Source organism: Lampetra planeri, chromosome 49 (genome assembly GCF_965212315.1).
Source record: "Lampetra planeri chromosome 49, kcLamPlan1.2.h2, whole genome shotgun sequence".
Lineage (NCBI taxonomy): Eukaryota > Metazoa > Chordata > Hyperoartia > Petromyzontiformes > Petromyzontidae > Lampetra > Lampetra planeri.
Genome location: NC_136155.1, coordinates 245,813 through 512,720, shown reverse-complemented (window position 1 = coordinate 512,720; position 266,908 = coordinate 245,813). Strand labels below are relative to the sequence as shown.

Genomic DNA, 266,908 nt, shown 5'->3' with positions numbered 1-266,908 from the left:
TGGTGGTGATAAATCACTTGGATGAGCTACATCATGAGTGGCCGGGCCTCCTCTGAACACGAGCTGATCGCTCAGTGGGTGGCTCCTTGCCGTATCCCATCTCCTTCGAAGCAACGAGGGTTGGTGGTGGAACACGACAAGTCGGCCATGCCCCCTTCCCGTGCGTGTCGAGGAGCCGCCACACACCCTGGTTCGCCAGGAGACGGCGGTGCCAGCACGTGTGGACGAATGCCATCTGTTCCTTTTGCCACTGAGTAGCTCAGTGAGGGGGGGGGGTCGGCAGGTCGGAGGGCATCAGCTGAGGAGTCCCAGGCCGTTCCTGCAAGTTTGTGGGTGGCAAGCGGTCGCCTTTTATCGGTCTTCTTCTCCTCCTGTCGTATTGCTGCTGCTGCTGTAGATGCAGAGCAACAACTAAGACGTCACGTCCAGGCGGTCAAGCCCCCGTGCGGTGTCTCCTTCCTATCTGTGGACGGGGCATCGCGTCGTGATCACGTGGTTTGCGTCGTGATCACGTGGTGTGCGTCGTGATCACGTGGTGTGCGTCGTGATCACGTGGTGTGCGTCGTGATCACGTGGTGTGCGGTCTGTTCGGGATGACCGCAGTCATCACACTGCGTCGTTTTAAACTTTACATTTGTGCATCCGGTATCCGCATATACTGCTGCTGCTGCCATGGCTTGTGCAGTGGATGCGAGTTAGGGTGGACCGTGAGCTTCGTGGAAGGTCGAACCCCAGGCATCTCGCCGTGTTGTGTCTTCCACGAGCGGTGTTTGTCTGGGAGCTCTTTTGAACTCCATGCAGCTCGACATTTTCGCGGTGGCCAACCTCTTGCGTGGTGCTTCGTGTCACCTGAAGCTCACCCTCATCCAGGCGAAATGGACGTAGTCATACTCGGAGGACTGCGCGATCTCTTGGTGTGATCTGGGACAGCTTTGTTGTTGTTGTTTTTGCTGCCTTTCCCAATATTCAAAAATAACACTTATATAATAAATTCATTTTTATTTAGATTTAGTGACTTGCTTACCCATTTTGTCTATTTTGCACTCCGATCGTTGTTGTTGTTGTTATTGTTGGCTGTTGTAACTTTGCTGACCCGCCCGACTGGATGTCTGTGAAACAAGAGCTTCATGGCTCATCGGATTCCTCCTCCCCAAGTCTCAATCAAGATTATAAACACCCCCCTTCTAAAGCGTGTTGGACCAGTCGATCCCAATATGACCCGCCCCCATCGTCAACCCCACGCCCCTTGTGGCGCTGCGCAGTTGGTATCACCCGCCCACCCCATCGTCAACCCCACGCCCCTTGTGGCGCTGCGCAGTTGGTATCACCCGCCCACCCCATCGTCAACCCCACGCCCCTTGTGGCGCTGCGCAGTTGGTATCACCCGCCCACCCCATAGTCAACCCCACGCCCCTTGTGGCGCTGCGCAGTTGGTATCACCCGCCCACCCCATCGTCAACCCCACGCCCCTTGTGGCGCTGCGCAGTTGGTATCACCCGCCCACCCCATCGTCAACCCCACGCCCCTTGTGGCGCTGCGCAGTTGGTACGACCCGCCCGCCGACTCCTCTTGCTGGACGGAAGCCATCTCTCTCTCCCTGCCAGGGGCAGAGCGCGCAGGCAGTTACCTTCTAAAAACAATAATTAGTTGCGATAAAAATTACTCACAACGTTTAGTATCTGAACAACGCCACTCATTCGTGCCCGCAGGTGCAGAGGTTGTGGGAGTAGCGGACCCCAGAGGACCCCAGGGGGGACCCCCGCTCGTGGTCGGCCGTTGCGGGACCTCGATCTAGTCGAGTTTCCCTGCAGGACATCCCCTTGCGTCTATCGTTAGGACTGTCCCGGTGTCTCTGCTCGACTTCCCAGCCACCTACTTACGGTAAACATTTGCGATATGCTTTCTTCTTTGTAAGCGAACATTATTCTAAAATACCAAATCTGCAATCCCTGTGCTAGATGTAGGCCACCGTTCACGGGGGTTGGCAGCTAGGCCCAGGCGCTGATCGCCGCGGTCACGAGTCGAACGCGCTTCTTCGTGTTGCGGTGTGTGCCCCGCCGCGTCACCACTCGACTCGAGTTTAAACAATGTGCATTTAAACAGGTTCATTTCAGACATTCACTGTGAACCCTTGGTACCCACAAGGCCTGGACTTGTGCGCCTTGAGGTAAAACGATTGCGCCATGTGGCTTTGTGAAGCGCCTTAGAGGTGCCGCCTTCGTCTCGCTCTCTTGAGCCCTAGGAAATGGCATTGGACCCCGAGAATAGTAAAGATGTTTGTGCATTATTGCATCAATTGATGTGTGCATGTGGAGTGTATATTGACAATTACAGACTCTCCGCCACATTTCGTGATACTGTACTGAACTCCAAAAATCCGCGCTCCGTGTAAACAATCTTGGGCTTGATTCTTTGCGATGCGAACTCGATTAATTATGCAAATGTGTAATTTTTTATATATCGATTAATGAGAGTATTTAAAAGAATGCGCGTTGCAAATAGGCAGCTGCCTTTGCAATTATCTGCACGTGTTAAATTGTCTCATTCGGTGACGATGGAAGAACATTGATTTAAGAGTTGGTGGTGCTGGTGTTTGGGCAGTGGTGCACAAGGACATCTTATTTCTTAGACTTTTCTTCCTCAGGAATGTGGGGCGGTTAATCCTTCTTTTGAAATGGTCATTCGGCCCAGGAATGCATTGCCTAGGTGCGTTGTACCTTGAATAAACATCCCATCAATGCATTGCAATGTATATATTTTTTACGTAAATGCGTTTATTTTCATAATACTTCTAGATTTGAAGCTTTCGTGACTGCAATGATTCATATTCTCAGGTTTTTTCGGTAAAGTCACGTGGGTAAAACATTAAAAGTAATGAAAGTAAAATAAAACAAAACAAAAATAAAAATAAAATTCACGACGTTTCGGAGGCAACACAAGTCTCCGTCATCAGGTGGGACCGTCACAGCCAGATTAGCTGCATCAAGTGAAGCAATGATTCAAGATGTAATCCCTTATAAGCAAGTTGAAGGGGGGAGGAGAGGGGGGGGGAGTTCATCAGAATGTGGTAGCCAATGGCTACCACATTCTGATGAACTCCCCCCCCCTCTCCTCCCCCCTTCAACTTGCTTATAAGGGATTACATCTTGAATCATTGCTTCACTTGATGCAGCTAATCTGGCTGTGACGGTCCCACCTGATGACGGAGACTTGTGTTGCCTCCGAAACGTCGTGAATTTTATTTTTATTTTTGTTTTGTTTTATTTTACTTTCATTACTTTTAATGTTTTACCCACGTGACTTTACCGAAAAAACCTGAGAATATTTTCATAATACGTTTGTGTTATTGAAGATTGGGTCGGTTATTAAGTAGCTACTATAAGGTAACTCATTCATATGCCCTTTTAACAACTGGTAATCAGCAATCAATGTTTTAAAAGTAAACTATCACGCCGCGCGTCTTTTGGACGTGTGCGGGTTTACCCGCTCCAAAAATAAGAGAGACCTTTTTTTAAATTTTGACTTAAAGCTTTCGTGACTGCAGGAATTCATTTTCTTGGGTCTTTCGGTAAAGTCACGTTGCTGTACTACCATCCCCCAATCACCTTGCAACCCAAGCCTACAACAACACCTGGTTTAAAATACTCTGCCTTCCAAGTATGAACCAGGCTTAAACCTGCTTAGCTTCTGAGGTCTGGTTGTTTGACCAGCCACTGATGACATGAGCTGCCGTAACAATTCACATGCTGGCTGAGATTTGTGGCCTACCAAGGTTGTGGCAATTTACTCGTTGAGTGGCCTGGTGTGTGTGTAACGTGTGTAACGTGTGTAACGTGTGCCTGCAGGATTGCAGTTATGGCGAAACGAATTCCCAGCCTCCTTGACAACATGTTTTCAATTCAGCTGCCCAGCAAAAAAGGTAATTGGGGATAATTTTACTCCTGTGTAGATTTTTTATATGTGTGCTTTATTGCTGCGCGGCGTGTTCCAGGTTTTACTGCAGCTTATTTGGTGTGACATCTGACATCTCGCTCCAGTACAACGTGAAAACACATTGGCGACGGGACAGTTTACACCTTTTCACTTGTGTTATTTGCAGAAGTCAACCATTCAGAATGATAATCTTTACTTATCCTGGAGAAATCCGATGAGCTACGGAGCTCTTTTTCACATACAAGGATTCAACATAAGGATATTCACGTGAAATCGCAGCTTCTTTCTACCAGGCGCAGAACACATACTAACCATGCTCGCCGTGATGGTGGCCACGCATCTCCAGGGGAAGGGATCCTGGGACCGGTGCCAGGGCACGAGGAGCTCTTCCCGCACTCCGACGAGCAGCCGCCGCTGGGTTTTGGGCGCCCACCGATCCTCGGCAGGCCGCCGAGGGAAATGCTTCCGCGGCAAGCGCACCCACTCAGCGCCGCTGCAATGGGTGGGAGACACCATGTTGAGTTCTCCGGAATGCCAGACCCGCGATCCGGTACGCTAGCACGGCAACCGCACGGCAACCACGTCAGACAACGTAATAATGCCGTAATCGGAGAAAACGGCACAGCGCACAATATACAATGCGCACCATACTTGGCACACGACCTCCACTCCAATCGCGCCGAACTATATACAACATGCACTGTACATAGAACACACCGAACCAAACTATATACACCGCATCGTACCCAGTAAACAGCACACTATACACAACACACACCGTACTCTTCGCAGCACAGCATACATAGCACACACACCACTATTTACGCTGTACACGGCAGACAATCTGCGCTTTATCTCCAGGAGTGGGCATCCTGGGGCCGGCTCCTGGGCAGGAGGACCTCTACCTGCACTCCTCCACCTTCGGCGGAAGGGAGTTGCCTCCGCGGCAAGGGCGCACACTGAGCCCTCCTCCCCCGCTGGGCCTGCGCCCCCCGCCGAACGACCAGCCCCGGCCCATGCTTCTGAAACACCGCATGGCCGCCCGCGACGAAGACTACGGTGGGCGTGGCGACGACGCACCCGTGTACAGAGAGGCGCAAGACTCGCACTCTTACGACTGTGTGCCCTCCAACGATGACTATGTTACTCAGCATCACACGCAGCAACGCTTTGAGTACGGCCACCAAGCGACACCGCTGGATGGCGGCAGCATAGCGGGAGACCCCTACGATCGTGAAAACTACAATTGCGACACCTACGAACGCGAGCAGTACGATCGTGACCGCTACCAACGCGACCCCTACCGACGCGACGCGTACGACCGTGAAAGCTACGCGCCTGCCGCGGACGGCGGCAAGTACGAGATAACAGGGCCCGACCCGTACGAGAGAGCGTCGGCACCGTATGGGACGGCCTACGAGCAGGCTCCAGAGGTGCAGCATTCCGGGCGGGGGCTGCTCGGTTCGCCACCACCCCTGGTGCCGCCACCGCAGTTAAACCCGTACCCGCAGACGAGCCTGCTGGGGGACCCCTACATGCCACGGCCGACGGTGGCGCCGCCGGTGCTGCCTTTGCTGCACACCCCCCTGCCCTTGCCAGTGCGCAGACATGTTGGGGTAAGTGGCTGATTTACAGTTGGCAACTGCATGTTGAAAGCTTGTTATTGTTGTTGTTGGCCTCAAACTTTCAATTGTTGGAAAAAATCTTCCTTGGTTTTCTTTCGTTTCTTTACTAAGTTGCGTCTGACCAGGAGTTGCCTATGAACTCATTGATTTCATCTCACCACTATCTCTTACACGGTCTTTCCATGCTTATTTTGCCTTGCGCAGTTAATTGTGTCCATCTCTCATTAGTTCTCATGACATGGCCTGGCATTTTCCACTTTTTTTTACTTTAGCAAAAGCTAAAGTTGCCAGGCATGATACTTGCCGCACCACTTTCTTGTGGGTTTTTTGACACTTTATTTTTAATAGGTTCTCACGTAGAGGAGAGAAATACGCGGTGCGCACAGTTAAACGGGTGCAGCAGAGGGCAACCAGGTGTGCGCGTTGCAACATGAGGTTTGCACAGACAAACCACCAGTAATTAAGGGGGAAAGCGGGTGCAGCTGAGGTCGAACAGGTGCTACGCTGTGACCGAGACGGGAGATGGGGGGTGATGATAAGAGATTAATGGGACAACTGGCGCCGGCCTGGCGGCAGCTTAAGTAAAAGCACGTGAGGACTAGGGATGAGCAGGGGGATATAAGCAGGAGTGTGTGTGAGCGGAGCGGGGAGTTGTTGCCGGGAACCAAGAGTGAAGTCATCTCACCGCTGCCATTCCAGCCATCAACGGGACCTCAACCCTCACGCCGTCACTGGGCAGATGTTGGCTGAACCCCCCGCCCGGGACAGACGGGAGAGTGGGTCTGAGGGAGTGTAGGTGAGGACAGCGGTGAAGATGCGAAGTTGCTGTGTGCAGAATCGCTGAGTGCGAAGACGCTGGGTGCGGAGTCGCTGAGTGCAGAGCTACTGAGTGCAGGATAAGTCAGGTGCAGAATAGATAATAGCGGGGAGAAGTTAAGTATATGTGACCGTACAGATAGTTATAGGAGTGCCTACTTTAACTGGCGCAAAAATAGGTGAATAAAGTGTAAGCAGGTGACTTGTTACAACGTGTCGTTGTGAGTAATTTTTGAAGACCCTACACCCGCAGACGAGCCTGCTGGGGGACCCAGACATGCCGCGGCCGGCAGTGGCGCCGCCAGTGCTGCCTTTGCTGCACACCCCCCTGCCTTTGCCAGTGCGCAGACGCGTCGGGGTAAGTGGCTGATTTACAGTTGGCAACTGCATGTTGAAAGCTTGTTATTGTTGTTGTCGGCCTCAAACTTTCAATTGCTGGAAAAAATCTTCCCCAGTTTTCTTTCGTTCCTTTACTAAGTTGCGCCTGACCAGGAGTGGCCTATGAACTCGTTGATTTCATCTCACCACTATCTCTTACACGGTCCTCCTATGCTTAATGAACTTTATTTTGCTTTGTGCAGTTTATTGTGTCCATCTCTCATCAGTTCTCATGACATGGCCTGGAATTTTCCACTTGTTTTTGCTTTAGCAACAGCTAAAAGTTGCCAGGCATGATACTTGCCACATCACTCCCTTGTGGGCTTTTTGACACTTTATTTATTTTAATAGGTTCTCACTGTGTAGGCTACACAGGTATCTGTATAGATCAGGGGTCGGCAACCTACGGCTCCGGAGCCGCATGCGGCTCTTTACGGGCTGCTTCTTGACGATATGTACGTATGTACAGTATGTACATAGATGCATTGCGGCTCTTGAAATACTGAATTTTGTACCGAATTGGAAAGAAATGGCTCTTCTTGTTATTTTGTTTGCCGACCCCTGGTATAGATGTATATACTTGCATATGTGAATTGGAGTGATGAGTCGAGTGAAATGGATTGCCGCATCAAAGAATGGAGAGGGATGGCGATGGCATGGGGAGGCCTTCATTGAGCAGTGGCTAGAAAAAGTCTCATGCTGATGTAAAGGACAGTGGCTAGACAATGTCTCATCATGATGGTGAAGAAGGTACAGTCAAACCTCATTATTTTGGTTCTTGGTAATTCGTAATTGGGGATAATTCGGCTGCGCCTTCGGCACATACGCTGTATTAGTTATTCGCCATGAGCCGAATTGCTGTACCGAATAGTCCAATTTCGGCATACACTTGGAGCGACGCCACTCGCCACGACCAAAACAATGACTCAGTCTGGTGGCGGCGCGCCTGGTGAGCGTCAGTGCAGACACCTTGCTTTGGATTTTACCTTGTTTATGCACTCTGTGGAAGCCAAGCCTCTCAGAAATGTCGTCTACACCTACATGAAGTAATAGATAGGGACTGGAGTATAAATCCCTTTGTCTGTGAGACAAATCCAAAGTTTTGGGATAGAATTGATGCAGGTGTGTCAATGCGTATGGTGTGTGAAGAGTTTGACATAAAATCAAGCACCTGTTACGACATCAAGAAAGGCCGGGAAAAGATTAAGGAGCCTTAACCTTGGAGGATCCTAGCAGCTCCACAAAGGTACAGAAGAGGATCAACGCTGCAGAGTTTGTTGATTTGATAGTGCGGTATATTAGTGGGTCCACACAGGAGCGTGCAGCTGGCGTTCATGTCCTCGGTGTGGACATTCAACACGCCTGGCAGGAAGCACTGGGGAGTACCATTGTACATAATTCGGAATATTGGACAATTCGGCAAGACCAGAACTCCATGTGTCGAACTACCAAGGGTTACTGTATCTTCATCCACCAGTGGAGAGACAATATAATAGCGGAGGACAATGGAGTACGAGACATCTCCGTGGATAATGTCATGTGATCAGCATTTGGTTTTTCCTCCGCACTGTCACTGCTGTCGTCACAGCCTTACGAGCGGGACAACCGTGTCGCGTCTCGTAGCCGTGCCCGCGGTGGGCAGACGCGCAGCAGCAGAGGCCGACTCAACACGTCTGCCGCGAACAAGCGGTCACAGTCTGCCAACGGGCACGGGGGCACCGCCTCCAGAGGAAGAACGCATGGTAGGTGCGGCGGGGTGGGTGAGTTAAGGCTGCCGGAGGTGTAGAGATGTTGACGCATTTATACAAGAACAAGAATGCGATGAGGTGCAAAAGCCTTTGCGATTGCAGCACCAACGTTTTGTAACAACCTTGTTTCCTCCCTTAACGTCATAAATCTTCCTTCTAAAAATATCCTGAAGCAGAAGAGAAGTGCTGGATACAACAATCCTTTGCAATTGTGATTTGTAACTTTCATCCTTGCTCATGTATCGATAGTTAAATATTTCTGTGGAATTGTATTGATGGCGACTGTGTGTTGTGTGGTCTGGGACTGCCTTCGCTGTTGTTTTGCTGTCTTGCGCAAGTTTGGGAATTGGTGTACTTATGCAATTTGAACTCGTATACTTTATTTTACATATTTATGTTTAGTGATTTGCTTACCTTTTATATACTTTGCACTACAATTGTGTTTTGTATTGTTGTAACTTTCTGACCCGGCCCAACTGGCCATCTTAAAAGGAGCTTCATAGCTCATCGGATTTCTCCAGGATGAATAATGATTCTGATACCAGTGGCCGAGCGTGGTTGGAATAGCCCCTGGTGCAAGGAATGAAATGGGGGCCCTCCCTCTGTCAAATGTTCCCCTACCCGCCTTTTCGCAGCCCTTTGACATATATACTAATGTACGCATGTTGCACTTCTTTCGCACCGTACGTAGCCAACTGTGCTCATCAACGTGCGGGAGGACAACAAACTGAAGACAAAAAGCAATTCTAAACAAATGAGTTTCCAATCTAGATTTAAAAGTGGGGATAGCTCCTTTGGCTTCCGAATATCAGAAGGAAGAGCGTTCGAGACGGCCGCAGAAGCGCATCTGAAATGAAGCAATGCAGTGACCGTCTTTGTTCTATGGCTAGCCAAAAGCTGCTGCTGCTGCGAGGATGATCGGAGTTTGTGTGATGGTTTATGCTCCTTGACGAGATCAGAAATATATTTTGGTTCATTTGTAGCATGCCCTTTGTGTGTAATGAGTGCGACCTTACAACGTCTTTTTTCGGCAACCGGAAACCAATGCAGCTGGGCGAGCACTGGACGGCCACCCCCATGCAGTCATTCCGCTGCTCATTCAAAAGCGACGCCACCGGTTTGCGCGTCTCGCTGCCCTCCCTGTGCTCGTTTGCTTGCTCGCTCTGTCTCGCGCAATCGTGTCCTATACCACTGGGGCTTGCGTTACAAAATAATCTCCCATTAGGGGCCCCTCGTCTACACAATTGTGCTCTGAGGCGTCTTGTTAAGTTGTGGGTGCAATATGAATGTAATTTGTAGCGGAGGAAGATCGAGGGCACCCCAAAGCTGATGGGCTGCTGGCCATTGTATTGTGAGAGGTGAGCTTGTCAATGTCGCTACCGCCACAGCGAGGCCTGAGATGGATGCAGCCCAAGGATAGCTGCTTATTGGTAACCTGATTTGTGTCTTGCTGTGTCTGTGTTGGTCAGGTGTTGGGGGCACTGGGGATTCTCAGATAAGCACAGCAGGAAAACATGGCTCAGAAGCACCCCCAGAAAAGAAAGCCAAGCTACAGACGTAAGATTCACACATTCCAATACACTTCCTCTTTGTAAACCAGCCATTCTGTGTTTTATAAACACACATACATCACCACGTTTTCTTTTTGTAGCCCATTGTAGTCCAACCAGTAATGTTTCATGATAATGTCCATGTTACATGCAAGGACTTTCTCATTTGGGAGGACAGATTGTGAAAATGGGAGTTCAGTTCTGACCAGCGTCATCTCGGTTGAACATATTTCACTTTGATCATCATTTGCCATTTCTTTATTTGTTTATTCTTTTTGTAGTTTGCCTGGTAGTAGGATTTTCATTTGCTTGGTAGTGGCTGTATACTGGATTTGGGTCCTTATATATAATTAATGTACAGCGTTATGGGATCCTATTAGCATGAATGAAACTTTATAAAATTAAAGTATTCTTATTATCTTAGGTCAGTAATATGGTGGAATGTGGTCGAGTTGCTTGACTTAATTCAAAGAAGTTGACGGTGACGATCTAATTTCAGCAGAGGCTACCCTCAAACTTAGTCATGTGGATCTTCGATCTCTGGCTGCAGGTAAATTGTGAAGGTTAACTTCACTCAATGCATTTGTGAGCTTAGCAATGCTAATGCTTCTCAGAGAGGCTTCTCAGAATGGCAATAATATGTTTTTGTACCCAGGAAAACCTCACTTTTAGGAGTCAAAATAATTAATACCGTCTTTGTTGAAAAAATATGTAGCAACAGAGACAAGAAGACAATCTCCTTGATATATATCTGTCTCCACAAAACAACATAAAAGTTATTATGTGCACAATCCATCGGCCCTACGGCCTACTGGGGTTAAATAATTTCAACAGCATTGATTCAACAAACTGGACTGGTTTCATCACCGTGGCTTATCAGCAGTCATGCTTGCTTGCAAAAATGCTGTTGAACTGCCAGATTTTGAAGATAAGGACCCTCTCTTTAAAACATGGGTCCAAATTTTTTGTACAATTATAAAACAAATTACTCGAAATAATCATTAGCATTGTTGTGGAGAATATAAATATGGCCTTCTGGGAGTGAATAATTTCAGCAGCATTGATTAAGTGCAAACAAACTGGACTGGTTTCCACACAGCGTCTCATTAAAATCTTGGCTTCCTTGGAACAATGCTGGTAAACTGCCAGATATTAGAGACCAGGATCATTTCAACGATCCGTTGAACAGAATCGTTTGCAGGTTTTTTTATTTTGTTGTAATGTTCACAGTCGCGACGGAGCGAAGGATTTGGAGAAACATTCCGATGCCTCGGCCAAAGCTGGGAACAAAGGCGACAACGGTGGGGGAAATGAAACCTCTTTGACACAAGCGTAAACATCCATGCGCGCACACCCCCCGCATACACGTACACATTGGTCTAACTTAGTTCGTATGATGCACGCAAAATTAATTAATTAATCGCTCATGTTCGCATCAATGCACGATACGTACATCATTTGTACAGCTACACTGCCAATTTGAGACCCAAACATTGTACCTCCTGGCTCTTGACAGCGCTTTGAGATCCTTTATGAAAAGCGCTACGTAAATTTAATTATTATTACATCAACAGGCCGTTGCGCATAACTCCTTCATAAATTGAAATTAAAGTCAAGCCACACTGCGATTGTGGTAATGCGACTCAAACTATGGGCCATATTTAGTAAACCACTGTCTTCTGCATTGCTTCAACGGAGAGATAGCAAACCTTCACGTACGTTGTCCTGAAGCCCTGTAGTGACTGGCAGATCTCGAAATTGCAAGTTAGTTCCTGTACATATTGCCAAACAAGAATAGAACTGGCAATTGGGGACTATTTTCCGGCAGTAGAACATCGCCACAGTGCACCGTGCATTTGAGTTTTGTGCGCGGCCTCAGCTCATAGCGGTGTGGCACAAGACACCTGAACCAGTCCTGGACGTTGCCCCCCTTTGCCAACCTTATACTGACCAGTGTGGTGAAGTATGGTCAAACAGCCCCCATAATCAACGCAGTTTATGGGACACGTGTCCACTAGTGGATTGACAAAGGGCTCTAAATCGTTGTTATGGGGTCTCAGGCTAAACACTGAGGTTGTAAAGGTAGATTTTTTGTAATTAAGTCAGTGGAATTATTCTTAAAATGTACACTACCATCCACATTTATATATGTGCATATACATAACTTGTACTGCAATCTACATGTAGAATATGCTTGCATGTACAGAGCCTATCGGCATATGTGCTATATATATATTTATAATAAGAATGTATGGGAAATGAATTCTGTGTGTGTTAACAGAGAGCAGCACTGAAGCTGCTGCCGATGGAAATGACAAGAACAGTTCAGAGGTAGGAGGCTCTTGCCTACTTAGCTACTTCCGTGCCGACCTAGCTACTTGCTACCTCCTTACCTGCCTGCCTTCCTTACAGCCTACTACCCATCTCCCTTATTGTCTGCCTGCTTATGTATCTGACTATTTGCCTGCCTATCCAACTACCTTTCTTCCTGCCTACCTTCCAGCCTGTCTACCTACCTACCTGCATCCCTGTCTGTCTACTTGCTTGGCTGTTCACATACATAATAACGTATTCACCGACTTATCCACTCGCTCATCAAACGACCCACCTGCCCGTGTACCCTCCACCATACCTAGCCACGTGATAGTGGTCGATCTTGCTCGGTGAAATTCTTTCCCATCCATCTCCCTCATTGTGTATTCGTCCTCTGCATGGCCTTTGCCGCAGAAGAGCCTGCTGACAATGACGATTCAGCGCGGAGAGAGCAGCAGAGCCTTCAAGGGTGGCAGTCCGAGCCAGAAGCATACAGAAAAGAGCGACGCGGTGGAAGACAAAGTTCCCATCACGTGCCACCTCTGCAACGTCACCTGCGCCAACAATCGGGTGCCGCCTGCACTCCTCTGCATTCGTTTCAGACTGCTGGGCATCACGTTGTCTTGGTTATCATCGGGGCAGTGACGCGGTCGAGCGGTAGCGCGTCCGCCACTTGTTGCAGCACTAATGCTTCCGCTTGCTTCACAGTGGACGTCAACGATGCCGTTACGTTATTCAAAAATAATATTCCGTTTAGTGCCGGTGTCATAGTTCAAATTAAAACATTTTCCCACAACGTACTTAATTGGGAATAAACATTGTATAATTGCCCTCTACTTGAAACTACAGAAGGCTGAAGCATGCTGCCTTCATGATCGCCTTGCAGCGCTATAACTAAGGCACAAATATATGAACTTGATTTGGTTTGTTCATCACTAGAACGATTGTTATTGGGTTATTCTGGTAGAACAAGGTGTGGGTTGTGATGTTGTTTGGTCATTTCCTAAGTATTGGCCTGTGTCCCTTGGCAGAGGGAGGCATTACTATCATTGACTTAAACATTCTCAAGCAGTGCATTATTACTGTTCTAGTTAAGTGCAGGATTATGATTTTATACATTGGAAATGATCATTTTCCAATATAGAAATTTCGTCTTCTTTGTAAAGAGTGCATTTCTGGATAAATATACATTACTATATACACATTAATGCTGTTACTTAGAGTTCAACTCTTTGGTCTTCACAGTTACAGACACTTGTCTGTTAACACCGGAGTTGACCTGTCTTCCCTTCCAAAGTGGTAAAATGTTTGTGCTGACACAGAACATCTCTTCATCCCAACCTCCTGCATTGCTCACGCGACTGGCCTAATGGATAAACTTCCCTAGCGCCTCTGATTATTCCTACTGAGAACCACTCCTAACTACAGTTGGCAGCTTCGTTTCGAAAAAGCTGCAACGCAGGCCCCCAGTGCCCAGCTTCAGTAACGAAAACTGCCAAAAAAACAGCAATGCCTCAGCCAAGTGTCTTGGATAATAAAGACCACATCAGTTGAATCCTCCAAGTGACTGGCAAATAGCCCATTGGGATTCCTTTGCACTGTTTTGGTAAACACATTTGGACACGGCTGTGAACCAAGTGGGTAACCTGACACACTCGCCCATCAATGGCACTCACCGCATGATATTGTTTCTCCATCCTGACATGAAACTCGATTATATATGCAAAAAACATGCCAATCGACACTTTGGATCGAACAAACAAAACTCCACAAACGAGAGCAAAACACTCCAAGAAACGGTATAAATTAGACGGTACATACAGCACAATAAGAATAGACAATTCATGACGGGTTATTGAATCATCAGGCAGATTAACCCTTCGGGTCCTTCTAGTTTTTTGTTTGTTTACCGATCGTCTTTTTCCTGCTTTGCTGCTCGGCTGATGCGGGATCGTTGTGCGCCCATGCTCTCACCCCGCAGCATTTCAAGAACCACATGAACGGTGCGATGCATGCACGCTGCATGCAGGAGGTGCAGCAGAAAAGCAGCGTGCAGGTGGCCATGCTGCTCGCCCAGGATGGTTCCAAATCAGCTGAACACTGCCTCCTCAGCGTCGTGTCGCCTGAGTGAGTCCCACCAGCGATGCCGTACCCCCTCCAACCCTCCCCCCCCCCTCCCCCACGGTGTATGTAAACGATTAAAATAAACTTGTTTTTTTACCGGGTAATGCCCACTGAGCTATTAGCTTTTTTCAGAGGCGACCTGGCCACAAATAATAGCTCAACAAAGTGGATTTTATGCGGCCAAATACTCTAAAACTCGTGTTTTTAAATGTGGAGGGGAAAATCGGGAGGACCCGGAGAAAAATCCACGTGACCACAGGCAGAGAGACGTGCAAACTCCAAATATACAGCAGGCGTCAGGGTCGGGATCGAACCCACAACCTCCTATATACTGGATGAGGCAGTTAACATCTCACCACTTAAACCAGTTCAAAGCTAAGCTTGGGTTTTAATAACATGTTATCCATCCACTTAAGGTGATATTCAACGTTAAAGTGTGCTTTTCTGGATTGGCCTTCGTATTGAGTGTGAATTTTGTCAAGCTTTAGCCATGCACTGCTTCGGGCCTTCTTAGGATTTGAATCAGGATTTCTGCAGCAGTGCAGGCAAATGCCTTTCCAGTTGGCGCATTCCAAAATGTTTCCGTAGTAATTCACAGGCAGGTGTACTGTCTTTTTTGTGGCTTGTTTAGGTGACTTCATTATTTTTTGTGTAACTGACACATTCTTTATTGTCAGCATTGGAGGTTGCACAGTTGCACCCTTTTGGGATAATTATCAGGGTTTCAAACTTAGTGCACTGTAATTGAGGAACTTTTAAGTCATGTTTATTTGTACTGAAGTATAGACAAATACGAAAACAATACAGTTAAAATGTTAAATATAATTGTACTTTTATGGGCAATTGATATCACAATAAATGTAATATTGAAATTGATGCCATTGTATTGTGAAAAATAATTTCGCAGAAACCCTAGTTCCTACTGAAAGCAGAAAGCAGGCATCCAGGATCTATTTGGTGTAGGCTTAGTGCTTCGATATGAGTCGTGTAGCCCCTTGACCCACGGTTGATTTGTGTTAATGTTGGCACGTGTGTTGCGTGTGTGTTTGCCACAGTCTCGGCAAGCCAGCCTCCCGCTGGTGCAGCACGTGCAAGGAATACTTCACCTGCAACGTGGTGGAACATCGGCGCAGCCAGATACATAAGGTAGCGGCTCTCGCTTCCACAGCCACTGGGAGAGCACGCTGGCGCGCGCACACTAGCTACTCGACACGGACACAGCTTCCCGGTCAGCCCAACGCCGACGGCCTCGGGAGCTGAGCTTCCAAAACGCTCTCATTTTGCCCAGTTTTACCAGGGCCGATATAATTGTCACCACTAATACAAGCCTGTGTTGATAAAAAAATAAACTGTTTGGATTTCAGGGTGTCTTAAAACAAAGCTGCATCTCAAGATGCTATATAGAAGCAGTGTGCATCGTAGTTTTATAGAGAGAGGCAGCCGAGCAACCATTGTTAAAAACAAACTTTAATGATTATCTTTTCTTGAGCATAGAGAGTAGGGAGGTGTAGGGGGCATGGGAGATCGAGCAGGAATTGCTGAGCCTTTGGAATGTTCAAGACTCGTGGAGTATGGCAACGTGGACCTGGGTCATACTGCTCATCCTGCGATGAAACTGGGGCTGTTCCTTTTTCTGGAAGAGGTTGTAAAATCATAGCATCAGGCTCTACAAAGCCTTAATGCGTACTTAACCTGCCACGTGCATCATTGTAATGTTAGCGCCACATGGTGACAAACCCTGGCTGTTGCTGCTGTTGTTGTGTGCGTGTAGAAAGCCAAGAACTCGACCAGACCGTACTGCACCATCTGCAGGTGGAACACGCGTTCTGTGCGCAAGTTCGTGGAGCACATGAGCTCGGAGGAGCACAGGCAGCGCGCACAGCTGGTAAGTAGGGGAACGCCGGCTACGTACGGTGCGATAGAAGTTCAACATGCATACATACGTACAGATGCAGTGGGTTCACTTGAGAGACACACTAATTCAGGAGGCAACACGTTTATTCTACGACCACAACGGGGTAACTACATAACCAGTAACCACCACGGGATAACTACATAACCAGTAACCACAACGGGATAACTACATAACTGGTAACCACCACGGGGTAACTATATAAACGGGTGGGGTGAGTCGGCACACTGCCTGACCCACGATGCCGAGCACGAAGACCGGAGACCGAGGAGAAGACGTAACACGGCGGATTCCATTCGAGCAGACAGCCTCGATGCAGCCCCGGGACTCCCCTTGTATGCCCCTCGGCGTGGCCCTCTGCGCCCTCGGTAACGCCCCCTTCTGGGACCGACTTGAAGGTTCTTGGCCCTACAACACGTGTCCCCTCTGTCACCTTTGGCCTACATCCTCACCTTGCTCTATCACGTGCCCTTGCCAGCCAATCTGGCTACTACATCCTCAAATGCCCCCTACTCTGCCAGCCCCCAGAACCATGCTCCCTTAGAGACCTCTCCCGTGACATCGTGTACTCTGCTGGCAATGAGTTTCTACACATGCAACTCATCTCTCTGTCGGTAGATGGCGGTAGGCGCCATAGTGACCCATGATATGTCACAACACATGCAACAAGCAGAAATGTGCTACCGCTTGGCTGCGTTTTGTCACCAGTTTATGAATTCAAACCACGTTAGCGTTTTTTGTGGGAATATTATTTTAATCTTTCGACAGGTGCAGAGCGGCAATGCAGGGAAATCTGGACAGAGCCCAGGGCCAACGGAGGAGCTGATAACGGTGGACGCCGTGGGCTGCTTCGAGGATGGAGATGAGGAGGACGAGGAAGAGGACGAGGAAGAGGACGAGGAGGATGAGGATAATGAGGAGTCCGCAGGGGATTGTGCCATCAAGAAGCTGAGAAAAGCCGTGAGGCCGGCAAGTGACAGCGCTGCATCCCATGATGGACAGGAGAGCAAGGAGGACATCGACGAGCATAATGATGATGACGATGACCGCGAGGAGGAGAAGTTCCACGTCAAAGTGAAAGATGAGGACATCGGCAAGATAGGAGGAAGCCAATCGGGCACGGAGATCGTCAAAGAAAAATTCAACAAAAAGGTGATTCAGTTTTTTTTGCTGCCAGCATAGTTTTTCTGATTTTTGTATTGAGAGCGGTGACATCGTGGGTCGCACATTGTGCTCCCAATCGACAACTGGGGTACAGCTGTGGGCCTCGATGTACATCCATCACTTTCCGTTGGAATAAACCTGGACTGGGTCTGGCCTCGTTCGACTCGGCCTTAAATGACGACTTGGTGTGGTGTGTAAACAGCACTAGGGGACAGAATGTCTGTCGGGCGTAATGCTGGTCACACCAATCTCTTTCGCACCGTACCGATCTGAACGTGCTTAATGAATAGCTCTTACCCTTCCGGGCTGGAAGACTAGATGGGGGAATTGTGATCACTTTGTGAGTGCGTGGCACTTGTGCAGCCTGGGAACAGTTTCAAGAATGCCACATCTGTGTGTGTTGCTCAATAATTGTGGCGACGCCTCTGAGCTGGGCCCACTAGCGTTCACAAACTCGCCACAACGCGAGCATTCACGGGGTTTACTAACGGCGCTCGCCCCAGTCGAGCCCGACTAACACTGATGAATTTACCTGTGTGTCTGTGTATGTAGGCGATGGGTGTTGGGGGAAATGCTGCGGAGATGGAATATAACCCCAAGGTGGCGTACGGTAAGACACGAGACGTGGAGCTGCCTGCTCTGTTACCGCATTGAGTTCAAAGACTTTCGGCCAAGGATTTATGGCCTTGGGGTCCTGCACATTACTTGACACGCCTCCTTGTGGTTCTCCACAAACAGGGAAAGCCTTTTCCCCATTTTGGGCAGCAGCTAAAATTCAAGTAATTTTTGGATAACACCTAATGTAGTATTGGCTTCTCTTAAGTGATCAATTAGTGTTTCTCACACTCTTTACGTGAGAGCTAGGCAATGCAATGAATGGCTTGATGCTGATGTGATGCCTGTTAGTTCGTGCTTGATATGAGGTATCACTCAATAATTAAATAGTAAAGCTATAATCCGTATTGCGTTCTCCTGCCGTAGTGAGATAAATAGTGATAAATACCACATCTTATTTTTGTAAGACCGTAAATCAAGGGTCGCCCTCTTTAGCAAGGTATCGGTCAATATGGCACTTGACGCTAGCAATATTGCCCATACTATGAATCACCTATACTGTGTTGTGTAGTGCGTTATGTAGATAGTACCAAATAACTACAGAGGTCCTAAAATTCATATTTTTATTATAACTTCTGGGGTTATAAAACTCCTATCAAACACATCTTACATATGGAAGAATCGTCATCTAAATCCGAGTGTAAGAACTAGCCGGATTTTTTCACACGCGTGATGTGTGGATGCTGTGTGCATTTACTGCAGCGGTTGTGTGCGAGTGCGTGAAGCTGTGTTGAGTTTAGCACTGATTAATTCCAGTGCTCTCGCAAAAGAAGTTATAAGTGAACAAGGCCTCGTCCTAAAATAAGCATCTGATGCAATGGTGTTGTCCACATGACCACCTCGTACATATTGCTGGCCTTAGCAGATTTTTTGTTAATCACAGAACTTGCCTCTACAGTATATACAGACGGAAAGAGGGTTGTTGATTTAACGTCTTAACTGTTTTTTTCCAATTGCCTTCATACCCTAATGATGGCTTTTGCTTGTAATGTCCAGGCATCCTGATGCCGTTGGGGTATTTCAATCAGCTGTGACTTATTCATTGGTGCTAAAATCATGACTCAATCTAAGTTCCTCGTGCTCGATAATGCTCCATGTAAAACATTGTTGTTCATGGCCTGCTGGCCAAAAAGTTAATTATTTTTTTCTGTCAAAGGAATAATTTGTAATAGTTAATTTGTACACAGTATATGTAATTTTCAAATCCCAGATATGGCGAACGTAACCCCACCCACAGCCAGTTAAACCAGCACCATGCTGAGTACCAATCTGTGGCTGGTCAACGCTGGATAAGATTGAGAAGATGACATGAGCACCAACCATCCAGTGCTCACGATGAGGGAGGTCAACAGGCATTGCCGGGTTACGGAATAGTTTTGGACCGCTTGGCGTGTGCGAGGGTATGTTCTGTCCATATAACCACATTCCTCTCTGAGAAGTCACTTCTATGATTCCACGAGCCAGGAGGAGGATTTTCCTGCCATGTCTGTCAGCCCACGGTTGTTCCTTCCCTCACTGCAGCTGGGATGGTGGCTGCTCATCGTATTAACAATCCCGTCTGCGCGCCCACCCACAGATCTCCGTGTCCCCCCCTCTTATCCACCCTTCCTGTGATCCCATCTTCTCTCCGTCTTTGTGTTTTTCACGTCTTCCTTCACACGCAAAACGCCATCCTTTGGCAAGCACTCTCAACTCTGGAACTTTCACGATTTAAATGAGAAGCCTTTCGCCACCACTGCCTTCAATCTCCTGCTATCGTCGGATCGCTTTAAAGGAAGCAGTCGTTTCCTTTTTTCACTTCACGCACGAGGAACTCCCCCGATCTTTCCACCTCCTTCCTCGCACGCACACCCAACGCTCTCTCGTGCCTTCCCTTGCTCTGCCCTCCCTCTCCCTGTCCCCCCCAACAGGCGAGGAGTTTGTCGTCACCGTCAGTGGCTTGCTCTGCCACCTGTGTCAAAAATTCTACCGCGCGGAGCCCTCGGCGAGGCTGGCTCACTGCCGCTCGCGCGCTCACTTTCTCAAACTTCAGGTATACGCGCGGGAAGGCCCGACCGAGCGCAGCGTCCCCCACGCACCCTCATGCCACCAGTTCTCTCACGCCCCTCCTGAACAAACGCCCCGGACGCTTCGTCGCTGTACCCAACGCGGACTTTCCCAACCGCCGGTCCCACTTGGCTTCCCTGCCAGAGATTTGCCCCCCCTCCCTCACGCACTTTCGCCCACACGCGTGGTTGTTGCGCTACAGCCTAAGTGGCAACACAATCGGCCGGCATCAGAGCCTTCAAAATTTTCCACTACCCTGGCCTACGAGTTGAATTTATATTGATCCCTTGGTAGTGTTGAAGGCCCCAGATGTGTTATTGGTAAGCAACAAGCGATCCCTGCGTGAAGTCTAAATGATCGCTATTGCCGAAGAAAGGTGCAGCCGAGTCTCAAGACCTTTTTTTCCCTCAACAGTCCTGATTTTGAGATGTTTGGCCAGTTCCTCCCTGAGTATTGATTATTTTTACCTATAAGTGGTCACATTTATAGACGACCAATACCATTATTAATGTGCATCTACGTGAAAAAACCGTTATATATTTTTAACCTGAATAATTTTCCGTTTTCAGTCATTCAAGGAGGGTTGGGATTTTTTCCATTTAATTTTAAGAATTTTTTTTTTCACTTGATATGATACCAGTACAGCAGCAGAAACCCCCTCAAACGTGAGGGGCTTACACTCAAATGTCTGCACAGACAGATCCGTGAATCCGCTGGCTGGACAGCCATTAGCACGGTTGGCTACGTACGGTGCGAAAGAAGTTCCATCGTACATACATACTCGCAGTGCAGCAGGTTTTGAGCATTTCGCAAATATACATGATCCCCCAACCCTTGCCTGCCAAAGTGTTGGATCGCAGTGTGCCTCGACGAAATCCATGCATGACAGGCAATATATCACTCAAACTCGGCTGTACAGACAACTCCAGAATTGCCCAACCTGGTGTTGCCCTTTTGCCTTCTAGCTGATCCCTGAGTGATCCAGCAACTCTCCAGCAATCACTGTGTTAACAGGTGTGTCTCAACACCTGCTAATACACCTTTAACTTAAGTGTCTGGTCATTTTAATTGTTTGAGTTATGCATCCATGCATAAGGTGAATTTATGACATCGAGGGCAATTTTATAGGCTTACATGCACTGATTGCCATGTCCAGAGAAGGCAGGATTGGAAGAATTCTGTTCAACTTTACATAAATGCCAGAAGAGAAGAGTTAAGTCCCGGTGATTGAACCACTTTCACTTTTACATGGGATCATCAGCAGTGTATAACCATGCCACTTCACTGCCACACAGGTGCCTATGAAACAACACAAAGCCCAGTTGCATTCTCTGTCTTTTAATTGAAGGCAATCTTTTTTTCTGCCATTGTCAGGATGTGGTACTTACACACAAGCGGAGGGAAAGTTCATGGCATTGTGGCTTTTTTCCATCGTGACATCCAACTTCAGCCCTTCACTATACTCTGATTTGACATGCTTACCTCAGCCCACACAGACATTAGAACATATATAATGTTCCCACTAGCTGCATGATCATTAATACGTTATCCAATTCGCAATCCGAAGATAAAAACTAGTTTGTCTCGTGTCCGCTAGGTTCAAACGCCGGTGAACCCAGTCGAATGGGTGACGTGTTCTATGGATTTCATCAACACGTGCAATGTCAGGCTGAAGCACAGCCAGCGTGATACAAGTGACACCTCTCCCACAGTCCCACTTCTCCCTGGAATTCTTGTCTGGCAGCTGAAGAAATTGAACTGTGGCTCATTTGAAGGCCAATGTAGACATTATTATCGAGGCTTCACCCCCCCCCCCCATTTCCTACGCGTACATTGTCAGTAAACCCCCACCATACGCAAGAGAACGCATTTGAGTTAACCCCCCCTCCATGCGTACGTACTAAATGGATGGCTCCTATCCTTCTATCGTAAGCAGTCGTCCTATAGCGGTGTTTCTCAAACTTGTTTGGCCCATGGACCACTCTGCCCCACCCCACCCAAACACATTCACTTTTCTCTCTCAATACCAGTCATACCAAATTATTTATAGTACTGGATCATAATTTTTTTTACGCACCTGTAAGGTTTTTTGGGGGGGGGGGCATTTAGATCTTAGATAGTTTACCTCATTAAAATGTTAAATTTAATATAAGTAAAATGTTCATGTCTGACACAACAGGTAAAAATGTTGCCATTGTCCGAATCAACCTGCGTTGGCAGCACAGCCCCGCGGACCACCTGGAGGGCCACCGGCGGGCGGACCACCATCGGTGGGCACGCTCTGAGAATCCACTGTCCTATGTTCTGGCCATAATTTACGACTGTGCCTCTTTGCTTCTCTACCCCACACTGTTGTTGTCAATTCAAGATTTGGCCATTGCCTGTGTAGGATCTTTCACCACATACATTCCACTGTTTACCATCACTTTCCACCAGAATTATCAAAATATAAATCTGTGCATAGGTCTTTCTCTGCTTGGGCAGAGGCATTTTTGTTTTCTCCAAAAAACCTCAAGCACAAAATGGTCAATTGTATTCAGCCTTCGACTCGCACTTGAACCCGAACCGTGGTATCTTCAGCTGTGCTTGTACTCACAGACTCGGTCACCAATCATTCATCCAAGTCCCCTGTTGACGCAACAAGCCCCAAGAGCCCATGAACACAACAGGTCGCTTGCAAAGGAAACCTCGGGCCTAATATTACCACCATTCATCCAAAGATCCCCTTTCCTACCCTACACGGTCAAATTTCAAATGTCCACATTTTCCAATGCCCACATGACAGAGCGTGCCACTTTTAATGCACACATGTTCCTGTCCCATGGCCGCAATGGAAGGCGCTCCGATTTTTCCCCGAACGGCGAAGCTCAAGGAGGATGCAGACTCGGCACGCCCAGCGGAAGAGCTACGGTTTTGTGTGGCAAGCCTCGGGCGAGCCACAACAACTCCCAATTCCTGCAGACGCGGTATCCTGCCTCTAGCCAGCTGCCCGTATTGTACGCGTTCTCGCCTCTGTGTGCGTTACTTGTGGAAAACAGTGTTTCCCTTTTTGTGTCCACCAATGAAAAAGAAGACTAGGTCTCTGCGAATGCCCTTGCTGTTTTATTAAGATTGAAAGATAGATGATCCCTACAACAGATAAGAGCCCATTCAGACCTGGAGCATCTCTAAGAATTGTCTTATCGGCAATAACAGCTTCGTAGCTTGTCCCTAGGCTCTATAATAGTACGGCAATGTTTTTTTTATTTGACTAATAGCTTATAATATAATAGCATCCAACCGCTTGTCAGGATGGTGAAGGCCTCCACTCTGCGTGAGTCATCGAGATTGTTTGACCATACGTCTTCACCCTGATCAATGCGGATGAAGGTGGTGCGCATGATATTGCTAGCCGTGGCCCGGTTCGTAGTGCAGCACGTTTTTTAACCCTCTGTCACCGCGCTACCCCCCCTGGATTATCTTACCGTTTTGTGGAGAGCGCACGAGCAGTTGCGTTTCAAGTTTCGACGATCATGTTCCACTCACCACAGCAAAGTGCGGAGGTAATTAACGACGCGGGTTCGCACGCAGTGCTGAGCTGAGTAGGTGACAGCAGCTGAGGCGTCTGTTGGGTTCAAGGGTTTAATGCTGTGCGTGCGCGAGTTCTGGGCACGGCACGTGTGTGCGTGCACGTTTTTCACCTTTGGATTAAATCGTTCTATTGCGCTGCCCTGCTGGATGTACCGCGTTGCAGAAGCACCTGCAGGCTAGCGGCTCCGGGCAGACTTCCCAAGTGCATGGATCGAGCAAGTGGGGCATGACGAAGGCCCAGAAGCAGGTACGGAGAGTAGGCAGCGTCCCCTGCTGGCAGTGTTGGCTCGGGATTTACTCTTGGGAAAGGAATTGTTTCTCGGATGACGTGGATGTGTGTTTGTATATTTAGGGTGTGCCGTCTATTATGGCCTGTACCTACTCGGGTCTCGTTTCCTTGAACCTTTTGACCAATTAAATAATGTTGGACAGCTGTACTGAGGTGGTGTTTTAATTACAGAACAGTTGATTCCCACCCACCCTGGCCTCCATCCCCGACCCCCCCGTCCACTCCCCATATGGATAAAAAACATGTAAAGTTGCAGCCCTGCATTTGCGAAAGAGTTTGCATTAAAGGAAGCACTATTATAAAACATTTGACAATGTCTGGAAAAATGCAAAAACGTGCGGAAGGTTTTTGTTAAGAATGTTTGCATGAAGTGGCTGGAAGTAAATGAATTGACAAGTTTGGCCACCTGTAGGGGGAGGACGATACGAACTTATCAATCGCAGATTGACAAGTTGCAATGCAACCAGCGTGGGTTACCTTATTTTATATATGTGGGTTGTCAGTATTTTACACGTCACCGATTATTTAATTAGTAAAGTAGAGGTGAGCATGATCCGTGGAGAATGCCTGGTTTGTAGACGGTGTCGGTCTCTGCGCTCATTGCAGCCAGGTGGGGAGAAGGATCCAGAGGGCATGGTTGGTGAACCCAATGAGGTCGACATCCTTGAAGATGCTCCTTCCAAAGGTACACGCACGCACTCCAAATACTGCGATGCGCGATCACACGGTGGTGCAGGGTGTTACAGGCTCATTTAGCCCTGCCAACTGCTTGGGTAGCCCCCGCCCATTACTCAGGTAAGCACCGCCCATCGTCCATATCACGGGTCAAGTATGAGAGCAGAACATCTTCACCTGGGACAAAATCCAGATTTTTGCGAATGCTTCGGGACACCAGGTCGCACTCATCACACACAAAGTGCGCTTGCCACAAATGAACCACAGCACCTTGCTGATCTCGTCAAGGAGCATAAACCATCACGCGAACTCCGGTCATCCTCACAGCAGAATATTTTGGCTAGCCATAGAACAAAGATGGTCACTGCATTGCTTCCTTTCAGATGTGCTTCTGTGGCCGTCTGGAACGCTCTTCCTTCTGATATTCGGAAGCCATAGGAGCTATCCACTTTTAAATCTAGATAGAAAACTCATTTGTTTAGAATAGCCTTTTGTCTTCAGTTGTCCTCCCGCACCTTGATGAGCACGGTTGGCTACGTACGGTGCGAAAGAAGTGCAACATGCGTACAGGACGGCCTTTGTGAAGCTGTCTGATCCAGACCTTAAAACTCACAAAAGTATCTGAGACCTTGGCTTTCACCACATAACTTGAGCTCTCACTCTCTCCTCGTGTCTTCACTTTGTAGGACTTCTTTCCACCTACGTCCGCCAGTCCGGGTGTTTGGTAGCTGAAGTTTGTTTGATGTGCCGTTTCAGAAAGTGGCGAGGGAGTTCAAGATAAGGACGACCTCTGGCTGGCTGACCACCAGAGCACGGATGAGGACACGGACTTCTTGGAGGGGCTGCTAGCGCAGGACGATGATTTTGGCTACTCCATTGGCCTCGATAAGGAGGAAGACCTCAATGATTTCCCCATTTAGTTTCCAGCCCAGAGGCATTTGCGCTTGAACAGAGCTCACGAGAGCCACCTTTGTGAAATATTGTGGCAAAGGCATATAACTGAGTTTCAATTAGCGTAGGAGCCCTTTACATTATAATGATTCTATTTTAAAGACCTTTGTCTATCCACTGCTGGATGAAGGCCTCTCCACGCTGTCAGATGTGGGGGTTGTTTGACCATACTTCACCAGCCTGGCCACTGGGTTGGTAAAGGTGGGGGTCAAGGACCGGCTCGGATAACACTCGCAATGGTTGTTTGCGATGTCTGGCATTTAAATTTGAATCGCTTGCTTCATAGCGAAGTGCGCTAACCATTACGCCACCACCTCCCCCGAATTGCATTATAGCAGCGGCGAGGAAAGTGAAAGCACACAAAAAAATTAAGTGTACAATTCTGAAAGTCTCGTGATTTTTCTATGAAGGGTCCTGCAAGTTTCAGTGGTGGGCTGATGTATATGTAGTACAATTGACCATTTTGCAGGGCGTTTTTTTTACTCTTAATTCCGACGCCAGCACACGTATGCGTGTGTATGTGTACGGAACTGGATAATTTCTGTGCAGCGGTTTGGGATTAAATTGAATGAATGACGCTATATAAAGTGAAATTATTATGTTGGAACTTCTTTTGCGCCATAAGTAGCCAACCGCGCCAATCGGAGGTGCAGGAAATGCTGTCTTGTGAACGACGCACCAGTACAGCGAGTCCGCGATCGACGTCCCGATTTGCATTGAGAAAAAGTAAGAAAGAAATTAGTTTCCAATCTGGATATAAAAGTGCATAGCTGCTGTGGTAATCATTTTAATTTTTTTGTGCAAATTTTGACCAAAAAAAGTATCCCAAAAATATGAAGTCAATGGTAAATTCTCTTGATTTACATTCAACTTTAAGTCGTGTTTCCCAGGGACGCATCTCCAACGTAAATAAAGGACTTACTGTTTACCGTCAAACTGAAGCAGGCGGCGTGTATATATATTTTTGTTTTCTTTATTGGGGATACCCGTTGCAGTCGAACCGCAAGCATGTGGGAATGAGCGGCGAGACGTGCTACCGTCGGGGGCCATGTGCACCGCCCCAATGTGAGAGGATAATGTGCGACGTGTAGCAAGTTAAAGTTATCTTACAAACAAGTGGAAGTTGCCGTTCTTGAACACCCCCACCCCCACCAGGCCTTTCCACGCCCCCTCTCCCTCACTTTGTCCGCCTTTTCCCCGGCACCGACGTGCTCTTTGTGCACATGGCCATATCTCTTCCCCAACCCTACACGGCGCTCCTCCATAAGCTCAACTGTCTGGCCACCATACCTCTGCCCCTACCACCCTCCACTTATCCTCCTCCATGGCCATTTACAACTTCACGCATGTCCCCCATACCCCACTGCCTCTCACCCACGCTGCACCCATCAGACACGCGGACTCGCCATCACACTCCACCTTATTCTGCCTTGCCTACCCCTGCAGCATCAGCGCCAGCCCCTGTCCCTCCATCCATTCCATTACCTTCCTTGCTGAACGCCGCCGTCGGATTTCATCTTAAAGCGTCCTAGAAAGGGCGCTTTATAAATGCGAAAAAAATGTTTCTACTCGTTTAGTTTTGGGAATGTTCGTAATTTGATTTTAGGTTTAGTGTTACTGCAGTGGGAGGGTGAATGAGTGAAGAAAGAAACGGTAAATGCAGAAGTCTCTGTTAAGGGAAATGTCTCCTTGAGAGTGCATCGTCAAGAAGAAGTTATGTAATGCAGTTACCATACGTCTGACAAAAGTTTTTTTTATGATTTTATAATGGTAAGTTTTGAAGGTCGAAAAGGAGCTTGTGAATACATTTGTTCTCAGGCACAATGTAGAATAATGGGCACGGATATGAATCGGCTTTGCTTACGAGCGTTGACTTTTTAAGTGTTGACATTTAAGTGCTGTACAAAGGTGCGTGTGTTGCTTTGGGCTCTTTTTTAAGTTGTTACAGGAAAAAGTGATCAAACCATCAAAGTGCTGTCTTGGCACATTCTTTATATTTTGATGAATTTCAGGTTTAAATGTCGCTGGGTTTCCAATTAGAATTCTAAAATAATCACTGCATTGTAATAAATTGTGCCCCCATTACATGTTACTTTAATTCCGAATAAACGTAAGTGTGTGTCTTACTGTTGAGTGGAATACATTTTTTTTAAATTGTGTATTGTATATGCTTTACTCGAATAAACAATTTAAGCATAAACATACTAAATCCACTCACGCTAAGGCTCCTTTGGAACCCCACCAGGAGACCACAAGGGCCTTGTCATGAAATGTAGTCAATGTTAACACGTGATTAGTGAGTCACAATATAGGCAGAAAGAAGCCACTAAGTGGTGGTGACGTCACCACGGCGCTTGTGCCAGGCTACGTGCACGCTGAGGCCACGTGAAGTGTCGAACGTCCGCTGCCATGGGTTGACTGAGATGACTGGCCTCCCTACTGTGCCAACTTGCTGAGCTTTAGACACCCGACGCTCCGCTCGTTGTTGTGAGCGTCGCTCCTCTGCCCTCCGTTGCTGGAGGGCGACTGCCTCCAGCTGCCCAGCAGTGTCCTTCACGAGCCTCCACAGAGGCCGATACTGACACCGCTGCTTCCAGTCATCGGCAAGTCCACTCAGCTCCACAATCCTCCTTTACTACATCACTCCATCTCTTATCTAGCCTGTAACGCGCCCGTTTAGCCCCCTCTATCCGGCCGAACAAAAGCTGTTTGGGCATGCGGTAGCCGGGCATGCGGGCTACATGACCCAGCCAACGCAGCCTTGCCTGCCGGAGGAGCTCACCGATGGGACTTTGTCCAGATCTTTCGAGAATTTGTGAGCTCCTCACACAATCCAGCCTGGTGAAACCCAGGATGAATCGTAGACAGGCCAGCCTGTTTCAAACCGGCGAAGATGCTCCATTAAGGTGGTCAACGTTTCGCAAACGTAGAGAAGGGAGGGCATGAACGTGGCCGCGAAGACCCGAAGGTTCGTGTGGAGCGATAGACCAGGTAGCTTACACAGCGTTACACGGCCGATGAAAAGATAATGCCGCTCGACTGATTCGCATTGAGACCTCTGCTGTCTTCACACCCACTCGTTCACAGCTCAACACATCGCTTCTTTTGTCACTCGAAAATTGCCTTTCTCACGCACGAGTGATTCCGTACCTGGAAACAAACACGTGGAGGTCACCGGACTGGCAAGTCGCCGCATGGGTCGTTGATCGACCACTCCAATGGCAATCTCGTCAATGGAGCCGTTGTTGCCATTCGGGACTCGAGACTTCTTGCTGTGCTGTTGTGAACACCGTGCACGTACCCGTGTCGGCTTCCCATCACACTCAGTTGTGTTGTGCAGTTTTGCGATTAGGTTTGTCAAAGTTCCCGATTATTTAGCCTCCTGTCTTCTACGCGAGATGTTAACTATCTTGCCGAATATACCGGAGGTCGTGGGTTCGATCCCGACCCTGACGATGCCTGTATATTTGGAGTTTGCGGTTTTCCATTAGACGTGCGTGTTTTTGGCTGCTATATATTTGCACATGTAGTAAGCCACTTCGTGGAGCTATTATTGTGTGGCCAGGTCACTCACTTAAAAAAAAGCGCTACATCGCTCAGTGGGCCCTACCTGGTCAAATAAAATAAAAGGTTAGTTTATGATATAATCCATGACTCCCATCTGTCAAAATAGGGTTGAACTGAACATATTCTTGGTGGGCGGTGATTAATCGTGGGTCCACTGAGTTTAGGTTGTTGCTTTCGTATGCAGTACGTGTACTGTTATATAAATCTACTGAAAAAAAGGTTCTCCTGAATTTCATAGGTACTGCCTGGTGGCCCATTAACCCATGAGCATGCCTGATTGGATCATTTGGCGGATGCTCAAAAGTTCTGGGGTGTTGCACACAACTCGTTCTTTACAACCTGTACCTTTCCACATTTGCAGACCCGCCCATACTGGACATCTGTGAAAAAAATAACTTCATAGCTCATGGGATTCCTCCAATATAAATTAAGATTCCGATTCTTACTTTATTGATCAGCTGGTGCAGTTGATCAGATTGACCTGATACAAATAATAACCGACCACGTTTTTTTGTGGCCGATTACTCTGACCAGCCACACCCGCATCAATCCTCACGAAGGTGGGAAACCCCCCACAAGACCACGCCCATTATACGGATGACGTCACCACGTCACGACGTTCCATTCGAAAGTTCCGTCGCAAAAACCTGGCGCCGTGTTTGCAGCGCACGTGAGGTGACGTCACGCAGCCGTGTTTTCCGTAAACCGAAAAGTGACGTCAAAGGGGCGTGGTTTTTAGTAAACAAACGGTGACGTCACGGGTGTGTCGCCGGCAAAACACTGAATGGCGTCATCCTGCCCCACGTCAGCCGTTTAATGCGAAAGTGACGTAAGAGGCGGCGGCGGCGGCTTTGTGTCGTTTCCTCTGCGGGAGGCTATGACGTCACGCGAGGGCGTTCTTTGCTCGGGGACGCACGTCCGGTGAGCGGTCTCCTCCTCGGCGCCCCCCACTCGCTGCTCGCGGGGACAGAGAGAGAGGCGGAGAGACAGAGAGACACAGAGAGAGAGACGTGGAGCCATGGACTTCAACGTGAGGAAGCTCGCGTCTGACGCGGGGACTTTCTTCAGCCGCGCCGTGCAGGTGACGAGACCCCCCCCACCCCCTGCCTCGCCTCCCGCCGCTCCGGTGAATCGTTGCTCCCCCAAAACCCAACCACCAACGCCGGGCCGCGCTCCTCCTCGGCCGGGTCTCGGTGCCGGGTACCCGGCGGGATTCTAGCCGAGAGGCGGGAGTCGGCCGCGTCTACGGCCTAGTCGCATTGTCGTCGGTGAACATCATCAGCCATGGCGATGATGTTCACTGACAATTACAGCAGCGTAGAACTACTTAGAACAGACGTGTCACCACGCACACACACGCAGGAGACATCACAGCGATGATGATACACTTCTCCTTTGCTTCTGACGCGGTTATTATCTGGCTTGACCACCTGAGATTTAAATTGTAGCTGTTGCTCCACATCTACCGTACACAATAAGATCAGCCATGGTCATCCAACTTCTTTGCGAAGTCCTCTCGTACGCGGTCGCCATGAATCTCGACCCTGCGATGTTGATGATCCGGCAGCTTGCACGCTCACTGATCTCTTGGCTCCGTCACTGTGGCCTCTGTCCTCTCTTGGACGCGTCTCGTCCCTGCCACTCTCCCTGCCCCCACTGCCGCTAGTTCCTCACCATCGGACAATCTCCCATTCCTGCGACGCGTCCTGCCGAAGCCCACTCACTGATCTTTACGGTGGCAGGCGTACATTTAAAACGTACATTTAACTGGTTAAAACGTACATTTAACCGGTTAAAACGTACATTTAACCGGTTAAAACTGTCTCGAATCACATGTCTTCCTCTTTCTGGCTATCCTTGTAATTCCACATCACAATATCAGTGTCGTGGTTTAGGGAAGCCCCACCGAGACGTTGTTGTTCTTGCCTGCGTGACGTTGTTTGGACAATTACATCAATACGAGGTGTGTGGGTGGAGTGGTGGGCGCAGTTCAAAATCTGTCACGAACGTGGGGGGGTCATCTGACCATACTTCACCATCTTGGTCAGTGCAGGCAGGTGAAGGCTGGCTCAGGTATCACCCGCCGTGGTCGGGATTCGAACTCTGTCGGCTGGTTTATTAAACGCCTGTGTGTGTGTGGGGGGGAGGAAACTAAGGCGGGACCGGTGGTTGACGCAAAGGAGTTAACATCAGAATTCTGGAGGATTCAATAATTTCGCTACGCAGTCGTCTTTTCGCCACCTGGCAGCACATCCTACGCCGTGTAGAATTCACAGGAATTCTCCCGTCGAAGTATCCACTCCTGCCAGCTCCTGCCCTTTGTTTTGTGTTGTTGATGTGTTTGTTTTGCTGCAGTGTTTAGTGTTGAGTCTATATGGCGGGTGTAGGGCTTCCGTATGGAAGTACATGTTCACGGATCATTAACTCTGGCGTCGAAAATGGAAGTCGGCCCCTGCCATGGCAATGTGAAATTACCATCTCTAAGCTCAGGGATGTAAATTTGATTAAGCCCTTTTGTTTGTCATCGTTAACTGTTTTACTTTCTCTCGCATTGAGCACCGTTTAGCCACGCCCGTCTTTGTCACACTGACAGTTGACAAACACTTCAGTGCCTGAGTACAATTCTGCTGCATCACTGCACTGAAAGAATAGCCTGCTAATTAAACGTCACTACGGATTTTTTTTTTCTCTGACTTTTGCTCAATAAAACCACTCGGGCGAAAGTCGAGAGACGTTTGCCTTTTTCGTGACTCTAAAAAAAAACATTTGTTGTTCACAATGTCTCCGTTGTTCATTGACTCCGTGGGGCAGCATAACGGATTCATTTGTATTTTATATAACGAATACACTTTACATATTAATGCACTCCTGTACGAGGTCCTCCCGGCATCGTGTGGGTCGTGGAGGTGACTTCGCCATACTTCACCATGCTGGCCCGTGCGGGTTGGAGAAGGAAGGTTGCATAGACATGATAGCACAGTACAGTCCAACAATATTTGTTTTTCTTCACTGCCCTCCGCTGCCCACAATGTAGCTCCACAGCAGCCTATAACAACCTATTTTTGTGTGGCGGGCACCCTATTGAGCACTATCCAGGCTCTCAACCCAGCTTGATCGAGACGTGGTGAGATTAGGCACGTTGCGTGTTATTTGGTCAGAGGCTGCACTCAAGTCTTTACGCTGAACAAGATTGAAAGCCTCTCCACGTCGACTAAAGTATGTGCAAACGTTGGAGGTTACAGTTTTCTGGGCGTGCAAGGATGCATCGATAATTACTATGTGCCTACGGTTTGTGATGCATGTGTCAAACCATGCTTGTGAGAATTAATTTTATTTCAATGTTGCAGTTGTCAGATTTCACCCATAGTTTAGAATAATTTCCCCCCACCCTAGATATTCAAAGCTGTCAGCTGGTTAGATACAGGTTCAATACCTTCCTCTGGTGCTTCTCTTATTCAGATCCACCAACTGTGAAAACGAAGAAAAATAAAGCATACGTTGCTTGTTGGCCTGTTTTCATTTCGAAATATTTGTTTAAGATTGAACTGGGTGGCTCAAGAGGATATTGTCATATTAAAGAACTGAATGTGATCAAGTACCCATTATTATACTGGCTTCTCGAGTATTGCGAGTTAAAGGGGCTCAGATCAGTAAAAAATTACTTGCCCAAAATAATCCATCATTCTAAATTATATTTTTCACTTTATTTTTTAAGTATTCCACCTTAAAAGGTATTTTTTCTCATTTGGTTGACATTTTATTATCACATTTTTCAGAGCAAGGCCAATAGGCTACTGACTTCGCTTCAAAAGTTTTACAATCTTGTCTTCTGGCTTCATCCTGTGGCACAAAGTGGTGCACTGAGAAGAGATACTTTAACATTTGTGTAGTTGGTTCAACTGAGTCACAGACGTACTCTTTGGAGGCAACACATGTGTTAATACAACACGGGGTAACTGCCCCTTAACACTATAACAACCTGTGGTAGTGGACCACCAGGCTAACTGCACTAATTTCACGGTAACTCGCTGCAACGGACCGGACCCCAACTTGGGTCCAGCTCCACGTGTTGGAGACTCTGTAGGACGTGGAACGTAAACGTAGATTTCTTAAAGATGAACAACAGCAGCCGGTCCCGCTCGGGGACCCGGCTTATATCCTCTGGCATGGCTGGCTCCGCCCTCAGCCACGCCCACCTTCTAGAATCCTCTTGCAGGTCCTCGACCCTGACCACCCCTAGCCCCCACCTGGGGCCCCTGTGTAGACTTTACCGGTCACGTGTCCTTTTGGGTGAACCAAAGTGCCATGCCCCGTGGTATAACCCCATTCCCATGGCCGGCACTCTCATCTTGTAGGGGTCGGCACTGCACGCAGAGCGTGGTGCCACTCAGCACTGTCAGACAGCGCTCACCGAGCCCCTCTAGTGCCGGTACTGCACCCACATATTCGTGGTGCCCGCGATGTCGCTACATCGCACGCCGTGCCTCTCGAGAGCCAGCATTACACAGTGACATCCGCGATGTCACTACATCTGCATTCCCTTTACTCGGCACAACTCGAATATAATTGGGGGGGGGGGGGGAAACAGTGGTTTTATAATATTCATATACTTACAGTAAAGCGACACAACCCCACAGCTACATGAACTCTGGTTTAAACCGGTGATATGAGCCCACGGTGTTGCACTAATTCAGTATTCACAACATGTTATGGACAGCAAGTGTTCTCATGCGGTGGCCCCATCTGCCCTGCTGCCTATCTAATTTTGCACGGTCGTTAAAACTATGGCAGGCTTTCCTGGGGGCTCCATGCACTCGGATCGCGCCCACGCCCTCCTAAGTGCTCACGAGTAAAGAGTTGTTTTCTCAATTACAAACATCGCAGTTCCAATATACGTACGTGTCACCATTCCATTATAAACCTCACTTCTCTGTGTAAATGCGAGAATACGTTGGAACTGATATCTTTTGCGAGGCAGGCTTGGCCAACTCTGATAATGGACATCCATTTAATCCCATTGCAATTTTCCGCTGGGCATTTCAAACACCTGTCATTTCATACATGACGTCAACGCGCTGTGCGAATATTGTCACGGGGTCTTTTAACATCTGTCTACTTTTCAGTATGCACAAGCTTTGGTAATTAATCACAGAAATCACAAGCAAGGCATGGGTGTCTGACATTTAACTGCAGGCAAACTGGGTGACTGGCAAGTGCTCTGATAATGTTTTCCTCACTGCCTTTGTCTCGCCAGCACTGAGACATCCAGTTTGCCTGCCAGACGCTGTGTATTTGGCACATGCCTGTGATCCATCGCTTTGAAAGAATGGGTTGGTAGATCGCATATATCTGTGATTCTCTCAAACCTGCTGGACTGTGTGGTTACCAGGAAATGGCAGTACAGCAAGTGGGTTCCCCTTACACCTTCATACGTGTTGGTGTTCCCCGGGTACCCTCGGTATCCTCACATATACATGAAGCTCATTCATAGAATTGGCCAAACATCGTGATGCAGGACCCTTTTAGAAATAGTCTTGATATTCAGCGAGACTTTGCTGTATAACTAAATGGCATTATTATTGTTAGCTTATATCGTCCACCACATAATCCAGCAACCGTGTGCCCAATGTGAAAAGATGCACTTATGGTGAGCACTTGAGTGCAAATTTGTCACGTGTGTATGTTATTGAAAACCCGCATGAATTATGGTGTTCTGTTGGGAATTCAACACACTTGCGTAATTGGTGAACGTGTAATGCCGCTGTCAGTGCTTAAAATACGTCACCCAGAGGCCACGTGATATATTCGAAAGAAGAGAAGTGTGTTGGCCTGGTTCTCGGTCTCACCCATGCCTTCAGTTGGCAATTTTAGTGTTTTTGTTGGTGGTCTTTTGTTTGTTTGACTACAGCTCCAGAAGCTCTTACACCCACAGGAAATGGCCCTGTGTGTCAGCTGTAGTACAAATTACCCAGGAAATCCTGGCTAAGTCTTGATATTCTTTCAGGAGGCTTGCTTGGCTTTGGGATTTTTCTTTCCCAACAGCATGTTTATCCATCGTGTGGAGCAGCGGTGCCATTGGCTCTCGCACTGCTCTGTGAACCCAGCTACTTGAGTTGTATTCTCAGCCGTGGTTTAATATCAAAGGTTCATGATATGTGACCTGGGCCTTCCCCTTCATCATCCGACACTGTCCTGCCTGTTGAAGTTCTTTCAAACAGCAACCACTGCTGTAACAGTCTGCAGAGGCCTTCATACAGAAGTCAATTTACATCGGGCTTTGTTTCTATACCTACCTTCAAAATGTAACCCCCATACGTATTAATAATATTAATTTCAACTTTTACCACGCAGACACACAGTATTCGCTCACCCACAGACAATCGATCAGGCAGCCACGCGGAGAGCCAGTGCCAACAATTACCCAAGGTCTGCGGTCCTATATATATTAAGGTTATTGTGCGCCATCGCCGCCCGGCTTGATTGTGCATTTGGCATGCATTTACAATATTTGCCTGCTATGAATTTCCACGTGATTAGCGACATCCTTGAGCTATCACTTGTGGTCAGGTCGCTTCTGAAGAAGAGCTCGAAATAGCTCAGTGGGCCTTACCTGGTAAAATAAAAACCGTTTGTAGTTTGATGGTTAAATGGGTTAAGTTGCCTAATTGACTAATTTGAATAAAAACTATATCATCCTATTTTTTATCCTGTCTGGCTAGGTGATGCAAATTATACATTATTGTTTTATACCAGGCATCGTTATTGTTTTCTGGTAATCATTGAAGGATCATGTAGGGACCATGATCTACGATATTTTTTACAAAATGCAAAGCGTTCCTATTTAACCTTTATGCTTTTAGGGCAAGTCCTATGAAGCAAACACCTTTCAGTACTAGTATGGCACATGGTGGAGTAGTGTGGTCACACCAGGCACTCATTTTAGTCTAATTCAACTTAGGGAAGTTCAGGCCTCGTATAGATGCATATTCCCAGGAATTTAACACATTTTTCCAGAATACTAGCAGATGCAGATAACCACCACAACATCACTCCCCCAGATATATGCTCACACATTCACACGCGCTGACATGTGTGCACCTTTCAACGTGAGCCTCCTTAAATTGGGTACGACGTGTGCGCAGCTGCTTCCATCGTCCGTGCACCGAGGCAGACTCACCAGATGCTCGTTTGTTTTGGTTGAGGCAATGCGGAGCAGATGTGCATCGGGTACAGACAACACACTACTACACCTTAATGCATGGCAGAGAATAAAACCCACGTGACTGCATGTGAGGATCATATTTCCATGTGTGGCCAAGGCTTCATGGTTAAAAACAAAAATTCCCCATGTAGCCCAAAGAGACCACTGATACAAGTGATGCTAGCAAGCACTCCGAAGGTTGGCATAGCACACGAGGGGATGGTATGACCAGCACCACGCCAGGCCGCTTTTGTCTCCCAAGTGCTGATGTTTACACACCAGGTTCTCATGTAAGGCTGAGTTGACCTCGGTCAGGCCCAGGTCCAGTTCAGATATTCGTCACTGTTATTGGTCACGATCGTGAATTGAACTCTGATCGCCAGGTTAGTCATGTAATGTGCTAACTACGACTCCAGCACTACCCACAGTACTTCATGCGCACACACACACAGTTATACATGTGTGTCGTCTTGCTACACAGGTGTTGCAGTCTTGACGTGCAGATGTGCTGTCTTACTCATGGAAAAGCCAATGTACACGTGGGGCCTGACAAAACTGACGTTAAAAAGAAAACCGCGTTTGGCAAAGAGTGCCTAGAGTCCAAGGCTTTGGAACGCCTCGCCCAAGGTACCTCGTGCCTGTAGGTCTTGTGGTCATCCTTGACCTGAAATAAGATTACAGAAGAGATCGGTGCTCAATCAGTGCCACCAATGAGCCCCTATACTCACTAGCACGCATTCAGTAAACATTGAATAAGTACTCATATTTCCAGCATTCCTAAAATATGATTTGTGTCACTGCTTGTGTATATATAAACCCACGTATGAAAGCATCAGCGGTGGAGTGGTGGCGCAGTGCTTATATTCGTGCATCATGTTATGAACCCGCTCATGTGAGCTTTAAGTCTTAGCCACAGCTATAACACGAGTGGTGAGTGAAGTCTGAATTGGTCCTGGATTGCCCATACTTTCACCACTGCACTGACCAGCGTGGATAAACAACAGCCATGGCCGACGTGGCATAGTAAGGACCTTCATTTAGTCGTGGACTGACAAAGGGCTGTATATATGTATGTGTTTGTCTGCAAAATTTCTCGCACTGCACACAGAATCAATAATCTAGTATTTGTGTGTGTGTGTAAATCACTTGTCAGAGCTGTTGCCAAGAAATAGCACTGGAGATGTTTCACCCCCCTCCCTCGTCGGCCTGTAGTCTTGACCCCCAGCACAAACCCAAACGCCTGACATGAACAAGCTTTCAGTCACGAGAACTTGCTTTTAAGATCGGGGCGACGATAATTGGGTGGGAGCTCTGGTGTTTGTTTGTTTCGACATTTAAAGTACTCTGCACACAACGCCCCCATGTAATTTAATTCGTAAACGTAACTTAATTTCATCCCTCTAATTGGTTGAAACGTGCATTAGGAAAGCAAATGGAAGTACAGCTGGTGATATGTTGGAGTTGAATTGAAAGCCACCTTCTGCTTTCAAATGCCATGCATTTTTTTGCTTGGGGTATTTTTTAAAGACTCATTTTCTCTTCAATGCATGACGTCACTGTAAAGTGACTTTAGTACAGTGCGGTCAAAACGGCTTCCTCGTGGCTAGTAAAAAAAATTCTACCCATTCGTATACATTTGTACCGCCTTTATACTATTGATAGCTTGATTCAGTCACTCACAGCTCATTTGAAGGGAGGCTGTGTTACGCCCAGTTTACAAACTGCTGCCAACAATTTCAGCAATGACACACGCACACGCTCGCAAGGTTTCCATTTGTTGGTCTTGGTAACTCGGTTTATTCCAACCAGAATATATCCCTACAAGTTCCTTGGCTTTACCGTTTCACAACATGGAATGGTTTCTCTCGATCGGATGCCTCGAGCGTTGTGTGCTGTGTGATGTACGCGTTGCTTTCACAGCTGCGTCATTATAGCTGTAATTGGATGGGATCCATTGAAAATGAAAGCTTGTTCACAGTTTCATTTCATACGTTGCCTTTCACGAACAATGTTATGATCAAAATTTGTTTTATTTTGGATTGGATCGTGTAAGTATACTGTGCTTTTTTTTACGAGAACCCTCCATACAGAAGTGTACCTTGCCTTTTAACATTCCGCCAGTTTTACTGAAAAACCAAATCAAGTGGCACATTCGACCATATAACAACTTGATTTGATTGGCTCTGTCGAGTCGAGGGTTATAGTAAAACATTAGTATTATACTTACACAGTCTAACCACAAATAATCTAATTACGAATTATTCATGGTTTACACGGACGTATATTACACATTTTCTCATCCTGTTTGTTTTATCTGCATTAACGGAACTTAATTCGTATAAAAAAAAGTTAACGGAGAGCTGGTAAAATTGACCTACTCTCGAAAATCAAATCGCGTTTCTTGCGCGTTGGCGGACGTCACGCTCTTCCCAGAGGGTGTGTACGCTCATCTGCTAATGGCCCAGCTGCGACGCTGTGTGATCCGCCGTCAAAACCGTGAGCCCTGAATGATCTGAGCCGGGAGGGACCTCCACCCAGCACATTGTGCCTGGGGGTAGCTTCGCAGCCTCAGCGCTCGCTCAGAACCAAGTCCGTGCGCGGTTCTATTCTGGCCACAAACCATAAGACGATGGTGTGGTGGCATCGCCGGAACTTTTCCACGATTGGTTCTATCGATCTTGAGATTGTAAAGTCAACAATAGTTTGTGCATAATATTAATTCATCGATTCATTGAGTAGCATTGTCCCTTTGCTCATGGTACATGACCACATTTTTACGTAAGGAATCGGTTATGTTTAGTTCTTAAAATTACGTAAAATTTTAACTTGAGGCTAATGGACTGAGCAAGACACAACAAAAGCAGGTGAAAATTCTCAAGATGGAATTGTTACTCCGAATCGTGAAAATTCAGCACATCAAGGAGGGCATGATTGTTTTACATGCTTAATTTATCTAAGAGGTAGAACGATTCACCCTCCAAGTAATTTGACACATTTTCATGATTATTATAGTCAATTGATATATGTATATTTTAATTTCGGAATGTAGCAGCCACTAGTGGCTTCACGGTTGACATGAACCCAATATATATTGAACATACAATTTTAAATACGTCACTTCATGTGTCATGAGCTTAGAGAAGGATACCCCACCACCATTCAGTTATAATTTGTCACTGATGTGAGCCATGGCCTTTAATCCCACTCAGACCGATGTGTTCATAGCGCAGCGCGATAACAACTGTGCCACCACTTCCCCCACAAGTAATCTCTGAGTATTATTAAACAAGAGCGATTGCTTGTACAGACGACATTTGCCTGTGAGTATACTGTGTAAGCATGAGGTTGAAATAATTGAATATATTTAGGTATTTTCAAAATATATTTTTCATTGAGTTCGGCATTCTGTGGGCCAGTGTGTCAAACTTTGGATGGGTTTCTCTTGACAAGCAGTCCATTGACATCAACTTCAAATACCACATCACAAACATTGCATTATGCAGGCATTACCCCTTGCCCTGAACCATCGCCTCCTGCCTTGAGTCACGATGCTCCTGGGTGGTGTTCATGGCAACAGAGAGCGCTGTCGACGGACAGATGCTGTCTCGCTTTGAGAACGCATCATTCAGTGGCCTTCCTACAGTAAGGATCTTCCATTAGGCAGTGCCACAAATTAAACAACCCCACCGCTAACATTTCGGAATCGCCATAATGTGGCATATGCGGTGTCGTTTTGACTTATTTCGGCCCTTTGAGACATGAGTGGAAGACGCCTTAAAAATAAATGTAAATTATGATTATTTTAGTGCCGCTCGTGGGGTTGTTTTTTCTTACCATACTTTACACTGCTCAAGATTGGTTCAGATATCACTTGCCACTGATGTTAGCCGTGGCCTGGAATCAATCTCAGGCCACTGTGCTACCCACTGCACCACTAGCATCTCACCTCAGCAAAAAACACATGGCTCATTTATGGGAAAAGTCAGTGGTTTGGCACGTACATGAACATTAATTTTCCATCACCATCCCAGCATTGATGAAACAGTCAGTCCATCTGAGTGTCTGATATCGTGGTATTGTATGAGCTTTTCTCTCTAATCAAGAAAGGTGGACACGTTATTTATATCTGAATTATACTGTACTCATTCATTCACATTATGCAAATATAAAGCCATGTCATGATTAAACTAATGATTACCCATATGTTTAATGTGTCTTAAATGTTCCTCGGAAATCGTAGAACTGACCAATATTGGAGATGTATGTATGTTGAACTTCTTTTGCACCATACGTAGCCACTCGTGCTAATCGGAGGTGCGGGGCAAGATGAGGCAGTCGCACATGAAGAGACCTAGTGCCAGGCATGATCTTATACTGTGTCAGAGGCACTGATCTGATTAGAATTAGTTCTAAAGTGCATTGAGCTGATGGTCTGAGTCTGATCACTAAATGTACACGTACAACCCATACGTTTTTTGCCTTTCATCACAATTGTGCTATTGACGTCATTTTATGAGACGAAAAATTAATTTTGATCGATCACAAAGCAGTGCATCCCTTCATGTCAGAGCGGATAACTTAGTACTAGCTCTGAGAACCCTTCAAGTGACATCTGATCCACACACTTTAGGGGGCAGCACTTTCCTACCTGCTCTGCCATCAAGAGTAATGTTCAACGCATAGCAGGCAAAGCAGTAGTCACAGAGGCTGGAATTAACCTAACTTAAGTGCATAACTAAATTAAACGTGGGGTTTTATGTGTGCAGTCATTGGTGTGACTGAACTGAGACTCCCAGCTCTCTACACTTGAGGACCCGGGTTAATCTCAGATTGGAGTCTGGATTTGAACTGAGGATCTCGGCCGTGCCAGCTCGGCGCTCTGAGCTCCAAACTGGTGATTCTTAAACCCGGCAGTCACCGTGTTTCCTGGTGGCTTGGCATCGGGTTTTTGCAGACCGCCGTTTGCAATCGAGACGGAGGCTGCTGCTGCTCCCCGGTGGACGTTGTGTAAACAGCGCAGCCCCGCTCACTGAGATTGGGTGGCTGTCGTTCTGCGACACATTTTATGAAACGCTTACCGCTAAACAAAGGCTCCGTCAACAGGAAGCTGGGTCCCCATTTTCGTCGTCTGGTTTTGTACTGTAGTGCCGTTTTAGCGTCGTTGATGCTTTTTTTATTTTAACCCAAAACCAGGCGTGTATCGTCGGCGAGGGTTGGCGCTTAATGAAATATATATCCCAGCCGCCTGGCGTCATGTGCCGCATGAGTCACCGCAAGCGAAGATCCGCTTCGAGCGAGGTATTGGACGCCCGTTTCAAGCCTCGGCGCCCTGTCCCAGTTGAAATCAGAATCTTAATTTAGACTGGAGGAGGAATCCGATGAAATATTAAGATATTTTTGACAGATGTCCAGGAGGGGCGGGTTCAGAACGTTACAACAGCAAACGATACAAACACACGCTAGGAGCGCAAAGTATAACAAAGGTAAACAAATTACTTAAATATAAACTAGTTGTTTTTTATTATCAGGTAAAGCCCACTGAGCGACCTGGCCACAAATAAGTGGCTTATCACCTGGAAATTTATAGCAGCAAAATTATCAGCGCAGAAGCTTAAGATAACCATTTCGTGTCTGAACGACAGTCACTATCTTGCAATTATGCATGTATACCATGCAGATGATGGAGCGGTGGTACGGTGGTTATCACACTTTGCAACCAACCATGGCTAGCATCAGTGGCAAGTGATATCAGAACTGGTCCTGCCCTCCTTTCTCTTTCACCAACCTGCACTGACTGGTGAAGTGCAGTAAAATGAATCCCGCATGACTGATGATGCAAGGCCTTCATCCAATGGTGGATTGGGAATGTCTGGAATCTGTTATTTTACAACACTGCAGCCACGTTCGCAGATATGTTCAAGTACTTTGGATGTTTATTGGCAAACGTAATGTGTATGGAATTATACTGTACTCACTTGAGTGTATTGTCAAGTACTGTACTGTGTGCAAATGTTAGGCCGATAATGATTCTCCCCCATTCTATTCAGTGAGTTGTCCTGGCCTTATTTTATTCAAATAAATTTTTTATCGTGAATATAGGAGCGTCTATTGGCAGCTGCAAAAAACACACAGACCTATTACCTATAGGGTATGCAAATAATTGTAAATGTACAGCTTTTTGTGAATTCATTGCTGGATGAAGTTATCGGTAACGGGGTTTTTGACCATACATTGCCATGCTGGTCAGTGTAAGTTGGTGAAGGTTGGACCCAGGACAGGTTTAGATATCGCTCTTCACTGGTGTTAGCCATGGTTTGGAATTGAACTCAGGAAACTGATACGTAGCAGTTTGCAAACCACTGCACCACCGCTCCACCCACAATGGGTATACAAAGCTGTTGATTTTGAAACCAATGATTTGCATGTATATCGTTCATATACATATTGGCAAGTGTGTAAACGTTTGCTGTGCACAATAATAATATAGTGCTCAATGACTGGTAATATTAATACTGCTTCAGTCAGCATTAACCTCATCCTCATGGATCAGTCGGTTGTGGTTTAAGCCCATCTACTCTGATATATTCTGAATCCAAGTCTCCCTTGGCTGCCATCTCTCTATTCATCGTAATGGTGCCTTGTTGGTTAGCTGGGTAGTTTGTGAGATCTATTGGCATGCCCAACAAAGAATTGCACATGTCCTTGTTTAACGTTGGCTAGAAATCTGTATTTCTTTACGAACTTGGTAGTAATTGTGCACTATGCACATTCATTAGGGAGGTGTGCTGTTCGTGAGGTGGTCTTTCCCCCCCTCTCTACCTGAGTAACTTACCCCAGCCACACAAACTTGCGTGTCCCCTTCCCTCTGCCAACTTTGACCATCTCCGCACCCCTCACCCGCTCCTCGCCAACGTCGGTGACTGCTCCATCAGTCGCTACCCCCCCCCCCTCGCTCTCTGGAATTCACTCCCCTCTCATCTTCGGCTCTCCTCACTAGCCCTCTTCAAATCTCTACTACAAACGTTTATCTTTGGCTGACCGTGCTTTCCACCGTCTCTAGTTTTAGTTTCGTTTTCTTTCCATTCCTTTCCCCCACTCGGTATCCAATTCGTACACTTCCCGTTGTGCAGCACTTTGAGAAGTTTGGTATTTGTGATTCGGCGCCTTCTCGGTGAGCGTTGTTGTTGCTGTGGCAGGGTGGCCCAAACGTCAGCACGCCGAGCTGGCGCTGCTGACGAACCTTGCTTCGAATGTACGCAGCTGCCTATAATTGGGGCGCCATGGTGGTGAGGTGTTAACTACCTCACCTGGTATACAGGAGTTCGTGGGTTCGATCCCGACCCTGACGCATGCATGTTTGGAGTTTGCATGTTCTCCCCGTGATCATGTGGATTTTTCTCCGGATCCTCCGGTTTTTCCCTCCCCATTTAGAAACATGCGTTTAGAGTATTTGGCTGCTTAAAATTTCTACCTAATAAGCCACTTCGTTGAGCTGTAATTTGTGGCCAGGTCGCTTCTGAAAAAGAGCTGTAAAGCTCAGTGGGCCTTACCTGATAAAATACAAATAGTTTAGCTCCTGATAATTACACTGGGTCCTCAAGTGAAGTGAGTTAATGATTTCAGCCCAGTCACCAAAGGCTGCACAACACTTATTGTTAAATATGGTAATGTACTTAATTTGTAAAAATTCCAGCTCTAATTATTAAAATATCAGTTTGACTGCCATGCGATGAACCGTACTCTCATGCCGAATGTGCGCGAATGTGCTGTGCTCAACTGTGTCTCCCAGAGGTTCTTTGAGGGAATCTCGGAGGTAGCTCTGTGATGTCTGCTTCTGTATTCTGTTGTCTAACGCAAAGGGTCGCTCGCACTGCTCTGCTAAGAGATCCAAATGGATACATGACGCCGGCAGCACAATCAGGTTAAAATGCAGCAAATGACAAATAATACAAATTCAAATGTCCTGTCCACATCTGTGCTAATTGCTTTATCCTTTTACCTCCGCCCCTTGCGCTTCCAGTTCACGGAAGAGAAGCTGGGCCAGGCGGAACGCACGGAGCTCGATGCCCACTTTGAGAATCTGCTGGGCCGTGCGGAGATGACCCGGCACTGGACGGACAAGATAATGCGCCAGGCGGAGACCCTGCTCCAGCCCAACCCCAGTGAGTAGGGGCCGTGCGCGTCTCTCGCCCTCTCATGAGGTGGACAAAACGGAGATCGGTCTCAAGCACAGTGGTTAGCTTGGTCAACGTAGTTAACCCTCTATTTAAGACTGGAACAGGAGGATTTCTCCACAAGTCTGGGTGTCACCTGATGAAGCTAGTTGTAATTGCTGACAATATGTTATACTCGAATTGTAAATGTTGTGGTTTTACTCTCCATCACACCGGTGTGCTGCTGTACCACTAACGAATTGTTTTGTTTACGTGACAAACCTTACTGATTGGCTGTTGGGTGGTGTCAGGTTTATCGACGCATTTATATTTACACAATCTAACCCATAAAACCTCTTATGAATTATATTGGTTGCGTAAGCCAACTTGTTAAACTTAGTTCACTCCCGTGTGTGCGTGTGTATATGTATGTTGAACTTTTTTCGCGGTGTACGTAGCCAACCGTGCTAATCGGAGGTGCGGGGGGAGGACAACAAACTAAATGCAAAAGCGGTTATTTAAGAGATGAGTTGTTGATACTCTTAGTTCTTTCGGTAAAGTCACGTAGGTAAAAAATGAATGTATATTGTCTCGGCCAGTGGTTCCCAACCTTTCTTTTGTGAAAATAATTGTGGTTCTAAGAAATTTGCGGACCATTTCGCAGAGTTTTTCCAACCATTAGTCAAAACGGCATTGTTTTTTAAAGTTGTGTGTTGGTCTGAAAACACTTTGTTACTCATCTCAAAAGCCCCCTTTGTTCTGGCACCTCAACACGTAGGGCGTGGGAGGCGCAGGATAAATAATAAATGATGACGACGAAGATGATGACCCATGTCCTCGTCACCGACGCGTTCTAGAGAGGTCAAGGGGTCATCGCGGATGATGTCGTTAACCCTTTCCCTGCAAGTTGCAGGATGGCGTCCCGTTCTAGCGAGGTCAAGGGGTCATCGCGGATGATGCCGTTAACCCTTTCCCTGCAAGTTGCAGGGTGGCGTCCCGTGCACCGCTGAATCTCGGAATGCGCAAGCAGCTTGGCGTTCATTGTAGAGAGGCGTAGCAGCGCCGTTGTTTTTGAAGACAATGTGCTCACCACAGAGAACCGTAGCTACACGACCGCACTATTATAGCTGGGGCCAGACTGTGGGAGCCGTGGTACTCTGACAACCTTCTTAGCTTATTTCAGTTTGTCTTCCGGTTCCGTTCCATTGACGTACACGTATGTCACGACGTACAACGTATGTCACGACGTACACGTATGTCATCGGAATAGAATCGGAAGAAAAACTGATGACGTACATGCACATCATGGGAAAGGGTTAATATGGTGGAGATTTATCGAGCATCTGAGAATGCCTTTCGCCATCAACTTCCTTGTGCCCGCACAGCTGCGTTGCGGAGTCCACACCCCGTCTCATTACGCCTTTGCCTTGATCGCTGACCTTGGTGCCATTCCATTGCCTCACTCTCACTTTTTTATCGATTGCATATTTTTTTTTAAATCTCTATAGTTTTACAGGGCGATCCACGCCTCGTTTTCCCACAAGCTTGTGGGACCAAGTAAAGAAACTGCGGGAAATTCTACATTTATCGCAGCGGCATGGAGTCACTATAATACGGTATTAGGAAGTCACTGGAGCTATGCACGTTTAAATATAGATGGAAAACTCATTACTCTAAATCTGCTTTTTATATTTAGTTTGTTGTTCTTCCCCCTCACCTCCGACTAGCACGGTTGGCTACGTACGGTGCAGTGTGCTGACCATCTTCTCGTGCGGGGATGTGAAGTTGTGACCACATTTCTTACGTCCCAACACCTCTGTACACCCAGCATGTGGTGGAGTAAAGTGGAGGTACTGCCACCGTTTCCAACACATTTGATCAGGATGGAAGAAAGACCAAATCCTCTCCCTAGTGGAGGCCTTTCCGCCAGCAGTGGTGCGATGGAGTAATTGCAGGGATGTGCCGATTATCGCTGAAAGCTCATGTTGGACAGAGGGCACACGGCCGAAATGCACGTACAAGATGAGAGCTCTTTTGCTTTTTGGGGGTCCAACCTCCTGTATAGGAATAAATGTCAGTGTGTCAAGACATTTATTTGCTTAATTGATTTCGACTCTGTCATGCGTGTGACTGTACGGTGCCATTTTGGTCGAGGCCTGAAGGGTTCTACTCAGGAGGGATCTTTGTGCTGATACTTTCACGATGGCTGAGCATGTGACCGAGCCGTTTTGACGAGGCAATTTTAACCCCACTTAAAATTTCCCATTTTAAGCAGCGCATATCGCATGCATTAAAACCCGGTTGTAAATGTCTTGTACGAAGGAAAGTGTGGTCACACTGTCCCTGTGTCGACACAGCATGGGGGGTCCCTCATCCAGCAGCGGATTGATAAACGGACCTAAATTATTGTCATCATTGGGTGAGCGTACGTAAGAATCTGATTAATTGCATACCGAGTTGCCGTTCCTTTAATGTCCACACAAGCATGATACCCCCACATGCATAATACAGTACACACACTTGAATAATACATCCGCACAGTATGTACGCACACACATAAAACCACTGCAAGAACAAAAGGCATTGTCAGTGGACTGCCGTGAGAGAAACCCGATCCGATCGCCTCTTGACCTTCTGACCCAGATACTGTGATAACTGATTAAGAGAAGACAACTTCTCAGGTTTGATTTGCTCTCTGGTTCGGTCTTGAGCCTCTGAGAAGGAAATTGTCTTATTTGTGACGACCACACTCCAGACATTACAAGCACCACTGATCAGATATTGACAATGTTTTTTTTTCTTCCAGGAACTAATCTGTCTGCAGTTCGTATTGCAGGGCGAACAGTGACACGGACGTGCGGAGGTTATGGGTTGAGAGGGTCTGATTGTGTTGGGCACCACGGTGGCGTTGTTAACTACCTCGCCTGGTATACAGGAAGTCGTAGGTTCGATCCTGACCCTGATGCTTGTATGTTTGGAGTTTGCATGTTCTCCCCACGGTCGCATGGATTTTTCTCCGGATCCTCCGGTTTTTCAACATGTGTTTTGCGTATTTGGCAACTATAAATTTCCACTTGATAAGCCACTTCGTTGAGCTATCATTTGTGGTCCGGTCGCTTCTGAAAAAGAGCTACACAGCTCAGTGAGCCTTACCTGGTAAAATTAAAAAAGTTTAGTTTATTGCGATGGCTGCTCACGTCCCCTCCCTCTCCCCCCCCACCTCCCTCTCCCCCCCACCTCCCTCTCCCAGATGCGAGAATAGAAGACTACTTCTTTGAGAAGCTGGAAGGGAAGGCTCCCCTTCGGGCCACCAACTCGGAGTATCTCGGCCAGTACATGATTGAGGCCGGGCAAGAGTTTGGACCGGGCACTGCCTATGGTAGGGTTCGTGTGTACAGCCCAGGATAGCACAACATCGCACGCTACTCGGGGATGTGTTCTTGGTCGCCGCACGGCTCTGGGCGTGGCCTCTAACGTGGCTCAGCTCAGCCTTGAGCTGCTCGGTGGCTTTCATAGACGCGTGAGAGAGGCTCAGCCATGTTCAGAGCTGGCTCAAGCTTGGCAGGTGCAAGCGCGCTAACCGCTAACCGTTCCCCACAAAGATGAAGATCCCTGTATAGCCTTAACAGACTGTAGGGGCAAGTGCTGCTAGCGAGCACCTATGAAGGCCGGAACGATACACGAGGGGGTGGGTGGCCAGCACCACGCCCGACCACCTTTGTCTCTCTAGTGGTGATGTTTACACACCACACCAGGTATTCATTTCAGGCTGAGTCGACCTAGGGGAGGCCCAGGACCGGTTCAGATGATCGTCACTGGTGTTGGCCGTGAGCGGGAATCGAACCCGGGTCGCTAGGTTCGTAGCGCAGCGCGCTAACCGCTACACTACCGCCTCCCCACATACACACATGCACACACACAAATATGGTGGGCGTGTGCGCATGTGTGCCGGTGCCAGGCTGCGCCCTCATCAAGTGCGGCACCACACAGAAGGACTTGGGCATCTCGGAGAAGGATTTTATCCAGACGACGGCCAATGGCTTCCTCACGCCCCTGCGCAACTTCTTGGACGGCGACTTCAGGACGATCGCTGTGAGGCTCCACACTCGCCCGGGACGCTCCGACCCGATAGCTTCGCTCGCTCATTCACTCGCTCCCTCGCTCGCCTGCTCGCTCGCTCCCCCAACCAACCTTCCCTGTGGCCACACCTTGACAGTCAAAACATTGAGTCGGGCGCGGTGCACAAAAATAGACGGTTTTGTTTTTCTTCAACGGGCCAGTTCCGCAAATGATGTGACCTTACCGTGAATATTTCACAATCCCAACAATCCACACGAAGTGTCATTTTGAAGGTATTTCCATTTTTAGTAATGTACAGCTCTTCACTCCACTGATGGTCGTGTCGTGTCACTCGTGGGGGTTTGTTGACCATACTTCACTGCACTGCTCAGGAGCTCAGGATCGGTTTCTGTTATCACTCGCAATTAATTTTAGCCGTGCCTTGAAATCACACTAAGGTCACTGCGCTAACCACTGCACCACCGCTTCCCACCGCAGTAAAAAAAACACATGGCTTATATATGGAATTCAACAGTGGTTTGACATGTATAAATGTTGTGGATTTGCTCCTCAACACACTGGTGTGCTGTACCAGTAACGAATTGGCACATTCTGTTTGTGACATAAACAGAACGTGCCAAACCTTACTAATTGGTTGTGGCAGGTGGTGGCGGGTTTAACGACACATTTATATTTACGTGAGCTAACCCAAAAAAACTGTATTATGGATGTATATGAAAATTTATTGCACAGTCACATTTCGGCGTGGATGAGAAAGTCAGTCCATCGGAGTGCGCTCGACTTGACTGCGGTACTTTATGGCTATTCTCCCGCATGAATTCCTCCTCACTGATTCACAGATGACACCCAAATATAAAGGAAATTGAAAATTACTCCAACGATTTACTAAACGTTTAAAACGTCTGATATGTACGTCCAGAATTGTACAACTGTGCCCCCATGCACACAGTTGTACACATGTTGAATCGAATCTGCGTCATAGTTTTCTCTCGAGATAATGGAAAGGTTTTTTTGGTACTGTTCAAAATATAATAATAATAAAGTAATAATTTCAACTTGTAAACCGTGCAATATTCGCTCACTCTCATAGAGAGAGAGAATGACGCGGAGGCACGAGGAGGAACCGCAGGCAAGCAGGAAGGCAGCAGCCACGCGATGAGCTGGCGCTACCAACAATAATGTATTATTCTCATGTTTGAGTGTAGATGTCCGTACTTAATAACAATGGTAGATTCTGGTGTACAGATGGGACTTGTATGCTCTCTGACGTTAACGTTATTTGTTTAAATAACCAACTGTTTGCTAATTTTCGATGCATATATTAGTGGCTGGGTGAATAGTTATGTTCGACTGTTTGACAAAGGGAACACAAGTAATGCGCAGGTAGAGTGGACAGGTCTTGATGAAGATGCGGTTCTGTCATGCAATATGACACTGCCATTACAATCTTTTAATGGTTTATTCTTTGGTTTAAAATGTTATCTGTTATCGTTATGAATACATGTGGGGTCACCCCAAATCTAGTGTTTGCAAAACTCGACCAAGAACTCTGAGTGAATGACCAAGATAATGATGGTGGTCGTGTTGGCGTTGCGAAGAACTATGGTGGCGGTGGTGGTGTGGGCTTCCTGCTGTCTCTTGCATGCAGAAGGAGAAGAAAATTCTGGAAAACAAGCGCCTGGACCTGGACGCATGTAAGTCCCGGCTGAAGAAAGCTCGCAGCGCTGAGGCCAAGGCTGCGGTGAGTGCCACGCGCGCATCCACAAAGTTAACAGCGCACGCGCTTGTGCGTGCGTACGCTCGCTCGCACCCACGTTTCACCCATGCCCCCGTCCGTGGAGGCGTTACTTTTGTGACGAACGTGCTTGCGCGTTGTTTTTGATCCATTCAGTCGGAGCGTAATCGCTGTGCGTGTGAATCTGCTCACCGACATGAGCGCCGGGGAAGAGTGAGGCTGGCTGGGCACGCGCGTGTTTTTGTGGCACTGACCTCGGCTACTGCCTTGCATGTCACGCCGTCCTCAATAGGTGCTCGCAAACAATGCGGACTCCAATTATATAACTCGACTGAGAGATTCATCGTGTGTACGTGTGAGCGGTAAGTGTAGCGGTTAGCGCGATGCGCTATAATCCCGGCGACCCGAGTTCGATTCCAGCTCATGGCCAACACCAGTGACGATTCAACTTCAAATGAGTACCTGGTGCGGTGTGTAAAAACATCGCCACTGGGGAGACAAAGGCGCCCAGGCGTGGTGCTGTCCACCCACCCCCTCGTGTGCCGTTCTGGCCTTCATAGGTGCTCGCTACCAGCACTCGCCCCAACAATTTGTTCAGGTTACCAGCAGCAGGGGGTTCGCAGCTACACATGACGGTGATCATCAACATTCACACATGGGGTTCGGCGCCTCCTTTATGGCTCATCGGCCAAAAGCTCATTCCTGGAGCAATGTGTGGACAAATCCGAGTGCTGTGGACATGACGATGTCGCGTGGAATGTTGTGGTCATTCCCACAGCTGGCAGCACGACCATGCGTACGAGCAGCGCCCTAGACAGGGTTTTGGGTCTGAGTCATTTCCCTCATATTTGGACAGTGACAGTTATTTTAATCTGGTAAAATGCAATACAACCTTGTATTCATGAGTAATGTTGAAATTCCGAAAGAACCGAGAACTACGTTATTGCACTTTAGTGGTACACATTCACCATCATCCCCTCTCACGGGCCCCAAAGATCACATGACCGCTCCTTCACCGCACATGCGTCCGCTTTATTCCGTCATGTGAGCTCAAGCCGCATAGAAAAATCGCCGTGCGTATTTCTTGCATGGTAAATAAAAATGTCATCCGCAGTTCACATTTTTAAGTCTTACAACGGCCAGCAGTACGCAGCTTCTTTGGAGCCACTGCAAAAAAACGGGCGCTCTCCAGTGCCGCGTGTGCGCATTGGCACTCAACGCTGCGTGGCCACAAACTTGCCGCGTGTACTTTTCTCATCGCCCGCTGTGTCTCCCATCTCCTCCTCCTCCTCGTTCCCTCTCTTCGGCCGCTGACTCTTGCGGCTCCGCGTGAACGTGCGTACGCCCCGTAACCCCCCTGCGGAACCCGCTTCTGGGACCACCTCCGCAGACCGAGCCGGATTTCAACGAGACCCGCCCGCGAAATTACGTGCTGTCGGCCAGTGCGGCGGGGGTAAGGCGGCGGACGCTTTGCCGATCTGCCGATCTGCCGGCCGCTCCCTGGGCCAGGAAGCTGATGCCAGGTTTTCACGACCGCTGGGGGAAGAGTGCTGGCAGCCTTACTAGGGCGGACACGATACCCGAGCCCTCGATTCCACCGTATTAAACATTACCGCACGGGGGCCGTGCCGAGGCTGGCTCAGGAGGCGTGCGTGGCTCAGGAGGTGCCTTGTTGTTTTTTTTCCACTACAGATCCCAAGCCGTGTCATTGACGTCACATTCAATTGACGAGTTGAGTCGTGCGCGTGACTATGTCGCTGGTCCAGCTTTAACCTGAGCCAGAGCCAGAATCAGATGTTTTGTGAGACCAGAGTGTTTCATGGTTCAGAAAAATCTTACCTCAGAAATAACCAGTTGAAATACATCCATATTATGGGGGCCTTGCGTTAGATCGGCTTTGATGTGTCAGTGGAAAAGTGGTAAAAGTGGGCACGGTTCCAAGACTTCTGAGCACCCTCCATCCCGTGCTGCGTGCACTCACCTGGCTCGACCCCGGGAGTGCGCATGCGCTCATGGGGTCAACATAGAAATGGGACACGCACGCCGTGACACGACTAACTCAGATCAGCTCCCTCGCCGAGTTGATGTTTAATATATGTGCTGGAAATTGACAAATTAGATGTTGGCGTACATTAGTCTAAACTTTCCCAATGCCTTGTTTTTAAACGTTTAAAATCAAATTTAGTTTTGAGCACTTGCTAAACTTCACCCACCAGCCAGAGAGGTGGTGGTGCGGAGCCCACGTAGCTTCGCAGCTCACAGAGTGTGGAGACACGGAACCTCGGGGCCTTGTAAGCCACTCCTGGGCCAAATGCCGGGCTCTCTTGCCAGTGGTCGTGGAAACGTAGCACAACACCTGCCTCGGGTCCGACAAAGGGGGGGCGGTTGTGTGTGTGTGGGTTTGCCTGTGGTGTAATAGTTAGTAGTGCACCGTGTTCTGTTCATCACTGCGACCTTTGATACCTGTCTGCAATGACCGTTGGCACATTATCACCTCGTGACAATTTGGGGATCTGAACCTGGTGGGACCTCTCCTAGGTTGGCTGCATCTTAACCGATTGCTTGATGTGGCCATGTGGTCAACTTTCGTTCCGGAAGTGCGTGATGCCGACCCCACGATCCATCTCGTGTGCCGTCCCATTCTTCATAAGTGCTCGCTTACAGTACATGAACTGACGTTCCTCAAGGCCAAATGGGACCTTTGTGTTATTATTTAAATGCACGCGCATTCATCTTTCCCTTAATCTTGTTGGTGCCAATTGTTGGTGTGCTCCATTCTGGGATATCCAACATGCTGTGGAAATGAATGCCAGCATTTTGATATATATGCACTGCAGATAATGGCTAATTGCTATTGACTGAACTCGGACAGTGAATTTATTACTTTCTAAAAATGAGATGAGGGTCCTGTATCGGGTGAGTCTATGCTGCTCTCTGCACCTTGACTATTCGGATGCCGTTTTTAATCGTCATGTGATGATTCGTCAATTGAAATGAACTCCCACGTTGTCAGTGACCGCGTGGCTCAGTGGTCAGAGTGCCTATGCCACTGCTGTGATTAAACTGGGTTCTCAGTTTTAGGGAGTTGATGCTGGGTCTCAGACTGGTCACGTGGTTCTTCAATTAATTTGGCTAAACCCCGGGTCTGAGAATTTAAAAGTATCGGATTGACTGTATTGCGACGAACATAGGAGCTGGCAGGGAAGGCATTCTCCTGATACGCTGTGGACTGGAGGTTCACTGGTAGGGATCTCAAGAGGGAGCTCAGTGATATCCGCTTCGGTAACATGAGGGGTGGCTCTTTGAGGGTTCTCATGGATTCATTCATCTCATGGCATGCCATCGATACCACAATTGGGATGCAATAATGAGTAAAATATCTGTTTTGAATGTATCCTATGGTCACAATAATGCAGATATCTGCACGTTTGAGAATTATGTTCGAATTGGCCACAGCTTTCCTCTAGGCCATTGGTTGGAACGAACGAGACAGAAAACACAATTTGACAGGCAGAGTCTACAAACGACAGTGTAGCGTGGCAAAAACGAATTGATTCATAACTGTAAATCATGACAGTTAATTCAATCTGGGGAGAGTTGAAGATTGATTATGTCTTGCGCGCCTAGCGTTCACGTAATAAACTAACTCTCATCTCATAAATCTGAGCAGTCGCCAATAAACTAGCCAAAAAGTAACTGCAGCTCATATATATAATATACATTGCCACACATACACAGCCTCCAGCATGGTAGGGAAGATGTTGCAGTGGATCACCGCATCTCTCCCTGCCTTGGCCTGCGAGTGCACGAGCGTCTGCCGGGCTTCCCCTCCCCTCGCCACGTCCTCTGTGGTGCAAACGCGACCGCGATGTTGGCACCACGGGCCTGCGTCCCGTGTGTGTGTCTCATTCCGTGGCAGAGCCCACGGTGGCAGAGTCTAAATTCGCCATACGCCACGACTCTGGTGAAATGGAATTCCCTGGGCGGAGAGGCGATGGCGTAAAAACTTTAAAAAAGAGATTTTGGTTTTCCGTGCGTGAATCTGTTAGTCCACACTTTGTCCAGAGTCTCGTGTGGCCATGCACGCCACAAATATTAATAAAGAACGCCACGTGACTTGCTGGTGCTTTATAATTGAAGAGATTATAAGAACATAATTATCACCTCCAAACTCAATGGCCAATGACCAAATCAAAAGCTAAGCGGAATTGAGCCTGGATATTGCTCGGATGGGCGACCACCGTGCATGGCAGGTGTCATCGGCTATACGACGTTGTGGCCGGGCTACCGTGTGGGCAGCTGAGGACCATATAGAGCAGCATTATTGTTGTAATATACCATGCTTCTGCTTCTTTGCTCCCCGTCTTCAGTAACCCTCACTGACCGGCATAGTGGAAGTATTGTGGGGCGCCACGGTGGCGAGATGTTAACTACCTCACCTGGTATACACGTGGTCGTGTGTTCGATCCCGACCGTAATGCTTGTATATTTGGAGTTTGCGGTGTCTCCCTCCCTGTGGTCGCTTGGATTTTTCTTCGGGTTCTCCGGCTTTTCCCTCCACATTTAAAATCAACGTCTGTTTCGAGCATTTGGCTGCTATACATTTCCACGTGATAAGCCACTTCGTTGAGCTATCATTTGTGGTCAGATTGCTTCTGAGAAAGAGCTCTATATCTCAATGGGCCTTATCTGGTAAAATAAAAAGTTTAGTTTAAATTCGAGCACCAACATAACCATCCCATGCACACCTCATGAGCCCTGTGATGGCGCTTGAAGTGAAAGTGACGGCGTGTGTCTCCCTTGTTGTGCTTTACGTGACCCAAGCTCTGGGCGGACGAAGTGGCGAGAGTGAGTACCGCGCGAGCACGGATTTGCACACTTTTCGTCGTGATGGCGTTCGTCAGCCCCGTCCGCCGAGTGTCCTTCCCCTCACCCCCCGCACCTCCGATTAGCGCGGTTGGCTACGTACGCTGCGAAAGAAGTTCAACACGCACAAACACGTACATCTGTGTTTTCTCATCGGGCTCGCCGCCCTCGGCTGCCGTTGTTAATAACGCGGTCCCGCTCCCCCCCCCTCCCCCCGTGCGCATGCTGCCCGTGTGTGCTGCCCGTGCGCTCGTGTTCTTTGCAGGCCGAACAAGAGCTACGTGTGACGCAGACGGAGTTTGACCGGCAAGCAGAGATCACGCGCCTGTTGCTGGAAGGGATTGGGAGCACGCATGTGAGTGCACGCACACACGCTTAAAGAGACAATGACAAAGATCCACCATATAGCCTACATAGGCTGCTGGGGCAAGTGCCATTAACCGATTTAGGGCAGCATTAGTGGGTGGTGTTTCCAGGGCTGCCTTTGTCTCCCAGGTGCTGATGTACGTACCACACCTTGTACTCATTTAAGGCTGAGATCAGATAATCCCAACTGATGTGAACTCTGGCTGTAAACCGTATTTGGGATGCAGGGTTCACAACGCAGTGCACTAACTACGACGCCACCCCTCTGCCAGCACACACACAGACATGTACACACGGGCACGTGCACACGTCGTTACTGCTGGCCAATGCAGTGAATCCTAATGGTGAAAAACATATATTGGGCCAACACTCAACAGAATGAACAGATTAGGGCACTAATCCACTTGCTCCACTGCCATTTACTGGCCAATTTATAGCCCTGCAAGTTGGGTGTCTCGCATACGTAATCTTGGCATGGGCCATCTACCCCACATTCCAGGAGTGTACGACAGGTGATCTATGAAACGCTGCTGCTATTCAAGCTGCAGACTTGGCACTGTGCAGTTCTGGATGGCACCAGTCAACGGGTGGAGGGTACTCGGACTGTGTGTGCATGGAGTGTTGGAGCGGTTTCGTGGTGGTTAGCGCATTGTGCTGCAAACCTGCTGATTCCAGTTTGATTCCTGCTCATGAGCAACACCAGTGACGAATTTCCAAACTGGTCCTTGGCCTCCCCTATGAGTATGTGGTGCAGTGTTTGAACATCAGTACTGGGGAGACAAAATGGCCTGGTGTGGTGCTGGCCATACCACCACCTTGTGTCCCATGCCTGCCTTAATAGGTGCTCACTAACAGCACTTGCAGTCAGTCAGACTAAACAGGGATCTGTGTGTTTGCGTGTTTGTTTGCGTGTGTGTGACAGGCGAACCACCACCGTGCACTCAAAGAGTTTGTGGAGGCCCAGGCTGCATACTACGCCAAGTGTTACCAGAGCATGGTGGAGCTGCAGAAGGAGCTGGGCAGGTGAGAGGCTCTCAGTCTCTAAATCCGTGCTGTCAGTCACAATGCTGTCATCACGAAGGATGGCGTTGTGTTTCACTGATGTCCTGTCTGGAAGCCAACCAGCAAAGTTTTTTTTGTTTGTAACATAGTATGATAGGATACATCTGGCAGTAATAACCTAAACGCATTTCAAGACGCTTTGCAAAATAAAGTAGAAAATGCGGCACGAATTCGCCATGTCAAACAACGCACGGCGCAACACAACAACGCGTCGGAGACCGATGCTTTTTCCCACGTGACTTACGGAGTCCACCAACCCCTTCGTCTTCTCAGCTTCCCCACGTCCTTCGTCTCCAACAACAACCTGGCGGGGGCCGCGGGTTCCGGCGCTGCCTCGGCCGGCACCGGTGGTGGCGGCTCTGCGCCACCGGTCCCCACGCCATCCATCCTGGGGCTCCCGTCAGCCGAGGGCGCCCCCCCTCTGGTGACCGGCACGCGGCGAGCGCGCGTCCTCTACGACTACGACGCAGCCGACATGAGCGAGCTGTCCCTGCTCGCCGACGAGGTGAGCGGGCTCTCCCCAACGAGGTGAGCGGGCTCTCCCCAACGGGGTGAGCGGGCTCTCCCCAACGGGGTGAGCGGGCTCTCCCCAACGGGGTGAGCGGGCTCTCCCCAACGAGGTGAGCGGGCTCTCCCCAACGGGGTGAGCGGGCTCTCCCCAACGGGGTGAGCGGGCTCTCCCCAACGGGGTGAGCGGGCTCTCCCCAACGAGGTGAGCGGGCTCTCCCCAACGGGGTGAGCGGGCTCTCCCCAACGGGGTGAGCGGGCTCTCCCCAACGGGGTGAGCGGGCTCTCCCCAACGAGGTGAGCGGGCTCTCCCCAACGGGGTGAGCGGGCTCTCCCCAACGGGGTGAGCGGGCTCTCCCCAACGGGGTGAGCGGGCTCTCCCCAACGGGGTGAGCGGGCTCTCCCCAACGGGGTGAGCGGGCTCTCCCCAACGGGGTGAGCGGGCTCTCCCCAACGGGGTGAGCGGGCTCTCCCCAACGAGGTGAGCGGGCTCTCCCCAACGGGGTGAGCGGGCTCTCCCCAACGGGGTGAGCGGGCACTCCCCAACGGGGTGAGCGGGCTCTCCCCAACGGGGTGAGCGGGCTCTCCCCAACGGGGTGAGCGGGCTCTCCCCAACGGGGTGAGCGGGCTCTCCCCAACGGGGTGAGCGGGCTCTCCCCAACGGGGTGAGCGGGCTCTCCCCAACGGGGTGAGCGGGCTCTCCCCAACGGGGTGAGCGGGCTCTCCCCAACGGGGTGAGCGGGCTCTCCCCAACGGGGTGAGCGGGCTCTCCCCAACGGGGTGAGCGGGCTCTCCCCAACGGGGTGAGCGGGCTCTCCCCAACGGGGTGAGCCGGCTCTCCCCAACGGAGTGAGCGGGCTCTCCCCAACGGGGTGAGCGGGCTCTCCCCAACGGGGTGAGCGGGCTCTCCCCAACGGGGTGAGCGGGCTCTCCCCAACGGGGTGAGCGGGCTCTCCCCAACGGGGTGAGCGGGCTCTCCCCAACGGGGTGAGCGGGCTCTCCCCAACGGGGTGAGCGGGCTCTCCCCAACGGGGTGAGCGGGCTCTCCCCAACGGGGTGAGCGGGCTCTCCCCAACGGGGTGAGCGGGCTCTCCCCAACGGGGTGAGCGGGCTCTCCCCAACGGGGTGAGCGGGCTCTCCCCAACGGGGTGAGCGGGCTCTCCCCAACGGGGTGAGCGGGGCTCTCCTGCTCGTCGTCGAGGTGAGTGGGCAGGGCGGTCGACACGTGCGTCTCAGTGCTGATGTCTGAGCTTGTGTCGCGAGGCCAGGATCTCCGAGGTGCTGGCTCAAGCATTGGCTTCTGTCCCACTTGTCACCGGCACATCCAGCTGAGCCAGCACAGGGCCCCCGCATTTCTGCGGCCTATTTGGGTTGCCGTTGGCTTCTTACCGTGCCAAGCCAGAACCGAACTGCGAAGCCCCGGCTTCTTGAACGCCGAGTCTGCCGGATCGCCTTCAGGCATCTCGAGTCTAAACATCCCTCGTGGTTTTTCTGTGGTTATCTTTCCGCAGGTGGTCACGGTGTACAGTCTGCCGGGGATGGACTCGGATTGGCTGATGGGGGAACGCGGGAACCAGAAAGGAAAAGTTCCGGTCACGTACCTTGAGCTGCTTAATTGAGAGCACACCGTGCAGGCTTGAAGGCTCCCTGGAGGTGCCTCCGCTGCCCGGGTCTCCGCTGAGCAGTCGGCCTCCTCCATACGCGCATCCCCATTTCTCTGTTCAGTTTTGTTTGTCCATTCAAAAGAGAATGTGTTTTTTCACATGCGGCTCTTATTCATTTGGAATCTCCAAGTCGGTTCGGGTTGTTTTAGTTTCAGGCCAGAAGGTGACAAATGATTTGAAGCGAATGCCAGACTGAGATTGAACGATCGTCATTGCAACCATTTTACAACAAAAAATTCCGGCTGCTTTCTTGGAATACTGAGCATAAACGTTTTGCCCATGTGCAGTGTCTGTGTGTAATTTAGAAGTCGGTCTAGGACTACGATACTTCATTTAAAAGTCTTTCATTTTTATGAACTCTCTCCTTGTTTGGGTGTATACGTTGTATTGCCATACACGTCTGGTTTCATGGGCGCCATTCATTTTCTGGACCAAGTGGACACTTTGATTTTGATGGAATGCGTTTTTAAGTCAATTTCCCCAAGAAAACCATGGAGTGTTGTGTATTGAGCAACCCTCAAGCCATGGAACTGGCACGTGTCTCTGTTGCCCTCTCAGCAGTGGCAGGGCTCCTCAGGGGAGCGGAGGGGTGGTGATGAGGGCCACTACCCAGGTTACAAAGCGGTGAGCGGGGGGCGACAATAATTTGATAAAAAATTTCCAGCTTGCGTCACAAAGCGCGTGTGTAATGGGGTCGCGTTGGCACGCAAGAGGAGTCGCATTACGCGTAACAAATGGCGACATTGCAGGAGTGTTACCAGAAAACTAAGTTCTCTTTTTAACTACGGAGCGCTATTGACATTTAAGGCCAGACCTACTCGGTGATCCGTTCCGAACGATGCCAGTCGCATCAACTGGATTCTCCTTAAATGTTTAGCAAACTAAGCCAAATTTTCTAAATACCGGGGTGTGCACGCACACACGCCTCTGAGGCTGAGTGTGCGCTTCTATTTAGTGCATTGTGTTTTTGTTTTTTCAAGTTGCGCTCCCACATTTAAAATTCAAGCGTAGACTTCAATCGTTTCCGCCTACTTTCGCTGGAGTCTTGTCGTTATCTTGGTAGAGATGCTTTAAAGTACACTCCTCCGCGCATGGGAATCTGCACCAAAGTGTTCATATTCCTCCCGCTCTACTTTACACTGTGAAGTGATTTGCAGGGTCCCCACCCCCTCCGCTCTGGCTGCAGAAACATAATAACAATAATATTATTTATTTTATAAAGCACCTGTCACATCGAAATATCTCAAAAGTGCTATACAGAAGAAGAAAACGAACTCGCAAGTGTCGATAAAATCCGATAGAAATATGGGAAAACCCGACAATAACAATAACTACACTCGCACTGCGGATAGAATGCAGACACTGATAAAAATCCAGTTGTCATAATACTCGTCGGTAAGATCCAATCAGACTACAGGAAAAGCCAATTAATAGTAGGTTTTCAAAAACATAGTCCATGTACTGCCCGTGTCTCTAGACTCTTGTTTCAGGAGAGTCCTGAATTGGGGTTGATTGGCCAATTCCATTCGAAGAACGTTTTACAACTGTGGAATGAGTATCTGGAGATACCCAATCCTTACAGGGAAATAAAGTGTAGTGCAGGCAGGTCTAAAACCTACTTGCTGTACTGCTGTCTCCTGGCCAGTGTGCGACTGCGCATTTGTGAGTTTGGCGGATCTGTGTGATCAACATCCAACAAATCGTCGGTGGACGTTCTGCCATTTTCAACGCTTGGTTTCTTCTTTTTGTGATTTCCGTTTCCATCGCATGCTTTTGTTTCACCTAGAAAAGTACAAAACTGTCTGGACTGAGTCTTTCAGAGGTGAATTGACTTCAGGGACCAAGGTTGCAAGCGCTGGTGTTTGAAAAAGTAATGCATTGCTACCTTTGTCAGCTAATTCCATGTTCAGGGTACTGCGGGCAGAAAGTATAAACGCTTTGGAACCTCCAGTGCTCTGCTTACTTGTTGCTATCGTCTGGCTGAACGAGGCACCGCTTTGTGAAGTTATTGCTGCTTCACGAGACGTTTGAGGGTCAGACAGTGTTTTTTTATTGAAGTTTGAAACTATTCCTAAACCAATTTAGAATGTGAAGGTCAGGCTCAGAAGTAGGTCACTACATGACTCCTAATTCAGAATTGTTGTAAATTGCTGACTCGTGTGTGTGTCAATGTACTTTTGTGTGTGTGTGTCTGCGTGCGCCATGTGAAAATGTAATAATTGAACAGCTGCTTGTTGAGATGAGTGTACAGCGTTCCCCTGTGGCTGGAGACTCTCTCACTCTGTTAGTGGTGGCAGTGGTGGTGCCAATTTTAACCCCTTCCTCACCGGACACGGCGAAACCCGTTTTGCAGTTGCTGTTGATGCATGCGGCTCCTGCAGTTTGGGCTGTGGTACTCTGTGCAGTTTGATTTCACCGTTGCTTCCAGTGTAAATATGAGAGATGTGACCTTCACAAAAGCATGATGGCCATGCTCTGTCCACTTGGCATAAAGATGACTCGTATCCTTTACCCATCGAGGCCTCGCTGAGTCTCAAGGCTTTTTTTCAGCGGGGTTGTTTGGCCAAATCCCCTGTTGAGTGTTTTTGCCTGTGGCAGGAGGCTGCAGCGCCCACACACGAGAGGCGAACGCTCGAGAACGGTTCCTGTCTGGACATGCAGAAATGTCAATGGAGCTCGTAGGTTATCACAGCCAATTCATCATCCGAGAATGGTCTTCCACGTGAGCGCACGCGCTAAACGTTTCTCTCACGCGTTAAACGTTTCTCTCACGCTTTCGCCATGCACTGCTGTGAGCGTCTTCAGGAGTTGAAGATGCCTGAAGGTGACCACCCCCAGTCGTGTGTGGTCAAAGCTTGAGAGACGAAACGCAAAAAGCACGTGGCCGAGCCCGAGTCATTGAGAAATTGGCACTGCGTGGAGTGATTTAGTCGAGTTTGTTGTCCTTCCCCTGCACCTACGATGAGCAAGGTTGGCTACATCGGGTGTGAAAGAAGTTCAACATTCAGATACAAGAAGCAGCTCTTAAATTTGGTACCACTGCTGCGGAAAGTCGGGCTGTGGAGTTCGGGGAAGTGAGATGATGAGTTGCCGTCACAAGAAACGGGCCACGCTTGCTTTGGGCTACTTCCCCGGTACGGCGTGGCGCGGTGTTCTCGGGAGCGCTCGTGCCCCCTGCCGCCCCCTGCCGCCCCCGGCCCCGCGTGTGGCGTGGCTGCAACGAGGCCGCGCCACCCCATGAAGATGTCTTACGTCGCTCGCTTCCGTGCCCGTTGCCGCGACGCCACAGCGCTGCGAGCGGCCCGCCGTGCATGTTTCCAGGACATTTTGTGCAAGTGATAGTAATATAAAACTAAAAATAAACTGTGTGAATGAAAGCATTGCCGCCTTGGCTTTTGTGGCTGTTCTCGAGACGGATTCGAGCACTGCGCAGAATTCTCTGCTGCTCTGGCTCCTGTGACCGGGTTGCATAATGCGGTGAGGCAGCGCGTCCACATTTTAAATTCGAAAATTGCCCTCAACACTCAACTGGGACGACTTGGCAATAGTCGCCCACCCCTACTAGCAGACTTATGCCCCCAAGTTACTCCTGAAACAGCGGAAAGCCATGGTCTCTTGAGTCAGCGCCTTGTTAAACGAAAGAAAGTTAAAACGTTTTTGGTAAGACCGTTGGGTGCGAGGCTCTGCTGACTGGAGGAGTTCTACCAGAGGATGTTTCTTCATCTTACGACGCCGCTCCCACACAGGGCTGGCGCTGATGTGGGCCCCCTACCATCAAATCCCGCACCCTTGAGTTCTCATCTGGTTAAACAAAACTAACTGCAGCAATGTTGACTTAAAATTTTCGTGACTGCAGGAATTCATGTTCTTTCGGTAAAGTCACGTAGATAGAAAAAATAATGAAGTGAATAAAAAATTGAACTCCGACGTTTCGATCACATCGTGATGACGACCGCTTGTGTTGCGATCGAAACGTGGTTTTTATTTATTTTTTATTCTTATTCTTTGGGTCTTTCGGTAAAGCCACGTCGATATAAAAAATAATCTAAATCTAAATAAAGTCAACAATATTATTGTGATTATTTTTTCTATCTACGTGACTTTACCGAAAGAACCAGAGAATAGCAATATTGAGCTTTTTATCTTTTTTCCAAACTTCATCCCGATTGTGCTCTGTATGTATGTTGAACTTCTTATGCACCGTACGTATCCAACATTGCTAATCGGAGGTGCAGGTTCGTGTCATGAGACCATGCAGGAGGATAAGTCACAGAGTCGTGCATCAGCCCCCTGTGTTGGAGAACGGACTGCAGAAGGAAACGTCACAGATTTGCTTCTGAAATCTCTAAAGACCTCGTAAGCACGAGGGGGCAGCATTTTCCCACCCACTCTTGACAGAGTAATGATTGTCGCGTGATAGTCAAACGAATATCGTTCTGCGAGCTGCAAATTAGCTAAATAAGATGTAGAACCAAGTTGAATGTGATATTTACTTATTTATTTGTGCAGTCATTGGTGACCGGGCAGAAACCATCAACTTTGTACACTCAAGAACCGAGTTTAACCACAAGTCGTGGCTGAAACCTGGATTCAAAACTAATATATCAGCGGTGTTGGCCCTTAACATCTGAGTCGCCCGACCCCTTTGTACTTTGTCAAGGGAAGTTTGAGCAAAATTCATGGCCGAGGTACCAGAAAACATTCACGGAATAACGCGGAGAGCCTTGCCCACCTCAACCACCTGACACACGGCATTTTTTATAGGAAGTTCCTCATCCAACATGGTGGGATTACATGGACTTTACTATTAAAACTCACGCTTTCCGTGAATACCGTGACAAAACGACGGTGTTCATGAAGAGCAGCCCTTCCTCATGTCGCATCGCAAGCTCCTCTTAACGTAGTTATGCCACTGTACTCCTGTTGCAACAACTTTGTATTGAACAGATATCAACCCTCGCATTCGTGGAGATGTCACCAGTGTTTGCCCATTTGTCAACATCCTCCGACCTTTCCCACGCATTTGCACCAACGTGCAAACCAGGGCCACAATTCCATCACTCGGAGGATTTGAACGACAATACGTCGCTGATCTCGTCGAGGAGTATAAACGATCATCACGCAAACTCTGGCCATGCTCGCAGCAGTCACTGCATCGCGCACTTTCAGATGCGCTTCTGCGACCGTCTGGAACGCTCTTCAGATATTAGGAAGCTGCTGGAGCTTTGCACTTTTAAATCTCGATATAAAACTCCTTTCTTTAGAATTTCGTTTTCGTGTTTAGTTTGTCCTTCACCCACACTTCCAATTTGCACGGTTGCCTACATTCGGTGCGAAAATAAGTTCAATATTTATCGGTGCCATTTAAGCGGTCTGCGAATATCATCCTGTGCAGTTCTGCAGCATAATTTTCAACATGTAGTCCACGTAGGTCAAACTTTAAATAACCAAACAAGTTGAAAATATGAGAGTGCCAGATCTGGGCTGTACGGTGGATGGGCACGCACAGTCCACCCAGCAATGTCCGCGGTCATCTCAGAGTGACGCGCGTGCGTGGCCTTGCACGGTCATGTAGGAGGGAGGGCTTCTTACACGTGACATGATCATGGCATGACATTTCCATGAATGAATGTCAATGTATCATTTAATTAAAATGTGAGAAAAATAGGCAATTAAAGTACTTTTGTGGTATCACACATACGTTGGTAACAATACGCAACGTCCAACAGCAACTCAAACTTTGTCGTGTCGGTACGGTGTGTCACTATGTACACTTCAACACATGGGCAACAGGAGCAGCATCGCATCACCACTGCGTGTTCGAGACGGTGGTGAAGGCCGCTGGGATCGGTTTCCTCGGCCGGATGAGAACGAACCACGAGCCTGGCCCTGCCGAGCCTCCGAGCTGCAACTGGAAATCGTCGTCTGACATCTCGTGAATGTGTTTATTATTATTATTGATGATGGTGATGGGATTACACAAAAATGAAAACGTGCTTTAAATATACTCAAAAATGTTTATAATTCAAACAAAACAAACCGCGTGCTATAGAAGCATACCGCTCACTGCCCAAAACGTCCGCTGTAGACAGCCGTGGTGTGAACAGAAGGGGAGGGCAGCTGACGACGACGGTCGCCCACAAACGAATTGGCCACTGCCAAGGAATACCCGCGATGGCGTAAAGCCGTCGGGGTCGAAGGGGGTCACAGTGGAATTGCAATGCGCCTTCAAACAAATCAATTTGCTCTTCCTGACGGTAGGTTTCACTTTTTCTTCAATGGATTCTGGCCGAGCAAAAAGACGTGGGGCAATACTTTATGGGCACCCTTCGTGTATGTTCAGACGTGCTGAGCATCTGTGGAGAAGAGCTTTATAGCTCATCGGATTCCCCCAGTCTAAATACAGATCATGATGACATTGTAGTGGAAACCTTGAACACCATGCCATTCTAATTATCTACGTACATTAAAAAAACGACTTAAGTTACCCGTTTCTCTTACACGTTTAATATAATTAAACCATCTTTGGTTGCTGTTAACTAAGATCGCGTGATTATGACGAGTATGAATACAAACGTCAAAATGTTGAACGACCCGTGTGTTCATAATGAACAGACATTCCTTATGCAAATGCATATCAATCATCACCCACGCTAAGTGCTGTTTGTTCACACAAACCCGATTAGAATAACATACAATACAACATTATACAATGCAACATTATACAATGCAACATTATTTATATGCATCCTCAGTCCTACATTATCATATCATGTGCCATATACTCGTCCATTGAATATCGCTGTGAATTAATTCTGTACCGTTCACACGTTTTTAATTATAAACAGAAAAGTATTGACATTGGTGTCATGCAAGCCAGCCATTGTTACTGGAACTAAATCTACGACGCTACGGAGCAGAAGACACCGCCCCAACTGGGACATGGCCTCTGATGCTCCTACATGACCTGGCATCTTCTTGTTGCCCCATTGTCACGAGCTGGCATTCTCTTGGTCTCTAATTGTCACAACCTGGCATTGTCTTAACCTCTCATTGTCATGGCCTGGCTTTGTATTGGTGTCTAATTGTCGTGATCTGGCATCGTCTTGTATCATATTGAGGTGAGTGGTAGTTTAGCGGTTAGCGCGCTGCACTACGAACCCGGCGACCCAAGTTCGATTCCCATTGACAGCCATCAACACCAGTGACGAATACAGTCCTGGGCCTCCCCTCGGTCTACTCAGCCTCGGAGGAGGACCTGTTGTGGTGCGGAAACATCAGCACTGTGGAGACAAAGGCGGATGGCGTGGTGGTAGCCACTCACCCCCTCGTGTGCCTCGCTGGCCTTCATAGGTGCTCGCTAACAGGACTTGCCCCAAGGGTCCGTTCACGTTTAACACGAAGCCTTTCGCGACCAATATCCATAATAAAGGTTTTTTTGGGTAAAATCGCGTTGAAGACTATACGGGGATCTTTGCGTCTGTGGTGCATTACACACAGCCCTCATAAAATACTGCTGGAGCTATAAAACACAGTGCGTCCACTGTCAATGGGCTAAAGAGATGGCGGGTGAATGATTGCGACAGAGGTATTGGCCATGCGGCCAGCACATCAGCCGCACGCCGCCATCGGCATAAAACTGAGAGCATCTAAGAGGCCAAATACGACCGCTTAATGACGGTAGGGAGTGAGGTGTTGGGCTACAATAGGATGTGGGGCAGTGTCGTAAAAGCCCCTTCCTGGAACCGCCATTAAAGCGCTGCTCTCCACACCTCCCAGAGGAATGAGATCACAGGGGTGACGTTCACTCCTCGCGGTATTCGCCTCCGGTGCACGGCTGTCTGTCGCGAAGGCGCTGTGCCACACAGACAGTGAGAGCCTGCAGGGGGTGGGGGGGGTCGTCTATGTGGGTTTACCCGATTAGGTCATTTCCAATCGGATTTCAAATTTGCCAAATTTGCCAAAGTTGGACCGTGAACGACACACAATGACGTTATCCCCACTTTGTGGAATAACGTCGCGGGACCTTCGACGTACGACCGAGCTGACGCCCCCTGTGTTGTGGAAGATGGGTAGCGTTTGGTTAATCCGGCCGTAGTATTGACCAGGGCGGCCAAGGGGGCTCGTGACCTCGAACCTGTGCAACGAGTGGCAAGTGCGCTACCGCTCGGCCACGTCATCGCTAAAGTCCTAAAGAGAACCACGGTTCCAAGCCAAGAATCGCCTCACACTGGGGTCACAGGCTGCCTTGTCAGGACACTTGATGTCGCTTGCAGCTGCCATTTTAAAACCCCGCTCTCAAATCTCCCAGGGCCTGACCAGAGCATTGGAGATCAAACTGAGAATCATCTCACGCCGGAGACACTGCGTGTCTGTGAGCAAACACGGGGCTCTGTAGGGAGACGTGGGGTCTCTGAAGAGTGACGGTGTCTCTGTGAAGAGTGACGGTGTCTCTGTGAAGAGCCACGGAGTCGCATGGAGCTGCCATTTCAAACCCCCGGCTCTCAACCCTCCTCGAGGCGTGCTGACGAGAGCACTGGGGATCAAACCGAGGATCCCCTCGCGGTGGAGGGGACACGGCGCGCCGGGCCGCGTCGCCCGCCACCGCTCACATGTAGAGCTGCACGATGACGAAGGCGAGCCAGCAGACGCAGAGGCACAGGCCGAACGAGAGGCTGAAGAGCACGAGGGCCCGGGTGCGTCGCGACGACTCCTGCGCCGCCAGCAGGTCCCCCCGGTGGAACGCGTTGCGCGTCTACGGAGGAGGGAGGGCACGAAGGAAGACGGTGCACAGCGAGCGGTTACGCACCGACTACTACTACACGCGTTACCTACTACTACTACACACACCGACTACTAAACGCACCTACTACTACAAGGAACCTACTACTAAACGCACCTACTACTACACACACCTACTACTAAACGCACCTACTACTACACGCACCGACTACTAAACGCACCTACTACTAAACGCACCTACTACTAAACGCACCTACTACTACACACACCTACTACTAAACGCACCTACTACTAAACGCACCTACTACTACACGCACCTACTACTAAACGCACCTACTACTACACACACCTACTACTAAACGCACCTACTACTACACGCACCTACTACTAAACGCACCTACTACTAAACGCACCTACTACTAAACGCACCTACTACTAAACGCACCTACTACTACACGCACCTACTACTAAACGCACCTACTACTACACACACCTACTACTAAACGCACCTACTACTACACGCACCTACTACTAAACGCACCTACTACTAAACGCACCTACTACTAAACGCACCTACTACTAAACGCACCTACTACTAAACGCACCTACTACTAAACGCACCTACTACTACACACACCTACTACTACACGCACCTACTACTACACACACCTACTACTACACACACCTACTACTAAACGCACCTACTACTAAACGCACCTACTACTAAACGCACCTACTACTACACACACCTACTACTAAACGCACCTACTACTACACACACCTACTACTAAACGCACCTACTACTAAACGCACCTACTACTACACACACCTACTACTAAACGCACCTACTACTAAACGCACCTACTACTAAACGCACCTACTACTACACACACCTACTACTACACACACCTACTACTACACGCACCTACTACTACACACACCTACTACTAAACGCACCTACTACTAAACGCACCTACTACTACACGCACCTACTACTAAACGCACCTACTACTACACACACCTACTACTAAACGCACCTACTACTAAACGCACCTACTACTAAACGCACCTACTACTACACACACCTACTACTACACGCACCTACTACTACACGCACCTACTACTAAACGCACCTACTACTAAACGCACCTACTACTAAACGCACCTACTACTAAACGCACCTACTACTACACACACCTACTACTACACACACCGACTACTAAACGCACCTACTACTAAACGCACCTACTACTACACGCACCTACTACTACAAGGAACCTACTACTAAACGCACCTACTACTAAACGCACCTACTACTAAACGCACCTACTACTACACACACCTACTACTACACACACCTACTACTACACACACCTACTACTACACACACCTACTACTAAACGCACCTACTACTACACGCACCTACTACTAAACGCACCTACTACTAAACGCACCTACTACTACACACACCTACTACTAAACGCACCTACTACTACACGCACCTACTACTAAACGCACCTACTACTACACACACCTACTACTACACACACCTACTACTACACACACCTACTACTACACACACCTACTACTAAACGCACCTACTACTACACGCACCTACTACTAAACGCACCTACTACTAAACGCACCTACTACTACACACACCTACTACTACACGCACCTACTACTACACACACCTACTACTAAACGCACCTACTACTACACACACCTACTACTAAACGCACCTACTACTAAACGCACCTACTACTACACACACCTACTACTAAACGCACCTACTACTAAACGCACCTACTACTAAACGCACCTACTACTACACACACCTACTACTACACACACCTACTACTACACGCACCTACTACTACACACACCTACTACTAAACGCACCTACTACTAAACGCACCTACTACTACACGCACCTACTACTAAACGCACCTACTACTACACACACCTACTACTAAACGCACCTACTACTAAACGCACCTACTACTAAACGCACCTACTACTACACACACCTACTACTACACGCACCTACTACTACACGCACCTACTACTAAACGCACCTACTACTAAACGCACCTACTACTAAACGCACCTACTACTAAACGCACCTACTACTACACACACCTACTACTACACACACCGACTACTAAACGCACCTACTACTAAACGCACCTACTACTACACGCACCTACTACTACAAGGAACCTACTACTAAACGCACCTACTACTAAACGCACCTACTACTAAACGCACCTACTACTACACACACCTACTACTACACACACCTACTACTACACACACCTACTACTACACACACCTACTACTAAACGCACCTACTACTACACGCACCTACTACTAAACGCACCTACTACTAAACGCACCTACTACTACACACACCTACTACTAAACGCACCTACTACTACACGCACCTACTACTAAACGCACCTACTACTACACACACCTACTACTACACACACCTACTACTACACACACCTACTACTACACACACCTACTACTAAACGCACCTACTACTACACGCACCTACTACTAAACGCACCTACTACTAAACGCACCTACTACTACACACACCTACTACTACACGCACCTACTACTACACTCGCTCGTACAGATGCCTGCATGGACGCAGTGGAGACCGCACGGACATTCACGTGAACGCGTGAACAGGTGGACACACAACGGTACTATGGTCACATGATCACAATCGTGGGCACATACGCATGGTCATGCCGACACACAAAGACAAAGATCCCCCACATAGCCTTTAACAGACTGTTGGGGCAAGTGCTCTTCTTAAGCATCTACGAAGGCCGGCACGGCGCACGAGGAGATAGCCGAGCCCGTAGCACGCACGGCCGATCCACTCGCATAGAGACACGGTAATAGTTATGGTCAGATGGACAATTAGACATATACACACGCCAGGTACGTGAAAACATGGAATGCATGGACACGTGGTCGGACAAAGACAAATATCCCCCATATAACCTTCAAAGGCTGTTTGGGCAAGTGCTACTGGTGTGGCATCTTTGTCTTCCCAGTGCTGGTGTCTGCACCACCTCACCAGGTCGTCATGGGTGGGTCAGTTAACCTCGGAGAGGCCTAAAACCGGTTTCAGATATTAAATGCTCCTGCTAACCATGAGTTGCAATCGAACTTGGGCCACCAGGTTCGTAGTGCAGTGCGCAAACGACTCTGCCACCGCTTTCACCCACACGGAGCTCCAGTGGGTTCCTAGAATCCCTGCGTCTAGTTGGGGCCCAGTGCGCTATGGGGTCCTGTGTCTCAGCGGGCTCTCGTCGTCACCAGCAATGGTCGGCGACTCATCGTCGTCGTCATCATTGTCATTGTCGTCATCATCATCGTCGTCGTCGTCATTGTCGTCGTCATCGTCGTCATCATCATCATCGTCGTCGTCGTCGTCATCATCGTCGTCGTCATTGGCGCCGGTGCAGCCCCCCCCTCCCCACCTCGTTGGAGGTGACGATGGCGCAGAAGCCGGTACACAGGCAGCAGAAGAGCGTGACGAGGATGGACTCGAGCAGGTAGTCTTTGGGTGGCGCCTGGACTTGCGCGCTGAGGTCCAGCACCTGGACACGGGCACAGGCGGCGGGGAGAGCCGTCAGCCGCACCTCCGATTAGCGCGGTTGGCGACGTACGGTGCGAAAGAAGTTAAACGTACGCACACACACGCGTACATACACACACACGCACAAAGATAAAGATCCCCGGTATAGCCTTAACAGACTGCAGGGGCAAGTGCTGTTAGCGAGCACTTATGAAGGCCGGAACGGTACACAAGGGGGTGGGTGGCCAGCACCACACACATACACACATACACACACATACACACACACGCACACACACAAAGACAAAGATCCCCCGTATAGCCTTAACAGACTGTAGGGGCAAGTGCTGTTAGCGAGCACACACACACGTGTGTACGTGTGTGTGTGTGTACGTGTGCGCCGCTTTGCCTTCGTGGCGCTCTCGGCTCATCTCACGACGCGCGACGCGGAGCTGCGTCGCCGGCCCAAGTGGGAACCCAATTGGGAACCTGCAGCGCATCGAGACGCTGCAGAGCAGCGGGGGCCGCCCGGCGTCTCCCGAGCCGCGTGCGGCGGCTCTTCAATGCACCGCACGCGGCTCTGTGGAAGGGGCGTCACGTGGAACGCGCCGCTGTCACAGGCGTAGCAAACAACAGCGAATGTCTCCCGTGCTCTGCCAACAACTGTGTCTATACACACACATACAGACATATATATACAATTGGCTCCCTGCAGAACTCCTGGGTGCTGTTTGACTCAGTCTGTTACAGGTTGGTCACCTCTGCCAGAGAGGAACGGCACGGGAATGTTTTTTTTGTATTTTCTGGAGAGAGAGAGGCGTTACGTGGTATACACAGGAAAAGAGGAAGGCCTTGAGCTTAGACTTGAACAGAGGGCAGGGAGTCAGTCGACAGCACGGATGGATTGCAAAAAATGGAGTTCGTTATTCTTTACAAAGTTGTTTTGAGCACTACAATTGTTTTATATACGGTATATATATATATATAATTAATTCAATCGTGCAGTACTTTCTGGTGACTTCATTCATAGATGTCTGTGAAAAAGAGCGTCACAGCTCATCGGATTCATCCGGTATGAATATATATTCTGATTCAAAAGGCCCAAAATCGCAGTAAAGATCGATTGTTGTGAGAGGGCATGCACAGCTGGGTGCCATTGCCACTGAAATGCCAGGGCCGTGTTGAGGTTGAAGATTTTAAAGGCATTCATGGTAAGATAAGCCACCTGTTAAAGGTATCCCTTTATATGGGATATAAACACCGTATGCGTTTTATTTGCTCGGTGGAGAAGTGAGATTACAGGTTAAGTCGGTTATCGAGTGTGAGCTGGGCTGATCAGGGCGCTGAAGTGGCCAAAGTCCCCTTCTTGGTCTGTGCTGGTAAATGTCAGACCGCCAAGTGCTCATTTGAGGTCACGTTAACCCAGGGAAGGTAATCACTCATCTCAGAAGCTGGTGATCTTAATGAATAAAACGCCAACTACCTCGCAAAAATTATGCGTTATTTCAGTGCTGTCTCAACCGGTTGAAACCCTACATGATATAATGTAATCGTGATAATAATCGTGATAATAGTCCTTATTTAATCTAGGAAAGGCTCACTTCGGGGGCCTGCGTTTGGGATGGTTGACCTGTTCCTTCTGGTGCTTTACACGTGGAGCAAAAACAACATAGAGAGCAAACGATCACAACCAACCCCAAACCGGGGGGAGGGGACACCGCTCACAGAATCCACACAGATGTGTTCACGAATCCACTTCCCACTCTGCCATCTCCAAGCCAACTCCCGCGGGGCTTTGGGAGCTTCCCAAGATCTGCTTGACCCACCACCCCGTGTCACCGAGGCGGCGGGGAGCCGCTGAGCGCCACTGCCCCCCACGTCCCCCGTTCACACCGAGTTGTAAGCCGGTGATGTACTGAGAGCCACATCCTGGCCGTGTTTCTTATGGGGTTCGAGCCATAAAACTTCCAAGGGAGGGGGCATTTTTTTGTTTACCGAGTCCTAAAATATGTTACAACTTGTTGGACTCTGTTTAGGTTTCAAGGTTATTTTGTTTCAATAGGTGGGAACTCACTCAAGAGGCCAATAAAGTGACCAGGGTGGTGTTAATTGAAATGTTAGGGTGACCATAGATGTCCAAACCTATCTCGTCTGCTCCTGAATCATAGTTATTTTGGGAACCTCACCAATGCTAAACAAATTAGTTGGTGATGATACTGCATTGTCAGTGGTGCACGAAGCACAATTAACAAACAAAATCAACACTCTTCAACAAGCAAATACAATGGCGCTTCTTCTAAGCATCGCCCGAAATGTGACTGATTATATATTTTTATGACAGCGTTATTCACGGAATTTTGTTGAGTTTTGTTAATTAGTTCCTTAGAATGGCAGCATGTGGCTGCTGAAGCATGCGCTCAGCACGTGTGCCCTCGAGACGACTACCGTGGCCGTCACTGCTGGTGTACACACACACACAAACACACAAACACACGCACACAAACACACGCACACATAAAAACAAAGATCCCCCGTATAGCCTTAACAGACTGTTGGGGCAAGTGCTGTTAGCGATAACCTATGAAGAGCAGAACGGCACACGAGGAGGTGGGTGGCCAACACCACGCCCAGCCGCCTTTGTCATCCCATTGGTGATGTTTACGCATCGCACCAGGTACTCATTTGAGGCTGAGTCGACCTAAGGGAAGCCCAGGACCGGTTCTGATAATCGTCACTGATTTTGGCCGTGAGCGGGAATCGTACTGGGGTCGTCGGGTTCGTAGCGCTAACCCCGACACTACCGCTCCCCACAAACACACGCAAACACACGCACGGACAACACACACAAACACACACGTAAACACACACAGACACACGCAAACACACGCACGCACCACACACACACACGCAAACACACGCACGCAACACACACACACACGCAAACACACGCACGCACCACACACGCAAACACACACAGACACACGCAAACACACGCACACACGCAAACACACGCACGCACCACACGCAAACACACGTACGCACCACACACACAAACACACGCACGCACCACACACATACACAAACACACGCACGCACCACACACACAAACACACGCAAACACACACACACAAACACACGCAAACACACAAACACACGCACACAACACGCTTCTCCGTCACGACGCTTCATAGGTGAATGTTGGCCTCCTCTTCAATGCTGGTCAGACATCTTGGAATAGATTTGGTAAACGCACACTCTACCCCACCACACGCTAGCTGTCGACGGACTCGCTGCGGTGATGCCTGCCGATCATACTGCTGCTGGGTGGACGGAGGCAGTGGCGGTGGGTTTAAGAAACTTGCACCGTTCCGATTGCCGCGCTGGGAGATCAGACGGGCGACCTCCTCTGCGTTGCCAACCCAGTGTGCCGCTAGGCCGTTCTCCACCATGGTTAGCGTCCCGTTGGGAGTGGAAGATGGCAGCAGCCTTTAGGCGGCCCACTCCGTTGAGTGACAAACCATGACGGATGCGGTCAACGCGGCGACTGAACATGGATAGTCGACCTCGCGCTCTCCAGAGCGACAACAAGAGCTACGAGGCCACGGCCCTGCTCAGGGCCAAGCAGCGCGCCACATGGGCCCGAGGGAAGAGGATCCTCCAAATGGACATTAAGGGAATCTCCCGGGCGACGTGACGACAACCCACGGTGACATTGATGTCCCGCACAAACACGAAGGAGACACCACAGCGATGATGATACACTACTCCGCTGCTGCTGACGCAGCTGTCTGGGCTTGACCAGCTGAATGTGAGATTGTAGTCGTTGCTTTGCGTCTACATCAGCCGCCGTACGAAAGAAGAAGGGGAACATGATGAAGCGTCCCTCTTTAATCAGCTTTGCGAGTGCGGAGCGGCGTGCTCGGAGCGGGGTTCGCGCTGACCGCTGAAACCCGCATGGTGGGGGGTCAGCGGCGTGCCAGTGCCTGAGCTTTGGACCTCGAATTTACAAAGATCTGCGGCACCCTTTGAAGTGACAACGGGCGGTTAGAACGGAGACTGGGCGGTTAGAACGGAGACTGGGCGGTTAGAACGGAGACTGGGCGGTTAGAACGGAGACTGGGAGGTTAGAACGGAGACTGGGAGGTTAGAACGGAGACTGGGCGGTTAGAACGGAGACTGGGAGGTTAGAACGGAGACTGGGCGGTTAGAACGGAGACTGGGAGGTTAGAACGGAGACTGGGAGGTTAGAACGGAGACTGGGCGGTTAGAACGGAGACTGGGAGGTTAGAACGGAGACTGGGCGGTTAGAACGGAGACTGGGAGGTTAGAACGGAGACTGGGCGGTTAGAACGGAGACTGGGAGGTTAGAACGGAGACTGGGCGGTTAGAACGGAGACTGGGCGGTTAGAACGGAGACTGGGCGGTTAGAACGGAGACTGGGAGGTTAGAACGGAGACTGGGCGGTTAGAACGGAGACTGGGCGGTTAGAACGGAGACTGGGCGGTTAGAACGGAGACTGGGCGGTTAGAACGGAGACTGGACGGTTAGAACGGAGACTGGGCGGTTAGAACGGAGACTGGGAGGTTAGAACGGAGACTGGGAGGTTAGAACGGAGACTGGGCGGTTAGAACGGAGACTGGGAGGTTAGAACGGAGACTGGGCGGTTAGAACGGAGACTGGGAGGTTAGAACGGAGACTGGGCGGTTAGAACGGAGACTGGGAGGTTAGAACGGAGACTGGGCGGTTAGAACGGAGACTGGGCGGTTAGAACGGAGACTGGGCGGTTAGAACGGAGACTGGGAGGTTAGAACGGAGACTGGGCGGTTAGAACGGAGACTGGGCGGTTAGAACGGAGACTGGGCGGTTAGAACGGAGACTGGGCGGTTAGAACGGAGACTGGGCGGTTAGAACGGAGACTGGGAGGTTAGAACGGAGACTGGGCGGTTAGAACGGAGACTGGGCGGTTAGAACGGAGACTGGGAGGTTAGAGTGGAGACTGGGAGGTTAGAGTGGAGAGGGTATAATGGAGACAGGGCGGCGTGCCGTGTCTCCTCCAGCGTGAGTTGATCCTCAGTTTGGTGCCGGTGCTCTCGTCAGCACCTCCTCCAGGAGGTTTGCGAGCGGGAGCTTTAAAATGTCAGCTCCAACCCACATGAGCCCCTACCCCATAGAGATCCACCAACCCTCACGTCCAAAGCACACAACAAACCAGGCACCGGTTTAAGGCTGCGTCGCTCTAAAGGAGGCTCAGAACAGGCACCACGGAAGTGTGTGTGTGTGGCTCGTCATTGAGTGCAAGTCGGCGGGTTCATAGGGCAAAATGCAAAACAATCCCCCACATTTACCGTAAACTCAAAAGGCAGCCGCCCCACAAAGGGCTCCAAACTAATTATGTTTGTATGGCTCGAGATGAAAGGGAAAGATACGCCGGAGCAATAAAGGTTGAGAAGACAGCAAACCTGGGTGGCAGCAATGCGCAGATTAGCAGAGAACAGCACACAGCCAACAGCAGGCCGCTGACCCCCTAGTTGGTGGTGAACGAAAACAAGATTCATCCACTCCTGGCCTTCTTGCACCCCGGGTCAATAACAGCAACAAAGGTTCCAGCAACATCCTCACCATCATCATCTGCAGCAGCATCAATGTATCATCATTTTACATTACCATCATCCTCTTCATCATCATCAGCACCACCACTTTTGTCATCATCATTATCAGCAGCTACTGCATCATCATCATCATCTCTTCCAGCATCACCCTTGACAGATTGTTGTTTAGCTCAATGGGCCCGTCCAGGTTAAGTAAAAATAAATGAACTTAACTAAACTAAACTCATCTTTCATAATAATCAATAAAGCAGCAGCATCTTTACATATCATCATATCTTATTTTGCGTTGATATCTTCAAAGTCATCTTCCTGTGCATATGGAGTGCACAGCAAAAGCTGTGCACTCCAGAGCTAACGCACAGACGCAATTGTGCCATCAGCAGCAGCGGATTGGTTACATTTTTGTGCGAATACTGGCCACGCAGGATTTGTGAATGAGACATCATTCTATCAAAAGGCGATGGAATTGCGGCAGAAATAGCGACACGAACCAGGCCCCACGCAATCATTTGGGACTCGTACAGAGCGGTGCATCGTCAAGTGCTAGAAATGGTCCCGCGGAGGCAGATATCACAGAAATAATTCTGAAATTCCTTCAAGTGGCCTCTTATGCACACACACACTTGGGGGCATGCTACTTTCCCGCAACAACCTGCTAAAATAAATGTTTGTTACATGGCAGTCAAACTGAAACGAGTATTCTCAGTATAATCCCAAATTGTATTTGAAGTCACTGGTGACCAAGCTGAGTCCACCATTACACTTGACACCCCCCCCCCCCTCGGGTCCATCAAACTATTTGCTTTCCAGACAATTTCAAGATAATAATAATTACTTCCCTACTCAGAAAAGCCACACTAAGTTTAAATGTTCTTTCAGGAGGGTCCTGTTACATTGCCATGTTTGACGAACACCGATGGCATTGTAAAAGAGCTTCATAGCTTATCGGATTCCTCCAGTATAAATAAAGATGATGATCATGTATGCTGTTTTATTTACACCAGGAAACTGGAGGACCTGGAGAAAAGCCATGCCTATTATCCAACAGCTTTCATTTCTGCAAGAAAACTCTGAATGGGTTTCGACCTTCTCAGTGTCATCAGCAGAGTTAAAGATAATAATAATAATTTAAACTTCTAACACGCCACACAGGATGTGCTCGCTCGCGAAGAGAAAGAACTCGGAGAGGCACGGGGAGAGACCACAGACGGGTGTTGGGCAGGGCTACAGCCACACTCCCATCGTGTTGCTGTATTGTTTGTTGCTGTATTGTTTGTTGCTGTATTGTTTGTTGTATTGTTTGTTTTTGTATTGTTTGCTGCTGTATTGTTTGCTGTATTATGTTGTTGTATTGTTTGTTGTATTGTTTGTTGCTGTATTGTTTGTTGTATTGTTTGTTTTTGTATTGTTTGCTGCTGTATTGTTTGCTGTATTATGTTGTTGTTTTGTTTACTGCTGCATTGTTTGTTGTATTGTTTGTTTTTGTATTGTTTGCTGCTGTATTGTGTGCTGTATTATGTTGTTGTATTGTTTGCTGCTGTATTGTTTGCTGTATTATCTTGTTGTATTGTTTGTTGTTGTAACGTCCTGACCTGACCCGACTGGACATTCGCGCAAAAATGCTTCATAGCTCATCAGATTCCTCCAGGATAAATATTTTGATTCAATCCCCCCCCCATCTCTGCAGTCCCCTATACATTAAGTTGTTACCGGCCAGTCAGTGAGTGTTTCCATGTGGAAGGAAACCGGAGCACCCGGGGGAAACCCTCACACGTGCGAGGGGTTCGGCGCCGACTCGCAGGCGAGGCTCCGCGCACTCACCGTGTGCCCCGCAGCGAAGACGGGGTACGGCGGCTGCTGCTGCTGGATCGGGTAGCCCACGCCGACGCTGGGAGGCGGCACCGGGTACGGTCCCGGGTACGGTCCCGGGTAGAGCCCCGGCGGGAACGCTGCGTAGCCGAGTTCGCCGGACGGGCCGCCCGGGCCGGGGTAGAACGGCGGCGGCGGCGGCGGCGTGGGGCTCTTGTGGTCGGTGGGGGAGTACGGGGGCGGGTCGCCCACGAAGCCCGCGTTGGTGTAGGCCGGGGGAGCGCCGGCGAGCTCCGACTTGCCCCCCCGGCGCGCCGACTCGGCCGAGCCCGCACCCGCGGCGTCTCGTCCGTTCGAGCCGTCTTCGTTTTCTGCGCGGACGGCAGAAGGGACACGCGCGGGTTTTTCTCCGCATTCTCCCGTTACCTGCCAGAGCTGAGCGCGTGCGGCGCGTACGGTGTTGGTGCCGGCCAAACATCCCGATGTCATTAGACCCTCCGTGAAAAGAGAGAATTTCAATGTCATCTGTGAGCTGTTCCAACGTCCCCCACTGCTCGCCAAAGACCTCCGCCCGTGCCTTCCACTTCTCGCGATCTCTTGCCACCTCCATCCAGCGCGCGCCTCCATGTGTGCTAAACATTCCGCGCTGAAACTGAAGACATCTTTACAACACGAAATGTGTATATCCTACCGCGAGTATTGAGCGTGAGCCAATACCAGAATCCTCCCGTGATTAGAACAACCACTGTTGACTTTCCACCAAGTGATATGCTTCGTCAACATCATCAGCCATGGTCAATCCACTGCTGAATGAAGACATCCGAAAGCCAGCACCATCTGTCGCAATCACGCGATGTAACACTCCACCGAGCACACCTGCACGCAAGCTGATTCCATCGTTCCATCTCTCTGGGGGACGTATTATCAGACGCGTTCCATTCCTTGGCTTCCACTCTTTTTTTAAGCAGTTTGGATCACGTCGCGAACCTGCTGTATGTTCTCCAGTCCACGGGCACCTCCGTCTCTCACTTCGATTCCAAGGATGCCTCTCCCCACGTGTGTCTGTCTCCGGTCTAATGATGGTGACGTGGTCACGTGTTTATCCTTGACAGCCTTGCCGAGTCTCAAATCTATTTCTGGAAGGTTCTGAATTGGGGTGTATGGTTGATTCCTCGGATGCAGCCGTGGCGCCGAGAGACCCGGGATGACGATGTCTGTGGTCTACAAGCCAACGCTTCATTGACTGGAGTCACGGCACGGGTAAAACAGAAATCTCAGGAGGATTTCGAAACAAACTTACTGTTTTACCCACGTAGAGTTGCGGGTGAAGCCGGAGAGTGCTTCACGTTGTTTACTTTGCACCGTTTATGAATGCAAGCGGCTTACTTCTCGCCACGTTTGCGATGATCCCCGTCACTGCCGAGTCACCGACCCTCGACGAGTGAGGAGCAGTCAATAATGACACCGGGCTGAGTTCATTGAGTACGGGACGGATGAGCGCGGTTCATCTGTCGCCCTGGACAATGGAGCGTTAACGGCGCATGCTGCAGGGCTGTTGCATGGACTCACACAGGAAGATGTTGAACATCATAGTAGGTACATGGATCAATGAGTCACCTTCTTTTAGGTTAATCCAGACCCGGCCAATAGAACAGTGGGATTCAAGGCAGTCTCCCAAGTCAATGTCTTGGTTTAGTCATCAACTTGTTGCACGTTAAGGCAACACGGGGGATCTTTGTCTTCCAGAGTGATGGTGGTGATATCATTGATGGTGATATCATTGATGGTGATATCATTGATGATCACGTCATTGATGGTGATATCATTGATGGTGATATTGGTGGATAATTTCAGTCATTTTCACGTTTGATGATTATCGTCAACTCAAAGTAACCGGTTACTAAAATATATATATAAGATAAACACTTTGTTGTCGACAATAGTTGTAATTAGGTTCATGAACAAAGTTTACACGGCCATCGCCACTGCAACAGTGTCGAGTATTTCAGGAATGCATCCTAGCCCCTGACGAGTGTCTGTGCCGCTTCTGTGCAGCAGCAGCAGCAGCTGCAGCAGGCCGAGGAGATTGCTTGATTTATGGCCAGGTAACAGTAGCGGTGATTGCACTGTACCATCAACCCGGTCACCTGAGTTCGAGTCCAGGCCATGGTCTTGATGAGTGTCTAGGAGGGAAGACGTCAGATTGTCTAGAATCTCGATCTGGGGTCGGCATCCCAAAGAACACGAAGAGACATTCTAGATTTGAAGTTTTCGTGACTGCAAGGATACATATACTCTTTGGGTTTTTCGTTAAAGTCACGTAGGTAAAAAATAAATTTAATAAAAAATGAAAACAACTAAATTAAATCACGACGTTTCGGGCGCAACACAAGCGTCCGTCTTCAGGTGGGGACAAGATAACTCCTCGTCACAGCCATCTCTGAGACACACACATATATATAACTCCTCGTCACAGCCATCTCTGAGACACACACATATATATAACTCCTCGTCACAGCCATCTCTTAGACACACTGAAGCGGTTGTGCTTCCGCTGCGTTGTCCCCACCTGGAGACGGACGCTTGTGTTGCGCCCGAAACGTCGTGATTTAATTTAGTTGTTTCCATTATTTATGTATTTATTTATTACCTACGTGACTTTACCGAAGAAACCAAAGAGAGACATTTTTGGCGAATTCGGTAATTCACTCCAACGTTTTAAGAGGCGCCGTGCAACGTGAATAACGTCACGAGCACGTTTTTAAAGAGGTCGCCCAGCCCCGCTCTCGATGAATGATGGACATGGCTCGCATGATACATCAACCAATCCTCGCCACGCCCTTCACGATGACCAGCGTGGTGAAGTATGGTCAAACAACAACCCCCACCTTGAGTGATTGACATAACATAGAGAGGCGTTCGTGCAGCAGTGGATTGGCAAAATGATGACACTTAGAAGTTTATAACCCATGGATACAAGCGGATAGCTGTATTGAGTGCATATCCAGCTAAACAACAAACTACAGATGCATATAGATAAAACAATTAGAAACTAAATACAATTTGACAGCTAAATCAACGTAAGAAACGATGTCTATACGATGCCGTGAGGAGCAAAACCTCACAATGAGAATGACGCTGGTGGCAACTCCATAATAATTGTACAGCAAAAAAACTGATTGTTGTACTGTAGTTCTATGTCACCACATCTACGGTCCTCACTAACCATCGTGGTGAGAGTCTGGTGAAACAACCGCACGGCGTAGTGAGGCCCTCGTAATCCAGCAGTGGATTTACAGAAGGTCTCTGTCGGGATTCTTGCACATGAGACTCTCCCCTCACTGCTCACCTGGTTAAACACAAACCAACTGAAAACCCTCGTGATTTCATTCTTTCTAAACACCACCACAACAACAACACAAATAAACAATCTTGCCGAAAAAAAAACAAGTTCAAGAACAAAAATGCACAAGCTACCAACTTGCCAAGTGGCTGTAGACCTCAGTGCTCACCTGGATTCATCCCGACACCTCCACCCGGGGGGGGGGGGCCTTCCCAGCCGCTCGCAGCTTCGTGGACCCCGCTGCTGCTGCCGCTGCTGTTGTTGCTGTTGTCACACTCGGGCCTGTGCTGGGCGCGTGCGAACCAAGTGTGTCACTGCGTGTGGCAGCGGCAGTGGCAGCAGCAGCGGCAGTGGCAGCAGGTCGTGGTGCTGTGGTGCCTGGCACCGGCAGGACGCTCTCACCCCCCCCCCCCGGTCCTGTCACGCGCGCCCCTCCCCCTGTCTCTCTCTCTCTCACTGTGTGTGTGTCACTGTGTGTGTCTCTCACACTGTGTGTGTTTTTCACTGTGTCTGTCACTGTGTAGGTGTGTCTCTCTCACACTGTGTGTGTGTCACTGTGTGTGTGTCACTGTGTGTGTCTCTCACACTGTGTGTGTCTTTCACTGTGCCTGTCACTGTGTGTGTGTCACTGTGTATGTGTCTCTCTCACACTGTGCTACTGTGTGTGTCTGTCTCACACTGTGTCACTGTGTATGTGTATTTGACACCTTTGTCTGCTGTATGTCTCAATGTCTTTATCACGTTGTGTCTATCACTCTTTCTCAATCACCACGTCTGGCTGGGTCACTATCACAGGCTCCCTCTCTCTCAGCCTGTGCCTGTCACTCTGCTATCAGTCTGTCTCGACCGTGTATCTCTCTTTCACGCCATCTATCCGTCCATGTAACCAGAGATCCGGTCTCCTAAAACACCGTGGTCTCTCTATCACTGTGCTACTGTCTCTATCACCCTGTTGGCAATCCTATATCCACATGTCTCTCTGTTTGACGATTTGTCTTAAAATCCTAATGCGGTTATCTCTGTACAGCTCCGTCCCAGTCAGACCTAATGGGTGTCTCCTGTCCCAGTGTCTTATGTCCGAGTGTCTCTCTGTGTGTCTCACTCACTGTCTACCACTCCATTGTGTCTGTCTCACTCAATGTCTACCCTGTGTCTCCTAGTGTCTTCCCCTGTGTATCTCTGCGTCTGTGTCCCTCTGTGTCTCTCTGTGTCTGTCTCTCTGTGTCTGTGTCTCTCAGTGTCTGTGTCACTCTGTGTCTCTCTGTGTCTACTGTGTCTCTCTGCACACTCCGCTGTGTTTCCCAGTGTCTCTTGTCCTCGTGGCCGAGGTGCTGGTGTCGTCTGAGCGTTCAGTCATCATCATCATCGTTATTATTCATCTGTCCTGCAAGCCACCCGCCCGGCACACAATTCGCAGTCTATTCGCTGCTGCTGCATCACGCGAAGTAAACAGGCATCGTCGTGTCTATGAAACACTGGGGCCAGGCAATCTGAGCCACAGCCACCAAGGGGGTGGTTGCTGACACGCAACGATTATTCCCGACAGCTCGCAGCGATGTGAGTGGAGGCGCTCTCGTGTTCTACGTGGAAGTGCCGCGTCTCTCTTTGACTGCCGCGTGTTTTAGCAGCTGCTCTCGATGTGTATCCGTTTGTTGTTTTGCATTTCTGCAGCCGGTAACGTCATTGTCATGGAACCTCGTGGAGAATATAAACTAAAACTGCAATGTTTGTATTTTACAAGGTAAGGCCCACTAAGCTATATACTGAAGCGACCTGGTCACACATGATGGCTAAACCACGTGGTTTATCACGGGCAAATATACAGCGGCCAAAACTACTCTAAACGCGGGACGTTGATTCTAAATGTGGAGGGAAAACCCGGAGGACCCGGAGGGAAATCCACGCAGTGACCACGGCGAGAGAGACACCCAAACTCAAAATATACAGCAGCAGCAGGCAATGATACATTTCAACACAGTAAGTGGAACGAACTCTCGGTGAAAATCAATTCCTGCCACCCAGACACGGACGCCGATTCCTGGACCGTGCGGGTCACTCCCAGACAGATCGCGACTCTACGTCAGCCGTGGCTGGATAATGAACTCATGCAACAGGGTTCAATAGTGCAGTGCGCTAACCACTGCACCACCACTCCTGCCCTCCAATGAGCACTTATCTGCTCATAAATAGAGGTCATCTATCCCTCTGTCTTTATAGCTCATCGCAAATGATTTACGGCCAATGGGATTTTGTGCCAGAATGACAGCTTGGTGACCACGTCTTCGCGTGATGTGAAATCAGTCGTGCATGAAGACGCTCGTCAATTGTTTAATCGATGCATGAAGCTGGGCATCTTCCATGTCAGCAAGGCATAGAGGGAGGACTTGGCGAGTCTCAGTAATATTCAGAGACGGCGCTCCAGACGCTTTAGTCATTCACGAAGGTGACGCGTCGGTTTCAGCAACGCGTAAAGACGCGACCGCATTATGCGCTGACATCGTTTAGTTGGATTGAATCTGGTCTTCCTCTAGGTTAACTCATCCTAAAATTAGTTCAGGCTTTACCACTGGCAGGGATCAACATGGTGGGCTGGCTGGCAAGACCGTGGCCAGCCCCTCCGTGGTGGTGCGTGCGGTGCTGGTTGTGAGCGAGTAGTCGAGCGCACGATGGCGAGATGTTAGCTACCTCGCCTGGTACACATGAGGTCGTGGGTTCGATTCTGACCCTGATGCCGTGGTCGGCGTGGTTATTTTCTCCGGGTCTTCCGGGTTTTTTCCCCTCCACATTGAGAAGCAACACCACGCGTTTAGAGTATTTGGCTGCTATAAATGTCCACGTGATAAACCACTTCGTTGAGCTATCGGTTGTGGCCAGGTCGCTTCTGAAAAAAACAGCTACATAGCCCAGTGGGCCTTATCTGTTAAAATAAAACATAATGTTTTTAGTTGAGTTGTAGGAGCGCGCTACAAAGCGCACCCAGCAGCAGCAGCAGCGGTGTCTCAGCATGCCAGGGCGGACCGGGATGTGTGCACGTTCCCGAGCCGCGTGTCCACGCCACGTCTTGTCTCTCATTGTTTGCTCAGAGTCGTCCCCTTGTTGTACAATAATTGCCACGCTAAGGAAAATGAAATGAAATCCGGCTGCTGAAATTTCAGCACGCGCTCTCGATGTTGTTGGTTTCCGATTCTGAACGATATGCCGCAAACGGCGCTTCTTGTCTTCCACGTGAGAGAGCAAAGGGAGCAAAGGCAGCGGTCGTCTCACAGATGACGAAGTCAGGCAGTCAGACGAGTGCGAGTATGGCCCCAACTGAGCTAAGAAGTTCATTCTTTCATACGTCCAGTGACGACAAAGAACGTACGTCAAGTTGCACACGTGCAAATGTGTTACTGTTTCAATTACCCACATCCATAGTGTCTATATTGTGTTGTAATATGGTAACAACTGAGAGCCCGTTGACAGTCCACCGCGGCATTTGGGCCTCCCTGTGTTGTGTTGTTCTTGAGGGTTTGTGTGACCATACTTCACCACGCTGGTCAGAACGGGTTGGTAAGGAGGTGAGGGTGCCGGCCTGGGACCAGTTCAGCAATCACTCGCCATAATCAATAATCACTCGCCATAATTAATAATCACTCGCCACTCACGTTATCCATGGCCCGGACGTGAGCTCTGGCTGCTGGGTTCAGAGCGTGTTGTACGAACCACTGCACCACAACTCGCCCGTTTAGTATTTTAACTCAAGAAATAACTGCACAGTTTTAGAGCACCATTTATGAATTTTCATTGTGAGAATAGGGTTTCCCCTTTTATCTGGCAACAAAACAGGTGTTAACTTGTTAAAACACCAAACCGAAACCTTTTACAAGGAATCATGTCTGCATTAACCACAGTACTTGTGGTCAAAATGCAAAAAAAACGTACTCTGATAATTATGCATATATTATAATATATGCATTGTCTTTGAAAGTGATTGGTCCACACCAGACAGCTTTCTTTATCTCAAACGGTGTTAGACCAGAGGACGCCAAAGGGCGTACAGCCCAAAGACAATGCACCATCAGAGTAATGAGAGCAAAGGAGGTCCCATGATGTAGAATTTTCATTATATACAGGAAAAATACAAAAATCCCCCGTGTAGCTTTAACACACTGTTGGGGCAAGTGCTGTTCGCGAGCACCTATGAAGACGGGCACGGCACACGATGGGATAGGTGGCCAGCACCACGCCCGGCCGCCTTTGTCTCCCGAGTCGCGATGTTTACACACCGCACCAGGTGCTCATGATGCTGAGTCGACCTACACACCTACGTTCTTTAATTCACCGAGTGAGAACCCGTTTAAATCCATTTTCCTTATTTCCAAAGTGAACTTTGATAACTGCGGGTGCAAAAGTTGCATGCGCTCCTGCCCAAATTTAGTGGCAATAAAACCTGACTGTGTAACTTGTGACCCATGATTCCTGCCCAGACATCCGGTAAACTGAGGAGTCGTACTGAGCGGCGGTGAGAGGGGTGGGTTGGTTCATCTCCACCCTCGTGCTCACTTCCTGATGGAGGGCTCAGCAGTGGGAGCGAAACGTCGTTGCACGTTGATGTTGAACTCAGTCGTGAAAAGTCTGAAGCCATCGGTGAGGAAGAGCTTCATCGGTGAGGATGTTATGACTACACTGGCCACGTATAAATAATATATGTATAAACGGGAATATCTTGTCGGGTTGTGGAGGGTTAATGAGAATAATTTTGGCATAAATCTAGTGCGTGGCCCTAACCTAAAAACAAATACGGGTTGTATTTATTGACGCACATTAATAAGTGACAACTCTGGGCCATATACAGTCTAATAAACCACAATGGGTTGGGCTCCTTCAGTGGACGAGGAACAGCAAAACGACACCAACTCTGTCTCCTGAAGCCCTCTCGTCGTGGCGAGCCGCAGACCTCGACATTAGCTTCATGCTCAATAGTAGAATGAGAAAAGTGATGTATCCTTGTGAGTGATGGGTTTTGACACAGATTGACAGAAATTCTACAACACAGTGGAACTTATTACCTTTTTTCCCACAGTCAGTATTATGATTCGTAATTAATTCTTAAGTTCGGCCACGTCATGTTCTGGCCAAATTTCTGCCATGAGCCCCTCCACCAGTGGGACTTGCATCAGCCAATGAGCGTCACTTTCACAGGAGCCCAAATCTACAGAGGGGAGAACTTGTATTGGCGCTTAAAGAGGGAAATGTGGCCCAACGATTACACAGCTCTCGTTTTGTGAACATGTTCGGACTGAGCGAGTATTTCAGGCCGCTCAACGCGAGCTCGGAGCCCCATGGCTGGCGACGGCCTGGGGAGGCCTTCATCCAGCAGTGGATCATCGCAGCAATTGCCGATCCACCGTGCCAAATCGTTTGTTGCGGTGTCAAAGGGCGATGTCAACACACCAATCGCACCACGTTGGTGTGAGCTCTCCCCATCTTCAAGTTCCCTCTTTGTGAAGCCCATCATCCCCACGGTGTCAATAAAACAGGTACCATCTTGTAGGAAATGAACAGTGACTGCCCGATGTGGCGACTGACACTTTGTCATCTGAGTGACGATTCTATAAAGCAGCGGTGGGGAACCTTTTTTCTACCAAGGGCCATTTGGATATTTAAAACATCATTCGCGGGCCATACAAAATGATCAACTTAAAAATTAGCCCGTTATATTTGGTCAAACATTTAATTAACTCACCCCTAATGCGATGGCTGGAACTGCTTCTCTTTGGTGAGGCGTGTGATGTTAGCTGGTATTGATGATGTTGCTACTCGCAACTGCTTTTCCAGGTTTGCTCCGAGATTTATTGAATTTCGAGTCCCGCCTGCGGTTGCCTCGGCAGGGCCAGACGAAATGATTCCCCGGGCCTTGTACGGCCCGCGGGCCGGACGTTCCCCGCCCCTGCTCTAAAGGAATACAGTACTGTGTGCCGCATTGCAGAGAATGATCCAGCACCACAGTGCATCAATGGTCACGTGCCTTGTCTAATACACCATGCAAGGGTTTTGGTTTTGGGACCAAATTGTGGGTAGCCCACGAGCATCAGCGCAATGAACGCATTTTGCCACTGCTGAGAAATACAACTCTTTACTAAATCATGATTATCAGGGATGTGGAAAAATATATGAAATCTTTTTTTGTGCACATCCGCTCCTCACTCGTCGAGGGTCGGTGATTCGGTGCCCCACGTGACCGCAATCACGTCAGCAAGTAAACACGATTACTTTAAGAAGAAATAAAAACGAACATGTTATGTCTTCACCCCCGGTTCTGTGCAGGTTAACAATATATTAAAAAGCCTAATTTACACATGTTTTGCGTGATGAACGCTTTCATTTTGTCCGGACAAACCTTACAATTTTACATTTGATACTGATGAGTTTATTCAAAAGTATTACTGTAATAAAACGTATTCCTATCATCAATAGCCACGAGTAGGTAACTAATCAAATGGCCGTTTAAAAATTGGTCATCAGAATGTTTGGTTTCAATGTGATTCTCATCAGACCCCCCCCCCCCCCCCCATGGTGTGGACCGGTGCAGTTTCCAAACCTCCGACCGCAACACAGAGGCGAGCGGACTGGATGCCCGGTCTCATGACGGATGACAATCAGAAGCCAAATCGACAATTCGATTGGGAGGGGGGGGGGGAAATAAAATAAATACAAAAGGAAAAAGCTAAATAGATTTTTATATGTAAAAATGTAATATTCGTTGATAGTTTTCTCGAGAAAGAATATCACCAATGATGCGGGAACAATAACATTGACTTCCCTGTACTGTGCTGCATCATGCACAAATATTGACACACATCACACACGAACACAATGTGCTATAGTCTACATTGCAAAGTCTCGGGCATTTTCCATTCAGTCTCACACACACACGCACTGGCTCAGGTGAACTCTGCCATGTTTACCAGCGATCTAAAGTCTGAACGCCTTTTGTCCACCAGCTGAGCCACCCACCCCACACGTGCTCGACATTGCACCGGCAAATACAAACATTGGCTGACGCACGAGGCAATCATATCGCCGCCGCAGCAGCAGCAGGAGCAGGAAGGCACAAAGCGCTGAGCGAGTGACAACGACGCAACTCGGCAAGCCACGGTTGGAAATATTTAGGCTGGCCTGCCTACGATCCATCCTGGGTTTTACCAGGCTGGATTGTGTGAGGAGCTCACAAATCCTTGCAAGATCTGGGCAAAGTCCAATAGGTGAGCTCCTCCGGCAGGCAAGGCTGCGTTGGATGGATCATGTAGCCCGCATACCCAGCCACCGCATGCCGAAACAGCTTTTGTTCGGCCGGATCGAGGGGTCTAAACGGGCGCGGCACGGGCTAGAGAAGAGATGGAGTGATGTGGCACAGGAGGACGTGGAGCGGAGTAGACTTGCCGATGACCGGTACCAGCGGTGTCATGATCGGCCTCTGTGGAGGAGGCTCGTGAAGGACGCTACTGGGCAGTTGGAGGCAGTCGCCCTCCAGCAACAACAGAGGGCAGAGGAGCGACGCTCACAACAACGAGCGGAGCGCCGGGTGGCTAAAGCACTACAAGGTGGCACAGTAGGGGACACAGGTGGTGCATCAGCCAGTCATCTCGGTCATCTCAGTCAGTCGACCCGTGGCACCTGCTGGGTCTGCCCCGTGACCTGCCAGCGGGCGTTCGATACTTCACGTGGCCTCAAGGTGCACATGGCCTGGCACAAGCGTCGTGGTGACGTCACCGCCACTTAGTGGCGAATGGCGGTTGTTATTGTGTGTGCACGTGTGTGTGTGCACGTGTGTGCACGTGTGTGTGTATGTGTGCGGAGTGGTAGTGTAGCGGTTAGCGTGCTGCGCTCCAAACCCGGCCACCCGAGTTCGATTCCCGCTCACGGCCAACACCGGTGACGATTACCTGAACCGCTCCCGGGCCTCCCCTCGGTCGACTCAGCCTCCAATGAGTACCTGGTGCGGTGTGTAAACATCGCCATTGGGGAGACAAAGGCGGTCGGGTATGGTGCTGGCCACCCACCTCCTCGTGCACCGTTCCGGCCTTCATCGGTGTTTGCTAACGGCACTTGGCTGGACAGTCTGTGAAGGCTCCACGGGGGATCTTTGTCTTGTGTGTGTGTACTCAGCCTCAAATGAGTAACTTGTGCGGTGTGTGAACATAAACACTGGGGGGACAAAGGCGGCCGGGTGTGGGTTTTTTCTCACCAAACCCCATCGTGTGCCGTGCGACCTTCATAGGTGCAGCGACTCGCTAGCAGCACTCGCCAAAACAGTCTGCTGAGGCTATAAAAGGGGCTCGTTGCCTTTGTTGTACTGTATATATATGTACACGTGTATCCCATGTGTAGGTGCTTAGCCGGGTAGCGAAGTACGTGGCCTGTGGATGCATCAGCGAGGGTTGATGGATCACGGAGACGTCGTGAAACCCCCGGTGTGTACACGTACAGGGCGCTTCAAAAGAACGTGAACACTTCCGAGAATTTTCAACAACACCATGCACGAGAAAAGTGCCTCCTCCTCCGAGCTCTGGAGACCACCTGGAGAAGATTCCAGGCACGTGTCGGCAATGACGGCGAGCAAGTGGAGACTCTTTGACGTTTTGAAGCTATCAAGATACATTTGCTATCATGTCGCAGTGTTATCCGTGCTTGCTCTATTAATCACGAGAGTCCCATACAAGTGTTAACATTATTTTGAAGCACCCGGGTATTAAACCTCTTTCGCACCGTACGTAGCCAACCGCCGTGCGAAATGTGGAGGAGCCATGACCCCTGGCTCGCCATCTGTCCCTGGGATAGAGCGTTGCCCCCTCGCACGCGTGGGTTTCCTCCCGGCTGCTCCGGTTTCCTCCAACATGTATATCACACACACACACTCTCATTATTTGGACGCGAACATCTTAGTGTATGCAGGAGTGCGAAGCTTGTGCGCACCGACTCACCGCCTGACTGCTTCCCAGCTTGTCTGCGGGTTCTCGGGGATTGTGAGATGCTCATTTGCATGAACAACAACGCCGTAAAACAACGAATGATTACGATCACTTGGCAGTCGTCTGCCCCAGGTGGCAGCGTGGGGAGCGCAGGTGGTGCATGTGCCAGACATCTCAGTCGAACCGATGGCACCTGCGTCAATCCTGTGGCCTCATTCCTGCCGCAAGCCTTCGAGACTTCGGGTGGCGTCAATGTGCACCTAGCCTGGCACAAGCACAGTACTGTGGTGGTGGCGATGTTGCCGTCACTTAGTAAGGGAATGGCATCTGTTGTTATATTTGTACATGTATACAGAGTACGTAATTGAACATTGAAAACTAATTTCTTTAGCACTGGTGTTTGGTTTCTCGTCCTTAACCCCGCCATTCCGATTAGCAAGGTTGGCTACGTACGGTGCGAAAAAGGTTCAACATACATATGTAAGTACATAGGTGCAGTATATATGTGTAAGCACACACATGTGCTGTATATAATATACCACGTACAGTATAGACATGGTGTGTGTGTAAGTCGCACAGAGTGGAAGCATTCTGGCTTAGTTGGGGGACCAGTCGGGCTCAAGAGTTGAGGTCGGTGACTTCAAGTGGCGCTCGAGGGCAATGCTCCCACAACGCCATCACCAGCTGCATCATGTTCACCCCACGGTCCAATCATCAATCATCATAGCTCCTGGGGTCGGTAAACGGAACCCTTGGTGAGATTTAAGCACTCGGAAGTTAAATGAAGTGCTTGTTTAATTATGTGTGTGCATGGTGCCCGTCAGACGAATGTGGAATGTTTACCATGAGGTCGTGGCTACCACTAGAGATGAGCGAGCGGACTTCCCTTGCGCCCACACACAGAGACACGAATCACCCAACGCTTAGAGACAAGGCCCGTTTCAGTCCGAGCGCCATGGATACAATTTGATGTGCTCACTACACGTGTTCACCCACGAGCGCCTCACTGAGTGTCGAGCCTGTTTTGTCGGGAGGAGGATCCTGCCAAGAATTATCTCGTGAGGCGTCCATGTACGGAGGCAGGTTTGAGGACGATGTCTGATACAACAAGCACAAGTCACATGCAGAATCTCACCAATACCCGCTGGCTTGTGGCACTCCAGGTAAGCTGCGCCCCTTGGTGGCGAGTGCCGGTGATGGGTCGTGATTGTTGGTGGTGAGTGATGGGTCGTGATTATTGGTGGTGAGTGATGGTGATGGGTCGTGATTGTTGGTGGTGAGTGATGGTGATGGGTCGTGATTATTGGTGGTGAGTGATGGTGATGGGTCATCCAGCCAGCGAGCAAACCTTGTTTCTCACAGTGCTGGTGACGCAATCACGCAGATGTGCGCGGTGACGTCGCCACCGTACACGCGAACATCCGAGCGCCAGTCAGCCAGCCAGGCAGCCAGCCAGGCAGCCATGAATACAGCCAGCAAAACGTGTTTCTAATATAGTAAGACATGTCAATGCCAGACAAGTATTGTTGGGTAAAACCCTTCTCACCTTCCAATTAAATGTATGACAAATATCAATCCAGTGAAGTGTACAGGTCTTTGGACGAGCTACTGCGTGTATGTTATCGCAATTGTGCTGTATCTCTCCACGTGCCGGGAGGTTCCACCCATTGCCGGATAATCGTTGTAGCAAAAGTAACACATGTTACGGGCCCCGCACTATCAAGGGCCCCGTGCTAAATGCGTCCACGCTATCAATTCCGGTTCAGTGATTCTGCACATGCTCTTGCTATAGTACTATACTGCCTTCAACTTTTATGAACTGGGTGTTTTAGGTGAGCGATTTGTCGTATAATCTGGCTGTATAGCAAATGAAAAGATACAATTACTTTACTATGCAAGTGTATTGTACTAATTCTGAGACACTAGTAGGAGGCACTCTCCCTTGTTTATTCCGGCCTCCACAGCCTTAGGGGACAACCACACACCGAGTCAGGACAGCCAACACGCTGCCAGACCCACAGCTTGAAGAGGCGAAGACCACGGCCCACAGCTCCAAGTGGTAGAACGCGCTGCTACCCCCAATCCAATTGTCTACCAGTCTCCCAGCGCCACAGTGACCCATTCAATGTTACTACACAAGTTACAAATGTATGTTTTAATATCTATGTGGGTTTTTTTTAAATTTAGGGGTGTCCATAAATGACGTCACGCACCTAGGGGGGGGGTGAGAAATGTGACGTCACATCAAAATGCGCAATTTTAAATAAATATAGACAACACGTTCTGCTTAATTAAATAGACTTTTAAATAAATGTTTTCTCCTACAACATCAGAATGCAGCGCCACATTAAATACGCACTACAGTGACAATAGTTTAAAGCGATTTGTAGCATGTTTTTGGGGGGGACACAGCTTTGTGACGTCATATTTGAGGGGGTCTGACTTTTTGTGACGTCGTGTGACGAAGGGGAGGGGATCAAAAATGGTTTAAAATCGAGTGACGTCATTTATGGACGGCCCCCTTTATAACATATGCTACAGGCCCCACGCTAGCTTAATCCGGCACTGATTCCAGCATGTCGCGTGAAACGTCGGACATCGTACCGAACAACACCGCTGTACTGTACCAACCCGAAAACACATCGGATGGTTGTGTTTGGTGAGCTGTCAGCAGATGGCGGAAGACGACCAACAAATATTGGTCTACTTCGACTCACTGCGACCGCTTGGGGAGGTCTCCATCCAGCCGTGGATAGAGCACGGACTATGACGACGATGGCGATGATGATGATGATGATGCATCACTGCCGCAGGGGCGGTGATCCAGTGGTTCGTGCAGTGCGCTGTGAACTTGTTGGCCACACGAATTCTAAACTAAAAATATGTAAAACTAAACTATGTTTATACTCTTAGGTTTTTTCGGTAGTCACGTAGGTAAAAATAAATAATAAACTTTATATAAATAGTAATAGAAATAAAATATTTATTATTTATATTATTTTTATTATTGATTATTTATTGTTACCTACGTGACTTTACCGACAAAACCTAAGAGTATGAATCCTTGCAGTCACGAAAGCTTCAAATCTAAACTATGTTTATTTTTTCCAGGTAAGGCCCACTGAGCTATATAGCTATTTTCCAGAAGCGACCTGGCCACAAGTGATAGCTCAACAGAGTGACTTGTCACGTGGAAATGTAGAGCAGCCAAATACTAGAAACGCACGTAACTAAATGTGGAGGGAAATATCAGAGAAAAATCCACGCGGCTACGAAGAGAGAGACACGCAAACTTCAAATGTTTTGCAGGCGTCAGGGTCGGGATCGAACCCACGACCTCCTGTAGAGCAGGCGAGAGAGTTCACATTTCCTAGCCACCGCGGCGCCCTTTTCAATTAAATTCTTATCCCGACCGAACATCAGTTCTGAGCGATATCTGTACAGATGCTCCTGACCAACGTGGTGGAAGTATAGTCAAACAGTTCCCATAACCAACACAGCATGAGTAGACTTTCATCCAGCAGTGAGTTGAGTCTGACAAGGGAGCTTAATTTAAAATTATTATATTTTTAAACACTGCCCTATTGGGCGTGTAAACATGTTTTGATTAATTGATTCATAGTGATACGTGTATCGAATCACGTTGGTAAGAATCGATGTTCACGTTACCTCTGAAGCAACTCGTGGCCGCTCCGTTCTTCGTGCACAACCACTACTGTTTGTGTAAGGGAACAGTCTCAACTATTGATGCCACCATAATAATACAGGATGGCATCAATGATTGTGGGTTTTATTGGTTCAGTGGGAAAATAACAACGCATTTATTATGGTAACCATAACTGTTGGGCCACCCAGAGCGTGCGTACACCACCAATAAAAATAACACTTTTGCAACAGAGATAACACGTCGTTTAGTGAGACACTGAGCAAGAGATAAGCAATGGGTGTGTGCAAACTGCGTGCCCTCTTGCGGTGTGCAGGTGTGGAAACTACGAGTTGCTGTAGTTCATTGCTGCCATTGCCACTGCTTGTTGGATATCCATACGTATAATTTGCTGGCCTAAATAAAGTTACAACAACACACTGGATCGTGATGCACATTTCACTTGTGAGCAATTGGTTCATATTACTATCAACATTGAACATGAATGCACCGTTATAGTCATGCGATTTTGCAATTCGGCGATGCTAGTTACATAAATTAATAGTTGGCATGCATATTCTTTGGGTCTTTCGGTAAAGTGACGTAGATAGAAAAAATAATACAAATATCACGACGTTTCGATCGCAACACAAGCAATCGTCATCAGGTGAACTTGATTAGATGAGCCTTCTTGTCTCGAATTTTGTTAAAAGATCTAACTTCGAGACAAGAAGACTCATCTGATCGAGTATTGTTTCACCTGATGACGATTACTTGTGTTGCGATCGTAACGTCGTGATATTTGTATTATTTTTTTCTATCTACGTGGCTTTACCGAAAGACCCAGAGAATATGAATTCCTGCAGTCACGAAAGCTTTAAGTCAAGAGTTGACATGCAATTTAATGAATCCATGCTTACACTACACTTTTCGACTCAACGAAGCCTTTGACATCCTTGCATTACGTAATACTACAGTGCTCACTAGACACATGCACTCTCTTCTGTAGTAGCCATAAAATCAGACTTTCCAGGAACTTTATCTGTGACCATGACAAGTATCGGGGCGAAAGTGCACTTTGCAGGCAGCACTTATCGGGGCGAAATTCAAATAAGTAATTAAAACCGATATTTTTTACAAAGGTACTTTTTATCGTTGCAGCAAACGACCATTGCATCACTCAGGATAATTTAATGGCTTTGCAAAACGACCTTTAGAAGATGTGCTTGGAAATAGCTGCGGATTCGACTCACCAGGCATCACACATGGGATGTACCATATGGACTCTTCTAAGGAATGTTGATGACGAGTTCGGCGATCCGAGACCTTCATCCAGCAGTGCATAGACAGAGGCTGATTATGTTGAATACGACCGTGAATTTGCACTACACAAATGTTATATTATTACTGTGTACAAACTGGTTTCATCACTTAATCTCCATGGTGTTCGTACTATCAGGTGTATTCCCACCTTTTGCTGCCATTCTGTCACCAGTATTTTTATTTTATTTTAGCAGGTAAGGCCCACTGAGCTTTCCAGCTCTTTGTCAGAAGCGAACTGGCCACAAATAATGGCTCAACTAAGTGGCGTAGTGTGGAAATGTATAGCAACCAAACACTCTAAATGCATGTTTCTAAATGTGGAGAGAAAGACACGACCACAGGGAGAACATGCAAACTCTAATTATAGAGGTGTCAGGCCCGGGATTCAACTCCCGACCTGCTGTGTTCGAGGCGAGAAAGTTCACTTCTCGCCACCGTGACACTTGTTCAGTGGCTTTAATAAATTCTAGCGTGTGAAGGCAGATTGGGATGAAAATGATTTGACGTAAAGAAGTGAAGGTGAGCACGATAGATGTCTTTAGAAGAAATATATTTGGCAATTAAAAATAACATTCCAATGAGCCTGCAAAGTTTTTCAATCATTACCAATTAATTACCTGCCCTGGGATGAGAATTCTCGACAACTGCACGGACACAACAATGGATGCTGGGAATTTACAAAGAGCACCATGGAGAGGACCACATGGATTGCGGTTCTATTGTCTCAAACACACAACTTTAATGTCGGGGAATAATCCCAGAAGATAACCCCATCTACCAGTGTCCGTTCCTCACTCATTTTCAGAGGGGAGGCCACTTACGCCGATAAGACATCGTCAGTGTGAAGGACGCCACACATTTGAAACCATTGGGAGTTTGACAGCAGCACGATGATGATGATGATGGGTGGTGGTGGTGTTCTCACTCGGTGTGTATTGTCAGGGGCCGCACTAGAGGCCACCAGGGGGCGCCAGTGACCCGCCAGGCTTGCGATGAAGAACGCAGCCTTCCACCCTCCAGCTTGTCACTTCAATTAGCGACTCTTGAGCAACTCTGGATGGCGCGCCTTCGTGCTGTGTAAAGAGAGGTTCATGGGATTAAATTAAACGTTGTGTTACTGTGCGCACCTCAGCAATACTATATAGGGTTGGGATTTATACGGCGTAGAAACAATCAAGAGGTTTTATAACAATAATTTGACGTCATGTAGAGAGTGTATATACATAGTTTAGTACTTATATTTTATAGAAAAGAAAGTCATATTCCACATATACCATCAACTTCTCGAGGCTAGACCTGTTTACTGATTTTAGCACTCCACAGCAGTATGTAGATACTTGTTGGAATGCCAAGATGGGTAAACAATGAAACATATTTATACTTTGTGGCGTTGGTACACAAAACGTGCACTTTGCCTAATAAAGTCCATCAAAGTAAGTTTAATTCAATTTGTGCGAGATGTTGTTCTTGACTATGCTTTATAAATTAAACTCCTGCTTTTCTGTCAGTGTAACCCTCTATCCTTCGATTAGCACGGTTGGCCACGTACGGAGCGAAAGAAGTTCTACATACGTACGTACTGCGCTGTGCTATTTCACTCAAATAAAAGTGCGAATTTACAGCAAACACGAACTCGCCACTCGCCAGCGTTCCAGACGAAACGAGAGCCGCCGGAATGTAGAGACACACGTCGAGTGGAAAATGACCACCCTCGAAGTAACCTTCTCTACAATACGTGTCATCTCTTGAGCAGACACCGCTCGGGATCCCAACACCAAACATTGCCTCTTGGCGTTATTTCGGCTGTGCACGTCAAACATTGGCATAAGCTCTGTGCATATCATGACGCGCGCGCGAGAGGAGTGGAATGGGTCACACCACGCCAGAGCCTCAGGTCACCGCTGGGTTCGATTCCTGGCCATGCACAGGGGTGGCGATGGGAATCTGAATGAAAACTGAATATATCTAGGGGGACCTTTTTGGCAGTATCAAGACGATGAAAATATACAATATGTATACTTGTGAGGTACACTCTGGAAATTAGGCATATAGATATAGCAAAGGTATCTGCTTTTAGCGTTACAACTGTATGAATGTATGTTGAACTTCCTTTGCACCGTACGTAGCCAACCATGCTAAGGTGCGGGGGAAGAACAACACACGAAGCACAAAAAGACTGATGGCTTCAGTGCCGTCAGTGAACTCCACCAGGGTCTCCCTATCCGAGTGTCATCCTCGAAGTGAGTGGCTGATGTCCCTGACAGACACTCTGCATCGTCCGCGATCTTCAGTGTCTCTCGCGGAGTTTCCTGTTCCACTTCTCACACTCTTCCACCTTCAGCTGTGGACCTCTTGAGATACGTCCCACATGTATGGTTAAATGTTCAGAGTGGAACACAAAATGTCGTTGGTTGTGACTCAAATAATGCCAATGTGTCACCCAGCCACATGCCTATACGGGAATCATGCTTTTCCATGTGATGCTGACTACACGTTGTGATAGACCATGGGTGACGTTGTTTTGCTAACTATTAAGGAAAACACCTTGAGATGCAAAAAGTAATTGTTGCGTCAGTATGGTGGAAAAAATGCAGACCAGGTCACCGTTTAAAAATGCGTTGAGAATTCTGTGCTGAGAAACAGCAACGCAAAATGTTCAGCTCATGTGGAGTAGCCAGATTGATGATGGCATTGCCGTACCATGAGGGGTGGCATTGGTGTGGGGAAGCTTTCATCCAGCAGTGAATGCACCAAACTACATTTAAACTGTAAATACAAATTGTAGTATACATGTTTGAGTGATCCTGTAATAAAAATAGCAACAGGGTAACGATTTGGGGTTATTGAGGATGTAATTCATGTGAAAATCAGTGTTTATATGTTTATGCTTTGTGTTTAAACACTCTGATGATCTTGATTTTAGAGCTTTCGTGACTGCAGGAATTATTCTTTGGTTATTTCGGTTAAGTCACGTCTAAAGATAATAGCAATAAATTTAAATAATTGCTATTATTTTAATTTATTATTTTATCTTTAGACGTGACTTAACCGAAAGAACCAAAGAACACTGATGATGTTTACACTTTCCTGTTAGTTCCCAACACCATTATTTATAGGTGAATAGATGTCTCCTGAATTCAAATTTGAGTTTTAGTCAACCATATTTAAGCCAGCTTCTCTACTGTCGTGAGTGTGATGGTGTCACCTTAGTGACGACTGCCCAGAAAACATATTGTGAATGTGTTTTTTCACTTGAGCCCTCTTACGTCCAGCCACGGGAGATGTTCATCTCCACTGTGCCACTGGCGGTCAACAGCTCCATGCCGTGTACAGCGAACTGGTCATTTAAGCGCGCGTGTTGGTGTGCATCTTAAATACAGCAGGAATTAAGTGTTAGACATATACTATCCAAGACGACTCAATAATGTGTACCACAGTAAAATCCCATATCTAAATTAAGAAAATTATTTTAACATCACCATCAGCAGCCACACTCTATCCACAGCTAGCTTAATGCTACCCAAAGCCATGACTCTCAGAATCTCAAGGTGCAAACGTCAATCCAAGCTCCTCCACTCAAGTCGATCTCCATCTCTGCGGTGGAGATCCTCCTTTAGAGGCCACTTCTTCCTTAGTCTCGAACTACGGCCTTCTTCCATTCGTGTTTGTCCGCGGGTTGTTTTGTTGACACACTCATTCACCTCATTGTGATCATGCTTGTTTACACGTGTGTCTCTCATACAGATATATGTCCGGGTTTTTTGTTGTCAACTTGTTGTACATAACTTTGGTGTCACAGGGCTATACCAAATAAATGAAACTTGAAATAAATTAAACTTGAAAACTTGGTAAAGTGTGGTAGAAACAACCCCGATGACTACGAAAAGGGTGTGCGGGTGGAGGCGTTCATCCAGCATTGTAATGACAAATAAGCTGTTTAATTAGCATTTCTATTTGGGATTATGCCCAAAAAAGGACCTTTGTCAAGGGAGACCTGTTCTTAGACTTTATGGCGAATTAAAGTTGTCGTTCGTCTCGCTGTTGACCGTCACAAGGTGTTGTTGCTGCCTACGAAATTGAACAACCGTGTTCTGTGAAGAATGGAAAACAACACCCGACGTGGCCATTACTCCCAATGAGGAGTTCCTCGTTCCTGAAAGGGGGGGGGGGGCACAGGGGCGGGGGTGCGGGGGGGGTCCACCACTCACTCCCCTCAACCAATCACAACGCGTCTCGCGCCGAGCATGGCTCTATCACGCGCCCGACCGACCAATCATCGACGAGCTTCGGCTATAAATAAAAGCGCTCGGCGTCTTTGCCATTCAGTCGCCAGTTGTAGCCGCCACGTGTCTCCTCTTTCTGTTGTTGAGCGGTGCGCGGGGTGGGTCGCTGTCTTAAGCCAGCAGTTGATAGGCAACGTGGCATCCAACTCGAACTAACACGACACCTGCCGACTGGTCTCAAGGTGTAACCTGCTCATTTCAGGTTCGGGAAGCACTCTCTCCCGCCCCGATTTTGTTCGGTTTTTATTTGTCAAGAGCGCGCACAGGTACGTTGCTGTTGTTGCTGTTGTTGCTGCTGGATGTGTTGCCATGGGGTTTGCGGTGCAGTAATTGTGGTCTTTGTGTACCAGCTCCGAACAATAATAGCCAGAGAACAGCGGAATGAGAACCCCTGCCAAGTGCTACACGGCAGAGTGTTACACAACGCTTTGGAGTCGGGGGGGGGGTTACATTCGTAATGCAATTGTTTAAAATGTTTACACGAAATGGTGATATGCAGAGTAGCGTTATCCTTTGTTTCAGAGAGCACGTGGGCACGAATTTGCCAGCTCTGGCTGTGTGTGTAGGCTTGCATTCGGTAATATATCAATTGCACTAATCTACGTATGTATGTGTACATTAGTACAGAAACGACCTGATAATGTGGATTAAGATGTGGATGTTATACAATTACAGTATTAGACTCTGATGTATATTTGTGAATGTGTAATTTTGTATTGTGTTGGGTTAATAGTGTGGTGTTTTAAGCCGAATTTGTATATATTTTTGGAATACCATTTTGTATTTTGGTGAAACAGAATCGATGTGGATGTTCTATAAATTATGAAGGGATACGCCATTGCGTAACCACGGGATGTGGACGAGTCTAGGGGAGCGATAGAGAATGTAGGCGAATCCGCAGGCTCGTGAGATTACCTTCAGTAAACGCGATGAGCTTCGTTTTGCTATACCACGGCCAATGCAATAGATGGTGACATTTTGAGATTTTTATTCCCAATTTGATGATAAATTGTGGAATGTGTCTGCCGGGATGACCTGGGAGGCAAGGCGATTGTTGTTTTAACCCTTTGCTTGGTCACGCAATGGTGGCTATCGCTGCTGCCAGGACATGCCGTGTGTGGTTGAGGCGGAGTGCCGCCACACAAAGGCATTCGTGGCAGAGGGCATTGAGGTCCCTCCTTGGTGGCTTAGGGCGACTCTAAGATGGGCACTCCACTGGCTGTGCCGGCCATGTGAGGAATCTGCCCTAAACGATGGTTTACATTGGGCACGAAGCCCACATCACAGCTACTCGTGTACTGCACCTTGAGGTGCCAGCACAGACCAGCGGGCCGCAAAGCAAAATCACACGGAGAGCCATTTTATTGGAATTGGGTAAACAAAAAACTAAATCTTTCAAGAGCCGTAATTAATTTGTGTAAATGATGTCACGAAGCAGTCCTCAAAGAGCCTCCGTTTGCTCCCCTCTCGGCCACACGAATCCGCGTGATTGCAAGGCGACTCGACATTAATGATGAATGGTGTCAAGACCACCTGATTGGCAAGTGTTATATAGGTGAACAGGATAGAATGAAAAACGGCGTTTTCAAACCGATCCTTAGATTGGCAATCGCAAAAGTTGATTCTTCAGATTGGCCCATTTATCATGGCTCCTGTATAATGATCACATTAAAAAAAAATAAGAATGCCTTTGAACATTTTTTTTTCGTGAATTCCATCCTGAAAATTGGGGACGACGTTTGCGGAGAAATTCTGGAACGTTTAGGGTTACATTTGGATGATGGCTTCTCAATTTATCCAGCCGTTGTAAGGGGGTTGTTTCAAATGCCTCTGTTGTAGTAAGTCCGTGCTTGGCTATCGTTACAAGCACCTATTTTTAAACCGTGAGCGTTTATTTTCAATACAGCTGGAGTTCCGTTCCGGGAGCCATCTCTTTGGCAATAATATCTTTGCTTGAAAAGTGGGTGTCTCGCCACAAACAGACCGGGCCTCTTGCCCCTCTTAAACCCAGAGCGCCGCGATGTCCATTCAAAGGGTTCACAATTTGCATTGTAGTTTTGGTCTGCTGGCCAATAAGGCCCTTAATTCTAGATTTGAAGTTTTCGTGACTGCAAGGGTCCATACTCGTTGGGTTTTTTAAGGTAAAGTCACGTAGGTAAAAAAATAAAAATAAATACTATTTTATTTTTTTACCTAAATAAAGATTTATTTGTTTTTATTTTATTTTTTTACCTACGTGACTTTACCGAAAAAACCAAAGAGAATAGTCCCTTGTCGAGACCTGGCACCGTATGCAGTTTCACCTTCCCCCTCGATCAGTTTATATGAGAGTTTACAGTTTAGATTAGAGTTTACAGCAGATAAGATGGATTGAATAAATGAATGCTAAACTAGTTGGACTTTTTTTTAAAACCCGATTTGGCTGCATACACCATCTCCCCTCAATCCGGTGTTAGATTATGTTGTTGGCAACATAATTTTAGGTTACATAAGAAATTAAATAGATTGTAGACGATGTTCAGTTGGCTGAAGAGTGGGCAGTGGAGTTCACATGCGGTTTTAAAATGTAACAGGGGTTCTGTTGGCTTCTTTTTTTTGTTCAAACTGTAGCAGTAGCAAACGTAAATTCCGATATTTACTCTTTGGTTATTTTGGTAAAGTCACGTAGGTAGAAATAAAATAAATTTCTAACTCTGGAGTGAAGCTGAATAATTGTGAAATCTGTGGAATACATGGAGTTAAAACGTCCAGCAGCTAAGCTTGCTGCCCTAAATGAGAACGCATGATAGTTGTGCTGATGGGGAGATGGTTTCGTGGTCACCATCCACCATGTGAGGTGGTTGTTAACTTGAAGCTTTGTGGCGTGAATGCTCTCTTCGTGCTCCTCGTTAAAGCTTGTGCGCTTGGATTAATCTGCTTCAGCATCAGCCACCTGATGAATTACAATCCAGGCCATTGTCTATCCACGTGTAGTCGTGTTGCTGCAGAGACGCGGTGTCTTCTTCTCCCATCGTTTGTGGCGAGACTAAAATGTGCGGGTTTCTCCCCCCCCCCACCTCCAGAACCTAGCTGCTGCCATGGCCACTTCGGAGAGCTCGCGGCTCAACAAGATGGTGAAGAGCAAGTACATGGAGCTGCCGCAGGGCGACGCGGTGCAGGCCATGTACATCTGGCTGGACGGCACGGGGGAGGGCCTGCGCTGCAAGACGCGCACCCTCGACACGGAACCCAAAACCGTGGCCGGTGCGTGAACCACCACAACAGCCCCCTATTCACCACAGTAGCGGTGGCTTTCACCGTGGCAGGAGATGGCAGAACCTGGCAGAACGGAGCCCTGCCCGGTGTTTTGGGTTGACCGAGATGACTGGCACCATCTAGCTGTAGACAGTACGGCAAGTAGCCCAGATTTAGCTCGGGTTTGTTGGGTTTCTCTTGTAGTGTTATACAAATGAATTTGCCAAATATTTCAAACCTATCCCTCAAATGTTTCGCGCAGATACCCAAATCTTAAGATGTAGTGGAGAAATAATTTAGTGGTTTGTTGTTTTGGCTGTTAAGTGATTATTTGGTGGCCCGCTCCTGAGGTTTGTACACGTCGCTTGCTGGGGCTGTGTGGCTTTGTGAGGCCTGCACTCTTGTTTTTCGCCCCAGGGGTTATCAGCTTAAATCTAAATTCGTTCACCTCATTGTAATTAAATGGGGGAAGGGGACTTTATTTGCTATAAAACCTGCACATTGTCTTATAATTGTGTGAAGTAGCCTGCGACAGTAAGCCATTACCTTTTTGGCACCGCATCGGAATTCTAACAGGGACCTAAACTTGGTAATCTGCCAAACAATTGTCGTGAATGATTGTGAAGTGGCTGATGCCCCCCCCTGCACTTGGCTGGGTGGCTTGTGATTCCTCTCTGGTCCAAACCACCAACAAGACACTTGAAACTAGCTAGCAGAAATACCAAATAAAAGCATCCTCATTGGGGGCTTGAATGGGAGCTGGTTGAATCAATTGTGAATCCTTCCTTTGCCAATCTCTGTACAGATCTGCCCGAATGGAACTTCGATGGCTCGAGTACGTACCAGGCGGAGGGGTCCAACAGCGACATGTACCTGATCCCTGTGGCCATGTTCAAGGATCCCTTCCGCAAGGACCCCAACAAGCTGGTGCTCTGCGAGGTCCTCAAGTACAACCGCAAGCCGGCCGGTGAGCTTCTGCAAGTGCCTGTCTTTTTTGGTCGACCCACTTGCCTGGCTACCTGATTTACGTTGTGTTTTTGCTTGCAAAAAAAAAACTATCCATTCTTGTAGCTCCTTGAATGTGTGTATATATAGCTGGATTGAATTGTTTTAAAATAAGGCCTCAAATGTGCGAGTATATACGTCTTCAATTTTGTTGCGGATTATTGACATTACATTTAGACCAAGCCACATTATACATTTCCTATTTGCCTGTAAGGATATTTTGTAAACGACGGATAACTGCGCTATAGAGCCAGGCCTGTGATTTATATTAAAATGAAGCGCCGCTTGTGCATTTGGAGGGCAGTGTGGGCCAACTCGAGGTGGAGCTAAGATGGGGCCATGCCACAATTTCCAGTTCGCTCCGAGGAGCCTCTTGAATGTTCACTTGCTTACCGTCTCTGTGTTTGTGTGGTTTTTTTTTCGCCCTGCAGAGACAAACCTGCGTGGGACCTGTAAAATGGTGATGGAGCGCATTCGGGCGCAGGTGCCGTGGTTCGGCATGGAGCAGGAGTACACGATCCTCGGTGTGGATGGGCACCCCTTCGGCTGGCCGTCCAACGGCTTCCCCGGGCCCCAGGGTGAGCGCTGGGGGTGACGCGTGCATAGTCTTTGTTGTGGGCTGCACGGGTGAATGTGGTCACTATTGAAGAAACAAAGCAGCTCTGTAGGCTGGTGCAGGACTTTTCTCTCGGTATGCATCCTGTTTTGTTCAGTCTTGAGCATTTGTGCTGAATCGTAAATGTTTCAGGTTATTTGACTGTTCCTTCTCATGAAATTTCCTGGCAGCACTGCTCTTGCGGTGATATATGGCCATTCTGTATAAACTGCTAACTTGGGTAGTATAGGTTCCAATTCTTATGTGATTTACCATTGAATCACAACTATAATTGGGCTATTGGCAGCGGTGGCAAACGGTGGTGAAGGCTGCTCTAGATGGTTTTAAAAAACCTTGTACCTGGCAATGTGGTTTTTCACAGTTATAAATAAAGGACGCCTGGTTTATGTGAGTACATGTGGTGGCAACCAATGACTGGGGCGAGTGTTTGACCAACTGCCCCGTCTTTGTGCCTGCAGGTCCATATTACTGCGGTGTGGGCTCTGATAAGGCCTACGGTCGGGACATCGTGGAGGCGCATTACCGAGCATGCCTCTACGCCGGCGTGAAGATCTGTGGCACCAACGCAGAGGTCATGCCCTCGCAGGTAAACAAGGGGGATACGGCATCCTTGACACGCTCGTCTCGATCGTGACATGTGCAAATGACCAGTCAAATGGATCGATTCGTCAAACTCGGTCGATGCACTTTGTTTGGCCTCTTGATTTATTTTGCTTTATTGCATCGTGATGGGGTAAGGTTAAATGAAATGTCACGATGTTTTCTGGAAGTGAAGGCAAGGGCCTCGTTTTAGTTTGTCTTGGCATTTTTTTTATTTAAAGTTGACCTGTTCATATATGTTAAAGTTTATAGGGTAATGCTTTCTGTTTATCCAATTACATTTGTAGACGTGTCTAATGAGTTGGCATGTTGATACATACCCTAGACTGGCAGTCAAACACAATCTTGTTGCGAGAACCATCGGCACTTTTAGCAATTACATTTTCCGCATTTGTTATTGCCGCAATTCTTGTTCACAATGTATTGAAGCGATAGCTGCACACGCGTTTAAATTGTGCTAGATATGTTTTCAGTTGCTCGGTGTATTTACTAGACCTCTGATCAGAATTGCGAAAGGGGTGTAGTAACGCTGGGAAGCCAAAATGTCGTTACTACCGAGGGCTCGTTAATCGGAATGGGTTTTATCCTGTCAACACGCACTTGCTGCGAAGTGAAGAAATTCTTATTTTGGCAGTTCTAATATTTTGTCGGTCTTGTGCAAGAAGCAGTGGGGATCAAATGTTTGTTTATGTATTTGACGACGTTGGGATTATTGGCCACACATTTCCCCTCTGGCTCTGCAGAGGCAGACTAAAATGTGAACTATTTGACATCCACACCCACGGTGTGAACTGCTGTCACCCGAGATCGCACATTAAATGACGCAAGTAGTTGTCGCAGAAGGAAATTAATTTACACTTAAAATGCCGTTTAAGAAAATGTCAAGACTGCACCCAGTAACTCAAATTGTGAAATGTTACTTTATCTGTGCAGCATTTTCTTGAGAACAAATGGCTTTTACCTGACAGAATTGCGTTCGTAATTGCATTTTTGGACATGATGCTTCATTAGAAATATTGGACCCTGCTTAAAATTGTATTCCGAGTGCTTACCATTGATGTTGAGATTTCTTCACTTCTTCAACATCAGTGGCAGCCAGTTAAGAAGGCCTGCTCTCATCAATGAAGTATATGGGGTCTTTTTTTACAAATTCATGAAGGGAGCAGTTGTACATCAGTGCTATAAATCCGATTACTCGTGTTTAATTCCTGGCAACGGTGTCGTGTGTTGTGGTTTACACTGGCCACTCGCATACCTCGCGTGCCCCAATAGGTGGTCGTTAACGGCGTTTAATTCGACAGCCTCCGCGGTCGGTCACTCTTCGTCAGCTTCCGCCTGCCCATTTGTGCACGATGTTAACCTCGTCCTTGGTCCCCCCCCCCCCTGCGTAGTGGGAGTTCCAGGTCGGGCCCTGCGAAGGCATCGACATGGGCGACCACCTGTGGGTGGCGCGCTTCATCCTGCACCGCGTGTGCGAGGACTTTGGTGTCGTGGCCACGTTCGACCCCAAGCCCATCACGGGCAACTGGAACGGCGCCGGCTGTCACACCAACTTCAGCACCCTGCCCATGCGGGAGGAGGGTGGCCTGCAGTAAGTTTCATTCTCCTCTCCCATTCTGTTTCCGGTCGTAACGATCCGTTTGTAAAATGTTGCTGCGCAAATTGGCAATATCTGGGCCGGATGGGCCATCATTTGGCATCAAAGTATAGTCGTCAACTTTCTTAATAACATCCGTGAGCTTTGCACTCTGGATGGGTCTGTTGACGTGTGCATGGAGAGATGGACTTTGTCTATTTGTGTTGGCCCATCGACCTATTGCTAAATGCTTTTATCTATTTTTACCCTGTGGATGGAATCAAATAGGTGTTTCATAGCCCTGGACCAAAACTCAATTTTAGCTATCACTTTTTAAATTACTTCCTGCATCTGGTAAAGACCTCTAATTACGAATATGGACTAAATTAAAATTTTAATTTCCGCAATTGAACTGACAGCTTGGTTTTCTCCTCCATGATGATGAGGGTGGTGAACATGCCTGCCTACGCACGGACTTTTATTATCCACGCAAACCCAAATTGTAACGCAACTAACGTTCGCATCCCCTCTGCGTGTCCTCCGCCTGTCCCCCGTCACGCCAGGCACATAGAGGAGGCGATCGAGAAGCTGGGCAAGCGGCACAGCTTCCACATCCGCGCGTACGACCCGCGCGGGGGCCTGGACAACGCGCGCCGCCTCACGGGCTCCCACGAAACGTCGAGCATCCACGAGTTCTCCGCCGGCGTGGCCAACCGCGGCGCGTCGATCCGCATCCCGCGCCAGGTGGGCCAGGACGGCTGCGGCTACATGGAGGACCGCCGCCCCTCGGCCAACTGCAACCCGTACGCCGTGACGGAAGCGCTGATCCGCACGTGTTTGCTGCACGAGAGCGGCGACACGCCGACCGTGTACAGCGACAAGGACGAGAAGGCTTAGGGCAGCGCGAGCCGCTCCCTGCCCGTCCATCCACTCCCACCGCCGCCGCCATTCCCGCTCGTCGTCCCCGTTGAGCCGCGCGTGTCGTCACCACCGCTGTGTCCCTTCGTTCTCCGTCACCCTCGATTGTTTTCAGGGTTTTTTTGTTTGGTTTTATTATTCCTTTCCGGAAACTGCTCACCTGGTGCGAGGAGAAATGAGTGAACGTAACAACAATAACAACCACCCATGATGTGTTTCTCGTGCGAGATTCTCGTGGGGCATTTTGGTTTTGTTTCCCATCCGCTTAGTGCCACTGCTCATGGTAGCGAATGGATTATAATACATTTTTGACGCTAATTTTTTTCCTTGATCATTATTTAACTGTTAACAGTCATATCACAAGTGCAGTGAATGATTATAATTATTTAGCTTTTGCTGTGTGTGTGTGCGTGTTCTTGCCCATCCCACGCGGTCGTTGTCTTATGATTTAGATTGCACTTTGATTCTCGTTGGCTGGTACACGGGCTGAGCAACCTCGGCTGTTCACAAGAATGTAATGCTCCGTTTAAATTCTCATTCAAGGTTAAATGTAGTCTCTGCTTTTACCGTTTATTTTTAAACAGTTATTTTAAGCCTTTGACGTTTTTTTCTCTTTGCTTATGAATCTTGCGTTTTTAGTTTTATATAAATTAACGCAAATCACGTTGCAATAATACAATACCAGAATATTCAAATTGTTTAGGAGTCGTTGTTTACTAAAACATAACTTGTTCGGACATACTTAAAGGGGTGCTGTATCTTACAAGTCTCAGACAAATGTTTGAGATCGTGTTTCGACTGTATGCTACTGCAAGCCTGTTGTCTGCCAAGCGTTAACCTGATGCAATATTTAAAGCTTGCCTTGTTTGTTTGTAAAAGAGTCCTTTTTGGAAGTCTAATTATTTTCATCCACTTTTGAACGGTTCAAATTGTGTGCTTTCAAACTGTCAACATTTCTAAGGTTTCTATTTCTGGTTTAGATTGTTTCTGTGGTCAATGCAAATTAAAAGAAATGAAAATCATAACATTTGGTTGGAAGTAATACAAATCTAAACTGGCACAAAGCTTAAACTGTTTTGTTTCGTGTGAACTGTTGGTTTTTGAATGCAAGTCGGCTTTTCTGAGAAGCATTAAAAGTAAAAAAAAAACTTTTAAAATGGGGCATTTTTTTACTGGCAAGCTTTTTGTAATTCAGTACATGTAACATAGCAGTGCAGAAAGTAGTTTTGTACTTTTTCAAATTTGCACCCACTAAGACCTCTTATTAAATGTGGTGTTTTTACTTGTAAAAGGCGTTAACTTTTAAATGCATCTGTGATGTCTTGAAGCCTGTAGAATTTACAGGGTATATAGGATGAAGTGCCATGGTGTGTCTGGTATTTCGTGATGTTTTACCATGCAGTCTTGGTCGTCCAGTATCTTGGTTTTTGGGTAATAAAATAAAACAAACCTTGAAAGGTTCACTTTGAGACTTTTGTTGCGTGTTATGCTTGAGCTGAATTGAATTCTTGATCCTTTGACTTTCTAATGGCGTGTAGAGTACCGAAACAATTGGTAGTGCACACAACAGCATCCACACCAAATTAGCACGATTAGAGGCTCTAATTTCGGCCAGACAACAGCGATGGCGAGAAACCGTTGAGATTAACTTTGCACACTCCAGCCGCAAAGCGTGCAATCTTTACCATCTTGGCGCCAGCGTATTTATTAAAAAAAAGGTGCAGCAAATCACCGACAACCAAATCGCCTCGCCTCCTAACCTGCACAAAGCCACCACAATGAACAAGCAACAACACAAACAAGATGTGCGCAAAGATCTCGCTGCAACCTTCAGGAGCCTACCAACAAGCTCCACGATCTCTCCCGTCCATACTCCAGGGAAGAGATTGCTGGCGCTTTTCTGGCCACCAAAGCCAAAAAATCCCGCAGCTTTTTTGGCCCAGTTGTAAGTGACATTCTATGGTAACCCGTCAAAAGTGACCCATATCCCAAGGACTTGAGCATAACACGAGACAGAAGCCTCGCCGTCGAAAAGGTGTGTGGAAAAGCAATGCAGAGGGGCTCTGTTACGCAAACTGGGCGGTACAACGTGGGAAGCCGCCACCAAAACAACCGCGCTCGGCGTGCTCCAGCGCCGAGTCTTGCGCGCCGGTCTGGGGCATCAAGCGCCCACAGAAATTGGACGTCCAGATCTGAAATCCACTCCCACTGAGTGGCTACCGGTTCTGGCCAACATTACGCCAGCAAACCTATTGGCAAAAATCTGAGAAAGTGGACCTGTATCATTACAACAAGACCTGCTTGACACCCTCCACGAACGCATCTGAGATCCCGGAAACCAATCTGGGATCGTGCGAGACAATTGGATAAAGCGGGGTCAATTGAAGACCGCTGGCGAACACTGTGGAGTTCTGTCGACATTCCAAATAAAAGCCTCAACGACGACCCCACGACTGCTATGCACTGCGTTGATCTGCCAAGAAAACTACGGCGCTCCATTCACCGTTTCAGAACAGCAAGAGGTCGCTACGCACACCTCCACAGGAGGAGGATTCCAGACAACCCACGGTGTGACCGCGGCCACCCGAACCAGACGATGGAACCACATCGCGAACAGCCGCATCCTCCTCCCCCTCTCCGGCGGGACTGGAGCGGCATGAGTCGCCTCACTCCTGAAGCTGTCGCGTGCTTCACAGACAACTACTTGCACTGTGATTTGCACACACTTGCCCATAAGCTTGAGAGAGAACACCAATTTCGGTTAATTTCTAAATCCCAGCTTTGTCATGCTTGGCTATTCACTAAAAGCATGGATCGGGTAGAGGCACTCATATAACTTTGGCTGATGCATTTCAGTATAAATTTGCTTTTGTGAAACAAGAAGTTAAATGGCAGTGGTTGGGGAATGGGCCATGTAGCAGGTGTCGGTAGAAAGTGATCAAATGTGACCGCAATTGAGGGCTAGGAAATGTGCATAATACAAGGCTTTGTAGTGATAAGATATATTAGGAAGCGTGGGTTTTGACTAAATAGAGCCACTTTGAAAGTGTAGAGATGTCAATTCAAGTGTAAAAGTACAGGGGTGTTCAAGGCATGTGTTAATGTCCTGCTCGAGTACAGCAGAATCCACAAATCCCTGAACTTCTCCCACTGCCTGGATCTATTTCAGTCGTGGCTAATTGCTCCTGTACACCGCAAGCCGGTGGAGTCTGCATATTGTAATTTGTCTTTGCAATGCACAGAGCTTTAAAGACGTTGACTGCACGTTGCAAGAAGCTGGCGACCTTTTTGCAATGCGCAGCACTTAAATAAAAACTTCACAGAAGCTGCCGGCTAATTTACAAAGCAACACGAGCCGTGTTGATGTCATCTGCCGAGTCCTAAATGAGTTTACATTTTTGTAGACTTGATATCAGTCAAGAAATGTGTCTAAAAAAAGCAAATCACTTTTAAAATGGGCTCTTCATGTTACTGCTCCATTTGGGTCTTAAGAAAAATGGGCGCCTCCAGCGGTGAATGTGTCGCACATTAATGGAGCCGCACGGAACACCCTCAACCCGACAGTCCGGAAACGTTTCGTGGATTTTTGGAGTCGCGCAGCTAAATCCTCCTCGAGGCCACCACACGCCTCGTCGAGTCCACCGCACGCCTCCTCGAGTCCACCGCACGCCTCCTCGAGTCCACCGCACGCCTCGTCGACGTCACATCTCTGTCACGGCGACTCAGGTTATCGGGGATTCTGCTGCGCATCGGCACGTTTGGCTCCGTAGGGTGCGACATAAATTCAACATACACACGTGTGTGGGCATTTCATGGTGGGAAATTCTTGTTAAACAGTGAAAATCTTGTACATTTTGGACTGTTGTACATGTCCGTCGTGATTAAGAAATTGCGACCGGTGGGGCGTGTGTGCGGTGTGGAGGAGGGCAGGTCACCGAGACCGGCACTGTAGTGGCACCCGGAGGTCAGAGACCAAAGGGTGAAGACCGTGGGAGACGCACACAGCAGCCACTGGAAGGGAAGCGCACATTTTTAACCGTGGGCATCGATCAAAAGTAAGGAATGGAGAGGTGTGGTAGAGTCGTTGGCTGCGATGGTGACACATTGACATCCCAAGAGAGGCAAAGTTATTTCATAATAGTGGCCTTGTTTAAAATCGTTACCCTCGGCGTCCTCTGAATCAGTGTGTTTTGCTTGGGGAGATTGAGCCAATTTATTTCTGCGGCAAAGATTCTTTGACAAACACGCTTTGTGTGGACTGTATTCTTGTTAAATCTAAGCAGAGCCAGTAAACCTGGGACTCAGGGCTATTTTAATGCAGTGTTGCCCCACGTGCCGGTGGTGACTTGGTAGAGCCGTGTCTGACGTCACTGGTCACACCACAGATGTGCAAAGGGCAAGAAACCCACCACGCGAGGTAGCGTCTGGTGCAGCTCGGGGTCTGGAACGTTCACGATGACACCATTGCCGCGGATGCGGCAATGGTGTCATGTATGAACATTCCTCGATTTGTTTGGTGACGCATTATTTCCGTGAGCCAAATTTCATCAAAATTTTAATTAAATGATTGCATTTTTAAATCAAGATTGAATTTTAATTAAAGTTCAGCTTAAAATTAGTAGGAATTAGCAGCTTAATTAGTTTTATTGAGATATACTCTATCTTAGTTGAGAGTCAAACACAACCAAAAACACAACTGCCACTGTCTCCAACTTAAACACATAATATATATATATGTGTTATGGATACCTGATGCACAAAAGGAAAATAAAAATAAACGCTCCAGTAGTGGTGCGACTGTGGTCATCCAGAACAGACCGCAGTACAACGTATAACGATGCAATGCTGCGTCAGCAGCAGCAGCAGCGGAGTGTATCACCTGAATGTGAAATGTAGATGCTCTGCATCTACATCAGCAGCTATACGACAGAAGCGGAAAATACTGTACACATCGATGTCTCAAGACATGGGGTGGCGATTGCCCCAAGTCATCCGCCAGCTGCACCTCTCACCCCCAATTATCATTGATAATTGGGGGTGAGAGGTGATCGTAGTTTTTTTATGTCGGTATTGGGCTCCGTTTAAAAGCACACCACTTTGGGGCATGGAGTATGCACGAGTGTTCCCCGGGGCGCACTCGCAAATGTCCTAAATACAAAAGCGCTTCACAGACAACGTGGCGAGCGAGCCGTGGCGCACGTGGCCACCGCGGGGCTGTGAGTCGTGGTTGTTGGTCAGCGCTCTGCAACAGAGAAAGCCCCAAGTGTTGGTCGTCATCCGTTGCAGCCGAAATGAGGAATACAGTACGCGCTGGGTTTACAGAGCGGCCAAATGCAATCGCGTGTCTGTATGTATGTTGAACTTCTTTCGCACCGTACGTAGCCAACCGTGCTGATCGGAGGTGCGATACAACCCAAGTGGCGAATGTGCACATCGTGGGGAAAGGAAGGCGTGTTCATTTTGTTATTTGAAAAAAAAGGTCAAAAGCAGACACAAGGGAAATCATTTTACCTTTCTCTTCTCAGAGACAATTTTGAGGATTAATTTCAGGCGACTGTATTCAATCGACGTTATAGTCTCTTGATATTCTGACCGACGTCATGGTTACAAACGTGCACTCACTTGTATCCCCACAGCCTTTGGTGACGACACTCTTTGCTTTTGAATCTCAAAGTTCTTAACTCCTGAAAATAATTACCCCAGGGGGTGGAAACGCAAAAGCCTTTGTCTTGAAAAAGACCCACTGCTTTGAAATGACTGACGATTAACAATGGGTTTCAATGAAGGGGAACGCTCTTGCAGATGTAACATACTCTCTTGTTGGGGACATTATGCTGCTTTAAGCACACTGTGCTGCTTGATAGGTAAACGGCCCAGCATTTAAACCATTGTTGAGTAAATATTTTAAGTCCTTTATCAATCTACACATGGATTAGATAACCAGAGCAGGTCTACAGATATAATCTTGACTGTTAAGAAAAGTATGTGTGCTTGGGCAGGTCACGTGACGAGAAGGGATGATGGCTGGTGGTTGGGATTTGGCGGCTAACGGAGGGAATCAGAATCATCTGAGTATGTATTTAGACTGCTGGAGGAATGCGATGAGCTATGCAGCTCTTTGTCACAGATGTCCAACAAACAATACACAAACACGACAGGAGTGCAAAGTGTAGGAAAGGGAAGCAATCACTGGACATATATATCATCCAAATATACTTTTATTTTACCAGAAAAAAGTTGACTGAGCTATTAGCTTCTTTTTTAGAAGCGATCTGGGCACAAATGATAGATCAGGGAAGTGGATTATCGCGTGAAAATGTATAGCAGCCAAATAATGTAATTGCATGTTTCTAAATGTGGAGGGGAAACCCGGAGGACTCGGAGGAAAAAAAGCCACACGACCACGGGGACAGAGAGACGCAAACTCCAAAATATACAGCGCAGTCGTGAGGGTTGGGATCAAAGCCCCGACCTCCTGCATACCAGACGAGGTAGTTAACATCACGCCACTGTGCAGTGTGGTCGGGAAGGGCGTTGAGCGATGGATTGTGAGAAATGGTGATGACTTGGGAAGGACTTCATCCACCAGTGGATAGAGCATGGCTGATCATGACGATCATATCAATATACCACTGGCCTCCTGTCCATCGTGGGAAACGTTTTACCTTAACGTGGCTGCATTGATGTGAGCCGTGCCCAGGATTCAAACTCTGGCGGCTGGGTTCATTGTACATACGTTCTACATAAGTAGAACATGATTGGATGAAGATTCACTGATAAAATCCCTGAAAAATAAATGACAGAGAACAAAAAAAATCATAAAATCACGTTATTATTGGCACCCAAGCCCCCACAATCACCATGCTGATAACAATTATAATCACAGCTCATATAAACTAAACTAATTTTGATTTTACCAGGCAAGACCCACTGAGAAATGTAACTCTTTTTCAGAAATGACGTGGCCACAAATGATAGCCCAACAACGTGGAGTATATCATGTGGAAAATTATAGCAACCAATGACTCTAAACGCATGTTTCTAAATGTGGAGGGGAAAACCGGAGGACCTGGAGAAAAATTAACTCGGAGAGACACACGCAAACTCCAAATATACAGCAGCAGGCGTCAGAGGTCAGGTTCGAACCGACGACCTCCTGTATACCAGGCGAGGTAGTTAACATCTCCTAGCCACCGTGGCGCGCCTTTCATACATTCTGAAGGTGCTTTACGCTGGCAATGAGGGCGGGGGGTTGAGGTTAGGGTAAGAAGTGGTGAAGTTAAAATATAAATTGATAATAAAAAATGATGTCATTGCAGCTGCATTCCCAGTGGTAGAGTATCTTCATGTCCCAATAATTGTTACCAGGTCTGCAGCGTGAGTGAAATGCTGGGCCAGAAAGTGATTGTTACAAAGGACCAGTAGTTGCTACCTGGGACTGATGTGTAAAATGGAGATAAAACACAACAGCTTTCACCACGATAATATAATTGTACCATCCGTTGTTGCGATATTTCCCCAAAATATGTCCGCACCTCCGATTACCATGGTTGGCTACATACGGTGCGAAAGAAGTTTAAAAAAAATACATAAACAATATCCTGACAAAAAAGGTATAAAATGACAAGCTCAATCATTAAATACAGAGCTAATTTGAATCTCTATTCTACTGGAAGTACAGCAAAGCACAAGCATAATACAATAAATATTGACTTAACGCTTTTGTGACTGCATACATTCATATTCTTTGGGTCTTTCGGTAAAGCCACGTAGATAGAAAAAATAATACAAATATCACGACGTTTCGATCGCAACACAAGCGTCTCAAACCTTTATAACAGCCTGCCTCAGCAGCTCTCCCGCTATTTCTTAGCTGATGACGATTGCTTGTGTTGTGGTCGAAACGTCGTGATATTTTGTTTCTATCTACGTGGCTTTACCGAAAAAGCCAAAGAATACAATACAATAACACAATGTGAAATGCAATGACAAATCTATACACCTCTGGGAAACTGATATTGCGATAATCGTAGTATCGTGAATTCTGATACCATATCGTATCGTGAAAAGATTATAACGTAGAAACCCTACTTTGCTCATTTAACAAAGCCTCACTATCAATGGACACATCTTTTGAGAAGAGACCTGCCGAGACACTATGGGAAATTCCTTTCGCATATTTTCCCCATGGGAAATTCCCGGTGTGGCCAGAAAAAACTCGCACGTACGTGAGAATGTCACCCAGAGCAGACTCCACAGCAAAGACAACATTCGGTGGTGCTGCTGCTGCTACGTTGGCAGCACAAAGAGCAGGGTGGGGGAGACACTCATCACGTGCCATGAATGACCATGTGGCATCACAAAGAAAACGTATATTCAACGTGCAGTTTATATTCACAGCAAATCAGGGAGCAAGGATTCAACGCTCCACTCCCCAACCCTGGCGATTCAATGAATTTTCGCAATTCAGGGCCGAAATGTATTCAATAGTTAATGTGTTTTTTTGCCTCATTTACCGTCTTGTTTGTATTGTTTACCTTCTGTTCCTCTCTCGTTTGTCCACTGTTATTCACTCCAGTGGCAAACGTGTGTAGCGACGTAACTGGAGTCACTATGGCAGTTAACGCCAGCTCCTGTCACAAGAGTGGAGCTGTGCGTCTTGAGTCTCTCTCTGGCACCAGAGTCGGCATGGCGTTGTTTCTGCCTTTGGCCAAAATAGTTCGAGATCCGCATCGCACGCAAACCTACTGTACACAAACACAGCAATTATAAACAAAATAGGTGATGGAATAAACTGCATCGATTAAGCCTTTTCCCTCCTAAGCATTTTTTAACAATAGAGTTTAACTGCACATTTGTGTCATCGCCAAGACATTACATAGTAACCCATTCCCTGACATATTTCAAAAATTATCTTGACGTAAAATTAAGTATTTAAGATTTAAGTTTAAACAAAAACGGCTGCCCGCAAAGGGGAAGCCAAAAGAGCCGCAGGATGCCGACCTCTGATCTCGACTGAGGTGGCTGGGTGGTTCAAAGGTCGGGGCGCTCAACTCACACCACTGAAATTCTGGATTCAAATCCGGGTGTTAGTCGCCTGGGAATAAGCAGTCACTTGATAGTCACAGCTTAGCCAGTCATGATTGCGCACACACAAAAACAAGGACAGAAAATTTAGTTCTGCACTTAGTTTTGTTAAATTCTATCTCTGAGAATAAAGCTGAATATTGCTTCCACCGTCATGCGAACATTACTTTCGGTGGGGGCGGTGAAGTTGTGCCCCCTAATGTGTGCACAAGAGGTGACATGGAGGAATCTCAGAGCTAACTCTGCGATATACACTTCTGTGGGCCATTGTCTAACATGGAGGGTTGCACTGCTCCATGAGAGATTCGAATAGAATCTTCAACTCGTTACGTGACAGACAGCAGGAGCAAATGGGGGAAAATACAAAGAAAATCAATGTTATTCAACGCATCGATGCGTCTGCACACTGTTAATCGATACTATATAATACATCGACTTGCTGAAATATCTCCTCCATATACCTCATTATCATTCTGGTGGATGTCTCACCCAGTGCCTCCATCTCTGCGTGATCCATCAACCCCACAGATAAACTGTTGAATTACTGACAAACATGATCGCCGTCGTGTACATGGACAGCCCTTTTCATCAATTCACTTGTGCGAGTTACGGGGGTCATCTGACCATACTTCACCACTCTGGTCAGTACGGGTTGGGTGAGCATAGACGTCACAGCATAATTCGGTACAACAATGGATTGTTGATACACTGCCCCGAGACTGACAACATTGCCCCACTGCAACCTACGGCACCTGTTGTGGGATGCATCAGTGGCCGCCCATCCCAACAAGCTCCACGCTCCTGCCTGCTCAGCTGGCGAGGTCAGCTGCTGTCTTTGGGGTTTGTGTGAGTGACAGCCAGACCGGCTTCCCAACAATCCAGGAGCGTCCTCGGGTGAACCGGACCGTCTTGTCTGCCCTGATCTCAGCTCGTGATCAAATTCACATTCCTTCTTACGGAAATAAAAACGATGGTCGGTGCTGGTGGCGGCTGTGGTTTCAAATACCGCGTGATTTGTGTTGCGTCACAGGGCTGCGGTAATTGGACCTCACTCAAAGCACACAAATGGCTTGCGCTTGAGAAAAGAGCTCATAGAAATGCTAATGAGGATGAATGGAGTGGGGCTTTCCCCCATGACAAAGAGGGCGGCCTTCAGGTGAGGGCATCCATTCAAAGCAGTAAATGAATGAGGCCAGCGGGAAACGGGAGGGGGGCTCAAAGTTTGCGTGGAGGTAATGGACGGGAGTTGGTTTATTCATTCGACGTTTATACCCACGATTCTGCTCAGCAACGCTCAGTCCGGTTCCCACCTCGCCTGCTGAACAAATCAAGCGGCGGTGCTGCCGCTGCTTTGCACGTGGATGCACAAATAACGCCACAAACCCAACACGTTCGTCTATAACACTGTAGACATTACATTCATACTCTTTGGTTCTTTCGGTAAAGTCATGTAGGTAGAAATAAAACGTGACTTTACCGAAAGAATCAAAGAGGATGGATTCCTGCAGTCACGAAAGCTTCAAATCAAGATTACATTCATACACAAATATATAATCGGCGACGTTTTGGGCAATGGTCCTTTTTCATAGAACCAGTCTGCTCAGCGGCATATCCTATGAGGAAGGGCTATTACCTGAAACGTCGCCTATTATATATTTTCATAATTAACGCCACGATGTTATTGACGAATGCGTTGAGTTACTTTTAATATGTATTACAAGTGGTATGAACATACGCGGCCACGTGGTTGTGACGCAGTGAGCAAGGCGATGAACTGGAGAAGCGCCGTGGGTGGTAGTTGTGGCACGGCGCGGGACTTCCCATCTTTGTGCTTTAAAGTGGCCTCCTCCACGGATGGCACCCAGTCAGGCCAGAGGCATCATCACAGGCAGGGTTGATGGCTATCGTGAAGACGGCTTGGTGGACACATGTTGACGATCAATACGTTTGACGAGGGTGACGCTTGTGGGTTGCTGCAGTAGCTCACAGTAGTTTTAGTTCGTTGTCAATCCGCTGCTGGATGAAGGCCTCCCCACGCAGTGTGTGTCACGTTGGTTGTGTAACCATACTTCAGCGGGGAGCGGTAGTGTGGTGCTTAGCGCGGACCCGGTGATCCAGCTTCGATTCCCGCTCACGGCCACCACCAGTGACGATTATCTGAACCGGTCGTGGGCCTCGCCTAGGTCGACTGAGCCTCAAATGAGTACCCGGTGCGGTGTGTAAACATTGTCACTCGGGAGACAAAGACAGCCGGCGTGGTGCTGGCCACCCACCCCCTCGTGTGCCGTGCCGGCCTTCATAGATGCTGCTCGCTAACAGCACTTGCCCCAACAGTATGTTAAGGCTACACGGGGGATCTTTGTCATTGTAACCACGCTGGTCACAGTGCGGGTTCATGGAGGGAGTAGCCGAGGATTTTTTCAGATCGCACTTGAACACTGATGTTAGTATCGGCCCGGAATCCAACTCATGTCGCTGCGTTCATAGCGCAATGCGCAAACCACTGCACCTCATCCCTCGTCGCTTGGGAAGTGAATAATAAACTGAATTGTATTTAATCCGAGGTAAAACTCGCAAGTGTCTACATTCCTATGTCGGGGTCAGTGTATATACTTCTGGTTAAGTTCCCACCAAGTGGTATACCAAGGAATTCACACAAAGACGTCAAGTTTAGTAGATCAGACGCGTGTGTGATACACTAAAAACGACTGCAGTCAACTTCTTTCCACTGCCTCCTATGGCCAACGGATCTGAACCAAGAGCCCTGACAAAGGACATCAAACGGAGCTGAAGAGAGGGCAAAGAGGCCACGTGGGGAGACGCTTGCGATGAATTACAGAAAGAGGAATGATTATAATCGGTAAATGATGGGAAACCTACAACAGAAACAATGCAGGCTGGAAAACAAAGAGCTCTCCGCCTGAAACATTTCGCACAACCACTATTTCCTGCAGCACTGCAATGTGTTTGTCGTGGCTCATATCACCATCAATAAACGAACGTGACCAACCGAAATGCAAGCGGCGCGACAAAGAGACAGCTGCAGACGAGGTTTTGTTCATAATAGGACTCATCAGTCGAGTACAATCACCGATGCTTTGCTGTTGTCTCAAGGCTGCCTCTGGGAACTTCGCGGATGTTTGAGACCCCACATGGACACGGTGGATACCCACAAGCCGGTCTATTGGCAGCAATCGTTCGAATCTGTAATTTACCAAAAAAGCCCATAGCAGAGAAATGAGAGCAGCGTTGATTGGAGAACATATGCACGTTCATTAGGGGCACAGCGGTGGAGAGATGTTAACTACCTCGCCTGGTATGTAGGAGGTCGTGGGTTAGATCCCAATCCTGACGCCTGTATATTTTTATTTTTTCTCTGGGTCCTCCAGTTTTTAGCTCCACATTTAGAAACATGCGTTTAGAATACTGCATTTGGCTGATATTAATTTCGTAATTACTACATTTCACAACCTTAGGTTGGATATGAATGGGATGAAGTTGACTGGCCAGAATTTAAACTCGCGCTCCCATCGCTGGAAGCTCTACTGAGCCACATTCTGGTCCTATTTTACGTAGCTGATCTCAGCCGCGATGACAAATGTATCAGAATCATCGACATTGATAAACAACATCGAATACAATCTGAGAAGGGCACAAAGAAGCATGGAGAAGTGGCACGTGTGGAAAAAATTATTTTGGTAATTTCTTTTCTTATGTTATTCACTGACAAGATTTGTATGACATAACAAAACTAAGCAATGAAGGTTTTAAGTGAATAGCTATTTTCCAATAAATTATCGCTTTGTTAAATATTTTTGTAGCAATAGGCGCAACCATGGCGATGACAGTATATGACGCCAGCAATTGTGTAACTCATAGCAATGTGCGCAATGAGCATTGTAGATTGCAAAGATTAGAAATGCTTATGTCAGGCTTATGTTGAGTGAACTACGGTTGAAGATCGTTGAAGTACAGCAGGACTCCAATAACCCGGGGTGATATGGGGCGGGGAGACATATAGAGTCGATCCCGTCATCAGCGGAGGTTCGTCCCGTGATTCACATCACTTTACTTTGCACCAGCTCGGTGTGGGTGTGCCGCGGATGACTCAACTACAGTTTTTATTATTTTACCAGATAAGGTCCACTGAGCTATGTAGCTCTTTTTTTCAGAAGCGACCTGGTCACAAATGATAGCTCGACCAAGTGGCTTCTCGTCGTGTGGAAATGTAAAGCAGCCAAATTATCTAAACACGTGATGTTGATTCTAAACGTGGAGGGAAAAAGCGGAGGACCCGGAGAAAAGCACCACACGTCCACGGGGAGAGAGACACGCAAACTCCAAATATGAAGCAGGTTTCAGGCTTGGGATGGAACCCACGACCTCCTGCATGCCAGGCGAGGGAGTTAACATCTCGCCAGGGTGGCACCCCGCGGTGGCGAGATTGTGTGTGACATCACTAGAGGAAGTTCCAGCTTCTGTTGTTCATCCAGAAATCTGAGACTTCCCCGAATTTCGAGGAAAGCCACAAACCACGCGTACAGGGATTATTGTAGCACGGATGTTTGGAGTCCTGCTCTAATAATTATTTGCACGGGAATGAAAGCAAGCTATAACAATTGTTTGATAAAATGTCAAAACCAATGACAAAGTAACGAGAAACAGATATCGCGATAGTCGTCATGTCGTACAATGTGATATTGTATCATGAAAAATTATATCGTGGCAGCCGTAAGAGGGAAACTCAAATGGATGAGAAAATCAATGTAGAGACATCATATTGACTGTCAATGAAAGTGGGTTTTTCGCTCGGGCACATCATGGACCAGTGTATGAGATGAGTTAGAGACCAGAACGTGCACACTGCAGAGATGGAGCGATGAGATCAACTTATGTCCATAAGTGAGACTGTGGAATTTCAGGACCGTGAGTCAAATCAACGATGCAGAAGCCTTCATCCAGCAGTGAATAGTTCATGGTTATCCATCAGCATTTGTTTTACATTGAATCCTCATCAGGTTCCATGGTGATGATTGCACTCTACAACTCTTAATATCGGCGCTATCTCTCTGGTTTCACTATTTACGTGCTATGAAATACCATTGGCCATATTGTTGCCTTTAAGATACATTTACATTTTATCAGGTAAGGCCCTTATTTATATTTAAGGCAGTGTTGTATAATATATAAGTTATGTGCCGCAGGAAATAATAATTGTTTAATCTCCCCCCTTCACCGCCTCCAGCTCGGCTGACGGATGAAGTAGGGGGGGGGGTGGAGGACGGAGAAAAGCATTCCCTAGTTCAGACCCGGACAGCAGCTCCTGGTTGTTGTTTGGCCAGGAGATGATGGATGGAGTGACCAGCAGGAAAATATTTAACTGAATGTCGAGAGGAGTGTCCATCATGCCACTCTACCTCGTCTGAATCACACCAGCCCAATGCACGTGTTCACAGAACAATCACAAGGGACAGCTATTAACCAAACTAAGTTTTATTTTTCCAAAGTAATGCCCACTGAGCTATGCCGCTCTTTTCAGGAAGCGACCTGGCCACAAATGATTGCTCAACCGTGAGGACAGAAGCCGGAAACTCAGCCAAATCCAACACATCCCAACGAGAGAGCAAAGACACATTCACACGCACTAATGTTCGAGCGAGGTGCCACGGCCAGGATTGCTGGCTGGGTCGCCTACACTATGTGTAAAACTAAATATACCCCTGACAAATGTGACTCATAACGACCACAGCCCTGCAACAAACACACACGGTGTGTAATTCCAACGCCTCTCCCCTAAAATAGCCTTCCCGCAGCAGCAGCAGCAGCATCAAAGCCCCTGGTGCCTTTAAGAGAACGGAGGTGGGGGTCTAACATTGGCTGAAGGCAACCTCTACAGAAACAATCGCACACGTCCACACACCCACTCGGCGCGCTCGCTACCATGGAGGATCTCTTAGTGCTCTTCAAGGGCAACAAATTGTCGTACAGACCGGGCGACGTCGTGGAAGGAGTTATTAAAGTCCACGTCACGGCTGCCGTCCCCTTCAAGGGTAAGAGGACAAGAGGGGTAGGGGGTGCTGGGTGATTGTGGAATGAATGATTTTGCGGATTTATTCCGTGACCTGGCGCAAAGGAGGGGGGATACACGAGACTTGTGCTTTGTTTGTGGTGGTGGTGGTGTAGCAGCTGTCACGGTATATACAGTACACGCATCGCTGTTGAACGTCGCGATAGTTTAGACGTTTAAAGGGCGGTTGTGGAAGAGAGCCGGATTCGTACGTGATGGTTACAAGTTACTACGTTTCTTAAATGACTGCGAAATGTAAACAACAGGTAAGGCGGCACAGGTGAAGGAAGGCCTTGCCTGGGCGCTCTGCCGCCACAACTCTGAGTCCACGTGGCCCGCGAGGCTTCTCGTCTGCTAAGGATGCTCGTGGTCGGTGTCGCCTCGTGTTCCTGACTGTCGCGAGGTTGCGCATTTAAAGGGGGGTTATTTTGCGTTATGTTTTGAGCCCTTTGTGTTTATTTCCGCACTGCCATTTTGCCAAAGCCTTGTGGCAGACAAAGGGAACTGCAACTCGCAGGTGTTGCCAGGTGCCCCCGACCACGGGGGGGGGGGGGGGGGGCGCTGTTCGTAGCCTCTTTGGGGGGCCCCGAAGCAGATTTACCTTTGAGAAGGGGGGGGGGGGGTCCCATCCCCTTTGAATGCACCACCTCCCACTAACGTGACGGCAGAGATGCGATCTATACGGCGTGAGATGGTAAGGGACGCAGGGAAGTCATAGTGGTGGTGATGATGATGCAGTGAAGTGAAAGAAGGGGCGTTGTGGACATGCTGTGGATAATAGAGCTTCAGTGCCTTTTACGTGAATTATCTAATTATGAGAATAGGTTTTCCCCTTTTATCTGGCAATAAAACAGGTGTTAAGATGTTAAAACACCAAACTGAAACCTTTTACAAGGAATTATGTCTGCATTAACCACAATACTTGTGGTCAGAATGCAAAAAAAAACATACTCTGCTAATATATGCATTGTCGTTGAAACTATTGGCCCACACCAGAGACAGCTTTCTTTCGAGCCTCGTCTCAAACGGTGTTAGACCAGAAGACGCCAAAAGGCGTACATCACAAACACAATGCACTGTCAGAGTAATGAGGGCTCGGGGTGAGCACCTACATCATGGGACCTCCGGTCGTGCTTGTCTTTAAGCTGTACGCTTTTTGGCGTCCTCTGCTCTCGCACCATTTGAGACGAGGCACTAAAGAAAGCCGTCTCTGGTGTGGACCAATCAGTTTCAAGGACAACGCATATATTATCAGAATATGTTTTTTGTTTGCATTCTGACCACAAGTATTGTGGTTAATGCAGACATGATTCCTTGTAAAAGGTTTAAGTTTGGTGTTTTAACATCCTAACACCTGTTTTCTTGACTGAAAAAAGGGGAAAACCTATTCTCATATTTTGGTACTGGCAAAGGAGGTCTCACGATATCTAAGTATGCTCATGAACATTCCAGCCGATACTTGGTGCACCCATATCCTTTGTATGAATCCGGGCTTCCTTAGTTGTTTGGTGCCCAAAATATCTGCATAGTTTGTTGATGCCACTGCAATTCAACATAGAATCAATGTATAGCACTATAGTCGTCCATCTCTAGATAACCCACCACAACACTGTTATATGGAGATATAGAGAAAAGGACACTTGATTTCACAGCCCCTCTACACGTTTCCCACAAATGTTAACAAACATTTACATTGTTTTACACTCTTCTCTGTAAGGTATGGGACCATCACTCAATGTGCGAATCACCTGTTGAGAACAGGCCCACAAATTAATAGGGTATTTATATAAATGTTAATAAATAAGACTGCAATTGTGATAATGAGCTTTTTTTTATGAATGCTCATTGAGACAAAATCTCTTGCGAGGAAGATCTGGGATGAAAACCTGCTGCCATGTTTCCCACTCGCATGGGGGTCTGGCTTCCTATTCCTTTGCACTCAATCCTGTCCTGGGCCATCCACATCCACTCCACAGGCCTTCATAACCTGCTTCGTCACTTAAAAACACCAAGGCACGCCGCTCGGTTTCTGCCTCTGGTGCTTCCACGGATCATCGCCTTGCTGTGTGGGTTTCCTCACTTTACGTCTGAATCATCCGAGTGGCATTTCTCTCAGCTTCTCTGAGATGGGTACCGCTCTCGCTGTCTTCCGTGTCTCTTCATCTCTGACCTCCCTGACCCGATACGGTCTAATGACCGCTGGGATGTATCTTCCATCCTCGTTTCTGTGGTGCTCTTCTGCTCCTTCCTCCCTGGCTTTTTTGGGCCATTCAGACCCAGATGTCATTTCAGTACTGTACTGCCCTAAGGTACCACATATAAGAATACAAGTTTAGGGTACAAACATTCCACGTGGAAAGCAGAAAGAAAGAAAAAACATTTTCATATAGAAATGATATATGCTGACTACGAACAGAAATATAAAATAGCATTGCTGTACTGTATTACAGAACGGTACATCAATAATTACACGTGGGCAGTTACATTATTTTGAATGTACATTCTGGACACTTTAAACGTGGATAATCATGAGTAAAATCATGAAGTTGCGTTTTACTTAGGAAGTGTATTGTATATCATCCAATTAGAGGCCCAGATAGGATTGTTTTTCAACTTCATGAAGGAGAAGTTATAGATTACCGTGGTATTGGAGAACCCAGCCGAATGTACTACGATTTCATCCACACTGGTATGGTAGTGATGCATCCTATTTCATGTACGTGACAGATCATCGACTTATTCCATAAATAAGTGATAGCTTCTAAAACTGTAAATAAATATTCAAAATGATTCCCCAAATGTTTTAATTGGATTTTGAAATCTTGACTGGGATGTTGCTTAGTTTGTGGAACTGGCTACATATGGAGGACTTCACCGTACACTACAATAATAACAGTTCTGTACCATGATGTGGTTAACTGTACTGTAGTTGCTTACATAACAGTACTGTACTGAAAGGGAGACTGAAATGTGCGAACAGCTGGGACGATTAGGTCACCAAGTTGATTAATCGACAGCAATTAGGTCATCAAGTTCACGGCCGACTCAAGTCCTACATCTCTTCTCACTGTCTCTGTCCCCTCCACCAGTCTGGTTTCCGTCCGCTCCATTCCACCGAAACCGCTCCCCTCCATGTGCACAGCCACTTGGCTAACTCACGTCCCTCGGGCCTGTCATCTGTCCTCATTAGACTCGACCTGTCTGCGGCTTTTAACACCCTTGATCACCCCATCTTCTTATCCACTCTGTCTAACCTCGGTATCTGTGGCATCCCACTTCATTGGCTCTGCTCTTACCTCATTTCCCGTTCATCCTCTGTCTCTTTTAACCGTGGTTCTCCCTCCCCTGCCACGGCTGGCACCCCCCCCCCCCAGGGTTCTCTACTGGGTCCTCTGCTATTCTCCCTCCAGACATCCCCCCTCGAGGCCATCCTCTCTTATTTCAATCTCTCGTCTCACCCATTTGCCGACGACACTCAAATCTTCTTTTCCTTTCAAGGATATTACGCCGACCTTTCCGACCACATATTATCCTGCCTAATGGCCATCCAAACATGGATGACACAATGTCCGTTCCCTTCACCCTTCTAAAACCACCGTGCTCTACTTTCCCACTTCCGGCTCTCCTCCTCCTAACGACCTAACCCCTCCATATCTTTCCTTCTGCTCAGTCTAACTCTCATCGCTTCCGTTCAAATTCTTCGTGTCACGTTTGATTCCTCATTTTCCTTCACTTCCCACATTGCGAACACCACTCGCACGTGCCACTTCCATCTTTTTGATATCAGGAAAATTCTCAACCGTATCACCATCACCGCTGCCAAACTTCTCGTGCACGCCCTCGCCTTCACTCGTCTGGATTATTGCAACTCGCTCCTGGTCGGTCTCCCTGCCTATGCCCTTGCCCCTCTACAACAAATTCAAAACTCGGCTGCCTGCACCGCCGTCTTTAACCTCCCATTCACTACCCATTGCTCCCCTCTCCTACAACTTCACTGGCTTCCTATCTATCACCGCTGCTTCTTTAAATGACTCACCTTAGTTTTAAAAGCTTTGCATGGACCCCCTTATCTCTCTCCTCTAATTTCCTTATATGCGCCAAATCTCGCTTTCGCTCCTCTCTCCCTCGCTTGCATCTTTTCGCACTGCCCTCAGGTCCCATCTCTTTTCTCTCACCTTTTCCCTTCCTCTTCCGCTACCCCTACCAGCACCACCTAACGCCCTAAATGCCTCCACTATCGCAGCCTCCACCTCGCTCCCTCCACCCGAGTCACTACCCGACCCCCCATCCCTTCTCTTGCCATCTTGTACTATAGTCAACTTGCGCACTATTTAAATGGTCGCTGCCTTGCGAAAGCTGGAAACCCCTACAAGCCACACCCAGCGTGACGCATGGCAGACGATGCCGGAGACGTCACCAAGCCCTTGGGAACAGCACACATGGGGAATTGCAAAGGTGAATCTCCTTTCAAAACCGCTTTTTGCGTGTTATCTGATGAAGTGAAATTCAAGCAGCAGAGTCATTGATTACTTAAACGGTGAGATAGCTCATGAACACAGTCTGCACGGGCGGAGGCTGTGTCCATGAAAGTTTCACCGAGACCATTGCAATGTATTTCATATTTATAACGAGCTTTACTACCCGGCTTCGCCCAGGACTTGGATTCACCACGCGATGTTCACACACCACAGCAGTTACTCGTTCGAGGCTGAGTCGACCTAGGGGAGGCCCAGGAGCGGTTAAAATAATCGTCACCGGTGTTGGCCGTGAGCGGGAATCGAACTCGGGTCGCCGGGTTCGTAGCGCAGCGCGCTAACCACTACACTACAATGCGTTACGCTTCCACATGCGCGGGTCACGTGACAGATGTGACGTCACAGCTCACTTGCCGTGCAAAAAAATCAATGGCATTATTGAGCTCCCCCCCCCAAAAATAGCAAGTGTATTTAAAAATAAAATTTTCATGGTGTACAGTCTAGAAAGTACCCACATGGCAAATTTCAAGTTTGTTGCATGTCGGGAAGTACGCTAAACATTTTGAACAGACACACATAAACACAACTTGCCTTTTATATATATTTAAGAAGATTAAGATGGTTTTCCCTCGGGGAGGAAACTGGAGTACCCGGTTTGCCACATGGGCGTATGCCAACTAGCCACAATAAAATTAATTTGATTATTATTCTTGCAGTACCGTACTACATGCAGTATGTGTACTGTCAAGTATAGTTTTACTTAGCATCACATTTGCACGCAGTACAAGATTGTATTCCGCTGTAGTCCTGTATCGTAGTTTATTCTGGAAGTTTAAAATAATATTGTTCTGCAAGAGATTAATGGAAGCGTTTTTTATTTCATATGTACACTTTGTATGGGTGGTTACATTCCATACTTGTGTTAATGTTTACTTACATAATATACACGGCGTTTAGACACGAGATGCATTGCGCAAGAGCATTACGCAGATAGAACTGCACGTACACTCGTGTGTGTATGTACATGCACACTCGTGTGGCTGGGCCATGTAGCCCGCATGCCCAGCCACCGCATGCCTAAACAGCTTTTGTTCGGCCGGATCGAGGGGGCTAAACGGGTGCGGCACGGGCTAGAGAAGAGATGGAGTGATGTGGTACAGGAGGATGTGGAGCTGAGTGGACTTGTCGATGACTGGTACCAGCGGTGTCAAGATCGGCCTCTGTGGAGGAGGCTCGTGAAGGACGCTGCTGGGCAGTTGGAGGCAGTCGCCCTCCAACAACCAACGGAGGGCGGAGGAGTGACGCTCACAACAATGAGCAGAGCGCCGGGTGGCTAAAACACAGCAAGTTAACTCAGTAAAGGGCACAGGTGGTGCATCGGCCAGTCGTCTGTCAGTCGACCCATGGCACGTGGGTCTGCCCCGTGACCTCCTGCCAGCGGGCATTCGACACTTCACTTGGCCTTAATGTGCACATAGCCTGGCACAAGCGCCGTGGTGATGTCGCCGCCACTTTGTGGCGAATGGCGGTTGTTGTTGTCGCACACTCGTGTATGTATGTGTAGTAACGCTTATGACTCGTTCACACCGGAGTTGGAGGCACACTTGTTTATTTAACACCACACGTTGTGACATACACACTGAGGGGGTATCGGCCCCCTCACCCGTCTATCTGAGGACACACCTCTAGGCTAACCCTAGCCTGCCTCTGAGTCCTCCTCTAATGGGCTAGGGGAGGCTATCTTGGCCCGACACTGGTCAGTCGGGCCCGGTACCCAGAGTCCAGACCAGCACTGGCTCTGGCTCTGGTACCACGCCACTGGCTCGAGCCTGCGCGGTCCTGATAAGGACGGCGTGTCAGGGGGAGACCAGGGCTCTATCTAGGACGTCTTCCGTCTTCTCTTCTTAGCTAACACAACACTCCCGAGCCCTTCGATACATTCCCCTTTTATACCCAACCCCTCCCTGAGGGGTGGGGCCCCGGGGGATCATAACGACCGAATCGACCCCCCAGGGTGTCTGGCGCGGACGTCGCAGAGGGCACCTGCTCGTGCACTCATGTAGCCCCGCCTACTGTGTTTGTTTACCATAGGCTGCCATGCATAACGGGCTCTCTCTCTAACACCCCTACATATGTATGTACATGCACACAACAGTAACATCATGTTGATACCACCCCAGTGAACAGATTATTGGTGCGACGGTTCAAACCACATGCCAACGTTAGTCGAACGTTAGCATGTTAGTCGAACGTTAGCATGTTACTCGAACATTCACATTAGGAAGGACTATACTGCAACGTGCATGGATGAGGTCCAGTTAAAACACTTGGCAGTATTAATGCCAGTACAATACACTACTTTCATAATTAATTAACCTGTACTGGTTCAGCAATGAGTGTTTAATTGTGAGTCTCCAATGTGACACGTACCGTCCCACATCTGGCTCACACAAAGGCTCGGTGAACTCTTTGGGTTCAAGCCTCGCGATGTATCAGTGCACGTGGAACCACTGGCGGGGCGTGGATGGTCTTGTATTGTGTTATATTAGTATTATCCATTTATTTGTGGCCTGTAACACATCAGAGGTTTTCCACCGATTATATATTACAGCTTCAGCAATCTGGCTTCTCCCTCGCTCCAAACCACAACGCTACTCAAAAGCATTATGTTAATCCATATGAGTGAGTAGTTTCTTATTCTTGTCAACGATATCACCAAAAATTCACACGGCCACATTGTGAACTGCAACTTGATTTATAGCGTACCGTTCGCACAGGGCCTTGTAGCGATTTACATAAAGTAACCCTTTCCCTGAACAAACCCTTTAATTAATACAACTGAATCATACCTTTAACAGATAAAATGGAATGCTCTTGGAGGTGCGGGATACACAGTTGTTCTTACCCTGATTCATATTTGCTTCATTGCTGTACCTGATTTTCTTTGTTTTATGTCATTTTGTTGACCTGGGTTAGTCTTGCTAAATTAGACTTCTCCTGGTTCCTTGAGTTCTCACCTGGTTAGACAAACACACTTGAAACTGGAAACTGTCAAAACACTTGCAGGGTCCTCCGACTCTGAATTAGCCCCAAGTATTTTTCACGGTTGCGGAGGGACAACTTCCCCAGTTTCACACGAACGTTTGATGTCATTGTTGCTCTTCCTCCACAGTAAGAAGGTGCAAAAACTGCAACTGACGTGTCCTGCTGATGTGCGTTTTGCCCTGCGGAATAACAGGACTTGTGCATGCAACAATAATAATGGTTAATAATCTGAGGATAATTTTAACACAAACCAAATCCCATATCCATTGTCACTACTATTCCAAGAAATGAATTGTGAATTCTTCGTACCTGGTATACAATACTGGCAAATAAAATACGTCAGAATGCTGCAAGCACAGATGAATGCAGCAGAATTATAGTGCAGTACTGTACACTTATATATATAGACTTGTAGGCCTCAGAAATGCCGATAGATCAGCAGTCTATTTTCTGTACTGCCTCCTGCATGACATCTCCACCACTGTCGCTATGTTGGTAGTTGTCTCACGCATGCAATTATCCAATGCCTGCACGAGCCACTAACCAGCCCTGTGATGTGTAGAAGTGTAATTGTCTGAAACGTCACCTAACCTACGCTTTTGTAGAGGCAGTGTTATTGATCAATGTGAGTTGTGTTGTTGTTAATAGTGCTTGTGCACCACTGCAAACTCGGCAGCATCGCCTAATAAATTGGTCACAAGGTCCTGAATCACAGGGCGTGTGTCACGACGCTTGGCGCGGGTAATGACGCTGATGTTATTAATGTTGCTGATGATGGTGTTTGTGCGTCGCTGCAGCAATCCGTGTGCGATGCGTCGGCCGTTGCGACATTGGGCCGCGGTCGAAGGCCGAGCCGGACGTCATGGAGCAGTACATCAACGAGTTCCAAGTGGCCTGGGGAAAAAGTAAGAGTGCGCACACGCACACTTCCAAACTTACAAAGATTAACTTCTATAAATATGCCCAGAAACCAATTCTAACACTTCCTGTAGATACAGTACTGAGAAACTTATCAGACAGACATTCCCATTCATAAAAACGCTCAAATCGAGCTGTCAGTTGGTGGGATAAAAGGCAATCGTGGCTTAATTTTATCACTGTGTAGACCGGAGTGAGTGGCACAGCGAGTAATAGCCACTGCCATAGTGAGACGCATACTGGATGTGGTGTGCTGTATGAAGAAATATTTCCAGGTCCCCGACCTGGATAGACCCGGGCTTAAATCAATCTTTGGAGCCAGCGATGAGTGTACGAACCTATCTTGAGCTTCGTCAATGCTGACATCTCACCAGCAGTTTGAGATTGTGAGAAAAAAATGATGTGTCCTGAAGTCAATCTCTCGCAGAGATCAGAACACGATGTTCAACACATTTCAGACATTGTTTGCATTCGGATTGCAATTCAGTGCTCGTGGCCTCGGTTCATCTATTTGTTGTAGCCACGTTAGGACTTTGTGAGCCCTGCTGACTCTTCCAGGGTTTTTCCTGCCCTTGAACAAAGAAAAATATTTGCGCTTTATTACAGTGCGGTGACGTCCATGGCAAACATTTAGGTTTGAGAGGGGCCGAGCGCATTGATCGTGGCGAGCGCCTGTCCCAATAAGGACTCGAGTAAAACTGTACGTTGTGTTTTGTTCCCGGATGTGTCCCATGGGTCAACCTGTACACTCCACGCACCACACTCCAAGCTCCACACTCCAAGCTCCACACTCCAAGCTCCACACTCCACGCACCACACTCCAAGCTCCACACTCCAAGCTCCACACTCCAAGCTCCACACTCCACGCTCCACACTCCACGCACCACACTCCAAGCTCCACACTCCAAGCTCCACACTCCAAGCTCCACACTCCACGCACCACACTCCAAGCTCCACACTCCAAGCTCCACACTCCACGCACCACACTCCAAGCTCCACACTCCAAGCTCCACACTCCAAGCTCCACACTCCAAGCTCCACACTCCAAGCTCCACACTCCACGCACCACACTCCAAGCTCCACACTCCAAGCTCCACACTCCAAGCTCCACACTCCAAGCTCCACACTCCAAGCTCCACACTCCAAGCTCCACACTCCAAGCTCCACACTCCAAGCTCCACACTCCAAGCTCCACACTCCAAGCTCCACACTCCAAGCTCCACACTCCAAGCTCCACACTCCACGCACCACACTCCAAGCTCCACACTCCAAGCTCCACACTCCACGCTCCACACTCCAAGCTCCACACTCCACGCTCCACACTCCACGCACCACACTCCACACTCCAAGCTCCACACTCCACGCACCACACTCCAAGCTCCACACTCCAAGCTCCACACTCCAAGCTCCACACTCCAAGCTCCACACTCCAAGCTCCACACTCCACGCACCACACTCCAAGCTCCACACTCCAAGCTCCACACTCCAAGCTCCACACTCCAAGCTCCACACTCCAAGCTCCACACTCCAAGCTCCACACTCCAAGCTCCACACTCCAAGCTCCACACTCCAAGCTCCACACTCCAAGCTCCACACTCCACGCACCACACTCCAAGCTCCACACTCCAAGCTCCACACTCCACGCACCACACTCCAAGCTCCACACTCCAAGCTCCACACTCCAAGCTCCACACTCCAAGCTCCACACTCCAAGCTCCACACTCCACGCTCCACACTCCAAGCTCCACACTCCAAGCTCCACACTCCAAGCTCCACACTCCAAGCTCCACACTCCAAGCTCCACACTCCAAGCTCCACACTCCACGCTCCACACTCCAAGCTCCACACTCCACGCACCACACTCCAAGCTCCACACTCCAAGCTCCACACTCCAAGCTCCACACTCCAAGCTCCACACTCCAAGCTCCACACTCCACGCTCCACACTCCAAGCTCCACACTCCAAGCTCCACACTCCAAGCTCCACACTCCAAGCTCCACACTCCAAGCTCCACGCATCATGCGCGTTGTCTGCCCGAGCTGTGGTTGTTTAAGGCCGTCGCGGACCATTATGGTTGCATTTGCGTCCGGAAGTGTGTTTACCTGCCGCGCAGCGGCGACACGAGCAACAAGGAACAAAAGCCGTGGCTGGAGTGGGCCTTGCAAATTCATGACTGAGAAGTCCTTGTCAGCTATTTCTGGAAAATATAATAAAAAACCCTAAATATGTAGCTCGTATCGTGTAGTTGCGTAACTTAACCCTTTCCCATACTTCGTTCGCATTAATTGTATTTATAGAGGCTTAGCATCGTTGTTTTTAAAGATATTGTACTCACAGCAGAGAACCGTAGCGACACGTATGCATTTTTATGATAGCTGGTGCCAAACTGTGCTACACTCCCTCCCACATGGCCTTGTGGGAGCCTCGGTACATCTTCTGACTTGAAGACGGAGCGATAGAGTTATTTTATTTTTGTTTTTTCGATGATGTACACGTACATTAATTCAATAGGTTAATTCAAACGAGAATGGGTTAGGCTGTGTGTCTCGTGCTGTCCCGAGTCTGGAAGGAGAGGAGGCCATTTTGTATAGTGCTGTCCCTATGAAAATGGACCTGGAACGTCAGGCAGCTTGTTGTTTACTAGAGGTGACATTAGCATCTCACCAGAGACTGTGGGACCAAGTGCCCATGTTTCATTTGAGTTTTTAATAGATCGTCATATCTCAAACTAGATTCGAAGCTTTCGTGACTCGTTGGTTCTTTCGGTAAAGTCACGTAGAAAGAAATTAAATTAAATAATAAAAGAAAATGACGTTTCGATTGCAACACATGCAACCATCATCAGGTACAAATGAGTGAGAAAACAAACCAAGTAAACTTGGAAATATAATGCAATACAACACAGAGAGTCGGCCAATACAACAGTCAACACCCCACCTGGTTGATTGCGTTCTTCCAAAGATTGCTAAATTTGAGAGAGAGACAAAACATAGACACGGAGACACACAGACAGACACACAAGCAGAGAGATAATGTGTGTGTCTCTGTCTGTTTGTGTGTCTCCGTGTCTATGTTTTGTCTCTCTCTCAAATTTAGCAATCTTTGGAAGAACGTAATAAACCAGGTGGGGTGTTGCCTGTTGTGTTAGCTGACTCTCTGTGTTGTATTGCATTATATTTCCAAGTTTACTATGTTTGTTTTCTCATTCATTTGTACCTGATGATGGTTGCTTGTGTTGCAATCGAAACGTCATATTCTATTATTTAATTTAATTTCTTTCTACATGACATTACCGAAAGAACCAAAGAGTAATACTATTTAATTTGAGTTTTTAATAGATGCTATCTGAATAGATTAACGATTCTATCCAAAGAGACTAGCAATTATATTCAAATTGTTTAGCCTAATATATGTGAATACATTAACGATCCTACTGGAATAGATTAGCGATTATATCTGAAAAGATTAGAAATGGCAATAAGTATAACCCGTAAAAACAAAGTTTTTCACTATAAATTCTTTATATGCGTGACAGCGAACTTAATATAAAGGATTTAAAAATATATTCGCCTGTGGAGGATGCGGGGATCGATCCCGCGACCTTTGGCATGGGAAGCGAGGGCACTACCAACTGCGCTACTCCGCCACGGCCTGTGGAGGGGTTACGCTCTGGGCTCTTACACTCTGACGTTCAGCCAAAGCCATGAATGCGTTCTATTTGAATATATGTAAAATCATTTTTTTTTGCCTAAAAAGTGTAAAATTTTGGGAATTTTTTTTCACGAACAATAATTGTCTGGCACAACGAGTCTGTGTGGAAAATGTCAGCTCGATTGGATCACGGGAAGTGGGTTAAAAAACGACCGAAAGATTTGCACGGTCCTAAGCAAGCAAGCACGCAAGCAAGCAAGCACGCGAACTTAATATAAAGGATTTTAAAAAAATACAAGAAGATGATTTAATTTAGCCACTTGCTTTTTTAAAAGATTGAAATGCTTTTTACTACTTTTTTACCATAACAAGATGCATGCATTCAGCAAGATAATTATTGTTAATATATTTAAAAATATTTATTTGTTTGGGATAATACCCAAATGCCCCATGCAGACCAACCACCACTGTTTAAATGTGTCGCTAAGCTTGCCATACAATCACTGTAGAGATGCTAGTCCCAGTTTTAACACAATGTTATTGCAGTAATGTGACAAAGGAGATAGGTTGCATTAATGAAGCTTGAACTACTTGTCAGATTGCCTGGGACACGAAGCTGATCAAAGTTTGTGCAATACGTGTTTTTGGTTTGTAAAACCCGAGCTCATTAATGTATTTAAATACTGCCTGTTATCATAAGTTAAGTGATTTGCCTGTATCAATCATTTTCTGGATTAAGGCGTTCTCATGCCACGTCAGTCATGGGGGTTGTTTGACCAGACCTCACCAAGTTGGTTCGAGTGGGTCAATGAAGGTGGAGCAGCGACTGGTTCACACGTGACGCGCCACGAATGGCGATCGCCATGGCTGGGAATTGGACTCAGGTGGCCGAGTTCGTATAGCGAAAGTGCGATATTTAATTCGCAGCCGCTCAACTAGACATGTTCCGGATGCGGTCACTTGGGCACGAGTAGCCATTGATGCAGATACAGCTTTCAACTGGAACTCTCCGTTTCTTGAATGTTCCAAGGACATCACCCAGGATGTGGATTGTTGCTTTGAAACCGCAAAACTGCAATGTAATAAAAATCCGAGGCATTTTAATCGTATTCGGCCTTTTGCACGAACAATAACCCTTCTATGGAGACTCCAGTGTTGGCATAGCTGTGGTTCAGCTTTCATTCGTGGTGCTTTTTAAAGCCTGACGTGTAATTATTAAACTTGTTCTGCCTAAATGTGGCTCACGTTATTTATTTATTTTGTTTATTTTCGCAAAACCCTGCACAATGCGGGCATTGTTCAGATTCACAATGTACACTCCCCGTTGCCTCAAAATAATTGTCCCCATTTTTTCACAAATAGAAAAATAATATAACTTACAGAACCACTGTTAATCCATTGCTTCATCATCTTCTTGTGAATGCACTACAAACTGTAATTCTTGTTCTTAAACCATTAGTGCAGTACATCAGTACCGATACGGAGTGCTGTAGTGGACAATTGTGGGTAGTAAATTTACTTAATAAATTCATGTGAAAGGTTGGTAAAGGTGCAGCCCTGTAATTGCCTGCTCATGCCACTCATGGCAGAAGGGCCTCCACGAGAGGGGAGCTCTGGAGGAGCCCCTGTAGGGGTACTTTGGTCTACTCTTCTATCTTGGAAGAGGTGGGAGTGCCCACACTTGACCCCACCCCACGTGACCTGCCGACCGAGTCACTGGTGAACTCGCTTGTCCTGCTGTGCGGACAGCGGCGGGGGGGGGAGATGGAATCTAACTGGTCATTTCTGGATTTCAAGTCCGGGGCACTATTGCGTCGCAGCAGTGTCCTTGAGTCTGTAGCTGTACGTAAAAAATAAATGTTTACCTGCCTATTGGCCTTACAGACTTGTGTTCAACGGCATTTGTTAAGCACGCAAACTCTCTCATGGTTGCTGCCTTCTGGGTCTCATCAGAAATGTGGGTAACTTAAATCCTCTATTTTGGTTTCGGATATGTTAACACGCGCGTGCATTAGCAGGGTGAATTCACGACTCGCATGTTCCATTGTAAACGTTGCACATTGACGAGTTCATGTACACAGCAGTGCACCTGCTGCTGCGGTGATGACTGAATATCGGTCCCATTATCGTCCCTTCATTCGAGTGCTATGTCTGAATGAGTATATGCCGCTCACCTAAAGACGCGTGTTTGTCATCCCGGGTGTTAACGAGGCCCTTGTAACCCAGTAGTTGCTCAGTTTCTCAAGCTCTGCCAACGAACGTCCATAGAACGTTGCTCACTCGCTGCAACCTCTTAGCAGTCACTAAGCGCACTCAAGTTATATTGCCAGCCCTGCTTTCTTAAATCATGATGCATCCACTTGCTGACCGTACAAACTCTCGCCCACGTCGTGTGTGTCCGCGGGAGGTTGACCAGAGCTCACCCCGCGCCGGACAGGGCGGGCGGGTGGTGGCGGAGGGGGGGGGAACCGGCTCGAGTTTCAAGTGCCGCTGATTCTCTAGCCACTGTGGTGGGCCGATCTTGCAACACCCTCCCTCCCCTCCCTGGTTGGCTTTAATAGACAAAAGTAACCCCTGATAGCGGTGGAAGACTCTGGACAAAAGGACCTTGTTCTGCCAATTATGCCCCTCCTGTATTTTAAAACAAAAGTTGGGGGTGCGTTTTATGGTCGGCTCAATGTTCCTTTGTGTGATAACAGATTTGTAAACGGTATCTCTTATTCACACTCACAGGCAGACCCATAAATTCCCCAGGCAGTATGGGGAGTGGAAGCAGGCTTAAAACTTAGATTTCAAGCTTTTTAAATAGGACTCTGCTTTGATATACACTGTATGTGTTTAATGTACATAGACTCCTCTACTTATGAACGAGTTAGGTTCCAGAGGTCTTTTCGTTAGTCCAAGTTTACTCCTGTCGATGCCAAATATGTTGTATGGCATGTACATTAAACACGGGGAATGGCTTTAAAAGTTGTATAATCTCCTGTAGATGTAGATGCCACTGGTTTTACACGTTCTGCAGATGTAGATGCCACTGGTTCTTCCCGTTCTGCAGATGTAGATGCCATCACCACCATCTATTGCGCGGCGGTTGAACTTACTACTCTCGGTCCAAACAGGCAACTGGACATAAGGACAGGTTTGTTCGTTTCTCTGAAAGTTCGTAAGTCGGGTGTTCGTAAGTAGAGGAGTGCATTATTGTCTATGGTCAATGCCCATAACTTGACAACATCTGTGGTCTTTATGTCTAAAGCTGCGCGGTGTTGGCGATACACGTGGCTTGTAATCCAGCGCTGTGGCGGCAGCAGCAGCAGCAGCGAGGGATGGCGGGTCACCACACACATTTTGTGACGCTCCCTTCCGTTGAGGAGCCAATACCCTTGCTCGCCAGGAAAAGGCAGTACAGCAAGTGAACTAATCTCCATCTTTTTCTATCTGTACTGGCGTAGCTTGTGGCCCCTCCCTCGCACGGCCTGGGCTTTCTCCGTGAGCTCCGATTTCCTCCGACGTGTATGTACGTTGGACTGGATCTAGCCAACCGTGCCCATTAGCGAGTATAAACACTCACTAATTGGCTGAACGCATCTTAAAAACAAACGCATGCAGGACCCTTCTGAGTCATACTACTCTGTGCGGCTTTCCCGGATAGATAAATAAGTAAATTAATTACTGGGGGAGAGGGGGAGGAGGGGGTGATTGCCCCCCCTTCCCATGGATCCACCACTGCTGACACCAGGCACGAGTTTGTGGGAGATGCGTCTTACTTTCCGCAGCATCGTATAATCCAGAGAATACGGTAATTACTGTGATTTTTTTTTGCCGGAACAAACAATGGGTGTGTGTGTGTGGCCTGAGCTTACTGACGTCACAGGTTGTGGCTGGGCTGGATTAATGTGTTTGTTCTTCTCTGCGTTGGTAGGCATGGATTGTGGGCACACCTTTGTATCCGAACCAGTGTGCATGCGTTTCGGCCTGAACCCTGACCCCAATGTGGTCCGAAGAGATTGCTCCCACCCCCCCCTCGCTGTTGCGTACGTGGCCTCCCCTTGCATTATTTACTGTGCTCCATGTGACTGACATTACATCTGTAGCTTGAACCTGACCTTCGTTGGTCGTGGTTTGGAATAGAGCTCTCAGACAAGAAATGTTTTGCCTTATTTAAAGCCCCAAATTTTAACAGTGCCCTTTGAATGGATATCTTGAAACTGACTGTAAAAATGGAAATTCATCATGATAACGATGATGATCACCCATTATCATTATAGCTATGAATATAGTTGTAAAATAATAGTTGTTGCTGTCCAGCACTGCAGTCTGTAATAATATTTTTAATATAAACTATTAAACTATATTAATTTTACCAGGTAAGGCCCACTGGGCTATCCAGCTGTTTTTCAGATGCGACCTTGCCACAATTGATATCTCAACGAAGTGCATCATCACGTGGACATTTATAGCAGCCAAATACTCTAAACGCGTGTTTCTAAATGTGGAGGGAAAAACTGGTGCACCCAGACAAGAATCCACACGACCATGGGGAGAACATGCACATTTCAAATATACAGGCATCAGTGGTGGGATCGAACCCATGTCCTGTTATCCAGGCGAGGTAATTAACATCCTGCCACCACAGCACCCATACGTTACCTGACTGCAGCCTATTCTTCAAAAATAAATGATGTCACACCATCTTCGTTTGCACATGAAGCTCCAGCGGAACAAACAAAAACCTCACTGAACAACACTGAACTCAACCACACCAACATTTCCAAGTTATAAAAGTACCCCCAAAATTACTCAGTTGGGATTATACTTAGCAGTGACTGCCTGCTAAGTACTTGCAGACTAATGCGCTCGCTCACTCTTGCAAAGGAGACCTATCCTGGTCTCTTAAGTTCACATCTGGTTAAACAAAATAAACGTCATATGCTAATTACGCAGAGACGTCACAATGCCCGGCTGATGCGCTGCAGATTTCCAGGGAAATTTAAAATCGGGTTTTCCTGGCGAATCGCCTGTCCCAAAGATAGTTTTAATAGCGCTACGATGGTCGTATCCTTGCTAAACAAACTGTAAAGCGCCCTTTTGACGATGATAATTTATAGAACATTTTGAATTTTATTGGGAGAAACAAAATAGTTTTTTTTCATGAATTTAATTAACTGTACTATGGTTGGTAAAATAATAGGACGGTGTAAAGCCTAAAATGTTCGCGGCAATGCTGCTATGAAACCCAAACAAAGAGAGCAGAACTACACGAATCGGTGAGCCTTGGTCCGGGCCAGTGGCTGGGAAGGGTTGCTCAGGCTTGGGTTTAATAATGCAGACTTTGAGGCCGCCATATGGCACAGTTTAAACGAAGTGTTCAGTAGACCGCGGAGCTGCGCACAGCCACTCTTGAGTGACCCGTGTCTCCGTGTTTGCTTAGTGGATGATGTGGCCTAGCCATGTGGCTCTCTCTGTACTCTAGTAACCTGGCCATGCTTTTTAGAATTTTTTTTTAACCGATGCTTTCATCGTCATCACGGAGTGTTCTGTCTGTGAGACACGTCGGAGGCACGGCTCTCTCCTCTGTGTTGCGTGGCTTTTAGTGGGTGTCCGACCTTCGGGAAACAGGATGTCAATCTTTAGAATCAGAATCTTTATTTATCCTTAAGGGGCAGGTCAGAAAGTTATGGATTATCTGCTTCACTACACAGTGGTTTGTAAGGCAGCAATGCCCTGCAGGATTTTGAAGGTTGTAATCATTTTATGTCTCTCAGCATCGGTCTCAATGATTGCGAAATAACCAATTTCTGCAAACTCTTTGGTTCTTTCGGTAAAGTCACGTAGGTGAAAATAAAAATATATATAAAAAATGAAAATAACCAAATTAAATCACGACGTTTCGGAAGCAAGACAATCATCCGTCCTCAGGTGGGACAGCCACAGCAAGAAATAATTTGCTGTAGCGGACTTTGCTGTAGTGGACTTTGCTGTAGTGGACTTTGCTGTAGTCCACTACAGCAAAGTATTTCTTGCTGTGGCTGTCCCACCTGAGGGACGGAGGCTTGTGTTGCCTCCGAAACGTTGTGATTTAATTTAGTTATTTTCATTTTTATTGTAATTTTTTTCACCGACGTGACTTTACTGAAAGAACCAAAGAGTATGGCTCCTTGCAGATACGAAAACTAGAATTTCTGCATATTATGATAATTACTTATTTCATTAAAATTTTCCCAATTCCAGCCTTGAGCGTTAACAAATTCACGTTAAGTGACGTGACCCAAATGGTGTACTCTGCATAGCATTTATATATAGAAAATATGTGCCCCTGAAGGGGATCTAGAGGCCTATTATATTATTGTGCGTGATGGCAATACGTTCAGGGGCAAAGTGCCAACGTCGAGGTCTTCTCGCCTCGACGAGAGGGCTTTAGGAGAGAGGACGTCATCTTCTTGGTTCTTTCGGTAAAGTCACGTAGAATGGAAATAATAAAAAATAAAAATAAAAATCATTATTTTATTATGTTTTATTAATAAAATAAAAATAATTATTTTATTATTTTTATTAATAAAATATTTTTTTTTCCCATTCTACGTGACTTTACCGAAAGAACCAAGAAGATGAATCCTTGCAGTCACGAAAGCTTTAAATCGAGAGAGGACGTGTCGTTTTTCTCTCCACTGAATGAGTGCAGATTACATTGGTTAACTATATGGTCCATAGTTTGGTTGCATGCCCACTGTCGCACTGTGGCTTGTCTTTAAATTTCCATTCATGAAGGAGATGTGCACAGCAGCCTGTTCATTTTCTTATGCAGTTGATGGTTCCTCCAGTGTCTATTGAAGTGACCTCAGAGGTACTGAGCACAGTTCTGTGATGTTACCTGCCAGGGCCGTTTTTCACACACAAGATGGTGCACTGCTGTCTGGTAGAGTAAAAGCTGGATATGAATACACCCCAAGTCCAGATTCAACCAATCAGAAAGGTTGTGAGTTCCAATCCGGGTTGAGGGTTGATTTGGCCCATCAGCCCTCTGCGGTCAATAAAATAGGTTAAAATTGAGTACAACTTAGTGGGGAAGTCAAAAGGAGTTTTTCCTACTGATAGTCTTGCCTCTGTCGTAGGTATGCGGAATTTCCACCACTGGCTCAGGGCTGGCAGCAGGAGATGAGCAGCACCCCAATGCTTGTTTGAGCAGGAAATCACCCTGACCTTTGGACGTCTGAACACAAAGTTTGAAACTTTTTCCTAGAAGATCTGTAATTAAATGCTGGCGGCGTCCCACGCCAGGGCTTTAAATAGGCGAGGGTGTGGAGCTTTGCCACCGATGGCCACCGGGGCCAGCCCATGCTGCTGTGTGTCGGGGCTAGTGGGGGTGGCCTTGACGGATATTCACCGCGAAGGCGAGTGAGCTTGGGTGGGGGGCCGAAGGGACTATTGTACGTATGTATGTTGGGGTGCCACGGTGGCGAGATGTTAACTCCCCCGCCTGGTATGAAGAATGCCGTGGGTTCGATGCCGACCCTGACGCCTGCTGTATATTTAGAGTTTGCATGTGCTCCCTTTGATCGCATGGATTTTTCTCCGGGTCCTACGGTTTCCCCCTCCACATTTAGAAGCATGCGTTTAGAGTATTTTGCTGCCATAAATGTCCATACGATAAGCCACTTCGTTGAACTATCATTTGTGGCCAGGTCGCTCCTGAAAAAGAGCTATATAGCTCTATAAATTACCTAGTAAGAATAAAAATAGTTTATAGTGTTTTTTTATAAAAAATAGTTTATAGTTTTTTAAAATAAAAATAGTTAATAGTTTTTTTAAATAAAAACTTTATATTTTTCAAGTATACTTCTTTCGCACCTTACGTAGCCAACCGTGCTAACCGGCGGTGGGAATGTGTGGTGTAGCGCCAACTGCAGCACTCCCCCTAGCGGTGGCCCTGGCAGCCAGTGGTGACGTTTCACAACTGTGACGACACGGGGCCAACGCGTTGCATCAGAGGGAGATCCGCCTTCACCCCGTGTGAGCCGAGGGCAGTGACGCAAGTGCCCGACTTGATGGAAGGCGGAGAGAGAGATGCGTGGGTGCGTGACGCACTGGACCGAGAGGACATCAGAACACGGGGGATTTATGAGCCCTTCGGTGCCTAGCGACACTTGAAATGTGGTCAAGTCGCAATGTTCACTTCATGCGCGAAATGCACGCGTGCGTGTGCAATAGCCATGGCGGTGATCCACTGCTGGATGAGTACTACCGCACACCTCGTGTTGGTTGTGGGGGGTAATGTGACTGTGCTTCGCCAAGCTGGTCAGTGCGAGTTGCTGACGGCAGGGAGCATAGACTTGGGATCGTAAAAGTGCAGCACAACAATGGATTGTGCTGCACTGCCCTCTCATGTACTTCGCAGCAGCAGCAGCAGCCTATACCATCTCGACTGGGTAACCTAACACCACGTAGCTTTTTACAGCCAAGATAGGATGTGTAATTTATACTTGGGCTACGCCAGGACGCGGGAAGCCAGGTGGATTGCGACATCGCGTGACCCCGAGAGATGGCGACGGCTTGGGGAGGACTTCATCCAGTAGTGGATAGATCGTGGCTGATCATGATGATCATGATGATCATGATGATCATGATGATCATGATGATCATGATGATCATGATGATCATGATGATCATGATGATCATGATGATCATGATGATCATGATGATCATGATGATCATGTCAATATACTGCAGGATTAAGGCCTCCGTGTTAGTAATATTTGTGATGGTGTTGATTTTGTTGGGGGGTGGGGGGGGTATTCATTTAGCAGTAGACCGATCATGGCTGATGAGGGTGGCCTAGATCACTCTTGCAAATGGTCTTTAGAATTATCTCCCGATCAAACAAAATAAACTTGATGAGAAATACATAACAAGCCAACAAATAATTTGGCAAGTGTAAGACAGTGTTTGTTAAACACCACTTGAGCTTTGGAGCGTTGTCAGCTTGCGTGTGCGTCGATCTGCCCCGCTACCAGCAACAAACCCTGGCCATTGTTATCACAACCGAGACACCTGTTGGGATGTTGGGAGGGTATTTAGGTTTGCAAGTGGGGCACACGCGCGCCTTTGTTGCGAGTTTGCCGTGCCGGGAACACGTTTGGCAGCGCGGATCCATCGCGTGGTTCGCGACGTTCCGAGCGGAGCGGCAAGCCGCCTGGCGTCAACACGTGCCGCGAGTCTCGGGGTCACGGCTCGCGGCCACCCGACCAGCAGCAGCAGCAGCACTGCCGCTGTGTGCTCTGACGTCTGCTGGGATGTGAATACACCACCAGTGTTGTGCTCGTTGTTGTTGTTGTTTTTTGTTGGCCGGAACGTGAATCTGTTGTTACGGATTGTGCACATCGTGCTTTAAAATGTTCCTACTTTCGTTTTACACTTTCAAACTACAGCCTTGTGGCATCAGCTGTGTCCGTCTTGTCTGTCTGACCCCTGTGGCTGTCTTGTCTGTAACATGAGAGTTTCGATAACTCTGGCACATGTGATCTAGTGTAAATGAAAATTAATTTTCAATTGTGCTGCCATTGAGGACTCACCCCATAGCAAGTCGGCCAGTTTTATTCAAGTGTTACCCAACACGTGGCATTAAAAAACATTTTCGACCAAGGTGTGCCCTCCTCTCCATGACGTCAATACGTGTGCCGTCAATTCACGACGTCACACACACACTGAAGTTGTGCGACTCAGAAGGTAACATTGTTATTATCGCAAATTAAACACTTCTGAGGACAAACGCACACGTTGGAATGTGTTGGCATGCCATATAGAAAACTATGCATATGCATTATTTTTTTTATCCGCTGCGATTACTGTGTTTAAGCTTTCCCGATACAGCAGCGGTAAAGCCGACATGGGAAAATCGCTCATTAACCCTGCGAGGCGATCGTTGCCACTCGGTTGATGCTGAGGCCAGGCAATTAATCGGCTAAAAGGGTTCCAACCGATGATCACTGGGTGCAATGAGGGTGGTCGAAACCTTTGAAGAATGCGATGCCGATAAACACCTTGCTCGCGTAGTCGGTTGGATTGGTAGGTGTGTGGGTAGGTGGGTAGATTGGTATCTGGGTGAGTCGGTATGAAGGTAGGTGAGGAAGTGGATGGATTGGAAGGTAAATGCATCGGTAGGTGAGTTGGTCGGTAGCCAAATGGGTGAGTAGATAGGTAGATGAGTGGGTGGGTAGGTCAGTGGGTGGTTAGGTAGGTAGGTAGATGAGTGGGTGGGTAGGTCAGTGGGTGGTTAGGTAGGTAGATGAGTGGGTGGGTAGGTCAGTGGGTGGTTAGGTAGGTAGGTAGATGAGTGGGTGGGTAGGTCAGTGGGTGGTTAGGTAGGTAGGTAGATGAGTGGGTGGGTAGGTCAGTGGGTGGTTAGGTAGGTAGGTAGGTAGATGAGTGGGTGGGTATGTCAGTGGGTGGTTAGGTAGGTAGGTAGATGAGTGGGTGGGTAGGTCAGTGGGTGGTTAGGTAGGTAGGTAGATGAGTGGGTGGGTAGGTCAGTGGGTGGTTAGGTAGGTAGGTAGATGAGTGGGTGGGTAGGTCAGTGGGTGGTTAGGTAGGTAGATGAGTGGGTGGGTAGGTCAGTGGGTGGTTAGGTAGGTAGGTAGATGAGTGGGTGGGTAGGTCAGTGGGTGGTTAGGTAGGTAGGTAGATGAGTGGGTGGGTAGGTCAGTGAGTGGTTAGGTAGGTAGGTAGATGAGTGGGTGGGTAGGTCAGTGGGTGGTTAGTTAGGTAGGTAGGTAGATGAGTGGGTGGGTAGGTCAGTGGGTGGTTAGGTAGGTAGGTAGATGAGTGGGTGGGTAGGTCAGTGGGTGGTTAGGTAGGTAGGTAGATGAGTGGGTGGGTAGGTCAGTGGGTGGTTAGGTAGGTAGGTAGATGAGTGGGTGGGTAGGTCAGTGGGTGGTTAGGTAGGTAGGTAGATGAGTGGGTGGGTAGGTCAGTGGGTGGTTAGATAGGTAGGTAGATGAGTGGGTGGGTAGGTCAGTGGGTGGTTAGGTAGGTAGGTAGATGAGTGGGTGGGTAGGTCAGTGGGTGGTTAGGTAGGTAGGTAGATGAGTGGGTGGGTAGGTCAGTGGGTGGTTAGGTAGGTAGGTAGATGAGTGGGTGGGTAGGTCAGTGGGTGGTTAGGTAGGTAGGTAGATGAGTGGGTGGGTAGGTCAGTGGGTGGTTAGGTAGGTAGGTAGATGAGTGGGTGGGTAGGTCAGTGGGTGGTTAGGTAGGTAGGTAGATGAGTGGGTGGGTAGGTCAGTGGGTGGTTAGGTAGGTAGGTAGATGAGTGGGTGGGTAGGTCAGTGGGTGGTTAGGTAGGTAGGTAGATGAGTGGGTGGGTAGGTCAGTGGGTGGTTAGGTAGGTAGGTAGATGAGTGGGTGGGTAGGTCAGTGGGTGGTTAGGTAGGTAGGTAGATGAGTGGGTGGGTAGGTCAGTGGGTGGTTAGGTAGGTAGGTAGATGAGTGGGTGGGTAGGTCAGTGGGTGGTTAGGTAGGTAGGTAGATGAGTGGGTGGGTAGGTCAGTGGGTGGTTAGGTAGGTAGGTAGATGAGTGGGTGGGTAGGTCAGTGGGTGGTTAGGTAGGTAGGTAGATGAGTGGGTGGGTAGGTCAGTGGGTGGTTAGGTAGGTAGGTAGATGAGTGGGTGGGTAGGTCAGTGGGTGGTTAGGTAGGTAGGTAGATGAGTGGGTGGGTAGGTCAGTGGGTGGTTAGGTAGGTAGATGAGTGGGTGGGTAGGTCAGTGGGTGGTTAGGTAGGTAGGTAGATGAGTGGGTGGGTAGGTCAGTGGGTGGTTAGGTAGGTAGGTAGATGAGTGGGTGGGTAGGTCAGTGAGTGGTTAGGTAGGTAGGTAGATGAGTGGGTGGGTAGGTCAGTGGGTGGTTAGTTAGGTAGGTAGGTAGATGAGTGGGTGGGTAGGTCAGTGGGTGGTTAGGTAGGTAGGTAGATGAGTGGGTGGGTAGGTCAGTGGGTGGTTAGGTAGGTAGGTAGATGAGTGGGTGGGTAGGTCAGTGGGTGGTTAGGTAGGTAGGTAGATGAGTGGGTGGGTAGGTCAGTGGGTGGTTAGGTAGGTAGGTAGATGAGTGGGTGGGTAGGTCAGTGGGTGGTTAGATAGGTAGGTAGATGAGTGGGTGGGTAGGTCAGTGGGTGGTTAGGTAGGTAGGTAGATGAGTGGGTGGGTAGGTCAGTGGGTGGTTAGGTAGGTAGGTAGATGAGTGGGTGGGTAGGTCAGTGGGTGGTTAGGTAGGTAGGTAGATGAGTGGGTGGGTAGGTCAGTGGGTGGTTAGGTAGGTAGGTAGATGAGTGGGTGGGTAGGTCAGTGGGTGGTTAGGTAGGTAGGTAGATGAGTGGGTGGGTAGGTCAGTGGGTGGTTAGGTAGGTAGGTAGATGAGTGGGTGGGTAGGTCAGTGGGTGGTTAGGTAGGTAGGTAGATGAGTGGGTGGGTAGGTCAGTGGGTGGTTAGGTAGGTAGGTAGATGAGTGGGTGGGTAGGTCAGTGGGTGGTTAGGTAGGTAGGTAGATGAGTGGGTGGGTAGGTCAGTGGGTGGTTAGGTAGGTAGGTAGATGAGTGGGTGGGTAGGTCAGTGGGTGGTTAGGTAGGTAGGTAGATGAGTGGGTGGGTAGGTCAGTGGGTGGTTAGGTAGGTAGGTAGATGAGTGGGTGGGTAGGTCAGTGGGTGGTTAGGTAGGTAGGTAGATGAGTGGGTGGGTAGGTCAGTGGGTGGTTAGGTAGGTAGGTAGATGAGTGGGTGGGTAGGTCAGTGGGTGGTTAGGTAGATAGGTAGATGAGTGGGTGGGTAGGTCAGTGGGTGGTTAGGTAGGTAGGTAGATGAGTGGGTGGGTAGGTCAGTGGGTGGTTAGGTAGGTAGGTAGATGAGTGGGTGGGTAGGTCAGTGGGTGGTTAGGTAGGTAGGTAGATGAGTGGGTGGGTAGGTCAGTGGGTGGTTAGGTAGGTAGGTAGATGAGTGGGTGGGTAGGTCAGTGGGTGGTTAGGTAGGTAGGTAGATGAGTGGGTGGGTAGGTCAGTGGGTGGTTAGGTAGGTAGGTAGATGAGTGGGTGGGTAGGTCAGTGGGTGGTTAGGTAGGTAGGTAGATGAGTGGGTGGGTAGGTCAGTGGGTGGTTAGGTAGGTAGGTAGATGAGTGGGTGGGTAGGTCAGTGGGTGGTTAGGTAGGTAGGTAGATGAGTGGGTGGGTAGGTCAGTGGGTGGTTAGGTAGGTAGGTAGATGAGTGGGTGGGTAGGTCAGTGGGTGGTTAGGTAGGTAGGTAGATGAGTGGGTGGGTAGGTCAGTGGGTGGTTAGGTAGGTAGGTAGATGAGTGGGTGGGTAGGTCAGTGGGTGGTTAGGTAGGTAGGTAGATGAGTGGGTGGGTAGGTCAGTGGGTGGTTAGGTAGGTAGGTAGATGAGTGGGTGGGTAGGTCAGTGGGTGGTTAGGTAGGTAGGTAGATGAGTGGGTGGGTAGGTCAGTGGGTGGTTAGGTAGGTAGGTAGATGAGTGGGTGGGTAGGTCAGTGGGTGGTTAGGTAGGTAGGTAGATGAGTGGGTGGGTAGGTCAGTGGGTGGTTAGGTAGGTAGGTAGGTGAGTGGGTGGGTAGGTCAGTGGGTGGTTAGGTAGGTAGGTAGATGGGTGGATAGGTAAGTGGGTGGTAGGTACGTATGTATGTTGAACTTATTTCGCACCGTACGTAGCCAACCGTGCTAATCGGAGGTGCGGGGGGGGGGAGAAGAACAAACTAAACACGAAAAGCAGTTCTCAAGAAATAGGTAGGTTTATAGTTCGGGAGAAATTAATTCACACGAAGTTAGAGCCTTAATTAAATAAAAGTTGTTGAGGTGATTGCTTTACAATTGGTGGTATATGAGTGTGATTTAATGTTACATTTAATTAGTGCATGTGCGTGGATACATAACAAGTAAAAGAGCTTAGGTTGGGGCAAATGACTAATGGCCTAATTATTCAACCTGACTCGAAGACAAATAAACTAACATTCATTCACCAACTCATTACACTTGACATGTTAATGGAATTCTTCGCATTTCATTATTTGAATAATGCACATTTCAATGAGCTAATTTGCGTAAACAGTATTGGCCCATAGTATATATGTTTTTAGAATGTTGTCTATTTGAATGTAGAGCGAGTGGCGTAATCTGAAGGTCGCAAGCTTAAATTTGTGTTGCGGTTGACTTGGCCCATCATCCCTCCGGGGTCTATAAAACGAGCACCACTTTGTAGGGAAGTCAACAGTGGTTGCCGTATAGATTCACCCCGTCATAAGAATGTGGAATTTACACCACTGGCTTAGCGCTCTATACATGAGATGAGCAGCAATGCCTCGACGCTTACTTAAGCTGGGAATCGGTTGGACTTTTATTTCTAATACGGTCTTGCATTAAATATAAAAATGTTGCAGGCAGCTTTGTATGTGCCTACATACTGTGGTTAATTCCATGAGATTTTTCCATAATGCTCTGGTGAACATAAAACTTAGGGTTTTTTCTCGGAATAAAAAACAACTATTTTAATACGAATGTGTGAAACGCGATCAACAGGCTTTAATTCGCCGTTTTGTAGTTTGTATTCCCACTTTAATGACGCGTTATTAAACACAGCCGCGTGCCGACACTTGGTGAAAAATAAGGGAAAGGAGGGTGAGATGGAGTGGCAGTTCCAGGATGATATTTGGCAGGACCCTCTGAAAAAAAGTCTTGTGACTCGGTGGGCTTTACAGGGTAAGCAATGGCAATTAAATTAAATAAATAGAAAATTCAAAGCATAAAAGGATGAGTCTTCTACCACGCAAAAATAACATTTCAGTATGTAAACCTACAGATTTTCTGGACCATTGTTTCCATGCAGAAATTTGTATAATCGGCAAATTCTGGATCGGTTCTGGATCGGTTTCACTGTGTCTCATCAGCAGTGCGGTTTGTTAAACTAACGCTGCTTGAGGCCGTAAGATCGGAGCGCTGAGCTGTGGTACCACTGAGGTTCTAGGCTCACATCTAGACAGCCGCTTGCAATTCAAATGCATTCTCGATTGTGACCAGCTGATGGTGTCTGCCTGGTCACCAATGGCCGGTCAAAGAACTGCCACATTAATTTAGGTTCTGCACTTAATTTGTCTAAAATTCCAGGTTCGAGAACAAAATATATCGGTGTGACTGTCATGCGACGAACATTACTCTTTATGGATGGCAAAGTGCTGCCCCCTACCTGAGCTCACACGAAGATGTCTCAGAAGATGCTCCGTGACGGCCGCTTGCAATGGGCCCTTGTGCAACACGAAGGGTTGCTGCGCTGCTGAATGTGTAGAGATCCCAAGGGAGTCGCCCTCTCATGACGTTACTCCATCATCAAAATCGGGATATCATTTGGAGAAATACAAAAAGTCAAAGAGAGAGAAAGCAGAAAACTATTCCTTCTGTCTTTTACATTTTTAAGTGGAGTTTTTTTTCAGCAAAAGGGTGGGTTGATGACTGTAAAGTGCCTCGCCCATGAACTTGTGAGACTCCCACCCCCGCATGAGACACCCGCAAGAGACACCGGTTTGGCGTCTCGCCTGTTAAATTCTGGGCGCTCACTTTAATAATTTAACAATCGAGCACATTTGGCACTCACACCGTTCTTACAGCGCTAGGCTATCACGATGTTTTACAGCAGGGCTGGGGAACCTTTTTTCTGCCAAGGGCCATTTGGATATTTAAAACATCATTCGCGGGCCATACAAAATTATCAACTTAAAAATTAGCCTGTTATATTTGGTCAAACATTCAATTAACTCACCCCTAATGTGATGACTGGAATTGCTTCTCTTTGGTGAGGCGTGTGTGATGTTAGCTGGTATTGATGATGTTGCTACTCGCAACTGCTTTTGCAGGTTTGCTCCTAGATTTAGTGAATTTCGAGTCCCGCCTGCGGTTGCCTTGGCAGGGCCACACCAAATGATTTCGCGGGCCTCATACGGCCCGCGGGCCGAACGTTCCCCACCCCTGTTTTACAGGCACGGTTTGCAGTAGTTTCTCAATACAGGGGCGATGTTGCTGTGTGTAATCCCAATTGAGTAATCTGCAATGTCTTTTTTTCTCATTTGTAAAATATGTTGATCGTGACATTGGTGGCTCTGAACATGGTACCCGAGTTCGACTCCTGGCCATGCCTACAGCATAATTGGCGAGTGATATCTGAACCGGTTCTGGCCTCCACGTTTCACCACATTGCAGTTACCTGTGTGGTGAAGTATGGTCAAATAACCCCCATAACTGACATGGCAAGTATATGCCTTCAATCTAGCAGTGAATTGTATGTATGTTGAACTTCTTTCACATCGTACGTAGTCAACCATACTAATTGGAGGTGCAGGGGAAGGACTACAAACTCAACACAAAACGCAGTTCTAAAGAAAAGAGTTTTAAATCTTTTAAACATCCACCGGGTAGAAAACAGAGCGTGGTGTTCGTGTGGCTCGCTCTCACTGCGGTGTCGAACTCTGTGGGCCTCTGCAACAAGTGGCGAACGCTCAACCTCTGGGCCCACGTCACTGCCCCTGCTGTTGTGCCGCTGTGATGTACCGCCACCTTCCGAGCAGCTTTGTGAACACACGGCTTCCTCATTGCCAAGGGCTGCTGGAGCTTTTACTGGCCCTGAGTATGGCTTCGTTTGCCAAACATTCAAACTAGATATTCTGGGAAACATCTACAAGTATCCACTCGATAAATGGTACGTAAAAAACAAAACGTATTCTCCGGATCATAGGATACTGCGGGGGAGGTAAGGTAATTGATCGTTGAAAGCCCGATGTCACGCCACTGCTAAATTAAAGCCTTGGTTCATTAAAGCCCAAAATGTATTTAGTGGCATTGACAAAGCTAAAGCTTTTGGCTCTGTTTAGCTCCATCATTAGCTCTGAGCTAGTCATACTTATTTTACTCACTTCAGAGGTGATGATGATCAGTTTTATGAAATGGGTCGAGATTTGTGGTCACTATTTCACGAATCCTGCCTCTGCCAACCGCGTTGCATCCCAGCTGTAAACAAAACTGCGTGGTAATTCCCTCCATATGCAACCAGAAGTAACCTCTGACCTCATGACAGCGCGGCTCGATGACCATTACACCGACAGTCGCCTCTCATCTGTGGCCAAGTTAAAACCACAGAGCGGAAACTTAGCAAAGCTGCTGTTGCCGGGTAGGTGCCACACCGCAATTGCTTGCTTACGCCATTGCTGGCAATAGGGCTACCACTAGAGCTCCCTCTATCGAGCCCCTCTAGCGAGGGTATTTGGCCTATTGCTCCACACTGGTAAGACTTTCACAAGGGGTGGGAGTACCCACGCTTTAACCCCACCGCACGCGCCCTGCCGATCGACTAACCGTGGTGAACCCCTGTGTATGTTGCTCGGTGGACAGAGAGAGGAAGAGAGATTTTAGACACTCGCATGGAAATTGGCTGCATCGAGACTGCAAGTCCAACGTCTGACAATTTTACACTGTCAGCGTCTCGGAGGGAGAAAAAAAATCAACCCATGAAGCACATTGACTCGGGGTGAGATTGTGGCACGCGGCTCCGAGATCGCTGTGATCACCGTCGGCGTGGAAGCCTCCCCCCACCCCGTTCCCTCGCTTTGAAAAACAAGCTTAATATTTTTATATTCTGGCGAGGTTTTCACATCCTCCTGACGGGCTGTTTACAGGAGCCGCACGGATGAACTCTCCCCCAGTTCATACACACACGCTCAACAACCCCTGCCGGTTGTTGGGGGTGTGAGGTGAATTAGAACACCGCTTGTTGGGCGTGAGGTGAATTAGAACACCGCTTGTTGAGTGAGGTGAATTAGAACACCGCTCGTCGAGCGTGAGAGGTGAATTAGAACACCGCTTGTTGAGTGTGAGAGGTGAATTAGAACACCGCTTGTTGAGCGTGAGAGGTGAATTAGAACACCGCTTGTTGAGTGAGGTGAATTAGAACACCGCTCGTCGAGCGTGAGAGGTGAATTAGAACACCGCTTGTTGAGTGTGAGAGGTGAATTAGAACACCGCTTGTTGAGTGTGAGGTGAATTAGAACACCGCTTGTTGAGTGTGAGAGGTGAATTAGAACACCGCTTGTTGAGTGTGAGAGGTGAATTAGAACACCGCTTGTTGAGCGTGAGAGGTGAATTAGAACACCGCTTGTTGAGCGTGAGAGGTGAATTAGAACACCGCTTGTTGAGCGTGAGAGGTGAATTAGAACACCGCTTGTTGAGTGAGGAGGTGAATTAGAACACCTTTTGCTTCAATTGTAAGTCAGACATGGGGGGCTTCTTCTTATACACATCTGCCGAGCACCAGGAACCACCCTCGTCAAGTGGCCAGCAAACAAACGACACTTATCAGTCGTAAAAAGATAACAGTAGATGCGTTTTCTCGAATCGAGAAAGGTTATTCTAGTAAGAGCTTGGGGAAACTTCTGAATCAGAATCTTTATTTATGTTGGTGGAGGAATCTGATGAGCTATGAAGCTCTTTTTCACAGATGTCCAGTAAGGGGTATGTAAGAAAGTTACAGCAACAAACAGTACAGAAGCAGGACGGGAGTGCAAAGTATAGGAAAGGTAAACAATTCACTAAACAAATAAAACTAAACTATTTTTATGTTACAAGGTCGTCCACTGAGCTATTAGCTACTTTTTCAGAAACGACCTGGTTACAAATGACAGCTCAACAAAGTGGCTTATCATGAGGAAATTTAAAGCTGCCAAATACTCTAAACGCATGATTCTAAATGTGGAGGGAAAAACCGGAGGACCCGGAGAAAAAGCCACGCGACCACGGGGAGAGCGAGAAACGCAAACTCCAAATATACAGCAGCAGGGGTTAGGGTGGGATCGAAACCACGACTTCCTGCACACCAGGAGAGGGAGTTAACATCTCATCACAGATGATTCAGTGGGTGAGTGAGTGAGTGGGTGAGTGGGGTAGTGTGTTGTTGTGACCTGTAGTGTGGTGGTTGAACACAGTACGGATGGAAGGAAACATTCAATGGTAGACCCGAGACTTCAACGTGGGTGGAGGAATCCACGGGTGAAGTTCACGGGAACTCTAACCGCGTGATTTTAGAGTGATAAGGAAGGTTGTTGACTGCCAGTGAGCGAGTGACTCGAGCGAATGACTGAGTGCGGGATCACTGTTGCTACAGCAAGGCTCGTGGATTCTTCGTGTTTTCACCACACAATGCGCTTGCATGTAAATCATTGACCCATATTTTTGAGTGCTGAGCCGGCGTTTTTGACAATCCTCGCTGTGCCACCCGTGGACACGTCTGGGTCTCTGCCCCGTGTGGCTACCACGGTCGGGCAAACCCCACGGCCTCTGACCGTCACTGGGGGCTCTTCCCGTGGAACAGGGTGAACACGCAACGTTGGCTTCACGTTGCGTGGCTTGTTGTGTAGCACCCCTTCAAGGTTAGCCACAATTAGGAGCGTGTACGGCCCTTTGTCAATACACCGCGGGGTGAGAGCCTCCCACGCCGTGCCGGTCATTGGAGCTCTTTGACGATACCTCAGCACGCCGGTCCACTTGCTATTTAGCGAAGGTTTGGAGCATAGATGCTGGAACATAGTGCAGTACAACAACGGATTTTGCTTCACCAACCTTTGTTGCCCCCAACGTTAACCCCGCCGCTTTTTTGTGCACGGCGGTGGCCCATCCAAGCGTTGTCCAGGCTCAAGTCTGCTTCGGCTTCTGTCTGACGACCTTCAGGGCACATTCCGTGTGATTTGTCGTACAGCACAAGTTGCCCGAAATGAATTTTATCTCTCCAACTTCCCCGGCAGAGAAAAGACACGAGGTGTTTTGTAATAACGAAACGTGCCAGTCTGTGTCGGGGCAAGGCGCTCTCGTGAGCTGTTTTCAAGCTGGGGATGTTCGCTGTTTTCCATCTCGCAGCTGCCTCGAGAAGTTCCTGTGTACTTGGGCCTCTTTACTCGCCTGTGCACGCGGGCGCCCTGGAGTTGGATACATAAAATTGACCGAAGCAAACGGAATCAGCTGCTGCCATCGACAAATGGGGGTGGGCGGCTGGGCAGGATGAAACCCTGGTGCTGCTGCAGCAGCCCGTCTTGTTGTTGTGGTGTCTACACGTTCTTAAAGGGAGCCACGGAGCTGCTTACGGTGCAGTTTTGTTATTCCCCCTGAAATATTTTGCATATCCGCCCGCTCATCCCCTCTTGCTGCTCCCATCCGAGGGCATTGCCTCGTCAAGGAGCATAAAGCGTCACGTGAACTCGGTCATTCTCGCAGAGCAGCGGCTTGTGGCTAGCCATCAAACAAAGACGGTCACCGTATGGCGCGCTTTCAAATGCGCTTCTGTGGCCTTCTAGAACTCCCTTCCGATATTAGGAAGCTGCTGGGAGCTATGCGCTTTAAAATCGAGATTGAAAAGACATTATTTCGAACTTATTTTTATGTTCAATTTAATGTCCCCCGTAAGGACCTCCGATTAGCACGGTTGTATATGTACGGCGTGAAAGAAGTTCAACATACGGTACATTGCACTCGTTCTCATGAAAGCACACAAACTCCGTAAGCGATCGCTTCGGCTCTTACCGCAGAACCTACTGGTACAGTACCAGTGCCTGGATCTGGTGGGTGGTTTTGTGGCCAAGGCTATCGAAGCATTTTTAAGGGGTGAAAAAACTAGAATCCGCTTGTAATAAAACTGTCTGTAACGTTACGTGGGTTAGAACGTGAGCGCGCCCGCGTGTTATTGCAAGATTCGGATTCCCCCAACCGGACAGAGGCTCCCTGGATGGACTGGCTTGCCCGGCCTGTGTGTTTCTATCCCGACCTTTACCCTACTTCCCAACGGGGGTGTGGGGGTGTACTGGGCAAAACCAGGGGGGCAGCTGTTGGAACAAACACAACTCGCTTGTGACGTGGTCTGCTTAAGGAGCCCCAATGTTTGTGATGAAATCCTCCTCCCAAACCTAAATGCAGACCTAATTATAGTTACAGTCGTTTAGGTCGCCTGGCCAACCCTATACAAAACGGTTATTAATAATAACAACAACTTACCAGAGTGCGGTATGTTTCTCAGTGCTGATGGAGCGTTAGCAAAGAAAACACGATGTGTGTGTGTGTGTGTTTCACTTTAAAAGAAAACATGAACGTACGTCATGTTTAAAACTACACCATGCATGGTTAGGTCAGGGACTAGCAAGGGTCAGGGACCGACGAGCGAGCGACTCGTTCATTCCACCACGAAACGGCCGGCAGGCGCGCGGTAGAGATAGACGCGGTGGAGATAGACGCGGTGGAGATAGACGCGGTAGAGATAGACGCAGTAGAGATGGACGCGGTAGAGATAGACGCGGTAGAGATAGACGCGGTGGAGATAGACGCGGTGGAGATAGACGCGGTAGAGATGGACGCGGTAGAGATGGACGCGGTAGAGATGGACGCGGTGGAGATAGACGCGGTAGAGATGGACGCGGTAGAGATGGACGCGGTAGAGATAGACGCGGTGGAGATAGACGCGGTGGAGATAGACGCGGTAGAGATGGACGCGGTAGAGATGGACGCGGTAGAGATGGACGCGGTGGAGATAGACGCGGTGGAGATAGACGCGGTAGAGATGGACGCGGTAGAGATGGACGCGGTAGAGATAGACGCGGTGGAGATAGACGCGGTAGAGATAGACGCGGTGGAGATAGACGCCGTAGAGATGGACGCGGTAGAGATAGACGTGGTGGAGATGGACGAAACGTTCCTGTGAAGTTCTGTTGCTCGTAGGGACTTGCTCATTGCAGTTCAAAACTGGACAAATTGTTCAGTGAATCAGGATATTTATTTATACTGGGGGAATCCGATGAGCTATAAAGCTCTTTTTCACAGATGTCCAGCGTTGTTTGCACTCTCCCCAGTGTTGCCGCTTTGCGAGCTCTCCGTTATGATCACGAGCGACCATTAGTTTTCACGACATGATTCAATACCTTCCAAGCACGAATGGATGCTTTTTCTTCCTTGTCGCTATTTCAATTTAACATAAATCATCAGCAGCTTACGAATTAGCATCACCACGCACACACACGCGGGTCCTGTGCCCAGCCAGACACCTTTGGGCCAACTTCTTAGAATAAAGCCGTGACTCATCCTAGAGTCCAGAAAGGGGCAGGTGCTGTCACTGAGACTAAAATAAAATGCCCCTCTCCGCTAAATGAGTTATTTTTGCTTTCATTTTTTTCAGGGAAAAATTCCACTTGGCAAAAAAAATACTCAGCAACATGTTGACTTCCCTGAAAAAAATCTGTCCCCGTGTTCTTCGAAATTGGCACTGTTTTAGGAACCATATGAACTTGCAGACCTTTGTATTTTAAGAAGGTAGGCTGGGTTGAAAGGGCGAAGTAGGCTACTTGTGAGCTTGGTAGATAGATATTCTATCCTTTATTTAAACCAAGTGAAACAGTGTTTGTTGTGAGAAAGATACCTGTATATATTATTGTGCGTTGTAATTGGCGAATCGGTGACATCATGACCAACATGATGTGGGGAGGCTTTCATCAAGCAATGGATTGACAAAGGACTATAGATTATTTATTTTGGAATATGGCAGCTCTATTAGAGTTTTACAAAGCTACATCAATTTGAGTCTTTATGAAAATGCAGCCAATGTATTTTTAAAGGTTTAAGGAATAAACCAAACTTTAAGAGCTCTCTGAGCAGGACACATTAGTGATAGGTGTTCGTGAAATTGTACGGAAGGAATGCTAGAAAATGTTTTTTTATTCTGAAAAGTTGGGGTTTTGACTGAGCCAGGCAGGTTCAACACAGGATTTTGGGCAGATAAAATTATATCCAATCACATGTTCAATACCAGATTGGATGTCATATTTTCTGACGGGAAATCGAGTCTTATTTCTCTCCAGTCCCCGGTATTCAACTGCATTTGGATCGGATCGTACTCGACTATCCCCGAGGAATTTCCTCACTTGCCGTACTGCCTTCTGCAGGCCCCTCCCCGTGGCCCCGCAGGTGCGCGCCTCGCACGTGATCGTGATGTCTGTGGACTCCGCCGACCCTGTCCCCAAAGCACCGGCCGGGTCACGTGCACCACCGGCGCGTGAAGTTCCTCGTGAACAAAACAACCTGTACTGTATAACAAGCTCGCCTTACAAAATTACTGCATCGGCCATTTTTTTAAGAGGGGCCGAAAAACATAAACCGGTGGTGTTTAGGAAGACGCCCCAAAGAGGTGTGTTTGTGATCGCAGCTTTCGATAAACCCCGCACAAGACGTTCTGTTTGGCGATTATTATTATTAAGAGCGTCACTGTCACGGAGCAAGGTTGCATTTGTGTGTTTTTTTTTCGGGGTATGACCGTACGACCGCTGAGCCTCTTGTTGACTCGTTTATGCGCCAATTGGATGGCGGCCATGATACTTGGCCAGTTATGTTTCGTGTACTTTTGTTTGGTAGTGGCGCAGCCATGCGTGTGACGTCTTTTGCAAATAACATCGCTCGCGGGTCTCTATACAGTCCCTCCAGAAAAAGTTTTTTGGTGATTGTTGCGGGCAAAAATCGTTGATTATGCGGCACGTTTTCTTAAAAAATGCGATGGAATATGCGGGATATTTATGCAATTTTATGCGATTAAATTGCGGGAACTTGCAAAAATTGCGGGAACTTGCAAAAACTGCGGTTTGATGAAAAAGAGAAAAAAAAAGTGATTCCCCCAACACCCTATTCACTAGGCTACTACTTTAATGTAAAGAGTCATTTCTTATTACTTCCTATGATAAGCAAGCATACTACATCACAGAAAGTGCTGGGAATATTTAAGTTATCATCTTGTTTTATTTCAGACCTTAACAAACAGATGGCTCAAACTTACAAAACATTGAGTCGAACAAGTTCTGTAGCTTTACAAAATGAATATGCTACAACTTCTGTAAAAATGAATAAATAAAATATTAAAAAATAAAATGTGTGCTTCCTGTTTTACAGAGGTAGCTATACAAAACAGACATCTTCTGTTAAAATAAGTGTTTTCAGTGCACAGTAACGTAAGCAATACAGTAACAGTACAGTCTTACAGTAATGTAAATTTACATACTACTAACAAAAAAGTGCAATCTTACAACTGTAAAGTTGCATAAACTCTTCATCATGGTTTCATTGGCATCGCGGGGTTTGCAGCTTTTCAATGATGTCGCGTAATGAGTGACGTCACTTCATAACGTTCCCATGGCAACAGGGGAAATGGCTGCGCTTGTGTGAAGTAAACGCAACATTTTTCAACTTTCTGCTAAGATATATGTGATTTTTTGCAACGAAAATGCGGGGATTATGAAATCATGCAAGCCCGCATATTTTGCGCGCGGAAATCTGCAATTTATGCGGTGAAAGTGCGGCGTATTTGAAAAAACGCGCCCCCCGCATAAATATGCGGACTTTGGCTGATTTTGCGTGGAATCTTGCGATCGCATAATCGCGTTTTTCTGGAGGGACTGTCTATAACATCGCCGTGCGGGAACAGACGGGATGTTCCATGGATCGAACTCCTGTTCCCACATGATGCCGTCAGAGCGAATTGTCGGGGCGAGATGTTTAAACTGCGTCGTGCACTGACGTTGGACCCTCGCCAGAAAGCGCCGAGATAAGAATAATATAACGTACAACTCTTTTGTCGATTCACTGCTGAATAAGGGCCTCTCCATATCTTGTCAGTTATGGGGATTTTCTGGTCAAGCTTCACCACGCCTGTCATTGTGAGTTGGTGAAGAGGGTGGCTCAGGACCGGTTCTGGTATCGATCACCACTGATGTTATCCGTGGCTGGGAATCGAACTCGGGTTACCGGGTTCACACATTGATTTTCTAACCACCACGCCACTGCTGCACCCAAAGTCGTAAATATGTACATTTTTTTTTACCACGCAACTCCTCTAACCTAGATAATAGTGTGCAAACCACCTCTACTCAGATAAAAACACTGAAAAGAAAGCAAAACCAGCCAAAATGTTGCTTTGATTCAGTTACATTGCGTTATTTATAGCCATGGAGGGATAAACAACCGACAAGAGAATTTGGGAATGAGCGCTTGCTCAACTTCCAATTTTGTAAAAAAAAAAATAATTCACATTGAGTTCACCGGATGTGTGACCCCACAGCCAAACGTGGGCAACAAAGCGCTTAGTGTGTCAACTGCGCCTGAAAAACACAGCGTGCGGGTTCCGCACAACAAGTCCCGTTAGCGCCGTGGCCTCCGAGCGCCGCGGTGTGTGATTACTGGCCAGACCTGCGGGCACAATGCCGCTGCCTCCAATTCCACAGTGAACATAAAACACCACGCGCATCACCATGGTGAGAACCCCACGGTACCGTCAGTGCCACGGTACACGCCGCAATTCAACTGTAGCATTGTTGCACGTGTTGTTACGCAAGTCGCTTTGCCGTTCACAACGTGAACATCTCAGATTTTCTGGTGCCTCTCAGTCGTTCCGACAACCAGTGGGAAAGAACTGGGGGAAATGGGTAAAGAACACGTGGTAAAGAAGGGAGTGTGAACAACGTGGTAAAGTCAAGTACAATGAGTTCCCTGGACAACTGAAGATATCTGTTGGAGGGAATAAAAATGTACAAAGTGCAGCCGAGTATATAAACCTCGGATAGTTACTGAAGACGGACTGGGATCAAAACAATGAATTAATCGGATGGATGCGAGCAGGCTGGAGTGGTTTTGGAAATATTAACTTGGAGGCACATCGATGTGCCTACATTGGAGTTTTTTTAAAGTAATCTGTGCGTATCACCTGCATGACATGTTATTTGGTAATGCGGCTGCATTGGCAGTGGCGCGCAAGCACAATTAACAACAAGCTCAGCACATTTGTCGGTACCGCGGTGTGGCCTTTAAAGGAAAAACACGAGAACCTGTGTATTGCACGCTTGGCTGTGCCACATTTGAGCCCCCCCCCCCGTATCTCAGCGGGGACCTCTGTACGTTGAGTTGGGGCAATTCTGGGAGGGTATCAGAACAATAGCCCATTGATTGGAAACCATCTCCATTTACACACATTCACACACACACATGTACTGTATTGGATAGATTTTCCCATCTGTTATATATAATATATATTATTTTGTGCAACACATTCTCTCCAACACACAGTCAATATTGCTGGATGTGTTGAGTTTTTTTCTTCTGCTATGACGTGGTTCACAAATGTACACATTGACCAGGATAATGGAACAACGTCTGAAAGGTGAGCAAAGAAACGTGGAGATCTTCGAATTACACTGAGACACGGAAAGAGGAACACATTAATCGGGGAACAAACATACCGTAGAGACATCATAGTGACTGTTTAGGAAAGTAAGCTGGCTTTGGCGGGACACGTAGCTGGGAGAGCTAATTCAGTTTCATTTATTAGGTAAAGCCCTGTGAGCCATGCGGCTCTTGATGCCGTCAACAGCAGCCAAAGGGAGGTTTGGAGAGAGGAAATCGGCAGGAATTGAATGGATTCTTGCATTGTGATATTGTGGGGGTGGCAACCTCATGGGGGAGGCCTTCACGCAGCAGTGGATAGATGAAGGATGACGGTGAATGCAAACGACATAGATTTTAGTACTGAGGTTAGTTTTCACAGGTGGTCGTTGACAACGCTCCGCATCTGCACCTCTGATGAGCACGGTTGGCTGCGTACGCTGCGAAAGAAGTTGAACGTACGTACCCTAACTGGAGAGTTTCGTCTACCACCATATGAATACACAGCAAATTAACTTATTTACAAAAAAATATTTAAATACTGTTCGGCCAACAAGTAAATAATTTTCATCAAAATGCATTGTCATCAGTTTTTCCAGGCGAGAGCACGTTGAGATTCTCACTGCCACCAGTTGAAGACGAATGAACGTGTCCCCTGGCACCTGGGAATACAGCAGTGAGAGCTGTTTTAGTGATTCACAGGTCCCTCATGATCTCAATATGGTGATTAATTATCCAAAGGAGGGAACGTGTCCTATAGTTCACGTCTACTGCGGAGATGGAGCGATGAATTCAGCTGTTGTGTAGGAACAATATGGAGTGTCGCATCAAACGCAATGATAGATGTGGATGGCTTATGGAGGCATTAACCCAGCAGTGAATTGATCATGGCCGATGATGGTACTGTGTGGGGTACCGCTGGGCAAGATGTCAAGTGCCTCGCTTGGTATGGAGGAGGTCGTGGGTTCTACCTCGACCCGGACACCTTTATATTTGGAGTTTGCGTGTTTTCCCCTTGGTCGCATGGATTTTTCTCCCGGTCATCCGGTGGTGTTTCCTTCCACATTTAGTATGAACATGCGTTTAGAGTATTTGTCTGCTATGCATTTGCATGTGATAAGCCACTTCGTTGAGCTATCATTTGTGGCCAGATACTCTAAACTCATGTTTATAAATGTGGGGGGGGGGGAACCAGAGGACCCAGAGAAAAAGCTACGCGAGCGCGAGGAGAACGTGCAAACTCGAGATATACAGCAGGCGAGCCCAAGACCTCCTGTATACCAAGCGAGCCCACGACCTCCTGTATACCAGGCGAGCCCACGACCTCCTGTATACCAGGCAAGCCCACGACCTCCTGTATACCAGGCAAGCCCACGACCTCCTGTATACCAGGCGAGCCCACGACCTCCTGTATACCAGGCGAGCCCACGACCTCCTGTATACCAGGCAAGCCCACGACCTCCTGTATACCAGGCAAGCCCCACGACCTCCTGTATACCAGGCGAGCCCACGACCTCCTGTATACCAGGCGAGCCCACGACCTCCTGTATACCAGGCGAGCCCACGACCTCCTGTATACCAGGCGAGCAAGATAACGCCTTGCCACCGCGGCGCTCCTGTTCATGTGGATCTCAGCGTGTGGGGGGGCGGGGAGGTCAGGGCTGGGTTAGCCACGAGGCATCGGAGAAGGTGCTCGTGTTTTTAGGGACGGACGGCCGTGCGGGGGTGATCGCGGGGAGCATTCTCGCGGTGGAACTCAAGAGGGCCGATCCCTCCCAAGAGGACCCCCATTGCTTGACGTCATCGGCATCGGTGATGCGAGTTAGATCGCTATTGATGTGTTCAACAGAGGTGGGACAAAGTCATTGTTATGCAAGTCCAAGTCGAGTCGCAAGTCATCAAATTCATGACTCGAGTCTGACTCGAGTCCAAGTCACATGACTCGAGTCCACATCTCATAGGTGGGACAAAGTCATTGTTATGCAAGTCCAAGTCGAGTCGCAAGTCATCAAATTCATGACTCGAGTCTGACTCGAGTCCAAGTCACATGACTCGAGTCCACATCTCATAGGTGGGACAAAGTCATTGTTATGCAAGTCCAAGTCGAGTCGCAAGTCATCAAATTCATGACTCGAGTCTGACTCGAGTCCAAGTCACATGACTCGAGTCCACACCTCTGGTGTTCAATATGTGAAGTCGGAGCGTTTGTTCCCTTGTTAATATGCAGCAATTGCTGTTTAAAATGTTCTGTACAGATATGCACGCGGACACAGTCTAGTTTAAATCTGGGTCCTGGGTAGATTACATAACAAAAAAGGAAAATGAGTAAACATTGGAGGTCCCGAGTCAGTGGTGAACATTCTACATTGCTCTCTTGTTTTCTCTACAGAGCAAGTCCCTGCTATTGTATTGACCCTGTGAGATGATGATGATGATGGGCTGTGTCGACCTGCGTTCGAAAACTTGAACTCGCAGCTTTCTAAGTCGGGTCCGTCTGCCACAGTGACCAATACCGTTGCTGTTATTTCGAATAAAAACTCGAATTGTAAATGTTGTGGGTTTACTCTCCAACACACCGGTTAGTGCTGAACTAGTAAATAATTGGCATGTTTTGTTTACGTGACAACTTACTAATTGGCTGTGTGGGGGGTGATGGCGGGTTTAACGAAACATTTATATTTACGAGGTCTAACCCAAAAACCTATTATGGATAGTTTATTTCAGTTAAGGCCCATTGAGCTAAGAAGCTCAATTTAAATGGAAGTCTATTGTTAGGCAATGTCCCTAAAGGACGTTGCTGTACTTGTTTTCTGCATTCTTCATGTTTTTTGTCTTCGTTTTGTTTTTGCTGCTGTACTTAAGCTCCACTGGATCACCCTTGTAAATAACCGGGCAATTGGCTAAACGGGGGCCCATCATCCGTCTAACAAATCGGATAAACTCAACGCTCAACACCCGTGCAGTCTAGCGGCTACAGTTTTCTTTAGGGTCAAGATTTGATCTGTGGCTCTTGACAGCTTGAATTCGTAATTTTTGCCGCAGCTGCCGTTGACAGCAGACTGCTATTTCCAGCAAGTGATGGCTCCTCCGGTCGTGCCGTGAAGATGTGGCTGTCGCAGAAGGACATCATTTGGGCACATTTTTGTGATAAGTCCCTGCTGGTTCTACCGTACACACATTGTGCGGCATGGAGAGACAAAACAGACAAATTTGATGTTCGCGATTTTAAAACACGAGGTCAGTTTATGGCAAGTAATTATGTCTGATTGTGTTCACGAGTGATAGTCCAGGCATGCGGTACAAAACGTCTTTTGCTAGGATGATCTGGTTGTGAAATGCAGTTCGAGATGAAAATGTGTGCGGTGCATTGTGACAAACCGGTCACCCAGAACGTGCGGAGTGAAACAGCGCAGTGGTAGTACATCATCAGCAAGTGGAGAGACCGAGTGGGCATTCTTGCTCCTGCTGCATTGCTCGCAGCCTGCAGCAGCGCCACACTTTAATAGGCGCTTGCTCACAGCACTGGAGCTGTATGTGTGAGAATACGCGTCGATTTAGTCTCAAATGAGTACGTGGTGTGGCGTGTAAACATCACCACTGGGAAGACAAAGGCGGCCGGGCGTGGTGTTGGTCACCCACCCCCTTGTGTGCCGCGATAATAGCACGTGCCCCCCGACAGTGAAAAGGATGGACGCACGGGGGGAGTCTTTTTGTCTTTGTGGGTGTGGATGCGTGGGTGTGTGTGTGTGCATGCTGTGCACACACGCACACACACGAGTGTGTGTGGGTGTGTGTGTGTGCATGCTGTGCACGCACACACGTTAGTGTGTGTGGGGAACATGTTCGTGTGCGCGTGTGTGCAGTGGCGAGGGTGAAGCTGGAGGTGATGTAATGCTATCCGGAGCAAACCGGTTGAGGAGGCATTTTTTTTGCCTGCGCTCCCGAGGCAGGCGACGTAAACAAGCTGAGGGCTGCCGGTGGAGGAGGAGGGGGAGGACCGCGGCCACGGGATGAGGCCCCGTGCGGTTTCTCTTTGTATAATTGCGAGGTGTCAAGCCGCCTGGCACTCCCCTACAGAGAGCCTCCAGTTGACGTTGCTGGCATTGTCGTGGACATTTTGATGGTAACATGAGGACATTTGATGGTAACATGAGGCTATGTATTTATTAATTTACCCAACATCTATTCACACCGCCGAGTCCACATTTTGTTTTCATCATTCACGAGGGTCATGACGATCCCCCTTTGGTTTCTTTTTTTGAGATTCATTAAATGATGCACTGTACGTACGTTGAACTTCTTTCGCACCGTACGCCGCCAACCGTGCTAATCGGAGGTGTGTGGGGGTAAGGACAACAAAATAAACGCAAAATGCTCTATGGCAAACCCATCCATGTGAGGCGATAAGGCTCAGTCGGCATTCTGCCCGGATGTGTCGGTCGCCTGCTTTCTGTGCTAAGAAGAAAATCTCTGGACCTTGGTCAGTGACACTGCCCGAGAAGGATTACATTAATAAACACACATTTTCGCACACAGATTTCACGTATCAGCAGCATTGTTCGATGGAAATGGCCTTTTTCATAGCATCCCTCAGCTATGAAGAAGGCCCATTGGCTGGAACGTCACCGATTCGATTTTCTTTCCCCATTTAGGGCATTGTTATTGACGAACACTGACCCTGCTGCAATATATCACTGACATCCACAAAGCCTCCATGTAACCTCGACACAGCGTTGCTAATTTCACCTTGCAATGTGAATGGATAGAGAATTGACGAATGCGTTGAGTTGTTCGTGTGTAAAGCAGTATCACAACAAAAGGATTGCTCTCTGTACTTCCTTCCAACAGGCACCTCGCCCTGCCCCACACGGGCACCGCGTGACGTGTGCGTGATTCACCAACCCCCTCCTGGGTCGATCTGTCCGTGCGGTTCACCTCCCCGGCATAGGCGATTGCTTCCTGTCTTGGGTGTACACTCTGGTCAAACTCCAGAGTCCCTAATCAGCCGTTCTTCTTATTATCCAGGCGCCTCCTAAGTTTTTCCGCACACCATCCTATTGTCCATGTGCCACATTATTCCTTATTTTAATGTTTAAACTTTTCTGGGATAAGAGGAAGTTTACCAGAAGCGTCAGCAAAATCCCTTTCAGAAGCCAAGCAGATTTGAGTCCTCCAATTGCAGTGATGAGTGACCACGGGTTCTCAAGGGGCTTGCTGGTGGGCTATGTGGTGGGAGGCAGAAGGAAGTGCGGTGAGGTATGGTGAAATAACCCCCGTGACCTGCACAGCGTGGGGAAGCCCTCCCTCATCTAGCAGTGGATTCACGAAAGGGTGAAATGTGTGCATGCACCATGTGGGTTGTGGCTGCGCTTGTCTGTGGTGTTGTTAATTGTCTTAACAAAGCAACCTCTCCAGCTCACAAACGTGAAGTGGCAGACTCTTGTGGGATAGTCATTCAGTTGTTGAGGGTTGCAACCGGACCTAAATGATTTCATTCCAGTTTCAGTGAATCGCACCAAGGTGCATTACTTTCTTGGAGTTGACTTGTTTTAGAAAATGCAAAAGGTAAAACGAAATATTTTGTAACCTGATGTAATATGGAGCTCTGTATAATGAAGAGCCTTTTTTATTACAGCGCTAAAAAGTCACCCAGAATAAACCCAGTCTTGTTGGATCTCGGAAGCTAAGCTGAGTCGAGGCTGGTTTTGGTGATCGTGCTTTTGTTAGCGTGGCACCCAAGCTATGGAACGCCTTGTCACTTGAAATCGGGAATTAGTCGGTAGATATATTTGTCTGCTTTGCAAACCCATCTCTTTAGTTTGGTCGGTTGCCCCTCTGGGTTCTGTTTTTGTTTCCTGCCTTTTATTCATTGCACATTGGGATTGTAGGATGGAATGTGCATTATAAATTTGAATTATTATTAGTAGTTCTGCATTTCGATGTGTGACCACCAGTGCATAACAGCTGCCATAGGGGTGGGCCGCAAGTACTGCAAGATGTCAGGAGGTGACAGAGCAATGGTTGTGGTCTACAGAGCAGAAGCAGAATATTTAGTTTTACTGGAGGAATCCGATGAGCTATGAAGCTCTTTTTTTTACAAATCTTCAGTAGGGCATCGATTTGGTCCACTCACAGGCTTGAGTATTGATTACATATTTCTGTATGGAACTTGAATATCTCTCTGCAGAGTATTACCCCCTCTAATTCATGGTGGGTTTTCTCCGGGCTCTCACCTGAAACCAATTGCTCATGAATGGGATTTGCCAGACATCCCAATGCAGCACAACTTTCTGAAGTAGTCTTTGGACTCGGGGAAGCTTTCCTGGGTATTGAAGAGCACGTTTTATGTATTTATTAGAAAGGACTGGTGGTGGTTGTGGTGATGAATAAGTTCAACTGGTAACGTGCCACACAATGTTCGCTCACTTTCAAACCGAGCGACTCTTGAGGCGCGAGTAGCCACAGACAAGCAGTTATGCAGCCGCCAGCTGTAGAGCCAGGTGGTGAGCGGTACCAACAAACTCTGCGTTCCTCTATATATTAAGATGTTTTCGGGCAATCAATGAGTGTTTATGTGTGGGAGAAAACCCGAGCACCCAGAGAAAGCCCACGCGTGCGAAGGAGCAACCCTCGATCCCATACAGATGGAACAGTGGCATCCATATTTTCTGTCCTGCCTTCTCCTGGAAAGCCAGGTGACGGCACCCCCTCGACACCCACAAGGAAGGGAGTTTTCAGGACATTTATGTGATCCACCAACCCCGTCGCCACAGGGTTGCATTACAAGGCATGTGCCACCGCCGATGGGGCGATGATGGTTTTATTATGTAGTTGTGGCGACAATGTGGCGATGATGGTTCTATGTAGGTGCAGTCAAAAACTCAAAAAACATGTTTGTGTCTCTTATGAAAATATTATCTTTTTTTATTGCGTGTAATGTGTATTTAATTACATTTAGATCGTGTGCAATCATGAGAAAATTGTTAGGAAGTGATTAAAAAGTATTTGTATTACCTGCAAGGCGTTATATAGTGCCTGGGCTTCATTTCAGCCAGAGCTCCTGGGTGGCAGGGGACGATTTGGGGTTGGGGGGAGGGGCCCAGAAAATGTTCCACGACAAATAATCCCCTGGGTACTGCCGAACAACCAAATCGATAGTACTTCACGACTTCGTATTGTCAGTCGTCATTGTGAGCCATGATCAACACACTGCTGGATGAAGCCCTCCCCAAGCCATTGCCATTTCTCACAGACCGATATAATCTACACCATACCTGCCAACCCCTTACACTGTGGTAAAATTATACAGTAATCTGTAGTACGGCACTGTATTTAAAATAATTCAATTGAGTACTGTATTGTAATACTGCATTAAATCCCATTCCCATTTAAACACACAAGTTGTGTATGTTGAACTTCTTTCGCACCGCGCGTAGGCAACCGTGCTCATCGGAGGTGCGAGGGGAGGACAACAAACTAAACACATGATTCAGGTGCTTTTTGGGTTAGATCGCGTATCATTAAAGCCGCCACCACCCTACACAGCCGATTAGTAAGGTTCGTCACGTAAACAGAACATGCCACACCGGTGTGCTGTATAAGTAACCAAAAAAACCTGTATTATGGATATTGGTCGCGAAATCCTCCTACGCGTTAAACAAACCAAACACAGCGAAGGTTTAGATGCAGCCCTGACATTACTTGCTCATGCAACTAAACACGAAGCTCATGGTCCACCCTAAACCGCATCCACTGCACAAACATTGGCAGCAAATGCAGATACCTGTTGCACAAGCGGAAAGATTTTAACTCTCCAGTAGTAGTGTGCGACTGTGGTCATCCAGAACAGACCGTGCGACATATGACGACGCAATGCCTGATCCATAAATACGAAGGAGACATCGCAATGATACACTCCGCCGCTCCTGACGCGGTTGTCTTGCGTGACCACCTGAATGTGACATTGTAGTTATTGCTGTGCATCTACATCAGCCATGCGTCAAGAAGAAGGCTTATCTTACTCTCACAGGCCAAGACATGCGTCTTGGATGAGCTGGTAGGCAACCCACACTTGGACCTCGGCACACTTGACCCGCCAAAGTACTCATAACCCCTACCGCTTGTTAGGCCCTTGTCTATTTTCCAGGTCCCTTTGAGTTGGTGGGGAACGAGAGTGGTGCGATATCGAATTACCTCCTGCATTGGCCATAGACAGAGAGACACCTTCTTGTGCTTTCTCTCGCCTGTGTTGACAGGCTGCTGAACATTGTCACTGGCATGTACCTAACCGGGTGTTTTTTATGTTTCGGGCATCTGCTTTGTACTAGACAATACACATAGATGCCATTGACAAATTTTCAAGAGAACTCGTTGGCATTGGAGCATAGATTATCTTTTTAGTCGGACGAACCTCGTTAATTGGTGTTGAGCGTTACGAAAACAAAGCCACGTATGTAGTTGGAATGGTTGTGAATTTGACTGGCAGTAAGTAAGGGTGGCTTGTAAAAAAAATAAAGAAATGGTTGTTTTGCAAAGTTGGTGTGCTCAGTTGCCCTGGCCATGTGACCAGCAACAGACAAGAGGGTCCCGATTGGCTGTTGGCTCGGACCGCCTCTCGCTCCCCATTGGCCCAAGGCTCTCAACATCGGTCGCGTGATGTCACGGGTGCTGCTGTTGCCATGGGATTCTTATGCTCCTGAGGGTGCTGTGGATGTGGCCAGCCCTTACTCAGGGCTGAGCCAAAGCAAGTTGCCAACAGCACAAAGCAGCAACTCAACAACAAACAACCTATTTTGGTGATGCTGCGTTGCCAGTGGTGTACAAGTACATTTAATAACAACTCAACACGGTCATCAATACAATTCCCTTAAAATATATAAAAGGCGACGTTTCGTGCAATGACCCTTTTTCATATCACATAAATAGAGAGACCACAGAGAGATGGAGGATAAGGGTTGTAGACTGTAAGAAATGCCATCAGCCCTGATGAGAATTAAATGTTTACAATGGTTTCTGATGACCATGTTTTAAATTGACATGAATTGTTACCTAACAGTAGTTATTGAGTAACAGACAAACCCTTCAATAAAATAAAGTATGACTAAATAAACGTATGTCAAATAAAAAGCAAAACGAAAAAATGTTGCTGGCGCAATGCATTGTGGGAAGGTTCTTGAGAGAAGCCACAATCCACCCTGCAATACATTCCTGGGCCCAATCACCGTTTAAATGTAACTGCCCTCCATTCCTGGGGTTAAAATAACAATTATTGTCATTGTGGAGGATATAAATTACAAATTAGATTTGTGAACAATGTCTCCACCAGATAAGATTCGAACAAAACCGGACTGCTGATGAGACATGGTGTGTTGAAACCATCCAGAGTTCTGCTAGTATGTACTTAATCAATGCTGCTGCAAGTATTCACTTCCAGAGGGCCGTGTGGCTGATTGGTTGTGTAAAACTATGTTTATATTTTTATGAGGAGAGACATATGATGGACCACTTGTATATCGAGATGAAGCCTCATGACAGACTCTCTCAAATGAGTGATAGAGTGGCGGTCAAGTCGGGAGTGGAAATTCCACATCCCCTTGGTATGCAGCAGTATCTGCACATGACAGCTGTTGCCTTCTACCAAAGTGGTACTCATGTTGGCGATGCCAAAGGGATGATGAGCTTCACTGTGTTTTGAAAAATGACGGCTGTAATAGAAACATGACCACACAGGGCAATTTAGGATATTTTTTTCTATTAAATAGACAAGTACAAGAGAAGAGAATACACACTTTAAAGAGCATACCAGTCGAGAACTTATACAATGCACACACCACCATACATTGAAGAATTACACTCCAGTTGTCTATGGACAAAAGACAGAATTGCTCAACCCGAGCTTATTAACGATTTCATCTTTACATTGCCTCAATGCTGTCCGCCTTTTGGCATTCTCTCGTCCATCACTGGTGGTAAGACGAGGCCACAAAGGAGGCTGTCTCTGGTGTAGGCCAATCAGTGTCAACGACAATGCATACATACAAGCGTGTTTATTGTCAACGACAATGCATACATACAAGCGTGTTTATTGTCAACGACAATGCATACATACAAGCGTGTTTATTGTCAACGACAATGCATACATACAAGCGTGTTTATTGTCAACGACAATGCATACAGACAAGCGTGTTTATTGTCAACGACAATGCATACATACAAGCGTGTTTATTGTCAACGACAATGCATACATACAAGCGTGTTTATTGTCAACGACAATGCATACATACAAGCGTGTTTATTGTCAACGACAATGCATACATACAAGCGTGTTTATTGTCAACGACAATGCATACATACAAGCGTGTTTATTGTCAACGACAATGCATACATACAAGCGTGTTTATTGTCAACGACAATGCATACAGACAAGCGTGTTTATTGTCAACGACAATGCATACAGACAAGCGTGTTTATTGTCAACGACAATGCATACATACAAGCGTGTTTATTGTCAACGACAATGCATACATACAAGCGTGTTTATTGTCAACGACAATGCATACATACAAGCGTGTTTATTGTCAACGACAATGCATACATACAAGCGTGTTTATTGTCAACGACAATGCATACAGACAAGCGTGTTTATTGTCAACGACAATGCATACATACAAGCGTGTTTATTGTCAACGACAATGCATACATACAAGCGTGTTTATTGTCAACGACAATGCATACATACAAGCGTGTTTATTGTCAACGACAATGCATACATACAAGCGTGTTTATTGTCAACGACAATGCATACAGACAAGCGTGTTTATTGTCAACGACAATGCATACAGACAAGCGTGTTTATTGTCAACGACAATGCATACATACAAGCGTGTTTATTGTCAACGACAATGCATACATACAAGCGTGTTTATTGTCAACGACAATGCATACATACAAGCGTGTTTATTGTCAACGACAATGCATACATACAAGCGTGTTTATTGTCAACGACAATGCACACATACAAGCGTGTTTATTGTCAACGACAATGCATACATACAAGCGTGTTTATTGTCAACGACAATGCATACATACAAGCGTGTTTATTGTCAACGACAATGCACACATACAAGCGTGTTTATTGTCAACGACAATGCATACATACAAGCGTGTTTATTGTCAACGACAATGCATACATACAAGCGTGTTTATTGTCAACGACAATGCATACATACAAGCGTGTTTATTGTCAACGACAATGCATACATACAAGCGTGTTTATTGTCATGTCTTACCACAAGCATGTGTGCTCTATGGAGAGTTGGTGCCTTGCAAAATAGGTGTTGTCTGTTTGGTGTTTGAACATCCTAACACCCCCAGTATTGTTGGAGCTGGTAAAGTCTATTTCTTTTTCCATCAGTACAACCATTATAGACCTGCATCTTGACATACACGAACGTGCACACGTGGCACGTACTGACACAATTACTGCACTTCCACAACACTCGGTGCCAGAGGTGTGGACTCGAGTCATGTGACTTGGACTCGAGTCAGACTCGAGTCATGAATTTGATGACTTGCGACTCGACTTGGACTTGCATAACAATGACTTTGTCCCACCTCTGCTCGGTGCACACTCAAGTCATTGGGTGCCGTTCAACACAAAGTGACGGCGTTGTCACCACGGCGCTTGTACCAGGCTTGGTGCACATGCGCGCATGCATAATCACCATTGACCACCGTGGTGAAGTATAGTCAAGCAACTCGCGTCATCGACACCGGTGTGGAGAGGCCCTCATCCACCAGTGAATTACACAGAAAAGGACTGTGGGTTATTGTTTTTTTAATTCTCTAAACTCCAATAGGAATATTATTTATTCTGGTATGACACATGTGTAGTGTAGTCGTGCTAAAATGAAGTTTAAGAATGAGTGTTTTAATAAACCCTGTTGCAAACCCCAAATCGAAATATATCTAAACTTATGTAAAATGGGTAACACAAAAGCCAACAACACATGGCAGCTTTTTGCAAAGCAGCGGTGGTATTGTTGCATAATGGCAACTACACATACAGCACCCCTCGCGAGCAAGGTCACGGGGCTTTTGTGCATCATTTGCGTGGAGCATCGGGGGGAAATCGTGTGCAATGAAAATTAAGTTGTAGGCTGGCTGAGAAATGTTCGGGCTATATGAGTGCATGCGTAGGTGGCTTGGTAGGTAGCAACGTGGATGGGTAGGTAGGTAGCTAGAGGAGTGGGGGGTGGGTAGGTCAGTGGGTGGTTAGGTAAGTAAGTAGATGGGTGGGTAGATAAGTGGGTGGCTAGGTATATATGTACGTTGAACTTCTTTCACACCGTACGTGGCCAACCGTGCTAATCGAAGGTGCGTAGGAAGGACAACAAACTAAACACGAAAATGAGTTCTAAAGAAATGAGTGTTAGATCTAGATTAAAAAGTGCATAACTCCAGTGGCTTCCTAATATCGGAAGGATGATCTGGAGTGCATCCCCCAGTTGCATTCGTGAGTTAATGGCATACTGCAGCTGACAGTCTGCAATATTACCATGATAATACCTTAGGCTGGATTCGCTGTCTTAAATAGTCGTCGTCGCTGTGTGGGGTTTATGGATGTGGGCTGCTGATAGAGAGGGGAGGGAGAATGGGGGGGAGAGTGGAGCTCCAGCCAAAAACACCACGCTCAGCTGTTGTGATGGGTGGAGGCAAGAGAGGGTGGGTGACGGGGTTGGGTTGTTCTGGGAGGCAGGGATAATGAGGAGGAGGAGGGAAGATGTAGGGGTGGAAGGAGCTGTGTGCAAGAGCAAGTGTGTGTGTGTGCGCGCAAACGCTTGTGCTGTCAAGCCCACGTGTGTGGGTATGTGCGCACAACCGTGTATGTGCATTCAAGCAACTGTGTGTGTGCACTCCCGTGCGGCTGTGTGTAAATCTGTGTGTGTGTAGGTGCACATAGCCTGGCACAAGCGTCGTGGTGACGTCACCGCCACTCAGTGGCGAATGGCGGTTGTTGTTGTATAGGTGTGTAAGTCTGTGTCTGTGTGTAGGTCTGCGTGTGTGTAGGTCTGCGTGTGGGTGTGTGTTGTGGGTCTGCGTGTGGGTGTGTGTGTAGGTCTGCGTGTGGGTCTGCGTGTGTGTAGGTCTGCGTGTGTGTAGGTCTGTGTGTGGGTGTGTGTGTAGGTCTGCATGTGTGTGGGTCTGCGTGTGTGTAGGTCTGCGTGTGGGTCTGTGTTGTAGGTCTGCGTGTGTGTAGGTCTGCATGTGTGTAGGTCTGTGTGTGGGTGTGTGTGTAGGTCTGCGTGTGGGTGTGTGTTGTAGGTCTGCGTGTGTGTAGGTCTGCGTGTGTGTAGGTCTGCGTGTGTGTAGGTCTGCGTGTAGGTGTGTGTGTAGGTCTGCGTGTAGGTGTGTGTGTAGGTCTGCGTGTAGGTGTGTGTGTAGGTCTGCGTGTGGGTGTGTGTGTAGGTCTGCGTGTGTGTAGGTCTGCGTGTGGGTGTGTGTGTAGGTCTGCGTGTGTGTAGGTCTGCGTGTGGGTGTGTGTGTAGGTCTGCGTGTGTGTAGGTCTGCGTGTGGGTGTGTGTGTAGGTCTGCGTGTGTGTAGGTCTGCGTGTGGGTGTGTGTGTAGGTCTGCGTGTGGGTGTGCGTGTGGGTGTGTGTGTAGGTCTGCGTGTGTAGGTGTGTGTGTAGGTGTGGGTGTGTGTGTAGGTCTGCGTGTGGGTGCGTGTGTAGGTCTGCGTGTGTAGGTCTGCGTGTGTAGGTCTGCGTGTGTAGGTCTGCGTGTGTAGGTCTGCGTGTGTAGGTCTGCGTGTGTAGGTCTGCGTGTGTAGGTCTGCGTGTGTAGGTGTGTGTGTAGGTGTGTGTGTAGGTGTGCGTGTGGGTCTATGTGTGTGTAGCAGTTCGCGCGCTGAGCTACAAACCTGGCGACCCGGGTTCGATTCCCGCTCACGGCCAACATCAGTGATGATTATCTGAACCGGTCCTGGGCCTCTCCTAGGTCGACTCAGCCTCAAATGAGTACCTGGTGCGATGTGTAAACATCGCCACTGGGGAGACAAAGGCGGCCGGGCGTGGTGTTCCCCACCCACCCCCTCGTGTGCCGTGCCGGCCTTCATAGGTTATCGCTAACAGCACTTGCCCCTACAGTCTGTTAAGGCTATACGGGGGATCTTTGTCTTTGTGTGTGGGTCTGTGTGTGGGTCTGTGTGTGTATGGCAAAAACAACCCCCTACCTCCTTGTGGTGCCGGACGGCAACGCTGTGGGGGGCAGTGCCGTGGGGGGAGGGCCACTTTAGATCGGCCATTCCCCTCGTGGCGTTTGTAGCCACCACAGCGGCCAAACGGGGGCTCTGGACGGGTGCGAGGGGCTGGTAACCCCTCCACCTTCAATTAATTACCACAAAACCACGTATAAAATATCTAATTAATAAGCTTGTGCTGGAGGCCCCGGGGGGACAGGCGTCTATGACGTCTCCTGGCCAAACCCCATTTGGCGGAGTCACGTGGAATGTTCGAACGCTCACTGCGGAGGAGAGGCTGCCACTCCTCTGTTGGGACCTAGACCGGTACCGCCTGGATCTCTGTGGTATTCAGGAGGTCCAGTGGACCAGCTCTGGCTCCTGCCAACATGAGGGGTGGACAGTCCTCTAATCGGGGCAGGAGACGCTGTCATTCAGACGCTGTCTTTCCGACAGACCTGTTCTTCACCTGAGGACGGCTGCTTGTGTTGTGGCCGAAACGTCGTGAGAATTGTATTTTATTATGTTTTATTTTTATTATTTTATTATTTCCCTTCTACGTGACTTTACCGAAAGAACCAAGAAGATAATTGGGGCTCGCCTTTCCATCAACCGGAGGCGAGGAGTGGTGGTCGTGGTTACTTATGCCCCCACCGAAGACGAACATCCGTGGAGGGGGCAAGGCCGATGAGTCAGATGGCTTCTATGACCTGTCACAGGTGCTAGTTAAAGTGGCCCCTCGGGATAGTCATCCTGTTGGGCGACTTCAATGCCCGAGTTTGTCATAATGCTGGCATTATGGCACCTGGTCTGGAGTGATTGGAAGGCATGGGCCAGATCAGCTCCATGACAACGGTAGGAGGCTGCTAGATTTTGTGCCAGGAAAGGTCCTGGCAAGGATTATTCAACATTGCCTTGACAGGTATGCTGAGGAGAGGCTTGCGGAGCCCCAATGCGGTTTCAGGAAAGGGCGGTCCTGCACAGATGCCATATTTTTTGTCCGTCTGCTGCAGCAGAGGTGTAGGGAATTCCAACAAGACCTACATCTCTGCTTTGACCTGTTCAAGGCCTATGATACCATCAGTAGGCCTGGGCTCTGGGTTGTTCTTCGTGCTTTCAGAGTCCCTGACCCTCTGCTCACGATCATTAAGGACCTTCATGATGGTGAGCGGGCCCAGGTAAAACTACGTGGCCGGGAGTCAGAGCCTTTCCCTGTACACCTTGGGGTGCGACAGGGATGTCCTCTGGCTCCCACATTATTTAACATCTATTTTGACCACGTAGTTCATGAAGCCTTCAATAGCTGTACCGGTGGAATTTTAATTTGGTACAGATATAATGGGAGGTTGATCGATGCCCGGGTGCGATCAAGGGATGGCTCCCTATTGGTTAACCACGTTATGTATGCCGATGATTTGGTAATAGCTGCTCATTCAGAGGAGGAGTTGGAGATTCTGCTGCTGAGACTGGAGCGTGCCACTAAGAGGTGGGGCCTTACCATCAGCCCCATCAAAACTAAGCACCTGCCTGGGTATTTTGTACCATCGGACACGCCACCCCCACAACTCCCAATCGGTGATGGGGCAGTAGTGGAGAGAGTGGAGAGTTTTCCATACCTGGGCAGTGTGCTTATGACCGGCTCCAGTTTAACAGCAGAGGTCTCACTCCGAATCAATCGAGCGGCAATATCTTTTCATCGGTTGCGTAACGCTGTGTGGAAGCTACCTGGTCTGTCGCTCCGCACGAAGCTTCAGGTCTTCTCGGCCACAGTCATTCCCTCCCTTCTCTACGCTTGCGAAACGTGGACCCCCCTAATGGAGCATTTTCGCCGGTTGGAAACATTTAGGCTGGCCTGCCTACGATCCATCCTGGGTTTAACCAGGCTGGATTGTGTGAGCTCACAAATCCTTGAAAGAAATGGGCAAAGTCCCATCGTGAGCTCCTCCGGCAGGTAAGGCTGCGTTGGCTGGGTCATGTAGTCCGCATGCCCAGCCACCGCATGCCTAAACAGCTTTTGTTGGGCCGGATCGAGGGGGCTAAACGGGCGCGGCACGGGCTAGAGAAGAGATGGAGTGATGTGGTACAGGAGGACGTGGAGATGAGTGGACTTGCCGATGACTGGTACCAGCGGTGTCAAGATCGGCCTCTGGAGGAGGCTCGTGAAGGACGCTGCTACTGGGCAGTTGGAGGCAGCCGGGTGGCTAAAGCACAGCAAGTTGGCACAGTAGGGGGCACAGGTGGTGCATCAGCCACTCATCTCAGTCAGTCGAACCGTGGCACCTGCAGAGTTTGCCCTGTGACCTCATGCCAGCGGGCGTTCGACACTTCACGTGGCCTCAAGGTGCACATAGCCTGGCACAAGCGTCGTGGTGACTTCACCGCCACTTATTGGCGAATGGCGGTTGTTGTTGTGTGTGTGTAGGTCTGTGTGTGTGTGGTAGGTCTGTGTGTGTGTGGACGTTTGCATTAGTCGGTCGGTGCGTGTGTGCGTGCGTGTGTGTGTGCGTGCGTGTGTGTGTGCGTGCGTGTGTGGGTGCAGCACAACGGGGGTTAAGAAAGCAGCCCTCCCCCGTCCCCGCTGAAGGAACACAATGTTCCTGGAGAAAGAAAAAAATAATGCGAGTGTGATTTTTTCAGAGGGAAGAAATCACAGAGCACATTTATTGAAAGGGGAAGAGGGTGGGGGGGGGTCCCCCCCACCCCCTCCCCCCGTTTTATCCTGCAGTATCCCTGTATGCCACAATGGTTGCATCTGTCATTCCAATAAACAATTTGGCAATGAAGAAGATTCTGGATGTGTGTTGGTGCACTGTAATGTGGGGAGCGGTAGTGTCCCGAGTTCACTTCCCGCTCACGGCCAACACTGGTGACGATTATCTGAATCGGTCCTGGGTCTCCCCTAGGTAGACTCGGCCTGCAATGAGTACCCGGTGTGGTGCGTAAACATCGCCACTGGGGAGACAAAGGCGGTCGGGCGTGGTGCTGGCCACTCATCCGCGTGTGTGCCGTGCCGGCCTTTATAGGTGCTCGTGAAAAGCACTTGCCCCAACAGTCTGTTAAGGCTATACGGGGGATCTTTGTCTTTGTGTGTAACCGCTGATTTGTTATTGATGCAGCGCCCTCTATGCCTGGACGTGTCCCCGCGCTGCTGCTGGAATGGATGGGGAGCAGTGACGCAGTGGTCATCGCTGCACTGCGCTGCAAACACGGCGAATCGAGTTTGATTCCAACATCATTTACCTCCTATCTGAACCAGTCCTGGGGCCTTTCTCTAGTTCTACATCCCACCAGGTAAATAAGGACCTGGTGCCATGTGTAAACATCCATACGGGGAGACAAATGTGGCCGGGCATGGTGCTAGGCACTCCACATCTTCTTGTGCATTTGTTGGCCTTAATAGGTGCTCACCAACAGCACTTACCCCAACAATCTGTTAAAGGGCTGTATGGGGCTAGCGAAACACAAAATATCCTTCAACTTTTTTTGTGGGTGCATTGCCCAATGATCAGCATTCTAGGCCCAAACCGGTTTACACGAAGGTTGCATTCTGGTCGAGATAGAACACATACATTGTAACCAGTGTTGGCCAAACAGCCCAGTGCTAGACTCTGCCTGACTTTCCTGGGTTACAGAAGTAATTATTGTTATGGTTATCGCTCTGCAATTGTTTGCTGATGCCGCTTGCTGGCACAAGGGCCTCCACTAGGGGGAACTCTAGATCGCCCGTCTGGAGGGTTCTTGGCCTATTATCCATGCTGGCCATGCATCTTAAAAGAGGGTGACGTTGCCCACACTTTACCCAATACAATACCAGTCATCGCATCAATCACCATCGTGTGCCATCTGTTGTGAAGCAGATGTTAATCTCAAGTGTAGGCGACTGGCTTTGCTGTCATACATTATACCACATTAAGAATATTATTTCACTTACTCGAATATTGTATAATAGGAACAGATGAATACTTAAAAACTAAGAAACTCGTCCATTGTTTCATCTGTTGTCTGTAAATAATCAGTTTTCCTAAAAAATATCAACCTCGGCGGATACATTTTTTTAATGTATCGCGAGGTAAGAAGAGTTTTGCAACCCCAGTTCTTGTTGTGGCCACGGCTCACATCAGTGACAAGCGGCATCTGAATGGTCCTGGGAATGGAACCAGCACTGTCCAGCGCGGTTAAGGAGAGTCGAACAAACCCATTGACGAGCGTGGGGGAGACCTTCATCCAGCAGTGGATTTGCAAAGGTCTTTACATAATGATGCAATTATCGTTAAGGAGACTCCAATGTGACCTCTTTTTCCAACAGAGACCTGGAATTATACACTCCCTGTGGGCTCACATCTGCTATAAAAGACATTTAAATTATTTACCACTTTTAAATTCATAAATCATTTAAATTGCAGGCTCACTTGCACGCTGTTTTTGGGTGAGAGTAATTCATGACAGCCACTTAATGAGCTTCACACAAAGATGTGCGGAGTCGTTTCATTCATCTGTGTTCGTAGTGTTCGTCAAGTCACGTGTTGGGGCATTCATGTTATGTAACGGGACATCGTGATGGACCGCCCCAACACAACGATCCTTAAAAAATAAATCTCGACGTCGGCTTCCTTTGTCCTGGTACCATCAATAATTAATATGTAAGGTACGCAGATGTGAGACAATAACTAAGAGTAATTAATTAGCCAATTGCATCTTGAGTAAATGAGAAGCCCAGTCATAGTACTGTTACTGCATACATTATGTATGCAACAGCGCCTTCCCACTGTGTCCCATGTTGTTCAAACGTATTAACAGTGTGCGGGGACACTGCCACAGTGGTGCAATGGTTAGCACACTGGGCTTGCAATCAAGAGGGTCGCCCTTCGGATTGATCTCACGGCACGACGACAGGTGAAACCATCAGGACAGGTGACACAATCAGGACAGGTGACACAATCAGGACAGGTGATACAATCACAACAGGTGAAACAATTTACGAGTTTTTAAAATTCTTCCCAACGCCCTCTGCCTCTGTCCATCCAGCAGTATAAATGGGCACACCACGGTTAATCGATGGGAACGTCACGTGTGGTGGGGTAAAGTGTGGGTACTCCCACCTCTTCTAAGAGCCAGCGTGAACCAGTAGGGGGCTCTTTAGAGCTCTCTCTTTTGGATGCTTTTCCAGCAGTTTCGTGAGAATTTTTATTGCAGGGTGGCTGCACCTACGACACCTTCCCATCAACTCTGCACCTCAGATTAGCATGGTTGTATGTTTTTTTATTACAACAAAACAGACCAATACAACATCCTGAAAGGTTCCAATGACAGGGTACCGAAAATCCGCGACTAGTTGTAAACTTTAAACTACTACGAAACTATATTTTATTTTACCAGGTTAGGGCCCACTGAGTTGTATAGCTTTTTCAGAGGCGACCTGGCCACAAATGATAGCTCAACGAAGTGGCTTATCACGTGGAAATGTAAAGTAGCCAAATACTCTTTAACGCAGGTTTATAAATGTGGAGGGAAAAACCGGAATACCCGGATAAAAATCCACACTGCCACGGGGGGATCATTCAAACTCCAAATATATAAGAGTCAGGGTCGTGATCGAACCCACGACCTCCTGTATACCAGGCGAGGTAGTTCACATCTCACCACCATGGCGCCTTTAACGTATGTATGCTTGCTTGTCCAACTTCTTTCGCACCGTACGTAGTCAACCGTGCCAATCGGAGGTGCGGGCAAAGGACAAGGTTGCTTACGTAGTGTGTAAAATAAGTTCATACGTACAACTCCCACGGTGTTTAATAATTAAGTAATAGTGCACGCCGTGTACGGATGCGTTTGGGGGCAAGGCACGCACGCACATGTCCACGACACATGATGTTGGCACCGCACAAAGACATGCTGCTTGTGGCTGCTGCTGCTGCTGCTCGGTGACGAAGGGAATAATGAAGCGAGGAGGAGCGTTGGTGAGGGGCAAGGGGCAGAGTGGATTTGCCGCATGGGAATATCTCGCTGGGCCTGTTTACGAGCTTCCCTAGCACGGCCTTTATTTTTTGTTTGGTCATGCAGAGACGCTTTGAAGTCGCCTTCCTGTGGGGCCCATTCATTTACTAATGAGCTATTTCACCGTGCCGTTGTGCGTGTCCATGGCAATCATATTTGTTCATGAATAAAGTAGGAAAGGAGACGAGTAGAGGCCGTTTGTTAACTTGTTTTAAAATCCAAATATTCTCGGATGCCCTCTTTCGTGTCCTAATTGTGAGGGTGCATTACGCCTGGCCTTGTTGTGCCTCATCTCTTGTTTTTTTTTCCTCCTTTTGAAATTCCAAATGTATTCTGGGTTCTTTAATGACAATAAAATTCTCACGAAAAAATCAAAGTATTCTCATGACTATGGAATGGAGGCCTTCTTTAATAGAGTACTGCAATATCACGACCGTAATAGAAATAATACATTTAATTATTTATCCAGGAAAGCTTTAGTTTGTTTTCAGAAGGGTCCTGCATCAGAATGTTTGGCCATTGTCATTTTGATGATGTTTTCCAAATGTTGGAAAAACTGGAGCATTTGGAGAAAACTCACACAGACAAGAAGATTCTATTCTTGCGTTTGATGGAAATATGTCCATGCGCTAAATAGCAATGTCTGATGTTGGCTAGCTAGGAGACACCTTCAGGAGAGATTTGTTTTTACTATTCCTCCTCCGTTGAAGGAGTGCATACTTCAGTGGTGTACTATATAGTTCGTAATTTTTTTGTTGTATGGCCACAATCGCACTATTGTGGATTGTGTATTTAATTGTCCATTTTTGGTATAAGTTGTACGCATCTGCCTGTTGATTTTCTGGTGCGGTTGATGGTTTGATCAGTATCTTTGAGGAGGAGGAGGAATGTCAAATCCAGGAAGTGTGACTTTTGAGTCGCGAATGAGGCCTTTATTCTGGACGTCCGCGCTGTTCCACTCAAAAATATGAGAAAACTCAAAGAGCCACACAAATTAGTTCACAAATCTCGTTTTGCTCTACTGCCGTCTCGTGGCCACATTACACACCCGTGGATTTTGTAGTTTCACAAATATATGCCTGATTTGCAAGGCTGGTAGCCGACGGTTAACCGTTTTAATGGCGCTACGTGCACTGTTGAAAATAAGTGAGAAAATAATTTGTGACGAGGCTGTGTACACGAGCACAATCCTGTTTTGTGTGTCAGGTCAAAAGCGATTTCTCTATAAAATTAACATTGAGGCATTGGTGCGCATCTCCTGTTTACAGCCCACATTCCCCCATCACAAAGCTGTACTTATAGTATCGAACCCGGGTGGGATGATGGGCCGAGTCAACTCCCTCGGACCAGGATTTGAACTCGCGTTCTTTGCGACTGCAATCCGGTCGCTTTACAGCCCAGCCACCCCGACTGATCGTTCAGAATGTGCGTGTGCCTCCGTCTGTCCGTGTGCCTCTGCATGCCATTTAAAAAAGCGTTTCATTTGTCTTGGTAGCCGCAGCACTTCACGTTCAGGGGGCAGTGCAAGCAGTGCCAGGGTTTGCGTGTCTGTGTGCGTACGTGTGCGTACGTGTGCGTACGTGTGCGTACGTGGGGAGCGGTAGTGTAGCGGTTAGTGCTCTAACAAAGCTACCCGAGTCCGATTCCCGCTCGTGGCCAACACCAGTGACGATAATCTTAAGCGGTCGTGGGCCTCCACCCCAAGGTCTACTCGGTCTCAAATGAGTGCCTCGTGCGATGTGTAAACATCGCCACTAGGGAGACAAAAGTGGCCAGGTGTGGTGCTGGCCACCCACCCCCTCATTTACTGTGCCAGCCTTCATAGGTGCTCGCTCACAGCGCTTTCCCCAACAGTCTGTTCAGGCTATATGGGGATCTTGTATTTGTTTGTGCAGGGAATGCAGCATATTATGTTTTAGGGCATGCAGCAGAATATAATATGTGCGATGCAGAGGGGTTTTGATCGGCTCTTATAGGGCTCTTTTTATATATATTTATTCAGTGGCAGTTATGTAACCGTCTGCATATGTGCAGTCTTCCACTCACACAGGCCGATAACTGATCTTGTGCTGTGTGTTCTGATATATAGCAATGCTTAGAATGTCGTACAAGGATTGGAAAAGCAACTTGGGACGTTTATATGCATCTAACTAGGACCCATATCTACAGAGGGGCATCTTTGCCTATGCACACGTGGCGATTTGCCAGCATTGGTTCAAGCAAGCCTGACTGCTGATGAGACACCAAATGTCAAAACGGGTCGAGAGTTGCTTCTAATAAAGCAGTGTTGCTGAAGGACATGTAGCTGATGGGATGTGTAAAAACACATGTACGTGGAGAGACGGAAATGAGGCATCTTTGTCTGTTCAATTATTTTAATCGGGAGAACCATGTTGTGACGGGTAGGACAACACGTGTCGCGTGGAGGAGGACAGGTTACTGAGACGGGCATTGAAGTGGCACCCAGAAATTAGCCACCAAGGGGAAGACCTGTAGCCAGGTGGCAGTGGCGGTGATGACGGGGCTGCAAGAACACGTCTTGGAGGTCGGTTATCACTTTTGCAACAACTGTGGGATCTAGCAGAAATAAGGAAGCAATGGTGAGGTTTCGTGTTGGCGGCATGAACAGCATTGGCCGTGTTGACCTCTTGACCTGTGTACAATGCAGAACAAACAAAACTATTTACACCCATTGTGAGCCCCCTGTTTGAAAACACCTTTTTACACCAGATGACCTCATTCGCGAATATTTTAAGATCCTTTTAACATTGCAAAATGCATTGGTATGTGCGTAGGCACTTACGGATATATATTAAATAAACTAAACACAGCACTCAAAAACATGTACGTTTGTTTTAGATTTCTTAAATCATATCGTTATGTAACTTGCAACTTTTATTGTAATGTTATGTAGCTTTATATTTCCACATAATGTCATATTTTAGCACTTTATAATTATAATAATATACCCTTTGTCGAGCTCCAAGGCCTCCCCCTGCTTTGGTCATGGTCATTGTTTGACCATACTTCACCACGCTGGTCAATGCGAGTATTGAAGGGGCAAGTGAAGCAGGACTGCTTCAGACATCACCAGCCACCGGTGTTGACCTTGGCCGGGAATCAACCTCAGGTGGCCGGGTTCGTAGCGCGGCATGCTAACCATAACACCAGTCATGCTCTCTTATCATCAGGCATGGTCAGTCCACACTGCTGGATGAAGCCCTCCCAAACCCGCCGCCATCTCTCACAATCTTGCAATGTTGCAAGCCACCTGAGTAACCTGCTGCACGAGCTGATGTAGTGGCTCAGTCTTCTTTGTGGACGTGTTCCCTGGTACATTTTGTGCGTACCGGACATACGTGCGCCCGTGCACACCCGTACTACCTGTTGGACCGTGTGTGAAATTAAAGCTGTGCTGATGAAAAGCTCAAAGTGCCAATTATGTAAGAATGGATCGCAGTCCTTTTAGGGCACGGGCGGTGGATTTTTATAGGGGCAAAGGATTTTTTGGTTCCTTGTCCCTTCCTGTGCTCAAGCTGTGCTACTGGTCATTGTTGTCCCCCCACTGGTGCCGACATATGGCAGCCACATGAGTCGCATTCTGCTCGAAAAAACAACGATAGGACGTGGCGTTTGATGGCTTAAACGCATTTTCAAGATTCTCAGAGTGCTCGCAGCTCTATGGAAATCCCCGGTGCTCAACGAGATGGATCCACCCTAAAAGAACCGTCGCAAAAATATAAAATATTATGCTGGGTTCCGCTTGCTGTTGTTTTACTTCTCATTATTATTTGCTTACCTTCCTGCTGTGTGATGCTTGTTTTCCACACGTCGTGTGGTGGATGTCATAACTCAGTTGTGAGCATTCCAGATGGGCGCAGAAGCGCATCCAAAAGCGCACGATGCGGTGACCGTCTTTGTTTGCTGGCGAGCGAAAACCACTGGCAGCGGGTTGACGTGCAGGCTCTGTGTGACGTCGGCCAGTACGCTGCGAGGACACGGCCTCATCGCGTCCTCTACATGCACCCCGAGTCATTAATTCCGCGTCACGTCCCTGGCACGGCTCGGCTTCTGCAGTGGAAACGTAACCTGGCACCACATGAGCAGTGCCGGGCTGGCTCGGCACGGCCTCGGTGTAGCTCAGTTGTTCAGTGGAAAAGTGCTGTTGGCGATCGCACAGGGGAACTGAAGCCCAACATCTCAAACATTCCAGCTCAAGATTAATTTCTTCAGAGGCTTTTCTTACATTGAGGAGTTTGGCCAATTCCTGAAAGAATGTTTTTACATGCTAGAGAGTGGCAAGGGAAAACTCACATTTGTAAGTGGATGCCATTCAGGAAGGTTGGTAGTCCACCTGCTTTGTTGCCTGCAAAGGGAAAACCACTGGCGATAAATGCGATAAATGTTCTGATAGTGCATTGTCTTTGTACTGGTCGCCTTTTTGGCGTTCTCTGGTCTGACACTGGTGGTGAGACTGGGCCATGAAGAAGGCTGTCTCTGGTGTAGGCCAACCAGTTTCAAAGAAAACGCATCAAATATTAGCAGAGCATGTTTGTTTGCATGTTCATCTTAACACCACCTGCTTTATTGCCAGAAAGGGTAAAACCTATTTTTATTTATCATATTTTATACTGGTGGAAGAAAATGGTCCCATGATAATCTATACATTTTTGCAAATAATTGTCTTGTGTGATTGTTGGAGATTGTTGCTGAGACCATCACATGAGCTGTTTGTGCAAACCTTGTTCTTATGCCCACAGTTACAACCCAAGGAGAAAAACCCACGGCAGTGTCAGAGGTGCTGCTTCTGTGAACTCGCCTAGGTTTACCCAAGCCCCTTCAGCCACCCAATTGGTCTTCTCTTGATAAAATAAACAATATCGATGACGTGTGATGTGGAACAAGAACATCTCTGTGCGTATTTGTTTTTCAAACATTGAGAGTTAAAGAGGACGCCACGTGAGTACATTCAGACGTGCGCAACCTCTAATTGATACCAAATCTGCCGTTAAAGGCGACCGGCCGTAAGGGGTAGTGTTGTTTGTTTTCCCGCGAGCTCGGCTAACGCGTGTTAAACCGCCATCCCCGTGGCGTTTCAAAACCCGCTGACGCTCGTGCTCGGCCGCGCTGTGGAGAACGTTCGAAACGCGGAAACCGAAGGTTGAACGGCGCAGAATAATATTCGTGCAAACGCGACGGTAATGACCGTACGTTATTTGTTTAACGACCGAAACTTGAGCGACCGCCGATTAAAAAAAAGTGTGGGGCTCAGTGACGGAACTCATCCTGGGTGCGATTACAGTGTTGGCGTCTGGCGGCACTAGACCTGCAAGGGAGTAGTGGGCAGCCAAACAAAATCTACCTCGTAAGGTCACCCGGGTGCATCTGCTAGCTCATGATAGCAATGCCTGAGCACTCGACTCTTTATTATCCACAGCGGCGCCACGGATAAGAGGAGTCGAGGAGTAAACCGCTCCTGCTATCTGCATTATCTGCAGCTAGGTGGCACTTGGAAGTGATCCCAAGAAATTGGGGCTCTACTACCCCCTGTTATCCACGGCCGTTCCACGGATAACAGGACTCACTCAAAGATAATATGAGATCCGTGAGCAGCTCCCATCTTTATCAACACGGATGAGAGGAGTTCACTTCACTTAGGAGTGGGGGTCACCCACCCTGATGCACAATCATGGTAAGCCAATCTCTCCATGCCCTTTTAAACGCGATGCCCCAGCAATCGCATGAGCACCCGGGTACATAATTTAATATTTATAAAGGACACCCCTCATCAAGAGAATGTGCCCACCACGTTGCATGGGCACGGTACGGCCATGTGATCGGTGATCTACATACGCATGTGCGGTCGTCTGTGTGTGGGGACAGCGGTGGTGCAGCGGTTAGCGCGATGTCCTATGAACCCAGAATCCCAAGTTCGATTCCTGCTCACGGCCAACACATTGATGATTTTCTGAACTGGTCCTGGGCCTCACCTAGGTCGACTCGGCCTCAAATGAGTATCTGATACAGTGTGTAAACATCAACACTCAGGAGACTGGCCACCCACTCCTTTATGTGCCGGCGTCCATACACTTGCCCCAAAAGTCGGTTAAAGGCTATACGGGGATTTCTATCTTTGGGGAGGGGGTAGCGTGCCGTAGTAGTTTTCAGACTATGCAGACACCCTGATGGTGACGATGCGCCTCAACAAGCGTCAACAAGCGTCACCCCACTTCTCTTTCTGCTTCTTCCGTCACACTTCACTTCTCTCCCCCCATCGCCTCTTTCCCCAAGTTCTTTTAACATTGCTCATTTTAAGAAACAACTTAACTCTTCATCACCATTGCGATGTGCATTTGATGTGCTATAAAGTAGGACCATTGCTCGAAACGTGATTTTTTTTCTGAGTTTCTTTTATGGCAGCATTATTGACGGAATGTGAGTTGTTCAGTTTTCATTGTGAGCTGTGCTCGACAACCATGATTATTGGTATTTTATGGAATTGGGTCACTTAAACTTCCGACTAAGCCTTTGGTAAGAAGTGAGCAGACTTCGTTAAGCTTCTCACCAGGATGCTGGCTTCGTGAGATGCAGTTGCATTTCGATGCTGTGTGAATCCACATTGTGTGTTCTGCTGGATTGTTATTGAATTATTGATTACATCAGCACCGCTGGAGAGTAAGGCGACCAGGAACATTGCGTCTCTGCGTTGGGAAATTGTAAATTGTGTTTTCGTGGTGGGGAGCGGTGGCACAGCGATTAGCGCACTGCGGTGTGAACACGGCGACCCGAGTTCAATTCCTCGCCAAGGCCAACATCGGCGGTGATTATTGGAACTTAACGATATGAACCTGTCCTCTGTTGACTCGTCCTCAATACCTGGTTCAATGTGTACGTCAGTACTAGGGAGACAAAGGCGGGCGGGCGTGGTGTCGACCACACTGTTCTTACGTGCGTCGTAGCGGCCTTAGTAGGTGCCCGCAAACAGCACTTGCCCCAACGGTGAACCCAGGATTATATATTCCTTAATTAACTGGTACTTCCAGTTGGCTGTGTACAAGTTCAACATACAAATATATATCTGTCAGTTATGATTGAGATCTTGGAATGTTTATTCTAAGGGGTTGTCTCCCGTGATAAAATGACGATGAAGTCACGATCGAGCAGAGCCATGGCGCACCAAAAACAAACCCACACCTCAATTCACGCTGTTTTTTTACTTCCCCACAAAGTGGTACTTTCTTTTATTGACCGGAAGGATGATGTGCTAACTCAACCCCCTGACCATACAAATCACGATTTGACCTCGCAACCTTTCCAACTGCGAGTTCGGTCAAACCACAACTTGTGAGACACAATCCTGATCGTTCTGCTTCCCGAGCCGGTTCGTGTTGACGGCGTCGAGTCACAAGAAAACCACCGGAGGCGTCCCAACCCCTGGCAGTCGTGGCACCGACTCGGCACAAACAAGCGACGTCAGGGGGTGGGCGCCAGGGCTCGAGTGGTCGAGAACGTCCCAGGCACCACGTGCGGCGGCACGCACGGGAGCCGCACCGCGGGGTCCTCTTGGTCACCACCCCCCCCCGTCCACGTCCCCCCTGCTCCATTCATCCCCGTGGACTTTTGTTGTTCCCCCCTCCCCCCCCCCCCGATTTAATTAAGGCTTCTTTTGATGAAGATTCAAAAGTGTTTACGGAGTTCTCTGCCGTGAACGGCGCTCATTGTGCGGCCGTGCCGTAGGAGGGGGGCGGTGAGGAGGAGGAGGGAGGGGGGCGAATGTCCCAGCATGCTGCGGCGTGAGGGCTGCGAGAGTGCAGCCCGCCCGCCCTTCCTTCACAGGCTGCGTCCCCAATTTGAGGGGAATCGCTGCTGTTTTCGGGTTACCTATTGCCATGGTGATGGTGGGGGTTGTTCAAGGACAGCCACGGTAGTTACAAGCTAAGCAGAGTTGAGCACGGGTTTAGTATGTACGGTGTGTGTATGTTGAACTCCTTCCGCACCGTGATGTAGGCTACCTTGCTAATCGGAGGTGCGGGGGAAGGACAACAAACTAAACACAAAAAGCAGTTGTCAAGACACGAGTTTTCAATCTGGATGATGTAAAAGTGCGTAGCCCCAGTGGCTTCCAAAGATCGGAAGGAAGAGCGTTCCGGACGGCCGCAGAAGCGCATCTGAAAGCGCCGCGCGATGCGGTGACCACCGCCTTCGTGCGATGTGGTGACCACCGCCTTCGTGCGATGGCAGCTTATGGATGGGGAGGCTGCCTGGGAATGCAAAGTCGTTTGTAGGCTTGAGCTCACGAGCTGGTGAGGAGATGGCGGCACATTTGTTGATTCTTTAACCTGTGTACAAGTGTCTTTCCTTGCCCCTCCCAATGCTGCATGGTGGGTTTTCTCCAGTCACTCTGGTTTCTGCCCACGTGCCAAGAAAGCACTGAGGAATGGAATTGGCCAACTATCCCAAGCCAGCACCCTCGTGATAAAACATCCGTGAGACTTTTATGAAAACACAAAACAAGGGCCACTTGAGGGGATTGTTTGTTGTTTTTGAGAAAGCCGTGAAAATCACTTCCCACAGCCGCTGTTTGACAAGCAAGGCACAGGAGCGCCGCTCTGACAGATTTCCACATGAATTATTCGGCGTATGACACGGTCATACCAAAACACGCAAAATAATCACTCATTGAAACAAAAAACATCTAATATATTCTTGTCCAGGGGCTGCTGGCTACGACGAGATGGCTTCAGGAGAGAGTTGGTGTCGCTTTGCTGTTCCGCCTCCGTCGCAATGACGCACACCACAGCGGTCGACTATACGGTCCAAAATAATGTTTGCAAATGTAAGGAGCGTTTGGATTGGAGGGCAGTTGAAGGCTCTATTTGTACGTTCATACAAACCCGACAGTAAAGCCTTAATAGTTTTTTTTCATGATAGTGTTTTAATGCGAAGCCATTAGCTCAACAGCACTTATCTTTACTGCATTCGCAGGAACAAATCTTACTGCTAGGTGCAAGGGACACGCTTTGAGTGCTAATGTGTGCCAAGCCGTTCTGTGAACCTGCTGTGTGACGAGCACAGGGAAAGATTCTAACGGTCTGCGTTCAATTTATTCAACACCGTGCCGTCGTTACAGGCTCAAAGCTCGATTATGTCATCAAAGCCTTGTCCTGGCGCACGCACGCACACTCACAGATTCCTTCACTTGCCGGGAAACAAGCTCAAGTCTAACCGTAATGTGCTGTTGTGTGTGTGTATTAGTGGTGCACCTAGCCTGGCACAAGCGCCGTGGTGACGTCGCCAACAGTAACGTCGTGTTTAGCACGCTGCGCCATGAACCCAGTGCCCCAAGTTTGGTTTGCGGTCACGGCTAACTTCTGTGGTGATTACCTGAACATGTCCTGGGCCTCCGTTGTGTCGACTTAGCCTTAAAATAGTACCTGGTGCAGTGTGTAAACATCAGCACTAGGGCGTGGTGCTGGCCATACCCCGCTCTCGTGCGCTGTGCCGGCCTTCATAGGTGCTTGCTAACAACAGCACTTGCCCCAACAGCTTGTGTAGGTTGTAGGGGGGATCTTTGGCTTTGTAATAATCCAATGGTTCGCGCTGCGATACAACCCAGTGGTCCTGCTGTCATGGGCATCAGAATCTCGCTTTGTCCTTCTCGGCATGAAGCGAACATGAGATGTGTTGGTGCGGTCATCGGTTTTGTTTTTGCCACATGACCCCTTTGTGTGTTGTGCCAGCCCCTAATAGGTGCCGACACCACTTGGCGCACAATGTGTTTTTTGTATCAAGGTGGAAATTGTGCATGGTTGGCATATTGGAGACCCTGTCTGGTACAAGATGCACAATAACAACACGTGTTGTGGTTGGGTTTCTGTCTCTCACGGGTATAGCGTGTCACCTGTCTGAGGCTCGTCATCAAATATGCACGCACATGAATTACTCACATGCACGGAAGTCCCTGAGCATTGTGTCGATATTCGTGTGTGTGTGTACAGTGCCATGTTCAAAAGCCTTTCTGGCGTTACACAATCAAAACCATTACCTCTCTTGGAAGCCATTGCAAACATCAACAGCTATTCACCTATAAATCAATTCTGGACAGCGTTTGAAGGACTTGGGTGACGTGTTCGTGTTAGCAGTTTAATTGCATTGGTTGCGTGTGTTTGTTTTTCCTTTCAGAGTCGTCTGGTCCGCTGTCAATCGGAAAGCATTCCTTTCCCTTCAGCTTTAAGCTTCCAGGTAAGAGCACGACTGATTGAGGAGACGTGGCGCTCCACCTAAAAATACAATTCTGGAGAGATCGGTTTAACACGTAGTAGGCTTTCGCAACCAATATTATGCATAATAAAGGGTTTTTTTTGGGTTGGATCACGTAAATATAAATGTGTCGTTAACCCACCACAACGTAAACAAAATGTGTCAAATGTGCAAATTAGTTACTGCTTCAGCACACCGGTGTGTTGGAGAGGGAACCCACAACAACATTTACAATTCGGGTCGGACGTATCGCCGGCGATTAGAACCAGCTTCTTGAGTCGATTTGCCAGAATTTGCAAGAAGTCTTCCTGGAGAGATCTCTCGATAGTTGATTTCTGCTGATCTGTCATCAACTTTGTTATCAAATATTTTTTTCTCAATCAAATAATTTACCTGCTCCACCCCCCCAGCCGTTCTGGTTAAATTCTGCTATAGCTCCATCCATGCGACCTAAGACATTGAACAACATTTCAATGTTCTATTCTAGGAGTGAATAGCAATCTTGGTCAATCATCATCATCCTCATGCTTGGGCCACTCTCTTCAAATAACTTTGCTTCCCAATTGCACCCTGGAGCCATTCCATCAGAAGCTGTTTTTTATTATAATTCACCATCTGGTGAAATAAACATTACCGAATCATCCTACGACCACTAGTTTCATTTCAAAGTAAGAAAAAAAAGGTCAAAAGTTATTTATCTATTTTTATTTTTTAGCAGGAAAAGCCCACTGAGCTCTGTAGCTCTTTTTCTGAAGCGACCTGGCCACAAATGATGGCCCAGTGAAATGGCTTATCACGTTTTGAGGTGGTAACCATGTTCTGTTTGCAGCCCTGAGCCAATGGTGGAAATTCCACCATATCCAGGACGACTACCAAGTGGTAATTTTGTTATCGATTCTGGAGTCGATGCCCAGCTGGGATTGGTACTCACAACCTTGCGATTGCGAGGCGCTCGCTGTACCGCTGAGCCAGCCGGCCAGTTACTCGCCTCATAGGTCGGGGACCCCACCTATTTGTCGTTAAGAATTGGCACAAACAAAAATACAAATAAGGTGCCGAATGATGGTGTTATTAAATACATTTTGAGTACTTGTGCTCTACTGTTTTAATAAAGTGCGAAGCAGTAGCCATAGTTGTTCGTGCCCGGCACTATGAACACGGCAACGACCCGAGTCACATTTCTGGCCGCTGCTAACATCAGTGGTGACTGATCTCTGTACCAGTCCAGGCCGCTTCACCCTGCACCCTTTCCCGTTCCGAGACGTCTGCAAGTGGCTGGGTGGGTGTCCCGTTCACCGCTGAATCTCAGAACACGCAGGCGGCTCGGCGTTAATTTTATTTAGAGAGGCGTAGCGCCGTTGTTCTTAAATACACAGCACTCATCGCAGATAACTGTCGTGACACGACCGCACTCTGTGACAGCTGGCACCAAACCGTGCCACACGCTTTCCCGCACGGCCTTGTGTGAGCCTCGGTACCGATAAAGTTATTTGATTTAAAATGTTCTCATGAAAGGGTTAACCAACCCCCAGTGACCAGCGTGGTGAAGTATAGTCAATCCGCTCCATGACTGATACGACATAAGGAGGCGTTTGTGTAGCAGTGGATCGACGAAGAGTAGTGAATGGTTGTTATTGTCGTCGTCATAGTCAAGGCTGTTGTTTCTGGGCTGTGTGTTTACAGCACACAGTGTCCCTTTGCCTTCGTTGTTTCCGAGGGACATTGAATGAGTACAGAACTCGTCAGGGCTTGGATTTGTTCTTTCACTTGACTTATTGGCAACTTGTCAGCTTTAACGTTAAAATAAAACGTAACCTTTGCAAGCTACATATCTTCTTAACGAGAGGGTCAATGCCTTTAACATGTGGTCGTTCACCAGCATCGCTTCAAGCCAGCCTGATTGCTGATGAGACTTACGTGTCGAAACCAGTCCAGAGTTTGCTTGTTCTGAATCAACGAAGGCCGTGGGAATCATAGGCTGTATGGACAATACTGACTTATTTTTTACATGGACAGATAGATATTTGTTACGTGACACTGCGTATATATATTCACTTTACAGGTGCTATTCTATTTGAGTTGAGATTTACTTGGCGATTTTTAATCGATGGATGGCCTTAATGGACTAATATAATGGACTAATTGGCCCCGCTCTTTACCAATGTCTTTCAAAAGCTAACCTAGCCTAAAGTGAGTAGCTGTTGTGGTGCATCAATAATGAGAAGCACAACTAAAGTTCGGTCATGGCAATACCGTGGCACCCACCACAGTTAACCACCTTGCTCGTTTACAGGAGGTCGTGGGTTCAATCCCGAACCACATGCTTGTATATTTGGAGTTGGCGTGTTCTCCCCGTGTTCGCGTGGATTTTTCTTTGGGTCCTCCGGGTTTCCCCTCCACATGTAGAATCAACGTGAGTTTTAGAGTATTTGGCTGCCATAAATGTCCACGCGATAAGCCACTTTGCCGAGCTGTTTTAATGTGTGGTCTGGTCGCTTCTGAAAAAGAGTTGCATAGCTCAGTGGGCCTTACCTAGTAAAATAAAAAGAGTTTATAGTCTTAGTTTATACTGCCCAGTTTTGTACATCACTACTGTATTACGCATTCGCCACTTATTGCAGAGGGTCACGTTTCAGTTCCAGAAACCGCTCTGATTAATCCTGCGGCATGCGTATTATCCAAAGCACTACGCGCCACCTGCTTTACAGTGGACATTAAAGAACCTGTGACTTAATTCGCAAGAGTAGGCTTTTGTGTGTGCCGGTGTCTCGTTCCAAATGTGGTAAATTAGAAACTTTTCACTTCAAATCACTCAATTGGGATTAGATAAGCAGCAATAATTGCCCTCTATTGCGAAAACCTAGCAGGTCCTTCCCAAAGACGAGCCGTGAGATTCGGGTGAGGCCCTCCAGGGTAACAATCTGTTCTTTATTACTCCCAATCAGTCCACGCTGACTGCCCATGTCCTGGCGTCTGTGGGGAAAAACAACGATGGATCTTTGTAGTCTAGTAGTAATAATAATAGTAATGTTACAATAATGTTTATTTTATAAAGCGCCTTTCATATTAAAATATCTCAAAGTGCTTTACTTAGAAATAAAGTCTCGTAAACTATCGATAAAATCCTACCAAAATGCAATAAAAGCTGATAATAATGATAATGACAACTCCACTCACACTATAGATAACATTAATAACCCTCTATGATAATAGCCATGCATACTAATTACACTCACATTGTAGATAAAATCAAACCAAGCTACAGGGAAAGCCAATTAATGCAAATACATTTTAAGCTATAATTAAAAGCACCACATATATATAGTATGCATACATATACTTTTAAAACTGAAAAAAAATGGTTTACCAGATAAGATCCACTGAGCTATATAGCTCTTTTTCAGATGCGACCTGGCCAAAAATGATATCTAAATGAAGTGGCTTATCATGTGGACATTTCTTGCAGCCAATTACTCTAAAAACATGTTTTTAAATGTGATGGGAAAAAACGGAGGACCTGGAGAAAAATCCACGCGACTGCGGGGAGAGAGGAATGCAAACTCCAAATATATAGGGAAGGGAGATTACATACACAACACATATCCCACTTGTAGACTGTAGAGGGGGGGAGTGCTGTTGGTAAGCTGATTAAAGTTGGCATTTGGGCAACACCACGGCCAAACGCCTTTGTCTCCCAAGTTCTGACGTTTACATAAAGCACCAGGTACTCGCATAAGGCCGCGGTGACAGAGCCACGCACAACCGAAGTTGTGCGTGGCTGTTGTGAGTTTATGGCATTGCAATGCATGCCATGCATGAACCATCGTGTCACACGTGCACACACACACATACTCGTCAACATCTGTGATTTCCTGCTCAAAGTGAGCAATGAGGAATTGGTAGGAAATTCCACATTCCTATGTCGGGGGCAAGTCTATCCAGAGGTCGACCACTGTTGCCTTCCAACACAAAGTGGTGCTCATTTTATGGACCCCGGATGGATGATGGGCTGAGTCAACCCCCCAACCAGGATTTGAACTTGCATCCTTCTAATTGCGGGCCGCTCGTCTGACTGCTGAAGTCACCTGACGAGCTCAGGTGCAGATAAGGGTGTCCGGAGACGGCAGTTAGACACAATTGTGATCACAATTGTGACCACGTGATCCATCCTCTTATCATTGCCGAGTTGCAATGCCACGTGATCTAACACAACGCGTGTCTAAAGCCACCAGTCTTGTTTTACACCGCCATTGAAGAGGCAACATTGTGGACATATAATTTATGTTGACCATTTTTTCTAAACTTTTTACCGTTTACCTGTTGGACTCATTTTGCGTGTACGGCGTTATTGCCCTGCGAGTATCATTGCCGTGCTTGCAGCCTGCTCAACACTTTTCTGTCTTCGGGAGTTTCTCATCGTTGACGGTGAGCGTTCAAATTGGGTCACCCCAAGGGTTGTTCCGTTTTGCGTGTCACCGACGGGGCAGCGCCGCCACCTGCTGGCGGAGATGTTGCTGGTGACGTGGGAGCTTTTTGGATTGAATTCCTGTCGTGAAGAAGATTAGCTTCACTTGCTACGCTATCTCTGTTGGATCGTCATCAAGTAACCTCAAGAGACTTCCAACGTTTGTAAAACCGTCTCTCGCCCACCACGTCACCTTCGGTGTCGACTCCCACTCGCCCCTGTCACCCTGCGCCACGGCTCGTGGTGGAACTCTCCACTGCACAGCGTCCTCCTCTCTAAAAAACTCACTTCTTTAGAACTTCCGTTTTTGTGTTTAGTTTGTTGTCCTTTCCCCACACCTCCGCTTAGCACGGTTGACTACATACGGTGCTAAAGAAGTTCAACATGCACACATGTATACATTGGAGTCATGCAACGGCTACGTTGCCAGATTTCAAACATATTTCTGAAATCTGGAGGCAGTGTTATGACCGGGTGTGCAGAATATGCAAGCTGATAATCACCTTGAACGCGCCCAATCTCAAAAGCTGAGTGGGATTGTGCCTGGATAGGTGACCACAATGCATGATGGGCACTATGGGCTGAGGGATGCATTGTTGGTGTCGCAGAGGGCAGTGCAGCGAACTATATTGTTGTACTGTAGACCTATACTCCCACCCAACCTTTAACCCACGCCGACCAGCGTGGTGAGGTATCGTCAAGCAACCACCAGATGCGTGTGACTCACCAACCCTCGCCTCCACTGCTGGATCACAGTTGTCTTGGGGTGCACGTTGGGCGGTAGCTCTTTATCTACTATTAAAATTATGTTTCGCTCGTTTTATTTTTTATAACGTACCTATTTGGCAGGAGGTAAAATCGCACTGTATGAGAAACAAGCGTGCACCTGGATTTGGAACGTGGTATGAAGCAGCTGAACATTGCTCTGTCCCATTGCCCCCATAGCCCCATGCGCCGTGTGACATCATTTACAGCACTTGAGTCAATTGCTAACCGCTCCATGCGATTTGCAAGCACCGTGATCAGCCGGGGTACAAAGAGTGCTTTTTTCTCCTGGTTCAGAATCTATTTTAACCTTTAGCACTTTTTGCATTGCCCGGATGCAACTGAAAGGGGGGCGTATGTCTCCGATGTGCACAGGTCGCTGCGTATGGTGTGAAAGAAGCACAATATACATTTGTACAAGAAGTTCAACATACATATCGCGATGTCGTTAACGTATCGGTCACTCGGCATGAGGTCGATTAGTCATTCTTTTTCATATAGCTGATGTTCATTTAGAGCAACAACTATATTTTTGCATTAAGGTGGCTGATTCAGATGATTGTGCATGTATGGCTGAACTTCTTTCGCACCGCACGTAGTCATCCGTGCTAATCGGAGGTGTGGGGGAAGGACAACAAACTAAACACAATAAGCAGTTTGAAAGAAATTAGTTTTAAATCTAGATTTGAAAGTGCATAGCTCCAGTTGCTTCCTAATATCGGAAGGAAGCGCCTTCCAGACGGCCGCAGAAGCGCTTCTGAAGGTGCGCGATGCGGTGTGTCGGCGGCAGTGGAGTGGTGTGTCACTGTGGTGCTTCCTTCGACATTGAGTGGGTAAATGTTCCATGGTTTTGTTCTGGGTGACCACAGCCACACACCGGAGGGAGAGCTTTTAAAAGTGGACACGGTTTAGGGTCGTGGCCATTATCTTTGCAGAGCGTCCCAGCCAGGGTTCTTCTGCATGAGGTCTTTCACGAGGTGTTTTGTTTGCGACTTCTTGTGAACTCCATTCGGCTTTTCAAGCATCATCATCATGAAGGTTGAAGTTGCATTGTTGAAGGTTAAAGGCGTGGGTCCAAAAGGGTTTGTGCTACCTCAAGCGGTGGCGAGGGACGTTATTGACATCTCCAGTCAGTAAATGAGTGATCATCGGTGTACTGATAAATATGTGTGCAGCGTTGGGAACGCACAGCGATATGATCCCAGCAAACCGAGTTAGATTCCCACGGCTAACATCAAAGGCGAGTGAGCTCTGAATCGGTACAGGGCCTCCCGCCGTCGCAGTGGTGCTATAAGGTCAACACCCCGCGCCCCTCCCCCCCCCGTGACCGACAACATTGTCTGGACACATTTCATCGTGCAGTGGATTGACAGAAGCTTTAATTATATAACTATTTCTGTGCAGTGTTCACGTAGTTAATGGGTGGGCATACGAGTGCTGCTTTTGACACAGGAAAACCGGATTGAACAGGCACTGGCAGCACACGTTTTGAAGCAACCTTTTAGCAGTCAAACAATAAACCAAAGCAGTCGTTTGTATCAAAGTCTAGAGCAGAGTTGCAAGATAAGAGCGGGGGGGGGACACCAAGGGTTGCAATTTTATCGCTCGGTCAATTGTAGCCGCTAAGAAAATGCTCACGGCTGAGTTTCTGGGTGCGTCCCTGGAACACCGAGGTCAGATGAACCCAGATCTCAATCCCGTGGGGTCCCCTGGCCTCCGATAAGGTCAGAGCGATTCGCAGAAGACTCCAGCATCACCGAAATACCTCGGATTGATCTCGACGCACCCACAAAGTGTCACCTCTACCTTATTCTCCGAACTGTAAGGCACACACACCCCTAACTTGTCTGCAACATTTGCTTTAAAATGAGGGGGGGGAATTTGTCTTTGAATCCAGAGAATATGGTAAAAGATTAATCGACAAGTGAAGGTTCACGGGTAGAGAGAGTAACTATGGTAGTAGCGATTGCAGAGCGGTGATTGTGAGCGTGTGAATGGAGTAATGAGAGTGGGGAGCGGTAGTGCAGTGGTTACGCATTGCGCTACACAACTGCCAACCCGGATTTGATTCCTGCTCATGGCCACCACCAATGACGATACTCTGAACCGGTCCTGGGCTTCCCTTAAGTCGATTCGGCCTCAAATGAGTACCTGGTGCGGTGTGTAAACATCGCTAGCACTGGGAGACAAAGGCAGCCGGACGCGGTCCTGGTCACTCACCCCCTCGTGTGCCGTGCTGGCAGCGTAGGTGCTGGCTAACAGCACTTGCCCCAACAGTCTGTTAAGCCTATGTGGGGGATCTTTGTCTTTAGAGTAATGAGAGAAAGCCTTTGAATAACACACTCTTGTTGAAGCAGTGAGGTGGTGTCATCTTCCGAGGCCATTCCTGTGGACTAATTCAGATGACAATGCTGTATGCCGTGTAAGCTTTTTGAGTTCATTGTCTGCGTATTCCTCTTTGATGGCAATTTAACACCGTCGTGACCGCGCAGCATCCATAAACACTCTCGCGGTATTTTATTTGTGATTGCCACGACTGCATAAAGGGACGATTGTGTCGCCTTACCCCAGGCCCTGTCTCTTGCACAACTGCGCACATGGCGGCCTTGATGGATCCCCCTCCTTCTACCACGACGACGTTGACCCCTGTGTCTCTTGCGAGCGGCTCGTCTCTAAACATTCACAAAGCCGCTAACCCCCCCCCAGTTAAAGGGCACGGGCAAAACAGCGGCGATAAGCACGTGGAAATCTGCTGAAACAGCCGAATGCGTCCTAACGCTCTCGGTCATGTGGTCAAGCCAGAATTTTCTATGACTCGAACTTGGCTGTCAGAAGGCACTGATTTTACAGTCTCGGCAATGGTCTCGTGCCACGCGGTGGAGGTGTGCGTTGTTTATTTACGGAATTATTCTCGATGAAATTCTCCGTGCAGAACAAGCTGAGCTCACGACAAGAATAATTCACTTGCCGTTGCGAAAGAGAGACCTGGGCAAAATAAGATTTTACGAATGGTTTTAACAGCCTGAAATGCTAAGAGTGCATATATAGTTGTGCGAGTAAGACTGCTAGGCTGTGTATTCGGCCTGTAATAAGCGAATTTATCATAATTCAAGCCCATACTTCCGGCAGCAGGTTGACAAATAGTGCTTTGGTAATAATTCAATGCCCCTTTGTCAATCGACTGCTGGACGAAGGTCTGTTTGTCCCCTATGGTTCGTATGGGTTGGTAGGAGACTGGGCCCAGGAGGGCATCAATCAGAGAAACACTGCAGTTTAATAGCTCCTCTGCTGCTGCTGCCTCTGTGATAATGATAATAATACGGTTAAACTTTGTTACATGCCACCACAGTTTTTTCTCACTTTCAAAGAGAGACAGCGACTCAGAAGTTTGACCAATCACAGTAAGGCGGGAAGGTAGCCAAGCGGTGAACCATGCCAAATTTCCCCCCACCCCCCCACTCCCCAAGCTCAACAGTCCTCTACATATGAAGATCTTATAGGCCAATTAATGAGTGTTTACATGGCGAGTCATGGTACGGAACCTCGACGCCCACGGGAAGGGAGTAGCACAACGTTTTGTCGTGCGGCGATCTACCAACCGTCGCTGCTGCCCCCACAGTGCTGGAACACAGGCCACGTGCTCCACAGTGCTGGACCACAGGGCCACGTGCACAGAGCCACCACAGCCTGGCATGCTCCGCGGTGGTAAAACATTATCGATTCAGAAATGGAATTGTGACCTTGAATGGTGACAATTTACCAAATCACGGTGGTAGAGGGGTGGGGGGCTTGCAGCCCACTTACGTGGTGGCTTGTGGATGGCAGGAGAGCAAGTAGGTTGCCGAGCCATCTGTGGCAACTTTTGAGTGTAACTAACCCTGTCTACATAAACACGAGTAAATTTGTTTTCTGCGTGAAATGAACGAGACGACTATTGATATTGGTCGAGTCCTCTTTGCTTGTGTAAATGTTTTGTTTAATCTCACAGACAAGCACCACAGTAAATGTTTGTTCGAACAATGACATCAGTCAAAATTGTGTTTCTCTGTAAATGTTCTCGAATTGGACGTTTGATAATAGTTGTGACTCGTCCAGAGCTGTGACCCCTTGATGCAGTGCTTCTCAACACGGCCAAGGTTACTGAGGCCACAACACACACAGAGATCACGTGTCCATGCCTCTAGACAATGCAGTGTTAGTAAGTTATTTGTTTAATTTTGTGTATTCGTGTGTTTTGTGTTAATAAGGCATCTGATTCGTGTTGTCTATTTGTATGTTTTGCGTAAGGCGATGTGTCGTCGATATTTTCCCTGAGCACATTCAAAATTGCTCCTACACAGCATCTGTGCTGCAGCCTGTGCCCCCCCCCCCATGAAGGCCGACCCACGTTTGACAAGCACTGCCTTCATGTCAACAAAGCAATGAGAGTTTTTGTTTAGATAAAGGTTTGCACTGGGCTGGCAAGCAAATGTACGCATTTGATCGCCTGCAAAACTGAGAGTGTGAAAAGTTGTCAAACCGACCACAGGGTGGCATTAGTTCACGCTCTGCACCCTTGGAGTGAAGCTGGGCTGACTTGTTAGACATGGTCGACGCACAGTCAAAACATCTCGAGAGCAAAGTAATCGCATGGGCCTTAAATGGCAGGCATCATCTGAGTCATCGTCTTAATGCTTGAATCGTTGAATAAAATTACCGTGTTGACATTCTAGCTGACTTGAGTGTGAATGCGTTTTCTTTTAACATAATAGTAACCCCAGGATGTTTCAGAATCAAAACATTTACACTGGAGGAATCCGATGACCTATAAACCTCTTTTTCACAGATGTCCAGTATGTTTGGCCAATTCCATGTTGAGTCTATTTGCGCGTGGGAGGCAACCAAAGCAGTTCCTGGCCATGGCCAACACCGGTGGCAGTTGGTCGCAAAAACCTCTTCTAAGCCTCGTCTAGGATGGCGTCCAATTGAGCACCGAGGGTGGTGCTTCAACATCAGCATTGGGGATACCAGTGGCAGTCGGGCGTTGTGCTGTCCACACCAGCCCCTTGTATGCTGTGCGCCGACCTTAATAGTTGCCCGCTAATGGCATCTGTCCCAACAATCTGTGAAACGCTATTCGGGAGATCTTCGGCTATGCCTCCTCCTTGTAAATAAGTTTACGAATGAAGGGATGAAATGTGTTCGCGAGCTGCCCGTTGCTGCTGGCCGCCGTGCGTCAACTCTGCCCGTCCGCCCGTCCACCCGTCCTTTCCCGTGCCGTCGTTCATCGCCTGCCGTCTCTGTCGCCGCAGACGACGCTCCGCCCTCGTTTGACGGGAAGCACGGGCGCGTCGGCTACTCGGTGATGGCCGAGCTCGACATGCCCTGGTACAAGTCCGACCAGGAGCTGCGCGCCGAATTCACCGTCGCGCTGCCCGTCGACCTCAACGCCGTCCCCGACGCGGCTGTGAGTGCACGATCGCGAAGGGCGCCATCTTGGGGAGCGCCCGCGGTCGTCCTGCGTTTCCCAGCTCCCGTGTCGCCATCAAAAATAAAATGGATTTCCTTCTCAAATGAGCATCGAGCAAAATCCAGTTACCACCTTTATAAGTGGAAAATCAGACTAACCCGGAATGGGCTACAGAGACTCTGATCGCATCGTAGAGCGTATTGCAAACCGAAGGTCGCACTGCGAACCACAGGCTGCATGGTAGATCGCAGAATGCATTGATAAGATAGTTACTTTTTGGGGAAGCAAACTGTATTGACTAATTTTCCACTCGCAAACTATTTGTGCCTTCTTTATCTGCTTCCACGAAGCCCAAAACATTGTGGCCTATCTGTAACCGATCGTTACTGCTGCTGTTACCAATGTGTACGGCTTTGCAGTTGTGCTGTAAAGCTCCTGTATGGTTTTTTGGTCGTGCCGCGTGTTGTTCGGCACTATGCTCGGCGTTGCGCTGCACGTGCTTTCAACGTCAAGCTGAACAACATGCGGCACAACCTGAAAGCACACGGGAGAGTTGCTGCTGCTGTTGGTGTGAGTGGTACGGAGACAGCTGCATGTTCCCCATGTGTTTGTGTGTGTGTTCAGTGCAGGAGTGTAGCGGTGAGCGTGCTCCAATACGAACCTGGTACCTAAGTTCGATTCGGGCTCACGGCCAACACCAGTGACGATTATCTGAACCGGTCTTGAGCCTCCCCTAGGTCGACTCGGCCACAAATGCGTACCTGGTGCAGTGTGTAAAAACATCGCTGCTGGGGAGACAAAGGCGGTCGGGCGTGGTGCTGGCCACCCACCCTATCGTGTACCGTGCCAGCCTTCGTAGGTTCTACCTGCTAACAGTACTTGCCCCAACAGTCTATGAAGGCTGTACGGTTGACCTTCGTCTCTGTTGTCAGTGCGAGAGCCGGTCTAAAGCGAGCAAGCAGGTGAACTACTCGCTGGTGAAGAGTGGCACGCTGTCGCTGGAGTGCGTGGCTGAGAGGAAGGGACACGTGCCGGGCCAGGTGATTCAGCTGCTCACCTCCATCGGCAACCAGACCGGCAAAACCTTCCCTCAGATCAGCTCAAGCCTCGTCCAGGTGTGTTGTGGCCGCTGCGCTGGCAGTGGCTCACAAGAACGACAAACAAACAAGCTCACAACATTCGTCAATAACACCGTAACCTTAAGAGGACAATGTGTAAAATATGTGACTTTTCGGTCAATGGCTCTTGAGCAGAACACGCATGTAGCCGATTGTTAGCAAAGTGACGACCGGGTGAGCAATATAACATTTCTAACACTTTGAAAGGTGATGGATTATCTCCCAATTTGAGGCCGTAAATTAAAATCCTGACCAGGGTTGATGTCATGATTCTTGCGATTGCTGATTCTAATAAAATTATAATGGTCAAGCAATGGATGACTATAGTTTACACATTTTCCTCAGGCTACCATCAACCCTTGTTTATCACCCCCATAAAACAGGCCTGTAAAAGACAAACCTAATATTTGCTGTGACTTTATAGGAAGCATACTCGTCGGAAACCCATTGAGATGTAACATTAATACATACTTTGCCTATCTAATGTGTGATTTGGAATTGGGGCTCGTGCCTTTTTGCTTTGTAAATGATAGAGTGGATAAGCAGTGCTTGGGGTCAATAAGCCAAATAATCAGAGTTATCGGCTCAAAGATCAAATGTTCAACCTCGTTCACGTAAACTGCATATCATAGGCTTTCAAATAACTCCTCATTATTTGGGACTAGTTCATAAAGCCTGTCTTGGCCAGGCAAAAGTTTTTAATAAATATAATAATTAACCTGATATGATTTTTTTACAATATATATCTACAATCAGATGATAACAACTACTGCAAAAAAAAGATTTTTCCACGAAACTAAAATTATTTATGACTTGATTCAACTCCTATTTAAAGACGTACCCATTGGAAACTGCTCCATTTAAAGATTTCATTATATTTGTTTATTAGAAAGAACAAAAATTAATTCACGTAATGCTCTGAGGGGAAGGTCCTATCTTTTACCGTTTTCGAATTATTCAGATTTGAACATCTTAAAATATGTATTTTTTCATTAAAACCCACTTAAATCCGAAATATCTCAAAAACAATAAAAGATAGAACAATGGTTGTTACTTAAAATTTATTTGATATTTAACGCTCTATCAAATGAAAAAAAACCACAATCTTATATTTGGAACGTTTTCTGAATCACACCAGGCACAAACATGTTCATGGTGCACTTAAAATCGAAATTTGGGGGGCTGAAATTGAAAAATCTCGGATTTTCAGATTTTTCCTGTTTGTGTCCTAAAAGCTACCTATGAACCAAATTTCAACTCTCTACCTTGTCGAGGTAGGTTTTGAGACATAGAGATTAAGGTCTTTATTTATATAGATTGTGGTCTTGGAGGAATTCTTGAGTCAATCAAAAATACATGTCTATTGAATGATAAAAAAAAAGTCTTTGTATATCATTCATTGTCTTGATACCGGTGAAAGGGTCCCATAGTTATACATGTTTATTATCTTATTCTTTGGTTATTTCGGTAAAGTCACGTAGATAGAAAATAAAAACTCTCGACTTTTCCATCGCAACACAAGCGGTCGCCATCACGCAGAGAGAAAAAGGCCTTCAGCTGCAACTGTTTATAGAGGCTTTTATACACAGTTGCAGTTGGAGGCTTTCCCCCCCTTTTCTCTCCGCCTGATGACGACCGCTTGTCTTTTCTATCTATGTGACTTGACCGAAAGAACCAAAGTAGATGCATTCCTGCAGTGACGAAAGTTTTAAGTCAAAATGTATATTATCTGATTATCATGTATCTATTTAATTTAAATATTGATCTTATCAGCAATTACCCTGCTCTGCTATCAGAGTTAAATCACTTTGCAAAGAAGTGTCCGGTTCTGAACTATGGACTCCGCATCAGCCAACTCCCGGGGCACGTGGCGAGGGCGGTGGTGACTCTACCACCCAGTTGCCCTCACAGATAGCCTGCACTGTCGTATCAGCAAACAAATCAGCAAAACAAGGAGAGCTTGTGCCTTGCCGTTTTATCGGCCTGGTAGATGAATGGCCAATGTCCACACGTACCATCGCCGGGTTTGAACGAGCACGGCGGGTGGGTGGCTGGATGAAAATATTTGTTGATTTAATTTGTTTTGCTTGTGCCAGAGGTGCCTGTAGTTAAGAGATGTTAACTGCCTCGCCGTGGTCTTGTGGATTTTTCTCCGGGTCCTCCGGTTTTTCCCTCCACGTTTAGGAACGTGTGTTGAGAGTATTTGGCCGCTATAAATTTCCACGTGATAAGCCACTTCGTTGAGCTTTCATTTGTGCTCAGGTCACTCCTGAAAAAGAGCTCTGTATCTCAGTGTGCCTTACTTGGTAAAATAATACAAATAGTTTAGTTTGGAAGAAACGTCTGTGCAAATATTTGTCGGAGCCGAACGAAAGGTCGAGGGTTGCACTTTCACCGAACGCCCGCTGGATGTCTCCGCTGCTGCTGCGACGAGAGCGGTGAGCGCGGCAGCGGTGCAACACAGACGCGCAACGACCCCCCCTCCCAGCTCCAGTCACAAATCCGTTTTTGCGGTGGATTGTCCATGGGTCAGAGGAGAATGTGGTACTGCTGGAAGTGTCGCATTTTTTTTATAGACCAGGTGTCGGCAACCAAAATAACAAAAGGAGTCTTTTTTCGAATTGTGAAAAATAACTCAAGATTTCAGGAGATGCAATGCATGTAAATACTAGGCAGTCCTAAATAAATGACATCACAAAGCAGTCCTTAAAGAGCCGCATGGGGCTCCGTAGCCGCGGGTTGCCGACCCCTGGGCTAGATGAATAATAAAAGTGGATTACGTGATGAAATGCTGATGGAATACGGTCACTGCATAATTCGCTTTCATTGGCGATTTAAAGTTTGTTGGTAAAACTCAGGATTTGGCCTTCTCAGGTGGTATCAGCAAGTATATGGTCTGTTCCCATGGACTAAGGTTGTCAAGGATGCACTGTAGTGGTAGTTCTTAACAACGACGAAAATATTAGACAGCTGTCATGTTACACCAATGGTTGATTCAGAATAGCCACCGAGTGAGACTGCGGTTACCAGCGTCGAACAGTCGAACAGTGGACCACATAAGCAACGTCACTGCCCGCTGAGATGATTTACCGGCAGCATTTCACATATTCACCATGACACCACTGCTGCAGTCGTGTCTGTCTATATAGGAATCTCCACGTAAGTCGACATCTTAAACCACAGGGCCACATAGTTACACCGCTGGCCACTTCAATCATTCGCTGGCAGCATATCAGTTGTTCAGCATGAGGCTACCCCTGAAGCCACCCACTGGCTCATGTTAGAAAAAGACGTTGAAATAGGAAAGGGCCCAAGTTCAGCAGTTTCATTCAGCGAGCAAGATCAATCTCCTGTGTGCACACATGTTTTGTATTTCAGACTTGCAAAGTTATATGCAGTCCCCCCCCCCCTGCCCATAATGTGGAATGAATAAAAGCATCCACTAAAGGTCACTGGCTCGGTGATGTGACTGGTAATGACTCCCGCAGTGACACAGCCCTGGGATTCACAGCCCAGCGCTCCTCCTATACATGCAGACTCGGTGTCCTGCCCGCTATCTTTGGACCTTTGAGTTTTTCGCGTTTAGTATTCTGGACAATGCGACGTGTACATTATCATGGAGATCAGCTGGTAGCACGCACAGCCAAAGCACTGCTTGCAAAATCTGTGTCGTGTGCTATTATCGCTGGGATTTAATATTTCCAGAAGGTGAATTGTTAACACCACGTGTCATGTTAATACTAATTAGCATTATATAGATGAAGACCTTTTGTTGAAAAGCAGGTATGCAGACGTGTCCTCTGTGGATCATTATTGTAAATCAGCTTAAGGGTGAATGTTTGTTATTACGTAAATGAATAAAGTAAATTTGTTGCGCTCAATATCTTCATCATGAAAGACCCGGGCCATGAAAATTGGACAGCGAAGCGAATAAAACTATTAAATGAAGTAATACAAATGTTCATATCCAACCTAAAGTATTTCTATTGCAGGCAATGTACCCATTCATTGTGGGAGCTCTGGCACTGGCACACAATGAGTGTCACAGCGAAACATGGCCGTGTCACAAATACTTTTCATGCCTTCTTTGCCCCCCCTGCACAGATTCTATGGTGACTGTGGCAGGAATGAAGCTGTCGCCTGGCTCAGTGGGGAGCACCCTGGCCACCCAGCCACCCGGCCACTGGCCATGAAATGATTCATGAATTAAAATTGACTCTAATGCTCAAGATAGTATGTGTGGGATCATACGTGTAAGAATCAACTATTTTATTTTCATGTCTAATGTATATATAAACTATTTAAACAAAATTGCATCAAGTAAGGCTCACTGAGCTGTATAGCTTCTTTTCAGAAGGGACCTTGCCACAAGTTATAGCTCAACCAAGTGGCTCGTCACCTGTACGTTTATAGCAAACAAATACTCTAAACGCATGTTTCTAAATATGGAGGGGAAAGCTTCTGTGAAGAATACATGTGGTGCTGCGTTGGAATGGTGAGTAGCACGCTGGACTCGCAACACTCCCGGGGTCACCGGTGCAGTCTCCCGGCAAGGCAGTTGAGACAAAGTTCCCTCAGTTCCCCGGCCTCTGCCCGCCCGGCGGTGTGAGTGGCCGCAGGTCGTCTCTCCTCCGACGCGCCCCCTCTCATGGAGGTCTTTTCACCAGCATATGCATGAGCAAGCAATTGCAGGGCTGCACCGTTGCCTTTAATGCTGCACTGGTGATTGGTTCATGGAAACAGTGCAGCAATTGAAGAGTTTTCATGTTCCACAGTGGTAACCAACCAAAAAAATCTTTAAACGTAAGTCCAGATTTCAGACCCTGAATCACATGACAGTTCATCAGATCTTGGAGGGGCTACCATTTATTATTAACCCATGATTTAGTATACATTAACACATTGTTAACCCATTAATTTCAGCGTTGTATTATTAATTGATTATTGAAAGTGTAATAATTAATGGAGTCAGTTCTAGGAGTTTATCCATAAAGAGGGCATCCAACAAGGTTCAGTGTTGGGGTCATTATAATTTAGTCTGCACATTAATAATACTAAAAGCTAAATGTCAGTATTGAGGTCTGCTAGCCACAATATGACTTTAGTGGAGAGTTTGTAGTTTTGCTATTCCTTCACTGAAGAAGTGTCGACTGCAGTGGTTTACTATCGAGTCCATAGTGCGGGTTGCCTGTCAACAGTGTCCTGGTTATACCGGTGTCTTTGAGGATTGTCAAAACGAAGAGGCGCTTTCTTATGACAATAATTGAGCCGAGCTTATGAAGCATCACGGATGACGGAACATTCTCCACATCTCGTGTTAATTCTTGTGACGTAAAAATGAAATATTTGTAGCACAGCTCAAATTGTGAGGGTTTAACTCCGTCATGAGCAAAGGAGATACATCTGATGGAAGGCCCTTAATTCCCTAATAAACATTGCGAAGAGGAACACTTTCCAATCTACGTCCCTCTGTAATTTCCATGGTAGGTGGTCATATTTATAGTGACGGTCCCAGTGATGATCAAAGGAACTTTGATAATAAAGCCAAAGGCCAAAGGGAAGACAGGGGTAGGATTACTCCATATTATGGGATGAGTGGGTTTCATAAATCACATCACCATAATAGATTTTAGGCAATAATGTGGATGTGATGAGCGTGTGGCCAATGGATAATGAGAAGGATTTAGGAGAAATAATTTATTGAATAAAACATGTTTTGTGAAGCTCTACGTGTGAATAACAATGATATTGAGGTGAGAAAGTCCTTCTAAATGTTAATGTGCATCAACATCTTGGATTGTAAAGCTGGCAAAAAGCACTCGGTGATGTTATCTTTACAAGGATTGAGGACGACTTTATGGTGTTGAAAGAATACGGGTTTCGTCGTGCATTTAGCAAGAGTCTATCGGGATTCGAATGTGATTATCTGCCATGCCACAAAGGCTTGTGTAAACTCAATAAATGCGACCAAACATATTTTATTATCTGAAATTCAATAATATATATAATTTAACACTGTTGTGGTGGCTGATAAAGTAATGTCCCCTGGCACTGAAGCAGGATTGATTTTAGTTGAGGTCGAATTCCACCAAGAGATAAGAAACAGGTTTTTTTGTTGTTGTAATGGTTATTATTATGAAGGTTTTTTTGACAATCTGGACTGGTTGAAATTGTTATGTTATTTGTAAACGTGGTGTTTACACACACACACCAGACAATTTCCCATCATTAGGCACCGTGCATGATCGATTTTGCACCACACAAAGATGTGCATTGCATATGTACAAAAGCTCATGGCCACATGCAGGTCACTTGCTCAATTTACTGTGGAATTTCAATGCCAATTTCACACAATGTGGGAGAGTGCCAGAGGATTTTGGCTGAGTTATTTACTATACATGAATAAGTACTACGCGTTGTCAATCCAGGAAAAGCCACGCTGATTACAATGGCTCTTTTTCAGGAGGATTCTGCATTGGGTTGTATTTTAAAACGTTTCCATCCGATGTACAAGACAATGCATATGCTATCATAACATGTTTTTTTTGTTTGCGTGTTCGCCACAAGTATATGGTTAAATCTTGACTTAAAGCTTTCGTGACTGCAGGAATTCATATTCTTTAGGTCTTTCGGGAATGTCACGTAGATAGGTTGAAAGAAAATAACAAAAAAACTACGACGTTTTGATCACAACACCAGCGATCGTCATCAGGAGGAGAAAAGAGGAAAGCTGCTGAGGCAGACGGTTTTGAAGGTTTAGAATGGGCGTAGCCCAAGGGTCATCAACAAAGTGGGGGCGGTGCTAGTGATGTTAATGTGATACATTAGCATGTTGATGTGAGATCGGGGACGACGTCCACGACGTAAGGCTTGGAGGTGGCTGTGTCAATGTGAGAGATTAGAACGTTAATGTGGGATCGCAGAGCCGCTGCCGTGTCGGCGCGCGAGGTGGCTGTGTTAGTGTGACATTCTAAACCTTCAAAACCGTCTGCCTAGGCAGCTTTACTCTGTTTTCCTCCTGATGACGATCGCTTGTGTTGTGATGGAAACGTCGTAGTTTTTAGTTATTTTTTGTTATTTTCTTTCAACCTATCTACGTGACTTTACCGAAAGATGCAAAGTATATGTGGTTAATGCAGACATGATTCCTTGCAAAAGGTTTCTGTTTGGTGTTTTAACATCTTAACACCTGTTTTATTGCCAGAAAGGGTAAAACCTATTCTTATATGGCTTATACGTGTGGGAGAGAACTGGAGCACCTGGAGAAACCCCCCACACGCGCGAGGGAGGGGGGGGGGGCGGCCATCATTCTCTCCCCTTACAGATGGAGACAGATGAGGATTCGTCTGCACTTTTCTGTGCTGCCCTCTCCTATTGAGCCACGGAATAGCTCCTCGGACACCCACGGGAAAGACGTTTCACAGCATCCGTGTGATCCGCCAACTTTCGCTGCCTCCGCTGCACTGGGTCAGAGGCACATGCGTAGCCACCACCGCCTGGCAAGGGTTATATGAGGGTTATATATTTTAAATCACTTCATGATGCGTTATATAAGGGCTCAGGGTGGCTGGGGTAGGCTCCGCTGCCCGTGGACTGAGAGATCGGAAGTGATAGGGAGCACGCGAGGAATGGGTGGCCGAGGGATGGCATTGTGGGGGCAGTCGAGAGGTCAATCGGGAGAGGGCGCTTGTGGCGATGGCCGCCCCTGCTGCAGCAGCGTGGGAGCCAATGGCCTGAGATTCGTTGTCCTTGCGCTCGCCTCGCCGCTGTGTGATTGTTTACCGTTAGACCGGCCGGGAGAGAGTGTGGTTGTGTGGTGTTTTCTATGAATGTATTTCATCGGATTCTTTTGGGATAGATTTTTATTTTTTACGCTTAGTCGGCAACTCTTTCAAAGTAGTTTGATTGGGTATTTCGAATCTGTTCCGTACACAAGTTTATAAATTGTAATAAATGTTGGGCTGTGCCGATTTCAGTTTTGTTTCCTCGTGAAAACCCAGGCTTCATTCCTTTGCTGAATATTTTCTCTGAACTTTGGGTTTTTCTGTTTTTTTAATAGGGCGGTGCAACCAAATATATTGTTATACTGTACTCCTAAGCTCCTCTTTGTCTCTGCTGTCCCTACTTTCCAAACCCACACTGACCACCTTGGTCAAAACAGTTAAATAACCCCGCAACCCACACAGCGCGGGGGGGGGGGGCTTATTCCAGCAGTACATTCCTAAAAAGCCTGAACGTGTACATATCATTGGTCTAAGAATTGATGTGTGTGCACATTCTTCATTGAGACTGGAGTCAATGTGGAGAAGTGAAGCCTTGTAATCAGTTGCAGGAACGTGGAACCGTGCCCACTGCAGTCTTTGTCTTGAGACTCAGAGGTTGTCAGATGTGTGTACGTTGAACTTCTTTGACACCGCACGTAACCAGCCGTGCTAATCGGAGGTGCAGAGTGAATGGACACATTTAAATGGACAAGTGTGGATGATGATGATGGTAAATGGACGCGCGTTCATTATTATCACTGTCATCGGCCATCATCTATTGACTGCTGCATGAAGGCTCCCCCAAGGCATCGCCACCTCTAATGGCCTCCTGCACACAGGTGGACTTCATGGCTCCACGTCCGTGGTTTATTCCCTCTCAGGAGTGTTCTCGCCTTGGGCTGCCACTGTCGATAGTATCGGCCGCCGGACGTGATCTTATTTCATATTTACCGAGTGCCTTAGCTCAGGGCGCTTTACATTGTTTAAAGAATGGTGAAAAATATAGAGAATTAGTTGGCAGGGGTGTGCAAGGGTTGAGGAATGAGTGACCATAACCCATAACAGAGGTCACGTAGGGGTCATGAAGGAGCAGGGGGGGGACGGGAGGGAGTGGGGGGGCAAGGGGAGGGAAGAGCAATGGGAAATGGGAAAGAGGTGAGGCTTTGAGAGAGGAACAAAAGGAGGTTAAGGAGGGGGGGGACTGCTTCATGTACAGGTCGGAGGGAGAGGAACAAGACCTCTTGTAGCGACGTGACCTTCCCAAGCCCATTATAATTATTATTAACGTTCAGCAGCATGTCTCTTACCGGCTCGTCTTCTCTGCTTCTCGTGTTCCCCTTCCTGTCTCTGTAATTGCAAGTGTGCACTTATCCATGTTCCTTTGTGCACGTTTTTAGCTTTTGTTCCATTTTATTGGTGAATGTTCATGTTTTTGAACTATATGTCATAGCAGTTAAGCGTTCGCTATATTGGGAATACATCTCTTAAAATTGATGCGCTTATCAATCGTTTGTTTGTTCTTTGTATAACAGTAGTCCACTGTGGGCCAGTGCAAATCAGTACTTTATAATTGGTAATATTGTCCTTGCACATGTGACTTTACAAGAAATTGGCTGTCTGCAATTCATTGGAGGTGGTGATCTGCTAACTATTATTATAGCATTTTTTACCTTACCATATAAGGCCCACTGAGCTATCTTGCTCTTTTTCAGAAGCGCCCTGGCCACAAATGTGGCTTATCACGTGGACATTTATAGCAGCCAAATACTCTAAATGCACATTTCTAAATTTGCAGGGAAAAATTAGAGGACCAAGAGAAAAATCCACACGACCACGGGGAGAGAATATGCTCCAAATATACAGGCGTCAGGGTCGCGATCAAACCCCCGACCTCCTGTACACCAGGCGAGGTAGTTAACATCTCCTAGCCACCGTGGTGGTGGTGATGATGCATAGAAGATAGGCCACTTGATGTGCAATGCAGAGAACCTCACTATTTAGGTCACGTCTGCGAATGTCAGCTGTTTACGACGAACACAAAAGACATGGCGTTAAATCATGTTCCTTGTCCTTAAGTGATTGTGGACAAAGGATGACCTTTGTAACGCATGACCAATTTTCAGTTTTATGACGGCTGTCCCAGTACCTTGTGCCATTGACTCCATCACTAAACATTAACACTGCTCAGATTGACTAGCAGCTGATTGAAATGCCAACGCAGCATTTAAAAAAAACATAGTTTTCAACAGTCGTCAGGTTTTTTTTCCCCATTCGCGTTTTATGTCGGTGCACCCTTTGCACCGCGAAGACACCTCGATGGCGACGTTGTACAGCGCTGCAAGACAGCGAAATAGATCTCGGGCGTAGTTGAAGATTCGATTTTTGGTTGATGGGCACAGCGCTTGTGCCTGTCCCCAACTGCACAGTCGAGGCCAGTGCCAAGCCCAGTCAAGGCCACATCCTCCAGACAGTGAAAACAATCTCATTTTGCAGAATGGAAAGTACCAAATACTTTCAACCTACTTTTAAATAATACATTTGCATAAAACTGTCTTACAATACAATTTTGGGGAAAAAGCCGTATAGTTTACCTTTCAATAAAATGTATCAATCGGTCAATATTGACACATTTCACGCGAAGTTATCATTTTGAGAAATTACACGTGACCAGGTGGAAACACGACCCAGGTTCTCAGACCATGGACACCACGAGACCAAACCCCTGAGAGCAAGTCAAGAACAGAAGCTGAGACAATGTTCTGTGACTCACGACGACATGTAGCTCAAGAATTGGCTTGGTGAGTTTTTTTTTTAAGTGGACAATATAAGCCACAAAACAAATATCTCTTATCTGCCAGATGTTTTAACTGGTCGTGAGGGAGTGCCCTAGTGACATTCCTGCAGTGCCTCTGCCGTACTTCTCGATGTGTCGCAGTGGTGACCTCAATATGCAAAACCCCTGACCGTAACTGCCCATGCTCTTTTTTTTTCAATCAATAAAGTTTCACGATCATTGTGCACAGCCTGTGGCACACTGCTCAAGGCACGTGCAAGATGACATATGGTTGTTTTTGTCAGCTGTGCCTTCCCTTTATGTGCCCATGTCACTTCCATCCTCAACAATATCATGTCCCCTCAATGATCTGGATGAGTGGTGCCACGGTGGCGAGATGTTAACTGCCTCGCCTGTTATGCAGGAGGTTATGGGTTCCATCCCGACCCTGATGCCTGCTGTATATTTGGAGTTTGGATGTCTCTCTCCCCGTGGTCGCGTGGATTTTTCTCCGGGTCCTCCAGTTTTTTCCTCCACATTTATGAACATGCGTTTAGAGTATTTGGCTGCTATACATATCCTTATGATAAGCCACTTTGTTGAGCTATCATTTGTGGCCAGGTCGCTTCTGAAAAAGAGCTTCATAGTTCAGTGGGCCTTGCCTGGTAAAATAAAAATGGTTTTTAGTTTAGGTTAGGGTGTCGTCTTCACTGTGTTCAATCCAGAAACTTGATTTAACGGTTGCTGCGACTGCGCAGGTTTTCACGGTTGTGCTCTACATGTCTCTGAGGGGTTTTGGGGTTGTACCATGTGTTTTTGGGGTTGTACCATGTGTTTTTGGGGTTGTACCATGGTGTCTGACGTTTTCACTCCACGTGCTGGGAGCTTGAGGAACATCAGGAACGATTCAGTTATTGTACAACGTGTTGTTCGGCATGATGTCTGACGTTTCGCTCGATGGGCTGGGAGCGTTTCTTCAGGAACTGAATTACTTTGGGAATATATATTAATTGACCTCTCCCATGAACGTTAAAATACTTTCTGAACCAAATGACTGTAAGATGTTGGTACGATATTGTTATGTTAGTTGTTTGTGAATCAGAAGTGCTAATCCCAGAATGCAAGTGCCATGTTGATGACTTGAATGCTGTACACAAAGAAGACACCGAGTTTTATTCAACAGCTGCCTCCAAAAAATAAATCACAAATTTCAGGTGGAAAAACAAGCAAATCACCACAAAGTTCAATCAGTTTATTTTGTATGTTTGAACTTCTTTCACACCGGATGTAGCCAACTGTGCTAATCGTAGGTTTGGGAAAATACAACAAACTAAACACAATATACAGTTCTAAAGAAAAGAGATATCAATCTAGATTTAGAATTGGTTAGCTCCATTGGCTTGCTAACGTTGGAAGGGAGAACGTTCCAGGTGGCCGCAGAAGCGCCCCCTGAAAGCGCGCGATGCAGTGGCCATCTTTGTTCGATGGCTAGGTAAAAGGTTCGATGCCAAGCCAAAAGGTTTGATGGCAAGCTTAAAGGTTTGATGGCTAGCTTAAAGATTCGATGGTTAGCTTAAAGGTTTGATGGCTAGCTTAAAGGTTTGATGGCTAGCTTAAAGGTTTGATGGCTAGCTTAAAGGTTCGATGACTAGCTTATAGGTTTGATGGCTAGCTTAAAGGTTTGATGGCGAGCTAGAAGGTTCGATGGCTAGCTTAAAGGTTCGATGACTAGCTTAAAGGTTTGATGGCGAGCTTAAGGGTTTGATGGCTAGCTTAAAGGTCTGATGGCTAGCTTAAAGGTTTGATGGCTAGCTTAAAGGTTTGATGGCTAGCTTAAAGGTTTGATGGCTAGCTTAAAGGTTTGATGGCTAGCTTAAAGGTTTGATGGCTAGCTTAAAGGTTCGATGGCTAGCTTAAAGGTTCGATGGCTAGCTTAAAGGTTTGATGGCTAGCTTAAAGGTTTGATGGCTAGCTTAAAGGTTTGATGGCTAGCTTAAAGGTTTAATGGCTAGCTTAAAGGTTTGATGGCTAGCTTAAAGGTTCGATGGCTAGCTTAAAGGTTCGATGGCTAGCTTAAAGGTTTGATGGCTAGCTTAAAGGTTTGATGGCTAGCTTAAAGGTTTGATGGCTAGCTTAAAGGTTCGATGGTTAGCTTAAAGGTTTGATGGCGAGCTAGAAGGTTCGATGGCTAGCTTAAAGGTTTGATGGCTAGCTTAAAGGTTTGATGGCTAGCTTAAAGGTTTGATGGCTAGCTTAAAGGTTCGATGGCTAGCTTAAAGGTTCGATGGTTAGCTTAAAGGTTTGATGGCTAGCTTAAAGGTTTGATGGCTAGCTTAAAGGTTCGATGGCTAGCTTAAAGGTTCGATGGCTAGCTTAAAGGTTCGATGGCTAGCTTAAAGGTTTGATGGCTAGCTTAAAGGTGTAATGGCTAGCTTAAAGGTTTGATGGCTAGCTTAAAGGTTCGATGGCTAGCTTAAAGGTTTGATGGCTAGCTTAAAGGTTTGATGGCTAGCTTAAAGGTTTGATGGCTAGCTTAAAGCTTTGATGGCTAGCTTAAAGGTTTGATGGCTAGCTTAAAGGTTTAATGGCTAGCTTAAAGGTTTGATGGCTAGCTTAAAGGTTTGATGGCTAGCTTAAAGGTTCGATGGCTAGCTTAAAGGTTTGATGACTAGCTTAAAGGTTTTATGGCTAGGTAAAAGGTTCGATGGCTAGCTTAAAGGTTTGATGGCTAGCTTAAAGGTTTGATGGCTAGCTTAAAGGTTCGATGGCTAGGTAAAATGTTTGATGGCTAACCAAAAGGTTTGATGGCTAGCTAAAAGGTTTGATGGCTAACCAAAAGGTTTGATGGCTAGCTTAAAGGTTTGATGGCTAACCAAAAGGTTTGATGGCTAGCTTAAATAGTCTCGGCAAAGTCCCACAGGTGGGTTCACATTCCCTGGTGTCGCTGTGCTGCCTGAGAGTTGACGGCTCAAGGGAGACACCTGCTGGTTCCGCAGTCTTGAAGGTCACGTTCTTAATAACATTGGGCAGTTCACCAGTGTCTGGTTAGCCTGAATGCTAATGAGACTGTCAAAACTGGTCCAAGATTTGCTTGTTTTGAACCAATGCTGCTGATGGGACACTCCCAGAAGGCTGTGTGGCCGATGGATTGTGTCACAAAAAATACTTAAATATATTTTTTATGTGGAGGGACAAATATGGGAAGGATGGATTTTTTATTTTGTTATTCAAATTTTCTGTAACGATGTTGAATGATTATCGCGTGTTATGTTTAATAATAATGGTTTTTAGTTGTCCAGGAAAGCCTCTTTTTCAGGAGATTATTGCATTTTGACGTTTGGTAAATTCTGTCCATGAGTGTTGGACACTGGAAGAAAGCGGGCAAGCTGGTGAAATGCCATGCATACGAGGGGACACCATTTAAAGCTCTGAACAAAAGTATTCAACAATCCATAGTCTCTACCCCCATCTCCTGGCTAGGTGACAGACCACCAGTGCGTTTTGGAGTTTCAGTCGTGTACTCGTGATTTAAAACCTAAAATAGGCCACAGAGCAGCACTGCCTTAACGGCCTCTCTTCCGTTGCAAGCTTTGTCAAATCTGTTTTAAATTTAGCCTCGTTAATATCGGGTTTGTAATTAATTTCTCGACTTAAACATTTTCAATTATCAAGCATACAATATCTTGAGTGGTGTTTTCGGTTTAATAATATTTCTTCTCTTCTTTATAAAATATTCTTGTCGCAACCAGAACGGAGGCAGCTCGCAGTGTTTTGCTTTCCCTCTGTACTTCTCTCTGCTATTGATCGGGACCAGGCAGAGCAGTGGCGCAGTGGTTAACACACACCGCACCATGAAACTGGCCCTCTAACAGCTAACATTGGTGGCGAGTGATATGGTCATGGGTGCCCTTCCCCCCCATTAACAACCCGCATTGACGAGCGTGGTGAAGTATGGTCTAACGACATGGCATTGGGGAGGCATTCATCCAGCAGTGGATTAACAAAGGGCTGTAAATCATGATAATTTGATGTCATTAAAAAAGGGCCTTTTCTGCAAACGTTACTTCAGAGACTTCTAATATCTGGTCCTGACATCACACCGCAGTACAGGTTTCCATATTTGCTTAATTTGGATTTCATTGGATAAGATTTAGTAGACGTGAAAAGGTGGATTGTAGTGCATTGCTAAAATGTGGTTGGGAAGTAATGGCTGGGTAGCGAATGCGTTGTCAGAGCGTCGAAGCCGGCACTGCTGAAATCCTGGGTTTCAGTCGATGACAATGAAACTGAGTTCTCGTGTCAGCCTGGATATCAGCGACTGCACAAAGACATCTTTAAATATGAAGTTTGACTTAATTTGGAAAATTTCCAGCTCTAGGGATAGCAACTTTTTCAGGTTGCTTTGTGTGCAATAAACATTTATAAAGCAGGGCGTTGTGGGAAGGTGCACCCACTGCTGAGTGAATGGGAGCTAAATGAGGGAATCTCAGAAGTAGTGCTCTGATTTCACCAGAGGCCTTTCTCAAACTTGCGATGATGCCATTTTCTGATAGAATTCCCAGAGAACGTGTTTGTTCATCTCTTGACATGACATCAATATCCACGCTAATAGGCAAATTAAAATAATTTATGTTGTAATGGATTTGTAGAGATTTACGTTGGACTATTTATTTAATGAAGTGACCCGATTGGTTACTTTATTGTCACCGTTTGGACACTGGACACCAACACTAATGCCCAGATCTGTATCATTGTTTTTTTTAAAGTATTGTTTTGTGCTGCACACAATTTGGGCTCTTGCGTTGAAAATGACGAGTGTGCTGCCGGTCAGGGTCCACATCTGACGCGCGCGTTTATCTGAGTGTTTCCTTGTACACACACACACACCTCTGACTAGCACGGTTGGCTACGTACAGAGCGAAAGAAGTTTCACATACATCAGTCGAGCTTTCGTTAAAATACCGGCTTGCCAGCTCGCTCGGCATACAAGGCATTGTTTTGTCAATGCCACGGCCTCATTTACTTCCCTTGACCCACGATTAACCGCACATTCCACCTAACCGCCAATTTACCGTGTACCGTCCCTCCCAGATGGTGACTTACAGGGGCAAGCGCGACATCGTGGACCTGACCACGCTCGTCACAAAGGACGGTGGCAGCGTCGGGCCCAAGCAGACGACGCAGTGGAAGGAGCGCTTCTCCGTGCCGGCGTTGCCCTGCTCGGAGCTACCCGGCTGCAAGCTCATTTCCCTGGAGCACTTTGTGCAGGTGCCCACGCACAGCGCCCGCGGTCACTCGTCGCGGTGCTCGTACGGTCACGAGTCGTAGCGCCCACGTGGTCACTCGCGTATCGGTGCGGCCCGGCGGTTGGCGTGTTTTGACGCTTGTTGCGAGACGTTTCGTTTGCTGTCGAACGTCTTGGAAGAAAAACTGATCACTTACACGTATTTCATCAGAACGGGACAGGGTTAAGAGATGTGCTCATTGGTGCGGCCAGATAAAAAAAAAATTGGGGTGGTGCATTCTGGGTTTTGTGCACTGAGGCTAACAATACAGCAATGGTATGATTTATGTAAAATTATCAAATTTAATATTGAATTGAAAGTCATATTTAAACAATTTATGAATATATCGCTTAGTTTTGTGCATATTGCATGAAGTATAAAATTACAATATTTACACGGGGTGTGGCGGAGCGGTGGTCCGGAGGTTACCAGCGTGCTGCGCCACGAACCCCGGGGGCTCCGAGTTCGATTCCCTGCCGCGGCAAATATCAGTGGTGAGTGATATGTGAACCAATCCTGCCCCGTCGCCTGCCTTAACTTCGCCCACCCGCACTGACCAGCCTTGCGGTGTATGGTCAGCAACCCCATGGCCGATGTGGCATCAAGAGGCCTTTACATTATAAGGTCCCACTCATTACACACAGAGTGCTCGCCACAAATTAACCACAATACCTTGGTGATCTCGTCAAGGAACATAAACCATCGTCACGCGAACTCCGGTCATCCTCTCGCAGCAGCGACTTTTGGCTAGCCATCAAACAAAGACGGTCACTACCTCGCGTGCTTTCAGATGCGCTTCTGCGGCCGTCTGGAATGCTCTTCATTCTAATATTAGGAAGCCGCTGGAGCAATGCACTTTTAAATCTAGATTGAAAACTCATTTCTTTAGAGCTGCTTTTTGTGTTTAGTTTGTTGTATTTCCCCCGCACCTCTGATTAGCATGGTTAGCTTCGTTACAGTGCGAAAAAAGTTTACTAATGGAGTGGCAAAGAATTTGCTGTACATGCATTGTATACACACATACTACAGATGTATACACAGAAAAAAATTGACAGGCTACTGTCAGCGAGTGCGTGGCACACGCGATGATGGTGTGGCCAGAACCACGTCCGCCTTCTTTCATCAGCACACCTTCCCCGGTGTACCTCTGCATTCTCGCACCGCGGTACCAGCTACGGATTAAATCTGGGTGAGTCAGTCCCATGGGGCGACTTTGCCCCAGGTGTTGTGCATAGCTGGTAATTGAATCCAGGTCACCGCCAGGATCGCAGCGTAGGCGCGTAAGCCGCTGCCACACTGCTCGCTGGTCGCGCGGCACGCCTTACACTGGAGCAGCGTGCTAACGGACGTCCGGTTTAAAGGGCCTGCGTTCTCAAATTAGTAATTGTGAAGGTGCTCGTCTGCGTTAGTGGCAGTGAACCAGTGGTGTAAATTCCACTTTACTATGGCAGGCACCAGACTATCTACAGAGTGACCAGTGTTGGTTTTTCACAAAGTGGTACTTATATATTTTGTATGTAATGTATATGCATCGGCATATGACGAAATCACCTGGAAAAATGTGCTCTAACTCATCAGATGCCAAGCAGTTTTAATCCTGGAGAGTGTTTGGATGGGCCATCACTATGCACAACAGGTTGCTATAAGCTGCTGCCGGGCTTGTATGGTAGGTAGCAAGTAGTCGTTTCGTAAAATCCCGTGTTGCCCTGTACTTCTGTGCTCCTACATCTATGCTTTCTGCTTTCATCCACCCACGATGACCAGCATGGTGAAGTATGGCGTAGGGAGGCCCTCATCCAGCAGTGAACTGACAAAAGAGATACGTATATGCAAAGACAAAAACCAAGATTCCCTGATATCGTTAACAGATTTTTGGGGTAAGTACTCTGCATCCAAGTGGCGATGTTTACACGTCGCACCAGGTACTAATGTAAAGCTGAGTCGACCTAGGGGAGGGCCATGACCAGTTCAGATAATCGTCACCGGTGTTGGTCGTGAGCGTGAATCGAACTCGGCTGGCCGGGTTCGTGCTCTGTCCAGGCTGTTCAACTCTGCCTACGTCGTGCACGCCGCGTTCAGGTCTCCGTCAAGTCGCTGGACCTCACGGTGCGCGTTCCCCTCCTCATCGGCAACGTCCCCATCGAAGGCAGCGAGAAGCCGACCCTCCCGGCGGCCGCGCCCGCCCGTCCTGCCGAGGCCGCGCCGCCCTCTGACCCCGTGGCGCCATCCCAGCCTCCGCAGCCGCAGCCTCTTCCCGAGCCGGACTACCCGACCGCAGCGGATCCGGCGCCCTCGTTCAAATCCCCGGATCCCGACGCGGGCGAGCGGCCCTCGCCCAGCGCGCCCCCCATGGGGTTCGCCGACTTCCCGCCGGCCTACGGCGACCACCCGCCACCGACGGGGCTCTACCCGGCCCTGCACGGGGCCCCCTTCCCGCAGCTCCCCACGCCGCCCCCCTACTGCCTCTACCCCGACGCGGCGGCCCTCGGATCGACGGGGCAGTTCGGCTACTCCGACGCGGCCGCGTTCCGCCACGAGGCGCAGCCGCTGCACGCGAAGGCCGCGCCGATGCCGGCGGCCACGTCCGAAGGGAGCCTCGGGCCCGGCCCCGAGCGGCGCGCGATGCCACCGCGCGGCCTCGGCTCCTCGGCGATGGCGGCGTCGTCCTCCTTGCCGTCGCTGCCGGCCGTGGTGCCCGCGGGGGGAGAGGACGGCGGAGAGGGGAGCGGGGAGGCGGCGCGGCGAGGGTCCAACAACCGCCTGTCTGGCTGCGTGCCCACGCCGCTGGCCCTCGCCATGGGAACGGCGCTGCCCTCGGTTCCCGTGCGGAGGCCGTCGTCCGAGGGGGGGGCGGCGTCGTCGTCGGGGGCGCCGAGACCGGCGAGGCCCAAACCACCCGGTCGGTAACGCCGCCGCCGCCGTCTTCGTGCACGCTTTTGTCTCCGTCGGTATCGTTCACCGTGCGGTCGACGCCGTGGTCTGCCATCATCAGTAGTCATGCTCTTGTAATTATCAGTCAATTGCTATGCACGTCGTCACCATCATCATCGTTATTTATTATTAATTGACGTCATTCCCAGTGTTATTTTTAATCATTAAGCTTGTAATAATTTCACGTATTATCATCATTTATCTTGACCATAATCATGATAGTAATCACCTTTATAATTACCATTATTCTAATCGCCATTATCATTAGCATCATCGTCATCTTCCAATGGTCAGAGTGCACTATAATAATCATTGTTAGTCCACTGCTGGATGAAGGCTGTGTCCAGTGTTGGCTCCTTAATGCGGTGGGCCGATCGAGGGGTAGCTTCAAACCGATTCTGGCATCACTCGCCACTGATGTTAGCCGTGCTCAGGCATTCAGCTTGGGTGGCCAGGTTCATATTACGGTGTGCTCACCGCACTACACCAACACCACTCTCCATGGCCCCTGTTTAAAGCGGAAGTATAGAGGTTAGGGACTGACAGCCATTCCTTCAGTTTATTCACACAATGCTATAATTTGTTACCTTGACACGAAATCACGTTGAAAATAGTTTCGATTTAAAGCTTTCGTGACTGCAGGGATTCATCTTCTTGGTTCTTTCGGTAAAGTCACGTAGAATGGAAATAATAAAAAAATAAAAATAAAACATAATAAAATAATTCTCACGACGTTTCGGCCACAACGCAAGCAGCCGTCCTCAGGTGGAGAACAGGTCTGTCGAGAAGACAGAGTCTGAATGACACACCCAAGGCTTGGAGCGTCTATTTAAACTGGGATGGAGGGGAAAAGAGCGCCTTGACAAAATAATTTGCATATCAAGAGGAATTTAGCATATTTATGGGAAATGCAGATATGCGATTAGTACTACTTGTGAAATGCGTAGGAGGTTTGGCGGGGGGTTAAAGTCATATTATGCCCGTGCATTATGGAGGATAATCCTGCACAATGCACGGGCATAATATGACTTTATTATGTTTTAGTTTTATTATTTTATTATTTCCATTCTACGTGACTTTACCAAAAGAACCATATAGTTGAAAATAGTTGATACAGGAATAATCATTTTATGTGTATAATTTGAGTGTTTTTTTATGTTATATGGGTTCAAGTTTATTTGGTTCAACCAGGTGAGCAGTCAAGGGACTAGGGATGAGTCATATTGGCAAGGGTGAGCTGCGGCATTAGTATGGCTGTAGGGTGCCATTATTGCTACGTACAGTCCCAATTGAGTAAGACGTGTTTTTGCCTGTGGAGTAATGATCACCACACTGGACTTGGAACCTAGAGTTGCTGGTTTATAAAGGGGTGCACCACAGTTAGTCGATTGGCATTTCGCGTGCGGTGGGGTAGAGTGTGGGCACTTCCACTTCTACCAAGATGTACGGCCAGCGAGGACGAGTTGGCCCTATGCCTTGCAGAGAGCTTCTCTAGAATTCCTTCGAGTGGAGGGCCTACTGCCGGCAGTAACGTGATTAGGACATTGCAGGGCTGCTCTTGTACCTTTACTTACTTTTTACAGTCTCCATGTGAACATCCGTTGTGTGTCAGCTCGTGCACAGGGTGGTGTGTGTGTCGCAGTCGGTGAGACCTCCAGTGACCTGCCCTTATTCTCATTCGATCGCTCGCAACTCCAGTTCACGCGAGCCCAGTCTGGACCGCGTGTCTGCGGAAGAGAGCCTCTGTGTGTGCTTGAATCTCTGCGTGAATGCCGCACGCCGGAGGAACGCACCACCGGCTTGCCGACGTGTCGGGTTCTGAATCCTGATGTTCACTCTCCATCAATGAAACCCCTCGACTCGAATGAGCTTGCCAGGCCAGGCACGTGGCGGCTGCCATCGCTGTTCGATTAACTCTTATCGTCTGGTTGGTCTCCTTAGCTCGATTGTGATATTTACCCGTCGTTTGCATTCCTCATAAATAATCGATTCTTGGGTGGAGCGATGATATAGTGGTTAGATGGGTGTGCCATGAACTTAGCCACCTAAGTTCATGGCACACCATGGCTAACAATCGGTGGAGAGCGCTACATGTGACCCGGTCCTGACCTCCCCCCTCCATTTTACCCACCTGCACTGACCAGCGTGCTGATGTGTGGTCAGAAAACCCAAAAGACCAATATGGCATTGGGAGGCCTTCATCCAGTGGTGGGTTGAGAATGGCTGGAATTTGTAATTATTTGTACATCAGACATATTGGTGCATTGATGGATCATTCACATAATACTCAATAATGAAATGAATGAACCATGGCATGCTTATTGAGGCTCATCATGTTTAGAACTGTATCCATTCACTTGCGAATTGAGCGGTTTGCAGCTCGCCGCCGCTACGCCACTCGAGCGACTGAGCCAAGGGCCCGGCGTGAGGTTCACGAGCGCTCTGCTATTTAAGGGCGGCTGGAATGAGGCGCATTTTTCCGTGACTGAAACCGAGCAACTATCTGAATAATCCTGTCGCCCCCTTCATGCTCCGCTGACATTCTCCCTCTCTCTCTCTGCCGCAGCTCCCCCCCCACACATGCCGTCGCAGCAAGGCCTGCGTCCGTCACGGAAGAAGTAAAGGCGATGAGCGGAATCGCGGGACGGCAAGAGCTTGAATTGAGAATCGTTTTTTATTTTTATGGATCCACAGCGTATGAAATGGTAAACAATGCAAACGTTAAGCTGCCTGACTTGACTGCGCGGGGGCCTCGCGCCGTTGAGTGGATCCGCGGGGGCTTTTAGGCTTAACGAGACGTATCACGGCAAAGAGAAACGAGCTAAAGAGATTAGCACTCGGAGAGTTGGTGGTAATCGAGCAAAAGGCAGCGATGGGAAGCTTTGTTTAAAACTGTGATTGTGTGACCAGTACAAGCGACTGATTCGCAAAGAATGCACACGGCATTGTACTTGCATGAGCCCTTCAGGAGATTGTGACTCACGACCTTCAGCTTCCCCTGTGGACCACTATGTTAAAAACCCAGCAATATAATCGACAGGGCACTTTATATGTTTGTACACATGATGCAATATACTGGGTGTCAATACAAGTATGTTTTCGTGTAATAATACAGCAGCAGTGGCACAGAGTTGTGTGCGCACGATGGCTGGGTTCCCAGCCAAGACTAACATCAGTGGCGAGTGATGTCTGACCCACTTGTCCTGGGTTCCCCCCTCAATTAACAATCTCACACTGACCAGCATGGCGAAGTAGTGACAAACCACCCCCACAATTCACATGGCATGGGGGGGGGGGTAGACCTTTGATTGACAAAGGGGTTGATTACTATTGTAAGATACAATCGGACTGCAGTTTGATAAATGTTTAATACAGCTATAGATCATATAGGCTTGGGAGTGTGAAGACTTTGTCATGAGCCTCATTGCTCTGGAGCTCCACATGTCTGCCCACCGTGGTATTGGCGAGATATTTCTCGCCAATACCACGGTGGTGCATATCTGGCTGTGATTGTTAAAATGCTTCTGGTCATTGTTATCGAAGGTAGCTCAAGGTTTTAGAGATGTTTGTGGAAACAATGAATGAACTTTACATTACCACAACATTTCAACCACACCGTTTAAACCAGTTTCCAAACTTTCATTCTTTAATAATTGTTGAAATTTGGTATGAAAACCCCGAATAATGTACACGATTCCACTCGCAATCGCTGAAGCCACGCCACTAGCAGGGGTCTGCGTGCTGTGCCACACTGCAGCGGCACTGGGGTTAGTTCCCCATCTAAGAGGATGTGTTCCCCCCACAAATATCTCTAGGAATGCAAATTCGGGAAAATTGGGTCCTCATCCCTTTATTTTGAACCCCAATATTTATTTTATTTTTTACAACAAACTGATCTTTGCACATGAAGTTCCAAACCCATGCATTTTTAAACATGTTTGTGAGACACCTGGTTGTTTTTCTTTCAGTGTAATAATTTGTTTTAATCCATTTCCAAAACAATGTAGCCCAGAGCCCCAAATCGGTAACCCCTAACCAAAAACCTAAACCTGACCCAAACCTGGGGTACATGAAAAAAAATAGTTTGGTTTTTAGTTTATTTTTACCAGGTAAGGCCCACTGAGCTTTCGAGCTCTTTTTCAGAAGTGACTGGGCCACAAATGATAGCTCAAAGAAGTGGCTTATCATGTGGATATTTATAGCAGCCAAATCATCTAAATAATCTTATTGTGTGTTGTAAATGTGGTCGGAAAAACTGGAGGACCTGGAGAAAAATCCATGCGGCCACGGGGAGAACATACAAACTCCAAATATACAGGCGTTAGGGTTGGGATCGAACCCACGACCTCCTGTATACTAGGGCTGAACGATTTGGGGAAAATATTTAATTGCGATTTTTCTGACAGATATTGCGATTGTGATTTGCGATTCAATTTAATAAAAGTCAATCTTCAGTTCAATATTCACTGTGTAATATATTTAAAACATGTGATGGAGCATTACCACATGATACCATCAAATATGAACTGCTCGATATATTCTAATGCAAGGATGAGAACTTAAAAGATATGAATTGCTTCCAACATGTATTTATACAAATGTTTTAATTGAAATAGAACAATAAAACAATAGAACAATTGTTAAGTTAAATAAATAAAGTTATAATAATAATAAAAAAATTAAACAATTCCAATAAGAAAGTAATAGGACTTTTAAAATCTAAATAAATCGCAGCCTTTGTGATTTGCTAATCGCATTATTTCACATTTCGATTTGAAATCGATAAATCCTTCAGCCCTACTGTATACCAGGCAAGGGCAAACATATTCATTTTCCTGGAACAGATATTGAGGAGAACCAACATTGATCATTCACGAAGGCCACTGTGTTTTGAAGCTGTGGGCGAGTTTCTTAATTTCACATTGTCCCACATAGGTAGCGTTTGGGGGGGGGGAACCATTCCCATCCAATTAGCCAAGACGACGAGGGTTGCGCGGAGCACGGAAGAACGAGGACCCCCCCCCCCCCCCGCGTACGTCCCTCCCCCGTGGTGTGAGCTGCACTGCCTTGACACCCACGCTCACCTCTCTCCTCTCCGTGTCACTCTACGGGCAAACGCGCGCTCGCACAGATCCACAATGGGGCTGCTCGTTTATCCATTGTCGCGCCGCATTAACGGATTTAAGCTTCACCTCGTCGCTCTCATTTAGGGATGTACCCGCCGATCGTGACTTAGTCCTACTGTGAATGTACAGACGGTGCCTTGCGTGTGGGATTCGCAAGCATGCGTGCGTGTGTCTGCAAGTGCACGTGGCAAGTTCACGGATGCACGTCAGCATATGCCGAGTGGTGGCTTTCGGACTCACACGCCGCTCGAACCGTGCTGCTCGTGGGTCTGGGTTCGAGTCCTAGCTATGCACAACTCCCGTGGCGTTTTCTATCTCCGCCAAGGTGGTAGACTTCGCGTGAAAAAATACCACTCGTGCGGTTCACATCAGCATTGGTAACAAGAGGAACGTGACTTGGCATACGTTGGTGCCAGTTTCTCTGCCCTTATTTGTCGCTGTGCCAGCCTCGATCGCCGTTTGCTCACTGCACTGGCCATGGCAATCTGGGAAGTCTGATGGAGGAGATTGTTTTTTAACACGTAGGCTTTCGCGACCAATATCGTCCATAATAGAGGTTCTTGGGTTAGATCGCGTAGATATATATTATGGAGAAGTCTTACTGTTTCGTTCCTTATAGGAACGAAACAAATCTGTCTGTCGCCTGATGAAGCTAGTTGTAATTACTGGCGAAACGTCGTAATCAGATTGTAAATGTTGTGGTTTTGCTCTCCAGCACGTTCTGTTTACGTGACAACCCTTACTAGTTGGCTGTGTCGGGTGGTGGCGGGTTTTAACGACACATTTATGTATTTACGCGATCTAACTCAAAAACCTCTTTTATGGAGATTAATTTTAGCTGCTCCTTCTACGAGCCCTGTGTGTGTGCGTGCGTGCTTGCATTTCAGCGCTGTGCCTTATTCGTGGAGACGGAGAGAAACATGCAAAAAGCCTCGCCTTCCTGGTCACCCCGCAGCTAATATATCCCAATTCATGTCTCTCACAGCCTGTTAACAAACTAGCCGAAGTTGCCCCTGATTATCGATAGGTCTCAGAATCTTAGCAGGCTCCAGCCTTAATAGTGCTTGGGTGGGTGACTCCCATTTGCAAAGCACTGACCAGAGTGGTGAAGTATGGTCAATTACCCTTCACTGGTCCCGCAAAGGCGTGGTAAGCCCGCATCTAGAAGTGAATGTACAAAGTGGACTCTACGTGTACATGTTTATGGACATTTACATTATCTTCGGTTCAGAAAGTTACCAGGATAATTTTGGTTTGGATATTTAGTGTTTCGCCTTCTTATAAGCTATTGGACCAGAGTCCTTGGCCTTGTGTCCTTCTGATGAAGAGTGTAGCAGGAGTTCGCTGTTGTTGGACTCTTCCTTAGTTTGTTGGCAATTAAGACAATATGCAAAAACAACTGGGCTAAGCCATATTGGGCCCGGAAGTGGAGAACGCTTTGACAGGAGTGAGTTATCTTGTAACGGATCTAAATGCCACTGCAGATCATGATGCTGTACAAACAGGGAAGTGTATTGCCAGCAAGAGGAATTCGTTTTGGGGATTTTTTCAGAGGTGAATCGGAGTGAGCTGGGGGGGTGGAAGATGGCTATGGGGTACAGACGGACACGGCTGGACTGTGAAGGCGCGAAGTCGTCGGGAGGCAGAGAGAGAGGACAGCCTTGAACCTGGACGGGAGAAATCTCTGCAGTGCGTACAGCCCCTCAAGCAGAGATGGCCAGTATCTACATTACATGTAGTTAGAGTCTTACATTTTGTTATATTTGTAATTTGCAAGTAATGCTCCTAAATTTCATGCAACTTAAAGCAATTGGTATTTTAAAAAAAATCCATATCACATAAAGTACTCCAGTAATTTGTAACGTGAATGTATTTTGCCTATTTCGGCCTGCAAGGAGGGAGCTCCCCAGACTGGACGGGGCAGCACCAGTAGCGGGTGTGTGGTGCGTGTGGGTGTGTGTGTGGGGTGTGTGTGTGTGGTGTGTGTGGTGTGTGTGGATGTGTGTGGTGTGTGTGGATGTGTGTGGGTGTGTGTGTGTGGGGTGTGTGTGGATGTGTGTGGGTGGGTGTGTGTGTGGGGTGTGTGTGTGTGGGGTGTGTGGTGCGTGTGGGTGTGTGGGGTGTGTGTGTGTGGTGTGTGTGGTGTGTGTGGATGTGTGTGGTGTGTGTGGATGTGTGTGGGTGTGTGTGGGTGGGTGTGTGTGTGTGGGGTGTGTGTGTGTGTGGTGTGTGTGTGTGGATGTGTGTGGATGTGTGTGGGTGTGTGTGGGGTGTGTGTGTGTGGTGTGTGTGGATGTGTGTGGGTGTGTGTGTGTGGGGTGTGTGTGTGTGTGGGTGTGTGGTGTGTGTGTGTGGTGTGTGTGGATGTGTGTGGGTGTGTGTGTGTGGGGTGTGTGTGTGGGGTGTGTGTGTGTGGTGTGTGTGGGTGTGTGTGTGTGGGGTGTGTGTGTGTGTGGTGTGTGTGTGTGGTGTGTGTGGGTGTGTGTGTGTGGGGTGTGTGTGTGGTGTGTGTGGTGTGTGTGGATGTGTGTGTGGATGTGTGTGTGTGGGGTGTGTGTGTGTGGTGTGTGTGGATGTGTGTGGGTGTTTGTGTGTGGGTGGTGTGTGTGTGTGGTGTGTGTGGGTGTGTGGTGTGTGTGCGTGCGTGTGTGCATGTGGGTATTATATTTATGCAAATGAAAAAAAGCACAGGGGCTCAACAAAGATTGAGATTAAATGCTGCTGCCTGCTTGAGGTGGTGGGCGCACCCAGGTGGCCCTGCAGTGGTCATCGCCACTGAGCCAGTTCGCCTGGACAAGCTCTCCTATTGGCACGATGGACATCCTGTGTTCCCATTTTGTCATCGTTATTGATTTTTATATTCTTTGTTCGAAACAGAAACATTTTCATTTTGGAACTCTGAGAGAACAGAACGACATCCACTTAATGTCAGTGAACGGCCTCAGGAAGATAGTATCACAGAACTACTTCTGAAGTCTCTTCGCTTGTGTACCGGTTAAGCTCGGTGAGCGTTGCACATTTTAGATGCCCTGTTAAGAGTGTTTGTCAAATCGCAGTCACACCAAAAATGCGCTTTCCAAAGAGCGAAATTAAGCGACAAGGTGACTACAAAAGTGCGTGTGTAGCCAGGATGAACTTAACTGAGACTATAAACTCGGTATGTGTGAGAACCTGGTTTAATCACGGGTGCATGAAACAACTTTGGTGGCATTTTCTCAGAGCTTATTCTTTAAATTGGGTTTCATTAAGGAGGGGAAATCAGTTGCTCTTTGTGACATCTGCAGGATCTCAGTGGTACTGGCGCGCACTCTTCAGTGTTTGCTGTCCCAGAGGCTCCGGGCCGCTTGTGCGCACCGCTCATTCTTCCTCTCGTCGCTGGCTGATTCCTGCTGGGGGCTGATTCCTGCTGGGGGCTGATTCCTGCTGGGGGCTGTTTCGCCGGAGCTTGCCGTGTGCTGTGAGACACAAAATCACGTTCAGGAACCCGTGGCATCACCAGCAGCAGCAGCAGCCGTAGGCCATTGTGTGACAATTTCCCAAAATGCCACATAACAAAAAAATTGCCTTCCACAATTTGGCATTTGGTTGGAAGTGAGTGATGCACACTGCACTGTGAACCCCCAAAACCCGAGCTCGATTCCCAGTCACAGCCAACATTGATGGTGGGAAGTTATATTCTGAGCTGTTCCTCAACCCCTCCTACCCACCATCCTGTGCCGACGAGCGTGGGGGGAAGTAGGGTTAAACAATCTTCCCGTGAATGATATTCCTTGAAGGAGACCTGTATCCAGCAGAGAACTGTGTTTATTGTTCATGGGGGTGGGTCAGCTCACCGCACCGCACAGCCGATTAGGTGGTTATGTAAGGGACGAAAAAGTTCAATATACATACACACAGCATACACACACACAACATACACACACACACACAGCATACACACACACAGCATACACACAGCATACATACAGCATGCATACACACAGCATACACACAGCATACACACAGCATACACACAGCATACACACAGCATACATACACACAGCATACACACACACTGCATACACACAGCTTCACACAGCATACACACAGCATACACACAGCATACACACAGCATACACACAGCATACACACAGCATACATACAGCATACACACACACAGCATACACACAGCATACACACAGCATACACACAGCATACATACAGCATACACACACACAGCATACACACAGCATACATACAGCATACACACACACAGCATACACACATCATACACACAGCATACACACAGCATACACACATCATACACACAGCATACACACACACAGCATACACACAGCATACACACAGCATACACACATCATACACACAGCATACACACAGCATACACACACACAGCATACACACAGCATACACACAGCATACACACAGCATACACACATCATACACACAGCATACACACACACAGCATACACACAGCATACACACAGCATACACACAGCATACACACATCATACACACAGCATACACACACAGCATACACACAGCATACACACAGCATACACACAGCATACACACAGCATACACACAGCATACACACAGCATACACACAGCATACACACAGCATACACACAGCATACACACAGCATACACACAGCATACACACAGCATACACACACACGTGTATAGTCGACTCTGCCTTAGTGACGCATCTTGCTCGGCAATTGACAGGCTCTTTTCCGAGGACCGCGCGTTTCTTCCCCCACGGTGCCCCCACCGCTGCTGCTGCTGCTTCTCGTGCCGCTGCTGCTGCTGCTTCTCGTGCCGCTTCTGCTGCTGCTGCTTCTCGTGCCGCTGCTGCTGCTGCTGCTTCTCGTGCCGCTGCTGCTGCTTCTCGTGCCGCTTCTGCTGCTTCTCGTGCCGCTGCTGCTGCTTCTCGTGCCGCTTCTGCTGCTTCTCGTGCTGCTGCTTCTCGTGCCGCTGCTGCTTCTCGTGCCGCTGCTGCTTCTCGTGCCGCTGCTGCTGCTGCTTCTCGTGCCGCTGCTGCTTCTCGTGCTGCTGCTGCTTCTCGTGCCGCTGCTGCCGCTGCTGCTTCTCGCGCCGCGACGCTCCACGGCGTCTCCTCGTGCAGGGAACGCCGCCGGCGTCTTTGTGCCTTCTAATTGCGGGATTGTAACCAGTACGAGTTTGCACCTAGAAGTCGTAGTCGTGTTAATGTATACGTGTTAGTGCACTTACACGCTGGTATATTCCCCCCTGCGTTTTCGCATGCGTGAATGAGATTTTATGTTTCGAATAATTAAGCGGTTTTCAAATGGGTTGGCTCTTTTGTTCTGGAAGAACAGAAGTTGTACAAAGAGCCACTTGATGCTGAATTATATTTTACAACGAGGTGCATACATATTTCACACGGCCATCTCATTCTTCACAGAGTTTTCTGACCAAACACCTATGGGGAATTAAAAAATAAAAATTACCCCGGGCCAGTTCAATGTATCGAGCTGTCGGTGAAGGACGTGAAACACGAGACGTCGGTTCGCCTCGACATTCAAAGGGAAGCATCCCTCGGAGTGCTCCTCTACCCACTCCCCCCCCTCAGTTTCCAGTGAGCAACCAAACTCCATTTACCACCATTCTCACATCCCAAGCAGCAGCAGCAGCGGCCTGCCAGGGCCAGTCCCTGCTTAGCTTCCTGAGCTCCAATGATGTCCGCATCGAGAAGATGAGCACCACGATGGTTTTAATCATAATTGTTACGTAAATGTATTCTTGATAAAAAAAAACGACTCCATGAAATTAGGTAATATATATGCAGGTATATGTCTTGAAATGATTTGGAAGCACAATGTAAAGTGTATGCAGTGATTTATTTTTAATTAACATAGTAATTATCCTCATTACCCAGACTTATACACGCTTGTGTTAATCATTGACATGTTAGCATATTGAATTTTAGATTATTTACTCTTTTTATTTAGAAAATCCCATCACTGAGCCTGAATTATCCTTGCTTAATGAAACCACAGAAGCCTTGGCAATCAAAATGTTGAAGTGGTTGTGCGTTTGTTCTCTTAACTAAGCTCTTGCGTGCTAAGTGCGGTGTTTTGGGCTGAGCTCAGCATGTTGAGTGTTTCTTCTTGTTAGCTTTTGGCATGCACCACAGCAGACATCTTCACCACCACTACAGACACCTCACCACCACTATAGACACCTCACCACCACTACAGACACCTCACCACCACTACAGACACCTCACCACCACTACAGACATTCTCACCACCACTACAGACATCCTCACCACCACTACAGACATCCTCACCACCACTACAGACATCCTCACCACCACTACAGACACCTCACCACCACTACAGACATCCTCACCACCACTACAGACACCTCACCACCACTACAAACACCTCACCACCACTACAGACACCTCACCACCACTACAGACATCCTCACCACCACTACAAACACCTCACCACCACTACAGACACCTCACCACCACTACATACATCCTCACCACCACTACAGACATCCTCACCACCACTACAGACACATCACCACCACTACAGACATCCTCACCACCACTACAGACACCTCACCACCACTACAGACACCTCACCACCACTACAGACATCCTCACCACCACTACAGACACCTCACCACCACTACAGACATCCTCACCACCACTACAGACATCCTCACCACCACTACATACATCCTCACCACCACTACAGACATCCTCACCACCACTACATACATCCTCACCACCACTACAAACACCTCACCACCACTACAGACACCTCACCACCACTACAGAAATCCTCACCACCACTACAGACATCCTCACCACCACTACAGACATCCTCACCACCACTACAGACACCTCACCACCACTACAGACACCTCACTACCACTACAGACACTTCACCACCACTACAGACACCTCACCACCACTACAGACACCTCACCACCACTACAGACACCTCACCACCACTACAGACATCCTCACCACCACTACAGACATCCTCACCACCACTACAAACACCTCACCACCACTACAGACACCTCGCCACCACTACAGACATCCTCACCACCACTACAGACATCCTCACCACCACTACAGACATCCTCACCACCACTACAGACATCCTCACCACCACTACAGACACCTCACCACCACTACAGACATCCTCACCACCACTACAGACATCCTCACCACCACTACAGACACCTCACCACCACTACAGACATCCTCACCACCACTACAGACATCCTCACCACCACTACATACATCCTCACCACCACTACAGACATCCTCACCACCACTACAGACATCCTCACCACCACTACAAACACCTCACCACCACTACAGACACCTCACCACCACTACAGACATCCTCACCACCACTACAAACACCTCACCACCACTACAGACACCTCACCACCACTACATACATCCTCACCACCACTACAGACATCCTCACCACCACTACAGACACCTCACCACCACTACAGACATCCTCACCACCACTACAGACACCTCACCACCACTACAGACACCTCACCACCACTACAGACATCCTCACCACCACTACAGACATCCTCACCACCACTACAGACATCCTCACCACCACTACAGACATCCTCACCACCACTACAGACATCCTCACCACCACTACAGACATCCTCACCACCACTACATACATCCTCACCACCACTACAGACACCTCACCACCACTACAGACATCCTCACCACCACTACAGACATCCTCACCACCACTACATACATCCTCACCACCACTACAGACATCCTCACCACCACTACAGACATCCTCACCACCACTACAAACACCTCACCACCACTACAGACACCCTCACCACCACTACAAACACCTCACCACCACTACAGACACCTCACCACCACTACAGACATCCTCACCACCACTACAGACATCCTCACCACCACTACAGACATCCTCACCACCACTACAGACACCTCACCACCACTACAGACACCTCACCACCACTACAGACACCCTCACCACCACTACAAACACCTCACCACCACTACAGACATCCTCACCACCACTACAGACACCCTCACCACTACTGTGGGCATCTTCAGGAGGTGAGTTGAATTGAATGGATGAAGATGCTCACAGTAGTACGTGGTAAAAGCTTGCGAGAAGAAATGCTCAACGCAGACTGGAATGCCACGCTTGGATTACAAGCGGCCACGAGAATAGGCCCCTTCAAACGCGACCGTTTGATTGAGATACGAGAACCAAAACGTACATCTTTAGTCAAACGTTCGCACTTGTGCTCGCAATGCCTTTAAACATCGTACTCTCGTAACCTCGGTGTGCATTATGAACGTTTTACAAATTGATCAAACTGATTTTGCCTGCTTTGGTGGCTTGTCTCGTCATTATCTGCATCAGCTGATGGGGGCAGCTCGTGTATTTAAGTCGGCGAGCTCGTTGTTCCACAGTGTTGAGTTTGAATCCTCGTCATGGTCAACTCGGTTCCAGCATCGTCATCGTCGTTGCCATCATCATCGTCGTCGTGATTATCATCATCATCATGATCGCAAACGTCATCATTCACCTTCATTCATTCTATGGTTTATAAATGAGCAGAATCTGTTTAAGATTCTACTTTTTGGGGAAAATCAACGTCGGTTCGTATGTCCAGCAGGCTGGGCCCTGCCTTAACAACGTGTAATTTCCACCACTTGGCCCGTTACCACCAAACGAGATGAGCAACATCCAATGCTCCTTAATGTTTAGATACTTTTTCATTTTTTTTATTGCATTAGGATAATCACGTGTTATTGATAATGATATAAGTAATTGTAATTTTATACAAGTACAGTACGAGTAATGTGTGTTATCTTTAAATATTGTTAAGTCAATGCCTCTAATGTTGGCAAACGCAACACTGGTGGTATGAGACTGTGAATCTGTAATGTCGGAGTGAGCTGCTTCAGCTGCGAGCCCGATGGTCGCAACACGTGGCTGGAGCTGAGATCAGTGGTGATCGAGAGCACGCTGCCTTGTCGCTGCTGACAGTAAAGGAATGCAGTGAGCTCATCGTGACGACATCGATACACGCGGCTGATAGGGCCGTGGCGGTAGCGGTCGAGTGTGCAGGCGGTGCAGCTGCACAGGGGCACACGGCCCGAGGTTGTCCGGGTGGCCAGACTGCTAAGAGGGGGGGGGGGGGTCCCTTGTAACTCGAGTCCTTCCACCAGGGCCCATGCCAAGCGGGCTGAGCCACTGGGTAAGGGCATCGTTGTGGTATCCACGTCCTAAGGGGAAGAATCGTTGCCCATCAAACCAAAACGTTCCCAGTCGTTGCCTTCAAATGTCTCCACCGCCAATCCTCTACCTCCTTCCACCCGGCTTGAAGTTCGGCTTGAAGTTCGACGCGCACGGTGGCGTGAGCTCGTCTGTGGGTTGTGTGTGGTGGGGTAAAGCGTGGCGAAACTCACCACCATTTTTTCAACGTTGGGGGGGGGAATTTCAGTTCTACGGTGAATCGCAGTGGGGCGAGGGAGCTGAAGAGAGGCGCGGGGAGCAGTGGGGGAGCAGTGTGGTTCACAGAGAGCAGTGTGGTTCACACGGAGAGCAGCAGTGTGGTGCACGGCTTGATTCTGGTTGTTAGTGAGCGGGCGAGATGAATGCTTTGGGCTAATGGAAGTGTGAGGCTGTGCATTATTCATGATGTTGTTATAAAATAAGTGTGACGACCGCAGGCCCTCTAGTGGCACGTGCATCTGTCTCCTGCAAGCGGTTCTTTAAAAAATTAACGGGTTTAGATTTGGCTGAGATGTGTTAAGTTGCCTCTATAATTGCTTTTGTATCGAGTGGAGGCAGTTTTGTTTGCGAGTCGGGTTTAAGAAAACTGCAACAATCAATGTATCCGGCTGTAAGCGTGCTTATTTACTGTATTTAAATAAAATGTCATTGAATAATTGCACGTGTGTGTTTATTTTTTAATGCAGTAATTATAACTATTATTTTCCCAGGCATGCATTGCCTCGGATGAGTAGACATTTGAGTATGAAGGTTAAATGCGACAAGTCAGGATACGCAAGCTCCTTACTGAACAGGACGCGTCTTCCGAAAGCCAGCGAGGAAATAAAACATTTCCCCACCGTCGTAAATGCGATTAATATGGCACAGAACCCGTCAAGGGAAAAGGAACTTAGTCGACATTTACATAGTCATCATCAGCCACGAGGAATCCACTGCTGGATGAAGTCATCCCCAAGCCGTCGCCATCTCTCACCATTCTGCGATGTAACAATGTACACGAGAGTGATTATCCATCGCTCCATCTCCTCGCTGGCCGGCTACTCGGAGGCGTTCCATTCCTTGGCTGCCACTCCCGTCCATTCAATGTGTACAGCCCAACTTGCAAACCTGCCCCAGAGCCCACCACATCCCAGATATCGGTCTGCGGGTTCCCTTGCGGATACCCACGTGAATTGTCAATTGCAGGGCTTAGGGAGAGATGGGGTCACACCGCCTAGTTGTGGTTGGAAGCTGTTGTGTACTGCTTGCAGGTGTGTTAATTACTCGATAATTACTTCGATGACGATTTCCATCGCCGAGTAATTTTGTGTGCAGGAATACACTGGAATAGCTCGGGGTGGGGGGTGGGGGGAGAAGCTGCAACTGCGAGAGGTGAACACTCATACTCTGCCCTCTTCACCTGTCACAAACCTGCTTGCTGTACTGCCTCGCACAGAATATCTCTGCGTGACCTTACAACCCCCATCTTCCAGACGCTGGCATTTGCCCGTGCGTTCCCACACCTCGCTTCAAGTGCCGGCTCGACAAACAACGTCCAGCAGCTCGCTCAGACCGCCGTTATACAGAGCGGCAGGCAACACAGAGACCAAAGAATGTCCAAGATTAAAAGACTTCGCTTGAGGGGTCCACAACCACTCAGTCGGATATTGGGGTGTCACCTGGTGGCCAGGAAGGAAGGGAAGGCCCGAAAGCCCGATTTTGGGATTTCCCAAGTGATGATCGTGGAGGTTCGGTGTCAATTGCGCAACAGCTGTTGGATCTGGAAGAAGGATGGGGGTGTGGTGGCATTGGCCAATCACCTTGAGCTCCAAGATCAAGACGTCATTGTGGCCAGAGTCGTTGGTGCCACCACCGCACCGTCGCTCTGTGCCCTCCACCAAATCCCCACGGTCACCGGACCCAGATAAACCATCCCCGCTGTTGCCTCAGTAACCGTCCCTCCTCCAATCTTGCACACGTCAGACTGAGCGCAACTTTAAATATATATATATAACTCTGAATCTCCTAAACCAGGGGTCCTCAAACTACGGCCCGCGGGCCACATGCGGCCCGCTGAGGACATTTATCCGGCCCATGGTCACTAATTGGGCTGCGCTTGTGAGCACTAATTGGGCTGCGCTGGTGAGCACTCATTGAGCTGCGGCGGTGGGCACTCATTGTGCCCACCGCACTGCGATCTGTGAACAAAACTGTAGGTGTAATTAACTTTTTAATGGCACCCGCACCACTGTGAGCCTGGGGTAAAAGCGGAGTTCCCCCAATCAGACTGCATTGATGGGCAGTGCAGTCTGTATGTCTCTGTGTGGGCAAAGTTATTGCTGGTATATTGTTTTTGTAGCGCTGTATATATATTGGTATTTTACTAATAGCAATTTTGACTCCCTAGGAAACAATGATGTCAAGAAAGAGAAAAATTGACTCGGAGTGTAGGATATTCAAATAACAGTGGACTTATGATTACTTTTTCATGCAGTACAAGGAAAGAGCTGTGTGTCTGATATGCCAGAATATAGTGTCTGTGTTCAAAGAATACAATTTACGTCGACACTATGAAACTCAACATAAAGATAAATATGATTGTTTGGTCGGAGAAGTGAGAAAAGATGAAATATTAAAACAGAAAAATACATTAACAACTCAGCAAAATACTTTTGTGAAGCAGAAGCAGCTAAATATTTCATCACTGCGAGCAAGTTTTCAAGTTGCCAAGCTAATAGCGTGCACTGGCAGACCATTCGTGGAGGGAGAATTTGTTAAAGAATGCCTTCTTTCTGTTGCCAAAGAGATGTGTCCAGAGAAGGCCGATTTATTTAGTACAGTGAGTCTTTCAGGACCTACAATTACACGGAGGATTGAAGAAATGGGAGACAATTTGCATCAGCATTTGCAAAACTCCACAAAAAAACTTTCCTATTTTTCCTTGGCACTCGACGAAAGCAATGATGTTCGTGATTCTGCACAACTTCAAATTTTTATTCGTGGGACGAATGACTATTTCAAAGTCACAGAAGAGCTTGCTGCACTGCAAAGCATCAAAGGAACAACTACAGGAGAGGATATCTATGAAAAGGTTTGCCAAACTGTGAATGGTTTGGAGCTGAAGTGGGCTAAACTAGCCAGCGTGACAACTGATGGTGCTCCTAGCATGGTGGGGTCTAAGAAAGGAGTAATTTCTCGCATTAACCAAGAGATGGACAAACATAACCATTCTCATCCAATAGCCATACACTGCCTCATCCACCAACAAGCGCTGTGTAGTAAATCACTGAAGTGGGACTCTGTTATGAAAATTGTGGTATCTTGTGTTAACTTCATTAGAGCTCATGCACTAAACCACAGACAATTTCAGGAATTTGTCTGAGCTAAATGTTGACTATGAAGATGTTCTGTACCACACAGAAGTCCGTTGGCTGAGTCGAGGGAGAGTTTTGAAACGTTTCTATGACTTACTTCCACAGATTACAGCTTTTCTGCTTTCAAAAAACAAAGAAGTACCAGAGCTCAATGATGCAGAATGGAAATGGCACCTTGCCTTTCTGACAGATGTAACAGAGCTACTCAACAGTTTCAATGTGCAACTTCAAGGAAAAGGGAAGCTCATCTGTGATATGCAATCACATGTCAAAGCATTTGAAGTAAAATTAGGCCTCCTCATCAAACAAGTGAAGGAGGAAAACTTCTGCCATCTCCCCACAACTCAAAATCTATTAGCGGAAAAACCATTGGTTGCTTTCCCAAACAAAACATGTGTGGATTCACTGGAAAAATTGCAAAAGGAGTTCCAATTTAGATTTAAAGAGCTTCATCTCCATGAACAGGACATACAGCTTTTCCGTAACCCATTTTCTATTGACATTGAAAATGTGGATACAATTTACCAAATGGAACTGGCTGAACTGCAGAATTGTGACTCTCTGAAAGACGCATTCAAGTCAAGCAGCCTTCATAATTTCTATGCATCTCTCCCCTCTGAGACATATCCTCATCTCAGGAACCATGCACTCAAAATGGCAACCATCTTTAGCAGCACTTTATGTCTGTGAACAGACTTTTTCCAGAATGAAACATTTGAAATCTACAACCAGATCTAGACTAACGGATGCACACTTGCATCACTTGTTACGACTAGCAGTGACAAATATGGAACCGGACATTGACCATCTCATTAGCCAAAAGCAGGCCCATAGTTCCCATTGAAATCCTGGCAAGTTTGTTGATTTAACTTTACTTGTTCTTCATTTTAAATATTGTATTTTTCCCGTTTTGTTTCTTCACTTCAAAATAAGATATATGCAGTGCCCTCCAACGGTCTGAGGGACAGTGAACTGGCCCCCTGTTTAAAAAGTTTGAGGACCCCTGTCCTAAACGATCGCTTGCTGCTGACGCCTGTGATGTAGGTTCAGGAACCCACTTCCTCGCAACTGCCGTTGGTTTCGTGAATGTAAATCTCGCTAAGGTTGCGTTGTCCAGCCTCAAAAGTCCCTGAAAACTGCCAAACGCTGCCATGCCCCCTCCCCCAGCCTGAGCTCGCAGGTCTGCGTCATCCGCACGCTCAGAGTCTCTTGGGTGCGAATGATTCATTGTGATTCCTGGGAGTTGTCTGCACGGTTTTAATGAACACCGCTGAGCACAAACATCGAACAAGGTGGGATACAATCATCGGTCGGCCAAAGCACCAGCCCTCAAAATAATTCGCTCCTGCAACATTGCAGTGTGGATGTGTGTCGCGGCGTCTAAACGCGACTGTGTCTCAAACTGTGGGCATATGTATGGGCATCAAATAAGATGCACAACTATGTCAATCAGGAGAATGTAAATCAAATATGATGCAATGTGTCGGGACAACTGGAGGGTAATGGCACGACCAGGTGCATTATTTTATCCGGCAGCGGAGAAAGAATGGCTGGAGGCCGGGGGTAGTGGCCGCGGCATCTTTTTCAGGTAAAAAATCTCAACATTCACGTCAGTCACACTGGGGCCCTGAAAATAAAAAAAACGTAAGTAACGTAAACTATTTTGTTTGTTATTTACCAAGTATGGCCCACTGAGCTGCATTTCTCTTTTTTAGAAGCGACTTGGCTATGACAAATGATAGTGCAACGAAGTGGCTTATCATATGGAAATGTAAAGCAAGTTTCGTTTGAGCAGGAAGTAATTTTGCATTAAGTAAACTAACATTTTTATTTTGCCAGATAAGGCCCATTGGAGCTGTAAAGCTCTTTTTCAGAAGCGACCTGGCCACATTTATTAGCTCAACGAAGTGGCTTATCGTGTGGGAATGTATAGCAGCCAAATACTTAACTCGTGTTTCTAAATATGGAGTGAAAACCAGAGGACCCGGAAAAAAAATCCATGCGACCAAGGGGAAAACATGCAAACTCCAAACATACAGGCGTCACCGTCGTATCGAACCCACGACCTCCTGTATACCAAGCGAGGTAGTTAACGTCTCACCACCCAAGATGACGTTTCAGGCAATTTGCCCTTTTTCATTCTATATGAAAGTATGTTTGTTTCTCCCTTCAGGCCGCCAGGGTGTTCTTGACGAGCGGGTTGAGTCTTGTAGTAGTTGTCTGTGGTTGTGCACCACTGCCAAGCAGCAGCAGCACCGTGTAGAGGAAGCTACCGTGGGGCGCTGCTCACGCCGATAAATATACAACACACGTGTGGCCGAGGAAAGCCAGCAGTTATCATCATTATCATCATATTCGTAATTAATTTCACAGCTAATTTGAAAAACAAATTTAACCGCAACCGCGGTCGTAAAAGTGCTCGTAATTGCTGACTTTAACAGATGCTAAAAGCGCCTCTCACAAATGTAGGGGGGGGGATGGTGATTTAGGACGGGTTGTTGTGTGGTTGATGTTCATCGCTGCTCCGTCAGTGTTGGCTGTGCTTAATAAAAATGGCGAAATCACATTTTGTATTCATTATTTTCGTTCCAGCTCATTGCTTTGTCACGCATTTGAATTTGATTCAAAGAACTGGGCGTGTAATGTGCTTGTGTTTTCTTCAATGTTTTATTTAACCTTGTTAAAAACAAGGTAAAACATGGGTTGTCGATTCCACGCGTGTGTACGGCAGTGATTATCTCAAATTCATCTGCCAGTTATCTCAGTCAACCCATGGCACCTGGGTCTGTCCCGTGACCTCCTATCAGCGAGCCTTTGACACTCCACGTGGCCTCGGAGTGCACCTAGCCTGGCACAAGCGCCGTGGTGACGTCACTGCCGCTTCGTGGCGATTGGCGGGTATTGTTGTCGTCTTCTATTCAGACACCTTGAGACAGTGGTGGAAATCCCACATTCCTCTGGCAGAGGAAAGTAAGTCCACGCGACAACCACTGATGACTTTCCCGCAAGGGTGGCGACTCTTTTTAATGAGCCCCAAGGGGATGATTCGGCAGAGTTGTCCCCAACTGGAATTTGAACTCGCAACCCTCTCGATGTGCGTCATGCAAGTGAAAGCATTGCGCCAGCTGGCACAGAGCATCATTGCCTGGCTTCATTGCTACAATTGAACGCGTAGGTGTTTGCATACATTTTTTGGGGGGTTAGGTTACGTGAGTTGAAGTACAATTACCACAACTAAATTTTTGCAATTAGATACAAATTTTGTCGCGAGAATTGGTCTTCATTTTGCCGGTTAGCCGAATCAAAAATAATTTGTGCGATAAACGCTTGTAAACAAGAATATATAATGTGGCTAAAACATGTGGTGGGTTTTAACGACACAGATGTGGCCGGATTTCTACAAATCAAACGCGTATGAGTGATATCTCAACTGGCCCTGGGGTCCCCCTGTTCACAAATCCCTGCACTGACCAAGTGTGCCGAAGCATATCCAAACAATCCCCTTGAAATTACATAGCAGCGGATTGACAAAGGGCTGTAAATTATGATTACATTATTCCAACATTAACATTGGACGCAGGCAGAAAGGGTATAGAGAACAGATGAAACATTAATAAAAATACCACATTATTGGATAAATTAGTTCTGAAAATGCCTTCTCTTTGGTCTTCAGTGTGTACTTTAGAGAACCAATAATCTATCCGTGGAATTTCATGAAATTTTATTTCAAAATTTATTCTGACACAGCCCACGCCACATGCGGGTCCCTCTGGAGTCGAGAATCATCTTCGCATCTCTCGACACGTTTCATTTGGCCACACTGCCTCTTCCCAGAAATTAAACGAATTGAGGGCAGGAAGGGAAAAAATCCGTTGTATTTCACATTGGAGCTTTCAATTGTGCGGTTAAAGGTTGTTCAGGCTTTTAATACATCTACCAAGGTAAAATGTGATATTTTCACAAAATCCTTAATCGTCTGTGAAGTCGGGTTTGAGATGAATTCTTGTATGTGGTCTCTAAGTATGTTAAATCACAGTTCATTAACAAAAGTAGTTTTATTTCTATTGTTTAGTTGTGCTGCACAACTCTCTTGCTTGTTTTCGGGTCATACAGCTTGTTGTTCGGCATGATGTCTGACGTTTCGCTCCATGTACTCGGGCTTTCTTTAGCAACTGAATATGGTTTATATCTTATGATTATTAGGTTATGTTGGTAATTTTCCAATGTAAGATATAGGCCTTGGAATTAATCTGCTATTCAAATGGGGAGCACAGGGGTTTTAAAGTCCACACTGGGGTGTGGACGTAAAAAACATACATTTACAGGGGAATAAATTAGGCATCTTGCAAAATGTGTCATTTAAAAATACAGTATAACCTTTAGTGATAATGCTTTGATTGGGAGGGCACTGATCTGCCCAATCAATCGTGCAATTAATCAATCGGTGCCCTTTTTAAATCCTTTATATTAAGTTCGCGTGTTTGCTTGCTTGCTTGCGTGCTTGCTTGCTTGCTTAGGACCGTGCAAATCTTTCGGTCGTTTTTTAACCCACTTCCCGTGATCCAATCGAGCTGACATTTTCCACACAGACTCGTTGTGCCAGACAATTATTGTTCGTGAAAAAAAATTCCCAAAATTTTACACTTTTTAGGCAAAAAATAATTATTTTACATATATTCAAATAGAACGCATTCATGGCTTTGGCTGAACGTCAGAGTGTAAGAGCCCAGAGCGTAACCCCTCCACAGGCCGTGGCGGAGTAGCGCAGTTGGTAGCGCCCTCGCTTCCCATGCCAAAGGTCGCGGGATCGATCCCCGCGTCCTCCACAGGCGAATATATTTTTAAATCCTTTATATTAAGTTCGCTGCCACGCATATAAAGGATTTATAGTGAAAAACTTTGTTTTTACGGGTTATACTTATTACCATGACGAGGCCTCTTTGAGGTAGGCTGTCGTGTCATGGTGTTCATTTTGTATCTGCCGAGGAAAAATCGGAGAGATTCTTGTGGAAGGGAGGAACACTTCGCGAATTCACCGCGAGGTTTTGTGGCTGGGTACGGATCAGCGTAATGATGTGGGACACGTGCCTCGCCGTTGCTCCGCCGACCTTTCAGCAACTTTGAAGTTCGTCCCCCGTCTGATCTGTGGCTTCCCGTGGCGTGGCCGCGTACGTCGCTATTAGAGAGCTCACGCCGTCGCCCCCCCCCATCCCACGTGCTCTTTTTTTACTTTCGTCGAGGCAGGAGATGAGACGAGGTGAGCTGTGGAGGCAGATGGGGAAGGTTTACGCAAACAGATAATAACACACACCCAAACACTCCGCACACACACCCTCCCAAGATAAAACAGTGATATAAAATAGCAAAACATAAGCGGGCATCCAACAGCGAGGAGAGAAGAGGGTTGATGTCAGATGCACACCCACGTGGGCTGGAGGTGCACTGGACTCGTCGCTGGTCCTGGGGCTGCGTGACATCTGGAACGGGGACGTAGCCGGGCGAGCAATTGGAATAACATCCTCTTCGTGAAATCGCTTGATAGCCAAACGTATAAACCTTAACTGTGACCGGGTGGGGGAAAAGGGTAACCGGAAATTAAGAGGATGTTTAGAATGTGGTATCGGCAGACAGTCAGTTATCAAGACACGTAGGCTTCAGTTTAGCAGGGCAGCCAATTACTTAGACATTCCAGAGTGGAATAGCTAAGGCAGTCGGATATAAAGACCTATACGCAGACCGGTTAAGAATAGGGTACGGGAAAATGCGTAAGGCAATTAGAGATCAACGCATCCAGACAACCAATTAGCAATACATTCGCGCGGTGAAATAGCCTGCCAGCCAGATATAGCGACTCTCACAGCAGCCGTGCCGGGGAGGGGACCGCAGGGCAACGCAACCAAAGACGTCGGCGCAGCAGAGGCGGGTGCGAAAAGCGAGAGAGAGGGAGGAAAAAATCCGAAGGAATAAAAAATTCACAGCGCCGCCGTCCGCGCGCAGCGAGCGGAGTCGTCGCGTGCGCGGAGCGCGGAGCGGACTGGGCGAGACCTCGCTCCGGGTGGACGAGCGGCGAGAGGAGGCAGCGGTGGCGGTGGCGATGGCAGGTGGAGACGCCAGGGATTATCTGGCCCAGCGTCAAATCCCACAGCTCTTCGAGGTGAGCGTTCGGGACTCTGCGGCGCTCTTGCTCATTGTGAGCTGAGCAATTTGCGATCTACTCAGGAAGATCGTCTGTGCCTATCTCTGTCGTTTTCCTTTTAATCTCTGTGGCTACCCCCCCCCGCCCCCCTTCTTCGCCAAAGGCATTTTCAGAAGGGGTTTGTGGGTTCGATGCCTCGCTGTTTTACCGAGGGTTGTACAACAACATGCATCTTCCCACAATATCAATGAGCAATACATTTCTGAACTCGGCAATAGTAGTCCGTGTCCTTACGACGGTGCGATTTCCGTGCTGCGTTAACATGTGCTTCTGCATTATTCCCAGGTGTTTTCCTTACTAACGATGCACTCGCTGTCAGGGGGACTCCGCTGGCTGCAAAGCTCCATTCATTAATTCAGTGCCACTGGGGAGCAACTGTATGTACGTGTATGGTTAGCGCTGATTAACAGGTGGGATCGATGCTCAAGGCGCGCTCTGTCTGTGTCACAGTGGGAAGAATGGAAAACGCAGTTTCATATTGGTTTGTATTTTATTCGGGTTATTTATTTATTTCATACGTTAAAGCCTTACCCTCCATCGTGGCTGAGTTGATTGGCGGTAGAAACGAGCGGCTCGCAGCCGGAAGGGTGTGAGTTCAAATCCTGATTGGGGGCGTTGACTCGGCCCATTATCCTTCTGTGGTCGATAAAGTAAGCACCAATTTGCGAGGAAGTGAACAGTGGTCGTCCAATGGACAGACACACCCCCGCCATAGTAATGTTGAATTCCCACCACTGGCTGAGGGTTGTCAATGGGAGATGAGCATCAATGGCTCAATGCTCATTGGGCAGCTGTAAATCTCTGTGGCTTTAACTCCATTGAACACAAGTGCAGTATCTATCTCACTCTTAAAAAAAAAAAAATATTTCCCACCGTTTAAAATGTAGAGGAAATTACGATTTTAGATTATTTGCATATAATGTAATCAACACGAGGCATCGTAGTTTAGTGCACTGCATGATGATGCCAGTGACCTTAATTTAATTTCTGTCCATGGTTATCATCATCAGCAGAGAAGGACATCTGGTCCGGGGGCCCCTCTGCACCAGCCAGCACTGACCAGCGTGGTGAAGTATGGCCAATAAAACCCCCATGACTGACAGTGCGAGGATGCCTTCCTCCCGTAGTGAATTGACAGGGCTATATAGTACGTTATTCGAATTATTGTGATTGTCTTATGTGACATTTCCACCCATGATCTGGGACTGCCAACGGGAATGAACGAAGCCCAACAACACTATTTTGATCATCATCGTTCATCAACATCACTTTTACCTGATACCTGTGCTCACCTACGAATCGCATCTCGCGATGGAACGACCGCGGCCTCTCTCTCTCAGTAACCCCCCCCCACCGCCCCCCGTGGCCGTGCTCAGAGCATGCTGACGGGTCTCATCCAAGCCCGGCCCGACGACCCCGTGAGCTACCTGGAGAGCTACCTGCGAGGTGCGCGAGAGGCGGGCGGCAGCTCGGCGCAGGGCGGAGCGAGCTCCGGCGGTGGCGGTGGAAGCCCCGGGGCCATCGGCGCCCAGGAGGCCCCGGAGAAGCGCTGCCTGCCCCCGCTGCACGGCAGCCAGGCGCCCAGGAAGCCCTTCCTACGCAACGGCAAGCGGCGCGGTCGTTCGCTTGGACGACGGCGACGATGATGATGAGGCCGTAGCGGGCTCGAGCGACGCGTCATTGCGCTCAGCCTGGAGCTGCTGCGTTGGTAGCAGGTTGCTTCTGGAAAGAAGCTCGTGACTCAGTGGGATTTAGCTGGTAAAATAAACGTCGAGATATACATAATCTCTGGTTCTCTCGGTAAAGTCACGTGGGTAGAAAAACTAATAAAATAAAACACGACGTTTCGGTCGCAACACAAGCGGCCGTCTACAGCCAAACTCTTCCTCCCCCCTCCCGTGCCTATATAAATCCACAACATCAGATCATGTTTCTCACCTGAAGACGGCCGTTTGTGTTGCGACCGAAACGTCGTGCTTTATTTTATTATTATTATTTCTACCCACGTGACTTTACCGAAAGATCCAGAGAGAATGGATTCCTGCAGTCACGAAAGCTTCAAATCATCGATATCTATATTTGTAGATGATTTTCTTACCTTCCCTATACTTTGCACTCCTATCGTGTTTTTGTATAGCTTGTTGTTGTAACTTTAGGACCGCCCCTACTGGACATCTGTGAAAAAGAGCTTTATAGCTCATCGGATTCCCCCTGCAGTGTAAATACATATTCTGATTCTGATACCAGTGGAAGTTGGTGCCACCCGCCACTTATTACCGCTGGCACTCCGCGGGAAGGGGGTCAAGAGCCAATGATGTAATGGATGGCGACAGGAGGAGGACTTGGGAAAGGAAGAGAGAAGGGAAAGACTGAGAAATAAGAGGAAGAGTAACGGGCAATACCGGGAAAATGGGTGAGGAGAGATGAGGGTGCAAAGGGCCTCCTCGAGCAGCGTCTGTTTCCAGAGTGGGCGGGGCGCGGAGTGGGGCTGGCCACACGGCAGGCGCCTGCTGCGGCAGAGAGATGCGTTTGTCAGTCGGACAGGAGGAAGGACTTCCCACTGGTTCTATGATGATACCTTGGCGTGTGTAGGGGCTGTCAGGAGGAGTTCGAGCTGAGCATGCAGCTGATTAATGCAGGGGATGTGTGTTCAAATCTAGAATTAGGGATGTGTTTTCATCGGTCAGTTTTGACGAAACGAGTCGGGGGACTTAAGACAAAGTGGGGAGAAATATCATGGGAAGTGGCCCGGCTGAGCTGTACGATTCAGTGATGATCTAACAATTATGTGCAGTGGTCCTTGCACGCATTAAAATATATTTTAGATTCTAAACTATGTCTGAAAGAGTGATGACCGACAGTGCATGTGTTTTAAAAGCGATGTCTCACATGGCCTTCATGCTTCAGATGGATTGTAAATCACGCAGCAATGCCAGAGTGCCCTGAGTGTGCGTGCTGCTGTTGTGTTAGCAGTGCCCTCATGCATCGCCAGTGATTCTTGTGATCTTTCTTAAGTTTTCGGCATAATATTATCATAGCAATGTATGACATGTTTTTTTTATGCAGCACCCTGGTTGTTTATCTGTATTATTATTGTAAAAATCAAAGCGTTGATGCGATAGGTAGTCATGAGAAAAATAATGATGGGAATAGTGGTGGTGATGGTGGTAACAGCCATGTTTAAAAACTGGTAGTGATGGTGGTGACGATGTGGTGGTGGTGATGGGGATCATGCGTGCGTGATGGTGGCAAGAGTGATGATGTTTAACTCATGATGATGATGACTGTGACGATGGGTCGGTGACACTGGCAATAGTGACAGTTCACGGGAGTGATGGTGGTAACGATGATGATGTCGTGCCTGCTGCGTGATGGTTGATGTCTGTATGTTGAACTTCTTTCGCACCGTACGTCGCCAACCGTGCTAATCGGAGGTGCATGGTGACGAAGCGATGTGGACGACGACGATGATGAAGATGCCGTTCACGCTCTCAGAGCCCCTGATGACGGGGCCGAGTGATGAAGACGATGTACTGATGACGATGCATTGATGACGACGATGTATTGATGACGACGATGTATTGATGACGACGATGTATTGATGACGACGATGTATTGATGACGACGATGTACTGATGACGATGTATTGATGACGATGTGTTGATGACGATGTTTTGATGACGATGTGTTGATGACGATGTGTTGATAATGACGATGCACTGATGACGATGTATTGATGACGATGTATTGATGACGACTACACGGTGCCCCCCCCCCGCCGCCCCCTCTCAGAGCCCCCCGTGGCCGGGCTGCGCGGCTTCCGGCGGCTGCCCCCCATCCAGCAGCAGTTCTCCATCGAGAGCGACACGGGCCTCACGGAGACGGGCGAACTCTCGCAGGAGCTCGACGTCTTCGAACGCGGCCGCCCGCGCCCCAGGCTCGTCTTCGTCATCGGTGAGGGCGACGCCGCGAGCTCGCAGAGACAACGGGGGCTTCCAATCCGGCTCAGCTGTCCCTCAACTCATGCACCACCACCACCCCCTGTGGTGGTGGTGGTGCATCAGCTGTCCCTCGTAAGTCCTGCGCTCAATTCCCCCCAGGCGAGGCAGTTCTAGGTCACGTGATAACAAGTATTAGTAATATGACATTTAAGATGAATAACAAGAAAGCCACATTTACTACGAAGACTCTTTTTGTATGCATGTGTGTTGAACCTTCTTTCGCACCGTACGTAGCCAACCGTGCTGATTGGAGGAGCGGGAAATGAGAGATGCAAACGAACTCGGGAACGTACTCACAACAACAACTATTTTGTATCACAACAACAACGACTATTTTGGCACGCTAGTGGCGGTGATGCGCCAGGGCTCCCGTGCCAGGCTAGGTGCTCCTCACGTTTGTGGCGAGCGGCGCCGTGCTCATCTGTAAACAAGAAAGAGCTTTATAGCCCATCGGATTCCTCCATGATAAATACATCTTCTGATTCTAAAGCAGAATCTGAAGTGAGTGGTACAAGAGGCTGTCATGCCATGTCGCTGGCGTCACGAGATTCTGTGTTGCGTGAGCTCCCGGCAGTATAGAGAGACGGGAGGGGTATTACAGCCCAGGCACCAATGAATCGACACAACACAGAGATTCGGGGTAAACATAACAAAGCTCATCATTTTAATTGGCACTACATTCTAATTAGCACTACAGTAATGCAATCATGTTAATTGGAATCATTCTATTAACCTAATTAGATTATGTCGCTTGGCATAATTAGATTATGTAGCTTGTCAAACATGTAATGTTTCTATTCAAGCGTTTAACCCAAACATAACTACAGATTTTGGTATTTAATTATTATTTAATGGACCGGCACCAGCAAAGTTGCAATCCTGGATTGGAGTCCGGGTTAGGTTCGAGTGCAGGGGTGGGTGTCTTTATGGAATCTGATGCCCAGGCCAGTGTCTCAATCCCTGGGTTTGAGCCCCGGTCTGGCACTCGGATAGAATTAATGATTTCCTTCAGACCCGGTTGATCCTTCAAACAAAAAATATATATCATGCAATACTTTGGACAATTTGGCCTTCTGTATAGAACATCAATACGGCACAATAGTACGAACACAGCACGTATGTATGTTGAACTTATTTCGCACCGTACGTAGCCAACCGTGGCTAATCGGAGGTGCAGGGGAAAGACAACAAACTGAACACAAAAAGCAGTTCTAAAGAAATACGTTTTCAATCTATATTTAAAAATGCATAGCTCCAGTGGCTTCCTAATAAGGGAAGGAAGAGCGTTCCAGACGGCCGCAGAAGTGCATCTGAAAGCGCGCGATGCAGTGACATAAAATAAGTCGCCAAATAAATTGAGTGTATATGCGATCGATTATCGATTATCAGATTGATTACTCGGCTAGTCGTATAACGCGACAATAGTCTGGACAACAACACGTCGTCAGCAGCAGGCGTTGGACTTGCGCCATTGTGCTTGTGAGATGACTGCTCTGGCGTGGACCCTCGTGGCGAGACACTCAACCATGAATGTGACATACATCATTCATGAGGAATATATTATCATCGTGAGCATCGTATTTATTTACACGTGCAAATGTCGTGGCCGCCAATTGCGAACCCTCCAGGGCATGCTGTGTAGATTTGTACACTCTCAAGAAGTTTAAATCCATCTGGAGGATGTAAAAACAGGGCAATGTGAGAATGTGAACGATATTACTGCGTTGTATTAAGGTATCTATAGAAGCGCCAGCACATATCAGTTTTTACTGCCAATTGGGCAGACCTTGATATGTTATTGATGTGTTCACTTTCAGATGCCACGACAGAGAAAGCCAAGAATATTAAATATGCCTTAGTTTGGTTTTCTATATTTAATCTCCTGGTTAATTGAAGGATATGAGAACTACAATACAGCTCTGTAAAGCTGGATCGTTAAAATATACGGCCTGTGTTGTTCCCGAGAAATGTATTCTCTAAGCGTTTAAATATCTGAAGATATCCATGTCATTGTCCATGGATTTTTCTGTCCGAATCGAGTTGCTGCAGATAATGATCTGACTGCAACTGCAAATCTTGAGCGGCTGAGTTCCATTATCATGCTATCTGATGGTGGCCTAGCTGATGCTCACTCGTCATACTCAGCGTCTTACTTGTGCACTCAAACTCAAATTCAGGGTGCCGTGGTGGCTAGGAGACGTTAACTTCCTCACCTGGTATGCAGGAGGACGTGGGTTCGATCCCGACCCTTGACGTCTGCTGCTGTATATTTTGAGTTTGCATTTTCTCCACGTGGTCGCGTGGATTTTTCTCTAGTTCCAGTTTTTCCCTCCAGATTTATAAACATCACGCGTTCAGAGTATTTGGCTGCTATAAATTTCCGCACGATAATCCACTTCGTTGACCTACCAATTGTGGGCAGGTCGCTTCTGAAAAAGAGCTATACAGCTCAGTGGGCCTTACCTGGCAAAATAAATAATTGTTTGGTTCAGTCAAAATGATGTCCTGCTCTAACGAAACCTGGTAACATGCTTGCCAACCATTTTAATGTGCTATGAAGAAGGGCCATTGCCCGAAACGTCGCCTGTAACATATGTTAACTTCTAAGGCCACACTGTTATTCATGAATGCACGCATTGCGTGTTTTGTTGATCCACTTGGACATCCGATGACTTACGACTCCCGTTGCGGCTGCTCGACGTTGATATGTAATCAGAGCGCGGGGCGTGACCACCAGTCCCCCAGGGGAGCACGAGGCCGTCGGCCTGTTTCAATCACCACACACAAATCATCGTCTTGCACGGTCTCATCTTTGTAGAGCCTATTGACATGCGAGTGCAGTTTAGACACGACAGCAGATTACTTAAACTTGTTGTTGTTGTTGTTTAAACTCATTGGCGGACAGGCAATGTGCACATTCCAGCAGCTATCTGCTTGTTCAGAGCTTACTGTTGACCTTTTATATAATTAATATATTTTTAACCTTCATTTGATTAATTTCAGTGGCATCCACAAACACTGGCAGAGCAGTGGAAACTGCCCAGTGTCTTGCCAGCCACCAATCACTTGCTGAATCACGGCGTGACAAAAACAATAACTTACAGTGCCAATCCACTGCTGGATGAAGGCCTCCTCACACCACCGTGAACATGCTTCCCCATGCTCGTCACTACGGGTCTGTGAGGTGCAAGGGCTCGTACCGAATCGGACGCCACTCGCCGCTCTTGTTTGCTGTGGTCAGGAATCGAACTCGGGTCACTGCGTCGTTCATAGCCCAGAATGCCAATGACTGCTCCACTGTCGTCTTCCCGATGGCATCACACGCAAAGTGCTCGCAACACAAATGAACCACAATGCCTCGCTGATCTCGCCAAGGAACATGTGGAGCGATTCCTCAACGAGCATTAAGCCACTGATGCTGCAGCGGTATAATGGGTAGCACACTGACTGGACTTGCAATCCAGAGGTCACGATTTTCACCAAAGCTCTTCTCGGGGAAAGGGAGTGGGGTGGGGGGGGACACTGAGACAGCTTTTCTGAAATCACCGGGGCTGTCTGGGCCGGACCAGGATGCATGCCGTCTAGCCAAGTGCGCTGTCGAGAACCGGCACGGTTCAAACTGGCAGAGGTGCAACCTACCTTGGAGGCTACTAAGCGCTGAAGAAGGGCCGACGCCTGAAACGTCACCTACTACCGTAAATGTTTTACTTTCAAGGCTACATACGTGGTGTTAGTATTGATGAATGTGGTGAGTTTATTATTATCAGAATATATTTTTATATTCAGCTTTGTTGTAATGACTTGGTTTATTGTTTGTACTTTTTGTTTTGGTGTAATTTCTTAATTTGTTCATTAATTTAATATTTTGCTTGCTAATCGGGCTTCCATTTGCTTGGTAGTGCTTGTGTATGTGATTTGGTCTATGTACATAATTCTTGTGCAGCATTATGGGGAGCTATGAAAGTATTATTATTGGTGGTAGCGTTCACTTGTGTGTGTGTGACAATGAGGCTCGTGAAGGACGCTACTGGTCAGTTGGAGGCAGTCGCCCTCCAACAGTAACGAGGGCAGGAGAGTGACGCTCGCAACAACGAGAGGAGCGCCGATGGATACAGTGCAGCAAGTGGGGACAGTCGGCTGCACGGCGTGCGTTTGCCAGTGATCTCAGTCAATCAGCCCATGGCACCTGGGTCTGTCCTGTGATGATCTCCTGCCAGCAGCGAGCCTTCGACACTTCACGTGGGCTCCAGGTGGCGTCACTCATTGGTATCGGTGTTGATGATGACCGCCAGGTGGACCGGGCAGCGGCAAGGGCACGCAGAGCCGCAAGCTGAGCGAGCGCTACGGGCTGCTGTGCGTGTCGCTCGGAGAGGTGCTGCGTCAGCACGTGCTGCAGAGAGCGCCCAGCAACCGCAAGTGGAGGCTCATCGCCCAGATCATATCCAAGGGGGAGCTCGCTCCGCAGGTGACCGAGAGGAGATATCGGAATCGAGATATTCCCAGATTATAATTCTAAAAACAACTCATAATAATGGACCTGTGATTCCATGTTCCTATGGCGAGTACATTCCAATGACAGTCATTGTTTCAATCAGAATCATCCATGTCATTAGCACAAGTTCACGTTAAAGTTTATTTGTTTTACTAAATGAGAACTCAAGAGATAAAGAAGTCTCATTTTCAAGAGTGGCCTGGGTCTTTATGTATGTTGAACTTCTTTCGCACCGTACATATCCAGCCATGCTAATCGGAGGTACGGGTCAACATAATTACAATAAAATCAAAGCAAAAACAACTAAATGGAAAGTAGTGTAAAAACCACCACATCACAGGAGACATCTAAAATACGACCCCGTGTCGAGGTGGTGACATGTTAATTACCGTGGCCTGATGTACAGGAGGTCGCGAGTTTGACTCTGACCCTGATGCCTGCTGCGTATTTGGAGTTGGTATGTTCTCCCTGTGGTCGTGTGGATTTTACTCCACGTCTCTGGGTTTCCCTCCACATTTAGAAACATGCGTTTAGGGTATTTGGCTGATATGCATTTCTACAGGATATTAAAGCCAATTCGTTGCACAATCATTTGTGACCAGGTCGCTTCTGAAAAAGAGCTATATAACCCAGTGGGCCTTACCTGGTAAAATAAAAACAATTGTTTAGTGAACATAAATTAACATTGTAACAAAAATTCGTGTAAGATGAGTTGCATCGGACAGATGACGTTTGAGACTGTTGGGAGTGCGGTTACGTTACAGGTTCCACGCTCGTTTGGTAACGCCACTCTCGGTCGGTCCCCTTTCCTCTCGGATGGTCCACGACTTTCACCGCTCTGCTGTTCCTTTGGTCGTCCAGGAGACGGCAATTTGGGAACTGAAGCAACACTTCCTGCAGAACCCGGACGCCCCCGGTTTCGTTATCGATGGCTTCCCCCGAGAGATTTCACAAGCTCTGGCCTTTGAGGAGCAGGTGAGTGGCCACCGGCCTCGTGTTTTCTTCATCCCGACGCTCATCAACAACAACAACAACGGTAATGCCATCATGTTCAACAGAAGTGGCATCATTATCATCGTCACAATCATCGTAAGCATCATCATCATCATTTGGAGAAACAATAAATAGCGGGAGCATTAAAAAAAATATATATATATAATTCGTTGGAGCATCATCATAACCATCAGGGGCATCATCGTCATTATTATTAGGGGCATCATAATCAGCATCATCATTATCATAAACTCATCATCAGTAGCTGCAAAAGCAGCATTCATCATCAAGATCATAATTTATTATCACTGAACAGTTGGAAGGTCCCGAATAATATTTGTATGCATACTTGCGATGTATATGCTCATGTAAACTTAGGAGAACCATATACTTTACAGTTATGGCTAAGTGCACCATTATGGCACTCGCAGAAACTTCAGCGTGACATCGCTGCCTGCCATTTCAATACAATGGATTCAAGTCCTTGGACCCCAGTGTGTATGGCTGCACCGTCTCTTTAATTATCCCTGTATGTGTGAGTGTGGAGATTCCTCTCTGAATAACTCTCAGGTCGCATGCAATTGGCAGCAAACTTGCACATTTGGAGCATTTTTCAGTTTCAGACCAACAAAGCAAAATATATCACGTGTTCGTCGATGCATTCCCGTGGCAAGGCCACGATTGAGATTTGGGCGATGATAATGAGAGCTCCGTGAATCCTGAATGTGCCTTCGTCTTGTTCTAAGAGCTGCGGCAAAACTCATCTGTGTTCTATTCCATGAAGTGGTGTTTGTTTGCGGATGGCGACTGCTCATGTTTGCTAGTAATTTATGCATAGAATGCATTAATAGAAATGAAACCATAAAAACCAACATTCACAACGACAGCACGGAGTCTCGCACGACGACCTTCTGCGCAATCCGCCTCTTGCTTCACTATTGACGTTAAAACAACTGACACCGTGATTCTGACCTTCTGTGAGCCGCCCTCTAAGCTGACCCCTTGACCTCCACACCCCCCCCCGCCCACCACCCACACGGCGAGGTGGGAGCCCCGGACGCGGTGATCCTGTTGGCGTGCGCCAGCGAGCGTCTCCGCCAGCGCCTGGGCGAGCGCGCCGACCGGCACGGCCGCCCGGACGACAACCCTCGCGCCGTGGAGCGCCGCCTCGCCACCTTCCGCCAACACACCGTGCCGCTGGTGCAGCACTACCAGGAACGCGGCCTGCTCCTCACCGTGAGCAGGGGAGGCCGGCAAGGGGGGTGGGGGGAGGAGAGATGCCTTGGGGGTGGTGGTGGTTCAGCTTTGTCCATTGCAGTGCATGCCAGTGACTCAAAACTATAAACGCAGACGGGTGAGCTCGTGATCCTGCCTGCATTCGTGCTCATTAAGAGACTTTACCACGTCGCAAGGAATAGCAATGACTGGTGTGCAGGCAGCAGAGTGGTGGCTGTGATCAGTGCCCACAGCACCTCACGGGGCTGGATTAGGTTTAGTTGCATTTTAAACTATTAACAAATATTTATGTATGTATATATATGTTGAACTTCTTTCGCACAGTACGTAGCCAAACACACTCATCAGAGTTTTACCAGGTAAGGCCCACTGAGCAATATACAGTAGCTCTTTTTCAGAAACCACCTGGCTACATATGATAGCTCAACGAAGTGGCTTATCACGTGAAAATGTATAACAGCCAAATACTGTAAATGCACGTTTTAAAATGTGGAGGGAAAAAACTGGAGGACCCGGAGAAAAATCCACACGACCATGGGGAGAGAGACACGCAAACTCCAAATATACAGTAGGCATCAGGGTCGGGATCAAACCCACGACCTCCTGTACACCAGGCGAGGTAGTTAACATCTCCTAGCCACCGCGGTGTTGCTTGGCATGGGCCCTCATGAATGAAATGGGGCCCTCGTCCCTGCCCAGCCGCCGCCCTTGTCACAGCCCGGCACTTGGGCCCTTCTGGACTGTGGGTTCTGGTGCAGTCGCACCGCCTGCTCGCCCGCTCGCTACGCCGCCGACACACACCACTGCCGCTGCGCATTTACGTTGGCAGTTGACGGTGACCGCGAAAGTCTTTTACATTTTATTCCTAAGAACACTAGGAGGGGATGACGGTCAGTGGGCGAGAAGTAAGGACAGAATGGCATCCAAGGGAGGGAATGTGCTCGAGGGGACGTCTGCCACGGAGATGAAACAATGAAATCAGTTCGTGTGCGGGTGTTAGATGGATTGTTACATCGCAAGATTGTGTGAAGAGATGGAAATGGCTTCCAGCAGTGGATTCATTACCGATGCTGCGGATGATGTGGCTCCACATTTAACGTTTTGTCAGAATTTTCCTTTTTAAAAACCAAAGCTCGGATTTTAATGAGCGATAGCTAGCATGAAATGTCTTATTCCAATTAAATATATACCTACATGAACTGAACACGTGGACGTGTGCTATACATTACAAAAACACATATGAAAGAAATATGTAAAACATGTTGGCGAGATTGCCTGCGGAGCCTTGCGGCTTGATGTCGCTGTCATTCAGGCTTAGGTGGAACACGCAAATTGGACCGGAGTCATCGTTAGGACTCGCGCTCTCAGCCGCTTGTGCTGGGCGGATTGCCTGTCTCGTAACGATTTGCTCTGACCTCGGTGCTCTCACCCACCTGCCCCCCACCCCCACGTCTCACCGCGGAAGTTCGACGCCGACCGGGAGGAAGGGGAGCTGTTTGGCGACATCGGCGCGGCGGTGGAATCGCGTCTCTTCTGCAGCACGACTCCTGCGGCCGGTGAGACGCGGCGGCACGTGGCAGCGTCAACGTGGGGAAAGGGGCAGCAACGAAATAGATTTGTTTTTTCTCCGAGACTTTAATTTTTGTTGTTATTTTACAAATGTTATCCCCATTGCGCAATCGGTTGCATGTCTTGGGAACGAGAACCCATTCGCAACTGTCATAGACAGCAGTTGTTTGAGAATGCTCAACGAAAGCAGCTATCACAGAACTACTGCTAAGATCCCTTCAAGCGAGTTCTGGTTCACACAGTAGAGCACAGCCATTTCCCCCCTGTTCTGCCACACAGAGTAATGTTCATCCACGTAGACTTTAAACAAATTATGTGCAGAACAGAATGTAATAAGATGGGTTTTTTTGTGCAGTCATCTGTGACCAAGGCAGAGACCATCAACTTATCTCACTTGTGAACCCGGTTTAATCACCAGCATCTCAGCGGTGCCAGCTCAGCACTCTGACCTCTAAGCCGCCCAGCCACCACTGAAGATGATTGATTTTATTCACAAATTACAGAAGACTCAATTGTAATATCTATATTGTACAATGTTTTATTACGTGCTATCACAGAGGATTGAGAATGAAGCACATGTAAATATATGTTGAACTTCTTTTGCACCGTACGTAGCCAACCGTGAGAATCGGAGGTGCGGGGGAAGGACAACAAACTAAACACAAAAAGCGGTTCTAAAGTAATAATTTTTCAGTCCAGATTTAAAAGTGCATAGCTCCAGTGGCTTCCTAATATCGGAAAGAACAGCGTTCCAGACGGCCGCAGGAGCGCATCTGAAAGCGACGCAGTGACCGTCTTTGTTCGAACTATCACAAGCCTACAAAATAAACGGGCAAGAGTCTGTCCACCTCTGCATAATGTTCAAATAAAATTTAGACCATCAGCCTATGGGGCTGGACCAATGTTTTCCTGTAAAATTTGGTCAAACAGGAAAACCCTGGAGCAGTTGCAAATAAGTCTCATCAGCAGCGCATGGCCTCTTATATTGCTTTTAAGTATTTTATATATATAAAAAAAAATTCAAACGTTTTGGTAAAAACTCTGGAGAAAATTGTATTTAAATTATAAAGAGGGGAACTACCAATTGGTGATGTTTCAAGCTACAGGGACACAGAACAATCTGAGTTGCATTCGCGAATGCTGCTGGGTTAACTGGTGAAACTGACTCCACGCTGTCATTGTGGGTAATACACTTTGAATAAACAAGAGCGTCTGTTGGATGATACAAAAAAGTAAACTATTATTCATTTTACCAGGTAAGTCCCACTGAGCTATAGAGCTCTTTTTCAGGAGCGACCTGGCCACAAAACATAGCTCAATGAAGTGGCGTATCATGTGGAAATGTATAGTAGCCAAATACTCTTCATTCTAAATCTGGAGTGAAAAACCAGAGGACCCGGAGAAATATCCACACGACAACGGAGAGAACATGCAAACTCCACGACCTCCTGTATACCAGGCATGGTAGTTAACATCTCACCACCATGGCGACCCAAAAAGTTATTAACCATTCCGCGCATGAATAAAGGTATTAAGATGTTCAAACACCAACTATACATTAATTACACCGCTGATTAGCACGGTTGGCTACGTACCATGTGAAGGAAGTTCAACATACATACATAGCCATACATTTGTGAATTTTTTCCACAAGTATATATGGTTAATGCAGACTTGATGCCTTGTAACAGATGTCTATTTGGTGTTTGAACATTTTAACACCTGTTTTTATGCGAGAAATGGTAAAGCCTATTATCATTCAATATCTTGATAGTGGCAAAATGGTCCCATAGATAAGTGCCTCTCGGATGCTTACGTGTTTTTTCAAGAAACGCCAGTTTACACCCAATAATGACGAATACAATCATACAAGCCGAGCAATGCCCATTGTTTATGCAGAAAAACACTTTTTTCAGGAGGATCTCGCATTGGGGTGTTTTGGCCGATTCCATTCGTGAGTGTTTTAGGTGGGAAAAATATTGGGCAAAGACAAAGGTGCAGGTCTGCAATGCTTGCTCACGCCACTGCTGCACTTAGAGAGAGTCGTAGAGAGCTCATCTGGGGGATTTTTGGCTCGCTCTTCCCCATTTGGAAGAGGTGGGGGTACCGACCCTTTTCCCCACCACACACGACTTGCCGATCGAATCACTGTGCTGGTGAATCCATTTTATCCACTGGGTGGATGGAGGCAGTGAGTGGGATTTAACAGGCTTGCATTGTCGTTTCAATGGCCGTGCAGGCGGATGGAATCGAACGTCTGGGTTGCAAGTGTAGTGGGCTAACGATCACACCACGGCAGCGTCCCTGGGGGATAACAAAAAAAGGAAGTTCGTTTCCAGGACAAACCAAAAAAAACGTTGCACACTCGCAAAGAAAACCGTGCAGACAGGTGACAAGCTGCTTTGTGTACTGCAGCCTCCTGGCCAATGAATTGTGGCTGGGCAAACTATCACAAGCCTACTGCAAAGAGTTGGATTGCAGGCATTCACCACCATGTTCGAAACCATAATATATTCTGAGCAGCGTGACACTTTCATTTTTTAATAATTCCAGATAAATACGTAATGTCACTGCCGAGACACGTGGGAACAATGTCGGCTCGCTTCTCCTGACGTGTGCCCGGGATTTTGGGCTGTACGCTCCGCACAACCCAAGCACACACACCAGCGAGATGTGCAGTACAGCCGCAAATTGGACATTTCTCATTCTCTGAGAATATAAACCACCTCGGTTCTGAATTTCCATGCAAACAGGGACAGTTTTAGAAGAGAACATTTTTATATTCAGGCCTTCTAAACAACCGAAGTCTAGACGTTAGTAAAGTTATTGAAGGCCGACAGACGATAATAGTAAAATACGTTTTATTATTTATTTCAAAACCTAGAAAGTTACACAACACCGTATATTTAGTTATTACACGCGTAGTGGATTCCACTGAGGCACACACTTGACTTTGGAGGCAACACGTTCATTATAACACCCCAACAGGGTTTCTACATAAACGTACACAGTTACTAGACCCCAACAGGGTAACTACACACACGAGTGAGGTCAGCAACACACTGCCTGACCCACGATGCCGAGCGTAACGACCGATGACCGAAGACTGAAGAGACGTAGCACCGAAGGTTCTATTCCAGCAGACAGCCGCGATTGCTCTAGGGACCTCCCTTTTATGCTCCCAAGCGTGGCCACGCTCCGCCTTCGGCCACGCCCCCCTTCTGGATCTCACCAGAAGGTTCTCGACCCAGCACCACGTGTCCCTCAAGCCACCCTTTGGGCCCCCTCGCTACCCTGTCCCGGTCTCGTGCCATCCCGGGTTCACCCAGACTGTCACGTCCTTACTTGCCCTCTCTCTGACCTTCACTAGAGCCGTGACCCCTAGGGCCCCGCTTCCACGCCATGCCGACTCTGGCACCAGGGAGAGACTCAAGACGCACAGCTCCACTCTGGTGACATTAGCTGTCGCTAAACACCATAGTGACTCCATTTACGTCACTACACACGGAATACAATTATGAGTATCGTGAATGGGGAGAATATAAGGAACAGAATAAATAAGCAGATTAAACATATTCCTCGTATATCTATCGCTACCCATAAAAAAATAATTGCACATCCTCACAGCCACCAGGTCTTCTGGAAGTGCAGCTTTTCAGCATTATTGGATTGGTTAATTTACAACCAATCTTTGCACCGGGTTTGACATACAGTGTCTCATCAGTAGTCAGGCTTGCTGGAAGAATTGCCGGCGAACTTTCCAGATGTGATAGACTCGGGCCCTCTGAGTAAAATTGATGGATCCAGTTCGAAATAAGAATTCGGTCGACTATTGCCATTGCTTTGTATTTGCAAGAAATAAAATTCCGTGAAAAATATGACACGTCTTCCAACGTCATCGTTTTAAAATGTAATGAACAATCGAAGATAGCCGCCATGGCTCGTTGGGTTGCTCGTTGGCGCTGGAGCCCAACAAAATGAACGCGTTTTGCCAACAACATGTGGATTTTGCTTTTAGTCGAAAAGATTGCTGTGCGGTTATGAAACAGAAACTAGAAAGGGTGAACTCGTGATCCTGCCTGCAGTTGTGCTCATTAAGCGACTTTACCGCGTCGCAAGGAATGGCAATGACGGCGTACAGGCAGCAGAACCGTGGCTGTGATCTAAGCCCAGAGCGCCTTTCCTCCCATGGGGCCGGGCTAGGTTTAATTGTGTCAACACATTGTAAACTATAAACTATCCAAAAATAACGATTAAACTTTTTTAGTGTATGTTGAACTTCTTTCGCACCATATGTCGACAAACGAGGAAATCGGAGTTTTACCAGGTAAGGCCCACTGAGCTATGTAGCTTTTTTTCAGAAGCGATCTGGCCACAAATGATAGCTCATATCGCGTGGACATTTATAGCAACTAAATACTCTAAACGCACTTTTTTTTTAAAGTGGGGGGAAAAACCGGAGGACCCGGAGAAATATCCACGCAGCCACGGCGAGAACATGCAAACTCCAAACATATATGCGTCAGGGTCGAGATCGAACCCACGACCTCCTGCGTATCGTCTCAGCAAGACGGCACTGGTGCCATTTCCCACGGCGGGAATTATTCCGCGCGCCCCGGTTAGCAGCGGGGACACAGCGGCAATATATTCGCCACGTGAAAGCGTCAAAAAGCAATAGAGACCGGGGAAACATGAGCAAGGATAAATTGTGCATGTTGCAGTCACTGTTCTCGATTGGCGACGTTAAGTTGTTGTTGTTACATTCTTTACCTACGTGACTTTACCGAAAAAAACAAAGAGTATAAGATAAGATAACAGAAAATAAGCGCAACACATTCGTCAATAATATAACACTGTGGCCTTGAAATATATATAATAGGTGATAGTCCGTATTGCATAGCAAGCTGATAATGGATAAGGCGATTACTGATTCACAATCCTGGCTCCCCCCAAGTGATTCGGTGAACTCTCCTGATTCTTGGTTGTCATTAAATTCAATAACGAACCTTATTTTGTCTTGTTTGTATCTTACACGTTTTTTTTCTATTTACGTACTATATATATATATATTTTTAATTTATTAATCTTTGGACAGTTTTGTCCGTGCCATTAGCAACATGTAATATTAACATTACATTTGCATATGATTTTCATTTGCACGAAATAATGTGTTCTTACACGCACGGTTAAGGTCAAGTTTTGTGAGCATAACTAATTTGCCAATTAATATGTATCGTTACATACCGATTATAGACATCCTCAATTAGCCACCATCAGTCCACTGCTGGATGAATGTCTTCCCAAGCCACCGTCACCGCTCATGATCCTGTGACGTGATAATCCACCCAGCGCCTGCCGAAAATCAGATGGTATATTAATATTGAGGACCTCCCTACACCATCCAGGACATGTGCGGCATTTGACCATGCAGTGCATGGTGTGCGCGAGTTGGTCAAGACGGCACAACAGTGAATGTACGGCATCACCCACGGCTGGAAATGTGGCGGATAATCATTAAAACTGCATTTTTGGCACCGATCCAAGTACTTATCAAGGCTCATTCTTGCTTAGCATCCGAGATCTGATAATATCAGTGCATTATATTGTGTATACTCGATGTTGGGTGCTCTATAATTGGAATTATTATCTTACTATATGGGAAAAAGTTTTTCTGGCTGGATTCATGTCTGCCAGGCTTGATTCCTATGGCGTGGCCAAGTGCGCTGTGGTGACGTAAACCCCCCTCCCCCCACCTTCCACCCTGGCCGTGGATCCTGCGCGAATGCTGAGACCATCAAATCACGAAACCTGAGATGCTGATTGACTCACAGTCCAATCTGTGTGAGTCCTTGGGTCTCTTTGTGAATCTGTGGATCTCTGTGGGGATGATTGGTAACCAGGCTGAGACCAATGAACTCTCAACACTAAAGAACCCGGGATAATCACAGGCAGCGGCAGAAACCAGTATTTTAACCTCGGCTCTACGCGTGTTAGCCACCTCCACCAGATCATATATCTGGGTGCCACAGTGGCGAGATGTTAACTACCTCGCCTGGTATACAGGAGGTCGTAGGTTTGATCCCGACCCTGACACCTGTATATTTGGAGTTTACATGTTCTCCCCGTGATCACGTGGATTTTTTTCCGGGTACTCCAATCTTTTTCCTCCACATTTAGAATACACGCCCTTGGGTCGCTCTACATTTCCACGTGATAAGCTACTTCGTTGAGCTGTTATAATGTGTGGCCAGCTCGCTTCTGATAAAGGTGCTATAGAGCTCAGTGGGGCCTCACCTGGTTAAAAAAAAACGATTCCTTGGGCCCTTCGGTAAAGTCACGTAGATGGTTCAAACAAAATAACAAAAAACTGCGACGTTTCAATCACACCAAAAGAATATGAATTCCTGCAGTCACGAAAGCTTTAAGTCAAGAAAAAAGAACTGTTCAATGTGTCTCTGTGCTCCTTCACCTGCCTAAATAGAGGACACTGACCTGAACTTTCAGCACAAATCTGGCCTCGACACCAGCGAGCAGGACTTGGCATTTCCTCACGTCTGGCGGTCCTCAGCTGGGGTGAGAATGTTCTCGGCTGCGTTGTCACGCAGCCGAGGAATGCTCGGACGAGCTCGAACCGGCGGTCCTCGTGACGCCAGCGCCGCGGTCATGTCCCCTTTAAGTGGCATCATCTGAGCCAGTGCGTGAGCGCTCTGTACCAAGACTTGCATAGTCACACTCGGGGGACAGGCATGCAGGTGATGTCAGGTCTCATTCCGCGAGTCTGCACGCGTCTAGGAGCAACTGGTTTCTATTCGGTGCGATATGTGCAGTGTTACGTAGACAGGGGTTTCCGAGGTCAGCTCAGCTCAGCAAAGTTCCGCACTTGTGCAATTGTAGACCCATCAAGGCCGTTATCACGGTGGAACCGAGCCATGAGCCATCACACTATAAACTCGAATCGTCCGGCAATTTATTTTTCTCTAGGGTCGCCACGGTGGCTAGATGTTAACTACCTCGCCTGGTATACAGGAGGTCATGGGTTAAATGCCGACCCTGACACCTGTATATTTAGAATTTGCAAGTAATCCTCGTGGTCTCTGTGGATTTTTCTCCTGGTCCTCCAGTTTTTCCCTCCACATTTAGATCCACGCGTTTCGAGTATTTGGCTGCTGTACATTTCCACATGACAAGCCACTTCGTTGAGCTATCATTTGTGGTCAGGTCGTTTCTGAAAATGAGCCACATAGCCCAGTGGGTATTACCTGATGAAACAAAAAAAATTGTTCGTAGTTAGTTAGGGTCGGCCTCACAGGACAAATGTTCCAGTGACCAACCAACCATGGCCACTGTGCGACATCTGTGGAGGGAAAACATCAACATTCTACAGCACTCATTTCACGTGGAAAGAAAAATGTCCAATGAAAGGGACAAAATTATCTGAAGGAAAAAAACCATCCTGTACTTACTCTCTCCCCATGTTGACACGGGAAAAGTTTTGTTCCTTGTTCTTTCTTGCATAGTGCAGGTGTCTATCCATGGGTTCTTGCCAGTATGCATTGGGTTTGCCGCAATGTCATTTTCCATGATACTAAACCTTTATTTTTACTATTTCATTTACCAAGTTAAGCCAGCTCAGCTTTAAGCGACCTGGCCACATATGATAGCTCATCGAAGTGGCTGACATCATCACATGTGGGAATTTAAAGCAGCCGCCAGATGATCCAAACGCATGACGTTGATTCTAAATGTGGAGAGAAAACCGGAGGACCGTGATAAAAAGACACGTGACCACGGGGAGAGAGAGAGAGGGGTCATGCAAACTCTAAATATACAGCATGCACGGTCAGGGTCGGGCTGAAGTCACGACCTCCTGCACACCAGGTAAGCGAGATAACGTCTCGCCATGAAGTGGCGATTATCGCGATCTC

The 266,908-nt window shown here is 47.6% G+C and overlaps 6 protein-coding genes across 11 annotated transcripts; 5 read left to right on the top strand and 1 right to left on the bottom strand.

The window, feature by feature from the left end:
• Positions 1–1,537: 1,537 nt before the first annotated feature.
• On the top strand, positions 1,538–27,835 carry LOC144734083 (uncharacterized). 4 transcript variants are annotated; one of them, XM_078616145.1, is made up of 19 exons: positions 1,538–1,881; positions 3,846–3,919; positions 4,280–4,483; positions 4,795–5,549; positions 6,628–6,732; positions 8,341–8,494; positions 9,970–10,057; positions 11,281–11,351; positions 12,332–12,381; positions 12,781–12,933; positions 14,345–14,490; positions 15,543–15,633; positions 16,259–16,372; positions 17,168–17,551; positions 18,116–18,173; positions 20,089–20,210; positions 23,958–24,041; positions 24,690–24,768; positions 25,515–27,835. In XM_078616145.1, exons 2-19 carry the CDS (start codon positions 3,856–3,858, stop codon positions 25,676–25,678), a joined length of 2,886 nt encoding a protein of 961 aa, XP_078472271.1. In that variant the 5' UTR covers positions 1,538–1,881; positions 3,846–3,855; the 3' UTR covers positions 25,679–27,835. The 4 variants fall into 4 exon arrangements, 3 of the variants coding, with proteins under 3 accessions (XP_078472271.1, XP_078472270.1, XP_078472272.1); XM_078616144.1 differs by having other exon boundaries at positions 12,778–12,933; XM_078616146.1 differs by lacking the exon at positions 6,628–6,732 and having other exon boundaries at positions 1,539–1,881; positions 12,778–12,933.
• A 2,302-nt stretch (positions 27,836–30,137) lies between these two features.
• On the top strand, positions 30,138–62,287 carry LOC144734062 (endophilin-B1-like). 3 transcript variants are annotated; one of them, XM_078616113.1, is made up of 11 exons: positions 30,138–30,357; positions 44,498–44,639; positions 47,881–48,009; positions 48,589–48,722; positions 50,359–50,451; positions 51,836–51,898; positions 55,270–55,293; positions 55,577–55,666; positions 56,600–56,700; positions 57,013–57,244; positions 58,758–62,287. In XM_078616113.1, the coding sequence occupies exons 1-11, from the start codon at positions 30,295–30,297 to the stop codon at positions 58,863–58,865; spliced, it is 1,179 nt and encodes a 392-aa protein (XP_078472239.1). In that variant the 5' UTR covers positions 30,138–30,294; the 3' UTR covers positions 58,866–62,287. The 3 variants fall into 3 exon arrangements, with proteins under 3 accessions (XP_078472239.1, XP_078472240.1, XP_078472241.1); XM_078616114.1 differs by lacking the exon at positions 51,836–51,898 and having other exon boundaries at positions 30,140–30,357; XM_078616115.1 differs by lacking the exons at positions 51,836–51,898; positions 55,270–55,293 and having other exon boundaries at positions 30,141–30,357.
• Positions 62,288–64,836: 2,549 nt separating this feature from the next.
• LOC144734063 (proline rich transmembrane protein 1B-like) lies at positions 64,837–82,417 on the bottom strand. Its single transcript, XM_078616116.1, has 4 exons — positions 82,187–82,417; positions 78,687–79,045; positions 71,159–71,278; positions 64,837–67,665 (listed from the first exon to the last, which is right to left on the bottom strand). Exons 1-4 carry the CDS (start codon positions 82,194–82,196, stop codon positions 67,519–67,521), a joined length of 636 nt encoding a protein of 211 aa, XP_078472242.1. The 5' UTR covers positions 82,197–82,417; the 3' UTR covers positions 64,837–67,518.
• A 17,841-nt stretch (positions 82,418–100,258) lies between these two features.
• On the top strand, positions 100,259–109,635 carry GLUL (glutamate-ammonia ligase). Its single transcript, XM_078616101.1, has 7 exons — positions 100,259–100,483; positions 103,280–103,460; positions 104,257–104,418; positions 104,888–105,034; positions 105,531–105,658; positions 107,064–107,263; positions 107,812–109,635. The coding sequence occupies exons 2-7, from the start codon at positions 103,295–103,297 to the stop codon at positions 108,143–108,145; spliced, it is 1,137 nt and encodes a 378-aa protein (XP_078472227.1). The 5' UTR covers positions 100,259–100,483; positions 103,280–103,294; the 3' UTR covers positions 108,146–109,635.
• Positions 109,636–122,890: 13,255 nt separating this feature from the next.
• On the top strand, positions 122,891–227,154 carry LOC144734003 (arrestin domain-containing protein 1-like). Its single transcript, XM_078616032.1, has 8 exons — positions 122,891–123,303; positions 131,638–131,745; positions 192,068–192,127; positions 202,667–202,821; positions 203,757–203,939; positions 219,570–219,746; positions 221,843–222,662; positions 225,261–227,154. The coding sequence occupies exons 1-8, from the start codon at positions 123,195–123,197 to the stop codon at positions 225,314–225,316; spliced, it is 1,668 nt and encodes a 555-aa protein (XP_078472158.1). The 5' UTR covers positions 122,891–123,194; the 3' UTR covers positions 225,317–227,154.
• Positions 227,155–246,561: 19,407 nt separating this feature from the next.
• On the top strand, positions 246,562–259,061 carry LOC144733978 (adenylate kinase isoenzyme 5-like). Its single transcript, XM_078616006.1, has 7 exons — positions 246,562–246,686; positions 248,069–248,312; positions 250,485–250,646; positions 254,986–255,158; positions 256,047–256,160; positions 257,223–257,414; positions 258,880–259,061. The coding sequence occupies exons 1-7, from the start codon at positions 246,591–246,593 to the stop codon at positions 259,051–259,053; spliced, it is 1,155 nt and encodes a 384-aa protein (XP_078472132.1). The 5' UTR covers positions 246,562–246,590; the 3' UTR covers positions 259,054–259,061.
• The last annotated feature ends 7,847 nt before the right edge of the window (positions 259,062–266,908 follow it).

Coding starts and splice junctions, on each gene's coding strand:
- GLUL (XM_078616101.1), top strand. CDS start 103,295: ATGGCCACTTCGGAGAGCTCGCGGCTCAACAAGATGGTGAAGAGCAAG. Junction 103,461..104,256: donor GGAACCCAAAACCGTGGCCG/GTGCGTGAACCA, acceptor ATCTCTGTACAG/ATCTGCCCGAATGGAACTTC. Junction 104,419..104,887: donor GTACAACCGCAAGCCGGCCG/GTGAGCTTCTGC, acceptor TTCGCCCTGCAG/AGACAAACCTGCGTGGGACC.
- LOC144733978 (XM_078616006.1), top strand. CDS start 246,591: ATGGCAGGTGGAGACGCCAGGGATTATCTGGCCCAGCGTCAAATCCCA. Junction 248,313..250,484: donor CAACGGCAAGCGGCGCGGTC/GTTCGCTTGGAC, acceptor GCCCCCTCTCAG/AGCCCCCCGTGGCCGGGCTG. Junction 256,161..257,222: donor CTCTGGCCTTTGAGGAGCAG/GTGAGTGGCCAC, acceptor CCACACGGCGAG/GTGGGAGCCCCGGACGCGGT.
- LOC144734062 (XM_078616113.1), top strand. CDS start 30,295: ATGGACTTCAACGTGAGGAAGCTCGCGTCTGACGCGGGGACTTTCTTC. Junction 51,899..55,269: donor TGTCGGCCAGTGCGGCGGGG/GTAAGGCGGCGG, acceptor ACGTGACCCAAG/CTCTGGGCGGACGAAGTGGC. Junction 57,245..58,757: donor TGTCCCTGCTCGCCGACGAG/GTGAGCGGGCTC, acceptor ATCTTTCCGCAG/GTGGTCACGGTGTACAGTCT.
- LOC144734083 (XM_078616144.1), top strand. CDS start 3,856: ATGGCGAAACGAATTCCCAGCCTCCTTGACAACATGTTTTCAATTCAG. Junction 6,733..8,340: donor CAGTGCGCAGACGCGTCGGG/GTAAGTGGCTGA, acceptor CTGTCGTCACAG/CCTTACGAGCGGGACAACCG. Junction 18,174..20,088: donor TAACCCCAAGGTGGCGTACG/GTAAGACACGAG, acceptor CCCCCCCAACAG/GCGAGGAGTTTGTCGTCACC.
- LOC144734003 (XM_078616032.1), top strand. CDS start 123,195: ATGGAGGATCTCTTAGTGCTCTTCAAGGGCAACAAATTGTCGTACAGA. Junction 219,747..221,842: donor CCCTGGAGCACTTTGTGCAG/GTGCCCACGCAC, acceptor CGCCGCGTTCAG/GTCTCCGTCAAGTCGCTGGA. Junction 222,663..225,260: donor GGCGAGGCCCAAACCACCCG/GTCGGTAACGCC, acceptor TCTCTGCCGCAG/CTCCCCCCCCACACATGCCG.
- LOC144734063 (XM_078616116.1), bottom strand. Junction 71,279..78,686: donor TCTTCGCTGCGGGGCACACG/GTGAGTGCGCGG, acceptor GCCCGTGTCCAG/GTGCTGGACCTCAGCGCGCA. Junction 67,666..71,158: donor CCATCGTCACCTCCAACGAG/GTGGGGAGGGGG, acceptor CCTCCTCCGTAG/ACGCGCAACGCGTTCCACCG.